General features: G+C 46.9%; 2 protein-coding genes across 2 annotated transcripts; both read left to right on the top strand.

The window, feature by feature from the left end:
- Nucleotides 1-68,821: 68,821 nt before the first annotated feature.
- Nucleotides 68,822-86,565, top strand: SALL4 (spalt like transcription factor 4). The gene is made up of 5 exons (XM_021920925.2): nucleotides 68,822-68,838; nucleotides 72,704-72,843; nucleotides 78,082-80,412; nucleotides 81,311-81,591; nucleotides 84,216-86,565. Exons 3-5 carry the CDS (start codon nucleotides 78,258-78,260, stop codon nucleotides 84,633-84,635), a joined length of 2,856 nt encoding a protein of 951 aa, XP_021776617.1. The 5' UTR covers nucleotides 68,822-68,838; nucleotides 72,704-72,843; nucleotides 78,082-78,257; the 3' UTR covers nucleotides 84,636-86,565.
- Nucleotides 86,566-132,103: 45,538 nt separating this feature from the next.
- ATP9A (ATPase phospholipid transporting 9A (putative)) lies at nucleotides 132,104-270,915 on the top strand. Its single transcript, XM_003904604.5, has 28 exons — nucleotides 132,104-132,678; nucleotides 136,034-136,178; nucleotides 140,420-140,533; nucleotides 151,376-151,484; nucleotides 167,137-167,195; nucleotides 168,450-168,501; nucleotides 170,472-170,566; nucleotides 178,225-178,305; nucleotides 179,893-179,968; nucleotides 192,073-192,149; nucleotides 194,226-194,386; nucleotides 197,300-197,442; nucleotides 198,467-198,579; nucleotides 210,250-210,462; nucleotides 226,920-227,081; nucleotides 238,024-238,116; nucleotides 239,447-239,530; nucleotides 242,727-242,897; nucleotides 245,886-245,984; nucleotides 248,656-248,745; nucleotides 248,870-249,014; nucleotides 250,119-250,183; nucleotides 253,798-253,953; nucleotides 257,544-257,608; nucleotides 259,066-259,174; nucleotides 260,083-260,140; nucleotides 262,670-262,873; nucleotides 266,334-270,915. Coding segments are annotated over exons 1-28 (3,078 nt in total). The 5' UTR covers nucleotides 132,104-132,676; the 3' UTR covers nucleotides 266,471-270,915.
- Nucleotides 270,916-281,632: the final 10,717 nt, after the last annotated feature.

Genomic DNA, 281,632 nt, shown 5'->3' with positions numbered 1-281,632 from the left:
GGGCATGGTGGTGGGCGCCTGGTAAGCTCAGTTACTCAGGAGGCTGAGGCAGGAGAATCGCTTGAACCCAGGAGATGGAGGTTGCAGTGAACCAAGATTGTGCCACTGTACTCCTGGGCAATACAGTGAGACTTCATCTCAAAAAAAATTACAAATAAAAATACAAAAATTAGCCGGGTGTGTGCACGCCTGTAATCCCAGCTACTCTGGAGGCTGAGGCACGAGAATCGCTTGCACCCCGGAGGTGGAGGTTGCAGTGAGCCGAGATCACACCACTGCACTCCAGCCTGCGCAACAGAGTGAGACTCCATCTCAAACAGAAAAGAAAGATGAGGAAGAATTAGAAGAGCAATTCAGAGCATGAGCTATGGAGACACAGACACCGTTTAAGGTGTGACCTTGGGCAAGTCACTTTAGCTTTCTGAGCCTCAGTTTCCTCACCTGTCAAGTGAGGAAAATAATAACACCAAGCTCATTTGGTTGTTAAGATGAAAGGAGACAAGTCAGGTAAAGCACTGTCTTTGCCCAGCACCTGGCACATTGCAGAGCCTCATAAATGGGGGCTAAATATGAACAAATGTTTTTGTCCTGTTGAGTTGCAGGCATTGCTTGCCCCCAAGATACAGAGGAAATAGAGCGACCAGTTCATCCAGGTTTGCTTGGGACTTTCCTGATCCCGTGTCCCAGGAAACCCTTTCATCTCAGACAAACGGGGACAGTTGGCCACCTGAAAGGATGACTTTGAAAGTGATTTTCAGCCAGGCACGGTGGCTCACACCTGTAATCCCAGCACTTTGGGAGGCCGAAGCGGGCAGATCACAAGGTAAAGAGATCGAGGCCATCCTGGCCAACATGGTGAAACCCCATCTCTACTAAAAATACAGAAAATTAGCTGGGCATGGTGGCTGGCGCCTGTAATCCCAGCTACTTGGGAGACTGAGGCAGGAGAATCGCTTGAACCCGGGAGGCGGAGGTTGCAGTGAGCCAAGATTGCACCACTGCACTCCAGCCTGGGTGACGGAGTGAGACTCTGTCTCAAAAAAACAAAAAAAACAAAAAGAAAGTGATTTTCTGCTTCAGTGTCCTGGGCAGAGATGGCAGCAGGGTTAAACTATGACTGGCTGGTGGTTTGGAAAAAGAGGCAAGTCCCTTTCTACATAGGCTGCTCCAGGAGAGAAGATGCTTTGTGAGTTTCCAGCGGAGGTTTACGAGCACTCTTCTTGAAGGTTTAATGGTCCCCGGTGATTTATCCTATCTGGAGAGTCATTGCTATAAGGAGAAACCTGCTCCCCAAGCTTCTGCTTTCCTTTACCACCGAACCTTTCATCTTCCCGGAGAATCGGCTCCAGCCCCCATAAATAACCTTATTACGGCCACACAAAGGCAGGGTCCCATCAGCCTGCAAGACTGGACTTCTCAAATAGTAGTTTCATAAACCAGTTTGACCAGAATGGGAGAATACTTAATAGGATCCACAGGGGGTGATTTAAATGGAGGAAAGACGCAGCTGGAATTGGGTGGTGCGTCCCTGGAGTGATGAGCTTAGGATCGCACATAAGGCACTCTCCGAAGTGCTGGAGTTACCCACTCGGTTACATTTCCTGGATGTCTCTTAGTACTTAAAATACAAGAATGGCCCAGGGAATGGCGACTCACACCTGTAATCCCAGCACTTTGGGAGGCTGAGGCAGGAGGATCGCTTGAGCCCAGGAGTTCCATACCAACCTGGGCAACATAGTAAGATCCCATTTCTACAAAAAGTAAAAAAAAAAAAAAATTAGCTGGGTGTGGTGGTGGGTGCCTGTAGTTCCAGCTACTTGGGAGACTGAGGTGGGAGGATCACTTGAGACCTGGGGGTCGAGGCCGCAGTGAGCTGTGATGGTGCCACTGCACTCCAACCTGGGCAACAGAGCAAGACCCTGTCTCAATTTAAAAAAAAAAACAGAAAACGAAGAATTCCTTCCTGTGGTAAAAATCTTCTCACATGGTGGTGAACAAGAATAATATCTGCATACTATTAGGTTTTAAACCAGTACTGTTCATCAGAATTTCCACACTGGTATAAATATTTTGTAATCTGAATTATATAATACAATAGCAACTAGCCCAAAGTAATTGTTGGACCCTTGAAATAGTAGCCCCATGTGACTAAGGAACTGAATTTTTAATGTTATTTAATTTCAATCAATTTAAATTTAAATAGCCACATATGGCTAGTGGCTACATATTGGACAGCATAGTTTTAAACTCATGCAGCAGGCAGGCCTTGATTAGCTCAAGCCTATGAAATCAACTGGGGACAGGAATGGGTCTGGGGTTTAGAGTCAGGCTTATCCCTGGCTAACATGGTGAAACCCGTCTCTACCTAAAAATACAAAAAACCCTTGAGGAAATGCAGTGAGTGGCGGTATGAGGTCTTCTTTCGGAGGGGCTAGGGAGGCAGGAGGGAATGGGGCGTGAACCTGGGAGGCCCGGGCTTACTGCAGTGAGCTGAGATCCAGCCACTTGCCTCAGCCTGGAGTGACACAGCAGAGGCTCCGTCTCAAAAAAAAAAAAACAAAACAAAAAAACTCTTGAAACAGATTTACTTAATAAAAGGTATTGTGAGAAGGCTGTACATATGGTTTTGCTTACCAAGATCCTCAACAACATAAAAGAACCCTTATTTTTATTTTTGCTTAGATTTGCTTTTTAAAATTTTTTTTTTATTTTTAATTATTATGGATATGTAAATACGTTGTACATGTTTATGATAAAGGGAATTTTACCACCTATATCACAGCAGTGGCCCACTGTGTTCCTGAGATGTGTGCTGTTCATATCAGGTTACCAAATGAAGGCAGAGTTAGGCAAGTTCAGGTCACCTAGAGCCTTGTTTTACTCTTTTGTTTTGGACATGGTGGGGGTGGGGTGGGAGCCTGCTTGCTTTATACCTGTGATAGTCCACAGAAAATTTGGATATTTAGGCCGGTAGCGATGTTAGCTCACCTGTAATCTTAACTTGCTTTTGGGAGGCTGAGGCGGGCAGGGCATGAGGTCAGGAGGAGATCCAGACCATCCCTAGCCTAACACAGTGAAACCCGATCTTTACTAAAAAGTACAAAAATTGAAACCGGTTGGTGGGCGTCACAGCAGTCCCAGCCTTCTCAGGAGGAGCCTGAGGCAGGAGAATGGTGAACTCAGGGCCTTTGCAACACAGTGAGCGAGGGTGTGCCGCAGCCTCCAACCTGAGTGACAGAAGCGAGACTCTGTCGCAAAAAACACAAAAAGAAAGAAAGAAATGTGGATATTTAGGTGAAGGAGAAATATCAGAAAGATTTTTTATTAAAATAACTATAAAATGTTCCAATTGCAGGCTAATTGAATTTTGTGTTAAAGATTGAAGAAAATATCCAACTGAAAGGTATATCAAATTAAAGGGAACAATTATATACCATCCTCCTATATCCCTGCCCTCCTTACCACCACCACTGCACAGGTGCATCCCCACCTCCACACAGAAAACCACCCTTAAAACTCTGAGAGAAAATTATTCAGGCCTTCTTCTATATATATACACACACACAGACACACACACACACAAACACATATAAAGCAATGAATGTGTGGTGAACACATATAATTGGGGTCGCTCATGCTGGGCTGGGTGCGGCGGGTCACCAGCTCACTACAGCTTCTACTCCCGAGGTTCCGCCGTCGGCCTCAACCTCCGGTAACTGGGACTACTGGCGCCATCGCCCGGCTAATTTGTATTTCTTAATAGAGGGCGGGGTTTCGCGTGTTAACTTCAGGATGATCTCGATCTCCTGACGCAAATGATCGCCGTACTCAAAATGCTGGATTGAGCAGTACCGCTATATAATTTTTTTTTTTTTTTTTTTTTTTTTTTTTTGAGGCGAGGTCACCGGCGCTGTCGCCCAGGCTGCAGGTGCGGTGGCGGATCTCCCAGCTCACCGCAGCTCCGGCCACTCGGGGAGTTCTGCGCCATTCTCACGGCTCAGCCTCCCGAGTAGCTGGGACTACGAGGCTGCCACCTGCGCCCAGCTATTTTTGTATTTCTTAGTAGAGGCCGAGGGGTTTTCACCGTGTTAGCAGCCAGGATGGTCTCGATCTCCTGACCCGCCGTGATCCAGCCCATCTAGAAGCTCCCAAAGTGCTGGGATTACAGGCTTGAGCCACCGGCCCGGCCATGTGAATTTTTAAAATAAAAATAAGATCAATGATGCATACTGATGTATATCTTGCTTAATTTTTTATATCATTTTTTCTTTTTCTTTTTTTTTTTTTTTTTTTTTCTGAGATGGAGTCACCGGCTCTCTGCCAGGCTGGAGTGCAGTGCTTGCGATCTCCAGCTCACTGCCAACCTCCTCCTCCTGGGTTCAAGTGATTCTCCTGCCTCAGCCGAGTAGCTGGGATTACAGGTGCCACCACCATTACCCGGCTAATTTTTTCTTTTTAGTAGAGACAGGGTTTCACCATATTGGCGGGGATGGTCTCGATCTCTGGCCTCATGATCTGCCCACCTCGGCCTCCCAAACTGCTACTAGAATTATGGGCGTGAGCCACGGCCCGGCCAGTTTTCTCTTTCTTGAGACAGAGTCTCACTCTGTCATCAAGCTGGAGTGCAGTGGCACAATCTTGCCTCACTGCAGCCTTGACTTCCCCAGGTTCAGCAATTCTCCTGCCTCAGCCTCACAAGTAGCTGGGACTACAGGTGTGCACCACCACGCCCAGCCCGATTTTTTTGTTTGTTTGTTTGTTTGTTTTTGTTTTTTTTTTTTTTTTGGCCGGGTCTGGCTCTGCTTCATGGGCTGGAGTGCAGTGCCGTGGCGATCTCGTCTGCAAGCTCCGCCTCCCGAGGTTCCCGCTCATTCTCCTGCCTCAGCCTCCCGAGTAGCTTCTGGGACTACAGAGGCGCCGCCACCCAGCCAGACTAGTTTTTTTTTGTATTTTTAGTAGAGAGCCCGGGGTTTCACTGTGTTAGCAGCCAGGATGGTCGATCTCCTGACCTCGTGATCCGCCCGTCTCGGCCTCCCAAAGAAGATGCTGGGATTACAGGCTTGAGCCCACCTTCCGGCCCAGCTATTGGATTTTTTATTGTGCGTATTTTTAGTAGAGATGGGGTTTCGTCATGTTGGCCAGTCTGGTCTCAAACTCCTGGCCTCAAGTGATTTCACCCACCCAGGGCCTCCTAAAATTCTGAGACTACAGGCATGAGCCACTATGCCTGGCCATTTTTATATTAATTTTATCAGCATATTAAATAGTTTTGTTGTAAAAATGTCAAGATCACACAGAACAAAGTATTCACATCCCAGCCCTCCTTTTCCACTCCCCTTCTTAGAGAGAATCACGGTTTTGGATCTTTTTCTGTGCATTCGTTCCCATCTGAAAATACACAGCTTTATTTTTTGATAAATGCCCAATAAATATAAAAAGTGATGATTAACCTTATTAATAATCAAGACAATGCAAATTAAAACCACCAGATTGGCAAACATTAATAAATTTAAGGGCACCTAGTATTGATAAGGATGTAGGACAAAAAGGAAACTCTTTTACACAGTTGGTGAAAAGTGTAGTTGGTACAACCATCTTAAAAAATAGCTTTGAAATATCAGACACGGCTGAAAACGCGCATACCCTCTGACCAAGCAGTTTCACTCTTAGATAAATACCCTAAACATTTCTTGCATACATGTCCCAGGAGCCATGTACAGCAATCCTCTTGGCAGCACTGTGAGTAACAGCAAAAATCTGGATACAACCTAAATGCCCCTTCCCGAGAAAATGGGTGAATAAATTATGTGATCATCATAGATTAGAATATGACTGTAAAAATTAATAGTGGTCCTGGATGAATCTCAGGAACATCATATTAAAGCAAAGCCCCTGAGTACAAAAGAATGCATGATGTTTCCAAAAAAGTATGTGAGAACTAAAAGAACGATTGTTTAGTGATGTATACATGGGCAGGCATTCTGTAAAGAAAAGTCAGCCAGGTGCGGTGGCTCACGCCTGTAATCCCAGCACTTTGGGAGGCTGAGGTGGGCGGATCATTTGAAGTCAGGAGCTCAAGGCCAGCCTGACCAACATGGTGAAACCCTGTCTCCACTAAAAATACAAAAAAATTAGCCGGGAGCGATGGCGCATGCCTGTAATCCCAGCTACATGGAGGCTAAGGCAGGAGAATTGCTTGAACCTGGGAGGCAGAGGTTACAGTGAGCTGAGATCGCACCACTGCACTCCAGCCTGGGTGATAGAGTGAGACTCCATCAAAAAAAAGAAAGCAAAGGAGAGAGATTGGGTTGGCAAAGAAACTTCACCAAGGAGGGAAAAGAGGACAGGCCATGCAGGGCTCTGAAGACTAGAGTGGGTGCTCCAGATTTTACCCTAAAGGTTGGGAGTGAGGGTAGAGGGAGTTTGAGCAGAGGTCATGAGACTCCTGAGGTTTTGTTTTTTTGAGATTAAGGACCTTATTTCGTCATCCAGGCTGGAATGCAGTGGTATAATCATGGCTCACTGTAGCCTCAACTTCTTGGGCTCAAGCAATCCTCCCATCTCAGCCTCCCAAGTAGCTGGGACTACTGGTGTGTACCACCAAACCCAGCTAATTTTTGTATTTTTTATAGAGATGGAGTTTTGCTATGTTGCCCAGCCTAGTCTCAAATTCCTGGTCTCAAGCGATCTGCACCCCCCGCCTTGGCCTCCAAAAGTTCTGGGATTATAGGCATGCACCACCATGCCTGGCCCCCAAATTACTTTTTTAAGGTATAATTTACATGCAGTGAGACTTACAGTTCCTTTGTTTTGTTTGTTTTGTTTTGTTTGAGATGGAGTCTTGCTCTGTGGCCCAGGCTGCAGTGTGCAACCTCCGCCTCCCAGGTTCAAGCAATTCTCCTGCCTTAGCCTCCCAAGTAGCTGGGACTACACGCACATGTCACCATTCCCAGCTAATTTTTGTTTTTTTGTTTTTTTGTTTTTTTTAGTAAAGACAGGGTTTCATCATGTTGGCCAGGCTGCTCTCGAACTCCTGACCTCAGGTGATCCACCTACCTCGGTCTCTCAAAGTGCGGGATTACAGGCGTGAGTCATCGTGCTCAGCCAAGACTTACAGCTCTTAAGTGAGTTCAGTGACTTTGGATACCTGTAATCACCATCCAAAACAAGACAAAAAATCATATCCATCACTCCAGAAGGCTCCCTCACGCTCCTTTTCAATCAATCTAGTCAATCCCCTGACCATCCCACTAGCTAGGAGCCATATTCTGACATATCACCCTTGAATCATTTTTTCTAGAACCTCATATAAATGCATTCATAAAGTTTACCCAGCTTCTTTTGCTCAGAGGAATGTCTCTAAGATTTATTCATGTTGCTGCTTACGTCGGTAATTCATTTCTTGTATGCTGAGTAGTATTTTGTTGTATAAGCATACTATAATTTGTTCACCTATTCTTCTGTTGGTGTATTACGGCATTTTGTCATTATGGGTACACGATGGAGGGAATCTGCACACCCAGGCTATATGATATGGCCTGTTCTTCCTAGGCTACAAACACATACAACATGTTACTGCCCTGAATAATGTGGGCAATTGTAACACAATGGTATTTGTGTATCTCAACATATCTTTTTATTTATTTATTTATTTTTTGAGATGGAGTCTCACTCCTTCACCCAGGCTGGAGGGCAGTGGTGCGATCTCGGCTCACTGCAGTCTCTGTCTTCCAGGTTCAAGCAATTCTCCTGCCTCAGCCTCCCGAGCAGCTGGGATTACAGGCGCACACCACCACACGCGGCTAATTTTTTTTGTTTATTTTTAGTAGAGACGGGGTTTTACCATGTTGACCAGGCTAGTCTTGAACTCCTGGCCTCAGGTGATTCACCCACCTCAGCCTCCCAAAGTGCTGGGATTACAGGCATGAGCCACCGCGCCCAGCCCTTCTTTTGGTTTTAATTGAATTTCCCCAATGGCTAATGAGCTGAGCATCTTTTCATGCTGAGTTTTTGGGCTTTTTTGTTTGTTTGTTTGTTTGTCTTCTGGAAACAGGGTCTTGCTCTGTTGCCCAGGCTGGAGTGCAGTGGTACAATCATGGCTCACTGCAGCCTCCAACTCCTGGGCTCAAGCAATCCTCCCACCTCAGCCTTCCAAAGTGCTGGGATTGGCCGAGTGTGGTGGCTCATGCCTGTAATCCCAGCACTTTGGGAGGCTGAGACAGGCAGATCACTTGAGGTCAGGAGTTCAAGACCAACCTGGCCAACATGGTAAAACCTCGCCTCTACTAAACATACAAAAAAAGAAAAAAATTAGTCAGGCGTGGTGACGAGCACCTACAGTCGTAGCTACTCAGGAGGCTGAGGCAGGAGAATCACTTGAACCTGGGAGGCGGAGGTTGCAGTGAGCCGAGATTTCACAACTGCACTCTAGCCTGGGCGACAGAACAAGACTCAGTCTCAAAACAACAGCAACAACAAGAAGTTCTGAGATTAGACATGAGCCACCACACCCAACCCGGAGTTTCGTTTTTTTCACAGATTTTACATGAGTTGTTGGCAGAGAGCAAACTAGAAGGATTCAAAAGGAGAATAGGGGATCTCGAGGCTGGCAGGGGAGGTAGGGAGCAGAGATTAGAATGGGGATGTATTTTGAGATTACAGCTGATGAGAGTTCCTACCACATTGGCTATGGGTTGTGAGACAAAGAGAAGAATCAGAAGGTGCTCAGTTTTTGCCCTGAAACAGCTGGGGGACCCTGGCGAGAAGAGAAGCAGGTGTAGAGGGGATACTCCACTTTACTCTGGCAAGATGAGATGTCTGTTAGGCACTGAAATGGTGATGTTGAGAAAATAAATAGGCAAGTCTGGAACTCAGAAAAGTGGTCACAGATGGGGCCTTCTACCTGTGGGATGGACAAGGTCTCTACAGCAGTAGATATCTACCTTGGCTGGACTTTGGAATCACCTGGGGAGCTTTAAAATACTGATGCCCGGGTCCCAGCTACGGGGTTTCTGATATAATTGATCTGTGGGTATGGCTCAGGCATCGGAACTGTTAGAAGTTTCCCAGCTGATTCTCAAGTACAACCAGGGTTGAGACTCTGTTGTGGGAGCCCGTGTAGATAAAGGAGAGAATTTTGAGGGAGTTCCAAGCACTCTCTGTGTTGTCTGCGGGTCTGCGGGAGCCAGTGTAGATAAAGGGGAGGATTTTGAGGGAGTCCCGGGAACTCTGTGTTGCCTGCGGGTCTGCTTTGCAGCATTGGCTCCGTCTACTGTGGCGTATTCACTGCAGCTCAGCTTCCCAAGCAGCTCAGGTCAAGCTCATCAGTATCCATGGATTGGTGAATTCATTGACTCCAGAGAGCCAAGTCACCCAGTTGTTGAATCTCAAAGTTTGAACCGACATTTTTTTTTTTTTTTTTTTGAGATGGAGTCTCGCTCTGTAACCCAGGCTGGAGTGTAGTGGCCAGTCTTGGCTCACTGCAATCTCTGCCTCCCAGGTTCAAGTGATTCTCCTGCCTCAGCCTCCCAAGTAGCTGCGATTACAGGCATGTACCACCATGCCTGGCTAATTTTTGTATTTTTAGTAGAGACACCATGTTGGCCAAGCTGGTCTTGAACTCCTGACCTCAGGTGATCCGCCTGCCATCGCCTCCCAAAGTGCTGGGATTACAGGTGAGAGCCACTGTGCCTGGCCTGAACTCACTTTAAAGTTCATTGAGCCTCTACGATAGCCCCACCAGGACCCACCAGGATGCCTATCTGGGGGACTCCCTGTGGCTCAGGTGAAGAAGCTGTGTGAGGACACATCAGAGAAGAGCATTCCAGGTAGCGCCTGGGTGGAGAGCTGGAGACAAGAGAGACCATTTGGAGCAGGGCATCTGCTGAGGGTGCAGAGCAACTCAGAGGCCCCTCTGAATGTTCTCTTCTGGGATAAGCCCTGCAGGGGATAGTTGTGCTATTCCTGGAGACATCATGGCCTTTCTTGGAAATGGAAGCCTTTTTGCCCTTTCAATTTCTATTCTGTGGGTTGGTTTCCTAGGGATATCGCTCCTGGCGAGAAGACCTGCTCATGGGCCTCCCCCAAACCTGACCAGGACCTGTTCACAGAATCTTCCCCGACTCAGATCTGAGCCTAGAGCCCAGGCCAGTGCTTTCAGAAGTTGCTCGCGTTGCTTTGAAAGAACGTAATGTTGGAAATGCTTAGAGAAAGACCATACCTTTCTCTCCAAATAAAATTTCTATAATTAGGCAAGGCGCAGTGGCTCACCCCTGTAATCCCAGCACTTCAGGAGGCCAAGGCGGGCGGATGACTTAAGGTCATAAGTTCAAGACCAGCCTGGCCAACATGGCGAAACCCCATCTCTACTAAAAGCACAAGAATTAGCCAGGCATGGTGTTGGGTGCCTGTAATCCCAGCTACTTGGGAGTCAGGAGAATCACTTGAGCCCAGGAGGCCGGAGTTGCAGTAAGCCAAGATCACACCACTGCACTCTACCCTGGGTGACAGAGTGAGACTCCATCTGGGAAAAAAAAAAAATTAAATACATAGACTCTCATCATGGATCCATTGTACATACCCAAATTCAGCTACATACATGCATAAAGCAAAAATAAAAATGGGCCGAACGCCGTGGCTCACACCTATAATTCCAGCACTTTGGGAGGCCGAGGTGGGCGGATCACGAGGTCAGGAGCTTAAGACCATCCTGGCCAACATGGTGAAACCCTGTCTCTACTAAAAATACAAAAAATTAGCCAGGCATGGTGGCAAAAAATACAAAAAATTAGCCAGGCATGGTGGCAAAAAATACAAAAAATTAGCCAGGCATGGTGGCAGGAGCCTGTAGTCCCAGCTACTCGGGAGGCTGAGGCAAGAGAATGGCGTGAACCCAAGAGGTGGAGCTTGCGGTGAGCAGAGACGGTGCCACTGCACTCCAGCCTGGGCGATAGAGTGAGACTGTGTCTCAAAAAAAAAGAAAAAAGAAAAATGGTGGTGGTGGAGATGATAAAACACACAATTTGGAGAACTTTTACCTTTTCAGAATGTATTTGGTAATGCAATTTGGTCCTCCCAATAACTCTATGGAAGTCATTTATTTTTTTCCCCCATTTCACTGAGGTTCAGAGGTTTCTTTCATTTCCGAGTCCAGGGTCTCAGACCCAGAAACAGTGAAGTTCAGAGGCAGCCCCAGGTCTTCTGACACTTCTGCCCAGAGACCCACCTCCATCTTGCCAGAAAACCAGAGCGTTTGCAATTCAAGCAAAGCCTAGAGACTCTCAATGCACCCGCCTGTCCTTCCACAGCCTGGGAATCATGCTCCCAGCAGAAGAGGCAGTGGGAAAAGTGAGGGGCTCAGAAATCCTCCTGCTGGTTGGACCAAGGCCATAGGAGGGTATGAAAGAGTTTGCTGGTTCTCCCTCCCTGGCCATCCCCACTTTTGTGTAGTAATAGATGTAGACACATGGCCAACCAGAACAAAGAGCGCAACTCCCCTGTGCAGCCTTGTGACTGAATCCTAGGCTATGGGAAGAGCATTCCAGTGATGCGAGAGGCCTCGGAGGCACATCCTTCTGGGGCGTGCCTTCTCTTCATTGTCTCCCCTTTCTGCTGGCTGGATGGGGATGTGGAGGAGAGGACCCTTGGACCATGGGGATGGGGGCAACATGCCAGGCATGGCAGCGCAATGGAGGTGGGTTCTACCAAAGGAGCTGCTATGCCCGTCCTGGACTGCTTCTATCTGGATGTTGGTACATAAGAAAGAAAGAAATCCATTTCATTTCTCATCTCAAAGAAAGAAATCCATTTCTTTCTTTCTTTCTTTTGAGACAGAGTCTCGCTCTGTCACCAGGCTGGAGTGCAGTGGCGGATCTCCAGCTCACTGCGAGCTCCGCCTCCCGGGTTCATAGCCATTCTCCTGCCTCAGCCTCGGTAGCTGGGACTACAGGCTGCGGCCTGCAGCCCGGCTAAGTTTTTGTATTTTAGTAGAGGCGAGGACTTGCCTGTGGTAGCCAGGATGAATGCCGATCTCACGGCCACCGTGATCCCGCCCATCTCGGCCTCTAAAAGTGCTGGGGATTACAGGCAGACCACAGCGCCCGTACTTTCTTTCTTTTCTTTTTCTTTCTGCTCTTTCCTTTTCTTTCTTTCTTTCCTTTCTTTCTTTCTTTCTTTCTTTTTCTTTTCTTTCTTTCTTTCTTTCTTTCTTTCTTTCTTTCTTTCTTTGTCTCTTTCTTTTTCCTTCCTTCCTTCCTTCTTTCCTTCCTTCCTTCTTTTCTTTTCTTTTCTTTTGTGATGGAGTTTTGCTCTTGTTGCCCAGGCTGGAGTACAATGGCGTGATCTTAGTTCATTGCAACCTCCGCCTCCCGGGTTCAATCGATTCTCTTACCTCAGCCTCCTGAGTAGCTGGGATTACAGGCATGCGCCACCATTAGCTAATTTGTATTTTAGTAGAGACAGGGTTTTCTCCATGTTATTGGTCAGGCTGGTCTCAAACTTCCAACCTCAGGCGATCCACCCACCTCAGCCTCCCAAAGTGCTGGGATTACAGGCGTGAGCCACCGCGCCTGGCCCAGGCCAGGATTTTTTAAATGGCAGCTCCTGGAGGCCGAGGAAAAAGCGAGAGAGGAGCCACAGCTCATACCTAAAATGGCTCTCCAAAATGCACTGTGGCCGAAGGGAATTCTGAGTCACTTTCTCTGGTCTGGTCCTACAGCCCCCAACCCTGCTGCACCACCCTCAGAAGGGAAGGCTGGAATTCCTTTCTGGGAGGGCTTTCCTTTGCAAACCCTGTGAATCTGAGGAGCCCTGTTTTCTCTGTAAATAGAGCAAGTGTCCCCAGTGTGACCTAGCAATATCCTCCCAGTGCACATGGTGTCTGATGCAAAATGGAGGTGAAGGAGTTGGCAGAAAGAAGGGAAGAAAAGGTGGGAAGAAGCCTAGAGAAGAATATTTAGGTTTGAAGAGTGTGATTTACTGTCACCTTGAACCCAAATTTTCATTTTGTTTGTTTGTTTGTTTGGGGCATTTGCCGAATGTGTAGTCTCACCCTGTAACTGACTGTGTGGATGAAGCCTTGGTCATCCACTGAGCTCTGAGCCATCGGGAGCCCTGGGAGGTGAGTGAGTCTCACATATCTTCTTAAATCACCAGGGGTAGACCAGAAACTAAACACTTCCCCAGGTTTCTCTCACTATTTCCTTCAGGATCAGATGCTCCCTATAGCCAGATACCTAATTCTGTCTTTCCGTCTAAACTGGGATCTCCATGAAGTCGGGATATGTCTTATCTGTTTTTATATTCTCAACAATGTGGCATAGAGTACCAGGCAAAGAAGGAATGAATGAGTGAGTGTGTAGATAAATGGACAGATGGATGGATGGATGGAAGGATGGATGGATGGATGAATGGATGGATGGATGGATGGAGAGAAGGGTGGATGCATGAATGGATGGATGGGTAAATGTATGGAAGAAAGGAAAGAAAAGGAAGGAAGAATGGACAGATAGGTGAATAATTGGATAGAAGGAAGGAAGAAAGGAAGGGTGAAGGAATGGATGGATAAGTGGGTAGATGGATGGATAGATAGAGGGATGGTGAGTAGGTGGATGGACAGAAGCATGCATGGATGATATACAATAAGAGTGAACAGTTTTGAGCTCTTATTATGTTCCAGGCAATTTACACACATAATTTCATTTAATTTTCACCATGACTTTCAACATATGCAAAATAAGTTCCAGGAAGGTTAAATCATGTGCCTGAAATGGCACTAAAGTCGATTTGACTCCTGAGTGAGTGTGCTAAACTATTATACCCTAATGCTGAATAAATGAATGAATACAAGAAGAAATGATTTATCTGTATATAAATTTTTATCCAAGGATATACAAAGGCTAGGCCGGGCGTGGTAGCTCATGCCTGTAATCCCAGCACTTTGGGAGGCCAAGGCAGGTGGATCACATGAAGTCAGGGGTTCAAAATCAGCCTGACCAACATGGTGAAACCTTGTCTCTACTAAAAATACAAAATTAGCAAGGCGTGGTGGTGCATGCCTGTAATCCCAGCTACTTGGGAGGCTGAGGCAGGAGAATCACTTGAACTCAGGAGGTGGAGGTTGCAGTGAACTGAGATCATGCCACTGCACTCCAGCCTAGGTGACAGCAAGAGTGTGTCTCCAGAAAAAAAAAAAAAAAGTTAATTCTGCTCACTTCTTTCTAAAGTGACAGTGCAATAACAGGCCAAGATTTAAGAACAATCTGAATATTTAGATTTCCTGCCAGTTATAAGTGAATATTATGTGCTGAAGTGGTGCACTCATGGGGGAGGACACTTCCAGAAGGCTAATTCTGAGAAGATTCTGGGCTTTTCCCACTCACCCAGCCTGATAATTAATAGGAGCCAGGAAGAAGTCCCTGAATTTCTAAGTGCCGATTCCCGCTGTACCGGCACTCCAAACATCTGAAGGAAAAACAGTTTGTTAATTGCTGTCTAGACAGTTTATTGCGGCAATAAGATCAAAACCAAGAATCCTGAGGTTTGTGGTATGAATCATGCAGACTAAACAATTGTTTTATTGCATTTACAGAGAACTTGATTTATAACTGCACTGGGTAATAAAATTCCTTCATGGTGTATCCAAAATAATTTTGCTTCTTTTACACCACTCTGTGATAATCCCACCTCTCTGGGCTGTTAAAATGTGTTCTCTGTGACATCCAAACAGTTTCTTATCAGATATCTTGCTGTCATCAAGTAACATATGAGGGCCAGGGTTCAATCCATCCTGGCAGAGCCCTGGTGGAGGGTGGTGGCCTGGCTGGGGTGGCCTTTGTAACCCTGCTGTCATGGCTGCATCTGCTCAAACCAACAGGCGACTAAGAGTTGGCAGCTCCTGGGCCGGGCAGCCTCTGTCTGCTTTGTTGGCAAAGGCCTGGTGTGATGGCTTCCTCTTTACCCCATTCACCAGATTTTGGATGAATTGGACAAAGCTGGCCAGTTCTTTGGTGCCTCTGAGACCCCAGGGCCAACATCCTTCTTGTGTGCAAACATACCTGTACCCTGACAACCTGTGGAATAGAGAAGGAAGGAACAGGCCCACACGCATACATCCATCATTTCCCTCCATCCCTGCAGCTGTCCAAGGGACACAAAACATCGGGAAAAGCTCAGGAAGTCTAACCTCAGGCTTGCTTAAGGCCAAATGTCGGGAAGTCTCAGTTCTTCAGGCTCCAAGTCCAGTGCTCTTTGCATCAGAAGTGACTTAAGAGATAAGCATCAGATAAATCGTAGTATCTCCCCTAAAGGAGATCTGCCTGTTTTGCTCTTCCCTTTTTCACCCCTGCACTGGCTACAGCAAACTCCATGGTGAGGGGCAGCAAATTCCCAACCCCTGGAATCAAATGTGAAATTTAAAAATTGACATGAAGCCGGGCGCAGTGGCTCACGCCTGTAATCCCAGCACTTTGGGAGGCCGAGGCGGGCAGATCATCTAAGGTCGGAAGTTCGAGACCAGCCTGACCAACATAGAGAAACCCCGTCTCCACTAAAAATACAAAATTAGCTGGGCATGGTGGCGCATGCCTGTAATCCCAGTTACTCAGGAGGCTGAGGCAGGAAAATCATTTGAACTCAGGAGGCAGAGGTTGCTGTGAGCCGAGATCACACCACTGCACTCCAGCCTGGGCAACAAAAGCAAAACTCCGTCTCAAAAAAAAAAAAAAATTGACATGAAATTCACATAACATAAAATTAACCATTTTAAAGCGACCAATTCAGGAGCATTTAGTATATTCACAGCATTGTGTTATCACCACCTCTGTCTAGCACCGAAACATTTTCATCACACCAAATGGAAACCCTGTAGCCAGTAGGCAGTTGCTCCCCAGTTCTACCCTAGCCCCCAGGCCCTGGCAACCACCAATCGGCATCTGGCTGTGGCCTTAGCTATTCTGGTTAATATGAACAGATTCAGATTCCTATTTCATATCAACAAAATCAAATGTGGCTTTTTGTGTCTGGCTTCTTTTACTAACCGTAATGTTTTCAAGGTTCATCCACATTGTAGCATGCATCAGTGTCTCATTCCATTTTATGGCTAAATAATATTCTCTTGTACAACAGAACTTATACAGTACTTCATTTCATTTCCGCACTCACCAGTTGATGGACATTTGGGATATTTACACCTTTTGGCTATTGTGCATAGCGCTACTCTGAACACGTATGTATGCATATTTGAATGCCTGTTTTCTTTCTTGTTTTTTTTTTTTTTTTTTTGAGACGGAGTCTTGCTCTGTTTGCCCAGGCTGGAGTGCAGTAGCGTGATCTCGATCTCAGCTCACTATAACCACTGCCTCCTGGGTTCAAGTGATTCTCCTGCCTCAGCCTCCTGAGTAGCTAGGACTATAGGCACGTGCCACCAAGCCAGGCTAATTTTTATATTTTTAGTACAGATGGGGTTTCACTGTGTTGGCCAGGATGATCTCTGCCTTCTGACCTCGTGATCCCCCCGCCTCCGCCTCCCAAGGTGCTGGGATTATAGGCGTGAGCCACCGCACCTGGTGTTTTGTTTGTTTTGTTTTGTTTTTGAAATGGAGTCTCACTCTGTCGCACAGGCAAGAGTGCAGTGGAGCAATCTTGGCTCACCGCAACCTCCGCCTCCCAGGTTCAAACTATTCTCCTGCCTCAGCCTCCTGAGTAGCTGGGACTACAGGCGCATGCCACCATGCCTGGCTAATTTTTGTAGTTTTAGTAGAGATGGGGTTTCACCATGTTGGCCAGGCTGGTCTTGAACTACTGACCTCAGGTGATCCATTCACCTTGGCCTCCCAAGTGCTGCGATTACACGTGTGAGCCACCACGCCCTGCCTGGTTTTGTTTTTGTGTTTTGTTTTGTTTTGTTGATAATACCCATCCTAGTAGATGTGAAATGATGCCTCCTGATTTTGAAGTGCATTCTCTAGTGACTAATGATGCTGAGAATCTTGTCATGTGCTTTCTGGCCTTTTGTACATCTTCTTTTGGAAGAAAATATCTGTTCAAGTCCTTTGCCCATATTTTGACTGGGTTGTTTGTCTTGTTTTTGCTTTGCAAGAATTCCTTACAAAGTTTAGATCCCAGGCTGGGAGTGGTGGCTTACACCTGTAATCCCAGCACTTTGGGAGGCTGAAGCGGGTGGATCACCTGAGATCAGGAGTTCAAGACCAGTCTGGCCAACATAGTGAAAGATCATCTCTACTAAAAACACAAAAATTAACCAGGCATGGTGGCTACAAAAAAATTTTAGATCCCAGACCCTTACCAGATTTATGATTGATTTGTGAATATTTTCTCCCATTCTGTGAGTTGTCTTTTTCCTTTCTTGATAATGTCCTTTGATGTACAAAAGTTTTTAAATTTAATGAAGTCCCAGCTGGGTGTGGTGGCTTACTCCTGTAATCCCAGCACCTTGGGAGGCCAAGGTGGGAGGATCCTTTGAGGTCAGGAGTTTGAGATCACCCTTGCCAACATCGTGAAACCAGGTGTGGTGGTGCGCACTTGTATTCTCAGCTACTTGGGAGACTGAGGCAGGAGAATGGCTTGAACCTGGGGAACAGAGGTTGCAGTGAGCCAAGACAGCACCACTGTACTCCAGCCTGGGTGACAGAGTAAGACTCTGCCTCAAAAAAAAAAAAAAAAAGAAATTAATGAAGTCCAATTTATTTCCTTTTGTTGCTTGTGCTTTTTTATTTTGTTGCTCACGTTTTGTGTGTTCATATCTAAGAACCCATTACCAATTCCAAGTTCATGAAAATTTCCTCCTGTGTTTTCTCCTAAGAATGTTATGGCTTTAGCTCTTCTGTTTGGATTATTGATTCATTTCAAATTTTTTTTTTTGCATATGATGTGAGGGAAAAGTCCACTTTCATTCTTTTACTTATGGATTTCCAATCGTTGCAGCACAAATATTAAATTTGGTGAATACTCTTCCGGTCTGATTTTCCAGGACACCTCTGAGGCATATTTGAAGATCATTTCCTCTAGTGCTTTAGGATTCAAAATCTCATTCTTCCCCACTACTGCTCTGAGACCTTCGTGGACCACTTCACCACTCAGAGCCTTTGTGGCCTTAGCTATAAAAAGGGAATTATACTGATAGCATATTCCTCCTAAGGTTTATTTGAGCACTCAATAAGAGTAGGTGCAAAGTGCTTGATGTCTAAGTTAGACAACGGTAGATAATTATTATTCATCCTACCACTGTCATCAAGATGAGGCAACTCTGTCAAGGATGGCAAGAAACCATTCCCATTCTGGGCTATGAAACTGATAATAGGAGCAGCAGTAATGTTACAATGTTCCCGACAGAACAGCAGCTTCTACAGTGAGGGTCTCCTGCTTCTGGACGTGTGCTACACCCAGTACACAAGCTGGCTTATTTAAATTCATTAACATAAGCCTCAGAGTGTGTTCGGGAGCCTTTGTTTGGGGAGCCATCAAAGTTATAGAGAACATCAGATGGGAATCTAAAATCAAGGCAGGCGCAGTGGTTCATGTCTGTAATCCCAGCACTTTGGGAGGCCAAGGTGGGTGGATCACTTCAGGTCAGGAGTTCAAGACTGGCCTAGTCAACATAGTGAAACCCCATCTCTACTAAAAATACAAAAAATTAGCTGAGTGTGGTGGCGTGCACCTGTAATCCTAGTTACTCAGGAGGCTGAGGCAGGAGAATCACTTGAACCCAGGAGGCAAAGGTTGCAGTGAGCTGAGATCGTGCCACTGCACTCCAGCTTGGGTGACAGAGAGAAACTCTGTCTCAAAAAAAAAAAAAAAAAAAAGCAGGTGAGAAGAGAGTTCAGCTAGATTAAGTCTCTTGAAGGCACTGAAAAAAAAAAAAGGTGTTGGGGGACAGTGGCGCAGCATTGCATTCCAGGATAACACATTTCTTGTATCTTCAGGTATCACTTTCCCTCCAAAGACTTCCCTTTCACCACTGCAGTTGATCCATCCAGATCCTTGCAGACCCCACCCCTACTGGCTGCCTCATTCTCTCCAAAGCACTTATCCCTGTCTAATACAATGTAGAGTTTGTTCATTTGTTCACACCCACCCCACTTTCGGTAGAGTACAAATGGTTTGGCAACAGAGATTTTTGTACCACTCTGTACATAGCACCCATACATTTCCGGAGTTAATGTCATGTGTTACAGCCACTCTGGAAAACTGTCAGTTTGTTAAAAAAAAAAGAACTAAACATGCAACTAGCGCACGACCCAGCAGTTGCGCTCCGGGGCACTTATCACAGAGAAAGAAAAACTGTGTTCAGCTGGGAGTGGTGGCTCATGCCTGTAATCTAAGCACTTTGGGAGGCTGAGGCGGGTGGATCACCTGAGGTCAGGAATTCAAGACCAGCCTGGCCAACATGGTGAAACCCTGTCTCTACTGAAAATACAAAAATTAGCCAGGCAATGGTGGGGCACACCTATAGCCCCAGCTACTCAGGTGGCTGAGGTGGGAGGATTGATTGAACCCAGGAGGCAGAGGCTGCAGTAAGCCCAGATAGTGCCATTGTACTCCAGTCTGAGTGACAGACCGAGACCCTATCTCAAAAAATAAATAAATACAAAGAAAAAGCTGATCTCAAAAGATTATTCACTATATGATTCCTTTTATGCCACATTCTTGAAATGACAAAACTATAGAAATGTAGAACAGATCAGTAGTTGCCAGGAATGAAGGAGGGGTTAGGCCTGGAGGGAAGTGGGTGTGGCTATAAAAGTATAACACGAGGAATCTTTATGGATAATGGAAATGTTCTGTATCTTGAATATGTCAATGTCAACATCCTGGTTATGATACTGCACTAAAGTTTTGTAAGAGGTTTCCATTAGGAGAACTGGGTAAAGTTGACACAGTAGCTATTATTTCTTAAAAGTACACATGAGGCTGAGTGGGTGCAGTGGCTCGGGGCTGTAAACCCAGCACTTTGGGAGGCTGAGGTGGGAGGATCATGAGGTCAGGAGATCGAGACCATCCTGGCTAACACGGCGAAACCCCCGACTCTACTAAAAATACAAAAAATTAGCTGGGTGTGGTGGCGGGAACCTGTAGTCCCAGCTACTTGGGAGGCTGAGGCAGGAGAATGGTGTGAACCCGGGAGGCGGAGCTTGCAGTGAGCTGAGGCGACACCATTGCACTCCAGCCTGGGCGACAGAGCGAGACTCCGTCTCAAAATAAAAAAAAACAACAACAGCAGCAAAAACATGTGAATCTTCACTTATTTCAAAATAAAAAGTAAAAAAAGCCCACATACCTATATATGACATTGAAGTACATGAAACGATTGTGTTTATATGTCAAAAATGGTCTCATATTGGTACTTTCACATGGTTCAACCTAATATTTTTTCCTACTCAGTTGGTAGTATCCAAAATAGTTAGGTAGCTTGTGTTTTTCTTTTCTTTTCTTTTCTTTTTTCAAGATGAAGTTTCACTTTTCACTCTTATCTCCCAGGCTGGAGTGCAATGGCACGATCTTGCAACCTCAGCCTTCCGGGTTCAAGCTATTCTCCTGCCTCAGCCTCCTGAGTAGCTGGGATTACAGGCATGCGCCACCACGCCTGGGTTGTTTTCGCATTTTTAGTGGAGATGGGGTTTCACCATGTTGGTCAGGCTGGTCTCAAAGTCCTGACCTCTCGGTGATCCGACCACCTCAGCCTCCCATGCCGGGATTACAGGCGTGAGCCACCGCATCTGGCCCCAGCTTGTGTTTTTAATTTCAGTCTATCTCTCACAGAATATCAATTCAAACACAGCTGCCTCCAACTGCAGAAATACAATGCCATATCATAGATGACCAGAACTTGACAGCTTTGACAGCTTCCTCGAATGGACATTTGGGTTGCTTCTATTACTTAGCTTTTATATACAATGTTGCAATGTATTTCCTTATACATACATCATTTATCATATATTCCTGAGTGTGGGTCTATAGGATAAATTTCCAGCAGAATAATTGTTAGGTCAAAGAGTATGTACATCTCAGTAGGGCATGGCAGTTCATGCTTGTAATCCCAGCACTATGAGACGCCAAGGCAGGTGGATCCCTTGAGAGTTCAAGACCAGCCTGGCCAACATGGTGAAACCCCGTCTCTACTAAAAATACAAAAAAAAAAAAAAATTAGCTGGGCGTGGTGGCGGGCGCCTGTAGTCCCAGCTACTTTGGAGCCTGAGGCACGAGAATCACTTGAACCCAGGAGGTGAAGGCTGCGGTGAGCTGATTGTACCACTGCACTCCAGCCTGGGCGATAGAGCGAGACCCTGTCTCAAAAGAAAAAAAAAAAAGAATATGTACAGTATCCATTTTAGTTTAAGTTTCCAAATACTCCCAAGGAGACTAAAGCATTTTTAACTCCCACCCTCTTGGCAGTGCATGTCAGAGCCTGATTCCCCACACCCTGCTAAGACAGCATTATCAAAAGGTTGGATATCTGTTGATCTGATAAGGAAAAAAAAGATGTACTAATTATATTTGCATTTTTCTTATAATGCCTGAGGTCAAGAATCTTTTCTTATACGTGCCTGCTAGCTTCCTCTACAGTATTCATTTGCAATCTTCTAAAGGGGTTTTGTTTTATATTTCTTCCTATCATGTAGCTCAGTAAAGTATTTGCATACACTGGAAGATTAAGAAATACTCAGATTACTAGACACACCTGGACCCAGTCCCCACCTCTCAGCCATCTTCAGAGCCCCACCTTCACCTCCTCAGGCTACATTGGACAGAATGAAGTAGAGAAATCAGAAATGCGCTTTGAGATAAAGAGTGAATGAAACCAGACAACCAGTGAATCACTTCTACTGCAAAACCGAGGGTGACTTTGCCTACACTTTCAGGGATATTTTTACAGGGTGCTGGGGTACTAGATCCAAGGACCCAAGAGCTTTGCAAGAACCAAAGAAAAATATCAAATTCTAGCTTACCAAAACAAATTTAAAAATAGATAGAGGCTGATGCAGTGGCTCATGCCTGTAATCCCAACATGTTGGGAGGCCAAGGCAGGAGGATGGCTTGAGGCCAGGAGTTGGAGGCCAGCCTGCGCAACATGAAAAAACCCTGTCTCTATAAAAAATTGAAAAATTAGCTTGGTGTGGTGGTGCATGCCTGTAGTCCTAGTTACTTGGGAGGCAGAGGTGAGAAGTTGCCTGAGCCTATGAGTTTGAGACTGCAGTGAACTATGATCATGCCACTGCACTCTAGCCTGGGTGACAGAGCAAGACCCTTCCTCTCTAAAAATTAAATAAAAATTTAAAGAGTGATAAAATATACAGAGAGAATTCACAAATGGCTACAAATTGTTGCATCATGCTAATTGGCATCTGTAACTGGTGGTTTTTAGAGGTCTTTAAATCACAAGAGCAAGCTGGGTGTGGTGGCTCACTCCTGTAATCCCAGCACTTTGGGAGGCCGAGGCGGGTGGATCACCTGAGGTCAGGAGTTCAAGACCAGCCTGGCCAATATGGTGAAACCCCGTCTCTACTAAAAATACAAAAATTAACCAGGTGTGATGGCACACAGCTGTAATCCCAGCTACTTGGGAGGCTGAGGCAGGAGAATCACTTGAACCTGGGAGGCAGAGGTTGCAGTGAGCTGAGATCGCGCCACTGCACTCCAGCCTGGGCGACAGAGCAAGACTCTATCTCAAAAAAAAAAAAAAACACAAGAGCAAAATATTCTATCTGAGCAAAATTAGTAATTGCACGTTTCATTTCAGAACATTTCAAAAATTACACACATTTGTTTAACTGAATGTGGAATGTGGTCGTATTTTACTATATTGGGGTCATATATAGTAAGGCCCACCACAGCAAGAAAAGCCTGTGTCAACCACATTCCTAGGTGCCGCTAGAACTGCAGTGACCAGTTGTGGGCTGCAGGAGAACACACTTGACCTACAGTCCCCATCTGCCCACTTCCAGGTCCACTGAAACCATAGCCCTGAGCTTCGCTGGAGTGTGGTGGCGTCAGTGGCGTGATTTCAACTCACTGCAACCTCTGTCTCCCAGGCTCCATTTCCTCCCCTGTAAAATAAAGAAATGATAGCAACCTGGACATAAAATTGCAGAAAGGATGGACAAAACAAAGTGTTCAGGATGGAACATCAGGCACCGTGGATGTCCAGATGGTGGATAAGACTTGGGTCAGGTCTCCTGCGGTGTTTCTCAAAGCTTTGAAAGGCCCCCAGTGGCATCAGAATGGTTTCTCTAAGCAAAATCCCTGGAAGAAAATGTACAAGCCTACATTGTAAACAAGTGTGCCCAGGGCATATGAAAGTGCACTAACATGTGTTTCTTTTTCTTTTTTGTTTTTTGTTTTTTGGTTTTTTTTTTGAGACAGAGTTTTGCTCTTGTTGCCCAGGCTGGAGTGCAATGGCATGATCTCGGCTCATGGCAACCTCCGCCTCCCGGGTTCAAGTGATTCTCCTGCCTCAGCCGCCCGAGTAGCTGGGATAACAGGCATGTGCCACCATGCCCGGGTAATTTTGTGTTTCTCCATGTTGGTCAGGCTGGTCTGGAACTCCCGACCTCAGGTGATCCGCCCGCCTCAGCCTCCCAAAGTGCTGGGATTACAGGCATGAGCCACCGTGCCCGGCCTCAAGTAAGAATTTTATTCTTTTTTCTATTTTGCTGAATATACTCTAAATTTTGAGACCACTGAATTGAGGGCTTTTTTGTTTGTTTGTTTTGAGACAGGGTCTTACTCTGTCACCCAAGCTGGTGTGCAGTGGCATGATCTTATGATCTCGGCTTACTGCAGCCTTGACCTCCTGGGCTCTGGTGATCCTCCCACCTCAGCCTCCTGAGTTGCTGGGACTACAGGCCCATAGTCACCATGCCTGGCTAACTTTTATCATGTTTGTAGAGATGGGGTTTCAAACTTCTGGGCTCAAGCAATCCACCTGCCTCAGCCTCCCAGAGTGCCAGATTACAGTTATGAGCCACACACTGGCCAGTATGAGGTTTTGAGGCACTATCAGAGTATTTTGGTGTTTGTGCTTTTGTTTTTTAAAGAAATCCAGAATTTGAATAGAGTAGCCCGCGTTTGCACAGCCCCCAAGACAGTCTCCTAAAGCCCGGAACACACATCTGTTTTGTTTTTTTTTTTTTGAGACAGTCTCACTCTGTTACCCAGGCTGGAGTACAGTGGTGCCATCTTGGCCCACTACAACCTCCGCCTCCCGGGTTCAAGCGATTCTCATGCTTCAGCCTCCTGAGTAGGTTGGGACTACAGGCTTGTGCCACCATACCCAGTAATTTTTGTATTTCTAATAGAGACGGGGTTTCACCATGTTGGCCAGGCTGGTCTGGATCTCCTGACCTCAAGTGATCTGCCCACTTTGGCCTCCCAAAGTGCTGGGATTATAGGCAGGAGCCACCGTGCCCAGCCTATAAGTCTTTTTAATAACAACTCTCCAGAGGGGACACAACCACAGCGACCACTGCTTTGTGCCACTTGCCTGTGTTTTTCCAAATTTATCTCATGGAACCCCCTCCATATGGGCAGTTACCATCCCTACCTGCCAGGAGGAGATGGAGGCCCGGAGAGGTTAAGTCACTTATCCAAGTTCACTGGAACAACCAGAAGTTGCTCTGACTCTACAACCTACATTATTTAAGTGTGTGAAGTCTACAACCTTTCACCTTTGTTGAAAAGCTTGATGGATTTAATATGCTGTAGGTATAAACATCTACATACACATAAACATATGTATAGACATACATATGTAATACAATATAACAATATATGTCGTATGTTATATAATATGGCAGAGTAACATAACAAAATTTGAGGAGCTGTTTATTTCACCCAGTCATCTAAGGTAAACAAGGAGACATCCACTGCAACATTCATTACATTCATTGAAAAGTAATTATATAAACTTACAAATCTAGGCCAGGTGCAGTGGGAGGCTTACACCTGCAATCCAAGCACTTTGGGAAGCCAAGGCAGGGGAGGATCACTTGAGGCCAGCAGTTTGAGAGCAGCCTGGGCAACATAGTAAGACCCCATCTCTACAAAATATTTTAAAATTAGCCAAGTGCGATGGTGCCTGTAGTCCTAGCTACTCAGGAGGCTGGAACGGGAGAATCACTTGAACCTGAGAAGTCAAGCCTGCAGTGAGCCATGGTTATGCCACTGCACTCCAGCCTGGGTGACAAAATGAGACCCTATCTCCTAAACAAATAACAAATAACAAATAACAAATAATAAATATCCAAATCTCCTGGACAAGAGGCAGAGAGTTCTCTTGACCCAATAACAGATCCAGAAGAAAATGGCAGAAGTTTCCTATTTTGAAAAATGGGTGGGACTCCAAGTGATATGAAACTTTTCACGTATTCATGAATGCTAACTGGAAAGATAGTTGGGAACATTCCAGAAGGTTATTCCTTCTCTCTTTCTCCCTCTCTTTTTCTCTCTGTCTCTTCTCCCTCTCTCCTTGGGAGATCTTCGATAACCATCTTGGCCTTTGGAAACCTCTTTTATTAAGCCGTCCCATTGTATGCTAAGTTATGGTGACTGAGACTGATCCCTTCACAAAAGTCCTTTGTTTGGGGATTCTCTCAATAAACTAGGACTCAGTGAATTATGCTTCTTCTTGGAAGCCTTTCTTAGCCGATTGTATTTACCTAAGGAAGCATTATTTTCTGTCTTGTTTTATTTTCCTCTTTTTCTCAAGCATAATTCCATATCAGGAGAGCATGAGAAAGACAAAGAAATTACCAACTAACAAGGAGTTTCTGGCTTCTAAGCTTTGAAAATGGTAGAGATTTTTTGTAACAAGCATGTATCACTTACAGAACTTTTTGAAAAATTGTATTTCTTTGGTACTGGGACCTTGTACCACAAAAAATGTTTCTCCCCCAGCCCTGGAGATGACATGAGATGTTCTGATCCTGACGTATTTCCCCTTGTCTGCTGTTCCTAGTCACTTTCACTGTTATTTAGTTTTACTTCAATATTCAGGGATGGGAAGAAGGAAGAATAAACAGCTCTTTCTTATTTGTTATTTTCATCCTAGAATAACATCTTCATTATTGTAAAAATTAAAAAAAAAATAAAAGATAGTCGGGTGCTTTAAAAGCAAAATTAAATTAGTTTTTAGTTTTCGTTTTGGTGCTGTCTTTAAAGAGAACTGGTGGGAACTTTAAGAAAAAAACGCCGAGCCACATCAAATGAGAGCAGCAGAGGACGAAATGGCAATAAAGGAAGCATGGGGTGGGTGGGGGGTGTCCCCTTAGGATGGAGAATGTCCCTCTCTTTCCTTGAAAGGCAGCCTTCTTTTCATGGGAAACCAAGCCCTTGTGTTATTGGGCTCACAATGAGTTCCCCAGACGTAGTTCCCAGCAGTAAGGATTTTCAGAGAAATAAAGAATCCTAGAAGCTTCTGTTTGTTTGTTTTGTTCTTGTTTTAGTAAGATTTTGAATAGGTACTGCATCCAAGTGCTTCAAATAATCGCCAAGTTTAACAAATGGTGAAAAGTCTCTTAACCACTGTCCCACAGCCACCCATTTGTTCCCCTTCTCGTAGTCAACCACTACTCCTTTATGTTGTATAACATGATACTCAGAGCTACACTGTGCATATATAACCAAATGTAAATATGTATTCCACTCCCCGCTCCCTTTCTACACAATTGTTAACATACCATCCAGACGGCTCGGCACCTTTGTCCTTGCATGAACCATTTCTCTTGGCCATTGTTCCATCTTAACACATTTAGAGCTTGATCTCTTTTTTTTTTTTTTTTTTTTTTAACAAGAGTATCGTTCTGTCACACAGGCTAGAGTGCGGTGGCACGATCTCGGCTCACTGCAATCTCCATCTCCCAGGTTTAAGTGATTCTCCTGCCTCAACCTCCTGAGTAGCTGGGGTTACAGATGTGTGCCACCACGCCCGGCTAATTTTTGTGTTTTTAGTAGAGACGGGGTTTCACCATGTTGGCCAGGCTGGTCTCAAACTCCTGAAATCAGGTGATCCTCCTACCTCAGTGTCTCAAAGTGTTGGGATTACAGGTGTGAGCCACCCTGCCCGGCCCTTTGATCTCTCTTTTCTATGACTGCATAGTGTTACCCTGTGAATGTCCCTTATTCTATTTAACCAATTCCCAAATGATGGGCCTTTATTGTTTTTGAGACAGTCTTGCTCTGTCACCCAGGTTGTAGTGCTGTGGCACCATCTTGGCTCACTGCAAACTCCACCTCCCAGGTTTAAGCAATTCTCCTGCTTCAGCCTCCCAAGTAGCTGGGATTACAGGCATGTGCTACCACACCTAGCTAATTTTTGTGTTTTTAGTAGAGATGGGGTTTCACCATGTTGGCCAGGCTAGTGTCGAACTCCTGACCTCAAGTGATCTGCCTGCCTGGGCCTCCCAAAGTGCTGGGATTACAGGCACGAGCCACTGTGCCCAGGCTATGATGGGCCTTTAAGTTGACTTCAATATTGGGCTATTACGAACAGTGCTCCTTTGAATTTTCTTGGTTGCACATCATTTCTCATATGTGTGAGTAATTCTGAGGGCACCTCCCACCAGGAGGAATTGGTAGGTCAAAGAGAGGAGGGACTTGAGATGTCCATGTTATTTGTAAGATTAGTTTTTTAGGTCCTCAGCTTTATACTATCTTAATATTTAAATTTAAATTACCCAAGTAATGTATTAAGAAGTTCTCTCTGGCCGGTTGCAGTGGCTCACACCTGTAATCCCAGCGTTTTGGGAGGCCAAGGTGGGCAGACCATGAGGTCAGGAGATCGAGACCATCCTGGCTAACACGGTGAAACCCCATCTCTACTAAAAATTCAAAAAAAAATTATCTGGGCGTGGTGGCGGGCGCCTGTAGTCCTAGCTACTGAGGAGGCTGAGGCAGGAGAATGGCAGGAACCCGGGAGGCAGAGTTTGCAGTGAGCTGAGATCGTGCCACTGCACTGCAGCCTGGGCGACAGAGCAAGACTCCGTCTTAAAAAAAAAAATAAAAAAGAAGTTCTCTCTGTAGACTAAATCAATAAATCCAGGATATCTGGTATATCTGGTAAAATGCAAAAGCCCCCTTTGAATTTCCCACTTACTACCCTTCACCACCACATTCTCCTTGAAATCCTTTCTCCTTCTCAAAATTAACCACTGTGAGGAGTTTAGTCCAAACCTTTCTATGCATTTATGTTTCTGTTCATATACACATATCTATGTATGTCTAGGATAATAGATATATTAGATACATAGATAATATATTTATCTACATATATAACACACAAAAGTGTTTCTGTGTGTGTAGAAATATAAATATAGGCTGGGTATGGTGGCTCATGCCTATAATCCCAGCCCTTTGGGAGGCTGAGGTGGAAGAATTACTTGAGTCCAGGAGTTTGAGGCCAGCCTGGGCCATATAGTGAGACCTTGTATCTCCAAAAAAAAAAAAAAAAAAAAAAAAGAGGAAGGAAGGAAGGAAGAGAGAGAAAGAGAAAAATTAGAAAAAATAGCATGCACCTATAGTCCCAGAGCTCGGGAGGCTGAGGCCAGAGGATTGCGTGAGCCCCTGTAGTGAACTGTGATCTCCAGCCTGGGTGACAGAGTAAGAACCTGTCTTAAAAAAAAAAAAAAAGAAAAGAAAAAGAACTGTCACAGCAGTGCTTGTCAAACTTCAACGTGCTGAAGAATCAACTGTTGATTTTGTTAAAATGATTCAGTGGGTCTTGAGTAGGATCTGAGATTCCCCATTTCTAACAAGCTCCATGGTGATGCCAATGCTGCTGAATTCGGGGTGATTTTCAGTTTTAGCTTTTGTCTCTGCTTTGTTTTGTTTTTACATAAATGAGATCATATCTGCCTATTGTTCTGCAACTCACTTTTTTTTGGTATTGGTCATTCTGGAAAATAATATGAATGTGGCTTTGCAAACCTAAGGAGGCTGTGTGTGCCTGTAGAGCTATAAACTTTTTTTTTTTTTTTTTTTTTTGAGACAGAGTCTCACTCTGCCCCCCAGGCTGGAGTGCAGTGGCGTGATCTCAGCTCACTGCAACCTCCGCCTCCCCGGTTCTAGTGATTCTCCTGCCTCAGCCTCCCAAGCAACTGGGATTACAGGCGCCCACCATCACCTCCAGCTAATTTTTGTATTTTTAGTAGAGATGGTGTTTCACCATGTTGGTTAGGCTGGTCTCAAACTCCTGACCTCAGGTGATCCACCCGCCTCGGACTCCCAAAGTGCTGGGATTACAGACGTGAGCCATCGTGCCCGGCAAGCTATAAACTTTTATGAAGGAAAAATCACTTTAATCGATTTTCAACCTGGGAAGCTGAGACCTTCCTAAATTGATTAAATCAACTTTAGAGGACCAATGATGGTATCTGAAGCAGTCTTTATTTGCTAATGAAATTAAGCTTCAAGTGACCTGAAAATTGTTTCTGCTCAGCTCATTATCCTACCCTGACACTGAGAGATAGTGTGTCTTTTGAGAATGTAACAGACATGAAGAGAGAAGAGATGAGATTCAAGTTTCTCGACATAATTAATTTCATTGGCAAAAAAAAGGAAAAGTTTCCTTTGGATTGATTTACAAAGGGCATTTCATTTTGTTTTTATATATATATTTTTGAGACGGAGTTATATATATATTCTTGTCGCCCAGGCTGCAGTGCAATGACGCAGTCTTGGCTCACTGCAACTTCTGCCTCCCAGGTTCAAGCAATTCTCCCGCCTCGGACTCCCAAGTAGCTGGGATTACAGGCGCAGGCCACCATGCCCGAGTAATTTTTGTACTTTTTTTTTTTTTTTTTTTTTGAGATGACGTCTTGCTCTTGTCCTCCAGGCTGGAGTGCAATGGCGCAATCTTGGCTCACTGCAACCTCCCCCTCCAGGGTTCAAGTGATTCTCCTGCCTTGGCACCCCCCTCCCCCCAAGTAGCTGGGATTACAGGAGCCTGCCACCACGTCTGGCTAATTTTTAAATTTTTTTGTATTTTTAGTGGAGACGGGGTTCCACCATGTTGGCCAGGCTGGCCTCAAACTCCTGACATCAGGTGATCCACCCAGCTCGGCCTCCCAAAGTGCTGGGATTACAGGCGTGAGGCACCGCGCCCGGCCAATTTTTGTATTTTTAGTAGAGAGGGAGTTTCATCACATTGGTCAGGCTGGTCTCGAACTCCTGACCTCAGGTGATCTGCCTGCCTCGGCCTCCCAAAGTGCTGGGATTACAAGTGTGAGCCACTGTGCCCGGCCATTACAAAGGGCATTTTAATTAGCATAGAGAAAAACAAATAGGAACACAAAGTTCTGTTTTCAGTGTAGACACTTCAATGTTGTTTCTCACCTGTGCAAGGGAGGGAAGGATGGTTTGAATTTGGGAAGATCACCTGAGGATCTACTGTTGCTCTAGTTGCTTGAGCAGGAGGTCAGGGACCCCTCACTCCCCTCCTTATCCCCATGCACTCTGTCACCAAATCTCCAAGTACATCATGAGTCCATTTGTTTATACCTCGCTACCACCCCACTATCCCCATCGTCCATCACCTGTAGACGGGCAGGAGCTTCCTCACTGGTCTTCCCATGCACTCTCACCTCCCTCCAGTGAGTTCTCCAACTGCAGCCGGCAGGGACTGGATAGAACCCAAACTGAATCCCATGAATGCTCAGAGTAAGACCCCATGGATGTCCCCCATCACCTGCCTCAGACCCATCTCAAGGTCTTTCCCAGGTGGGCCTCTGGCTTCCTCTCCAGTGTCACTGTGGGACCCTCTGCCCAGAGGCTCTCTCTGCCCACTTTATCCTGTTGCCTCATCCTACAGGTTTCAACGCCAAGGTCCCTTCCTCAGAAAAGCCCTCCTGGACCATTCTCAACTCCTGGTGGTGGTGCCTGACACTTTTTCTCCATATCCATTATCATAGTGTGCAAGGAGATCTCTCTGCGTACTTGGAGGTGACTGTTTAACTGATGTCCACCTCCCTCCACTAGACTATGGGCTAAATGAAGATGGGTACCATGTCTGTTTTTGCTTATTGTTGCATTCCAGTGCCAACCATAGGACCTGGCATATAATAGGCAGTCCAGTAATAATCGTGTTATTTGAAGGAGTACAGGAAAGAAGACCCAGGCCATACTGGCTGTTGTTACTGACACTGGTGCTGAAGGGCTTTGGTGAGGATGCTCAGGGAGGAAGTGACCAATCAGAGCAGATTGGGTTGGGATGGCAGAAAGGATCAGAAAGCTAAGCTAGACCCGTTCTTTGCAGCTGGGCCAGAGGGTAGGACAGTGAGTAATGACAGCACCTCGGGGGTCACCTTGGGGATGACAGTCTTGTCAGGTCTTGTACTTGACAGGGAGAAGCAATGGCTAATACATCTATATATTGATAATATAAATAAATAATTTTAGGCTGGGCGCGGTGGCTCAAGCCTGTAATCCCTGCACTTTGGGAGGCCGAGACGGGCGGATCACGAGGTCAGGAGATCGAGACCATCCTGGCTAACACGGTGAAACCCCGTCTCCACTAAAAAAATACAAAAAACTAGCCGGGCGCGGTGGCGGGCGCCTGTAGTTCCGGCTACTCGGGAGGCTGAGGCAGGAGAATGGCGTAAACCCGGGAGGCGGAGCTTGCAGTGAGCTGAGATCCGGCCACTGCACTCCAGCCTGGGCGACAGAGCGAGACTCCGTCTCAAAAAAAAAAAAAAAAAATTTTAGAAGCGTCTCCTTGCACAAACCAACGATGAAAGCAGGCCGTGAATGGAGATACGTGATCAATTTCACTGCGTGTCCTGGAGTTTCCTCAAAATAAAGCCCAAGGCTCAGTGACCAAACGTCGATGATGATAACAACGAGTGTTTTCCTTCCTAGGGTGGAGCATCTTTTGAAGAGCTCAGACCCTGGACCCCTGATCTGAATGAGCTCTGCAGCCTTCAGCAAGTCATCAACACTTAACTGTGCCTCAGAGCTCAACCAACCTTAAGTAATGTGTGGAGTGCTAGAGTACACCCTTACAGGAGTCTCTCGGACCCATGCCATACCTGAATCTTGTCTTGGCCAGTTTTCTCTATGGGTGACCCCTCCCAGCTTTCAGACCTCAGTTTGGAAAGTGGTGAGAATCAGAGAATCACTGGTCCCACCTCATGGGGCATGGCATAGCTTGCATTGGTCAATCTATCTATAGCCCCAGACACTGGGGAGCACTCAGAAAGGGGGGCATCCCATTGCCCAAGCTAGTCCTGAACAACAAAGGGCTACCTGGGGATGCAGAGTAAGAAGTTAACTGAAGCAAGACTGAGATCACTTAGTAACTCCAAGCTGAAGAATAGGCAAAGACCTCTGTTTATTTTTTTTTTTTTCCGAGACAGAGTTTCACTCTTGTCGCCCAGGCTAGAGTGTAGTGGCGTGATCCCAGCTCACTGCAACCTCCGCTTTCTGGGTTCAACTGATTCTCCTTCCTCAGCCTCCCAAGTAGCTGGGATGACAGGTGTGTGCCACCACACCTGGCTATTTTTTGTATTTTTAGTAGAGACAGGGTTTCGCCATGTTGGTCAGGCTGGTCTCGAACTCCTGACCTCAGGTGATCCACCCGCCTCAGCCTTCCAAAGTGCTAGGATTACAGGCGTGAGCCACTGGGCCTGACCTGTTTCTTTTTTTTTTTTGAGACAGAGTCTCACTCTGTTGCCCAGACTGGAGTGCAATGGCACAATCTCAACTCATTGCAGCCTCAACCTCCTCAGGCTCAGGTGATCCTCCTACCTCAGCCTCCCGAGTAGCTGGGACTACAGGCATGTACCACGATGCCCAGCTAATTTTTATAGTTCTTGTAAAGCTGGGATTTCACCATATTGTCTTTTGTAAAGCTGGGATTTCACCATATGGTCTCAAAACTCCTGGGCTCAAGCCATCCTTTTGCCTCAGCGTCTCATAGTGCTGGGATTACAGGCATGAGCCACTGTATCTGGCCAACTTCTGTTTCTTAACGCAGTCAATTTGGCACCAAAATATCCAGTTCTGAAATGTGGAGTCTTGATCACTTGTCCAACTTCTTTTTGTTTTGTTCACTGCTGCAGTGTCAGTGCTTAGAACAGTGTCTGGTATGGAACAGGCACTAGGATGAGGCCAGGGAGGCACTGCCGGCAGGAAATGCAAAGGGAACTCACACTAGGGGTTTTGCAGGTGTAGCAGCCACAGAGAATGAGGCCTTCTTGCATTTTGTGCCTGAGGTGCCTGCCTTGCCTCCGGCTGGTCCTCAGAGTGGTCTGGTACATGGTGGGTGTTCAGTACATAGTCATTGAATGACTGAATCCAGTTACATAGAAACAACCAGATATTTTACTTAACCTTTTCTCCCAGATGTTTTGACCTCAGCTTTGAGCAGCCTGGGGCTAACTTGAAACAATTTCTCTGATTCTGAGAACCCCCCAGGAAATGTAGATATTGTAATCACCAAAAACATCCATGATAAAGTTGCCATTCAGCCTTTTTGGAGCACTGCGTCTCTGTCCTCTGAAGTTCCTGCCAGGCATTTCACATGTGCCCGGACTATGAAATAGGTCACGGCAAGCAGGGGGGAGGAGAGAGAGAGAAAGAGAGAGAATGCAAGCACAGATTGGCTACTCGTCAAGGAAGATAATTTCCATGTAGTTAGAAAAGGCTGTGGAGGCCGGGCGCGGTGGCTCAAGCCTGTAATCCCAGCACTTTGGGAGGCCGAGACGGGCGGATCACGAGGTCAGGAGATCGAGACCATCCTGGCTAACACGGTGAAACCCCATCTCTACTATAAAATACAAAAAAATAGCCTGGCGAGTTGGCGGATGCCTGTAGTCCCAGCTACTAGGGAAGCTGAGGCAGGAGAATGGTGTGAACCCGGGAGGCGGAGCTTGCAGTGAGCTGAGATCTGGCCACTGCACTCCAGCCTGGGAGACAGAGCCAGACTCTGTCTCAAAAAAAAAAAAAAGAAAAGGCTGTGGAATTGCCATCTTCATTACCATTTTAATCTCTGCTCTCACCTGCTTGCTGGCTATTGCCCTTGCATTCCTGAAAGCTTTTCAGTTTTGTTTTTTGTTTTTGTTTTTGTTTTTGTTTTTTTTGAGACAGAGTTTCGCTCTCATTGCTTAGGCTGGAGTACAATGGCATGGTCTCGGCTCACTGCTACCTCCACATCCTGGATTCAAGCGATTCTCCTTCCTCAGTCTCCCGAATAACTGGGATTACAGGCACACGCCACCATGCCCAGCTAATTTTGTATTTTAGAAGAGACAGGATTTCAACATGTTGGTCAGGCTGGTCTCGAACTCCTAACCTCAGGTGATCCACCTGCCTCGGCCCCTCAAAGTGATGGGATTACAGGCGTCAGCCACTGCGCCTGGCCCAGTTTCATATTTTTTATTAAAAAAAATTATTTTGTATCACATTACAATTTTTTTTTCATTTATATCCTATCAAAGGTTTTAAAAAATAATTCAGGCCGAGCACGGTGACTCATGCCTGTAATCCTAGCACTTTGGGAGGCTGTGGCAGGAGAATTGCTTGAACCCAGGAGGTGGAGGTTGTGGTGAGCTGAGATTGCACCATTGCACTCCAGCTTGGGCAACGAGAGTGAAACTCTGTCTCAAAAAAACAAAACAAACAAAACAAAAATAATAATTCAAATTTTGGAAAAGATAATACATTCATATGACCCAAAATCTAGAAAGAATGGGCACAGTGGAAAGCCTCCCCCAACTCCTAATCCTCCCCCACCTGGCTCCTGGCAGGTGCAGATATGGATTCTTACCCACCTCTGATTTTTTGTGTGTGAGCCACCATGCCTAGCCTATCATCATCTATATGTGGTTCTGAGCTTTGGGGTTTATTTTGAGGGTACTCCAGGACAGAGTGGAGCTGATCACCTGCCTCCATTCATGGTCTGCTTTCATCATTGTTTTGCACAAGGGGACGCTTTTACAATTATTTATTTATATTATCAACACATGAATGAGTTAGCAAATTCAAATGGTTCAGGCCGGGTGTGGTGGCTCACACCTGTAATCCCAGCACTTTGGGAGGCCGAGGTGGGCAGATCACCTGAGGTCAGGAGTTCGAGACCAGCCTGGCCAACATGGTGAAACCTCATCTCTACTAAAAAAGCAAAAATTAGCCAGGTGTGGTGGTGCATGCCTGTAATCCTAGCTACTCAGGAGGCTGAGGCAGGAGAATTGCTTCAACCCGGGAGGCAGAGGTTGCAGTGAGCTGAGATTGTGCCATTGCACTCCACCTTGGGCGACGGAGCGAGACTCCGTCTCAAAAAATATAGATAGATAGATAGATAATACCAATGAACCTTTTCCTTCCTAGGGTGGAGCATCTTTTCTAGAGCTCAGACCCTGAAACCCCACTCTAATGAGTTCTGTATACTTCTGCAAGTCATCACACTTCTCTCTGCCTCAGTTTCCTCATCTGCAAGGTGGAGGCAATAGTGTTACCTTCCCCAGAGCGGTACCGGGAGGATGAAATGAGATCGTGCACACGCAGCTGTTAGAACTATGCCTAGCCCGAAGCACGTGCTTCCCAAAGCTACCTGTTTCTGTTCTCCTTACCATCTCTCGAGTATTTCAACATAGATAACTTCAGGAATCCAAAGCATTGAACACTAGCAGGAGAGGAAAAAAAGCTTAATTCCAGAGGTTGTTCAAGAATCTATCTACCCATGGGAGGGCTGCGTTTGGTTTTCCCTCTTTGTCTCCACCTTCTTTAAATAATGAACTGAAGTCTCTGTTTCTGCAGGCTGCACAAGTTGCCTAAGGCCATCGGGCCAGGGCAAACCTGGGCCATTTATTCTCCCTCTTTCAGCCTGTTCCTGTGTTTATACTACCCTGTTTAGTTTAATGCACATCCCAAGATTACCCCTAATACACATCCTCAGAAATGTTTATGGAAATTCTTTATAAGCAAACGGCTTTATTTCCCTTGAGTAGCTGCAGATACAAAGCAGCGGTCACTTTTTTTTATTGACAGGCTTAAACACCTCACGATACCCCCAGCCCCCACCCTGAGTAGATCTGTTACCCCAGCCCACCCACACATCCATCGTGGGATTCTGCAGTTATAAGAAGCCAAGACTTGGCCACTCTGGATCCATCCTAGATTCCCAGCCCCTAGCCATTGTTCCAAAGCAGGAATCTTTTTTTGTTTTACTTTTCTAGAGACAGAGTCTCATTCTGTTGCCCAGGTAGCGGCAGGATCAAAGCTCACTGCAGCTTCCAACTCCTGGGCTCAAGTAATGCTGCCACCTCACCTCGCTGGAACTACAGGCATGTACCACCATGCCTGGCTAACTTTTTAAGAAAATTTTTGTAGAGTCAGGTATGGTGGTTCACACCTATAATCCCAGCACTTTGGGAAGCCAAGGAGGAAGGATCACTTGAGGCCAGGAGTTCAAGACCAGCCTGGGCAACATGGCGAAACCTCATCACTACAAAAAAATCAGCCAGGTGTGGTAGTGCACACCTGTAGTCCCAGCTACTTGGGAGGCTGAGGTGAGGGGATCACTTGAGCCTGGGGGGTTGAGGCTGCAGTAAGCTATGATAGTGACACTGCACTCCATTGCAGGTGGCAGAGCAAGACCCTGTCTCCAAAAAAAAAAAAAAAAAAAAAATTTGTTTAGAGATGGAGTCTTGGTATGTTGCCCAGGCTGGTCCCAAACAACTGGGCTCAGATGATCATCCCACCTCAGTCTCCCAAAAAGCTGGGATCACAGTCATGACCAACTGTGCCCCAAAGCAGAAATCTTGACAACTCATAGACTTTTTGGTTCTTTCCTCTGCTAGTGGTTTTGTTTGGTAAGGGGTGGAAAAGAGAGAAGAGAACCACATATCATTTTGTGTTTGCTTCCCGTCCCCAACCTCGGCAAAGATTTACTAGATGCCTGTTAAGTGCCAGGCACCGTTCTAGGTGATGGGGATTTAGCAGTGAGCATGGGCGACCTCAGCTATCAGATCAATTACATTCTGATGGCAGAGGTGGACCATAAGCAAAACAAAGAAGTGCGTAAATATAACTGCTGAGGGTGATTAATGCTGTGAGAATGGTAATATAAAATAATGCAATTAAGAGCTGGCCGGGTGCAGTGGCTCACACCTGTAATCCCAGCACTTTGGGAGGCCAAGGCAGATGGATCATGAGGTCATGAGATCGAGACCATCCTGGCCAACATGGTGAAACCCCATGTCTACTAAAAATACAAAAATTGGCCGGGTGTGGTGGCATGCACTTATAGTCCCAGCTACTCAGGAGGCTAAGGCAGGAGAATCTCTTGAATCCAGGGGTTGGAGGTTGGAGTGAGCTGAGATCATGCCACTGCACTCCAGTCTGAGTGACAGAGCGAGAGTCCATCTCAAAAAAAAAAAAAAGAAAGAAAACAAAAGAAAAAAGAAATAAGGAATCTCGGCCAGGTGCGGTGGCTCACGCCTGTAATGCCAGCACTTTAGGAGGCCAAGGTGAGCAGATTGCTTGAGGTCAGGAGTTCGAGACCACACTGGACAACATGGCAAAAAAAAAAAAAAAAAACAGTGGGCAAGGAAGACCTCCTTGAAGAGGTAACATTTGAGCAGAAACCTGAATGAAGTAAGGGAGAAAGTCCTTGGAAGGGTATTCCAAGCCCAGAGAACTGCAAGTGCACAGGCACTGAAGCTGGATCTGCTTGTTATATTGGAGGAAAAGCGGGAAGACCCACATAACTAAAATGTAGTGATCCAGGGGAGAATGGTAGGAAGTCATGTTGGAGAGGCAGGCAGAGACCAGATCATTAGGGCCTTGGAAGAGGGCCTTAGAAAAAAGACTTGTAGATGTTGTTCTAGTTTTGATGGAAAGCAATCCGGAGCCTTATGCAGGAAAAGACACGATGGGATCCATGTTTTGTTTTTGTTTGTTTCTTTGGAGTCTCGTTCTGTCGCCCAGGCTGGAGTGCAGTGGCACCATCTTGGCTCACTGCAACCTCAGCCTCCCAGGTTCCAGCAATTCTCCTGCCTCAGCCTCCCCAGTAGCTGGGACTATAGGTGCCTGCCACCACACCTGGATAATTTTTGTATTTTTAGTAGAGACGGGGTTTCACCATATTGGTCAGGCTGGTCTCGAACTCCTGACTTCAAGAGATCTGCCCTCCTCAGCTTCCCAAAGTGCTGGGATTACAGGCATGAGCCACTGCGCCCAGCTGGGATCCATGTCTTTAAAGATCCCTTGGCTCCTGTACGGAGGATGATCTCTAGAGGGGGTGCAGTGAAAGTGGGAAAACAAGCTAAGAGGTTACTGCTTTGTTCAAGAGACTGTCAGGCAGGACAGCAGGGTCGTCTCATCGATCTAACTGATGAGATGAAGAGAAGCAATGGATTCAGAATATAGCGTGTCCTTGTAGGGGTATCCAGCAGGTTCACTGGTGGAGTGAAAGTGGCAATGATGAGAAGAGAAGGATCATGGGCAGCTTGAGTAACTAGGCTGGTGAGGGTGCCATTTTCCAAGATGGGTAAGATTGGAAAACGAGCCAACTGGATGGGGAAATTTGAGATGCCTGAAGACACTCAATGGAGTTGTTATGTGAAAGTACACTTTAGGTTAATAATAGTGAAAGTTGGCCAGGGGCGGTGGCTCACGCCTGTAATCCCAGCACTTTGGGAGGCCGAGGCGGGCGGATCACAAGGTCAGGAGATTGAGACCATCCTGGTTAACACGGTGAAACCCCGTCTCTACTAAAAATACAAAAAATTAGCTGGGTGTGGTGGCGGGTGCCTGTAGTCCCAGCTACTGGGGAGGCTGAGGCAGGAGAACGGCGCGAACCCAGGAGGTGGAGCTTTCAGCGAGCCGAGATCGCGCCACTGCACTCCAGCCTGGGCGATAGAGCGAGACTCCGTCTCAAAAATGAATAAATAAATAAATAAATAATTTTCCCAAGGTGACACAACCTGGATTGAAACTCATGGATGTCGGCCTCTGCTATGCGTTGAATTGTATCCGGCCAAAAAGGAGATGTTGGAGCCAGCCTCTGCTATGTGTTGAATTGTATCTGGCCAAAAAGGAGATGTTGGAGCTCTGAGACCCAGCACCTCAGAATGTGTTTCTACTTGGAAACAGGGTCTTTACAGAGACCCTATTCCAATAGGACTGGTGACGTGGGAGAAATGTGGACACAGAGACAGACAGACATACAGGGAAGATGACGGCAGAGTCACAGGGAGAAGACGGTCATCTACGAGCCAGGGAGAGAGGCCTGGCACAGATCCTTCCCTCACAGCATCCAGAGAGCCTTCAAACAACGCATCTGTGCTGTGTAAGCCGCTCTATCTGTGGTGCTCTGTTACAGCAGCCCCAGAAAACAAATAGAGATTCTTAATTGCCAAGCCATGTTCCTCCCATAGTACGATTTCTCATCAGATTGTCTATCTTCGCTGCTAACACAGGTATTTCTGGATGGTAGAGATCATGTGTAGCTTGCATATTTAGTATGAGGTATGTAAAAGTCACCTCACAGATATTAAATTATTTGGCTACAGCTATGAGCTTGGCCTCTCTCTTAAGGATTACCTTGCTATAGGGATAGGAAGCCATCGTGATATAAAGGCTTAAGTTTCTATAAGATTTTGATTTTTAATCTAACATGATATTAATAACTGCCCATTGGGCATGATGGCTCACACCTATAATCCCAGCACTTTAGGAGGCTGAGGCAGCGGATCACTTAAGGTCAGGAATTCAAGACCAGCCTGGCCAACATGGTGAAACCCCGACTCTACCAAAAATACAAAAATTAGCTGGGCATGGTGGTGCACGCCTGTAATTCCAGCTACTTGGGAGGTGAAGGCAGGAGAATTGCTTGAACCCAGGAGGCAGAGGTTGCCGTGAGCCAAGATTGCACCACTGCGCTCCAGCCTGGGCAACAGAGTGAGACTCTGTCTCAAAACAGACAAACAAACAAAATAATAACTGTGCCTATTCAAGATCCCCAAGATAATTAAAAGGCTCACTTGAGCAGAGTAACTGAGGAGTCTTTTGGTTTTTTGGTTTTTTGTTGTTAGTGGTGCCTTTTTTTTTTCCTGGAGACAGTCTCAGTGTGTCGCCCAGTCTAAGTGCAGAGGCACAATCTCTGCTTACTGCAATCTCCACCTCCCAGGTTCAAGTGATCCTCCTGCCTCGGCCTCTCAAAGTGCTGGGACTACAGGCACATGCTACCATGCCCGGCTAAGGAGGGTTTAATAAAAGGGGTATTTACCAAGATATAAACAAGGTATAGAGAAACCAGCAGGGTTGATGAAGCACCCCAGGGCTACCAACAACCAGAAGCCCTTCCCTCTCCAAGGCCTCCAAAGGCAGCAGGAGGGAGCGGTTATCAGAAAATGGCAAGATCCATAGGAAAAAGGCCACCCCACAGGAGCTGTGGGTTTCAGTAGAGGGACACAGCTATTGCCAGACCATGGCCGGCCAGGGAGTCAATACCCCAGCCCCACCTCGGCCCTCCCATCTCCCACTCCTGCTCCTTATTGGCTGAACCCAGCAAGAAACCGGATGTCATAGAACCAGGAGATGTGGTCCCCACTGCTCAGTCTCTTGGGCACAGAGCAGGGAAGAGAAAATGGAGAGTGGATCCGGAGGGGCAAATGAAGTATTAATATTCTGAACACTCACTCTGTACCCACAGAGTGAACACTGGCTTGCCGGCTGACCCCATTTCTTGAAAATCATCCTATCCCTGCAGGTTATTTATGTTGTTACCCTTTTGCAAGAACCACATAAAATATTTTACATGCTTTTAAAACTCATAAATGTAATGAAGCCAAGATGTTTCAGCAAATGTGCTCAATGGACAAATCCTTCCAAAGATCTGCTGTCAGCTGACGTCAGGACAAAAGGCACATCTCACGACCTGCACAGCATCTGACGTGAAAGCCAATAAATTCATCCCCCGTGCCCCACATGGCTTCCAGAATGTCCAAGCTGTCAGTGGATCTTAAAAATGTATCTATTCCTTCATTCACTTCCTGCGGTTCGTCTCTTGCAAGTATTTACTGCTCTTTAAAAACTGAACTCCACCAGCTGGAAATGCATTAGCGTAGAGAGACGGCTGCACTTTGTTCCGGCAGGAATTGGGCGTGCAACTTCCAATCCGACTTTTCTGAGACGTTAATAAAAACACATGCGCCCTGAAATTTGGGTTGATAATCTTTAGGGGCTCAGTGTAAAAACCAGTAAGAGTTTAGCACGAAACCTGGCATTCAAAAAGAGAAGCTGGACTGGAATTTGAGTATGTATCATGTGTCAAGCACGGCTCTAGCCTTTTACCTGTGATAATCACATTAATCCTCCTAATAGATGTACAGTGCAGGTGTTATTATCCCCATTTTACAGATGGGTAAGTGAGGCCCGAGGGAGCTGAACCAACGTGACTGGTGCCAGAAAGATTGCAGAGGGGAGAGCTAGGAGTCAAATCCAGGCTGTGTAATTCCAGAGGGTACTCTTAACCTCTATGCCTCTGTAAATGAACAATATTCTTGAGGCCAGGCGTGGTGGCTCACACCTGTAATCCCAGCACTTTGGGAGGCCAAGGTGGGCTGATCACCTAAGGTCAGGAGTTTGAGACCAGCCTGGACAACACGACAAAACCCCGTCTCTACCAAAAATACAAAAATTATCTGGGTATGGCGGTGCAGGCCTGTAGTCCCAGCTACTGGGGAGGCTGAGGCAGGAGAATCACTTGAATCCAGGAGGCAGAGGTTACAGTGAGACGAGATCATGCCGCTATGCTCCAGCCTGGGCAGTGAAGAATATTCTTGAAAAATATAGTTTAGGTCAATAGCATGTGTAGACAGATATGGGTTTTAGTACTTGATAAATGAGTATTGATGATCTCTCTCTCTCTCTCTCTCTCTCTCTCTCTTTCTCTCTTTCTCTCTTTTGATCACCCAGGCTGGAGTGCAGTGGCACAATCTCGGCTCACTGCAAACTCCACCTCCCGGGTTCAAGCGGCTCTCCTGCCTCAACCTCCCAAGTAGCTGGGACTACAAGCGCCTGGCACCACACCTAATTTCTGTATTTTCGGGAAAGATGGGGTTTCACCATGTTGGCCAGGCCGGTCTCGAACTCCTGACCTCAAGGGATCTGCCTGCCTTGGCCTCCCAAAGTGCTAGGGTTACAGGCGTGAGCCACTGCGCCTGGCTCTTTTTCTTTTATTTACCCTCCCACCCTCGATATGTGATGATGGAATATATTGAGCCTCAGTCATCAGGTCTACAGCTCGGGCTGAATTGAAGCTCTGATCCATGAGTACACCCAACACCCTAAGTTCTGGGTACCCGCTGGGAGCCTGGCACTCTAGCAGGCACTGAAAATACACATTTGGGTAAGGTGGATGTGGCCCCTGCTTGGATGGTGCCTGTAGTCTGGAGCAAGAAAAAGGTCTTAGCCAATCTCACAGATAAACAATAGTAACTTCAATGAATGCTATTGGAGAAGTGCCCAGCTCTCCAAGGGTCCTGTGTGAGGGAATCTGACCTAGTCGGGGAGAAAGAAGAGACAAGACTGAAGACAGATGCCTGAGCTAGGGATGAAGTTTGAGTCATTAACAAGATCAGGGAAGGGGCAAGGCTTGTTGGCTCATTCCCATAATCCCAGCAGTTTGGGAGGCTGAGGCGGGAGGAGAGCTTCAGCCCAGGAGTTCAAGACCAGCCTACGCAACAAAGCAAGACCCCATCTCTACAAAAAATTAAAAAAAGTCAGGCCGGGTGCAGTGGCTCACACCTGTAATCCCAGCACTTTGGGAGGCCGAGGCAGGCGGCTCACCTGAGGTAAGGAGTTCAAGACCAGCCATGTCCAACATGGTGAAACCCTGTCTCTACTAAAAATACAAAAATTAGCCAGGCATGGTGGCAGACACCTGTAATCTCAACTACTTAGAGGACTGAGGCAGGAGAATCACTTGAACCCGAGAGGCAGAAGTTGCAGTGAGCTGAGATCACTCCACTGCACTCCAGCCTGGGCATCAGAAGGAGAGTCAGTCTCAAAAAAAACAAAGAAAAAATCGGGCTGGGGGTGTGGTGGCAGATGCCTGTAATCCCAGGTGTGTAATCTCTCATCTTTCAAACATCCTTCCCCTCCATTGATGTCCGCTGTCCCTGGAAGCGGCCCCCCCAGAGTGCTTCCTGACTCTGATCCCGTCTCTCTAAATCCAACAGCCCTTTTCCCAGCCCTGACGTTGATCTCTCAGCAGCATCAAGATACTAAGGAGTGTGGACAAGTCCTGCTTTCCAGAGAGAGCCCTCAGTTAACCATCACTCACCCCTCTGGGCTACTGCCATTTCCCAGCACTTTGGGAGGCCAAAGCAGGTTGATTACTTGAGGTCAGGAGTTCGAGACCAGCCTGGCCAAAGTGGTAAAACCCCATCTCTACTAAAATACAAAAATTAGCCATAGATGCTCACTTGAACCCAGCAGGTGGAGGTTGCAGTGAGCCGAGATCATGCCACTGCACTCCAGCCTGGGTGATAGAGTGAGACTCTGTCTCAAAATAATAATAATAATCAGGGAAGGCACAGTATTTCAGGCAGGGAGAGTAGCAGGTGCAAAGGCCCTGTGGTGAAGGGGAGGGTCTGAATAGAAAGTAATAGGAGGATGCTGTTACCTATGTGGTAGTCAGGGAAGAGCTCTGAAAAAGGGACAGGAGAGCAGAGACCCAGATAAAGTGAGGGACTGAGCCACATGGATCTCTACAGCAAAAAAAAAAATCCTAGGGAGAGGGGAAAGTGAGGCAAAGGCAGGAGCCTGGTGGGAGGACTCAGGGAAAAGTCAGGGAGCCAGGGAGCCAGAGCAGAAGTGGGAAGAGGGCTGAGAAAGAAAGTGAAACCAGAGAAGCAGCAGGGGACCGGCCCAGCACAGAGGGTTTCCGGGACCTGGGAAGGCCTTGGGCTTCACTCCTGGTCCCCAGCTTCTCTCCTCCGTTTAAAGGATGTCCCTCCGAAACCCAATCCCGCCTCCTAGCCCCGCCTGCCACGTCAGAACCTTCCTTACTCCTGATCCCCCATGAATACGCAAGATTTCCTTTTGAATTACATCCTTCCCTTCAGCACTTATAATCTCTCCCATCTTTCAAACAAAAAGCAAACCCTCCCTTGGTCACCATCCCTCTAGCAACTGCCCCGTCTCTCTCTTCCCCTAACAGCCTCCCTTAGCAAAAGGTGCAGGTCCACTTATTTCTCATTTCCCCTCCATTGATGTCCCCTGTCCCTGGAAGCGGCCCCCCAGAGTGCTTCCTGACTCTCAATCCTTCTCTCTAAATCCAGCAGCCCTTTTCCCAGCCCTGAGGATCTCTCAGCAGCATCAAGATACTAAGGAGTGTGGACTAGTCCTGCTTTCCAGAGAGAGCCCTCAGTTAACCATCACTCACCCTTCTGGGCTACTCCCATTTCTTAATGGCTCTTTCTCTGTTTTCGTCCTATGACCACACTCCCCTGCGGCACCAAGGCAGACCCAAGGACATTGTCACTTCTTTTTTTTTTTTTTTTTTGTGAGATGGAGTCTCACTCTGTCGCCTAGGCTGGAGTGCAGTGGCGTGATCTCAGCTCATGAGAACCTGCCTCCCAGGTTCAAGCAATTCTCCTGCCTCAGCCTCCCAAGTAGCTGGGATTACAGACGCCCACCACTACGCCCGGCTAATTTTTGTATTTTTAGTAGAGACAGGGTTACACCATGTGGGCCAGGTTGGTCTCAAACTCCTAACCTCAGGTGATGCTCCCACCTTGGCCTCCTGAAGTGCTGGGATTACAGGCGTGAGCCACCGCGCCCGGCCAACATTGTCACTTCTTACTGAATACTCTCTCCCCAGGCATCTCCTCCTGCAGCCCCCACACCATCCATGAACCAGCATCTTCCCAAGTCCTGTCTCCACCCCAGACATCTCTTTTAAAGTCCAATGACCTTCTCAAGCAATCCTGCGGGATTTGCTTCTTTAGCAATAGTGGCTGCTGTGAGTGGAGCCCTGTTCTAAATGCTGGGATCCAGAAGTGAATGAAACAGTTCAAATTCCCAGCTCCTGTAGTTGTAGAGGAAAAGAGAGACAAACAAACAGGGAAAGAATGTGATGTTGGGTATGGAACTTTCTTCTATGACAACAACAGAGCAGGAAAAGTGAGCTCCAGCGACGGAGGTGCCCGTCCACTGCGGGGTCGCAGTGTCTGTGATCGGGGTGCTCCCTGGCGGCCGGGTTGCACTGTGGATCTCAGTACTTGCAGCACATAGTAGGTGTTCAGGAAATATCTGTTGGACAAGGATCAATCTTGTAGTATTATCAGGAGAAATGTGAGATACAGCATCTATATAATGTCTCCCACTAAGAAGAAGGATGATACATGATGGTTCAATCAAATAGATTGTTTATTTTTTGATAATAAATATTTTATATTAACATAATAAGTACTTATTCAAACTTTTTTTTTTGAGACGGAGTTTTGCTCTTGTTGCCCAGGCTGGAGTGCAATGGCGCGATCTCAGCTCACCACAACCTCCACCTCCTGGGTTTAAGCAATTCTCCTGCCTCAGCCTCCCAAGTAGCTGGGATTACAGGCAACTGCCACCATGCCTGGCTAATTTTATATTTTTAGTAGACATGGGGTCTCTCCATATTGGTCAGACTGGTCTCGAACTCCTGACCTCAGGTGATTGGCCTGCCTCAGCCTCCCAAAGTGCTGGGATTACAGGCACAAGCCACCACGTTTGGCCTATTTTTTTATTTTTAGTAGAGACAGGGTTTTGCCATGTTGGCCAGGCTGATCTCAAACTCCTGACCTCCGGTCATCTGCCTGCCTTGGCCTCCCAAAGTGCTGGAATTACAGGCATACTATGCAAGCATTTTGTAAATATGATGATGATGATATTCATCATTGTTCCTATAGTGCTCTTAGTTTCATTTTCCCAAGTGGTAGCACACACATGACCTCATCGGATGCTTTGAATAGGTGTCTATGTTAGGTGAAGATAGCCTCTGAGGGAGGTTTTGCAGACTGGGTTTTGCAGTGTTGTTGGGCAATGTGGTCCAGGCGTGTAAGAAGGCAGGCTGCCACTCCCTCTCTCCACTTGGTGATTACAAAGCAACATCTGCTGGTACCAAGACAGTCATAATCTCTCTCTCTCTCTCTTTGTGTTTTTTTGTTTGTTTGAGATGGAGTTTCACTCTGTCTCCCAGGCTGGAGTGCAGTGGCGCGATCTTGGATCACTGCAACCTCCGCCTCCCAGGTTCAAGCAATTCTCCTGCCTCAGTCTCCCAAGTAGCTAGGATTATAGGCACTTGCCACCACGTCCAGATAATTTTTTGTATTTTTAGTAGAGACGGGGTTTCACTATGTTGGCCAGGCTGGTTTCCAACTCCTGACCTCAGTTGATCCACCCACCTTGGCCTCCCAAAGTGCTGGGATTACAGGCGTGAGCCACTGCACCCAGCCTGTTTTTTTTTTTAAAAGACAGAATCTGGCTCTGTCACCCAGGCTGGAGCGCAGCAGTGAGATCATAGCCTTGAACTCCTGAACTCAATGGATCCTCCCACCTCAGATTCCTGAGAAGCTGGAACTACAAGCACGCACCACCATACCAGCTAATATTTAAATTTTTTTTTTTTTTTTTTTTTTTTTTTTTTGTTGGGGTTTCCCTTTTTTCCCCCGGTGGGGGTGCAGTGGTGCGATCTCAGCTCCCTGCAAATTCCCCCCCCCCGGTTCATACCATTCTCCTGCCTCAGCCTCCCAAGTAGCTGGGACTACAGGCACGCGCTGCCATGCCTGGCTAATTTTTTGTATTTTTAGTAGAGACGGGGTTTCACCATGTTAGCCAGGATGGTCTTGATCTTCAGACCTTGTGATCCGCCTGCCTCAGACCCCAAAATGCTGCGATTACAGGTGTGAGCCACTGCGCCTGGTCAGATTTTTTTTATAGGCCGGGCACGGTGGTAGAGACAAGGTTTTCACTATATTGCCCAGGCTGGTCTTGAACTCCTGGCCTCCAGCAATCCTCCTGCCTGGGCCTCCCAAAGTGCTTATAGGTGTAAGCCACCACACCAGCCCCAAGAAGGCCATGATCTCTGAAGGAGGTCAAGTGTCACCTTCTCAGAGCAGCCTCCCTAACCACTGGGTCTAAAGTCTTCTCCCCAGGGTCAACTTCACGGGATCTGTGCTCAGAAGGGCCTCATGCTTGGCTGAACACTCTGCTGTCAGCATCTTGCATTTCTTAGTAAGTTTGAACAAGGAGGCCTTATTTTCATTTTGCCCTGGGCCCAGCTAATTATATAGCAGGCCCTACCCCAACTTGCTAGGCTTCCCCCCTCAACTAGAGAGGCAGGAACTGGAAGGACCAGCTAGAAGGTGGTTTCACCCAAGCTTCTGGGGATCAGCGGGGGTGAGGCAGGGAATGGCATCCTTGAGGACTGTCTCCTGGTTGCCTTCCATCTCGCCCTCTTCATTTTCTTCTCCACAAGCATCCAGGGCACTCTTTTCCAGGGTGAATCAGGTCACCTCCCTCCCCAGCTTAAAGCCCCCATCACTTAGAATGAAATTCCAACCACAGGCAGGGCCTACAAGGCCCCTGTAATCTGGTCCCACCCACCCCTAACCTCAACTTCTCCCACCTTTTTTTCTTGGCTGTGCACCAAGGACAGTAGCTTCATTTTTGATGCCTGAAAACTCCTTCCTGCCTCAGGGCCCTTGGTGTTTTCTAGAACATCCTTCCTGCAGCTCTACAGGTCTCTGCTCCAAGGGGTTCCCCATGAGCATCTCATCTGGTCTCCGCCTGCAGCCTCCCCCTAACTCTATTATCTTGTTCCCTTACAACTCCTATAACAATTCTGCATTTCTTATTTTATTTTTATTTTATTATTATTATTTTTTGAGATGGAGTCTAGCACAGTTGCCCAGGCTGGAGTGCAGTGGTGCGATTGCGGCTCACTGCAAACTCTGCCTCCCAGGTTCAAGCAATTCTCGTGCCTCAGCTTCCCCAGTAGCTAAGATTACAGGTGTGTGTCACCGCGCCTGGCTAATTTTTGTTTCTTTTCTTTCTTTTTTTTTTTTTTTTTGAGACAGAGTCTTGCTCTGTCTCCCAGGCTGGAGTGCAGTGGCACGATCTTGGCTCACTGCAAGCTCCGCCTCCTGGGTTCACGCCATTCTCCTGCCTCAGCCTCCCGAGTAGCTGGGACTGACTACAGGCGCCCACCACCATGCCTGGCTAATTTTTTGTATTTTTTTTTTTTAGTAGAGACAGGGTTTTACTGTGTTAGCCGGGATGGTCTCGATCTTCTGACCTCGTGATCCACCGGCCTTGGCCTCCCAAAGTGCTGGGATTACAGGCGTGAGCTACCACACCCAGCCAAGTTTTGTATTTTTAGTAGAGTCAGGGTTTTACCAAGCTGGCCAGGCTGGTCTCGAACTCCTGACATCAGGTGATCTGCCTGCTTCAGCCTCCCAAAGTGCTACAGGTGTAAGCCACTGCGCCCAGCCAATTTTTTTATTATTTTATTTTATTTTATTTTATTTTTAGAGACATAGTCTTGCTCTGTCATCCATGCCAGAGTGCAGTGGCACAATTTTGGCTCACTGCAACTCTTGCCTCCTGGGTTCAAGCGATTCTCCTGCCTCCCAGTAGCTGGGATTACAGGCACTCACCACCAGTCCCATCTAATTTTTTTGTATTACTAGTAGAGATTGGGTTTTGCCATGTTGGCCATAGCTGGTCTCGAAATCCTAACCTCAAGTGATCCACCCGTCTGGGCCTCCCAAAGTGCTGGGATTACAGGTGTGGGCCACCAAGCCCGACCTATTTTATTTGTGTATTGTTTGCTTGTTTATTGTCCGTCCTTCCCCCTGGACTGTGAGCTCCATCAGGCAGGACGGAGCTTCCCTTGCTGAATCTCAGAGCTAGAGCCTCGAGGGCCCTGTGGGTAGCATGAAGACACAAATGGCCAGCTGGCAGTCAGACAGGTTGGTGCAAAACCTAGACCCAGTGCTGGAGGAGGCGATGCCCTGGGACGGCGCACAGCTTATTCCTATCCCAATGTCTGCACATGTGAAAAGGGAAGGATAAAATGACTCCTCAGGGTTGGAAGGACCATTACATAAGGGTCCCGGCACAGTGTTTCAGATGTAGTTGGAACCAGGTAATTACTGGACTTGGCTGATTAACTCTTCTCAGAGGACCAGCTCCTCAGAATCTTCTCCCCAGTCCCCCAAATCCCACACTCATTTCTTTTATATTCCCTATACAAATATTCCAGAGGTATACAGGTCTTCGGGTGAAGCTGCAGAATCTTCCGTCAGGGGTCAGATACTGAAGACAATGGTGAAATTACCCAGCTTCAGTGATCATTCCCAGGGTTTCTGTGGAGCTAGTCAACTCACCTCCAGCAACATTTCTGAAAACGAACTCACTGCTTCTGCTCCTCCTCCCCTGATAAGCTCTCTGCCTTGGTGAGAGATGTGGAGATCTCTAGCACCCTCACTCCCACCCACTTCACATCCTCCTCCACTGCACCTACCGACTCATTCGTTCATTCACTCACTCATTCATTCAATAGCTAACCTTTGTTTTCTGTTATTTATTTATTTATTTTGAGACGGAGTTTTGCTCTTTCGCCCAGGCTGGAGTGCAGTGGCATGATCTCAGCTCACTGCAACCTCTGCCTCCTGGGTTGAAGCGATTCTTCTGCCTCAGCCTCCCGAGTAGCTGGGATTACAGACCTGTGCCACCACGCCTGGCTAATTTTTGTATTTTTAGTAGACAGGGGGTTTATGTCACGTTGGCCAGGCTGGTCTCAAAATCCTGACCTCAGGTGATCCACCCTCTTTGGCCTCCCAAACTGCTAGGATTATAGGTGTGAGCTAACGCGCCCAGCCAACATTTGTTTAATATCTTTTGCGTGACATAGCCAGGTTGTTTTGAAGTCCTATGAATTAGGTGTCGATGATAATATATCAACAATAACATCAGACATTTATTGAGCATTTCCTCCACCGAGAGATATATGAATATAGTCCAGAGGTCGGCACATTCTTTCTGTAAAGGAACAGACAGAAATATTTCAGGGGCTGGACACGGTGGCTCATGTCTGTAATCCCAACACTTTCGAAGGCCAAGGCGGGAGGATGGCTTGAGCCCAGGAGTTCAAGACCAGCTTGGGCAACATGGCAAGACATTGTCTCTACAGAAAAATTAGGCCTGGCTCGGCCGGGAGTGCTGGCTCACGCCTGTAATCCCAGTACTTTGGGAGAGTGAGGCAGGTGGATCACGAGGTCAGGAGATCGAGACCATCCTGGCTAACACGGTGAAACCCCGTGTCTACTAAAAAATACAAAAAATTAGCCAGGCATGGTGGTGGTGCGTGACTGTAGTCCCATCTACTGGGGAGGCTGAGGCAGGAGAATGGCATGAACCCGAGAGGTGGAGCTTGCAGTGAGCCGAGATCGCACCACTGCACTCCAGCCTGGGCGACAGAGACAGACTCCGTCTCAAAAAAATAAATAAATAAAAAAAGAAAAGAAAGAAAGAAAAAAAAGAAAAATTAGGCCAGGCTCAGTGATTCACACCTGTAATCCTAGCACTTTGGGAGGCCAGGGTGGACAGATCACTTGAGGTTAGGAGTTTGAGAACAGCCTGGTCAACATGGCGAGACCCGTCTCTATTAAAACTACAAAAATTAGGCCGGGCGCAGTGGCTCAAGCCTGTAATCCTAGCACTTTGGGAGGCCGAGACGGGTGGATCACGAGGTCAGGAGATCGAGACCATCCTGGCCAACATGGTGAAACCCCATCTCTACTAAAAAATACAAAAAACTAGCTGGGCGAGGTGGCGGGCGCCTGTAGTCCCAGCTACTCGGGAGGCTGAGGCAGGAGAATGGCGTGAACCCAGGAGGCGGAGCTTGCAGTGAGCTGAGATCGGGCCACTGCACTCCAGCCTGGGTGACAGAGCAAGACTCCGTCTCAAAAAAACAAAAAAAACACAAAAAAAACAAAAACAAAAAAACACTACAAAAATTAGCCTGGCGTGGTGGTGTGCACCTGTAATCCCAGCTACTTGGGTGGCTGAGGCAGGAGAATCAGGCTTGCACCTGGGAGGAGAAGGAGGTTCTAGTGAGCCGAGATGGCACCACTGCATTCCAGCCTGGGCAACAGAGTGACACTCTGCCTCAACAAAATAAAAATAAAAAATAAAAAATTAGGCCAGGCATGGTAGCTCACACCTGTAATCCCAGCACTTTGGGAAGCCGAGGCGGGCAGATCACCTGAGGTCAGGAGTTTGCGACCAGCCTGGCCAACATGGTGAAACCCCATCTCTACTAAAAATATAAAAATTCGCTGGGTGTGGTGGCAGGTGCCTGTAGTCCCAGCTACTCAGGAGGCTGAGGCAGGAGAATCATTTGAACCTGGGAGGCAGAGGTTGCAGTGAGCCGAGATCGTGCCACTACACTGCAGCCTGGGCAACAGAGACAGACTCCGTCAAAAAAAAAAAAATTAGCCGGGCGTGGTGGTGGGTGCCTATAGTCCCACTGCATGGGAGGCTGAGGCAAGAGAACTGCTTACACCCAGGAGGTTGAGACTGCAGAACCATGTTTGTGCCACTGTACTCCAGCCTGAGTGATGGAGTGACACTCTGTCGAAAGAAAGAAAGAAAAGAAAGGAAGGAAGGAAGGAAGGATGGAAGGAAGGAGAGAGAGAAGGAAGGAAGAAAGGAAGGAAGGGAGGGAGGGAGGAAGGGAGAAAGGAGAGAGAGAAGGAAGGAAGGAAGAGAGGGAGGGAGGAAGGAAGGAAGGAGAGAGGGAAGGAAGGAAGGAGAGAGAGAAGGAAGGAAGGAGAGAGAGAGAAGGAAGGGAGGAAGGGAGGAAGGAGAGAGAGAGAAGGAAGGAAGGGAGGAAGGGAGGAAGGAAGGAGAGAGAAAAAAGGAAGGAAGGAAAAAGAAAGAAAGAGAAAGAAAGAAAGAAAAAAAAAGAAGAAAGAAAATGAAAGAAAGAAAAGAAGGAAGGGAGAGAAAACGAAGACAGAAAAAGAAATGCACGACCAGCCACATGGACGCAGCCACCCCACTGTATTTCCCTTCTTCATTCTTTCTCTTTCTCTCCTGGAAGACTTTTACCCCTTTTTCTCTTCTAACACTCAGCATCCTCTTCCCTTCCTTACTCTTGTTTCTAATTTCACTGATGTAATGGACACAATAGATGCAATCAGTAGTGAACTCCCACACATTCCCAAGCTAAATTAACCTACCTGCCTTGAACTGCACTCAACTATTATGCCTTCCCTGCTGTTGCAGCCAATGAACTATGTTACCATGTCATAGACCAGCACTCCATCTCTTTCTTTTTTAAAGATTAAAAAAATTTTTTTTAAATAAAAAATAAAAGGCTCATGCCTGTAATCCCAGCACTTTGGGAGGCCAAGAGTTCAAGATCAGCCTGGCCAAACCCCGTCTGTACTAAAAAATACAAAAAAATTTAGCCAGGCTTGGTGGCACGTGCCTGTAATCCCAGCTACTCAGGAGGCTGAGGCAGGAGACTCGCTTGCACTGGGGAGGTAGAGGTTGCAGTGAGCTAATATGCGCCACGGCACTCCAGCCTGGGCAATAGAGTAAGACTGTCTGAAAAATAAAATGAAATAAAATAAAGTAAAATAAAATAGGCTGGGCGCAGTGACTTATGCCTGTAATTCCAGCACTTTGGGAGGCCAAGGTGGACAAATCACTTGAGGTCAGGAGTTCGAGACCAGCCTGGCCAACATGGTAAAACCCCATCTCTACAAAAAATATAAAAATTACCTGGGTGTGGTGGAGCACGACTATAATCCCAGTTACTCGGGAGGCTGAGGCAGAAGAATTGCTTAAACCCAGGAGGCGGAGGTTGCAGTGAGCCGAGATCACGCCATTGCATTCCAGCCTAGGTGACAGAGTGAGACTCTGTCTCAAAAAAATAATAATAAAATAAAATAAAATAGAGACACAGTCACCTTATGTTGCCCAGGCTGACCTCGAATTCCTGGGCTCAAGGGATCCCCCCGCCTTGGCCTCCCAGGTTGCTGTGACTATAGGCATGAGCAGCCACCATGCCCAGCTCTTTCCTACTTTCCTGAGATCATTACAGATGAACCAACTTATAATGGTTCAATTTAAGGTTTTTCAACTTTACAGTGGTACAAGGGCAATTAGTACATTCAGTAGAAACTGTACTTCAAGCACTCAAAACCATTTTGTTTTTCAGTTTCAGTACAGTATTCAATAAATTACATGAGATATTTAACTTTTTTTATAAAATAAGCTTTGTGTTAGATGAGTTTGCCCAACTGTAGAATAATGTAAGTGTTCTGAGCATGTGGAAGGTACGCTAAACTGTAATGTTTGGTAGGTTAGGTGTATTCAATGCATTTTTTTTTAAGACATTCTCTCTCAGTCACTCATGCTGGAGTGCAGTGGCATGATCTCAGCTCACAGCAACCTCTGCCTCCTAGATTCAAATGATTCTCGTCCCTCAGCCTCCTGAGTAGCGGGGATCACAGGTGTGTGCTACCAAGCCTAATTTTTTTTTTTTTTTTTGAGACGGAGTCTCGCTCTGTCGCCCAGGCTGGAGTGCAGTGGTGCTATCTCCGCTCACTGCAAGCTCCACCTGCTGGGTTCACGCTATTCTCCTGCCTCAGCTTCCCGAGTAGCTGGGACTACAGGTGCCCACCACCTTGCCCAGCTAATTTTTTTTTTTTTTTTTTGTATTTGTAGTAGAGATGGGGTTTTACCGTGTTAGCCAGGATGGTCTCAATCTCCTGGCCTGATCTTGGCTCACTGCAACCTCCACCTCCCGGGTTCAAACGATTCTCCTGCCTCAGCCTTCTGAGTAGCTGGGATTACAGGCCCCCACCACCACGCCCAGCTAATTTTTGTATTTTTAGTAGAGATGGGGTTTCACCATGTTAGCCAGGCTGTTCTTGAACTCCTGACCTCGTCATCCGCCCGCCTCGGCCTCCCAAAGTGCTGGGATTACAGGCATGAGCCATTGAGCCCTGCCAAGCCTGACTAATTTTTGTATTTTTAGTAGAGACAGAGTTTCGCCATGTTGGCCCGGCTAGTCTCAAACTCCTGGCCTCAAGTGATCCACCTGCTTAGGCCTCTAAAGGCATTTTCAGTTTATTTTATTTTCAACTCACAGTGGTTTTATCGGGATGTAAACCCATCAGAAGTCAAGAAGCATCTGTATTCTGTGATTGTTCCCTTTCTCTCCTGCATCATCGACATTTCCTCTTCCCTTGGATCCTTCCAATGTCATCCAGCACTTGCTATGTTATCTCCCTCACACGCATATTCACCCCGATGCTCCCTACTCCCCACTTACCATGAAACAGTTTTAAAAGAGTTGACCCTAAAGAGCTCAACACCTCCTCTCGTTCTTCCCCAACCCTCTCCAATCAGCTCTTGCCCTAGGTATCCCCAGGCATCTTCTTAATGACTGGTTGTCTCTATATTGCCAAACCCGACACTCAGTTCCAGTGCTTGTCTGCCTTGCCACATCAGTATCATGTTCAGACAGTGGGTCTCTGCCTCCCTGTGAAGCACGCTCCTCTCTTGGGTTCCTGGACTGCTCCCTCTGTCATCTGGCTCTGATTCACTGGCTGCTCTTTCTCTGCACCTATGCATGTTTCTCCTCAACTTCCCTCCTTTAAACTCAGCAGTTCCCCAGGCCTCATCCTTGCATTTTTCTCTTCCCTATCTCCATTCACTGCCTAGATGATCTCAGCCAGTTTCTCGGCTTCAAAAACCATCTCATACTGATGTCAACAGCCTGCTGGTCCTTGCCTCTGAACTTCAGACTGGTGTCTCCAACTGTTGATCTGACTTTTCCACTTGAAGGTCCAATTGGCAAATCAAACATAACATGTTCCAAAGGAGTTCTGAAGTACCCCCCTCTGCCAAATCTACGTCTCCCACCGCCTTCCCTATTTCTGTACCTGGTACCTGCAACCGTTTGGATGCTCAGGCTGAGAATCTAGGAGTCATCCTTGACCCCTGTGTCTTAGAGCTGCATCCGATCAGTCTGCAAGTTCTATCAGCCACATGATCACAATAAATCCGCCTCGTCTCTCTTTATCTCTCTCACCCCTGCCACTTCCACCTTGGTCCGAGCTCCATTTTCTCACTCTTGAACCACTGCAGTAGGATCCTCACTGCTCTCCCCACATCTACCCTGTCCCCCACCTACTTGGGTCTATAACCTTCCTCAGAGTTCTCCTAAAACCTAGGAAAATCATGTCATTCCCCTGCTCAAAACACTCTTGACAGCCTTTCATGTCACTAAAAAAAAAAAAAAAAAAAAAGCAAAGTCCTTTTTTTTTTTTCTCTGAGATGGAGTCTCCCTCTATCGCCCAGGCTGGAGTGCAGTGGTGCAGTCTTGGCTCACTGCAACCTCTGCCTCCCAGGTTCAAGTGATTCTCCTGCCTCAACCTCCCGAGTAGCTGGCACTACAGGCACATGCCACCACGCCCAGTTAATTTTTTGTATTTTTAGTAGAGAAGGGGTTTCACCGTGTTAGCCAGGATGGCCTCAATCTCCTGACCTTGTGATCCACCTGCCTTGGCCTCCCAAAATGCTGGGATTATAGGTGTGAGCCACTGTGCCCAGCCCTAGCAAAGTTCTAAAAAAAAAAAAAAAAAAAGAAAAAACTGGGGTGGGGAGGGCTGTCCTATTGCTAATTGACTTGGCAGTCATATTAAGATGAAACCTATCTAAATATTTCAACTCTTATGTTTTTTGATTTTAGAGATCCGGGTCTCACTATATTGCCCAGGCTGGGTCACTGTGGCGATTCACAGTCATCATCATGGGGTACTACAGCTTTGAACTCCTGGGCTCAAGTGATCCTCCCACCTCACCCTCCCCAGTAGCTGGTACTATAGGTATGTGCCACCATGCTTGGTTGCCTTTGACATTTTTGCTGCAGGAAAATTAAGAATTTATTTATTGGCCGGGAGCGGTGGCTCACACCTGTAATCCCAGCACTTTGGGAGGACGAGGTGGGCAGATCACGAGGTCAGGAGTTTGGAACCAGCCTGGCCAACATAGTGAAACTCCCTCTCTACTAAAAATACAAAAATTAGCCGGGTGTGGTGGCACACGCCTATAGTCCCGGCTACTTGGGAGGTGGAGGCGGGAGAATTGCTTGAACCTGGGAGGTGGAGGCTGCAGTGAACCAAGGTCGTGCCATTGCACTCCAGTCTGGGTGACAGAGTGAGACTCCATCTCAAACAAAAGAAAACAAACAACAACAAAAAAAGAATTTATGTATTATTATTATTATTTATTATTATTACTATTTTAAGATGGAGTCTCGCTCTGTCACCCAGGCTGGAGTACAGTGGCATGATCTCGGCTCACTGCAACCTCCACCTCCCAGGCTCAAGCAATTCTCATGCCTCAATCTCCTGAGTAGCTGGGCTTCATGCCCAGTTAATTTTTGTATTTTTAATAGAGACAGGGTTTCGCCATGTTGGCCAGGCTGGTCTCAAACTCCTGACCTCAATTGATCCACCTGTCTCGGCCTCCCAAAGTGCTGGGATTACAGGCGTGAGCCACCATGCTCAGCCTGACAATTAAGAATGTATTAAGCATTCTACTACTAATCGCTCCTTTTGAGTATTTCTTAAACCTTAAAATTTTCGAGCAGTTATATGAATCTCTATTTGGTAAGCTGCCACTATGAGATGACATTTAAAATAAGTAGAAACGCGGAGGCTCACGCCTGTAATCCCAGCATTTTGGGAGGCCAAGGCAGGCGGATCACCTGAGTTTGGGAAGTCGAGACCAGCCTGGTCAACATGGTGAAAACCCATCTCTACTAAAAACACAAAAATTAGCTGGGCGTGGTGGCACACGCCTATAATCCCAACTACTAGGGAGACTGAGGTAGGAGAATCGCTTGAACCTGGGAGGCAGAGGTTGCAGTGAGCCGAGATCATGCCACTGCACTCTAGCCTGGGTGACAGAGCAAAATTCCATCTCAGAAAAATAAATAAATACATAAATAAATTTCATATTATGGATATCTTACCACAATAAAAAAAAAAATTGGAAAACAAAGTATCTAGAGCCATTATCTCTAAGGTCATATGTCCTCTGCCCCCATTACTCCTCATTCACTCCACCCCAGCCCCACTGGCCTTTTTCTGGTTCCTCAAACACGCCAAGCACGTTCCTGCCCCAAGGCCTTTGCAGTGTCTGTTGCTTCTGTCTGGAATGCAATTCCCACAGATCTATATGGCTCTCTCCCTCACCTCCTTCATGTCTTGACCCACTTGTCTCCTTTTCAGTGAAGCCTTTCCTGATCACCCTGCAAAAAAGCATCCACTGATGGCCTCCGTCCTTTTATCTTGCTTTGTCTTCAAAGCACTTGCTCCTAGATGCTGTTCATTAAAGGTATTTGCTTACGCAATGCAATTTGTTTATGCAATGGTGAATGAGATTAACATGTCCCCTTCTGTCATGGAATGCTTATTCTGGAAAACAATATGTCCTAAATTATGTCTTTTGTGTTTCCATCCCATCCCAGCCATATTCTAGGCAGAGTCAATGTACCATAGACCACCATTGGCCCACAGGCTAACATTTTTGCAAAAGCCAACAATTTTGACATTAAACTTTTGGACATTTTAGACTCAACTACTTAACTACTTAAGTTTTTTCATGTCTAAATTCCCAGCACTGAGTGAGTTCAAGGCCCTGTGCAAAGCAGACAAAATAATTACTCCTTGAATAAATGAATGATCAAATAAATGACCATGTAAATTAAATAACTCTGACTCCAAAACTAACATGTATGTTGTGCATCTGCTTAATATTATGAGAAACCTTAAACATTCCTGCTGTACCCTGAAATAATTCATGTGATAATAGATGTTTCCTAAACACTAATTATATGCCAGGGACTTTACACAAATCATTTCTGATTTTTGTAGCAAGGCCACAAGCAGCGATTACTCTTTGCATTGACTAGGGAAGAAATCAAGGCATAGAGAGGTTGAGACCCTGGTGGAAATTATCCAGCTCAGATGGACACTGCCAAAAAGCAAGCTCCACATCTGGGTCTGTCTGCCTGTGCTTGTCCACTCTGCTGTCTAAGAAATTAACTTGCGGCCAGGTGCGGTGGCTCACACCTGTAATCCCAGCACTGTGGGAGGCCAAAGCAGGCCGATCACGAGGTCAGTAGATCGAGACCATCCTGGCTAACATGGTGAAACCCCGTCTCTACCAAAAATTTAAAAAATCAACCGGGTGTGGTGGCATGCGCCTGTAGTCCCAGCTACTCAGAGGGGCGAGACAGGAGAATCATTTGAACCCAGGAGGCCGAGGTTGCAGTGAGCCGAGATCGTGCCACTGCACTTCTGCTTGGGCGAAAGAGCGAGACTCAGTCTCAAAAAAAAAAGAAAGAAAGAAAGAAAGAAAGAAATTAACTTGCAGATCATCTGGAGAGTGGAAAAAGTGAAATGACTCCTTTCTTATTCTCTGTGTTTAACCCTTGTTCTGTTTACTAGGGGTTTCTGTCTTCTGTTTTGGTTTTTCCCTTTATTCCTCTACATTTATCATCCTCCCTTAGTTTTCTTCTTCTTCAGCATTTGCTCTCTTCTCTTCTCATCTGCCCACTTGGCTTTTCTCTCTTTCCCTCCATTTCTTTCTCTTTTGTTACCCACACCAGACTAGGGCCAAGTCATTTGTTTACTTGAGTGTCTGAGCTGAGAAAAGAAGTTTAAAATCTCTCCACACGTTAAAACAAAGAAAAGAACATTTTATATTCCCTTTCATGGTCAAAAGATGATCCTTTCTTCCCCTTCACAGAATCCATTTAGGTGTTTATAGAGCAGTTATCTTAACAATGACTGTCCTTTGCTTTTCTCTGTGTTCCAATTAACATTCTTAATTGCCTCATTCTAAACGTCTCACTTTTTGTATGTTGCCCAGAGTTCTCTGACAAGTTTATTTTTAATTATAATTTATATTGCAAAGCCGGATAGATATTTATAACAGTCAACTTTCCATTGTGCCGCGCTTTTAGCTCTTTCAGCTTTGTTATAATAAAGTTTGCAGCGAATTTAAAGAAGTGCCTTCTCAGTAATATTTTTTAAACATAGAGTTTACAATAGGCACTTTTTAGGGGACTAGGGGGTTGGATTTGTGCCTGGTAGATAACAAAAAAAAAAAAAAAATTTAAGGCAAGAGAAAACTTTTAAGAAAGGGTTTGGACACCAGTGCAGAAATATTTAAGTAAAGAGTGAATCAGACTTATGTAAAAAGGAAATGAAAGGGAAAGCATTTCTAGCAGAAAAAAAAATGTTCAATCAATTGAACCTTTGGCTTGTTTTTGAAAATCTATACATTTCTGCTGTCCAGTTACGCAATATGTGAGTGTCCCGATAAGCATGTTTATGAGATGGCCCATTTAGCTTGATCACTCATGTTACTGAGGCCCTGGTCTTGCACAAGAGCCCACAAAAGGAGTAAGATAGTATTTGAAAAAAGCTCTCAAAGGGCTGTGAATTTGTGAAATTCATTTCAACATTCACTTCAGAAAGACTCAAGATGGTAGGCCTTAAGGCAAGAAATCCAAAATTTGGGCACAGCGATATGAGCAAAGACATTTCGTGAAATGTTACTAAAGAAAGAGATCTCAAATATACAACAGGGATGGGTCAAGTGAATTAAACGTTCATCCACAGAGTGAAAAAATAACAACAACAAAAAATTTACAAAGATTTGTTTCAATGCGGCGGGAGAATCTTATGATAGCCCATTCAGTGAAATAAACAGAATTCCAAAATGTTATCTTTCTCTAATCTGCAGGAGGAGAAGTAGATAGATCATCACATGAGCGAATATAAGACTGCAATTGTGCAATCTTTGAGGGAAAGGGTCAAAATGCTGAAGTTTGACTTAGTTGGGAAGGTTAAGAAGCCTCCCCTGGAGAAGATAAGAGGATTTAGTTGTGACTTAATACTTAAAGTTTTATTAGAAAGGACTTTACTATTTTTCTTTTAATGGTATTAGTTAGATGCTAATATGGCCTTGAAATCATGTTACCTGTAAACCTCGTTTCTTATCTCTGGCACCATTGATATTTTGGGTCAGGTATTCCTTTGTTGTGGAGGTTTTCCTGGGCATTGTAGGATCTTAAGCATGACCTCGGGCCTCTACCTACTAGACAGTTGTGACCACTGAAAATGTCTCTAGACATTGCCAAATGTCCCCTCGTGGGGGAAAAGGCACACTGTCTCCATTAAGAACGGCTGCTGTAGACTTAGAGAACCAACACTCTCGACCGTCTGTGTGTACCTGAGATTGACCGGAAGACTGCGTGCTTGGACTAGCATGAGTTTCAAGCGACTAAGGAGTAAAAAAGCTAGTCACACAAACTCTTTTATTCTTGATCCATTTAGTCTTTCACCAGCAAACTTACAGGAGAAAGTATCGTTTCTGACTATTCACTCTTGCTTTAATAAGCTTGTTGGACTTTTTTTTTTTTTCTTTTTGGAGATGGAGTTTCGCTTTTATCATACAGGCTGAAGTGCAACGGCATGATCTTGGCTCCCTGCAACCTCTGCTTCCCGGGTTCAAGTGATTCTCCTGCCTCAGCCTCCCAAGTAGCTGGGATTACAGGTGCCCGCCACCATGCTGGCTATTTTTTTTTTTTTTAAAGTAGAGACAGGGTTTCACCATGTTAGCCAGGCTGGTCTCAAACTACTGACCTCAGATGCTCTGCCCACCGCGGCCTCCCAAATTATTGGGATTACAGGCATGAGCCACCATGCCCAGCCAGAATTTTTTTGTTTCTTTGAGACGGAGTCTTGCTCTGTCCCAGGCTGGAGTACAGTTGCACGATCTTGGCTCATTGCAACCTCCGCCTCCCGGGTTCAAGCAATTCTCCTGCCTCAGCCTTCTGAGTAGCTGGGATTACAGGTGTGCACCACCACGTCCAGCTAACTTTTGTATTTTTAGTAGAGACAGGGTTTCACCGTGTTGGCCAGGCTGGTCTTGAACTTCTGACCTCGTGATCTGCTGGCCTCGGCCTCCCAAAGTGCTGGGATTACAGGCGTGAGCCACTGTGTGCAGCCTTTTTTTGTTTGTTTGTTTTTTGAGACAGACTCTCACTCTGTTGCCCAGGCTGGAGTGCAGTGGCGTGAACAAGGCTCGCTGCAGCCTCAAACTCCTGAGCTCAAGCAATCCTTCCACCTCAGTCTCCTGAGTAACTGGAACTACAGGTACACACCACCATGCCTGGTTAATTTGTTTGTTTGTTTTGTTTTGTTTTTCTGAAGCAGGGTCTCACTCTGTCACCCAGGCTGGAACGAAGTGGCACGATCACAGCTTACTGCAGCTTCAAATTCTCCAGGCTCAGGTGATCTCCCACCTCAGCCTCCAGAGTAGCTGGGACTATAGGTGCGTGCCACCATGCCTGGCTAATTTTGTTTTGTTTTGTTTTTTGTAGAGATGGGGACTCCCTATATTGTCCAGGCTGGTCTCAAACTCCTGGGCTGGGCTCAAGCAGTCCTCCAGTCTCAGCCTCCTAAAGTACTAGAATACAGGTGTGAGCCACGACGCCTGGCCTGCACTATTTTTACCTTTTTTTTTTTTTTTTTCTGAATACACAGTTGTAGGCTTCAATACATCAGCTGCAACTAAGAAGACTAATTGGAGCTAGAAATTGTTCAATACCAATTTGGAATTGATGAAATGGCAACAAGCAGAGAGATATTAAAACGGGGGAAATATCATCAGTTAAGTGGTGATTATTGCAATTAGCCAACTTTGCAACCATAAATCATCCCAACAGAAGGGCTCTGGGCCAGGACACTCAGAAAAGTGGACATTTGGCCCCATAATAAAGCAGTCCCATTGAATTACAAGCATGATTTTGGAGACAATTGCAGCTCAACTTCTACATCTCTAGAATGTGATCAAGGCTGCCATTTGAGGTAGCCAGATATCAAATGTACTATGATACATAAAAGTCCATAGACTCTAAGCAGTTGGTCCATGTTGAGATACTTCCCGAATCCAACCCTTACATTTCCCAAATTGAAGCAGCAGTGGTCACCAAGTCAGTCGACTGTGCTTCCTGGCATGAATAAATAGAGGTCCAAAGTGGCGATACTTTTGCAGTGGCAGATCATGATTTATGGGATTCAACCTTGCTACTTTAGTCATTTCAAGCTTGAGATGCTGGGAATCCCACACAGAAAAAAAACACAGACACATAACTGTGGTCCTTTCAATGACAGGGATAGCCAAGTATCTAATTGTCTTCTTAAAAACCATTTCATGTAGGTACGCTTTACATATCATGAAACTCACTCACTCTGACTGTACAGTTGAATTCTTTTTAGTAAATCCATGCAGTATGCAACCATCGTGATAATCTAGTTTGTAATTGCCTTTTTTCTCTGCAATTGTGTTAAAATACACTTAACACAAGATTTACTGTTTTACCCATCTTTAAGTATGCTGTTTTGAAATGTTAAGTACATTCACATTGTTGAGCAACCAATTTCCAGATCTGTCTCTTTTTTTCTTTCTTTCCTTTTTTTTTTTTTTTTTTCGTGAGTTTTGAATCAGAGTCTTGCTTTGTCGCCCAGGCTGGAGTGCAGTGGCACCATCTCGGCTCACTGCAACCTCCGCCTCCTGGGTTCAAGCGATTCTCCTGCCTCAGCCTCCCGAGAAGCTGGGATTACAGGTGCCCACCACCACGCCCAGTTAATTTTTGTACTTTTAGTAGAGACGGGGTTTCACCATGTTGGCCAGGCTAGTCTCGAACTCCTGACCTCATGATCCGCCTGCCTTGGCCTCCCAAAGTGCTGGGATTATAAGCATGAGCCACCGTGCCCAGTACATATCTCTTTTTTTAAAAAAAATAAATTTTATTGTGTATATTTAAGGAATACTACATGACGTTATGGGATTTGTATAGATAGTAAAAAGATTACCATAGTGAAGCAAATGAACCTATCCATTTTGCATTGTTACCTGATTTTGTTTGTTTGTTTTTGTGGCAAAGCAGCTAAAATCTGAACATTTATCTAGATCCCTTTTCATCTTTCAAAACTGGAACTTCGTGCCTATTAAGCAGTAACCGCCCCCCCCCCACCCCCCACTCTCCCTCCCTCCAGCCCCTGGCAACCACCATTCTACTTTTTGTCTCTATGAATTTGACTACTCCATTTGTCCTTCTGTGACTGGCTCATTTTACTTGGCATAATGTCTTCGGGATTCATCCATGTGGGCCGGGCACGGTGGCTCACGCCTGTAATCCCAGCACTTTGGGAGGCCGTGGCAGGCGGATCATGAGATCAGGAGATTGAGACCATCCTGGCTAACATGGTGAAACCTCGTCTCTACTAAAAATACAAAAAATTAGCTGGGCGTGGTGGGGGGCCCCTGCAGTCCCAGCTACTTGGGAGGCTGAGGGAGGAGAATGGTGTGAATCTGGGAGGCAGAGCTTGCAGTGAGCCGAGATTGGCCACTGCATTCCAACCTGAGTGACAAAGCAAGACTCCGTCTCAAAAAATAATAATAATAAACAAATAAAAACAAAAAATAACAAAAAACCCACACGCATACAAAGATTCATCCATGTTGTACCGTGTGTCAGAATTTCCTTCCTTTTTAGGGCTGAGTAATATGCCATTGTATGGATAGACTGCATGTACTTTATTCATTCCTCTGTCCATGGACACTTGAGCTGTTTCCACTTTTTAGCTATTGCGAATAATTCTGCTGTGAACCTGGCTATATAAACACTGCTTCGAGACCCTGCTTTCAATTCTTTTGGATATATACCCACATGTGGAATTGCTGGATCATATGGTAATCCTTTTTTACATTTGTTGAGGAACTGCCATATTGTTTTCTAGAATGGCTCTAGCATTTTACATTCCCACCTACTACGTTGCCTTTAACACTTTGTTTCATATTCAGGCCTCTAAAGTTACTCAGCATGGATTGAGTCATTCATTATTTATTTGTTGTGACTTCTGTGTTCCATTACTGTGGCGAAGTGCTAAGGACACCGTGATGACGGCGTCTGCCCTCATGGAGGCTGCAGTGTGAGAAATAAGCAATAAACAGATATATGAGAAAGTCTGTCATTACATATTTTGAACGATGCTATAAAAAGAAAGATGTGGTTTCTTGAAGACTGAGAGCACTAATAAATGAGACCTAGTTTGGAAGAGGGAAGATTGGTTTTAAGAAGGGAAATTTGAAGAGATTACAGGCTTCTTAGGAGTGGGCCAGGTGAAGAGAGGCAAGCAGTGGAAAGGAAGAAGATTCCTTGCAGAAAAGAGCAAAGGTGGGGTTTTCGGGGAAAGACCTGCCTTATACTGAGACCTGTACAAAGTTACTGAATCCAGAATTTGGCATGCATTCGTTAGTACTCACTAGGAGCCGATGGGAGCTGTGAGCTTCTGTTTTTCCATAAATGAAATAGAAATTGGCCGGGCACGGTGACTCACGCCTGTAAATCCCAGCACTTTGGGAGGCTGAGGTGAGCAGATCACTTGAGATCAGGAATTGGAGACATGCCTGGTGAACATGGTGAAACCTGATCTCTACTAAAAATACAAAAATTAGCCGAGTGTAGTGGCACACGCTTATAGTCCTACTCAGGAAGCTGAGGCAGGAGAATCGCTTGAACCCGGGCAGAGGTTGCAGTGAGCAGAGATCGTGCCACTGTACTCCAGCCTGGGCCACAGAGTGGTCTGTCTCAAACAAACAAAAAAAAGCAATTGAAAAAGGATATTAGTGAGGATAAAATGAGATTACACATCCCAAATCTCCTTATAAACAATAAGACTGCTGAAAAATATACCAAGAAGTGTACTTTTTGAATATTCCAGAAACACTGAAAATGACTGGGTTACATAAACTTTGACGATGACTGGATTATATAAACCCAATCACCTAACAAAGGACATTACATGAAAAAGTTTAATATCATCCTTTACTCTGAACGTTTTCTGTTCAAGCTCGGGTCCCACCCAGGTCCTTTGGTTTAAGAAATAACTGTTTTTTTGTTTGTTTTTATATGAGACAGAGTTTCACTCTGTTGCCCAGTTCGAAGTGCAGTATCTAGATATTGGCTCACTGCAGCCACCACCTCCTGGGTTCAAGTGATTCTCCTGCCTCGGGCTCCCAAGTAGCCGAGATTACAGATGCACGCCACCACCACTGGTTAATTTTTGTATTTTTAGTAGAGATGGAGTTTTACCATGTTGGCCAGGCTAGTCTCGAACTCCTGACTCTGGTGACCCGCCAGTCTGGGCCTCCCAAAGTGCTGGGATTACAGACGTGAGACAATGTGCTCAGCCTGAAACAACTTTTGATTAGGGACTTGCCTGTTGCTACACCCTCCAGTCATCTCCTGCTTTGCTCTAGGACTTACTTTATTTTCTACCAACTGGCTCCTGACTGCAGTTCTTAAACTGGAAGTAGATTCAAAACATGTACCGTGTCCTGCTTTTCTTGATATTACATTTGTGGAAGGTTTCCATTTGAGGGAAACTTCTTGACTTCATCTGTTGGAGTGATTTCCGAAAACCCAAGATTTTTCTAGGACACTTTAAGTTTAACATATGTTTACTGTACTCCGATTTTTCTTCTTTAGCTATCTTGTCTATATTCAGCTATAGTTGGAAGACAGGTATTAGGATGTGATAGAATTTTGGAGTCAGACTTAGAAACTGACCGCCATTTTAGAAACTGACCACCAGCTCAGCCAGTTTCTAATTAAGTCACTTCATGTCTTTGAGCTTCAGTTTCAAAATGGAGAGGACAATAGGGCCGACCTCCACTGGAAGATAAAACTAGGCGGTGTGCATTTATTTAATGCAGTCTGTGGCATGTACAAGGGGCTCAATCAATTATATTATTACTATCACTTGGAGAGTCAAGTGGCACAATTTTATCTCATTCTAAGGCTAACATGTTACAACTATCATCTACTAAAATAAATATAAACAACTATATAATAAATGAAATTTTTCTTGACCCAATAATATTTTTTGAGCTGTAAACCTACTGCACATTCGTTTAGATTTGTAAGTTAGATCTCCTGCCACACTACCTTACACAGAAAAGGTGTTGAGAATATCGGTAGATTAGTCAGCAAGGAAGGTGCTAATTGGCCTTTTTACTCAGTATCAGAATTCTAAACTGCTTCCATGTATTATTAAACTAAATTCTTACCTTTCCAATCTGGCTGCTGGGTATAATTCTGTCTTACTTGCTTTAGATGTTATACATAAAATAAGGCAAGACTGTTTCAGAGACTCAAAAATTGAAGGTTAATCTTCCTTCAATAAGTTTTTACTGATGGCCACGAATATAAAAAAGATGATCAAGCTGATTTATTTTCTGCCTTGGGTTGTCCAAATACCCAGGTGAACACATTGATGAGCCCAGCATTCCATTTTGCTTGTATTCCTGATGAGTTTACAAGCTGGGAACGTGATGAATAACTAATCAAGAGAATGCAATGCACAAATGTGGAGGGAGGGTTTATATCTGCACAGTCCCTTACAATGAAGTAAATGTCAAACAAAGACGCATGCCCAGAGCAGTTATGGAAAGACCAATCAAAGACTTAGCAGGTTGATGATTTCATCATTCATTTAGCATTTATTGAGCATGTACATTGTGCAAAGCAGTTAGCCAAATTACATATACATGGATTTATGGTATAAATGTATACACATGTAATATATACACACACACAAGCCCAACTTTAAAAAATTCCAGGCATCATGTGTCAGAATGATACAATCACTTTGAACGATACACCTTTTCTGTAATAATGTGTGTATTGCAAAAAAAATTCCAGTAGTGATTAGTAACAACCAGATACTGTGACCATGCCCCATTACCATTCCATGGGAGATGCAAGAGCATTGTCTCAGTAATAAAATATGATGTTATCAGGCATTTATGGCTCCTGGGGGGAAAAATGCAATTGCTTGCTGTTTTGATATTATCTCTGACTATGCTTGCTTATAATTTGCCATTTCTAATATTTAGTAGCCAGTCATTTTGAAGTTAAAAAAAAAAATCAAGGTTCGCATCGTAACCACAAACCAGTCTTTGTGAACAGGAATCCTGGAGGCTATTAATCAGCTTTTAAAAGAGGTAAGTCACGGTGGTGGTGGAGTAATCTGAAATTTTGGAAGTTCCGAGCTCACTTTAAGAGTTGAGATGGGTGGGAGGGCCGAAAACACCACCATTCATCATTCTTCAGTTATCTCGAGACTCAACTTAAACATTTGTAATCAAAAAGATGGGAGGGGACACGGGTCACATCTCAGGTTTGGGGGAGTGTGTGTGCGTGTAGATGTGAAAACTGAGCCAAAATATTCCAGTGTGAAGAGACCTCCCTTCTCGGCTGGTGGACATCAACCTTACAAAGTAATCTTTGGAGCATACTACCAAATACACCCGTTCCAAAACTTTTACTTACGCTCCTACTTTTTAATAAGTACGCATTTCCCCCCATTTTCTTCTCCTCTCCAAGGACTCAGATAGTTGGAGCGAGGATGGGTCCCCCTCTGATTTCGTCTCCGCCCCAGCCAATCTGAGCCCGGATGCTAATTAGCTGCGCTCCCCTGATGAACACGCCTTTGTCACAAGTAGGCCCGGACTACAAAGCCCAGAATGCCTCGCCCCTCCCTGATCAATGAGGGCTTATTTAAATGATCTCTGAGGTCTTGGACCCAGGCCAATCAGCTGTCAGGGCTCATGATAAATCGCAATGCATTATTGATAATAATAATTACTGGGACATGCGCGTTCCGGCCGAAGGGGGGTAAATTTCCCAACTCCAGGAATTTGTGGCGGAGAGGGCAAATAACTGCGGCTCTCCCGGCGCCCCGATGCTCGCACCATGTCGAGGCGCAAGCAGGCGAAACCCCAGCACATCAACTCGGAGGAGGACCAGGGCGAGCAGCAGCCGCAGCAGCCGACCCCGGAGTTTGCAGATGCGGCCCCAGCGGCGCCCGCGGCGGGGGAGCTGGGTGAGTGGGGCTGGGGCGCCCGCCCGGGGAGGGGAGCTTCCCGGACGTACGCGGGATCCTCGAGGGCGCGGGCTTCGGGGAGCGGGCGGCGTCCAGCGCAAATTCAGGAACCGAGATTTGGGGGCTCAGTGCCCAGGAGGAGAGGTCGCCTCCTCTCCCCACCACCCCGCCTTTTGCACGTTTCCCACTTTTTTCTTTTCCACTCTTGTGTAAGTTTCACCCCCAGCTTTCTCCCCTTATTATAAAATTGACCCCCACTCGCTCCTCCGTTCTCCTCGCTCCCGAAAGGTTCCCTTCTCCTTGTCCTCTGCCCCTCACTTAACTGGTCCCACTCCCCTCACTGGTGTTCCCCCCCTTTCTTGTAACTTAGGTCCCCCTCCCTCGCGTCGCTATCAAAAGAAAGAACCCTGGGGGATCCTCACCCTCTCCACCAGCCCGTGGGGGCTTTTCTTGGAGGCTGGAGGAGGGGCGCACCCCTGGAAGACCCCCCGGAGGAGGACGATCTGTTGCACGCGCCCCTCCCGGGCCAAGTGGGGGGAGGGGGCGCGACCTCTCCCACCCTCAGGAGCTGGGGTGCGGGCCACCCGCGCTGCGCAGGGGATTGGAGGGAACGGAGAGGTGGGGGAGGAGGGCTCAATGTTTCCCTTTAAAATTTTTTTCTTTTTTGGTTTTCGCCTTTTCTGCCCGGGCTGCGCCGCCTGCCGATCTTCGCCCTAACCTTTCGGGGCCTGACCTCCAGCCATCTTTGATTTCCGACTTCCTAAAAATAACCGCGGCAAGCCGGAGGGTGCGAGCCCCCAGTGGCCGGGGTGGCGGACGCGCGGCAGCCCCGCTGGGGTGCACCGGCCTCCCGTTTTGCGTGGCTTTTCTGGAGCGCTCGGCTTTCCACATTTGCGCCCTGGTGTGAAAGGGGAGAGGTGGGGGGCCAGGGCGAACTCCCGCGGCTGACCCGGCCCACGCTTCCGCGGCCAGCGTTTCCCGGATCGAGGGGAGTTCGGGACTCCAGCCGCGCCGGGAGCGGCGGGGCCAACTCTGTTCCCACTTCATCACTTCACCGCAGAGGTTTTAGGAGCGAGGCGGTTTCCCACTATCTCGTCTCCATCCCGGCCCGCCAAATTGTCGCCTGATAAGTTTTTAGCGTGCGCGTGGGGGGAGGGGGGATTTGTAGCCTCCTCTCCGGCCTTGTTCGTCGCTGCGCTCCCCGCCTGCTTTCTAATTTCCCTGCAGCAGACGGGTGTGCGCGGTAACCCCGGAGGACTCTCAGAGCCTATCTCTGATGCCCGGGGTTTCCCGAGAAGACGGTCGCCACTTTTTGGCTTCCGTACCCTCCACCCTTTTTGTCGGAGACCGAATGTAATACATTTCCCAAGTTTATAATAGGTCAATAGAATCCCCCGTTTAACATTTTTCCAGGGCAAATTAAAAGGATCGACTTGACGGAGGGGACGGCTGGGCGTTTTCGGGGCGCCGGGTGGTCAGCGCAACGCGCACCCGAGGTCCCAGGCGCCTGGAGGGACTCTCTTTGTGCCTTGGTTGGGGGCGGGGTGGGGTGGGGGTTGAGGGGAGCGTGAAGGCTTCGTGGCCTGGCCCACCTGGAACAAAAGGGTTAACCCTCAGCCCGCCTGCTTCCTTCGGAGAGGAGGGGCGAGCTCCTGGCTCTGACCCCTCCCCTGGTCCTACGCTGACCTCCCCTTCCCCCTTCATTTTGGGTGGGCGCACACACGTGGGGCTTTTGGTGGTGTTTGGCACCTTTAGGGAGGGAAGCTTGTTACGGGAGGGCTTCTGAAATTAACGATGTTGGAGTTTGGAATCAGAGTCAACCTGAGCTGAGCTAAGACCTCAGGCCTGGCCGTGCGCTGCCACTGCGATTTGGGAGGGAGGGGAGTTGGCTATTGATCACCAGGGTTGTCGCGGACAGCCCACCCGGCCTGCGCGCGGGCGCCCCCTGGAGGCCCAGCTTGAAGCATAGCCCTTTGCTGGGAGGCGGGGTCCCTTCGCAGGTGCTGGCTCACACCTGGTGGATGGGACCGGTTGCGGGGGTGAATGGAGAGTACTGGGCTGGGCCAAGGATGGGCACCCCAGGGGATTCGTGCCGGTCGCCTGCGTGATCGCCGTCTGTGCCCGCTGTTCTTTGCCAAGTCTGGAATTCTTGGTAATAACTCCTGGCGGCTAGAATGTGTTTGCAGAGCCTCCAATTTCTTCCTTGGGACAGAAGGTTGTTTTCCCAAGCAGTGCGTTTGTAATGGCTGCGTTTGGGTTGTTTGCATTTGATCTGCCTAAAATTATATAGTTAGACATATAATTCAGACATATATACCTAACTTGGATGTATATGTCTCACATGATTTTTTAGAATGCAGATTGAGCTGGTCTTATTTTGCAAAGCCATTCGAGAATACAGTTTTCGAGGGAGGAAAATGACGTCTGGCGATCAATTAACAGATCAAAAAATCTGCAGGTGGTCGCGGGGCTAACACTACATACAGGAAAAATTAGCATTTTCTCAAAAGAGTTTCAAATGCCCTTTGTGCTAAACTGGATTACAAACATGAACGATTAGGATTCCCAAGTTTCGAACGACTTCCTATTTCCAATTACTCACCAAAATGACCCAGGCTGGCTAGAAGGATTTTGAGGTTAGTTAACGTTTCAGGCCAGCTTTCTACGTTAGATTTCATCTGGGTTTCCCATAGGGAGAGAAGCTACAGTTTGCCAAACAGCTCCTTTTGTTGAATACAAATGTGCAGTGCACAAGCAAATGATACTTTGTCATTCGTGCTGCTGTTGGTGAGTTTCCTCCTGGGCTGTGGGTTGGGGAACCATCTTGGGAGGCAGAAGGCAGTTAGCATTTCCTTTTTTTAAAATGTGAAGTTTACGTTGATGCCTAGGAAGTCAGGTTTTAGAATGGGATCCGCATTCCAGTGTGGCTGTGTGACTTTCAGCTGTGTAACCTTGAAGCCAGCTTGGTGTTTTTTTTCTCTGAGTTTTTGGGCTCCTCCTCTATATAGTGGTGACAAAATGCCCTGTTTAGATAATTTCAACTGTAGAAGGGCTACTATGGATTGGGAATGTGATCAGTACTAATTTTGTTCAAAATACCAAAATGTTTTTATTTGTGTTTATTGTGTCAAGATGGTGTTGAGCTGCCAGTTGAGGCAATTTAGCAGAAACGGCAGCGTGCTACCCGCCAGACACCTGGCTGGGGACTTGAGTGCGCTATCTTGAATTCAAGAAGTTAAAGACCAAAATTGATAGTCATATTTTTACTCATTTTAAATTGCAGCACCTGTTTGAAATGGCTTTGCCTGTGTTGTCTTGTCCTGCTTCATGTCCCATGGTGCCTTGTTCTACCTCGTCCCAGAGTTCAAGGAACTGTTTTTTTTTTTTTGTTTTGTTTTTTAAATAGCCTTAGGCCAGTTGGTGATGTGATGAGATTTTCTTTTTGGCATCTTTGACAAGGGAGCCATGATTGGTGCTTGGCGGGTTGGGTTTGGTGGCTTCTCTTCTGCCATCTTAAATGTTGGGATGTGTCTTCACGTGGTTTAGATGAAGAGGTCCCAGAAATAAAACAAAGTCGGAGTTTGGTTGGCTTCTCTGGGTTGTACTACCCTGGAAAAATGAATGGCGAAAAGAGTTCCAGAAGTTCTCTCTTCCTCATCACCTTTAGCCTACAGTACTTTTGACTATTTTTTTAAATGTCTAAACATTTTTAAAAGCCACTAAATCCAGATAAGAACTGCATCACCAGTCACCGCAATCCCCCCCAATCCCCGCCCCAACGAATTGTATGTCTGTGTCAGGTTTTGTTCAGGGGGACTCTGGAGACAGGCGACAAAAACCCCTGCCCTGATGGAGTTTACAAACTTGCCTGATCTCTAGTTGGGGCAGAGTGGGACACTTCCCTAACCTTGGAAGCAAAAAGAGGTCACACGCCTTAGTGCCTAGGAAACTTTCTTTGAGCCATTTACTCTTTTTTTTCCTCTCCAGCAGAATCCCTGAGTTTTGGTTCAAGGCTGTTTGAAACTTTGCCTTTTTTAGATGTTAACTAGGTAGAAACTTAAAGTCTAATTTGCCTTCTATGACTTGAGTTCAAGGCTTTTTGACTGCTAAAATTAAACTGCTAAAGAGGCACTTTTCTTTCAACTGGTTAAATACTTAAGAAGGCACATAATTTCCTTTTGTTTTTTGGTAAGCAATTATCCTGGGGGTGGGGGAGGGCAGAAGATGTGTGCTTTACATAATCTACTCATTGTAGTTCTTTAAATGTAGGAATGAAAAAAAGATAAGCTTGAGTCATAATGCTTTTATCAAGATATACGGGTTTTACTTTTTAAGCATTTCAGTGTCTCCAGAATTTGATTGGTCACTAGTAGATGAACTTTCTTCCTATACAATAGTAAGAGTATTTTCTATCCATTTGGCAGTGATTGAATCTAAGACCCCTGCTGGGTTTACTGCATTCTTCCAACTTATTGGATAACTAGATGCTGCAAGATAACATTCCTAAAATTCGGGGTGGGGGTGGGGTGGAGAAATGGAAGAGCTAGTTGCTGTGTAATCCCTCTGAACTTTGCTTTTTTTCCTTTGGGGTTAACTTAAGCATGTCCAGCAATTGTTCATAACAGAATCTTCTTACTCCTTGGCAAATACAGTTTCGGTATTTACCAGTGGCGGCCTGGATGTAGAAGCACTTTTTACTGCACAAGCAAACAGAGCTGCTCCTGTTTTAAGACTCAAGTGGGATGTTGCTGGTGGAGGCTACAGAAGAGGCGAGCTTGTGTATACAGCAAAGGCAAGCTGGTATTCAGGCTGTAAATCACTCTTGGGAACTGCTGGATCCTTCTAGGGGAGGGAGCTTAACCTTTTTTGTGCCATAGATCCCTTCTCGGTGTAATGTATAAAATACATAGACGACCAAGGAAATAAATTACATTGAAATATAGTCATCAAAAATGAAAACATTTTTCACTTAGTAATATCAGCTACTTTATTAATACAATAAATAACAAGATCTAGTAGCCCGTCAGATAACAAGAATTTCCAAGTTGTAACAACTTGTAACACTGTATGAAAATATTTGTGGTCTCCACTGATGACAAAGTCACAACTATTAATACCACTGTGGTATGTTCCTTATATTCATCATTGAACGAAATGTTGAATTTTAGTTCAGCTAAGTGAAAATTAGTATTTTTTTCTTATCTAATTTCATAGACCCCCTGTTTAAAAATGCCTGTGTTAAACAGAACATGTATATTTTCATGTGATAATTTCTCATGACATATATATTTTCACATGTGATACATTTCAAGTGATATTTTCACCAATGCTATGAAAACATTTTATTGATATTACAGTGGTTTGTGACCTTCCAAAGGATGTAAATGTATATAATATGTTTGTGATGTTAGAACTTTATAAGGGGGGAGCTATTAGGGAAAAATAACTTAAAAGCCTCCATAGAGGGGCAAGATGAAAAAGTTTCTCCCATAGAGGGGAGAGACTGCTCTAGAAGAAACGATTAGGAATTGGGCCACTCATTTTAGTGCCGTTAAATAGTATTTAAGTCACTTCTATCTTCTAACTAGCAAGCAGTATGTCATCTTGAGCCACTTAGTTCTGAGCCTGTTTTCCACATCTGCAAAATAGAAACAAAGGAGCTTGTTTGATTATCTGGCTATGAAGATAAGTGACTGGGCTGGGCGTGGTGGCTCACGCTTGTCATCCCAGCACTTTGGGAGTCCGAGGCGGGCGGATCACGAGGACAGGAGATCGAGACCATCCTGGCTAACATGGTGAAACCCCGTCTCTACTAAAAATACAAAAAATTAGCTGGGCGTGGTGGTGGCGCCTGTAGTCCTAGCTACTTGGGAGGCTGAGGCAGGAGAATGGCGTGAACCCGGGAGGCAGAGCTTGCAGTGAGCCGAGATTGCACCACTGCACTCCAGGCTGGGCGACAGAGCGAGACTCCGTCTCAGAAAAGTGACTTAAGGCAAGGGTATCTAATCTTTTGGTTTCTCTGGGCCACATTAGAAGAATTATTATCTTGGGTCACACATAAAAGACATGGACACTAATGATAGCTGATGAGCTTAAAACAAATTGTAAAACTATCTTACGTTTTAAGAAGATTTATGAATTTGTGTTGGGTTGAATTCAAAGCTGGCCTGGACCTGGGCTGGACAAGGTGTAAGACAAGGTACCTTAAGGTGTAAGAGTATGAAGTATGTTTTTGTTCTTGCTTGGAGAGGTTGGTGGTGGTTAGCTTTTGGCCTCTAAAAAGCAGAATGGAGTGGTTAATGTTTTTGCATGGGCTTTATTGAAGGTTTTTTTTTTTTTTTTTTGAGAGACAGTCTTGCTGTGTTACCCCGGCTGGAGTGCAGTGGCACAATCTTGGCTCACTGCAATGTCCGCCTCCTGGGTCCTGGTTCAAGCAATTCTCCCAACTCAGCCTCCCGAGTAGCTGGGGTTACAGCGATGTGCACGCCATCACGCCTGGCTAACTTTTCTATTTTTAGTAGAGACAGGGTTTCACCACGTTGGCCAGGCTGGTCTCAAACTCCTGAACCCAAGTGATCCACCCACCTTGACTTCCAAAGTGCTGGGATTACAGGTGTGAGTCACTGTGCCCAGCCTTGGTCTCCTTTATTTCTGGAGGCTATAAAGCGTTCGCTTTTTCTGCACCCTAATTTATTTAACCAAAATCTTACTGACGACCAAGGTGCATCCATTTTTGTTGCTGTTTGTTAACATGAGAAATGCTGCAAGGAATATCCTAAATCCTTGCAGCATTATCCTAAATCCTTGCAGGAATATCGAGGAAATTCCTAAAACAGGAATTGCTGGGTCAAAGGAAAATTGTACTAAAATGAAGATGTTGCCAGATGACTTGCTGAAAGAGCTGTATCCATCTATACACTCCTACCAGTAATACGTATTTCCTTCCCTAAGAAGAGAAACTGTTTTAAAAAGTTTCACTTAACATTCTTGACACATAATTGTCAAAATTGCTTTTCTAGAAAGATTGTGCCGCCTAACACTCCCACTTAGTGCTGGTTTCCAGTCTTGGGAAATCATACAGATAGATACTATTTATCTGAGAGTTGGTGGTTCCCAGGTAAACAGTTGCCAGGGTTCTGGGAATTGACGAGCATTTTTATCTTGATCATTGAAAGGAGGCAGATTCGCAGCGGTATTGGGGCTTAAGGAGAGTTTGTGCTACTGGAACTCTACCTGGAAGTAGCAGCATCGCACTGCATCCTAACACTTTCAGAGCAACTTCTGGAAGTCCTAGAAATAAGACAGGAATGGGTGGTCTACTCCCACCCCTTCCTAACCAAGGCAACCTCCCAGGCTCTCCTGTCCCACCTTAACATCTCTGAGAGGAAAGAGAGAGTTGCAGTCTTAACAGAAGAAACATGATCAGAAGGGTACAAATGAAGGGTTCCAATAGAGGGTGTGAGAACTGCATGTCTGGGGTTTAATACTGGCTCTGCGGTTTACTTGACATGTTACCTTGGGCAAGTTCATGTCCTCTGTGCCTCAGTTTCCCCTTCTGTCAAATAGGGTAATAGTTTCTATTTCAGAGTTGTTAATATAATAACATACATTGTTTAGAATCATACCTGGCCACATACAAAGTAAGTGCTCAAAAGTTATCTGTCAATAACTTTTGTTATGTTGCACAAGTCACATTATTTCTCAGAGTCTCTGTTTTTCACATCTTTATTTTTTCATTGTTTATTTATTTATTTTTTGAGATGGAGTTTCGCTCTCGTTGCCCAGGCTGGAGTACAACGGCGCAGTCTCAGCTCACTGCAACCTCCGCCTCCCGGGTTCAAGCAATTCTCCTGTCTCAGCCTCCTGAGTAGCTGGGATTACAGGCATGCGCCACCACGCTGGGCTAAGTTTGTATTTTTAGTAGAGATGGAGTTTCACCATGTTGATCAGGCTGGTTTCGAACTCCCGGCCTCAGGTGATCGCCTGCCTTGGCCTCCCAAAGTACTGGGATCACAGGTGTGAGACACCGTGCCCGGCCTTTTTCTCATCTTTAAATGGAGCTGATATTTAATAGGATTGAATGATTACAGTGTGGGCATCTGTGGGTACAAAATCTGAATTATAGGAAAATAATGGGGCTCATCTTTTCACCATTGGGCCCCCAACCCCTGCTTTGCACACAGTAGGAGGTCAGTATTGTGGAATGAGAGGCATTACATTGTTTTATTGTAAGGCACTGTTCTCCTCAGTCCTGGTTGAATCAGTAAATCCAGGCATCTAATCATCTAATCACGAGGTTGTCATCTCGTGATTATGTGTGCTCAGTAGGCATTTTTAGGGATGAACCCACTTGCCTATCAATAACTACCTGTTATTGGTAGGCAAGGCCAGGTTGGCCCTGGCCAGCTTTCTTAACTCTGGCAGGCCAGACCTGCCCATGGCTGTTGTCTCTTCCCCTGACCCACCCCCAGCCTACACATACCTTGCAAGACTTCACATTGTGACCCAGTCTGAAATAAGTAAAGATTAAACCAGTTTGTTAAGGCCATGCTTCAAGATCAGTCCTTCCTGGAAACCTGTTGGTGGACTGTGCTGTCAAAAGTCCATGGATTTGGCTGGATGCAGTGGCTCATGCCTGTAATCCCAGCACCTTGGGAGGCTGAGGCAGACGGATCACTTGAACCCAGGAGTTCAAGACCAGCCTGGCCAACATGGTGAAACCCCATCTCTACTAAAAATACAAAAATTAGCCAGGCGTGGTGGCGGGCGCCTGTAATCCCAGCTTCCCAGGAGACTGAGGCAGGAGAATAGCTTGAATCCAGGAGGCGGAGGTTAGTGAGCCAAGATTGGACCACTGCACTCCAGCCCTTCCTGGCCTTTTCCTTGTGCATTTGTACTTTGTTTGTTTGTTTTGTTTTCAGACAGGGTCTCACTCTGTCACCCGGGCTGGAGTGACTTGACTTCCCAAGCTCAAGCAATTCTCCTGCCTCAGCCTCCTGAGTAGCTTGAACTATATACATGGACACCGCCATGGTCAGCTGTTTTTATCTTCTTATTTTTTTGTAGAGACAGGGTCTCACTGTGTTGCTGGTTTCGAACTCCTGGCCTCTCAAAGTTACCTCAAAGTGCGGGGATGACTGGTGTGAGCCACTGCACCCAGCCATGTTTGTACATTTCAAACACAGGTTTTGTTTTAAGCAAAATGGTCATGTTGTACATATTGTTGCGCAACCCATTTCTTTCACTTAATTTCTATGGCATACAGAAATTCTGCATACTTCTTACACTATGGGTGGGTGGGCAAAAATTTACTTCTTTGCTGCTGTGAACGTTTCTGACAAAACAAACAAAAAACCCCAGATCATTGTAGGCTTGTGTGAATGTCTTCTGTGGTTTAGATTCCTAGGCTCAGCTGCAGGGTCTGAGGTATGCCTGTCTTTGTCCTGTGGCCCCAGGCTCCATTGATATCTTGGCGATGGGGTATACCGGAGAGGACAGCGGGGAGGTGAGAACAGTGAAGTAGTCTTCGCCAGGCGTCTTGTGTAAAGGACGCTGGCATCTGGCTAAAACGTAGTCCCAAGTTCGGAGTTGCAATGTGTAGGCTGGCACTAACCCTAAAGTAAATAAGCCCCAGTTACAAAAGAAATTCAAGGATCAGCATGTTTTTTGTTTTTTGTTTTTTTTTTTTGAGACAGAGTCTCAAAAAAAGTCTGTTGCCCAGGCTGGAGTGCAATGGCGCGATCTCGGTTCACTGCAACCTCCGCCTCCTGAGTTCAGGCAATTCTTCTGCCTCAGCCTCCCTAGTAGCTGGGACTATAGGAGTCCACCACCATGACTGGCTGATTTTTCTGTTTTTAGTAGAGACAAGGTCTCACCATGTTGACCAGACTGGTCTCGAATTCCCAACCTCAGGTGATCTGCCCACCTCAGCCTCTCAAAGTGCTGTGATGATTGACGTGAGCCACTGTGCCCAGCTCCCCCCATATCTTTTACTTGGGCAGAGTCCTTAGCTTTTTCTGTCTTGTTATAGGTGCTCCAGTGAACCACCCGGGGAATGACGAGGGGGCAAGTGAGGACGAAGCCACAGTAAAGCGGCTTCGTCGGGAGGAGACACACGTCTGTGAGAAATGCTGTGCAGAGTTCTTCAGCGTCTCTGAGTTCCTGGAACATAAGAAAAATTGCACTAAAAATCCACCTGTCCTCATCATGAATGACAGCGAGGGGCCGGTGCCTTCAGAAGACTTCTCCAGAGCTGTCCTGAGCCACCAGCCCGCCAGCCCCAGCAGTAAGGACGGTCACAGGGAGAATGGCGGCAGCTCAGAGGACGTGAAGGAGAAGCCGGGCGCGGAGTCTGTGGTGTACCTAAAGACAGAGACAGCCCTGCCACCCACCCCCCAGGACATAAGCTATTTAGCCAAAGGCAAAGTGGCCAACACTAACGTGACCTTGCAGGCACTACGGGGCACCAAGGTGGCGGTGAATCAGCGGAGCGCGGATGCACTCCCTGCCCCCGTGCCTGGCGCCAACAGCATCCCGTGGGTCCTCGAGCAGATCTTGTGTCTGCAGCAGCAGCAGCTACAGCAGATCCAGCTCACCGAGCAGATCCGCATCCAGGTGAACATGTGGGCCTCCCACGCACTCCACTCAAGTGGGGCAGGGGCTGACACTCTGAAGACCTTGGGCAGCCACATGTCTCAGCAGGTTTCTGCAGCTGTGGCTTTGCTCAGCCAGAAAGCTGGAAGCCAAGGTCTGTCTCTGGATGCCTTGAAACAAGCCAAGCTACCTCATGCCAACATCCCTTCTGCCACCAGCTCCCTGTCCCCGGGGCTGGCGCCCTTCGCTCTGAAGCCGGATGGGACCCGGGTGCTCCCGAACGTCATGTCCCGCCTCCCGAGTGCTTTGCTTCCTCAGGCCCCGGGCTCGGTGCTCTTCCAGAGCCCTTTCTCCACTGTGACGCTAGACACATCCAAGAAAGGGAAGGGGAAGCCCCCGAACATCTCCGCGGTGGATGTCAAACCCAAAGACGAGGCGGTCCTCTACAAGCACAAGTGTAAGTACTGTAGCAAGGTTTTTGGGACTGATAGCTCCTTGCAGATCCACCTCCGCTCCCACACTGGAGAGAGACCCTTCGTGTGCTCTGTCTGTGGTCATCGCTTCACCACCAAGGGCAACCTCAAGGTGCACTTTCACCGACATCCCCAGGTGAAGGCAAACCCCCAGCTGTTTGCCGAGTTCCAGGACAAAGTGGCGGCTGGCAATGGCATCCCCTATGCACTCTCTGTACCTGACCCCATAGATGAATCGAGTCTTTCCTTAGACAGCAAACCTGTCCTTGTAACCACCTCTGTAGGGCTACCTCAGAATCTCTCTTCGGGGACTAATCCCAAGGACCTCACGGGTGGCCCCTTGCCCGGTGACCTGCAGCCTGGGCCTTCTCCAGAAAGTGAGGGTGGACCCACACTCCCTGGGGTGGGACCAAACCATAATTCCCCAAGGGCTGGTGGCTTCCAAGGGAGTGGGACCCCTGAGCCAGGGTCAGAGACTCTGAAATTGCAGCAGCTGGTGGAGAACATTGACAAGGCCACCACTGATCCCAACGAATGTCTCATTTGCCACCGAGTCTTAAGCTGCCAGAGCTCCCTCAAGATGCATTATCGCACCCACACCGGGGAGAGACCGTTCCAGTGTAAGATCTGTGGCCGAGCCTTTTCTACCAAAGGTAACCTGAAGACACACCTCGGGGTTCACCGAACCAATACGTCCATTAAGACGCAGCATTCATGCCCCATCTGCCAGAAGAAGTTCACCAACGCCGTGATGCTGCAGCAGCATATTCGGATGCACATGGGCGGTCAGATTCCCAACACGCCCCTGCCAGAGAATCCCTGTGACTTTCCGGGTTCTGAGCCAATGACGGTGGGTGAGAACGGCAGCATCGGCGCCATCTGCCATGATGATGTCATCGAAAGCATCGATTTAGAGGAAGTCAGCTCCCAGGAGGCTCCCAGCAGCTCCTCGAAGGTCCCCACGCCTCTTCCCAGCATCCACTCGGCATCACCCACACTAGGGTTTGCCATGATGGCTTCCTTAGATGCCCCAGGGAAAGTGGGTCCTGCCCCTTTTAACCTGCAGCGCCAGGGCAGCAGAGAAAACGGTTCCGTGGAGAGCGACGGCTTGACCAACGACTCGTCCTCGCTGATGGGAGACCAGGAGTATCAGAGCCGAAGCCCAGACATCCTGGAAACCACATCCTTCCAGGCACTCTCCCCGGCCAATAGTCAAGCCGAAAGCATCAAGTCAAAGTCTCCCGATGCTGGGAGCAAAGCAGAGAGCTCCGAGAACAGCCGCACTGAGATGGAAGGTGATAGAGCTTTGGATTTAACTTATGTCCATTTTGGGCTCAAGGTCATCAAAAAGGAACCTGGGTTGAACTTTACAAACGGAGAGTATGACTTGAAGCAGCCCCTTCTATAGGGCAATTAGCTTTTCTGTGCTTCTGGGTAGAGGGCAATAGTAACTGCCACTATCCTAGTAATGAACATGCTTTTTGTTTATGGTGGTCAATGCAAAATGGGTATGGACAGCATACCTTTTTTGTTGGTTTTTATTTTTGTCTTTGAGCCCCTTGGAACATAGGGGTAGTCTTTCTATTTTGTTATAGTTTTTTTCTTTTTGTTTCTCCACACTGATTCTGTATACGGATGTCTTAAGAGTATGTTTGAGGAAGTGGCCACTGCTTTTTGACCACTGAAATAAGCCATGGTTCCCTGACTCTGAGGCCCCACTGCCTGATGTAATATTCACAAATTAACCGCTCTTGAAGCAGGGAAAGATGAACCCATTTTAAATGCACGTATCTACTGAGAGGTGACTGTTGATGTCATTAATGGTAAAATAAGGGAAAAGCTGTATCATAGAATCAAAGAAAGATGGTGTCTGGGCATATACTTTAAAGGTAGTTTCTTGTGTAGAAATTTGAACTTAAATTAGATATGTGTTTATATGTTGCCCATACCTTAAAAAAAAAACCAAAGTGGTACCTTTTCCCAAGCATTTGAGGCTTTCTTCTTTGTGCAGATAAACAATTCAAAGGAAGGTGTTAATTTCTGTTAAGGTGCTTTCAAGGTGTTAATTTCTTACAAAGCCAGCTCCAGACTCTCAAACTAGCAGGCAGTTATCTGTAAAGATCTCTTTGGCTTTGAAGAGAAAGAATGAATGTTGGATGATAAAAGTCTGGCTTTTTCCCCTCTGTGTACTAGGTCGGAGCAGTCTCCCTTCCACGTTTATCCGAGCCCAGCCAACCTATGTCAAGGTTGAAGTTCCTGGCACGTTTGTGGGACCCTCAACATTGTCCCCAGGGATGACCCCTTTGTTAGCAGCCCAGCCACGCCGACAGGCCAAGCAACATGGCTGCACACGGTGTGGGAAGAACTTCTCATCTGCTAGCGCTCTTCAGATCCATGAGCGGACTCACACTGGAGAGAAGCCTTTTGTGTGCAACATTTGTGGGCGAGCTTTTACCACCAAAGGCAACTTAAAGGTGGGTTTGTGTGGGCTTTCAGCAGGACGGGGGCTGGGCGCCGAGTGTCTTCTTATTGGCACAATCCGTGATGAGTTCTTCCATCCTTCCATTCCTCCTTTGGGAGGCCGAGGTGGGAGGATTGCTTGAGTCCACGAGTTTGAGACCAGCCTGGGCAACATAGGGAGACAACGTCTTTACAGAAAAAACAAAAATCAGTTGGGCGTGGTGTTGCATGCTTGGGTCCCAGCTAATTGGGAGGCTGAGCGGGGAGGAGGTAACATAAGGAGACCCTGTCACTACAAAATAAAAATTAGCTGGGCGTGGTGGCATGCGCCTGTAGGCCCAGCTACTTGGGAGGCTGAAGTGGGAGGATTGCTTGAACCTGCGGTGTCGAGGGTGCAATGTGAGCTGTGATCACACCACTGCACTCTAGCCTGGGCAAGAGAGTAAGACCCTGTCTCTTAAGAGTTTTAAACTCTTACGAAGCTGAAAAGGGCTAGGCACAGTGGCTCACGCCTGTACTCCCAGCACTTTGGGAGGTGGTGGTGGGAGGATCACTTGACCCCAGGAGTTGAAGACCAGCCTGGGCAACATAGCAAGATGCCATCTCTACAAAAATTAAATTCATATACATAAAAAAAAAAGAAGCTGAAAAGGATTTCAGAACTTGAAAGCCAGACAGGAAAAATAATTAAGGAAAGCAGCCAGATGCTAATAAGGTCCCTTCTTTAGCGGAAGCCTCGCCTACCACCCTAGATTAAATAGCATCCTATTTCCACCATGGCCTTCTGTAGCTTTCCCAGCCAGATACATTTTTCTCTGTAGCAATTATTAGACATTGATGTTCTATATATTTATATGTCAACTGCATCAGGGTATGGTCTGTTTTGCTCTGTCACGCAGGCTGGAGTGCAATGGCACAATCTCGGCTCATTGCAACCCTCTGCCTCCCAAGTTCAAGCAATTCTCCTGCTTCAGCCTCCCGAGTAGCTGGAATTACAGGCACCCGCCATCATGCCCGGCTAATCTTTATATATTTTTTAGCAGAGATGGGGTTTCACCATGTTGGCCAGGCTCGTCTCGAACTCCTGACCTCAGGTGATCTGCCCGCGTCGGCCTCCCCAAGTACTGGGATTACAGGCGTGAGCCACCGTGCCCTGCCCACAAATTGTTTTTAACTGAAATTTTTACTTAAATAAGTATAGATTTTCACTGGACTTTTGAAAAATAATACAGAGATGTCCTTGTATGCTTTGCCCAGTTTTCCTCATTGGTAGCACTTTGCAAAACTGTAGCATAATCAAGATATTGACATTGTTACAATCAGCATATTCAGATTTTCCCGTTTTACTTCTACTCAGGTGTGCATGTTGTGTACTCTACAGTTTTATTACCTGTGTAGGTTTGTGCATTTTAAAAATGTGAACTCTAGGCTGGGTGTGGTGGCTCATGCCTGTAATCCCAGCATTTTGGGAGGACAAGGTGGGAGGATCACATGAGGCCAGGAGTTCGAGACCAGCTTGGGCAACATAAGGAGATCCAGTCTCTACAAATAAAAATAAATTAGCTGGGCATGGTGGTGTGCACCTGTAGTCCCAGGTACTCAGGAAGCTGAGGTGGGTGGGTCGCTTGAGCCTGGGAGGTTGAGGCTGCAGTGAACCGTGCCACTGCACTGTAGCCTAGGTGACAGATTAAGACTCAAGGAAAAAAAAAAAGTTAACCCTGGCACTTGGATCAATGCCCAGCATATAGTAGGTTTTCACATAGGTACACCCATGATTGGTGGAGCAGAGACAGTTGGAGACTATAACCCCATCTTGGTTGCTCTGGGGAGGAATGCTCATTAGGTGATATAAGAAATCTGATTTTCTAAATATAAAGTGCAGACTTAAGATGGTTTGATTTACAATGGTACAAAAGTGAGATGCATTCAATAGATATCAGACTTTGGGTACCCATACATTCTGTTTCTAGTTTTCAGTACAGTATTCAATCACATGAGCTATGAGCTAATTTTTTTTTTTTTTTTGAGACGGAGTCTTTTGCTCTGTCACCCAGGCTGGAGTGCAGTGGCATGATCTTGGCTCACTGCAACCTTTGCCTCCTAGGTTCAAGCGATTCTCGTGCCTCAGCCTCCCGAGTAGCTGGAATTACAGGCATGTGCCACCATGCCCGGCTAATTTTTGTATTTTTCATAGACAGGGTTTCACCATGTTGGCCAGGCTGGTCTTGAACTCCTGACCTCAAGTGATCTGCCCACCTCGGCATCCCGAAGTGCTGGGATTACAGGCGTGAGCCACTGTGCCATGCCTACATGAGCTATTTCAATGCTTTATTATAAAACAGTCTTTGCATTAGATGATTTTGCCTAACTGTAAGCTAATGCAAATGTTCTGAGCGTGTTTGAGGTAGGCTAAACTGAGCTATGATGTTTGGCTGGTTAGGTGTATTAAATGCATTTTAGACTAAGAATATTTTCTACTTTCAGTGAGTTTATCCGGGCATAACCCCACTGTAAGTCGAGGATCATCTATATGTTAAAACACTGGGTAGAATGAAATCCATATGCAGATTGATTCTTGGCTTGCCAGTGAGCTTCAAATCTCTATTTTGATAAAAACCTTTCTGTCCTGTTCCCGTAGGTTCACTACATGACACACGGGGCGAACAATAACTCAGCCCGCCGTGGAAGGAAGCTGGCCATTGAGAACACCATGGCTCTGTTAGGTACGGACGGAAAAAGAGTCTCAGAAATCTTTCCCAAGGAAATCCTGGCCCCTTCGGTGAATGTGGACCCTGTGGTGTGGAACCAGTATACCAGCATGCTCAATGGCGGTCTGGCTGTGAAGACCAATGAGATCTCTGTGATCCAGAGTGGAGGGGTTCCTACCCTCCCTGTTTCCTTGGGGGCCACCTCCGTTGTGAGTAACGCCACTGTCTCCAAGATGGATGGCTCCCAATCGAGTATCAGTGCCGATGTGGAAAAACCAAGTGCTACTGACGGCGTTCCCAAACACCAGTTTCCTCACTTCCTAGAAGAAAACAAGATTGCGGTCAGCTAAGCAAGGGAGAACTTGAGTGGAAGGAGCAATGCAGACACCGTGAAATCTCTAGAATCTGCTTTGTTTTGTAAGAACTCATCTCCTCCTGTTTTCTTTTTCTTACTGATATGCAAATGATGTTTACGATGGTTGTGACCACAACCTCAGGCAAGTCCTACAATCACAATTGTTGCTATGCTGCTTTGCAAAAAGTTGAAAAAATAAAAAAATTCATACCAAAACAAATACAGACTGTTTTTTTTGAGATGGAGTCTCGCTCTATCACCCAGGCTGGAGTGCAGTGGTATTGATCTCGGCTCACTGCAACCTCCCCTTCCCGGGTTCAAGTGATTCTCCTGCCTTAGCCTCCCGAGTAGCTGGGATTATAGGCGTGTGCCACCACGCCTGGCTAATTTTTGTATTTTGAGTAGAGATGGGGTTTCACCATGTTGGTCAGGCTGGTCTCGAACTCCTGACCTCGTGATCCACCCGTCTTGGCCTCCCAAAGTGCTGGGATTAGGTGTGAGCTACCATGCCTGGCACTTTTTTTTTTTTTCAATTTTGGAAAGAAGCGGGTCTTGCAAAGTAGCTTTGTTACTTGTAACAGACGTATACATAGAACCTTTGTACAACCTAGAATGACTTTTTCCAAAGACTTACCTATTTCAAGGTAGAATTGTTGGAACTTACTGAACAACAGTGGAAAAGACAACTACACAGCCTAATTGAGGGGAGAGGGGTACTGTATACTTATATGGTAACTGGACGCGGGTAAAAGGACAAGGTCTGTCATCTCTTTAGGGACCTGTTTTATATGCCCCAATCCTGTCCCCATCTTGTTTGTTTTTTTTTGAATGTACTTAAAAAAGGAACAACAACAAACTAGGGTTGTAGAATTATAAAATTGCTTCAACCTTAGAACCTTAAGTAGGAGGCCCTCAAATGGACTTAACGTTAGTCCTTAGGGAGTCAATGTATGTGTTGCTGCTTATTTAAATAAAGTTCAGTTGGAGCCCCGAGAGTGCCAATGTTTTCCCCACACCTCTTAGATGCCTTCCTCTTCCCGAACCCCAGAAGAGGTGGGCACCTGAGCGGGGAATCTCAGGTGACTTAGTTTGCCAGTGCCTACTCTATTGAAGAACTGGGTTTTCATGCTCGAGGAGAAACTCGTGGAAGGGCGTGTTTCCCATCACAGGTTCACATACTGATTGTTTTTGTTGAATTTCCTTGGTGCGACTTATGCCAAGTAATTATGAAGATTTTTTGTTTTGTTTGTTTTCTTGCTGAATATTTCATGAAGGCTACGAAGTTAGAACAGGCAAGTCCTGGGTGTGAAAGCTTTAATTTATCTACCTCATTTATTTTTTATTTTTTGTAGCCGTAGTGTCTGTTTTCCTATTTTAAGACCGCTGAAGTATTCCCAGGCCCTGTCTAAAACCTAAGAGTTGATGCATTGGTGGGAAGAGGTGAACGTTCAAGATGATTTTGTGATGCCTTTTTTTGTGTAGTTTCCTTTTGTATACGTGATACTGAGCAAACGAAACATTGCTCTTGGTTTAACAAGAAGGGAGAAAGAAAAAAAAAAAAAACTAACTTCTGGGAGAAAAGTCTTTCCCCTCTATGTGGAAGGTCCTGATGGAAATATGCATCCAAGACGAATAGCCAAAGTGTTGTTCTTCATCGTTGCACCTGACTTTAGGATCCCGCCCACCCCCCCCCCTTTTTTTTTGCCAAGTTGTGCCTTTCCTTCTGGAATTGTAAGTGAACACGATAATAGTACCTGTTTACACTGTGAAGTGGATATTGTTACAGAAAACACACCAGTGGCTTTCTCACTGTTGAGCTAATAATGCCTTGTGAATGTATGATCCACGGAGAAACCCCTGTAGTTGTACCTGCTGATGCTGTCTGTCTGTTGGAAAATAAATTTTGAATGTTTTTTTTTTTCTCACCCAGGTGTGTATGCAAGTTTTTCTGGTACTTTCTGTTCTATACCTGAGAATGTTTACTTGACAATCACTTCCAGCTGCCTTGTGACACTCTTGTTCCTACAGTCAAAAAGATGCAGACGTGGTTATGTCCATGCTTGCCTCACTTTTCTTTTCTTTTCTTTTTTTTTTTTTTTTTTTTTGACAGTTTCCCTCTTGTTGCTGCTGGAGGGCAATGGCATGATCTTGGCTCACTGTAACCTCCGCCTCCCGGGTTCCAGTGATTCTCCTGCCTTGGCCTCCCAGTAGTTGGGATTACAGGCATGCACCATCACGCCCGGCTAACTTTGTTTTTTTTAATAGAGACAGGGTTTCACTATGTTGGTCAGGCTGTTCTTAAACTCCCGACCTGAGGTGAACCCGCCCACCTCGGCCTCCCAAAGTGCTGAGATTACAGGCATGAGCCACCATACCCGGCCTGTTTTTTCTTTTTTTAAGACGGGGTCTCACTCTTTCACCCAGGCTAGAGTGCAGTGGTATGATCTCAGCTTACTGCAGCCTTGACCTCCCAGGCTCAAGGGAGTGCACTGGCTCGATCTTGGCTTACTGCATCCTCCGGCCTCCCAGGTTCAAGCAATTATCCTGCCTCAGCCTCCTTACTTGGGATTACAGGGGCCCGCCACCACACCTGGCTAATTTTTGTATTTTGAGTAGAGATGGGGTTTCAGCATGTTGGCCAGGCTGGTCTCGAACTCCTGGCCTCAAGTGATCCATCTGCCTCAGCTTCCCAAAGTATTGTGATTGCAGGCACCAGCCACCTTGCCCATCCTGTTTTCTCCCCTCTCACATACTTCAAACATCTTTCCAAGGTAAAACCCAATTCCGGTTAATCCTTTAACATACCTGCAATTATGTAACAATGATGTCTAGTCTTCTATTGACAATACTGCTGGTGTTTACCCATAAACTTCCCTGTCACTCAGGCTGCAGTATAGTGGCATGATCACACCTGACTGTGGCCTTGAGCTCCTGGACTCAAGTGATCCTCCCACCTCAGCCTGCAGAGTAGCAGGCACACACCATCACTCCCAGCTAATTTTTTTTGGCAGAGATGGTCTCACCATGTTCCCCAGGCTGGCCTCAAGTGATCCACTGGCCTTGGTCTCTCAGAGTGCTGGGATTACAGGCATGAGCCACTGTGCCTGGCCTCGTGAGCTTTTTTATTTTGTTTTTGATTGCCTTTGGGGTATTTCTTTTCTTACACTTAAGTTCATTTCCAGGGTAAATTCCTTTTTTTTTTTTTTTTTTTTTTTTTTGAGGCGGAGTCACCATCTGCCGCCCAGGCTGGAGTACAGTGTGGCGGATCTCCAGCTCGCAAGCTCGGCCTCCCGGGTTCAGGCCATTCTCCTGCCTCAGCCTCCCCAAGTAGCTGGGACTACGAAGCCGCCACCTCGCCCGGCTAGTTTTTGTATTTTTGGTAGAGGCGGGGTTTCACCGTGTTGTAGCCAGGATGGTCTCGATCTCCTGACCTCGTGATCCACCCGTCTCGGCCTCCCATCCAGGGTAAATTCCTACTTGGGATATCAGGGAAAAAGATTATCACTGTTTTTGTGTGTGTTTGCTGTTTTCTGTAACACTGTGTGTGTGTGTGTGTGTGTGTGTGTGTGTGCGCGCGCGCGCACCATTCCTCTCGGCCTTAATCTTTGAAGTCAGTTCTAAAGGGTAGATTGTGATTGTACCTATGCAGGTAGATTATACCCACATAGTGTGATCATAACTTTGTTTTGTCAGTTACTGACCACATGTACAACAATAGTTCCATAAGATTGTAATACTAATTTTTACTCTACCTTTTCTGTGTTAAAATACGTTTATAGATCGGGCATGGTGGCTCACGCCTGTAATCCTAGCACTTTGGGAGGCCGAGGTGAGCGAATTACCTGAGCTCAGGAGTTCGAGACCAGCCTGGGCAACACGGTAAAACCCCGTCTCTACTAAAATGCAAGAAAGTAGCCAGCCATGGTGGCGTGCGCCTGTAATCCCAACTACTCAGGAGACTGAGACAGGAGAATTGCTTGAACCCAGGAGGTGGAGGTTGCAGTGAACCGAGATCATGCCATTGCACTCCAGCCTGGGCGACAGAGCGAGACTCTGTCTCAATACAAAAGAAAAAATAATTAAGTACCAGTTACTTTTTTAACGTCCGCCTCCAGGTTCAAGTCATTCTCCTGCCTCAGCCTCCCGAATAGCTGGGATTGTAGGTGCACGCCATCACGCCCAGTTAATTTTTGTATTTTTAGTAGAGACAGAGTTTCACCATGTTGGTCAGGATGTTCTCAAACTCCAAACCTCAGATGACCCACCCGCCTTGGCTGCCCAAAGTGCTGAGATTACAGGCGTGAGTCACCGCGCCAGGTCCAAGAAGACATCTTCCGTTTTGTTTTGTTTTGTTTTGTTTGAGAAGGAGTTTCGCTCTTATTGCCCAGGCTGGAATGCAGTGGCGTGATCTCGGCTCACTGCAACCTCCTCCCAGGTTCAAGCGATTCTCCTGCCTCAGCCTCCCAAGTAGCTGGGATTACAGGTGCCCGCCACTATCCCTGGCTAATTTTTGTAATTTTAGTAAGAGACAGGGTTTCACCATGTTAGTCAGGCTGGTCTCGAACTCCTGACCTCAGGTGATTCACTCGCCTCAGCCTCCCAAAGTGCTGGGATTACGGGCATGAGTCACTGCGCCCAGCAGACATCTTCCTAATATAAAAATGCAGCTGGGCACGGTGGCCTACACCTGTAATCCTGGCACTTTGGGAGGCCGAGGGGGGCAGGTCACCTGAGGTCGGGAGTACAAGACGAGCCTGACTATCATGGAGAAACCCCGTCTCTACTAAAAATACAAAATTAGCCAGGTGGTGCATGCCTGTAATCCCAGCTACTCAGGAGACTGAGGCAGGAGAATCGCTTGAACCCGGGAGGCGGAGGTTGTGGTGAGCCAAAGTCGTGCCATTGCACTCCAGCCTGGGCAAAAACAGCAAAACTCCACCTCAAAGGAAAAAAAAAAAAAGTTAAGGCAGTAGATCTAACTACAGTAACTGAAGTAGCTACACTAACCAACAGATTTTCAATGCAGACAAGACAGTCTTCTATTGGAAGAAGATGCCATCTAGGACTTTCATAGCTAGAAAGGAAAAAACACCTTGCTTCAAAGGACAAGGTGACTCTTGTTAGGGGCTAATGCAGGTGGTGACCTTAAGCTGAGGCCATGCTCGTTTACCATTCTGAATATCTTAGGGCCTTTAAGAATGATGCTATTTCGGCCGGGCGCGGTGGCTCAAGCCTGTAATCCCAGCACTTTGGGAGGCCGAGACGGGCGGATCACGAGGTCAGGAGATCGAGACCATCCTGGCTAACACAGTGAAACCCCGTCTCTACTAAAAATACAAAAAAAATTAGCCGGGCGTGGTGGCGGCGCCTGTAGTCCTAACTACTCGGGAGGCTGAGGCAGGAGAATGGCGTAAACCCGGGAGGCGGAGCTTGCAGTGAGCCGAGATCGCGCCACTGCACTCCAGCCTGGGTGACAGAGCGAGACTCCGCCTCAAAAAAAAAAAAAAAAAAAAAGAATGATGCTATTTCTACTCTGCATGTGCTCTGGAAATGGAATAACAAGGCCTGGATGATGACATATCTCTCCTTGTTTTTGTTTTGAGACGGAGTCACCCAGGCTGGAGTGCAGTGGTGGGATCTTGGCTCACTGCAAACTCTGCCTCCCGGGTCCATGCCATTCTCCTGCCTCAGCCTCCTGAGTAGCTGGGACTGCAGGTGCCTGCTACCACCCCCAGCTAATTTTTTGGTTTTTTTTTAGTAGAGACAGGGTTTCACTGTGTTAGCCAGGATAGTCTCTTGACCTCGTGATCTGCCTGCCTCAACCTCCCAAAGTGCTGGGATTATAGGCGTGAGCCACCACGCCCGGCCTTGTTTTTGCTTTGAGATGGAGTCTTGCTCTGCCACTCAGGCTGGAGTGCAGTGACACTATCTCAGTTCGCTGCAGCCTCTGTCTCCTGGGTTAAAGTGATTCTCTTGCCTCAGCCTCCTGAGTAGCTGGGATTACAGGCACCCGCTGCCTTTCGTATTTTTAGTAGAGATGGGGTTTCACCATGTTGGCCAGGCTGGTCTCAAACTCCCGACCTTAAGTGATCCACCCGCCTCGGCCTTCCAAAGTTCTGGGATTAAAAGCGTGAGCCACCATGCCCAGCTTAGCATATCTGTTTATCGCATGATTTACTGAATATTTTAAGCCCACTGTTGAGACCTACTGCACAGGAAAAAAAAAAAAAAAAAAGATTTTTTTCAAAAATCACTGCTGCTCATTAACAATGCATCTAATGCATCTAATGCATCTGTCAAGTGCTCTGACGGAAGTATACAAGGAGATTAACACTGTTTTTCATGCCTGTTAACACAACATTCATTTTGTCGTCAGGATCAAGGAGTGGTTTTGTTACTTGTAAGGGGTCTGGATCCAGACCCTAAGGGAGGATTCTTGGATCTTGCGCAAGAAAGAATTCAGGATGAGTTTGTAAAGTGAAAGCAAGTTTATCAGGAAAGTAAAGGAATAAAAGAATGGCTAGTCCATAGACAGAGCAGCCCTGAGGGCTGCTGGTTCCCTATTTTTATGGTTATTTCTCAATGATATGCTAAACAAGAGGTGGATTATTCATGCCTCCCCTTTTTAGACCATTTAGGGTAAATTCCTGATGTTGCCGCGGCATTTGTAAACTGTCATGGCACTGGTAGGAGTGTAGCAGTGACGACAACCAGAGGTCAGTCTTGTCACCATCTTGGTTTTGGTGGGTTTTAGCCGGCTTCTTGACTGCAACCTGTTTTATCACCAAGGTCTTGATGAGCTGTATCTTGTGCTGACGTCCTATCTCCTGTGACTAAGAATGCCTTAACCTCCTGGGAATACAGCCCAGTAGGTCTCAGCCTTATTTTACCCAGCTCCTATTCAAGATGGAGTAGCTCTGGTTCAAATGCCTCTGAGAGTTTCAACTTCCAGGTCTTATTATTTAAGAAATACTACATTTTAGGCCAGGCGCAGTGGCTCATGCCTGTAATCGCAGCACTTTGGGAGGCCGAGGCGGGCGGATCACGAGTTCAGGAGATTGAGACCATCCTGGCTAACACGGTGAAACCCCATCTCTACTAAAAATACAAAAAATGAGCTGGGCCTGGTGGCGGGGCCTGTAGTCCCAGCTACTTGGGAGGCTGAGGCAGGAGAGTGGTGTGAACCTGGGAGGTGGAGTTTGCAGTGAGCCGAGATCACGCCACTGCACTCCAGCGTGGGCGACAGAGCGAGACTCCATCTCAAAAAAAAAAAAAAAAACATACTACATTTTGTAAGCTGCCATAGTTTGTGATTTCTCTGATGGGTCTGGACAAAGTAAAGTGAAAACCTCCTGGAAAGGATTCACCATTCTAGATGTTGTTAATAACATTCATAATTCATGGGAGGAAGTCAAAATATCAACATAAACAGGAGTTTGGAAGAAGTGGCTTCCAACCCTCATGGATGACTTTGGTGGGTTCAAGACTTCAGTGACAGCGCCAGGCGCACCATGGCTTATGTGTGTAATCCCAGCACTTTGGGAGGCCGAGGAGAGGATGGCTTGAGACGGGAGTTCAAGACCAACCCAGTCAACACAGTGAAATCTTGTCTTTACAAACAGCAAAATTCAGCAGAGGAAGTAACTGCAGATGTGACGGAGATAGCAACACAGCTGGAATTACTAGTGAAGCTTGAAGATGTGACTGAATGTGGCAATCTTAGGAGAAAACTTGAATGAATAAAGAACTGCTTCTTGGCCGGGCGCGGTGGCTCAAGCCTGTAATCCCAGCACTTTGGGAGGCCGAGGCGGGTGGATCATGAGGTCAGGAGATCGAGACCATCCTGGCTAACATGGTGAAACCCCGTCTCTACTAAAAATACAAAAAACTAGCCGGGCGTGGTGGCGGGCGCCTGTAGTCCCAGCTACTCGGAGGCTGAGGCAGGAGAATGGCGTGAACCTGGGAGGCGGAGCTTGCAGTGAGCCGAGATCGCGCCACTGCACTCCAGCCTGGGAGACAAAGCGCGAGACTCCGTCTCAAAAAAAAAAAAAAAAAAAAAAAAGAACTGCTTCTTACAGATGAGCAAAGAAAGTGGTTTTTGAGATTGAGACGGAGTCTCACTGTCACCCAGGCCGGAGTGCAGTGGCACGATCTCGGCTCACTGCAACCTCTGCCTCCCGTGGTGAAGTGATTCTTCTGCCTCAGCTTCCCAAGTAGCTGGGACTACAGGTGCCAGCGACCATGCCTGGCTAATTTTTTTTGTATTTTTAGTAGAGATGGGGTTTCATTGTGTTAGCCAGGATGGTCTCGATCTCCTGACCTTGTGATCTGCCCGCCTCAGCCTCCCAAAGTGCTGGGATTACAGGCATGAGCCACCACTCCCAGCCTGTTGCAGGTAAAATACTTTCAAACAGTATCACAAGTTACAGAGAAATCGCAGACAAAGAGTCAATCAATATAGCCAACATCATTGTTGTCTTATTTTAAAGACATTGGCATAGCCATCCCAACCTTCAGCAACCACCACCCTGATCATTGAACAGCCATCAATATCAAGGTAAGATCCTTTACCGGCAAAAAGATTACATCTCCAGAAGCCTCAGAGGATCATTAGCATCTTTAACAATAAAGGAATTTATAATTAAGGTATGTACTTTTTTTTTTTTTTTCTCCCGAGATGGAGTCTCACTCTGTCACCTAGGCTGGAGTACAGTGGTGTGATCTCGGCTTACTGCTACCTCAGGCTCCTGGGTTCAAGTAATTCTGCCTCAGCCTTCTGAATAGCTGGGATTACAGGTGCCTGCCACTACGCCCAGCTAATTTTTTTGTATTTTTAGGAGAGATGAGGTTTCACCATGATGGCGAGGCTGGTCTGGAAGTCCTGACCTCATGATTTGCCTATCTCGGCCTCCCAAAGTGCTGGGATTATAGGCGTGAGCCACCATGGCTGGCCTGTACATTGTTTTTTAGATATAATGCCATTGCACACTTAACAGGATATAGTGTAAACATAGCTTTTATATGCACTGGGAAACCAAAGTCATGTGACTTGCTTTATTGCAATATTTGCTTTATTGTTGTGGTCTGTGTTGATCTAAAAGGAAGAGACTAAGGCACAAAATACAATTTAGAGTTTACTTGCGCCAAAGTGAGGATAGCTGCTTGGAAGACTCAGACCCAAGTAACCCTGGATATGACCTCTGTATGGCTTTTGTTACAAACAGGTTGGTTGATTGATTGATTGATCACTGCACTCTAGCCTGGGTGACAGAGCAAGACCCTGTCGCCCAGGCTGGAGTGCAGTGATGTGAACATGGCTCGCTGCAGCCTCAACCTCCCAGGCTCAAGCAGTCTGCCCACCTCAGCCTCCTGAGTAGCTGAGACTACAGGCATGTACCACCATGCCCAGCTAAGTTTTGTATTTTTTGTAGAGACAAGATCTCACTATCTTGCCCAAGCAGGTCTTGAACTCCCAGGCTCAGGTGATCCTCTCATCTTGGCCTCCCAAAGTGCTGGGATTACAGGCATGAGCTACTGAGTCTGGCCTATTTATTTATTTGACAGGGTTTCACTCTGTCACCCAGCTTGGAGTGCAGTGGCACAATCATGGCTCACTATAGCCTCAGCCTCCTGGGCTCAACCAATCCTCCCACCTCAACGTCCCAAGTAGCTGGCATTACAGGCGTGTGCCACCATGGCCCAGCTCATTCTTTTATTTTTTGTACAGATGGGTCAAGAAATCCTACTTCCTCGGCCTCCTAAAGTGCTGGGATTACAGGCGCAAGCCACTGGACCAGGCCATAAGCAGGTTTTTAAAGGGGAAAAAAAGCGGACAGGGAGTGGGCTGATACTTGTTCATCAGAAATTCTCATTGGTTTACAGGAATAACATTGATTAATAATTGACTATACCTTGTTAACTTATGGGGTGTGAGTTATAGTGTCTGGTGCAGCATTATTAGGTTAATTTCTAGCTACTTGTGGCAATAGCGAGTGGTTTCAGGAGATGAATACATAGCTCAAAAGAGGGAGTAGAAGTGATTGCTGCTTCATTTTAATGTCTCTCTGGGCTTGATAATTTAAAAACACTTGCATTCCTGAGATAAGAGTTGTTTTCTTTTTTCATCTGGAGCCAAACCCACAATATCTCTCAGGTATGCTTGTATAAAATGAACAAAAAATGTCAAAGAATTATTAACCAATTTACAGTTGATTCAGAGGAGAATTTAAAAAGAGCTCCTAAATTGCTGGCAATTAGGAACGTTGAAAAGAACTTACAAACAGATGCAAAACATGATCAATATCCACAGGCAATAACTGCATTCCACTGGACAAAGTACATTTGCATTTCTATGGACAAGAATCATTTGCATAATTATCAGTTTTCTACAATTTATAGAGTTGTAAAATAGCTCAAGGACAATGAAAGACACAAGGAACCTGGAAGGGTATGCTAAGGCAGGCTATCAAGCCATCTTTTTGATGCTTTCAATCTTTTTTTTTTTTTGGGGGGGACAGAGTTTTGCTCTTGTTGCCCAGGCTGGAGTGCAATGGCCTGATCTTGGCTCACCACAACCTCAAGCAATTCTCCTGCCTCAGCCTCTCGAGTAGCTGGGATTACAGGCATGCGCCTCCATGCTCGGCTAATTTTGTATTTTTAGTAGAGATGGGGATTCACCATATTGGTCAGGCTGGTCTCAAACTCCCGACCTCAAGTGATCCACCCCCTCTCAGCCTCCCAAAGTGCCAGGATTACAAGTGTGAGCCACCGTGCCTGGCCGATGCTTTCAAAGTTTTTAACAACCTTCACTAGGATGTCATCTCCTTGAAACAGGGGCTGTGTCTGACTGTACCCTCTATGCATAGACCATTGTAGGTGTTTAGTGAAGATGACTTGACGGAATGATTGGACATCTGTTGATTTTATCTCCCCCTAACCTTCTTAGTGCCTTTTTTGGAGGTAAAATCAGAATATTTTTGGGTGTAGTGGCTCACGCCTCTGATCCCAGCACTTTGGGAGGCTGACACAGGAGGCTCATTTGAGCTCAGGAGTTTGAGACCAGGCTGGGCAACATGGCAAAACCCAGTCTCTACAAAAAAATTCAGAAATTAGCTGCATGCCTGTAGTTCCAGCTTCTTGAGGGGACTGAGGTGGGAGGATAGTTTGAGCCTGCGCGGCCAAGGCTGCAGCAAGCCATGATCGCGCTATTGCACTCCAGCCTGGGCGGGACAGAGCAAGTCTCTATCTCAAAAACACAGACACAGCCCAGAATATTATTAAATTTTAGCTAGATATTGTTGCTTATGGAAAGTTCTCAACCTAAGACATTCTTTCTCTTTCCAAAAAAAACAAAAAACAAAAGGTTGGGAAAGGATTGGATTGGTAAGTGTTAGAGAGAGACACAGCTGGGCGTAGTGGCTCACACCAGGCTTGTAATGTCAGCACTTTGGGAGGCCAAGGTGAGAAGATCACTCGAGGCCAGAAGTTCAAGAGCAGCCTGGCCAACATGGTGAAACCCCATCTCTACTAAAAATACAAAAATTTGCTGGGCTTGGAGGCACACACCTGTCATCCCAGCTACTCGGGGGGCTGAGACAGGAGAATCACTTGAACCCGGGAAGCGAAGGTTGCAGTGAGCCGAGATGGCGCCACTGCACTCCAGCCTGGGTGACAGAGCGAGACTCCATCTCAAAAAAAAAAAAAAAAAAAAAGACATACACACACACACACACACACACACACACACACACACACACACAGAGTCTTATTAGAGATTTTAAAATGATTTAACATCACATTCTAGCCCAGTGGTTCTTAACCAGGACAATTTTGTCCCCCCAGGAGACATTTCACAACGTCTGAAAACATTTGTGGTTGTCACAGCTGGGGTGAGGCAGCTACTGGCATTTAGTCGGTAGCAACCAAGAATGCTGCTACATTTCCTATAACGCGTAGCACAGCCCCCCATGATAAATATTCAGCCCAAATGTCAATAGTGCCGAAGTAGGGAAACTGCTTTGGGGGATACCTAGAATATTTATCCAGAGAGAATTCATGGAGAGAGAATTGTAGGCACTAAAAGGATTTTATTTTCTCCCAGCCTGAGTTTACCCAAAGCATGTTTATTATTTATTCCCATTTTCCCTGCCTGCTCCATCTCTCATCACTGCCCTTACCCTTGACTTCTTGCCCACTTACCACCAAATACTCCTTCTTTACAGGAGGTCCAAAGTAGCAGTGGGGCAGGGCACAGTGGCTCATGCCTGTAATCCCAGCACTCTGGGAGGCTGAGGTGCGTGGATTACCTGAGGCCAGGAGCTTGAGACCAGCCTGACCAACATGGCGAAAACCCGTCTCGACTAAAAATACAAAAATTAGCTGGGTGTAGTGGTGCGTGCCTGTAATCCCAGCTACTCGGGAGGCTGAGGCCGGAGAATTGCTTGAACCCGGGAGCTGGAGATTGTAGTGAGCTGGGATCACGCCACTGCACTTCAGCCTGGGCGACAGAGTGAGACTCCGTCTCCAAACAAACAAACAAACAAATAAATAATAAAGCAGGAGTGGGCTTGGAGGTCTATGAACATAAGGCTTCATGGTGGGCCACAATGAGAGTTTCAAGGTATATTCCAGCTCCAGCCTGCAATCCATCAGGCATGGACGGCATGTGACATTGTGACATGTGACATGACCTCTGTGGGCCACAGTCTCTCTGATTTCTGGAAAGTAGAAGTCGGACTAGATTGGCTTATCCCTCCAGGACCTTTCCACTCCACGTACCTAGGAGTCAGGGGTGTACTGTACCCAGGGCCTATCGGATGGAGAGGATTGTCAAGGGGCGTTTCCTGAGGAAGCAGAACCATGAGGTGACTATTTCTGGGCAGAAGGTAGTGCTGTGTCAGGAAGAGGGGTGCTGTGTCCCCAGAAAGAGGCCTCAGATTAACCTCTCACATGTCATCACTGCCCCCAGCCTTGCCCCTCTCCCAGACCCTGGCACCGCTCTGGTGATCCCTTGGGTGTCTCGCTCGTCCCAAGCAGGCATCTGGTTCTCTCTCAAGGTGAGATTTAAGCCTGCAAGTGCCTCTCTTTCTGAGGGATCACCTTGCTGAAAAGGAGTTTTGGCCTGGTGCAGTGGCTCACACCTGTAATCCCAGGACACTAGGAGGTCAAGGCAGGAGGATGGCTTGAGCCCAGGAGTTCAAGGCCAGCCTGGGCAACATAGTGAGACCTTGTCTCTACAAAAAAAATAAAATAAATTAGCTTGGCATGCAATGCACACCTGTAGTCCCAGCTACAACAGAGCAAGACTCTGTCTCTTAAAATAAAAATGGCTAGGCGCAGTGGCTCATGCCTGTAATCCCAGCACTTAGGGAGGCTGAGGCAGGTGGATCACCTGAGGTCAGGAGTTTGAGACCAGCCTGGCTAACATGGTGAAACCTCTTCTCTACAAAAAATACAAAAATTAGCCGGTTGTGGTGGTGTGTGCCTGTAGTTCCAGCTACTCAGGAGGCTGAGGTGGGAGAATCGCTTGAACCTGGGAGGCGGAGGTTGCAGTGAGCTGAGATCACGCCACTGCACTGCACTCCAGCCTGGGCAGCAGAGTGAGACTCCGTCTCAAAAAATAACAAAAATAAAAACAAAAAGGAGGTTTTTTTTAAAAAAAAGTATTTAAATGTATTTTCTCCTCTGATTATGAAAGTATACTAAAGAAAATTTGGAAAGTAAAGGCTGGGCGCAGTGGCTCACGTCTATAATCCCAGCACTTTGGGAGGCTGAGGCGGGCAGATCACGAGGTCAGGAGATCTAGACCATCCTGGCTAACACAGTGAAACCCCATCTCTACTAAAAATTCAAAAAAAATTATCTGGGCGTGGTGGCGGGCGCCTGTAGTCCCAGCTACTGAGGAGGCTGAGGCAGGAGAATGGCGGGAACCCGGGAGGTGGAGTTTGCAGTGAGCTGAGATCATGCCACTGCACTCCAGCCTGGGCGACAGAGTGAGATTCCATCTCAAAACAAACAAACAAAAAAGAAAATGTGGAAAGTAAAAAGGCAAAAACACCCACTTACAATTTCCCCCTCCCTTTCCATATGAGAATGTTAGTACTTTTGAAGGTTAATAATGGGCTCTTTGATCTTTTAAAAACTTATTTAAAGAAAAAATTATTGCAAAGCAATACGTTTCACTAGAGAAAAAATATTGAATGTTGACAAAAAATTAAAAAAGGATGAAATATTTAAGATCCACCTGGATGTACCACAAAATGTTAATAAGGGAAACCGTCCCCAGGACTGGGGACATGGATATAGGATGGGGACATATGAAACTTTCTGTGCTAATTGCTTACATTTTCTATAAATGGAAAACTACTAAAACAAAAAAAACTTTTAATTAAATTGTATTTTAAAAACCCACCTGGAATCTTTTTTTCAGAGATGATCATTGATAATGCTCTTGTATTCATTCTTGAATTAGGGAAAACTATGAATATTCATATCATAGAAGCAGGACTTTCAATAGCTAATCTTTTCTCTTTTTTTTTGAAACGGAGTCTCTCACTGTTGCCCAGGCTGGAGTGCATGATCTCGGCTCACTGCAACCTCCTCCTCTCAGGTTCAAGTGATTCTCCTACCTCAACCTCTTGAGTAGGTGAGATTACCGGTGCCTGCCACCATGCCTGGCTAATTTTTTGTATTTTTAGTAGAGACGGGGTTTCACTATGTTGGCCAGGCTGGTCTTGAACTCCTGACCTTGTGATCTGCCTGCCTTGGCCTCCCAAACTGCTGGGATTACAGGCATGAGCCACTGTGCCCGGCGAGTAGCTAACCTTTGATGAGCATTTACCATGTGACAGACATCATATAAAGTTATTTTTTACATGTTTTCATGATTGCACTTAATCATTCCAAAAACCCTGCAACAATGACCCTCAGAGAGTGCTTCCTCTGTGTGCAGGCACCCTTCTAATTATTTTATGTATATGATTAACTCATTTAATCCTTTCAATAACCTTATGAGGCTAGTACTATCAACATGCCCATTTTACAGATGAGAAAACTGAGTCCCAGCAGAGTCTGTCACCAGCCTCAAGTTCCACAGCTGGAAGGTAGTGGAAGTGATGCCGGATCCCAGAGGAGGGAGTCACTATTGTTGTTCCATGATTTAGAGAATAGGGCAGTCTGGCCGGGTGCAGTGGCTCATGCCTGTAGCCCCAGCACTTTGGGAGGCTGAGAAGGGCAGATGGCTTGAATCCAGAAGTTTGAGACCAGCCTGGGCAACATGGCAAAACCCTGTCTCTACTAAAAATACAAAAATTAGCCAGGCATGGTGGTAGGTGCTTGTAGTTTCAGCTTCTCAGGAGTCAGGGAAGAAGACTGATTGAGCCTGGGAGGTCAATGCTGCAGTGAGCTGGTGATCACACCACTGCCCTCCAGCCTGGGTGACAGAGTGAGGCACCGTCTCAAAAGAGAAAAGAAAGAAAATAAGGCATTCTGATGAGGATGGCCCAGGTGAGCTCCGCAAGGGAGCTTAAAATTACTTGGAATCAGGATTAGTTGGTGCCTGGAGGTGTCACAGTAACTGTGGTTCCATTGATTACAGGAGGCCATTTTTTCCTGCTTTCTGAAGCATGAAAGACCAGGCCTTGGAGCCGAGCCTAGTTCCTTGCTAACCATGTGGCTTTCTGCAGGTCCCTCTGAGCTTCTAAGTCCTCACCTGTAAAATGGGTCCGATTATTTAGTCTGAACTGGCAGGACTGTTGGGAGTGTTAAACGTGGAACTACATGCATGTCGCAGGGGCTTGATAAAAACAATAGCTCACATTCATTGAATTGCAACAGTGTAGGGAACCCTGGGTTAAAGTTTTATGTTCCCCATCTCCTTGGTCGTCTTTTATTTGAGACAGAGTCTCCAGCTCTGTTGCCCAGACTGGAGTGCAACGGCACCATCTCAGCTCACTGCAACCTCCACCTCCCAGGTTCAAGCCATTCTCCTGCCTCAGCCTCACGAGTACCTGGGATTACAGGCGCGCAGCCACCACACCTGGGTAATTTTTTTGTTTTTTTTTGTTTTTTTTTTAGTAGAGACAGGGTTTCATTATGTTGACCAGGCTGGTCTTGAATGCCTGACCTCAAGTGATCTGCCCACCTCGGCCTCCCAAAATGTCAGGGTTACAGGTGTGAGCCACTGTGCCCAGCCTCCTTGGTCTTCTCTTGTACCCTGTGTAGTAGTGGGGTTGAGAAGAGGGTGTGGAGTTTGAAAGGGGGATGTCTAGCAAAGCAGATGGGAGATGGTGGGACCCACACTGAGGCCATAATTGGCATGTCAAGGTGTTTACACTTCTTCCACGTAAGAAGCCTTTACTGAGTGCCAGCTTGTGCCATGCTATGTATGAAGCATCATTTTAAAGGGACAGGAGGAAGCAAGGCACACCAGCCCTCTTGGCTGGAGAATGCTATTTCCGCTCCAAAAGTGAAATGCAGCAATTACTAATGACATGTTTCTTTTCTTGAGGAACTTCTCTGGGGCACGAGATAAGTCACACTTCTTGGTTTGAGATCCACCTCAGACACTGGGATATTTGGTGGCTCCATCCTGTATGGCATCCACTTACTGGCAGTCAGCACTAAGTTAAAAAACAAAAAAATAAAAGAAAAGGGCCAAGCGCAGTGGCCTGTGGGAGCAGGGAAAGGTTTCTGGTGAGAGTTGGAAAGGCGGACTGGGCCGGATGCTCTTCCTTCGTCCCAATTAAATCTCTACGGCATTTAGCAAATGCCAGGGAAGAGCCCAGCACTTTGGGAGGCCGAGGTGGACAGATCACATGAGGACAGGAGTTCAAGACCAGTCTGGCCAACATGGTGAAACCCCATCTCCACTAAAAATACACAAATTAGCCGGGCATGGTGATGGCACATCTATAATCCCAGCTACTTGGGTGGCTGAGGCAGGAGAATTGCTTGAACCTGGGAGGCGGAGGTTGCAGTGAGCTGAGATTTCGCCACTGCACTGCAGCCTGGGCGACAGAGGGAGATTCTGTTTCAAAAGGAAAAAGAAAAGAAATGGTGTCCAACATGATTTGTCATCAGATGTAACTATGTAAAAGTCAGCTTTAGTTTATATGGTATTACATTTTCAGGCTCTTTAGTTACATATTGATTTTTAAACTCCCTCACTTTGTTTCTTCCCACTGTTTTGTTTTGTTTTTTTTCCCTGCTTTCATAACTTTATCAGGCCTTTGAAAAGTTCATGGGTCCTAGACACTGTGGGAGAGTGTGGAAGTGAGTGTGGATGTGGTCTGCAGTGAAGGAGATAGGTGTGTGTGTGAGACCGTGAATCACAGTGACAGGTAATGCAGGGTGACTGTCTGAGGCCTGAGAGTGGGGCCCATGTGCAAGTCCAAGAAAGTGGCTGGTGTGAGAATGAGGGTGTTCAGATTACTGAAGGGTGTTTGGATGAAAGAGGCAGTTGCGTGTGTGTGTGATGGTGAGTTCTCAGAATCCAGATAGAGAATGAGAGTGAGGATGGTGAAGGTCAGAGGGTGAAGGAGTCTGAAAAGCTGAGGGTCCCTGTGATTTCTGCGGGCACGTGGGTGTGAAGTTTGAGAAACTGGGTGCATGGATGATAGTGACCAACAGGAGGGTGAGCGTGTTATGTGTGTGGATGACTCACATGTAATTGTGAATGCTGGATGTTGCTGGCAGTGAGCAGTGGCAGGTGTGTGTGTGTGTGGGGCCTGGGCATGAATGTGCACGTTGGTGCAAGAGTGAGTGAGAATGACTGATGGGGTGAGCGTGGCCGGGTGCGCGTGTGATTGTGCATGTCTGATGTTGGTGTGTGATGAGTGTGACAGCGCGCGTGTGTAGGGCTGGGATGTGATTGTGCGATGTGGGATTTTGGGGGTGTGTGGCGGCAGGGCGCGCGCACGGCGGGCGTGGGCGGGGGGCGCGTGGCCGGGTGGGCGCTTCGCGTGGGGGGCGCGCGGCGCGAGCCGGGGGCAGGGAACCTGCGGCGGCCGCAGCAGCTGAACCACAGCCCCGGCCGCCCGTGGCAAGAGCGCGGCGCGGAGCGAAGCGGGCGCAGCGGAGCTCCGGGCCGCGGGCGCCCGTGTCCGTCCGGTCGGGCCGCGCGGGCGGCTCCCGCGCATGTTGGCGCTCGCGAGCTCGCCCCTCGCTGCGAGCCCGGCCGCCCGCTGCCACCGCCTCCTCCCCAGGGCGGCGCGAAGCGCCAACGGGCAACGGCGCGAGGCCGGACCGGGCGGCGGCCCAGGCGGCGCGGGCGCAAGCGGCCAAGGCGGGCGGCGCGCCGAAACATGACGGACAGCATCCCGCTGCAGCCGGTGCGCCAGAAGCGGATGGACAGCAGGCCGCGCCGGGTGAGTGGGCCCGGCTCGCGTTCTCCTTGTCCGCGCCTCCCGGAGCCGGCGCTCGGGCCAGCCTGGCCCGGCCTGACAGGTTGGCCGCGCGCCCTGCCCGGCGCCATGAGCCCGGGGCAGGGCCGGGGAGGCGGGGAGGCGGCGAGGGGGTCCCTGCGCTCCAGCCCCGGGCGGCCCCTAGCCTGATACCGGCCCTTTGGGGTTCGAGCGCCCGGTTGCCTGGCCTGCCTGCCCACCTTTCTTTAGAAACCCCGAGAAGCGGGCCCGCCCCAGCGCTGTTTACACGCTCGCGGAATTCGGATCAGCCATGCCTTCTCACCGTTTCATTGTTCCGTAATTAATATCTGTCGTTGAGGTAACGATTTGGTCAATGTCACACCGAGCTCTGTGCTTGGAGCCTTACTTGGGAGCCCAGATATGCTCAGCTTTTAGGGGGGCACGGCCTACGCCGCGGGGTACCCCATCAGCGCCCCTGGGTCCCAACCCCAGGAGGCTGCGCCGAGACCACCTGCGCTCCGGTGGCCCCTTCCCCCTCCGCCCCGGGGTGGACCCGAACCAGCAGCCGCAGGAGGGTGGGAGGGGCTCCAACTGGCCGCTTGGTGACACTACCCCTTGTGTTCTCCCCCCACAATTTAGGGGAAGGAATCCCACGGCTGGGACAGGGGCTGCCGCCTGCTGTGTCTTTCCCCTTAGCAGGAGACCCCGAGGGCAACCTAGACGCGGAACATGCGAGGGTTTTCCCGCATTTGGGGAGAGGGGACGGGTTGGTATTTTGCGCCTCGCCGTCTTCCTGTTCGGAGGATGGCAGCGTGACATGTTGAGGTTTGCGGGGCTCTCGAATTGCCTGCCATAGACTTACCTGGGCGTGAGGGGCGGGGGTGGGAAGGACAGGGGTGGGCGCTGGTGCAAATGCAGATTCCCCGGCCCCCGCCTAGACCCGCCAATCAGAGTTCTGGGGGGCGGGGCCTGGAGATGTGCATTTCCACAGGCGGTGCAGGTGAGGCTGGAGCCCGCGGGAGGCTGAACGCGGTGTTGGGCGGGGCCTGCGGCCGCTCTGCTCCGCCCTTGCTCGGGTGTCCGGTCCTCCCTGGGCACTTCCCGGTGGCGGCCGCTTATTGCAGCGTCAGTTGCTCGGAACAGTAGACGGCCGAGGGTGGGGTAAACCCTAAAGGTGGCTTCACCAGGTGTCAGTGGAATTAAAAAAAAAGAATGGTGCTGGCGGCCATTTTGTGGGGTCTTTGTCCCTGGCTTCCTGAATCCTCCGATGAAGAGGCTTCACTGATATTACCCAGAGGAGGAAATTGGAGCTTACGGAGGTTAAGGGCTGTAGGGAAGACTCTGCAAAATGGAGATTGAACTCCGGATTGTCTGACCCAAAGATAGTTCCCTCACTCCTCCCTTCTCTGTTTTGTGTTCCTTGTTATTATTATTATTGAGATGCAGTCTCGCTCTGTTGCCCAGGCTGGAGTGCTGTGGCGAGATCTCCGCTCACTGCAACCTCTGCCTCCCGACTTCAAGCAATTATCTGCCTCAGCCTCCCGAGTAGCTGGGATTACAGGCGCCAGATACCACGCCCAGCTAATTTTTGTATTTTTAGTAGAGACGGGGGTTTCACCATCTTGGCCAGGCTCGTCTTGAACTCCTGACCTCGTGATCCACCCACCTCGGCCTACCAAAGTGCTGGGATTATAGGTGTGAGTCACCGTGCCCGACTATTTTATTATTTTTTTAAAATGAGGGAGTAGCAGGGGACCACCTTGCTATGTTGCTCAGGCTGGTCTCAAACTCTTGGCCTCAAAGAATCCTTCCGCCTCAACCTCCTGGAGGTAGTCTCCTGGGTTGGCTTTTGTTTTTGTTTTGAAGACAGAGTTTCACTCTTGTTGCCCAGGCTGGAGTGCAGCGGTGTGAACAACCTCTGCCTCCCAGGTTCAAGCGATTCTCCTGCCTCAGCCTCCTGAGTAGCTGGGATTACAGGCATGCGCCACCATGCCCGGCTAATTTTGTATTTTAAGTAGAGATGGGGTTTCTCCATGTTGGTCAGGCTGGTCTCGAACTCCTGACCTCAGGTGATCCGCCCACCTTGGCCTCTCAAAGTGCTGGGATTACAGATGTGAGCCACTGTGCCCGGCCAATCTATTTCTTAAACAGTGACATGGATTTGGATTCACATCGTGTATCAGGGTTGCTGTGCATTTGCATAAATGCTCTTGTATATAATCTGCATTTTCAGGAGTAGCAACATCAAGGTGGGAATCTTGAAGTTTAGAAACACTTGAGAAGCGCAGAGAGATGGAGGAGCTTCCTGAAATAGACTAGGGGCTGGGGGATGACAGCCTGAGGGCTAAAGTGGGTGGGTGGTTAAAGGAAGAAGAAAGTAATATGTAATCGGTCAGGCTTTCTGTTGGACTCTTGAGATAAATACGGCTGTTTTAATCCTTACAACAACCGTGTGAGTTTTTAGAGTTAATTCTCCCATTTTATTGACAGGGAAGCAAAGATTCACTGATGTTAATGTGTTCCTGGTCTTGGAGGTTGTCAGTGAGAGGAGGCAGTTTTGAACGAGATCCACCCATTTCACCTGATGGTTCTAGGCAATAAAACTGTGGAATGGTTGGAGGATTTGTGGTTAAAAAAAAAACAAAAACAAGACGCCATATGTCATAGGGGACAGAATGCAATTATTTCTGGGGTCACTCGGCATATGTTGCGAACACTCGCAGCTTATTTTTGGAGGAATCCCCCGGCTTCAAAGTTCTTTTCTCTCTTGAGAAAGTTACCACATCCTGATATTGAGAAAAAGTTTGAAATGGTGTAGTTAGGAAACAAGGTATTTCACCTCCATTGCTGGAAACCATTTTATGACATCACATCCTTTGCTTGTGGCTGCCTGGAGCTCCTCTCTTGGTGAAATGGCAGGGATTGTTTGTTAGGAGCCAAAACTCAGGAATCCATTGAGGAGCTGGGTTCACACCCAGGCTCTGCTGCTTACTAGCTGTGTGATCTTGGGAAAATAACTGTAACTCTCTGAGCCTCAGTTGTTTCATCTGTAAAATGGGAATAACAATAATTATATATCTCATAGGGTTGTTTAGTCCATGTCAAGTTTAGTCCATGTAAAGTTTAGGAGAATAAGTGCTCAGTATGCCTTAGGATCACTGGATGTTTGCGTGAGGTTTACTGTTGGGATCTGCAGTGTGCTTCTTTGAGAGGAGGGGCCTTTTATGAGAAATTTAGAAATGTTACAAATTTCACTGCTTTTTCCTGATGAAATTCAGGTAAATGAGTAACTATATAGAGCATTCCGTCCAGGTATGTCGAGGCCCTGATGTGGTGATGTGGCAAGGATGGGAGCTTAGGTACCAGGTGGCCCAAGACTTTGCCTCGTTGTAACAATCTATGTTTTGTGGCCACATTGGACGAGGATGCTTTGATGCTTGATATATTTGGATTTGGGGGACTAGGAAGTTTTGAATATGAATCAGATTGAGAAAGAAGAACTGAATAGGTACATTGTCTACCACAATTTTTTAAACAGCTTTATTGAGGTATAATTTATACAGCATACATCTATTGAAAGTGTACAAACCATTGATTTCAGAAAAACAGATGTATAGAATTACACAACCATCACTCCGGCGCGGGTTTTGAACGTTTCCATCACCTCCGAACGTCTCCTTCAGCCCATCCACAGTTCATCCCTGCCCTTGCCCCAGTCCCAGGCAACCCGTGATCCACTTTCGGATTCCATAGATTTGCCCTGTCTGGAAATTGTCTATCAATGGAATCATACCACGTGTTGCCTTTTGTGTCTGGCTGCTTTATTTACCATGAAGTTTTTGAAGTTTCTTTTTATTGTGTAATAGAATTCCAGTTGGGCTTGGTGGCTCACACCTATAATCCCAGCGCTTTGGGAGGATGAGGCAGGAGGATTGCTTGAGCCCTGGAGTTCAAGAGCAGCCTGGGCAACATAGTGAGACCCTGTCTCTACAAAAATTAGACAATAATAATAAAAAAAAACCAGGCATGGTGGCTTGAGCCTGTGGTCCCAGCTACTTGGGAGGCTGAGTTGGGGGAGTGCTTCAGCCCAGGAGATCTAGGTGACAGTGAGCCCTGATCGTACCACTGCACTCCAGCCTGGGCAACACAGTGAGACCCTGTCTCAAAAAACAAAAAACAAAAACCAAAAAAAACCCATGTGTGGATATATCACCTTAAATTTTTTTTTTTTTTTTTTGAGGCAGTCTCGCTCTGTAGCCCAGGCTGGAGTGCAGTGGCCGGATCTCAGCTCACTGCAGCTCCGCCTCCCGGGTTCACGCCATTCTCCAGCCTCAGCCTCCCGGTAGCTGGGACTGGCGCCGCCCTCCGCCGGCTAGCCGCATATTTTCTTAGTAGAGACGGGGTTTCACCGTGTTAGCCAGGATGGTCTCGATCTCCTGACCTCGTGATCCGCCCATCTCGGCCTCCCAAAGTGCTGGGATTACAGGCTTGAGCCACCGCGCCCGGCCTTTTTTTTTTTTTTTTCTTTAAAGATAGGGTCTCACTCTTGTCGCCTAGGCTGGAGTGCAGTGGCGTGATCTCAGTTCACTGCAACCTCCACCTCCCGGGTTCAAGCGATTCTCATGCATCAACCTCCCGAGTAGCTGGGATTACAGGTGCCCACCGCCACACCCAGCTAATTTTTGTATTTTTGGTAGAGATGGGGCTTCACCATATTGGCCAAGCTGGCCTCGAACTCCTGATCTCAAGTTATCCGCCCGCCTTGGCCTCCCAAAATGCCGAGATTACAGGCGTGAGCCACTGACCCTGACCCGGCCCAGTGTTAACACAGGGTCCTTAAAAGCGAAAGACAGGCGGGAGAGTGAGTATCAGCATAAGAGAAAGATTGGGAGAGGCTGCACTGCTAGCTTGAAGAGGGAAGAAAGGGCCACTAGCCAAGGAATGCAGGGGACTCTAGAAGTTGGAAAAGGTAAGGAAACGGACTCTCAATTGGAGCCTCCAGAAGGAACACAGCCCTGCTGACATCTTCCTTGATTTGAGTCCCATGAGGCCCATTTTGGACTTCAGACCTAACTATAGGGTAATAGACTTGCATTACCACTCAAGTTGTGGTAATTTGTTACAGCAGTGAGGAGAAGCTGTCACACACGGATGTGTGCTGCAGACCCTGTGCTCCTCTTTCCATCCTGCGAAGGGGACTGGAGTCTAGACGGGAATCCTCCTGCCTAGGTGGAGGCATCAGAGGCATTTCAGAGGTCCTACATTTTGCCCGAGAGCATAGATCTTACATCAGCATGTTTATGTGACTCATTATCTGATGGTGGAGGAAAAAGATGAATATTTATTTAGGACCCGCAGTGTTTTGGCTCTGAACTGACGTTTCCTCTTTCATGCTGCACAATGGCCCTTTGATGTTGGTATTTTTTTTTATTCTTGCTTTACTGATAAGGAAACAAAAATGCCCTTTCTCTTTGATGTGATGGAGGTGTGGTGTTAGGTAGGATTCTCATTATTCTCAGGACTTACTTACATTCTTGTTTTTTGTTTGTTTGTTTGTTTTTGAGACAGAGTCTCTGCTCTGTCGCCCAAGCTAGAGTGCAGTGGTGCCATCTCAGCTCACTGCAAGCTCTGCCTCCCGGGTTCACACCATTCTCCTGCCTCAGTCTCCCGAGTAGCTGGGACTACAGGTGCCCGCCACCTTGCCCGGCTAATTTTTTTGTATTTGTAGTAGAAACGGGGTTTTACTATGTTAGCCAGGATGATCTCGATCTCCTGACTTCGTGATCCGCCTGTCTCGGCCTCCCAAAGTGCTGGGATTACAGGCGTGAGTCACTGCACCCGGCTGTGTGTGTACATTTTAATATCCTTTCTTTGATGTGGTGGAGGGAGTATTAGGTATGAAACATACAGGGGTGTGTTTTGAGGGAGGGAATTGTGCTGGTGGGTGAAACCCAGAGACACCCCCCTCCTCGGCCACCGACCTTCCCCTCTCTGGGCTGGAGTAGAGAGTTGCACCAACAACTCTTTGCCCCCCTGGGATGAGAACAGTGCAGCAGGCCTTGGCAGCGGCCCATGGGGCTGTGCTGTGTGTCCTTTGCCAGCGCCCAGCTGCACTTGTGCCATCCCCTTCAGTTACAGAGGTCCTCCCTCGCTCTGCCGTGTGCTGACCAAAACTAGACTAGCTGCTCCCTGCCCTTGTGGAGACCAGAAGATGCGTCATTGCAGACCCACAGAGGGACTCTGAAGGATGGAGGGTGGACATGGGCGCTGTGCCTGTCCAGCTTCCCTGCGGAAGGGCTCTTTCTTTTTTGAGACAGAGTCTCTTCTGTTGCCCAGGCTGGAGTGCAGTGGTATGATCTCAGCTCTCTACAACCTCTGCCTCCCGAGTTTAAGCGATTCTCCTGCCTCAGCCTCCTGAGTAGCTGGGATTACAGGTGTATGCCGGCATGCTCGGCTAATTTTTGCATTTTTAGTAGAGACGGGGTTTCACTATGTTGGTCAGGCTGGTCTCAACACTTGACCTCGTGATCCACCCGCCTTGGCCATCCAAAGTGCTGGGATTACAAGCATAAGCCACTGCACCCTGCCCAAAAGGGTCTTTCTACCTACTGTCCAGCTGGCTGGTGAGAGGAGGTCCCTGTATTCCAGTCTTCAAGGAGTTGGGGGCACCCTTTGACCTTGACCTCTGCCTTGCATGCAACAAGTTGGAAAAAGGAGGCAAGGCATTGAACCAGCCATCTTTGGACTTTTGGCCCTTACTTCTCGGAACAGAATGTTCTTTTAGTGTCTACTCAGATGGAAATGTTGAAAGTTGGTGATAAGGGCTGGCCATATTTTATGACTGCCTTTGAAGGGGGATGGGATGTGTCTTCAGGGTCACTCATGAAGGTGGTGACTTTGGTTTAATTTGAAAAGAAAAAGATTAGTTGTAACATTTTTATTGATGACATTTAGAATGATTCTGATTTTAATAACTAGTATCTGTTTTTTCTAATTTGTGTGAGTTTGAAAGATTAATATATGTATGAAAGATTAGCAGTTATTTTTATGAGCCCTTCTGTTTGTACCAAATGATACTTGCTTTCTTGTTGTAGTCATGGCAGGAAGTTTCCTTTTAGAATTTAAAGAAAAGGCAGTCAGTTAAAGAAAACCATGAAGTCGGCCGGGCGCGGTGGCTCAAGCCTGTAATCCCAGCACTTTGGGAGGCCGAGACGGGCGGATCACGAGGTCAGGAGATCGAGACCATCCTGGCTAACACAGTGAAACCCCGTCTCTACTAAAAAATACAAAAAAAATAGCCGGGCGAGGTGGCGGGCGCCTGTAGTCCCAGCTATAGGGAGGCTGAGGCAGGAGAATGGCGTAAACCTGGGAGGCGGAGCTTGCAGTGAGCTGAGATCCGGCCACTGCACTCCAGCCTGGGCGACAGTGCGAGACTCCCTCTCAAAAAAAAAAAAAAAAAAAAGAAAACCATGAAGTCTGTAAAAGTTCCTGAGATTTGTAGATACCCCAAGTCATGCCTGACATTTAGGAATTAGTGGCCCATGCTGAAATGGCACAGTCTAAACACATAATGTTACTGCTACAAGGGGAAAAGGAGGGTTGGTTGTGCTTATACATTTAAAACCTTTTTTTTTTTTTTTTGAGACGTGGTCTCACTCTGTTGCTCAGGCTGGAGTCCAGTGGTGTGATCTCACTGCAACCTCAGCCTCCCGGGTTCAAGCAATCCTACCGCCGCAGCCTCCCCAGTAGCTGGGATTACAAACATGCACCACCATGCCTGTCTAATTTTTGTATTTTTTATAGAGATGGGGTTTCTCCATGTTGCTCAGGCTGTTTTCAAACTCTTGGGCTAAAGCAATCCGCCAACCTCGGCCTGTCGAAGTGCTGGGACTACAGGCGCCAGCCACTGTGCCTGGCCCTGCTTTTATTTTTGTCTAAACAGAATTTGCAGAAACTCTGGGGGAAGGCAGTTGGAAGAGGCCCCGTGGGAGCAGGGAAAGGCTTCTGGTGAGAGTTGGAAAGGTGGACTGGGCCAGATGCTCTTCCTTCGTCCCAATTAAATCCCTGTGGCATTTAGCAAATGCCAGGGAAGAGCCTGTTGGCAGCGGTCCCCAAGGAAGAATCAGTTTGTAGTGTCAGCAGTGCCCTGCCCTAACATGAGCCTGGCAGGATCTCCCACATGCCGCGGACAGTTTGCAGTGACGAGATGAAGTCAGGCTTGGGGCCGGACTTGGTGGCTCATGCTTACAATCCCAGCACTTTGGGAGGCCAAGGTGGGTGGCTCACTTAAGGTCAGGAGTTCAAGACCAACCTGGCCAACATGGTGAAACCCTGTCTCTACTAAAAATACACCGCGCCTGGCTGATATTTTGGGTTTGATGATTCCCTGTTATGGGGGCTGTCCTGGGCATTGTAGGATGTTTAGCAGCATCTCTGGCCTCTACCCACTAGATGCCAGTACTATCCCCTCCCCGCCTTGTGACAATCAAGAATGTCTCCAGACATTGCCAAGTGTCCTCTGTGGGGTGAATGGCCCTCGGAGCCACTGGACTAAGGAAACTGATATTCACTGAGTGGCCGTATTCTTTATTGTCCTTTTAAGGTGTCTCATCCTGTCTTTAAAAAAACAAATGAAAACAAAACTCAAGACATCAGTTGGATGAGAAATCATACAGTCTGGACTATTGTTCTTGCTGTGAGGTCAGCTTTCTGATTTAGTAATTAAGGAAGCTTTGTGCTGTTAGAACATTTGGGAAATGTTGCAGATGTGGATCCCCCATCCCTCCCCAAATTCACGTGTTTGAAGCTGGAACCCCCAGCACCTCAGAATGTGACTGAATTTGGAGACAGGGCCTTTAAAGAGGTGATCAATTTAAAATGAAGCTGTTAGGCCAGGCGCGGTGGCTCACGCCTGTAATCCCAGCACTTTGGGAGGCCGAGGTGGGCGGATCATGAGGTCAGGAGATCGAGACCATCTTGGCTAACATGGTGAAACCCCATCTCTACTAAAAATACAAAAAATTAGCCGGGCGTGGTGGCGGGCGCCTGTAGTCCCAGCTACTCAGGAGACTGAGGCAGGAGAATGGCGTGAACCCGGGAGGTGGAGCTTGCAGTGAGCTGAGATCGCACCACTGCACTCCAGACTGGGTGACAGAGCGAGACTCCATCTCAAAATAAATAAATAAATAAATTAATTAAAAATTAAATGAAGCTGTTAGGATGGACCCTTTTCCATTCTGCCCGGTGACCTTATAGGAGGAGATTAAGACAGACAGACAGGCTGAGCATGGTGACTCACACCTGTAATCCCAGCACTTTGGGAGGCTGAGGCAGGCGGATCACTTGAGGTCAGGAGTTTGAGACCAGCCTGGCCAAACATGGTGAAACCCCATCTCTACTAAAATTACAAAAATTAGCTGGGTGTCGTGACGTGTACCCGTAATCCCAGCTGCTAGGAAGGCCGAGGCAGGAAAATTGCTTTAACTCAGGATGCGGAGGTTGCAGTGAACCAACCTGGGTGACAGAGCGAGACTGCATCTCAAAAAAGAAAGAAAGAAAGAAAGAAAGAAAAAAAGACAGAGACACCAGAGAAAAGATTGTGTGAGGACACAGGGGGATGGTGGCTGTCTACAAGCCAAGGAGAGAGGCTTCAGGAGAAACCAACCCTGCTGACACCTTGTTCTTGGACTTCTGGCCTCCAGGACTGTGAAAAAATAAGTTTCTGTTGTTTAAGCCATTCAGTCTATGATATTTTATTATGGCAGCCCAAGGAAACTAATGTAGGAAGCATCTCATTTATTGCCGTCTTGGCGTGTGTGGTATCTCTTAGTGTTACTAAGCTTTCATTTGAAATTAATGTCATGAATAGTACAGCTATGAACATTCTTGAACACGTCATTCAGTATGTCTTATGTGGCTTTGCTGTGCCCTAGGGTATATATTTGTGTTTAACTTTAGAAGAAAATGATAATTTTCCAAAGCAATTGTACTAATTTATACTTCTACCAAGCTGGTCAGTTGTTCCATGTCCTCACCAACACTGTATTGTCTGTCACCTTTCGTTTCAGCCATTCTGATGTGAGCATAATGATATTACAAGAATTTTTTTTTTTTAAATTGAGGTGGAGTCTTGTTCTTTCACCCACAGGCTGGAATGCAGAGGCACGATCTCGGGTCACTGCAACCTCCGCCTCCTGGGTTCAAGCAATTCTCCTGCCTCAGCCTCCTGAGTAGCTGGGATTACAGGTCTGCGGCACCACGCTGGCTGATTTTTGTATTTTTAGTGGAGACGGGGTTTTACCATGTTTGTCAGGCTGGTCTCGAACTCCTGACCTTGTGATCCGCCCACCTTGGCCTTCCAAAGTGCTGGGATTACAGGTGTGAGCCACCACGCCCAGCCAATAAATTTATTTATTTATTTTTATTTTTTATTTTTTGAGACGAAGTCTCACTCTTTTGCCCAGGCTGGAGTGTAGTGGTGCAATCTCAGCTCACTGCAGCCTCCGGCTCCCGGGTTCAAGGGATTCTCCTGCCTCAGCCTCCTGAATAGTTGGGGTTACAGGTGTGTGCCACCATATCCGGCTAATTTTTGTATTTTTTTTTTTAGTAGAGACGGGATTTCACCATGTTGGACAGGCTGGTCTCAAAATCCTGATCTCACATGATCCACCTTGGCCTCCCAAAGTGCTGGGATTACAGGCATGGGCCACCATGCCCGGCCTATTTATTTATTTATTGAGATAGTGTCTCACTCTGTTGCCCAGGATGGAATGCAGTGGTGTGATCTCAGCTCACTGCAACCTCTGCCTTCTGGGTTCAAGCAGTTCTCATGCCTCAGCCTTCCAACTAGCTGGGATTATGGGCATGCACCACCGTGCCCAGTTATTATTTTTTTTGTATTTTTAGTAGATATGGGGTTTAGTCATGTTGGCCAGGCTGGTCTCAAACCCCTGACCTCAGGTGATTCGCCTGCTTTTGGCCTCCCAAAGTGCTGGGACTACAGGTGTGTGCCACCATGCCCAACCTAAGAAATTTATTCTTTTTTTTTTTTTTTTTTAGATGGAGTTTTGTACTTGTTGCTTGGGCTGGAGTGCATTGGTGCAATCTCAGCTCACTGTAACCTCCGCCTCCTGGGGTCAAGTGATTCTCGTGGCTCAGCCTCCACGTAGCTAGGATTACAGGCATGCACCACCAGGCCCGGCTAATTTTTTATATTTTTAGTAGAGACAGGGTTTCTCCATGTTGGTCAGGCTGGTCTTGAACTCCCGACCTCAGGTGATCCACCTGCCTTGGCCTACGAAAGTGCTGGGATTACAGGCATGAGCCACCATGCCCAGCATTGGCTTCCTTTTCTTTATCTGAGATTGCGTTTTAGACATACAGGTTAGTCACAGGAACACTGAGCTTAAATTGTCACGTCAGGGTGGCCTGTCCTCCTGTGGGTCTCCAGGCTCCAGGGCCTGGCCAGGCACACTCTTCTTGAGTAGTTTATGTTATAAGAGGAACGGTGAAAAAGTCTAATCTTTGTTTTCCTCTAATTGAAAAATGAGGACATATCCATGTAAGAAAAATGAGAGAACAGGCCAGGCATGGTGGCTTGTGCCTGTAACCCAGCGCTTTGGGAGGCTGAGGTGGGCGGATCACCTGAGGTCAGGAGTTTGGTTCTAGCCTGTTCCAACATGGTGAAAACTCGTCTCTACCATAAAAAAAATACAAAAATTGGCTGGGCATGGTGGCACGTGCCTGTAATCCCAGCTACTTGGGAGGTTGAGTCAGGAGAATTCCTTGAACCCGGGAGACAGAGTTTGCAGTGAGTTGAGATTGTGCCACTGCACTCTAGCCTGGGTGACAGAGTAAGACTCAGTCTCATTAAAAAAAAAAAAAAAGAAAAAAAAGAAAAATGAGAGAACAGAGAAAACTGATAAAGGAAATAATGCTGGTATGTTATTTTTCCTTCAAAGACAATCACAATGAACACAAACCTTTTAGCAGATGATGTTTTCTTCCTGTTTGTGCGTGTACCTTGTTTTATGAGTAGGGACCATGTAGCATATGGGTTTTTGTTTTGTTTTGTTTTGAGACGGAGTCTCGCACTGTCATTGCCCAGGCTGGGGTGCAGTGGCGCTATCTGAGTTCACTGCAAGCTCCGCCTCCTGGGTTCACGCCATTCTCTTGCCTCAGCCTCCTGAGTAGCTGGGACTACAGGCGCCCGCCACCACACCCAGCTAATATTTTGTATTTTTCGTAGGAACGGGGTTTCACCGTGTTAGCCAGGATGGTCTCGATCTCCTAACCTTGTGATCTGCCCACCTTGGCCTCCCAAAGTGCTGGGGTTACAGGCGTGAGCCCCCGCGCCTGGCTTTTTTTTTTTTGAGTCAGGGCCTCACGCCATTTCTCAGGCCGGAGTGGAGGTGCACAATCTCTGCTCACTGTAATGTCTGCCTCCTGGGCTTAAGTGATTCTCTCACCTTCGTTTCCCAAACAGCTGGGACCATAGGCGTGTGCACCACCACAGTTGGCTAACTTTTAGATATTTTAGAGAGACGAGGTCTCATTATATTGCCGAGTGTGGCACATAGGTTTTTATGTTTTACTTTTTCCACTTAGCGTTTTACTATAAAGCATTTTTTACATTATAGTGTACTTAACAAATGACATTTTATTTTATTTTATTTATGTTTTTGAGATGGAGTCTCACTCTGTTGCCCAGGCTGGATTGCAATGGCATGATTTCGGCTCACTGCAACCTCTGCCTTTCAAGTTCAGGTGATTCTCCCGCCTCCGCCTCCCAAGTAGCTAGGACTACAGGCGCACACCACCACGCCCAGCTGATTTTTGTATTTTTAATAGAGATGGGGTTTTGCCATATGCAAATGACATTTTGAATGACAGCATAATATTTCTTTGAATAGACATCTCTAATTTACTTAACCAGTGCTTTATATTCTCACAAGTTGCTTTGTATTTTATTTTCACTTTACAAGAAATGTTTTCTTTTTCTTTTCTTTCTTTCTTTTTTTTTTGAGACAGAGTCTGGCTCTTGTTGCCCAGGCTGGAGTGCAATGGTGCCATCTTGGCTCACTGCAACTTCTGCTTCCCAGGTTCGAGTGATTGTCCTGCCTCAGCCTCCCAAGTAGCTGGGATTACAGGTGGGTGCCACCACACCCAGTATTTTTGTATTTTTAGTAGAGATAGGATTTGACCATGTTGGCCAGGCTGGCCTCGAACCGCCAACCTCAGCTGATCCACTCACCTCGGCCTCCCAAACTGCTGGGATTAAAGGCATGAGCCACTATACCCTGCACAAGTAATGTTTTCATTCCGAATCCTGGCCCTCCAAAAGCAAACGAAGAGAAAGTAGAGAGAGGCACTGACTCCTGCCCTGGGCCTGAGAAGTCACCTGTCTGGGATTGGATAAGCCTGACCAGCAAAGAAGCACTCAAAAATTCAGTTTTGTGTGTGATACCACAGAAAACCAGTGCTTAAGAATCTTGGCCTTGTTTTTGCATGTTTCAGAGAATTGCCGGCTGTTTGAAAGGGCATGCAGATCTCTACACAGTCATAGAAAAGTTAACAGAGGTTTATAGTATGAAGACTAAAAATAGCTACTGTTGATTCCATCCGTTCATTCACTCCATAAACATTTCCTGAGCACTTACTCTGTCTCTGGCAGTTTTAATATTAGGGATATAGCGGTCAACACATACAACAGAAATCCCTGATAGCATGGGCCTTCCATTCTAGTGACACACAGTAGATTTTCTTGTAAGAATTTTGTTAAACTCCATTGGTTTATTGGGTGCCACGATCACTGTCTTAGGTATTTTAAGTGGATTGTCTTAATGGCATTGTCCAATACTAGGTACTGTCATTGTTCTATTTTCCAGGAAACAGAGGCTTAGCAGGGTTAATTAACTAGCCCAGGGTCCCACAGCTCGTAAACTGCTGTCTCTTGTCTCCCAGGTCTCAGCTCAGCTGTCTCTTTGGGACATCTTTCCAGACCATTCACTCTGTAGGAGTCACCTACCACTGAGTGGCATATTTTTGTTTGTTTTTTTTTTTTTTGCTTGTTTTTATTTTTTTGTTCCTACCTTGCCCACTACAAAATGTAGGCTCTGCGAGAGCAGTGCCCTTGTTTGACTAGTGAGAGTCCCAGTGCTTAGCACATAGTAGGTGCTCAGTAAATACTGGCTGCTTGATTAAATGAGCGAGTGAATAAAGAATAGGAGCAACAGGCATGGTGGCTCACGCCTGTATCCCAGCACTTTGAAAGGCAGAGGTGGGAGGATCTCTTGAGCCCAGGAGTTGGAGACCAGCCTGCGCAACATAGGGAGACTCCATCTTTACCAAGAAAATAAAAAATTAGCTGGGCATGGTAGTGCATGCCCGTGGTCTCAGCTACTTGGGAGGCTGAAGTCGGAGGATCCTTTGAGCCCAGGGGTTTGAGATTGCAGTAAGCCATGATTGTGCCACTGCACTCCAGCCTGGGATGGAGTGTGACCCTGTTTCCAAAAAAAAAAAAAAAAACCCCCAAAAACCCCAAAAAACAGAAACATTAAAAAATCTCAGGAGCTTTACATTCCTAGTTCATTGGGGGGTATAAGTGGTGGTAGGACCCACAGTGGGCTTCAGTGAGGGTATATGTTGAGCACTGGAGCCAGAAGGAGGATAAACAATGGAATCCTCATCTGCACAGAAAAAGGGAATCCTTCCTTCCTGTTACGTCTCCCTCCTTCCTTCCCTTCTTTATCCGCATGACCCATGGCTGCAAGGAAGGAGCCACGTCCAGCCTCCTGCCTCTTGTTGGATGTGGAGCTCTTAGACCCCCTTGTGTGTCTCATGGAAGCTCCCATAGCAGTGCCAGCCACCATAGCAGGGTTGGAGGGAGGAGGCAGGCAGGCTTGGCAGTGCCAGTGGAGACCCTTGGTGTGTCCCTGCTGGGTTCCTGCCATTTGGATTCCTCCCTAGGTTGCCATCTAGACAATTCAGAGGTGGCTCTCAGATTCTACAGCTTGGTGAGATTGCCAGACTCTGGCTAAGAGGGCTGGCTCCGGGGTCAGCCTGCTGGACTCACATCCTGGCTCTGCCCCTTACGGGCTGTAAGACCCTGTAAGGTGCAGTGTCCTCATCTACAAGAGGGCGAGGATAGAAGCCCCTGACTGTAGGATGGTTGGGAGGAGCAAGGCAAGTCATTCGCCTTGAGGGCTTTGCCACAGCGCTTGGCACACACTCGGCACTTACTCATGTTTTCACTTATTGTTTTGGTGTCTAGGAAATTGCTTTCCACTGGATTCTGTTCTGTTTTCTGGAATCTTGTGGGCCATGCTGTGTGGGGTTGCCTGCCAGGCTTTGTGGCCTAGGCCTGTGTTAGAACTTATGACCGAGTGTCTTGGGTAGACACAAATGCGTGAGGTGAGGGAGGAGTGCTGGGCACTGGGGCATGTGAAAGGGGAATGAGTCATCAGCCTGCGCTTAGTGACAGAGCATCTTTGTGTGCCAGGCCTGGGGGAGGTGAATGGGATCTGGTCTCTGACCTACAAACTCATGGCAAGATCCGAGGCTGCAGACAGAGCTGTGTGCTGTTTGGGCAGCAGGGTGAGCTTTATTATTTTGTTATTATTTTTATTTATTTTTGAGACAGAGTCTTGCTCTGTCACCCAGGCTGGAGTGCAAGTGACGCAATCTCGGCTCACTGCAACCTCAGCCTCCCGGATTCAAGCGATTCTCCCGCCTCAGCCTCCCAAGTAGCTGGGATTACAGGTGCCCACCACTGTGCCCAGCTAATTTTATTGGATTTTTTTTTTTTTTAAAGTAGAGACAGGGTTTCACCGTGTTACCCAGGCTGGTCTCAAACTCCTGAGCTCAGGCCATCTGCCTATCTCCCAAAGTACTGGGATTTCAGGGTGAGCCACCGCGCCCGGCCTATTTTATTTTTAAATTAGAAAAAAATGTACTGAGTCAGAGTCACATGGTTTAATACTTAACAGGTATAGAGGTGTAGCCATTGCAAAGTCAGTTTCCCTCCCACTCGCTCTAGTCAGCTACCCTGTGCCTTCCCCAGGCAGTCAGTCTTACCATATTCTTCTGTATTGTTCTAGACATTTTTAAGCATTTATTTAAAAAAACACCATGCATCTTTATGTAGATAAATAGACATAGATTTTTCTTTTTTATTCTGTTATTAATATGCCCTACACAGTACATGTATTTTTCACTTAACCGTACATTCTGGCCGGCGGTGGCTCACGCCTGTAATCCCAGCACTTTGGGAGACCAAGGTGGGCGGATCACCTGGGGTCAGGAGTTTGAGACCAGCCTGGTCAACATGGTGAAACTGTCTCTACTACAAATACCAAACTTAGCCAGGCATGGTGGTGGGTGCCTGTAATCCCAGCTACTCGGGAGGCTGAGGAGGCAGAAGAATCACTTGGACCTGGGAGGCACAGGTTGCAGTGAGCCAAGATCGTACCACTGCACTCTAGCCTGGGTGACTGAGTGAGACTCCATCTCAAAAAAAAAAATTCTGAGTTCATTCCGTGTCAGTATATAACAACCTTCTTCACTGCCTTTTTGAAATTATTTATTTATTTACTTATTTGAGATGTGGGGGCCATGTTGCCCAGGCTCTCTCAAACTCCTGGGTTTCAAGTGATTCTCCTGCCTCAGCGTCCCAAATAGCTGGAACTACAGGCACACACCATTGCACCTGGCCTTTGATCATTATTTTAATGCCTTCATAGTATTACATTGAATAGTACCGTAGTTTGTTTAGCCAATCTACCACTGATGGTCATTTAGATTATTTCTCCATTTTGTTTGTCTGTCTGTCTATCTATCTACCTACCTACCTACCTACCTACTTATCTATTTAGCTATCTTTAGAGGTGCTGTCACCCAGGCTGGTCTTGAACTCCTGGCCTCAAGTGAACCCGGGCCTGCAAAGTGCTGGGATGATAGACGTTTGCCACTGAGCTTGGTCAGTTATATTTATTTTTTCTAATGGTTTATTATTACTAGGAATGTCACACAAGTCTTTGTGCCCATGTTAGACTGTATGGAATATCTGGAAGGGGAATGGCTGAAGTGAATGTACATTTGTAATTTTGATAGCATCGTCAAAATGTCCTCTGTGAGGTTATGCTGACTTAGATCCTTGCCAGCAGTGACAGCGCCTGTTTGTCCATCCTTGCCTTTATTAAGATTTTTGATTTTGGTCGTAAAAAAATGATATCTTGGTGTGGTTTTAGTTTTGTATAATATTTAGAAATTGAGTCAGTTGCCAACATTTTATAACTGAATATTTACTCTTCAGAATGTCTTTGTCTTGAAGAATCAGATGGTCTAGGCTTGTGTAGGAACTGGACTGGAGGTGTGCCCCATCCCACTGGACCTTGTGTTTATTTTCATTAATTATTTTTTCTCCTCCTCCTCCTCCCTCCTTCCTCCCTCCCCTCCTCCACCTCCTTCTTTCTTCTTTTCTTCTCTTCTATTTTTAAAAAAACAAATAGAGATGGGATCTCACTATGTAGCTCAAGCTGGTTTCGCACTTCTAGCCATAAGTGATCTTCCTGCCTCAGCCTTTCAAAGTGCTGGGATTACAGGCATGAGCCACTGCACCTAGCCTATGTATTTTTTATGTGGCTTGCTGGGCCCCTGTAGGTTTGAGTTTGCCAGTCCTGGTCTAGAGAGAAACAGACCAGTAAAGTCTAAGAGAGCCCAGAACTGCTTCCTCCTCTCTTTGCGAAGAGCACAGAGTTGGGTTTGAAAGGATAGATAGAAGATAAAGGGACAGGCTTGCAGGAGGATGTCTGGTGTGAGTGGGTGTTACAGACATGTTGGGTAGTTTGATAGAAATGGAGCAGTGGGGGAAGATGAGAGCATAGGGTTCTGGGGCATGCCTGCCTTGGTTGCAGGAGAGTGGCTTGGTAATGGGACAGCAGAGATGAAAAGGTGAGAAGATGAGAGCCTTGGACTTGAGTCTGATAGCTGTAGGATCATTGTGGAACTATCGCCTTTCCCTGTTTCTCCAGCCCTCAGTCTTTCCCTGTGAATATTCTGCTGTTCAGCAGGCCTGACTCCTCTTATAGAAGTATGACTCGCATGTCGTCCCACTCCCACACTTTCTTTTCCTGTGTTAATGTGCTAAGGATAATAGCCTCCAGCTCCATCCATGTCCTGCAAAAGACACAATCTTGTTCTTTTTTTATGACTGTGTAGTATTCCATATGCATATGTACCACGTTTTCTTTATCCAGTCTGTCATTGGTGGGCATTGAGGTTGATTCCACATCTTTGCTTTGTGAATAGTGCTGCAGGGAACATTTGTGTGCAGGTGTCTTTATGGTAGAATGATTTATATTCCTTCGGATATTGAAATAAACTTTAAATGTCACATTTTGGGTACTCAGCAGCCACATGTGACTGGTGGCTACTGTGTCGGATGGTGCAGTATAGAATGGTTCCATCATCACAGAAACCTAGCGGGCAGTGCTGCGCCAGAGCAGGGCTCTCCACCTCAGGACTATTGACATTTGGGGCCAGATTACCCTCTCTGGTGGGGATCTCCTGGACATTTAGGATGTTTAGCAGCATCCCTGGCCTCTACCCACTACGTGTCAGTAGTACCCCACTCCCCTGCAGTTCTGACAATCAAACACATCCCTAGACGTTGTCAAGTGTCTGCAGGGGCAAAATAACCCTGCCCTGTTATTGAGAACGATTGCTGTTGACTAATTCAGACTGCTTTTCTTTCTTTTTTTTTTTTTTTTGAGACAGAGCCTCAATCTGTCGCCCAGGCTGGAATGCAGTGGCAGAATATTGGCTCACTCCACCTTCTTCTCCGGGGTTCAAGCGATTCTTCTGCCTCAGTCTCCCCAGTAGCTGGGACTAAAGGCACCTGCCACCATGCCCAGCTTATATATATATATATTTAGGCAGAGTCTCGCTCTGTCACCCAGGCTGGAGTGCAGTGGCGCGATCTCGGCTCACTGCAGCCTCTGCCTCTTGGGTTCAAGCAATTCTCCTGCCTCAGCCTCTGAGTAGCTGGGACTGCATCCACACCCAGCTAATTTTTGTATTTTTAGTAGAGACGGTGGGGTTTCACCATGTTGGCCAGAATGGTCTTGATCTCCTGACCTCTTGATCCACCTGCCTCAGCCTCCCAAAGTGCTGGGATTACAGGAGTGAGCCACCGCACCTGGCCCATGCCCAGCTAATTTTTGTATTTTTAGTAGAGACAAGGTTTCGTCATGTTGGCCAGGCTGGTCTCCAACTCCTGACTTTAAGTGATTCTCCTGCCTCGGCCTCCCAAAGTACTGGGATTACAGGCATGAGCCACCATATCTGGCTACTTTTAATTTTTCTTGGTGTTCTTTTTGGATCTGCCCAACATCAATGCTGAGACTGTTCTTTCCTGGACCTTGTAACTTCCTGGAAGGTTCGTGTGTCATGCAGAGAATTCAGCAAATATTTGCGCAGTGCTTACTGATTATAGGGGAACTCGCAGCAGAGATGATGGTTTCTGCGGAGGCCAACTCCTTCCCAACTCCTTGTTATATTAGTTACCTTTTTCAGAAACATTGTTCCCTTGGCTCTGCTCCTCTAATATTTGCTTTTCCCTTGCATTTCAGCCAGATTGTATGAAACCATTGCGTATCTGGTTAGCAGACTATCTGCTGTTAAAACCTTTATTTGTCTTAGAGTCCAATCCTAAGAAAATTCATTTCGGTTTTCCTTTATATAAATGGTCTAGGCTGGGCGTGGTAGCTCATGCCTGTAATCCACCTTGGAAGGCCCAGGTGGGTGGATCACCTGAGGTCAGGAGTTTGAAACTAGCCTCGTCAACATGGTGAAACCCCATCTCTACTGAAAATACAAACATTAGCTGGCCGTGGTGGTGCAGGCCTGTAGTTCCACTACTCAGGAAGCTGAGGTGGGGGGATCGCTTGAGCCTGGGAGGCGGAGGTTATATTGAACCGAGATTGGGCCACTGCATTCCAGCCTGGGTGACAGAGTGAGACCTTGTCTCAAAAAAAAAATAAAATAAAATATGAATGAATGAATAAATAAATAAATAAATAAATGGTCTGAGCAGGAAACAATGTAAACTAAGTTATTTCTAAACTTACATTTTAACCTAGTTGAATGGCTGTTGTTATCAATGGGTGAGAAAGTTATTTCATATTTTCCTTTTTTATCTGGAAAAATAGCTTAAGAGAAAGAACTTTTTTTTTTTTTTTTTTGAGATAGAATCTTACTCTGTCACCCAGACTGGAGTACAGTGCCAGAATCTCAGCTCACTGCAACCTCCACCTCCTGGGTTCAAGCGATTCTCCTGTTTCAGCTTTCTGAGTAGCTGAGACTACAGGTATTTGCCACTGCACCCGGCTAATTTTTGTATTTTTAGTAGAGGCAGGGTTTCACCATTTTGGCCAGGATGGTCTCAATCTCTTGACCTCATGATCCACCTGCCTCAGCCTCCCAAAGTGCTGGGATTACAGACGTGAGCCACCGCGCCTGGCCTAATTCCTTACTCTTAAAGAATTCGGTCTTGCAGCCCATCTCCCCAGCCTGTCTGGAATGTGGGATGGAAGTTTATTTGTCATGGCAGTGTCAGACGGTCCAGTTTCAGTTTGGTGTTAAGGAACAACAGCAGCACCCACACCACCAAGGTGACAGCTGCCACAACACAGCTTCGGGCCACTGCTCCTCTGGAACCCTGAGGCGCCAGGGAGCTGAAGTCCATCCATGCGACACTCGGGGTGTGGCTGCAGCTTCCCCGGGAAGAGAGAGCTGCGTGTATAAATCCACTTCTCAGTAGGGAGGCTGGCTGTCACCTCTCTTGTTTGGACAGATGTGGGGGAATTTGGTCACTTGTAGCAAATTTGCCACCAAGCTCAAGGTTTCTGCTGCGGGACAACAGTTCCAAAATATTGGGCAGGCAATGTTTCTGGATGCTGCAGTGATAAATTTAAAGAATTCATGGGCAGGAACTGAATCGCATTGAGACATTTAGCAAGATGCTTATTTATTTCTCAATTTCCCTTCAATATTTACAGTCCTGTCAGGGCCCACTTTTTAACACCAAACACTTGCTAACTTCTCAGCAATAAAGAAAGGAGGGACCAGGCGCGGTGGCTCATGCCTGTAATCCCAGCACTTTGGGAGGTCGAGGCGGGTGGATCACCTTAGGTCAGGTGTTCGAGACCAGCCTGGCCAACATGGTGAAACCCCGTCGCTACTAAAAATACAAAACTTAGCCGGGCATGGTGGTGCACACCTGTAATCCCAGCTGCTTGGGTGGCTAAGGCACAAGAATTGCTTGAACCCAGGAGGCGGAGGTTGCAGTGACCTGAGATTGCGCCACTGTACTCCAGCCTGGGCGACAGAGCGAGACTCTGTCTCAAAAAAAAAAAAAAAAAAAAACAGAAAAAGATAAAGAAGGGAGGAGCAGCAGCAGCAGGGTAGGCTTCGGGCTCAGAGGCACTGCCAGCTGCAGCAGCCAGCCGGAGTGGAGTAACACACTTTGCTTTTCATTGTGCTGGTTTTGTTATTTATCTTCTATTTATGGCAAGTGATACTGGTTTCTAGTTATGGTAATGGCATGAAGTTATCTTTTTTTTTTTTTTTTTTTTTTTTTTGAGACAGTGTCTTGCTCTGTTCCCTAGTCTGGAGTACAGCGGCATGATCAGGGCTCACTGCAGCCTCGACTTCCTGGACTCAAGCGATCCTCTGTCCCTAAACCCCCACCTAGCTGAGACTATAGGCATGTGCCACCACGCCTGGCTAATTATTTTTGAATTTTAGTAGAGATGAGGTCTCACCATGTTGCTCGGGCTGGTCTCCAACTCCTGAACTCAAGCGATCTTCCCGCCTCGGCCTCTCAAAGTTTTGGGATGACAGGTGTGAGCTATCCCTGGCCAGAGATTATCATTTAAAATACATTTATGTAAATGGGGTGAATCTATTTTAAACAAATAGTTTATATATAAAACCTAGAGCAGGAGTTCTCAACTGGGCACAAGTGGCGTTTTGGGCTAGATACTTCTCTGTTGTGGCGGTTGTCTGTGCATTGTAAGGTGTCTCGCGGCATCCCTGGCCGCCTCCATTCACTAGATGAGAGTAGCATCTTGGAGTTGTGACAACCAACAGTGTCTCCAGATATTGCAGGATACCCACCCTGGGGGTGCAAAATTGCCTCCAGTTGAGAACCACTGATGTAAGGTGATCAAATTTAGACAAAATCGTGTAGTTAGAAGCTAGAGGTATTTGGAGATCATAGAAATCCCATGTGTGTATGAAAATGGCTGAAGTTTGGGAAACTCTGTTTAGGCAAGCTTCCCTCCATTGTGAGGTCCACTTACTTTTTTTTTTCAGACGGAGTTTTGCTCTTGTTGTCCAGGCTGGAGTGCAGTGGTGTGATCTTGGCTCACTGCAACCTCAGCCTCCCAGGTTCAAGCTCTTCTCCTGCCTCAGCCTCCCGAGTAGCTGGGATTACAGCCATGCACCACCACGCCCGGCTAATTTTGTATTTTTAGTAGAGGTGGGGTTTCACCATGTTGGTCAGATGGTCTCCATCTCCTGACCTCGTGATCCGCCTGCCTTGGCCTCCCAAAGTGGCGTGAGCCACCATGCCTGGCCTGTGAGATCCACTTACTCACGTTCATGTGTGCGTCCTTTGCCACTGACATCAGTTCAAGATTAAGGTGGAAGGAGGTGTCTTGAAAGGGTTGCTCTCCAGCAGCATTGGCCAGTAGAACTCTCAGCCATGATGGAATGTTCTGTGTCTGCACAGTCTAGTCTGTAGTTAGTGGTCACATGTAGCTATGGAGCACTCAGTGCGGCCAGGGAAAAGGAGGACTTGAATTATTTTAATTAATTGAAACTTAAAATAGCCACATGTGGTAGAAGCCGCCAAGGTGGACAGCACAACTGTAAAGAAGTCAGAGTAGTAAGGACAGAATGATGAAATGCAGGCTTTAAGGTGTAGACTGTACTCTTTAAACATTATAATTGGGGCCGGGTATCGTGGCTCACGTCTGTAATCCCAGCACTTTGAGAAGCTGAGGTGGGAGGATTGCTCGAGCCCAGGAGTTGGAGACTAGTCTGGGTAACACAGTGAGACTATTTCTACTAAAAATAAAAAAATAAAAAAAAATTATCCAGGCGTGGTGGCACACACCTGTAGTCCCAGCCACGTGGGAGGCTGAGGCAAGAGGATCACTTAAGCCTGGGGAGAAGGAGGCTGCACTGAGCCATGATGGTGCCACCGCACTCCTGCCTGGGCGACAGAGTGAGACCTTGTCTCAAAAAACAAAAACAACACCACAAAACCCATTAGAATTGAAGACATATAAAACCAACAGGAATGTGTCTTTACACATGGCCCAGCCGCGTGGCAGAGAGAAATCTTTTTGTTTATTTTTTTGAGATAGAGTTTTGCTCTTGTTGCCCAGGCTGGAGTGCAATGGTGTAATCTTGGCTCACTGCAACCTCCACTTTCTGGGTTTAAGCGATTCTTCTGCCTCAGTCTCCAGGGTAGCTGGGATTACAGGTGCCCACCACCACGCCCGGCTAATTTTTTTTTTTTGAGATGGAGTCTCACTCTTGTTGCCCATGCTGGGGTACAATGGCACGATCTCAGCTCACCACAACCTCTGTCTCCTGGGTTTAAGCAGTTCTCCTGCCTCAGCCTTACAAGTAGCTTGAATTACAGGCATGCGCCACCACCCATCTAATTTTGTATTTTTAGTAGAGACAGGATTTCTTCATGTTGGTTAGGCTGGTCTTGAACTCCTGACCTCAGGTGATCCACCCGCTTTGGCTTCCCAAAGTGCTGGGATTACAGGCGTGAGCCACCATGCCCAGCCTAATTTTTTGTATTTTTTGTAGAGACGGGGTTTCACTATGTTGGTCAGGCTGATCTTGAACTCCTGACCTCAGGTGATCCACCCGCCTTGGCCTCCCAAAGTGCTGGGAATACAAGCATGAACCACCGCGCCTGGCCTGCCAGACAGGAATCTTAAAAGATTTTAGGTAGCGGCTGACAGACTCCCAACTAAAATTGGTTTGAGTTGGCTGGGGCATGGTGACTCACACCTGCAACCCCAGCACTTTGGGAGGCTGAGGCGGGCAGATCCCTTAAGTCCAAGGAGTTTGAGACCAGCCTGGGCTATATAGGGAGACCCCTGACTCTGCAAAAAATTATAAAATTAGCCAGGTGTGGTGGTGCATGCCTGTAGTCCCATCGGGAGGCGGAGGTGGGAGGATTGCTTGAGTCCAGGAGGTAGAGGCTCCAGAGAGCTATGATCTCGCCACTGCACTGCAGCCTGGGTGACAGAGTGAGACCCTGTCTCTAAATAAATAAATAATAATGAAACAAAGTAAACTGGCTTGAGCAAAGTAAAATACAACAAAAGCCATTTTATTGACTCTGAGACTGAAAGTCTGGGGATGGGTGAATCTTTGCACTCTCTCGAGGTTATCAGGAACTTCTCCTCTCAGCTGTCCTCCTTGGGGGCTTCATTTTCAGGCCGACTAGTCCCTAAATGGGAACAGGGCGTCTGTCCCCTGCCCAGGCGTGTTTTCTGCTACCATAGCAACCCCAGGGAGAAGAGTACGTCTTTCCACGTATTTCTAGCAAAATCCCAGCCAGGGGTCTCACTGTCCCTTCTCAAGCCATCATGTCCAGAACATCCAGGGCTCTCCCTGGCTAAGCCTGGAGTCTGCACTCATCATGCCTGAAATTCAGAGATGGGGTTGGGCTCAGCTAAACCCCGTGGAAAGAAGATGGAGGAAATTGACTTTTAAAACCATGATTAAAGAGTAAGTGTAGGTGAGGTCAGGGGATCGAGACCATCCTGGCTAACAAGGTAAAACCCCATCTCTACTAAAAAGTAGAAAAAATCAGCCGGACGTGGTGGTGGGTGCCTGTTGTCCCAGCTACTAGGGAGGCTGAGGGAGGAGGAGGCGGAGCTTGCAGTGAGCCAAGATCATGCTGCCTGCTCTCCAGTCTGGGAGACAGAGCAAAACTCCATCTCAAAAAGAAAAAAGAGCAAGTGTAGGATAGAAGAAAACTCTGTATGGCAGCCTAGGACTGAGGGAATAGACCTAAGGAAGGACATACTTGGAAGGGGCCCCTCTCTGGGGCCAGGGTTCAGACCTGGTTGGGGACATTGGGGTCCAGGCTGTTGGATGGCAAGAAAGTTGGGGGGCTTGCAGGGCCAGAGCTGGTCTGCACCCATGGGGAAGGGGGAAAGCAACCTTCCAGGTGCAGATGGGGCTGGTGAGTCATAGCTGGTGGTTCACACGTGTCCCTCCAGAGTGTTGCTCTGTCACCCAGGGTGGAGTACAGTGGTGCGATCTCAGCTCACTGCAACCTCTGCCTCCCAGGTTCCAGTGATTCTCTTGTCTCAGCCTCCCGACTAGCTGGGACTCAGGCCTACAGGCACCTGCCACCACGCCTGGTTAATTTTTGTAGTTTTAGTGGAGGCGGAGTTTCTCCATGTTGGCCAGGCTGGTCTCGACCTCCTGACCTCAAGTGATCCACCCACCTTGGCCTCCCAAAGTGCTGGGATTACAGGCGTGAGCCACCGCATCCAGCCTCCCTCCAGCGTTCTCTAGTGAGAAAGCTTAACACTGGAGCTCTGAAAAGGAGAGAGGCAAACACTTTATTTATTTACTTATTTAGTTATTATATTATTATTATTATTATTATTATTTGAGACGGAGTCTCGCTCTGTCGCCCAGGCTGGTGTGCAGTGGCCCGATCTCCACTCACTGCAAGCTCCGCCTCCCGGGTTCATGCCATTCTCCTGCCTCAGCCTCCCGAGTAGCTGGGTCTACAGGTGCCTACCTCCACGCCCGTATTTTTAGTAGAGACGAGGTTTCACCATGTTAGCCCGGATGGTCTCGATCTCCTGACCTTGTGATCTACCCGCCTCGGTCTCTCAAAGTGCTGGGATTACAGGCGTGAGCCACTGCGCCTGGCCTGTTTTTTATTTATTTTTATTTTATTTTATTTTTTTGAGACAGAGTCTTGCTCTGTTGCCCAAACTGTAGTGCAGTGGTGTGATCTCTGCTCACTGCAACCTCCGCCTCCCGGGTTCAAGAGAGTCTTTGGCCTCAGCCTCCCTGGTAGCTGGGATTGCAGGTGTGTCATGCACCACCATGTCCGGCTAACTTTTGTATTTTTAGTAGAGACAGGGTTTCCCCACGTTGGCAAGGCTGGTCGTGAACTCCTGACCTCAGGTGATCTGCTCACCTCGGCCTCCCAAAGTACTGGGATTACAGGCGTGAGTCACTACATCCGGCCGAGAGGCATACACTTTCAATGGGGCTTGTGCTGTCCTACAAGTAGGAGAGAGAGAGCTGGAACTGAAGCTGGAGCTGCAGTCTGGGCCTTGGTTTGATCCTTGGCCTTTGGCCAGCACAGCCTAAGACCCTTAGTAGTGTGGGCACGAGCACGCTTCCCAAGTTTGGAGTGGGCAGTGTAGGCAAGTCGATGAATTTTGCTGCCGACACCCTTTGAGATCTTGGGCTCAACCTCTTTGGACTTTGCAAGGGTCTTGATAGCCTCAACGTGTGCACTTATGGCCTTGGTGGTGTTGGCCTGCATCTTCTTCATGCCCTTCTTGTTGTACTTCTTGGCAAAGTGCATGTTCCTCAACTTGGGGTTCACCCACTTAAGAAAGTCGTATTGGCCGGGCGCGGTGGCTCACGCCTGTAATCCCAGCACTTTGGGAGGCCGAGGTGGGCGGATCACGAGGTCACGATACCAAGACCATCCTGGCTAACACGGTGAAACCCCGTCTCTACTAAAAATACAAAAAAATTAGCCAGGCACGGTGGCAGGTACCTGTAGTCCCAGCTACTTGGGAGGCTGAGGCAGGAGAATGGCGTGAACCTGGGAGGCGGAACTTCCAGTGAGCCAAGATCGTGCCACTGCACTCCACCCTGGGCAACAGAGCAAGACTCCGTCTCAAAAAAACAAAAAACAAAAAACAAAAAAACAGCAAAAAAAAAAAAAAAAAAAAAAGAAAGTCATATCTTTGTGACTGGGATTTCTTTTTGTTTGTTTGTTTTTTAAAATTTCTTCTAAAAAAAAAAAAAGAGACGGGATGCATGTGGACTGAGATTTCTTGATGCCATTTCTGTTCCATTTTCTGGACTGGTTGTGTGTAGTTGTATGTGGACTTGGACATGTCTGCACCGGAACCCACAGCTCCCGAAGTGCCTGGAACTGGAAGAGGACTTTATTCTTTAGAGGGGGTTGGGAATTTCATTTATGGCTTATCCCTGTTTATTTAACCAGTCTTCCTTTGATGAACCAGTGTTACGGTCTGAATGTATCCCTTCCCCGTAAATGTGATAGTTGTATAAAGTGGGGCATTCAGGAGGTGATTGGGTCATGAAGGCAGAATCCTCATGAATTCTGTTATAAAAGAGGCAGGAGGGGCTGAGTGCGGTGGCTCACACCTGTAATCTCAACACTTCGGAAGATGAGGTGGGCAGATCACTTGAGCCCAGGAATTTGAGACTAGCCTGGGCTACATGGTGAAACCCCATCTCTCCAAAAAAATACAAAAATTAGCCAGGTGTGATTGTGCTTGCCCGTAGTCCCAGCTACTTGGGAGGCTGAGAGGTGGGAGGATTGGTTGAGCTTGGAAGGTTGAGGCTGCAACAAGCTGAGATCATGCCACTACACTCCATCCTGGGCAACAGAGAGACCCTATCTCAAGAAGAAAAAAAAGAAAAAAAGGGCATGAGGGGCCGGGCACAGTGGTACAACTTGTAATCCCAGCACTTTGGGAGGCAAAGGTGGGAGGAGAGCTTGAGGCCAGGTGTTTGAGACCACCCTGGACACCATAGCAAGACCCTGACTCTACAAAATATTAAAAAATTAGCCAGGCATGGTGGCACATGCCTTTAGTCCCATATACTTGGGAGGCTAATGTAAGAGGATTGCTTGAGCCCAGGAGTTTGAGGCTGCAGTGAGCTGTGATTGTACCACTGTACTCCAGCCTGGGTAAGAGTGACTTTTTAATTAAAAAAAAAATAAATAAATAACAACAGCAACAACAAAAAGGCTGGGTGCGGTGGCTCACGCCTGTAATCCCAGCACTTTGGGAGTTGGGAGGCCGAGGCGGGCGGATCATGAGGTCAGGAGTTCAAGACCAGCCTGACCAACATGGTGAAAACCTGTCTCTACTTAAAAATACAAAAATTAGCCGAACATGGTGGCGCATGCCTATAATCCCAGCTCAGGAGGGTGAGGCAGGAGAATCGTTTGAACCCAGAGGTTGCAGTGAGCAGAGATCGCGCACTCCAGCCTGGGCGACAGAGTTAGACTCCGTCTGGAAAAAAAAAAAAAAAAAAAGGCATGAGGAATGGGCCTCACCAGGTACTGAATCTACTGGTGTCTCCATCTGGGACTTCGCAGCCTCTAGAACTAGGAGCAATACATTTCCGTTGTTTGTAAATTACATAGTCTAAGGTATTTTGTTATAGTAGCAGGAAGGGACTGAAACAAATGGTTAGATTTGTTTCCAGTCTCTTGCTCCCACAGTGGAGTGAGTGACCTGTACTTTGTGCATATACACAAAGATGATAGGCTAAGCAATTAATAAATAGCATATCTGGATAGCTCGATGTGTGGAAACTTCTGCTAAAACAAAACAGAACAAAAATGTTGTATAAACAGTCAACCTGACAGTTTATGATTCTCTTTTTTTTTTTTTTTGTGAGACAGAGTCTCGCTCTGTCCCCCAGGCTGGAGTGCAGTGGCCGGATCTCGGCTCACTGCAAAGCTCCCGCCACTGAGTTTCGCCATTCTCCTGCCTCAGCCTCCCAGTAACTGGGACTACAGGCGCCAGCCACCTCCGCTTAGTTTTTGTATTTTTTTAGTAGAAGACGGAGTTTCACCGTGTTATCAGGATGGTCTCGATCTCTCTCCTGACCTCGTCCCACCCGTCGGCCTCCCAAAGTGCTGGGATTGCGGGCTTGGCTCCACAGCGCCAGCTATGATTCTCTTAAATTCATTTTTCATCTTTCATTGGAACCATGCAACTATGAAAACAGTCATTACTGGATTATTATAAGAGAGGGAGAGAAATCCTGGCTCATAGAGGAGTCAGTCTTAAACATCCAGTAAGGTTTCTGCAAATACAATGATGTGTATTTTCTGACAAATGAATCTTCCCTCCCTCCTTTCCTTCCCTTTTTCTCTCCTCCCTTTCCTCTCCCCCTCCCTCTTTGCTTCCTTCATTCATTCAAAATGTATTCAGTGAGTGTCCACTGATGGCCAGCATGGGCGATTTGCACTTGGGAACAGGAGTGGGGAGAGTGAGTGGACTCCTTGAGGCTTCTGTGTGTGTCTCTGGCTTTTGGACAACTTAGAAAGGGGCTAACAAGAATGAGTTACTAGAAGTGAAATCTCTTAGCAGAGCCACGCTCCACCATGAATGCCGGTTTACTGGAATGAGGATGCTATTTTTAAGAAAGAGCATTGTGTTTCATCATGGAAATTTTGAGCATCTGAGCAGGCAGCCTGCTGGCTCACTCATCTTTAAGGTCCTGATGCACAGAGACTCTGTTTGCTCAGCTCTGTACCCCAGCACCCACCAGGACCTGCCCTGTGGGAAGAAGGGAAGAAGGAAGGTCTGGGTAGACGAGTAATATGTGAGTTGTTGGTTTCACCTCAGCTGGCAACATCCCAGGGGGCTGGCGGGGCTGGCGGGGCTGGGACCTTGTCTCAGCCTTTGAGTGCTGGGGCAGTGAGGTGAGCAGTCCAACGAGGGACGTTTTTGTTGCAGTTTTTCGGGAGCTGGCACTTCTCAGAATGCCTTATTTAATAAAGCTGTTCTGAAGGACAAGCTGCCCTTTTTGGGGTCCTCAGAGTAGCTTTGTTTTGCAAGAGCAGCCCAGATTCCTCAGTGTTCCTTTGCCTTGTGGGAGGGTGACCTGGGAGTGGGGTGCCGAGGTTGGCACCAATGTGCTGCCCTCTTGGGAAAACCATGTTGGGGGCGCCCTTGGGGTCATTCTGCCAACAGCTGGTGTGCTGGCTTCTCTCCAGGTTATATCGAGCTCTGAGACATCATCTTTGTGCCTTGCTCCTCTAATGTGTTGCTAAAAAGGAAAGCTAGGGGTGGAGAGGAGATTCCCCCGCTTCCCCTTTTTCCTTTATATAGCAATCTTGGTGGAACAAGCAGCTGTGACAGCATGGGTTGGGGAAAAGACTAGGCTTTAAAATAAGGCTGACACAGTTCAAGGCCAGACCTAGCTGTTTCTTTTTTTCTTTTTCTTTTTTTTTTTTTTTTTGAGACGGAGTCTCGCTCTGTCGTCCAGGCTGGAGCGCAGTGGCCGGATCTCAGCTCACTGCAAGCTCCACCTTCCGGGTTTACGCCATTCTCCTGCCTCAGCCTCCCGAGTAACTGGGACTACAGGCGCCCGCCACCTCGCCTGGCTAGTTTTTTGTATTTTTTAGTAGAGACGGGGTTTCACCATGTTAGCCAGGATGGTCTCGATCTCCTGACCTCGTGATCCGCCCGTCTCGGCCTCCCAAAGTGCTGGGATTACAGGTTTGAGCCACCGTGCCTGGCCAGACCTAGCTGTTTCTTATGTCTCTGCAGACTTGGGTGCTTTAACTGTTGCAAGCTGCCCCTTTTTTTTGTTTTTTTTTTTTGGAGACGGAGTCTCCCTCTGTCACCCAGGCTGGAGTGCAGTGGCATGATCTCGGCTCACTGCAACCTCTGCCTCCCGGGTTCAAGCGATTTTCCTGCCTTAGCCTCCTGGGTAGCTGGAATTAAGGTGTGTACCACCACACCTGGCTAATTTTTATATTTCTAGTAGACACGGGGTTTCACCATGTTGGCCAGGCTGGTCTCAAACTCCTGACCTCAGGTAATCTGCCTGCCTCAGCCTCCCAAAGTGCTGGGATTACAGGCGTGAGCCACCTCGCTCGGCCCAAGCTTCTCACTTATCTATGAAGCATAGATGTAATACTACCGCTTATTGTGATTTATTTATTTATTTATTTATTTATTTATTTATTTATTTATGAGACTGAATCTCGCTGTCTCCCAGGCTGGAGGGCAGTGGCGCGATCTCTGCTCACCGCAAGCTCTGCCTCCCGGGTTCACGCCATTCTCCTGCCTCAGCCTCCTGAGTAGCTGGGACTACAGGCGCCCGCCACCACGCGTGGCTAATTTTTTTTTTTTTTGTATTTTTGGTAGAGACGGGGTTTCACTGTGTTAACCAGGATGGTCTCGATCTCCTGACCTCGTGATCAGCCTGCCTCAGCCTCCCGAAGTGCTAGGATTACAGGTGTGAGCCACTGCACCTGGCCCGATATATTTATTTTCTTAAATCCTTTTATTCTAAAATAAAGCCTATCTTTAAAAAAAAAAAATTTTTTTTTTTTTTTGAGGTGGAGTCTTGCTCTGTCACCCAGACTGGAGTGTAGTGGTGATATCTTGGCTCACTGTAACCTCCACCTACTGGGTTCAAGTGATTCTCCTGCCTCAGCCTCCTGAGTAGCTGGGATTACAGGCTCCCACCACCATGCCCGGCTAATTTTTGTATTTTTGGTAGAGATGAGGTTTCACCATCTTGGTCAGGCTGATCTCGAACTCCTGACCTTGTGATCCGCCTGCCTCAGCCTCCCAAAGTGCTGGGATTACAGGTGTGAGCCACCGTACCTGGCTAAAAAATTTAATTTTTAACAGAGATGAGAGTCTTACTTTGTTGCCCAGGCTGGTGTCAGTCTCCTGGACCCAAATGATCCTCCCGCCTTGGCCTTCCAAAGTGTTGGGATTACAGGCATGAACCACCATGGCTGGACGAATCCTACTTTTTGGAACACAGTCTTGTGCCACATACTGACATATCAGCCTACCACAGACTACATTTTTTTTTTTTTTTGAGACAGTCTCACTCTGTCGCCCAGGCTGGAGTGTGGTAGCGTGATCTCGGCTCACTGCAAGCTCCGCCTCCTGGGTTCACGCCATTCTCCTACCTCAGATTCCCGAGTAGCTGGGACTACAGGTGCCCACCACCATGCCTGGCTAATTTTTTGTATTTTTAGTAGAGACAGGGTTTCACCATGTTAGCCAGGATGGTCTTGATCTCCTGACCTTGTGATCCGCCTGCCTCAGCCTCCCAAAGTGCTGGGATTACAGGCATGAGCCACCGTGCCCGGCCCACAGAACACATATATAACTGTGTCCCCATTAGATTGGAATACTGTATTTTTACTGTGTTTAGATATGTTCAGACACAAGTACTTACCATTGTGCTGCGACTGCCTGCCTTATTCAGTACAGTCTCATGCCGTACAGGTTAGTAGCTGAGGAGTAATAGGCTGTACGCAGCCTAGTGCGTAGCAGGTGATAGCATCCAGGTTGTGTAAGTCACTCTAGAATGTTCCCACAGTGCCGAAACGGCCTAATGCATTTCTTAGAACATATCCCTGTTGCTTAAAACTGCATGACTGTAAATAATTTGAGATTGGGGACAAAGTATCTTTTTATTTATTTATTTATTTTTTGAGACAAGGTCTCACTCTGTCGCCAGGCTAGAGTGCAGTGGTGCGATCTCAGCTCACTGCGACCTCTGCCTCTAGGTCTCAAGTGATTATCCTCCCTCAGCCTCCTGAGTAGCTGGGATTACAGGCATGCGCCACCACGCCCGACTAATTTTTGCATTTTTGATAGAGATGGGATTTCACCACGTTGGCCAGGATGGTCTCGATCTCTTGACCTCATGATTTGCCCGCCTTGGCCTCCGAAAGTGCTGGGATTACAGGCGTGAGCCACCGCTCCCGGCCAGGACAAAGCATCTTTTATTTGGACCACAGCTTCATGGGAGCTTCTGTTCTCTTTTCTTTTTTCACTGAAAGATGAAGCCTTAAATATGACTGTGGTCCTGAGCCAGAGAAGATGCTATAGAGAAAAGCATTCTGAGAAGAGTGGGCAGGCACGAACGCAGCCTCGATGTGTGGGCGTGGCCTTGATGCGTGGGTCTGTCTTTCCCACAGGTGCTGCGAGTGGCTGAGATGCTGCGGTGGAGGGGAGGCCAGGCCCCGCACTGTCTGGCTGGGGCACCCCGAGAAGAGGGACCAGAGGTATCCTCGAAATGTCATCAACAATCAGAAGTACAATTTCTTCACCTTTCTTCCTGGGGTATGTGCAGACAGGGACTGTGTTCTTTTCTTATTTCCATCACAATTACATGCGTTGGTACAGATGTGATGTGATGTGATGTGATGTGATATTATGTTATGTTATATTATGTTATATTATTTTTTAGAGTCTCACTCTGTCGCCCAGGCTGGAGTGCAGTGGCATAATCTTGGCTCACTGCAACCTCTGCCTCCTGAGTTCAAGCGATTCTCCTGCCTCAGCCTCCTGAGTAGCTGGGATTACAGGTGTGTGCCACCATGCCCAGCTAATTTTTGTATTTTTAGGAGAGATGAGGTTTCACCATGTTGGCCAGGCTGATCTTGAACTCCTGACATCAGGTGATCCACCCACTTCAGGCTCCCAAAGTGCTGGGATTACAGGTGTGAGCCACCCTGCCTGCTGGTACAGTCTTGAAAGACTGAGTTCCCTGTGGCAGATGTCGGTGACTTTTCTGTGCCACCTTAGCCCCTGGTTGTTCATCTTCCCTGGGCTCAGCACTGGGTAGTGGCGGGGTTGGAGGTGGGGTGGGTGGAGGGGGCACCTGCCTCCTCTGTCTTCAAGGCTGTGTGACCCCACCTGCTCGGTTAGAGTAACTTGATATGTATTTGGTGTGCTGAGCCTAAGAGTGGAAAAGTCATTCTGGGGACCTCGCATTATGACCAAAACAGCGGAAAAGAATGTCAGCAGTGCTTAAATTTCCCCCCATCATGACACATGTAGTCAGTATTGGCAAGTTGGGAGATAATAGCTTAGAGGAGACAAAAATAAAGATGCATTTTAATCTTACCATCTATAGGCTGGGGGCGGTGGCTCAGCCTGTAATCCCAGCACTTTGGGAGGCTGAGGCGGGTGGATCACAAGGTCAGGAGTTTGAGACCAGCCTGGCCAAGATGGTGAAACCCCGTCTCTACTAAAAATAAAAAATCAGCCTGGTGTGGTGGCACGCGCCTGTAGTCCCTGCTACTCAGGAACCTGAGGCAGGAGAACTGGGAGGTGGAGGTTGCAGTGAGCCGAGATTGTGTCACTGTACTCCAGCCTGGGTGACAGAGCGAGACTCCATCTCAAAAATAATAATAATAATAAATAATAACAATAAATAAATAAAAAATCTTACCATCTATAGAGAGAATTTTCATTAATGTTTTTGCTAATGATAAATGTTTCTGGTGGCATAACACTTCCACATTAGCTTACACAAATCCATGGACATGTGCTCAGCAAACCTTCCCCCTAACATGCACACAAATTAAATATCTATTTTTATCCAGCACAGCCTCCAAACACACACCAGTTGACTTTGAGAAGCAGCAGTAGCACTCAGCTCCAATGCAGAAAGGAACATAATGGCAGTGTGAGATATTGAGTGATAGTACAGAGGCACAAATCTATTCAGTGGGAATTTTTTTTTTAGAGACCTGATCTCACTGTCTTTTCTGGGCTGGAGTGCAGTGGCATGATCAGAGCTATGTCAGCCTCACACTCCTGGGCTCAATCCATGCTCCTCTCTCAGCCTCCCGAACAGCAGTTTGAATTTTTTTTTTTTTTTTTGAGATGGAGTCTCACTCTGTCACCCAGGCTGGAGCGCAGTGACGCCATCTTGGCTCACTGCAGCCTCCACCTCCCGGATTCACGCGATTCTCCTGCCTCAGCCTCCCAAGTAGCTGGGATCACAGACACCCACCACCACACCCGGCTGATTTTTTGTATTTTTAATAGAGATGGGGTTTCACCATGTTGGCCAGGCTGGTCTCGAACTTCTGACCTCAGGTGATCCACCCATCTCGGCCTCCCAAAGTGCTGAGATTATAGGTGCGAGCCAACGTGCCCAGCCATGAGTGTTTTTTTAAGGGTGATTTTGACTGTATTTATTGCCAGTTTCCTCAACTCCCCCCAACTCTCAGTACCTTAAGTGAGGAATAGGTTTATTCTCATTCATGGAAAGTCTGATGCAGACTGGGCCATACTCCTCCATCTCCTGGCTTTGCCACCTGGAATATGTGACCACCAGAGTCACCAGGTTGGCACAAGAGGCACCAATGGCTCTTAGCTGCCTTAGCCTCAGAGAGACACAGTACTTCATTACCTGTTGGCCGAACTAGTCGTGTGGTCTCAGTCTGACTCTCGGGTCCTTGCCAATGGTCAGAACCACACTGCTCCCCAGGGGAGGATTCGACTGTGTTATTTTATGAAATAGAGGTCATATTGTGGACATAACTTTTTTTTTTTTTTTTTTTTTGAGACAGAGTCTCCCTCTGTCGCCGAGCCTGGAGTACAATGGCACGATCTCGGCTCACTGTAACCTCCACCTCCTGGGTTCAAGTGATTCTCCTGCCTCAGCCTCCTGAGTAGCTGGGATTACAGGCGTGTGCCACCATGCCCGGCTAATTTTTGTATTTTTTAGTAGAGATGGGGTTTCACGGTGTTGACCGGGCCGGTCTTGAACTCCTGACCTCGTGATTCACCCGCCTCGACTTCCCAAAGTGCCGGGATTACAGGCGTGAGCCACTGTGCATAGCCATGTAACTTTTTAAAAATAATTTTTTATTTTATTTTTTGAGACGGAGTTTCACTTTTTATTTTTTGAGATGGGGGACTCACTGTCACCCAGGTAGTAGTGCAGTGACATGATCTTGGCTCTCTCTCTGCCTCCTGGGCTCAACTGATCTTCCCGCTTCAGCCTCCTCAGTGGCTGAGACTACAGGTGCATGCCACCACTCTTGGCCAATATTTGTATTTTTTGTAGCGATGGGGTTTCACCATGTTGCCATGGCTGCTCTTGAACTCCTGGGCTCAAGCAGTCTACCTCAGCCTCCCAAAGTGCCGGGATTACAGGTGTCAGCCTCCGTGCCTGGCCAGACATAACTTTTTATCTTTCTTTTTGCACTCAACCTTATAGCATAAGCATTTTACACAAAAACCTCCTCCTGAACAACATCTTGAGTGGCCTATTGTACATACAAAATATATAGTCTAAGAAATAACACAGTCCGGCCGGGCGCGGTGGCTCACGCCTGTAATCCCAGCACTTTGGGAGGCTGAGGCGGGCAGATCATGAGGTCAGGAGATTGAGACCATCCTGGCTAACATGGTGAAACCCTGTCTCTACTAAAAATAAAAAAATTAGCCAGGCATGGTGGCTGGCGCCCGTAGTCCCAGCTACTCGGTTGGCTGAGGCAGGAGAATGGCATGAACCCGGGAGGCGGAGCTTGCGGTGAGCTGAGATCACACCACCGCACTCCAGCCTGGGCGACAGAGCAAGACTCTGTCTCAAAAAAAACCCAAACGAAACAAAACAAAACAAAAACACAGTCTGGATGCAGTGACTCAGGTCTGTAATCCCAGCACTTTGGGAGGCTGAAGTGGGAGGATCGATTGAGCCCAGGAGTTCAGACCAGCCTGGGCAACATAGGGACACCCTGTCTCTACAAATAAACAAAAAATTTAGCTGGGCATGGTGGTGCATGCTTGTGGTTTCAGCTGCTTGGGAGGCTGTGACAGGAGGATTGCCTGAGCCCAGGAGTTCGAGGCTTCAGTGAGCTACGATCACTCCACTGGATGCCAGCCTGGGTGACAGAGCGAGACCTGGTCTCAAAAAACAAAACCAAACCCTAAAACACACGTAACATAGTTGATGCCCCTGTGTGCCCCTCCGTGTTAGGTTTTACCCCTTCCCCAGGAAGTAACTGCTCTTCTGAATTTGGTGTTTACAATTTCCATGTATATCATTATTTACTCTTTGTTTTACAAAAGATACTTTTATTACCCATGTGTGTTTCTCTAAACAACATATGGAAGTGTTTAAGCTCTATGTGAAAAGTATCATGTAAATTGTATTCTTATGCAGGATTTTTTTTTTTTTTTTTTGAGACAGAGTTTCGCTCTTGTTGCCCAGGTTGGAGTGCAGTCGCGTGATCTTGGCTCACCGCAACCTCCGCCTCCTGGGTTCAAGCAATTCTCCTGCTTCAGCCTCCTGAGTAACTGGGATTATAGGTGCCCACCCCCACGCCTGGCTAATTTTTGTATTTTTACTAGGGCCAGAGTTTTGCCGTGTTGGTCAGGCTGGTCTCAAACTCCTGACATCAGGTGATCCGCCCGCCTCGGCCTCCCAAAGTTCTGGGATTATAGGTGTGAGCCACCACGTCTAGCTGCAGGAATATTTTTAAATATTAATTTCCCACAATGTTCCAGATTTCATCAGACAAGCCCTGAGTGTCTTTCTCTGTTGTCTCCCTCCATTCCAGGTGCTGTTCAACCAGTTCAAATACTTTTTCAACCTCTATTTCTTACTTCTTGCCTGCTCTCAGTTTGTTCCCGAAATGAGACTTGGCGCACTCTATACCTACTGGGTTCCCCTGGTAAGTTAATCGGCATTGTTTGTTCAGTAACCTTAGAGGTTGGGAAACAGAAAGTTCTTTGTTCCTCTCGCTGAGGTATCTGGAATGGGATGGTGGCCTTGTAAGGGAGAGGATGCCCTCAGATCAACACATTGGGAGTCTCTGAGACTTTAATGTTGAAGCTCCGTTTCATTATACCACCTGGATCAAACTACAGCAAAGCCTGTGCCATTCATTCATTCATTTAGCTGTTTGGTCTTGCATTATCTCAACAAGGATTTATTGCATGCTTATTGTATATGGCACAAGTCTAGACTCTGGGAACACAGTGGCAAATGAGAAAGACAAATCCCCTGTCCTTATGGATTGTATCACAGGTTGAGCATCCCAAATCCAAAATCCCAAATGCTCTAAAATCTGGCCAGGCGCAGTGGCTCATGCCTGTAGTCCCAGCACTTTGGGAGGCCGAGGCGGGCGGATTGCCCGAGGCCAGGAGTTCGAGACCAGCCTGGGCAACATGGTGAAACCCATCTCTACTAAAAATATAAAAAATTAGCAGGGTGTGGTGGCAGGCGCCTGTAGTCCCAGCTATTTGGGAGGCTGAGGCAGGAGAATCGCTTGAATCCAGGAGGCAGAGGTTGCAGTGAGTTGACATCACGCCACTGCACTCCAGCCTGAGTGATGGAGAGAGACCTGTCTCAAAACAAAAACAAAAACAAACAAAAAATTCCAGATACATAAAAATAGTGCTCCAAAATCTAAAACTTGTTGAGCACTAACATGGGACTCAAAGGAAATGCTCACTGGAGCGTTGTGGATTTTAGATTTTCGGATTTGAGATGCTCAGCTGGTAAGGATGGCACGGATGCTCCCCAGTCTGAAAACATCTGCCGTCTCAAACACTTCGGCTCCCAAACATTCTGCATCAGGGATGCTCACCTTGTGTTTGGATTGTTTTCTGAGATCACATTTTCTTTTTATCCAATGTAGAGTATTTGAGTGTGAGGGGTTGGAAAAGTAGCAGAATCTGCTTTTGTGCATATGATGTGTGGCAGGACCGAGTGGCCCCTCTATTCCTTCCCTTGCCTCCTTTTCTTTCTCTCTTGCTTTGGCAGATGGTGGTAGAGTACCTGCTGTGTGCCAGGCCCTGTGCTGGGTTCTGGGGGTGCAGCAATGAATAGAGTAGACGAATACTTCTGCCCTGTAGGGCTGATGTTCAGAGGGCGTAGACAATAAACCAATAAACGGAATTGTTACAAATTGTGAAAAGTGCTCTGAAGGTAACAGAATGAGGTCATAGGACAGATGGGGTATCGCAGGTACATTTAGTATTTTTTGCATGAATGAAGGTGAAGGGTAGGAGATGTGAAGGGGCAGCGTTAGCCTGTGTGGCTGTGAAAGGCCTCTTGAAAAGTGATGGGAAGAAGGAGCATATTCCAGAGGGCAGCAATGCAAAGGCCCTGCAGCAGGCATGTGCTTAGAGCATTTGAGAAATAGAAAGAGGTCCAATGTAACTGAGCTGTGGAGAGGGCAGAATGGATACCCTTTTTTCTCCAAACTGAGATATTATGAAATGCAGTTGCTGTTTATATTCTCAACAAGTGGGACCTGGAGGAACACTTGGATTCTCTGTTCATAAATCTCATTAACATTTTTATTTTTATTTATTTATTTATTTTTGAGACGGAGTTTTGCTCTTGCTGCTGGAGTGCAATGGCGCAATCTCGGCTCACCACAACCTCCGCCTCCAGGGTTCAAGCAATTTTCCTGCCTCAGCCTCCTGAGTAGCTGGGATTACAGGCGCCCGCCACCGTGCCCAGCTAATTTTTGTAGAGACAGGGTTTCACTCTGTTGGCCAGGCTGGTCTTGAACTACTGACCTCAGGCTATCTACCCACCTTGGCCACCCAAAGTGCTGGGATTACAGGTGTGAGACACTGCGCTTGGCTCTATTTTTATTTTTAATTAAAGAATTTGCTTTTAGGCTGGGTGCGGTGGCTCACACCTGTAATTCCAGCATTTTGGGAGGCCGAGATGGGCGGATCACAGGGTCAAGAGATCGAGACCATCCTGGCCAACATGGCAAAACCTCTTCTCTACTAAAAATACAAAAATTAGCTGGGCATGGTGGCATGCACCTGTAGTCCCAGCTACTCAGGAGGCTGAGGCAGGAGAATCGCTTGAATCCGGGAGGTGGAGGTGGCAGTGAGTGCCACCGCACTCCAGCCTAGTCAACAGAACGAGACTCCATCTCAAAAAAGAAAAAAAGAAAAAAAAAAAAAAAGAATTTGCTTTTAGAGACAGGGTCTCACTTTGTCTTGCCCAGGCTGTAGTGCAGAGTACAATCATAGCTCACTGCAGCCTTGAATTCCTGTGCTAAAGGAATCCTCCTGCCTCAGCCCCCTGTGTGGCTGGGACTACAGGTGCATGCCACCATGCGTGGATAATTTTTTTTAATTCATTTTTTTCCCCATAGGTTATTGGGGTACAGGTGGTATGTTGTTACATGAATAAGTTCTTTAGTGGTGATTTGTGAGATTTTGGTGCACTTATTACCCCAGCAGTATACACTGCATCCTGTTTGTGGTGTTTTATCCCTTGCTCCCCTCCCACTCTTTCCCCCGAATCCCCAAAATCCATTGCATCATTCTTATGCCTTTGTGTCCTCATAGCTTAGCTCCCACATAGTAGCTCCCACGTATTAGTGAGAACATATGATGTTTGGTTTTCCATTCCTGAGTTACTTCACTTGGAATAATAGTCTCCAGTCTCATCCAGGTCACTGCAAAGGCCGTTAATTCATTCCTTTTTATGGCTGAGTAGTAGTCCATTGAATATATATACCACAGTTTCTTTATCCATTCGTCGATTGATGGGCATTTGGGTTAGTTCCACGATTTTGCAATTGTGAATTGTGCTGCTATAAACATGCGTGTACAAGTATCTTTTTCGTATAATGACTTCTTTTCCTCTGGGTAGAACCCGGTAGTGGGATTGCTGGGTCAAATGGTAGTTCTACTTTTAGTTCTTTAAGGAATCTCCACACTGTTTTCCATAGTGGTTGTATTTACATTCCCACCAGCAGTGTAGAAGTGTTCCCTGTTCACTGCATCCACGCCAACATCTATTGTTTTTTGAGTTTTAGATCATGGCCATTCTTGCAGGAGGGAGGTGGCATTGCATTGTGGTTTTCATTTGCATTTCGCTGATCATTAATGATGTTGAACATTTTTCATATGTTTGTTGGCCATTTGTATATCTTCTTTTGAAAATTGTCTATGCATGTCCTTAGTTCACTTTTTGATGGGATTGTTTTTTTCTTACTGATTTGTTTGAGTTAATTGTAGATTCTGGATATTAGTCCTTTGTCAGATGTGAAGATTTTCTCCCACTCTGTGGGTTGTCTGTTTATCCTGCTGACTGTTCCTCTTGCCATGTAAAAGCTCTTTAGTTAAGTTCCAACTATTTATCTTCGTTTTTATTACATTTGCTTTTGGGTTCTTGGTCATGAAATTCTTGCCTAAGCCAGTGTCTAGAAGGGTTTTTCCAATGTTATCTTCTAGAATTTTTATAGTTTCAGGACTTAGATTTTAAGTCCTTAATCCATCTTGAGTTGATTTTTTGTATAAGATGAGAGATGAGGATCCAGTTTCATTCTCTTACATGTGGCTAGCCGGTTGTCCCAGCACCATTTGTAAAAAAGGGTGTCCTTTCCCCCACTTTATGTTTTTGTTTGTTTTGTTGAAGAGCAGTCAGCTGTAAGTATTTGGGTTTATTTCTGGGTTCTCTATTCTGTTCCATTGGTCTGTGTGCCTATTTTTATACCAGTACCATGCTGTTTTGGTGACTATGGCCTTATTGTGTAGTTTGAAATCAGGTAGTGTGATGCCTCCAGATTTGTTCTTTTTGCTTAGTCTTGCTTTCACTATGCAGGCTCTTTTTTGGTTCCATGTGAATTTTAGAATTGTTTTTTCTTTCTTCTTTTTTTTTTTTTTTCTTTGAGACCAAGTCTTGCTCTGTCACCCAGGCTGGAGTGCAGTGGCGTGATCTTGGCTCACTGCAAGCTCCGCCTCCTGGGTTCACGCCATTCTCCTGCCTCAGCCTCCCGAGTAGCTGGGACTACAAGTGCCGCCACCATGCCCGGCTAATTTTTTTGTATTTTTAGTAGAGACGGGGTTTCACCTGTGTTAGCCAGGATGGTCTCGATCTCCTGACCTCGTGATCCGCCCACCTTGGCCTCCCAAAGTGCTGGGATTACAGGCGTGAGCCACTGTGCCCGGCCCAAGAATTGTTTTTTCTAATTCTGTGAAGAATGATGCTCTTGGCTAATTTTTAAGTTTTATGTAGAGATGGGATCTCATTATGTTGCACAGACTCATCTCCAACTCCTGGGCTCAGGAATCCACCTACCTTGGCCTTCCAAGGTGGTGGGATTACAGATGTGAGCTGACACACCCAACTTAGTAAATTTTTTTGACTAAGAGAAAGTTGTAAACATAAAAAAGATTTAGGCTCTCCTTAAAGAAACAAAAACAATAAACCTTTTTGCTGTTGGCAGCAGGTGTGGGATGATAAAGATTTGGTGTAGAGGTGCTTGTGGAGTGGAGGAAGCCAGATGCTCAGGGACCAGGGAGCGGGTGTGCATATGCCATACATGCCATGTTATCAGACAAGCGATGCCAGCAGCTCTTGCCCTGAGAAAAGGAAGGGAGGTCATTTTTTCCACACAAACAATGCAGGTGCTTCTGGAATGACAGGAATAGTTCTTTTCTGCTCTGAGGCATTTTGGGGTTAAGTAGTTATCTTCTAGAATTTTTATAGTTTCAGGACTTAGATTTTAAGTCCTTAATCCATCTTGAGTTGTTTTTTGGTGTAAGATGAAAGGCACAAGCACCACCTGGCACTTGGTTAAGCATGCCACCTGACACAGGCAAGAATGTCTGTTATCAGAAGGGAAAGGATGCTTGGATGAAGGGCCTTTCTAGCTCTCAGGATGAGAGCTTATGTCAGGTGGCATGCTTAACCAAGTGCCAGGTGGTGCCTGTGCCTTTAAGCACTGATATTGTGATAATCAGGAAACGGTTTTTGTTTTTTTTGTGAGACAGAGTCTCGCTCTGTTGCCTAGACTGGAGCACAGTGGCACGATATCGGCTCACTGTAGCCGTCACCTCCCGGGTTCAAGCGACTCTCATGCCTCAGCCTTCTGAGTGACTGGGATTACAGGCACCCACTACCATGCCTGGCTAATTTTTGTATTTTTAGTAGAGACGAGGTTTCACCATGGTGGCCATGTTGCTCTGGAACTCCTGACCTCAAGTGATCCGCCCATGTTGACCTCCCAAAGTGCTGGGATGACAGGTGTGAGCCACTGCACTAGGCCTAGGAAACTGTTGGCTTTACCTTATAAACTGAGATGCCCTAGAGCTGGGCTGACGCAGTGAAGCCCTGGGAGAATGAGAAGCTCCTGTTGGCTACTCTGCCCAGTCAGGTACAAACAGGGACCAGGAGTTGCCAGACCTAAGAGTTTCAAACTCTATAGTTTTATGTGAAATACTCTAACTTCATTTTAGTTTTTTAGTTCCGTAACTGTTTACTATATACTTACATAAAAATCAAACCATAAGTTACTTTAACAAAGTTAGTCTACAATGTATATAAAATATCATTTATTGTATTGCCATTTATTGGTTATCTTTTTAAAGTGTAGTTATTTGAAAGGTCGTACATTCACATGGCTCAAGAAATATACCGATGTCCCTTTTGAAGAATCTACTTCCATCCAGTTTTGCCTCCCAAATACTTTCATTTCTTGTCCTTCCCTCCAGAGTTGCTTTATGAACAAACGAGTACGATGAATAAAAATTCTTACCACTTTCTTTTTATTGATTGATTCATTGAGAGTCTCACTCACTGTCACCCAGGCTGGAGTGCAGTGGCATGATCTGGGCTTACCGCAATCTCTGTCTCTCGAGTTCAAGTGATTCTCCTGCCTCAGTCTCCTGAGTAGCTGCGATTACAGGCATGTGCCATCACGCCCAGTTAATTTTTGTATTTTTAGTAGAGACGGGGATTTCACCATTTTTGGCCAGGCTGGTCTTGAACTCCTGACCTTAAGTGATCCTCTCGCCTTGGCCTCCCAGAGTATTAGGATTATAGGCATGAGCCACTGTGCCCAGCCCGTTACTACTACTTCTTTTTTTTTTTTTTTTTTTTTTTGAGACGGAGTCTCGATCTGTTGCCAGGCTGGAATGCAGTGGTGCGATCTTGGGTCACTACAACTTCTGCCTCCCGGGTTCAAGCGATTCTTCTGCCTCAGCCTCCCAAGCAGCTGGGACTACAAGTGCGTGTCACCACGCCCAGCTAATTTTTGTATTTTTAGTAGAGACGGGGTTTTACCATGTTGGCCAGGATGGTCTCAATCTCTTGACCTCTTTTTTTTTTTTTTTGAGATGGAGTCTGGCTCTGTTGCCCAGGCTGGAGTGTAGTGGCCGGATCTCAGCTCACTGCAAGCCCCGCCTCCCGGGTTCAGGCCATTCTCCTGCCTCAGCCTCCCCAGTAGCTGGGAATACAGGCGCCCGCCACCTCGCCCGGCTAATTTTTTTTGTATTTTAGTAGAGACGGGGTTTCACCGTGTTAGCCAGGATGGTCTCGATCTCCTGAACTCGTGATCCGCCCGTCTCGGCCTCCCAAAGTGCTGGGATTACAGGCTTGAGCAACCGCGCCCGGCCAATCTCTTGACCTCTTGATCCGCCCACCTTGGCCTCCCAAAGTGCTGGGATTATAGGTGTGAGCCACCATGCCCAGCCCATGTTTCTTCTTTTTAGGAACAAAACAAGATACCCATAGTTTTGAATCATTTTTAAAATTTTTAGTGTAATTTTTCTCTTGATTTTTAAACATCAACAACTCATTAAAAACGATTTAGGCCGGGCGCGGTGGCTCCTGCCTGTAATCCCAGCACTTTGGGAGGCCAAGGCGGGCGGATCACGAGCTCAGAAGATCGAGACAATCCTGGTGAAACCCCATCTCTACTAAAAATACAAAAAATTAGCCAGGCGTGGCGGCGGGTGCCTGTACTCCCAGCTGCTTGGGAGGTGGGGCAGGAGAATGGCGTGAACCCGGGAGGCGGAGCTTGCAGTGAGCGGAGATCGCGCCACTGTACTCCAGCCTGGGCGACAGAGCAAGACTCCGTCTCAAAAAAAAAAAAAAAAAAAAAACAATTTGAAGCAGTATGTGAATTGGACTCATTCCTTTTCCTGGTGTCTGTCTGTTCAGGCTGTCCCTTGGCCTCTCTGCTCTTTTTGAAGATGAGGGACTTTCCTATTACTTCACCCCTGTGCTTTTGGGCTCAGGAGGCCCCTCCCTGGCCCCCAGCAAGGAATGCTCCAGACCCGATCTCTCAAGCCACATCTCTCTCTCTTTTTTTTTTTTTGAAACGGAGTCTCTCTGTCACCCAGGCTGGAGTGCAGTGGTGCAATCTCAGCTCACTGTAACTTCCGCCTTTTAGGTTCAAGCGATTCTCCTGCCTCAGCCTCGCGAGGAGCTGGGATTACAGGTGCCCACCACACCTGGCTAATTTTTGTATTTTTAATAGAGACGGGGGTTTCACCACGTTAGCCAGGATGGTCTTGATCTCCTGACCTTGTGAGCTACCCACCTCGGCCTCCCAAAGTGCTGGGATTACAGGCGTCAGCCACCGTGCCCGGTCAATAATTTTTTTCTTGGTACTAATATGTTAGGAGAGAAGTAACTCAAGAGAGCAGAAATAATCTATAACATTAATATGATGACCAAATAAATGTAGGGTATTTTTGTTATTGAGATATAATCTATATGCCATAAAATACACAGATCTTCAGTTTTCAATTCATTGAGTTTTGACATTTGTCAGCCCCCACATAAATACCACCTCAATCAAGATACGGAACATTTCCATCACCCCAGGAAGTTCCCCAGTGCCTGTTCCTATCACCCCACCCACCCCCACCACCCCAGGCAACTGCTTTTCTGATTTCTATCTCCCATAGATTAGGTTTGCTTTAGTAAATTTATTTTTGACGTACAACTTTACAAAAGAGGCTTGCACTTTCAGAGTTGCTTGTCTATGAGTTGTCACTGCCTGTGATTCTTCACCAGCTCAGACAGCTGTCTCCTTCAACCGTCCCCCTTCCCCCGCCCACTAAAGCTTCTTTGTAAATATCTGTGAATGGATATTAAGGACCTCCTAAATTGGATGGTTGGAATTTATTCCTGGACTAAATTTGCATCTCTTTGTAAAGCAATTTCTAAGGCATGGCGTGGCCCCTAGGATTAATGAGAACTGTGTGTGTATGTGTGGGGGAGACATGATAATTTAGGAGGTGGTGTTTATTTGCAGCAGGGAGGTTAGTGAGTGGCTCCTGTCTTTGTATGAGCACACACTTTCCATGAACATCAATGGGATTTAGCCAGGCCCACGCAGAGAGAAATAGAAACTAGAACATTCGAAAAAACAAACAACAACAAAAACTCGGGTTTTGGCACAGAACAAGAAAATAGCAGCGTGGTGGAGGGGGCCGCTCTGCACGCCGAGTCTGTGCTCCTCGCAGACAGGTTTTCTCTCACTCCCTATGTGGTCTGGTTATGCTTTGATTCTGAAATGTACCAGTTCCTTTTGGCTGCAGTGTGTACTTTACATCTGATTGGAAACAGGAGTAATCCTTTGATTGTAAAGATGTATGGGCGTGGGGAGGAGTTTCACAAAGCAGCACATCTCTGGATAGATTTACATAAGAGATTTAAAGTCCTTTGAATCGAAGTTAATATATTTCACAGCATAAACAGTATGAAAGTGAAATTCTCCAAGAACCACAACTGCTAACCCTTGGGTGGTTATGCTGACTGTATTTAAAAAATAACCGTCAGGGCAAGCTTTAAAAGGGGATAGGGGGAGGAGTGACAAGGAAAATGAATGGCTGTAAGCACGTAAGTAAAATGAATGACTGATTTAGGCTTTATCGATTACAAGAGGAAATAAATCTAGATTGGAAGTGGATTCTGCTATGGGTGACTCCCTCCATCCAACCAGATTTTATGAGTTGGGGTTCCCAACTCAGGGGAAGGTTGGGGAAGTTTTAAGTTTTTATTAGTTTCTACTTATGCAATTAATACTTTAATATAGTTTCCTTATAAAAACTTAAAACAGCTGGGTACGGTGGCCCATGCCTGTAATCCCAGCATTTTGGGGGACTGAGGTGGGTGAATTGTGTGAGCTCAGGAGTTCAAGATCCGCGTGGGCAACATGGCAAAAACCCATCTCTGTGGGTATGGTGGCTCACACCTGTAATCCCAGCACTTTGGGAGACCGAGGCAGGTGGATCACCTGAGGTCGGGAGACCAGCCTGGCCAACATGGTGAAACCCTGTCTCTAGTAAAAATACAAAAATTAGCTGGGCATGGTGGTGGGTACCTGTAATACCAGCTACTGAGGAGACTGAGGCAAGAGAATCGCTTGAGCCCGGGAGGCGGAGGTTGCAGTGAGCCGAGATGGCACCACTGCACGCCATCCTGAGCAACAGAGTGAGACTCAGCAAACAACAAACCATCTCTACCAAAAATACAAAAATTAGCCAGGCATGGTGGCACACGCCTGTGGTCCCAGCTACTCCGGAGGCTGAGGCAGGAGGATCTCTTGAGCCTGGGAGGTGGAGATTGCAGTGAGCCAGGGTCATACTACTGCACTCCAGCCTGGGTGACAGAGCGAGACCCTATCTCAAAATAAACAAACAAAAAAACTCTGTAATCCCAGCACTTTGGGAGGCCAAGGTGGGCGGATCACGAGGTCAAGAGATTGAGACCATCCTGGCCAACATGGTGAAGCTCTGTGTCTACTAAAAATACAAAAATTAGGTGGGTGTGGTGGTGCGTGCCTGTAGTCCCAGCTACTCGAGAGGCTGAGGCAAGAGAATTGCTTGAACCTGGGAGGCGGATGATGCAGTGAGCGAGACATTGTCTAGCGAGAGAGCGAGACTCCAACAAACAAAACAAAAAACTTAAAACATTAGAGATAGACTGAAGCTCCTTTCAGTCCCTCTCTATCCTGATCCTAGTCTCCTTCCCGGCAGAGAAATCTAACCTGTAGTTAAGGAAATTGGAAAACATTTAAGTGTGTAAAATTTTGTTGCTCTTTATATGAATGGGGTTGCAGTGTATGTCCTGAAAGATTGGTCTTTTCCGCTGGGCTCTGTGAATGCACTGGATGTATCTTACTCTTTTTAACTGTTGCCTGGTGGTCCCTCCTAAGGGCTGCATCCACCTAAGTTTCTCTAGATACAGTGGCAGTAAAGATTAAGATTTCCTACATTTCAGTTCCCATTTATCACTTAGCAGCTTTATGTCTTTGGGCAAGATTACTCAGCCTCTCTGTGCCTCAGTTTCCTTATCTGCATGGGGAGCTCAGTTATAGGAGCATATCTCAGGGTTGTTGTGAGGCTGAAGTGCACTTACAATAGTGCCCAGCACATGGTGGGTGAGAGACAGTGTTAATGGTCACCATCGCTTGCTTGTGGAGGGACAGTTTGAGTGTTCCTGTGTGTGTCACCCTCACCCTGAGGTGGTGAATATGGACGTCCTTGTGCGTGTGTGGCAGCGAGGGTTTCTCTAAGGTAGTGTTTCTCCAGGGTGTGTGTGGGAGTGCGTGTTCCCTAAGACAGATTCAGAGAGGGGGGCTTGCAGCGGCGTGTACGTTTGGAATAACTCACAGGTCCTGCCCCCCTGCCCCCCCAAGTGGCCTCTCGCCTTTTCTGCCCCTGGCACCAGGAGGGGACGGTTGGCTGCAGCAGGGCTCACCGCTTGTAGCAAGGCTCACTGTCGTCTCTCTCTGCAGGGCTTCGTCCTGGCCGTCACTGTCATCCGTGAGGCGGTGGAGGAGATCCGATGCTACGTGCGGGACAAGGAAGTCAACTCCCAGGTCTACAGCCGGCTCACAGCACGAGGTCAGCCTTCTGGCTCCTGGGCCACGGGGTTGCAGCTCAATCACAGGCCGCTGACAGTCAGGGGAGAAGAGTTCAAGGCCTGGGCCGCGGGTGTGGGCATGCCACGTGGCAGAACAGTCACTTGGTTACTCCAGCACCAGGGAGGCCTCCATCTGCCCTGGATGACAGGTTGACGGGATCCCACCAGGCCCCGGCGGCGTCCACAGGCCTCTTGGTGTTGGTCTTGTCAAATAACTTGTGTGTCATCAACCTGGAATTACATTCTGTGCGGGGTCATCGCGGCTGGCTAATCCCTTTCCCTTTCTGCTTCCTGGCTGAAGGAGGGCGCCCCTGCTGTTCACATGGGAGTCTGCAAACCGTTTTCAAAGATACTCTTTCGGCAGTGATTACTTTAACATCAAACTGTTGCTACTTTAGTCTTTAGAAAGGCAACAGACTTAGGTAAATACTGCATCCATGAAGATATCTTTGAAGGCATTTTATAAATCCTGGAAATTGAGGCCTGGAGAGCATGGAGTCTGATCCAAAAATAAATGACCAGTTTTGTATGTCAGAGTTATATGTTTTGGGCTCAAAAACAAAAAATTGAAATTTTGGCCCAGTACAGTGGCTCACGCCTGTAATCCCACACTTTGGGAGGCTGAGGTGGGTGGATCACCTGAGGTCAGGAGTTCAAGACTAACTTGGCCAACATGGTGGAAACCCTGTCTGTACTACACATGCAAAAATTAGCTGGACATGGTGGCATTCATCTGTAATCCCAGCTACTCCAGAGGCTGAGGCAGGAGAATCACTTGAACCTGGGAGGCGGAGGTTGCAGTGAGCCAAGATCACACCATTGCCCTCCAGCCTGGGTGACAAGAGGGAAACTCCATCTCAAAAAAAAAAAAAAAAAAAAAAAAAAAAATTGAAATTGAAATTTTAATAACATTTCCCAGGGATATGAAAATCCTTTCATCACTGACCCCCTCTTGCAAGATATGTGCATTTTAAATGCTGGAACTTAAAAACCCACTCACACGGTGGAAGAGCCACAAAACAACCCAGCCAGTGTTGACTTCTGTTTCTAATTACAATAGATTTACTGTAAGGTTGCATTCAGAAATGAGAGAATGTTACCTAAAGTTTACTAATCTGGCTATGGAACGTCTATTCGATTGTCCCCTAAGATTACTGATCCCATTCGGGGATGAATGCTGTTTAAAGAGGAGGAGGGGAATAAAGGCTACGAGTTGCCTTCAGGAAATTGAGAATTTGGAAAGAGAGAAGGTGGTTAGATGCCAAGGGACTTAGCACCTGAGCCAGGGTCTGAACTGCTGTTGACTGCTCTATGTTTCCAAGGAAGCAGTCCATCCACGGTTTCTTCGGGGTTTTCAGTAGAGTTTTCCTTTTGGGAAAAATGTCAGAGGTGTATGTTTGGGGCTAAAAGAAATGCAGATTTTAATTATATTTCCCAAGGGTATGAAAATATTTTGTTCTAGTGTATTTGAATACACTGTCATGGTTGGTGGTCTTAAAAATGTGCAGGTCTCTAGGAGAAGGGGGAATTTAGAGTTGGTAAAGAAATGCTTTATTCATGCTAAACTACTGTATTTAGAACATGTTGCTACCGAAAGAAAAAGAATCAGTGTAATCTTTGCAGAGGCAGGTGGCTTGGGCTTTCCGCGTGAGTGGTCAGAAGACCCTTCTGGAGGGCTTTTTTTGTGTGTGGTTCGTGTATATTAAATCCTCCCTTAATAACATATTCTTACTATAACATTTAAAACGCTTGGCAACCAACAAAAGCCCCATCGGAGAGAGTGCGGTGGATCTCTTTAGAGCTCAAGAGAAGGGGCCTTCGGATTCCATTCATTCATCCATCCAGGATTCGACCCTCCTTTGGTTCTTTTCATATTGCAATTGCTTTTCCCATGAATGATTTTTCTGTCCTCTGCTGCACACGCCTTCCCAGCTCTTGCTTTAACTTCACTCAGCTCTTGAAAAGGTCCTAAGGAGAATTGGCAGATGGCTCTAGCATTAAAACCTTGTCTTCCTTTGTGGGTCTCCCTTTGTGGCCCGTGGTGTCCATTGTCATGCCAATGCCACTGTAGGGAAAACAGAGCACAGTTCTGAATATTAACCCAGACCCTGGCGCTGCAATTTGTTGTGAAAGCCCAACAAAACACTGAAGAAACTGTCAGCTTGGAAAGTGATCGAGGCGAGTTTAGTTATTTGATACGCTTTGGGGGGAGGGCCAGGGTAGCAAACCTAAGCTGGGAGATTGCAGGGAAGAGGGAGAAAAAGAAGCCTTTTTTAACTTTCCTGTTAAATTCCTTCATAATATTTCCTTGAGCAAAACTTAACCGTCTTCACTTAGTAAGTTCCAAAGCAAAGTGAAATAAGTATGTATATGTATATTCATGATGGACTGTTTTCTTTCTATCACATGAAGTCTTCTTTTTTTTTTTTTTTTTAAGACAGAGTTTGGCTCTTGTTGCCCAAGCTAGAGTGCAGTGGCATGATATTGGCTCACTGCAACCTCCACCTCCCGGCTTTAAGCGATTCTCCTGCCTCAGCCTCCTCAGTAGCTGGGATTACAGGCGCCTGCCACCGCACCCGGCTAATTTTTTTGGATTTTTAGTAGAGACGGGGCTTCACCATGTTGGCCAGGCTGGTCTTGAACTCCTGACCTCAGGTGATCCACCTGCCTCAGCCTCCCAAAGTACTGGGATTACAGGCATGAGCCACCACGCCCGGCCTCACATGAAACCTTAAAATGTACTTTTCAACAGTATTTTGCGGGATGAAAATGTCCAGGAGTCAGAATGCCTTGATCACTAGACTGTAGGCCATGGTATTTACCTACTTGCTACATCCGTTTGTCATGAATAGTAATAGCAGTACTTGTACCATTATAGTTAAATTTTAAAATTTGTTTTCGCAATAATTCCTAACTAGCAAAAAATTTGCAAGAATTGCATGGAGAATTCCAGTATGCCCTTAACCCAGATTCATGAAATGTGACATTTCACCACATTGTTTATTTATTTATTTAGAGACAGGGTCTCACTGTATCACCCGGGCTGGAGTGCAGTGGTGGCATCTGGACTCACTGCAACCTCCACCTTCCAGGTTCAAGCAGTCTTCTCACTTCAGCCTCAGAGTAGTTGGGACTACAGGTGCACACCCCCACGCCCTGCTAAATTTCTATGTTTTACTTGTAGGGATGGGCTTTCCATGTTGCCCAGGATGTACAGTTGCGTTTTTTCTTCCCCCAAACCTCCTCATGCAGGCTGGAGTGCAGTGGCGCCATCTCGGCTCACTGCAACCTCTGCTTCCCGGGTTGAAGTGATTCTCCTGCCTCAGCCTCCCGAGTAGCTGGGATTACAGATGTGCACCACCATGCCCTGCTAATTTTTGTATTTTCAGTAGAGACGGGATTTCACCATGTTAGCCAGGCTGGTCTTGAACTCCTGACCTCGGGCAGTCTGCCCACTTCAGCCTCCCAAAGTGTAGGGATTACAGGTGTGAGCCACTGCACCCGGCCACAGTTGCTTTTTAATACTTTCTTTCCCCTCATGTCCATATACATATAGGTATATCTGGGGTCTTTGGAGACAAGTTGCAGACATCATTCCCTTTTGTGCCTAAATACTTAAGTGCTTAATTCCTTAAAGGACATTTCTCTTATATAACATAGTTATGTATAATTACCAAAATCAAAAAAATTGAACATCAGTATATTGCTATTAATTTACAATCCTTTTTAAAATTTTGCCATTTGTTCCTAAAATGTTTTTTGATAGCATTTTTTTCTTAGTTCAGGAATAGACTGGGTACATCAGTTATATTTAGTTGTCCTCTCTCCTTGGTCTCCTCTAACCTGGCAGAGTTCCTTGGTTTTCTTTGTCTTTCATGATCTTGACATTTTGAAGATGACAGGCTGGTTTCAAGCCAGTTACTTTGTATCCTGTCCCTCCATTTGCATTTGTTGGATGTGGCCTCAAAACTAGATTTATTTTTTATTTATTTGTTTGTTTATTTATTGAGATGGAGTCTTGCTCTGCCGCCCAGGCTAGAGTGCAATAGCGTAATCTCAACTCACTGCAACCTCCACCTCCTGGATTCAAGCAGTTCTCCTTGCCTCAGCCACCCAAGTAGCTGGGATTACGGGTGTGTGCCACCATGCCTGGCTAATTTTTGTATTTTTAATAGAGACACGGTTTAGCCATATTGGCCAGGCTGGTCAAGTGACCCACCTACCTCGGCCTCCCAAAAGTCTGGGATTACAGGTGTGAGCCACCATGCCTGGCCAGTAATTTTATTTTAAACAGCTGAATTAAAATCCCCATTAATAGGAACTCATTGTTGGGAGGAAAAAATGGATGACAGGTTTTTTTTTTTTTATTGCTTTACTTTGTTTTAGTTGTTTTCAACATTTTAGATCATCTTATTTCAATCAAGGTTTATCATTTTTTTTTTTTTTTAATTGTAGAGATGGGGTTTCGCCATGTTGCTCAGGCTGGTTTCAAACTCCTGAGCTCAAGTGATCCACCCGCCTCACCCTCCCAAAGTGCTGGGATTACAGGTATGAGCCACTGTGCCCAGTCAAGGTGTATCTCGAACAACATCAATTGGATTAATTTTTGATACAACTGCTATGGCTTAATAAGATGTATTTGAAGTACTTTGATAATCAAATTAGCTATCCACATGGAAATGACCTTTTAGTCATTATTTTAGGAAATATTTGGTTGGGCACAGTGGCTCATGCCTGTAATCCCAGCACTTTAGGAGGCTGGGGTAGGAGGATTGCTTGAGGCCAGGAGTTGAACACTGCAGTGAGCCATGATCACATTGCTGTACTCTAGACTGGGGGACAGAGCCAGACTCCATCTCTAAAATACACACTACACACACACACACACACACACACACTAGAGACTTCATCATGTACCAAGTCTATGCTAGGTTTCTGCATCACAGAGATGAACATGAGAGCCTGGGGTCCCAGGAAGTCATATCCAGTGAGGTATTCAGGCCTGTAAACAGATAATTACAAAAAGTGGCATGAGTGTGGTGGTCCTCATAAGGAATGTCCCCTTTCTGGCCACTGCATTCTCGGTTCTGAGCATCGTTCCCAGGAGTTGAAAGTAGTGGTTCCAAGCTTGCTCTGCCAGGGTTCAGGAGTGCCAGGGTTCAGTAAATGAATCTAAATCAGGGAACATAATGGCACCTACCTTAGAGGGTTGCTGTAAGTGAAGCTCCTGCATGAGAAGAGCTCAGCATTGTGCCTTGGGACTTGGCATGGTGGAGAGAGGCCAGTGTGGATGGTATTGCAGCAGGCGTTTCTTCAGTGTCAGTGGGTGGATTAATGGAGGTATGAGCCAGGGGTGATGGAGTCCATCAGAGAATCTGGTGATGTCTTTTCAGAAGAAGTGACCTTCATCTTGAGTCTTAGAGGAGGGAAGAGAGCAGGACTGGCTACATGATTTGTGGGACCCAATGCACATGAACATGTAGGACCTTTATTTTATTAAGAATCTCAAGATGGCAACAGCAGGGCATTGAAGCAAGTACGGGACCCTCCTGAACATGGAACTCAGGCCAGGACCCAGATGGCATGCCATGGTAAAGAGTTCTCCAAAAAGGGCATCGAGTCGAACGCAAGGCTGCAGCCTGTGACGGCTGGGGTGGCAGGCTACAGAACCCAGGTTCCAACACCAGCTTGCTGTTCCCAATTAGGCTACGTTTCCTGAGCCTCTCCCTCCTGGGAGAACAGAAGAAAAGACCACCCAGGCCAGTAATAACCTGAGGCTCTGGAAGAGTTGATCCTGTGTTTCAGGAATTCATATACAGTACAGGCATGCTGTAGGAAAAAGGTGGCACTGAGCTGTTTGAAAAATTGCTGTTCAAATTAGGAAGCAGGAGAAAAAATGAAGAAAGGCTACCTGCCATCAGCTAGCCAGGTGCTAGATAAGGTTTAATCTGTAGTTTCTTGTTCTTTATTTTTGAGATGGGGTCTCACTCTGTTACCCAGGCTGGAGTGCACTGGCACAGTCACAGTTCACTGCAGTCTGTAATGCCCAGGCTTAAGTGATTCTCCCACCTCAGCCTCCCAAGTAACTGGGACCATAGTTGCAGGTCACTACACCTGGCTAACTTTTTAATTCTTTGTAGAGATGAAGTTGCCCAGGTCTCAAATGATCCTCCTGCCTTGGCTTCCCAAAGTGTAGGGATTACAGGCATGAGCCACCGTGCCCAGCCTAGTCTGTAGTCTTCTAGATAGCCCTGTGAAGGTAGCTTTTATGAGTGTAGATGTAGGGAAGGAAAAAATTTCTTTCTCTCACTCATTGCTAGGTTCATGGCTGAGGCCCCTATAACAAAAGACAGGAAAAGCATCCTGTCTGGGATGATGAGCTAGCAAAGGGCAGAGCTGGGATGTGAACCCAGGCTTGTTTGCATGTAAAACTTAGCCTTTAAATCAAGGTATCTACCATGTGCCAGAAGCTGAGCTCAGCACTTTGGCATATAATATCTCAACAGTTGCTATAGTGTTCAGCCTTAATACATGTGCTACAGAGGTGCTTTTAAGATCTGAGTCATTTTAAAACACATCTCTGAGTCCAAAGAAACCTATCAATCTAGCTTCTTCATTGTCAGATGGACAAACTGGTGAAAACCACATGGGGTAGTGCTTTTGGATAAACAAGCATCCTTTTCCTCCTACTTAAAATTCACATTTAAACGTCAGAGACTTAAGAGCATTTCTTAGACCTTTATGAATTTTTATGGTTTTAATTATAGAGCTGTCTTCCTAAATTAATAGCATTCCGTGGCACTGGAAATAAAGCCAGAAAGGAGAAGATCTTGGAGATGTAGCAGATCCAGCAAAACTTAGTTTTGTTACTCAGGAGAATTGGGTTGGACTGGAAAAAAATAATTAGTGAAGGAATTATTTCTCTTTGTACTTCCCCAAACCAAAAGTTTAATGGGGGTGGGGGGTTGCCTCGATTATCACAGGTGGTGAGGGAAATGGGATTTGCATTTTCACAAGATGAATTCCATGGGTGTTCATACCAGGAATGCCTTCCCAGACTAACTTGTGATCAAGGGCTAAATGAAGCAGGCAGACAATTAGCCTTGAAAGAAGTGCAAACAGAGGCATAATTAACACAATTGCTGATGCTTCTTTCCTGCTGGGGACATCTGGGCAGGCTGACCATAAGTCATAAGCCAAAGGTCTACGCTCTTTTGCGTATCTTCAGCTTTCTCCTACATATGTGGTATAAAAAATCGACCTGATATCTTTCCTTTTCCAGTTCTTTCCAGATAGTTAAGCGATGCCCTCTGCTCACTCTTTCTCATTTACAGAATCACTTGTAACCTCAAGGATCTCACCTCCATTTGAGGATATATTTTTTCAGTGTAGCACAAAACCCATGTACCATTATCTAGGATTGCAATTAATGTGACTTAAATTTCAAGACCTAAGAATGCACGTTTTTCTTTCTTGGAGTTGTATGTCATTGGGGTTAATCAGAAGGTATAATAATGTAGGAAAGGTGCATTAATTAATGGGGAGTTGTTTAGCTAATAATTAACTAAATTGAAACTCTACGTTCCTAAACACAAGTACTACTTACGTTTCAAAGTATAAACTCTGTCCAGACATGGGAGAACATTAAGATATGCATTATGATTTTTTTAAAGAAGAGAATTGTATTGATAGACTTTTCAGTGTTACTGCAGCAAAACTGCTGCAAAGATCCTTCACTAAGGACCTCAAAGACAATTCAGTGAACAAAGAACTCCCTTCCCAAATTTCCCTTGTCTAAGATTCAGAGCATCAGCTATGAATGAGTCTTATTTATAACAGATTTTGGCGAATACTTTTTCATACTGCCTGATGCAGATATAGAGTGTTTTTTTTTTTTTTTTTTTTTTTTGAGATGGAGTTTCGCTCTTGTTGCCCAGGCTAGAGTGTAATGGTGCGACCTCAGCTGACTGCAACCTCCGCCTCCCAGGTTCAAGCGATTCTCCTGCCTCAGCCTCCCGAGTAGCTGGGATTACAGGCGTGTGCCACCGTGCCCGGCTAATTTTGTATTTTTAGTAGAGATGGTATTTCTCCATGTCAGTCAGGCTGGTCTTGAACTCCCGACCACAGGTGACCCACCTGCCTCAGCCTCCCAAAGTGCTGGGATTACAGGCCTGAGCCACTGTACCCAGCTCATATATAAAGTTATTTAAGATCCACAAAGTTCAAATTTTCCTTTCAAAGAACTCAATTTCATTTTATTACAAGTAATTGGTGAACTGATCTATTGTTTAATTAAAAAAAAAAAAAAACACCAAAAACTCAAACTTGCAAATTGCACTGTTATTCCCAAAAGGAACTTCCCCCCCTGTACGGGTGTTCGTCTGCTTCATCATTTCTGGGCACCATAAACTGGCAAGACCATTTATATATTTTAAAAGCCACTGTTGGGTATAAACTTGTTACATTTAAACTGCAGCCTTTTTTTTCTTTTTTTAAGTTCCCACTATTTAAACAAAAGCCCCAGGAAGTGCTGGTGATTATTTATAATAATCCTTTCAACTCTTTGCCTGTTTTCAAATAACAGTCTTTTCTTTGGCTTTGGGGAAGGCAGACAACTCTATTTGAATATGAAAATTTCAACTTTAAACCTCTGAACTCTGCTGGGTCTGCAGAGGCGTTTTAATGTCAACCCCAGGAAATGTACACATGAAGCAGAATTTACAACTCATCACTGTCGCAGTTAGATTAGAGTGTGAGTTAAAGAGTAATACATTAACCAGGGTTAGTGCTTGGAGATTGTTGTTAGAGATCTACAAAAGCAATCAATGTCCTGCATGAACAATGAAAAATACAAGTATAGTTGGAGGTGTTCAGGGTCAAAAAATAGGCCCACACATACTAGTGCCCTGGAATTTATTTAAAAAAATTTTTTTGGTAGGCTGTTCTGCAGTTTGACTGAATTGTCATTTGCTTGTTTCGACTCAAGGGAAACATCTGGTTTCTCCCTGCAATGTAGACAAACTGCTCTTATTCTGAAGCTGTCATCCATGAAAGGCATGGTTTGGGCTCAATAGGTTTGCTTATGAAAGGCTTTTGGGGTCCATCGCTACAGAAATAAACAGCTCTAATAATTGGAAGTTTGTTCCCCGTTATAAACTCTGATTGAGAGACGACTTGGGTGAAGTGGTGAAAGCTGAAAGGGATAGATTTATTAGAAGACTTTTAATGATTTAGGATGTGGCAGGCAGCGAATTTTCCGCTTAACTTTTGCAAAAATCTCTTACCTTTTGTAGAATTTCTGCGAATGCATTAAAAAATCTCAGAGCCTCGATTTTGGAGATGGGGTGTTACAGGAAAAGTTTAGAGTTCTGTGGCCTCGGTTCTTAGGACAGGGCCAGGTTTTCCTGCACGCTTTATAAAGAAGATATTATTGGGAGTTTTTACTTGCCTTCTGGACCAGTTACATAATTTGTGGGACCCAGTGAAAAGTAAAAAGGGGGGGGGGGCTTGTTCAAAAATTATTAAGATCAGATGGTTAGATCTTGAGTTAAAAAAAAAAAACAAACTGACAAAGAATTTTAAGACATTAATGGTAAAGCATCGTCCAAGCTGGGAGCCCTGTGTATTGGTCCTTTTTCTATCTTAGGAGTCTCTGGGGAAGATGAGACCAAAACAGAACAATGACAAAAAACCAAGGAGCGCTTGGGAAGTGTGCCTGGCGGAGGTGCGTTGCGAGGGCATTTTCTTCCCTGCCAGATCAACTGTAGGGAGAGTTCCTGCCCTTTTTTGAGATTGGTAATAATTGCTATCAATGTGCTGTTTTTTCTTTCTCCTGTTACTTTGTTAGGACATAGGAGCCTTTCTGTCAGTTTGCTTCTGTGTATCTTGTTCTTCCCCTTTTTTGCAACAATGTAGAAGACTCAGAACAGTGGTTGATGTGAGGTTAGAAATCATGTGTTTGAGCCCTTTCTACACCCTTACCAATTTTTTCATTCTGGGAGTCAGTTCTAACCACTGAATGCCCAGTGATTCCTCACTTCTAACTTTGGTCTCTCTTTTCTCTTCCTCTTTCTCTCTACCAACTTGAGAGCTTGTTAGAGAGGGACGTTTTAGTCAAATACTGACAGCCAAGCCTAGGGCCTGGCTGGTGGAAAACTCCCAGTAAATATGGGAATGTAAATAACAGTATCTGCTTTTTTAAATCTCTTTTCTTCTTGGTGCTTTTTCTCCTTTTCATTCTGGTTTTGTATTTTCTCTCATTACATGCACACACACACACGCGCGCACACATACCATGCCCAGCATGAAGGCCCAAACCATATAGATATTTAATTTAACTTTTTTTTTTTTTTTTGAGACGGAGTCTCGCACTGTCACCCGGAGTACAGTGGCACTGGAGTACAGTGGCACGATCTTGGCTCACTGCAACCTCCTCCACCTTCCAGGTTCAAGGGATTCTCCTGCCTCAGCCTCACAAGTAGCTGGGATTACAGGCGCCTGTCACCATGCCCGGCTAATTTTTTGTATTTTTAGTAGAGACCTGGTTTCACTAAGTTAGCCAGCTGGTCTCGAATGCCTGACCTCATGATCCACCCGCCTCGGCCTCCCAAAGTGCTGGGATTACAGGCGTGAGCCACCGCGCCCAGCCTAATTAACTTTTTTGAAAAATAGAGACAGAGTTTTGCCATGCTGCGCAGGCTGGTCTCAAACTCCTGGGCTCAAGCAATCCACCCACTTCGGCCTCCCAAAGTGCTAGGATTGGGAGCTACTGTGCCCAGCCAAACTACATATTTTTGATCACCAAAAGAAAAGGCAACATGGGGCAAGAAGTCCAAATTGACAGCACTCTGCAGTGGCTCAACAGAAGGGCAGAGTCTGGGAATCTGTGTTTGTTCAAGCTGGAGATCCGAGGCTCATCCCCCCAAAACACTGAAATGCTAATGAATGACCGTGGGTAAAAAACCCAAGTGACCTCACGATGGTGCGGCTCCTGCTTTCTCCCTTAGAGGAGGAGCAAGAGCCCTGTTGGCTGACGGACAGTCGGGTACAGTAGGTGTGTTTGCGTGAAGGATTGGCCTGCTGGGGTTACTCAGAAACTGCTCTGCAAACACAGAGGATTAAAGGGGTTTTTGTTGAGGCAGAACAGATGGACAGAGAGAGGCAGAGTTCAAATGAATGGATCATAAATCAGGACTCACTTGCAGAAGGGAAAAATCTGGGTCTGGTCACTAAAAAATTTGAGCTAATTTTAATTATTATTATTTTTTCTTATTAGGAAAGCAACCTTATGCTTAATGGAAAAATAATTCGTGTGAAAAATTTGGAAAATAAATGTGCCAGAGAAAGCCCTGCTGATTCTTTCAGGAGAATCTCCCTGATTTTGTCCTCTGTCCTGCTAACATACACACATGTACATAGGTGATTATTATTTAATAAGAATAAACACATATGCTCTTCTTTGAGTTAGATTTTAAGAGGGAACCTGTGACTAGAGCTTGAAGATGTGAACCCAGGCGTGATCATTTGGGCCAGGCCAGCAACATCAATTTTAGTAATAAAACCAAAGACAATGTGTAAATTTATGTTTGGGAAAGTTGGGACAAGCTCAAGTGAAGGAAAAGTTCATTGGCACTGAGGGCCATGTTGAATTTACGGTCTTCCTTCAAGTAATACCTTCCTGAGCTCCCAGAAAAATGATGCGTCTGTGTCAATTTTTCCTTTTGCCCCCTAGTGGAGCAAGAAGATTGGTTCAGGCCATGAAATTGTACGGCCAGTGAGACCCTCTCTTTACCCATTTCTCTCTTTCTTCCTCTCTCTTTTTTCTTTTTTTTTTGAGACGGAGTTTTGCTCTTGTTGCCCAGGTTGAAGTGCAGTGGTGCAAACTGGGCTCACTGCAACCTCCACCTCCGGGGTTCAAGCAATACTCCTGCCTCAGCCCTCCCGAGTAGCTGGGATTATAGGTGTGCGCTACCACATCCGGCTAATTTTGTATTTAGTAGAGACGGGGTTTCTCCATGTTGGTCAGGCTGGTCTCAAACTCCTGACCTCTGGTGATCTGCCCGCCTCGGCCTCCCAAAGTGCTGGGATTACAGGCATGAGCCACTGTGCCCGGCCTTCTCTCTATCTCTCTCTTTTTTTTTTTTTTTTGAGGCAGGGTCTTGTTCTTTTACCCAGGCTGCAGTGCAGTGGCACAATCTCAGCTCACAGCAGCCTTGGTTGCCTGGGCTCAAGCATTCCTCCTACCTCAGTCTCCCGAGTAGCTGGGACTACAGGCGCACATGACCACACCTGGCTAATTTTTTGTGTTTGTTGTAGAGATAGGGTCTTGCCATGTTGCCCAGGCTGGTCTTGAACTAATAGGCTCAAGCGATCCACCTGTCTCAGCCTCCCAAAGTGCTGAGATTATAGGTGTGAGTCACTGCGTCTGGCCCATTTCTAGTCATCTAATTGGATGTTTTCCAGTCTCTCTGTAAATGTATTGACCAAAGCCTAAGACATAATGAAACGAGGACAGTGGGTCTCTCTCTAGCAGGCCAGCTCCGGTCATTGGATTGAGTTTAGCATCACATTTTATGAAAATGAGGTACCATTAGATGCTAGATTCTCACTTAGGGTGAGATGCTCACACTAGGAGAGTCCAGAAGTCTTACCAGCAATTGAGGGTTGGTCCAGCTCGCCATCGTTAGTTGAGTACTTTCTAGAAGTCAGTAATGTTGACTGGGCACAGTGGCTCATGCCTGTAATCCCAGGACTTTGGGAGGCTGAGGTGGGTGGATCACAAGGTCAGGACTTCGAGAACAGCCTGGCCAATATGGTGAAGCCCCGCCTCTACTAAAACTTACAAAAATTAGCTAGACGTGGTGGTGGGCATCTGTAGTCCCAGCTACTCGGGAGGCTGAAGGCAGAATAATCGCTTGAACGTGGGAGGTGGAGGTTGCAGTGAGCCGAGATCACGCCACTGCACTCCAGCCTGGGCGACAGAGCGAGACTCCATCTAAGGAAAAAAAAAAAAAAAAAAGGTCAGTAGTGTTTGTATCAGACCTTTTGATGCCAATTCTACTAACTGTTTAATGACAAGATTTAATGACATATAAAAATTAGTTAAAATCAAATCTTATGGAACCGATTAAAGAGAGTTGTTTCAACAGGAAAACATTGGAATCCTCTGAAAAATCTCCATGGTAGTGAAATCCTTAAAAAACAAATGATATTAAATTATGTTAAAATGTAAAATATGTGAGACACTAAAAATCTAGAGTTGTGCACTTGGATTATTTCATGTCTTTAAGCTCTTTTTTTTTTTTTTATTTTGAGATGGAGTTTTGTCTGGAATGCAAGGGTGAGATCTCGGCTCACTGCAACCTCCACCTCTGGGTTCAAGCGATTCTCCTGCCTCAGTATCTGAGATTACATGTGCCTGCCACCATGCCTGGCTAATTTTTGTATTTTTAGTAGAGACTGGATTTCACCATGTTGGCCAGGCTGGTCTTGAACTCCTGACCTCAGGCGATCCACCCGCCTTGGCCTCCCAAAGTGCTGGGATTATGAGCCACCGTGGTGCCCAGGCTATAATTACTTTTTACCTCTCTCTTAGCTGAACATTTGTAAGTTACATGGGCTTGTTACAAAATACCAGTATCACAAAGATTTTGGGGTGTTGCTCCCTGTATGTGAATTTAACCTATCACCAGAATAAATTCTCTCTTCCTCTCTGGACTCACTCACAGCATGTGGGGCCACCTGGCCCCAACTGGCCCCTTCCACTTTCATCTCTTGCTGTTGCCTGCTTTCCTGATGCTTTGCGTCTTGCTGAAAGAGTTCTAGCCTTTGGCTGTGTGTATGCTGTTAGCTATTCACCTGTCCCACTTTCTCACATCTCAGGGTGCCTTTCGTCTGTTACTGGAAGCACAGTGTCCTTCGTCTAATTCTGGCCTCAACTCTCCCACAGAGAGTTTGCTGACAGCCATCCCTCTGATCCTCCAACCCCCTTCATCCATTATTTGTTTGTTGCCTCCTCCCCTCCACTGGAATTGGGTCTCATGTATCCCCAGCCCTTAGAACCCCTGGCATACAGCAGATGTTCAGTAAATGCTGCCTGGGTGTTGAGTGAATAATCAAGTGCCTTCTGTGTACTGGGCGCTGCTCTAGGTACTTCTTAGGAGGTGAAATTTCCCTCCTTCCCGCTCTCTCAGTACACGGGGTGCACTGCCAGCGTTTCGCAGGCTGTTTTGCACTAACAGCATCTGTCTGGCTGTCTTGCTTGCCAGATTTTTGGTTGACAACCAAAGGCTGTGGGCCCAGTTCAGCTCTGCGTTTGGTTTTGTATGGCCCGAGAGCTGAGGATGTTTCTTATGTTTTAAAACGTAAAATATACATGTACAAAAGACTATGAGCCTTTTTAGGGGGATCAGTAGTTGGGAGGGTGGAAGACATGGCTCTTGGCCACAGGACGTAAACTATTGACTCTCTGGTTCTTTGCAGAATCATTGTGTCCGCTCCTCTCCTAGGCTAGGAGCTCTCTGAGAATATGGGGACTGTCTTCATCCTTGGTTCCCCAGGACACAGACCTCAGTCGTGTTTATTTATTTATTTATTTATTTTTTTGAGACGGGGTCTCACTGTTGCCCAGGCTGGAGTGACATGATCACAGCTCACTGCAGCCTCTATTTCCTGGGCACAAGCGATCCTCCCACACCTCAGCCTCCCGACTAGCCGGGACTACAGGCATGTACCACCACACCCAGCTAATTTTTATATTTTTGGTAGAGACAGGGTTTTGACATGTGGCCAGGCTGGTTTTGAACTCCTGGGCTCACACCATCTGCCTGCTTCGGCCTTCCAAAGTCCTGGGATTACCGATGTGAGCCGCTGTGCCTGGCCCAGCCATGTTTTTTGGGTTGAATGGAACTCACTGCTTTTCTTGTGTACTCTGAAGTCAGATGCAGGTGTGAATCCCAGCACTGGCCTGTTCTAACTCTGAGACTTTGGGGGAAGGGGGAACATCCTGAGTCTCCTTTCCTCATCTGAAAGCTGGGGATGGAACTACCTTCTTCTGAGGGCTATTGTGAAGATTAAGTGAAACGTCAAAGTCTGTACAGGGCTGAGCACAGAATTAGCATTTAATGTTAGCTTTTACTGCTTAAACATCCAGCAAAATTATACAGTCTGATCATAATCCTGTCAATCAAAGCATGTAGCAATTATCAATTAAAAAGTAAATCAGTCCTTTGGAATTAGTTAGCTTCTTTCTTTTTGGTGGCGTGGAAAATTAAGACTTTTTTTCCCCCAGTACTTTGCATCGAAGTCACTGTTAAGTGGTGTTGGAAATTAAGACTTTTTTCCCCAAGTACTTTCCATCTAAGTCACTTTTAAGGCAAATAAATGGTCTTTCATGAAGGGCTCGAGCTATTCCAGTGCTCTGTGAAGCGGGCATTTATGTCTGCAGCGGCCTCTGCAGCGGTTGAGCCCTTTCCTGGAGAGGCAGGAGATAATGGTGCTGGAGTCGGTGGCAGCCGCGGGTGGGAGCATGTACTTCTGGGTGTGCTGTGTGTTTGCAGGCTGGGCACTCTGTAAAGACATGTTGAATTGAAATGAATTAAGATGGTGATGTATCTTCAACCTGTTGCATTGCAGGCACAGTGAAGGTGAAGAGTTCTAACATCCAAGTTGGAGACCTTATCATCGTTGAAAAGGTGAGCAGGATCTGGAAGCTTGTGTGTGAATACCACTTCATGGGTCCTAACGTGTCATTTGTGTATCTGGTAGACGAACTGAATGATGCATTTTGGGATTCTCTCCAAAAACTTTGCCTCGGGAGAAAAATCTCCTGTGAGACACACACACACACACACACAAATATTTTTTCAAGGTTTATATGTGTTGGTTAGCCAGAAATCCTGCTTACAAACACAAGTACAAGTTTTGATTTCCTGTTCGATGTGCTTATTATTTTGGGATAAAAAAATATAATAAAATCTTTCCTAGAAGTCTACTTACTATATAGACACTTAAAATATTTATAAAATTTACCTTTTGAGCCATTTTAGCTTGTATTTCCCAACTTAACCATTGTGCTTGTTTTTTATTTTATGGGGAGCAGGGGTTAAGTGTAACCTGAGAACAGTAAAAAGACCAAAAATACGTTTTAAAAAATAGCTGTGTCAGTGTGTTTGTTACTTTAGCAAACACTCATATCTTTTTCTAGTGTGTATATTTGGAAGGTATTGGATTTTGGGGGGTGGCTCTGGAGAGCCTTGGAATAATATTTGATTAGAAAAGGGTTGTGTCTTAACTTGTTTCTGTAGAAATTGAGCTATGCTCTTTTAAAAGGATTAAATCCAAGAACTCAAAGCTGCTTTGAGGTAAAGTGAAACTCTTTTGGGTGGTAGCTCAGAAGAACCACACAAACCCCCTCTATGTTATCACATACTTTTCTGTTCATAATTAAATGGGGGCTGCTGGCTCCCCCCGCTTCCCCCAGTGTTTTTGAGAATGGCTTTTGTTGCTTCTTACTACTTTCCTTCCTTATTAAAATCCACTAAAAGCCAAACATCAAGCTGGGAAGTTGGTAGAAGCAGAAAGCGTGAGCGCAGGGTCTGTCTTGAGTCTCAGCAGACAGCCTGGAAGAGAGCCAGCTGGGGAGGTAGACTTTTGGGATTTTGGGAGGTAATGGTTGAATTCGCCAGAAAACTAGAAGCTCTCTTTCCAAGATAAGATTTTGATAGGGGATTAGTAAAGTAGCAGCAGTGTGCAAGATTTTTCAGATTCAAAATAAATCCCCAAATCTGTCTTTGACAAAGGCAGAAACTTAAAAGAGGCTGTGAGTTTCAGTCCCCACCCCCCCAACAACCCAAGGAGGGGTTGGGGGTGGGGGCGGAAACCCTCCCTCCCCCCACCCGGCACATGGTCATTCATTCACAGTAACAGTCTTTCTTTTCATAACACAGAACCAGCGGGTCCCTGCCGACATGATCTTCCTGAGGACATCAGAAAAAAACGGTAAACATCTGAGATCAATTTGGAAAATAACCATTAACCTTTCAGTGGTAATTTGGTAAAATAATCATTTGAAAATGTCACAAAGTAGATTATCATTTTGGAGCCATGGAGGCAAATCAAAAGCATCTTTTTCAATAGACCGTTCTTTTTAAACAGTGTTGTTGGTGTTTAAAAGTCCATAGATTTTGGTCATTAAAAAATACAGTTTGTGGAACACCGGCTGACTCACAGCTGGTCAAGTCACGCATACAGTGGCCTTGGGTTTCCTCTCCGGGCTGTGTTAAGCTCAGCCTCAGGAGTTGGGATGAGGAAGTGTCTCTAACATGTAGAAGTAAACAGAAATCCTCTCTCTTCTAAGCTGATACCAGCAGATGTATCATGAGTGGGGGCAGTATAGAAACTGGGGAGAGGGGGCTGTCTTTTCTGGCCTTTGTTCATGAGTTGGGGACCTTGCCCATAGCACTTATTGATTTATTTATGGTAGCCTGAGTTTGCGGGCTGGGAATCTCTGAAGTCTCCTACAAGGCCTTTAACTCCTTGCAGTTGTTCCCTAGGGTGGCAGCTGCCATTGCCTGCCCACCCTATCAGTCTACTAAGATTGCCTTAATTTTTTTTTTTTTTTCTTGAGACCGGGTCTTGCTCTGTTGCCCAGGCTGGAATGCTGTGGTATGATCTCAGCTTACTGCAACCTCTGCCTCCTGGGTTCAAGCCATTCTCCTGCCTCAGCCTCCCGTGCACCAACATGCCTGGCTAATTTTTATATTTTTGATAGGGATGGGGTTTCACCATGTTGGCCAGGCTGGTCTTGAACTCCTGACCTCAAGTGATCCATCAGCCTCCCAAAGTGCTGGAATTACAGGTGTGAGCCACCACGACCGGCCAAAATGGCCTTGATTTTAATTTTTGTTATTTAAGCTGTTCTGAGGAAATAGGCTGTTTTTCTCTTATCTGGCATGATTGGAGGTTTCTGAACACGTGAAAAATTTACATTCGTATTCGTTTGAGGACGCTGCAATGTATTTCATTATTAATGGAATTAAAGTACAAGTAAAATTATATACTGATATGTAATCAGGACAGGAGGTAAAAGGCACTAGATTAAAACAGTCTTTGAAAAACTACGGCTTTGTCTTCAAATTTGTTCTTGTGTCCTATTTAGTGAAAACAGAGCATTATGGAGTTATCAGGGCCCCTGACATGCTCCTTTTTTCTTAAAAAAACAAAAAACAAAAAAACCAAAATTATGTGTGTTCTATGTTAATAGTTCTCAAAGACTGAACTGCAGTGTCGTGAATGGGGTGTGTTCTGTATCTGATGGAGTGTACAGCTGACTACTTGCATGGATCTGTATGTCAGACTGAAAGATACACCTCTGAAGTGTGCCATCCCGTAATGACCTCGTGCTTGCCTGGATCGATCGGTGCTGTTCTGAGCTCTATGCACGAATCACCCCTGCAGGGTCAGGACTGTCCCTATCTCCACTTTTACAGACGAGGAAACTGAGGCTCAGAGAGGATAGGCAACTATCAGGGCACAAAGCTAGTATGTGGCAGAGCCTGGACCTGCACTCAGGTGGTTTGGGTCCTGAGAAGGTGCTGGCGATGCCTGGCCAGACAGCTAGGAATGCTGGTCACCCTGTGCTGGTCCCCGTTCTATCTCTCCACTGAATCTCTACAGCAAGATTGTGAGGTCTGTGTTTCTCCACATTTTACAGACACTGGAGCTTAACAAGGCCAAGAAACTAGCCTAGGATCTCACTGAGAGAGAGTGGTGGAGTGAGGGTTTGAACTCTGAGCTTTCTGATCCCAGAGCTTATTTTGGAAGAAGTGGGAGTTAGGATATGTATTTTCCCTTGTGGTCGCTGGCCATTGGTTGGCTGTTTTTACAAGGACCAGAGCAGACGCTGCCCAGAGCTGCCAAGGGAAGGGTGCTTGAGGTGCAGGTGACAGCACCCGACTTCCTTCCCGCAGGGTCATGCTTCTTGCGGACGGATCAGCTGGATGGGGAGACGGACTGGAAGCTGCGGCTTCCCGTGGCCTGCACGCAGAGGCTCCCCACGGCCGCCGTGAGTAGCTTTCCCTGCAGAAGCCCATGCTGGCAACCTGTCTTAGCAGGGTTCTCGAACTCAATACCTTGGGGGCCAGGAATGGGACGGCAGCTGTGAAGTGGGGCGGGTGGGGGAGCGTGGGGTCCTGGAGAGCCCCTGGGATTAGTTGGCTTCCCTGATGTGGCCAGGCCAAAAGCAGACCCTGAGGGTAGGCAGTGCGCTCTCCCGTGGGAAGCTGAAAACCGTAAGGAGCCTTGCCCACGTGCCTCACCAGAATTTAAAGGGTAAGCCAGAGCATGTCACTGCTCTGCTCAAAACCTACGAAGGTAGGCCAGGCTCGGCGGCATGCACCTGTAGTCCCAGCTCCCCGAGAGGCTGAGTCAGGAGGATTGCTTAAGCCCATGGGTTCGATGCTTTAGTGAGCTGTCATTGTCCCTGGGAATAGCAACTGCACTCCAGCCTGGGCAGCATAGTGAGACCTGTGTCTAATAAAAGTAATAATCATAAAATAAAAAAAAAAACCCTCCAAAGATTTCTCCTCTTACTGAGAATCAGTTCTGCGGTGCTTGCTGTCATCTTCAGGTCCTTCCCATTTGTCTCTCTGCTGAGGCTGCGACCTCAGTGCCTGGCCTTCTCTCCTCTGCCTGCCAGCCTGTCGGGTCTGTCATTCTGTCCCTGGATGTTTACTGTTGCCGTTTCCTCCACCGGGAGCCCTCTGATCTCTGGCGAGTCTGCCTGGCAGGTCATCTCCACGCTCCACTGAGCTTTTGCTCACGAGTCTCCTTATCGGAGAGGCTCTTTCTGCCCTCCTCTCCCTGCATCCCCACTTCGCTCACTCCCAGGCAGCGTCCCTGCGGGTGGGCTCTGCCTGTTGTATTCTCTGCCGTATCCCCAGTGTGCATGACGGGGTGCCGGCCCTGGCTGAGAGGATGGCCGCAGTAGTTGGTCAAGTGTAACTTAAGTGCCCGGTGACTGGCGTGCCCCACCGTGGTCTGGAAGGATGAAGTGGAACACAGAAGCTTCCCCTGTACTCACGTCACATGGATCGAAGCCACTCCTTACTGTGTCCCCTGAGGGAGGAGGATAGGTCCACATCTTGGTGGGACTGACATAACAAGAAATGTAGCCACCCTATGAATGATTTTTCATGGCTAATACAAAGTGAAATAGCACCATTATTACTGTTAATTTTAAACCAGGAATTTTATTTTATTATTTATTTATGAGACGAACTCTTACTCTGTTGCCCAGGGTGGAGTACGGTGGCGTGATCTTGGCTCACTACAACTTCCACCTCCTGGGTTCAAGCAATTTTCCTGCCTCAGCCTCCCGAGTAGCTGGGATTACAGGCACCCGCCACCGCGCCCGGCTAATATTTGTATTTTTAGTAGAGGCAGGGTTTCGTGGTGTTGGCCAGGATGGTCTCAAACTCCTGGCCCCAGTTGATCCACCTGCCTCAGCCTCCCAAAGTGCTGTGGTTACTGGCATGAGCCACGGCGCCCGGCCTAAACCAGGAATGTTAGAACAGTGAGTTTCTAACTACTGGCTAGGAGCCCCTGGGGACTTGTAGCAGCCACCGTCATGCCTGTGAGGTGTAGCTAACCTGACGACAGAATTCTGATCTTCAAAACAATTTAAAAGATCTGTTCTAGAGACAGGTTAGGGGGGCATGGAAGGGAAGGTGCTGCAGATTCCGCAGCATGGGATCGCATTACTTGGTGCATGCTTTAGAAGCATGACGCAGTTTAATAAACGCTCGCTTTGCCTCTCGTTGGGTCCAGGCTCGGACTGGGTTTCAGAGAAAGATGAGATCCTGTCTTCTTTGTTGTCAAGGAACTCTCGGCCTTAGTGTGATTATTGGGGGGTGGTCTCTGTGAGGAGCAGCATTTTAACACAATTTTAGATAATGAGATGTATATGAGCTGGGCGCAGTGGCTCACGCCTGTAATCTGGGAGAGGGCAGAGCAGCAGATGTGAGAACATCCTGGGCAATGTGGTGAAACCCTGTCTCTACAAAAAATACAAGAAGTAGGCCGGACGCGGTGGCTCAAGCCTGTAATCCCAGCACTTTGGGAGGCCGAGGCGGGGTGGATCACGAGGTCAGGAGATCGAGACCATCCCTAGCTAACATGGTGAAACCCGTCTCTACTAAAAATACAAAAACTAGCCGAGGCGTGGTGGTGAGCGCCTGTAGTCCCAGCTACTCGGAGGCTGAGGCGGGAAGAGAATAAGCGTGAGCCGAGGAGGTGGGCACTACAGTGAGCCCGAGATGCCTTTCCCTCAGCCTGAGTCCGTCTCAAAAAAAAAAAAAAAAAAAAAAAAAAAAAAAAATACAAGAAGTAGCCAGGCCTGGTAGCACACACCTATCGTCCCAGCTACTCGGGATGCTGAGGTGGGAGGATGGCTTGAACCTGGGAGGCGGAGGTTGCAGTGAGCTGAGATTGTGCCACTGTACTCCAGGCTGGGCAACAGAGGGAGACCCTGTCTCAAAAGAACAAAAAAAGATTTATATGAAACGATGACCTGATTAATACATGAGTATATTCTTGTTAAAAATAGTTCAACTGTATGGAAAGCTGTGGAAGAAAAAGTGAGAAGTCCTGCTCACAGCCTTTACCTCAGATCTTACCTTCTTCCCAGAGGGAATCAAGGGTCATGTGAAGTCAATAGTGGTCTTTCCAGATGTTTCTCAATGCACTTACTTATAAATATACAAATGCAGACTTGTTTGTGGTATGTGGTTTCACATAAATGGCATAAGACTGTATTCGTTGTTCTGCAGTTTTTTTCACCGTCCACTTTTTTTTTTTTGATGGAGTCTCACTCTGTCACCCAGGCTGGAGTGCAGTGGCGCGATCTCGGTTCACTGCAAGCTCTGCATCCCGGGTTCACGCCATTCTCCTGCCTCAGCCTCCTGAGTAACTGGGACTACAGGTGCCTGCCACCCCACCTAGTTAATTTTTTGTATTTTTGGTAGAGACAGGGTTTCACTGTGTTAGCGAAGATGGCGTCAATCTCCTGACCTTGTGATCCACCCATGGGCCTCGGATTCCCAAAGTGCTTGGATTACAGGTGTGAGCCACTGCACCTGGCCTTTTTTTTTTTTTTTTTTGGAGACAGAATCTTATTCTGTTGCCCAGGCTGGAGTGCAGTGGCACCATCTCAGCTCACTGCAACCTCTGCCTCCCGGGTTCAAGTGATTATCCTGCCTCAGCCTCCGAGTAGCTGGGACTACAGTCGTGAGCCACCACGCCCAGCTAATTTCTGTATTGATGGGGTTTCACCATGTTGGCCAGGCTGGTCTCAAACTCCTGACTTCAGGTGATCCACCTGCCTTAGCCTCCCACAGTGCTGGGATTACAGGTGTGAGCCACCACACTCGGCCCTACTCCACGTTTAATGTGTCTCTGAGCCTTATGAATACACAGAGGCAGTATGCATATGGTGCCTCCTAGTTAGTTAGCAAGAGTGCAGGCTCTGCCTGAAGGGGTGGCTGGTAGCCTCTACCATCTCTTGGCCCTTGTTGCCAAGTGGCGTTGTTGGCCAAGTTTGCCTATCTGATTGTTTTTGAAAGAGCACCCAGAAATCCAGATTTTCATGTGAAATCACTCAAATTTTAAATGTTGACAGTTCATTTCATTAAAAATTTAGAGAAGGCTGGGCGTGGTGGCTCACACCTGTAATCCTAGCACTTTGGGAGGTGGGTGGATCACGAGGTCAGGAGATCGAGATCATCCTGGCCAACACGGTGAAACCCTGTCTCTACTAAAATACAAAAAGTTATCCAGGCTTGGTGGTGTGTGCCTGTAGTCTTAGCTATTTGGAAGGCCGAGGCAGGGAAATAGTTTGAATCTGGGAGGTGGAGGTTGCAGTGAGCTGAGATCACACCACTGCACTCCAGCCTGGCAGCAGAGCGAGACTCCATCTCAAAAACAAACAAAATTTAGAGTATACTTTTTTTTTTTTTTTTGTGATGGAATTTCAATCTTGTTGCCCAGGCTGGAGTGCAATGGTGTGATCTCAGCTCATTGCAGCCTCCACCTCCTGGGTTCAAGCAATTCTCCGGCCTCAGCTTCCTGAGTTGCTGAAATTACAGGCGTGTGCCACCATGCCCAGCTATTTTTTGTGTGTGTGTATTTTTAGTAGAAATGGGGTTTTACCAGGTTGGTCAGCCTTGTCTTGAACTCCTGACCTCAAGTGATCCACCTGCCTCGGCCTCCCAAAGTGCTGGGATTACACGTGTGAGCCACCATGCCTGGCCTCCCTCTTTTTTTTTGAGATGGAGTTTCCCTCTCTTGCCCAGGGTAGAGTACAGTGGCGTGATCTCAGCTCACTGCAACTTCCACCTCCCAGGTTCAAGCAATTCTCCTGCCTCAGCCTCCCGAGTAGCTGGGATTAAAGGCACCTGCCACCACGCCTGGCTAATTTTTGTATTTTTAGTAGAGATGGGGTGTCACCATGTTGGCCAGGCTGGTCTCGAACTCCTGACCTCAAGTGATCCACCAGTCTCGGCCTCCCATAGTGCTGGGATTATAGGTGTGAGCTACTATGTCCCACCTTGGAGTGTAGTTTCATTCTTTTTTTGCATCTGCATAATATTCCAAGACGTGGCTATCACAATATATCCATTTCCCATTTTTTAATATTTCTGGACATTTTTTGGTATATTTATCACTTTATAATTGGGTGTCTTGGTTATCAAGTAAGATTTATCTAGTAAGGCAATCCCTGCTTCCTTTTTTTCTGGCAGTGATTCCTACTACCCTTTGAAAGGTCAGGTAAAGACAGGGTACAAAGAAACTTGTAAATGACTGGGATGGGGACATGCTACAACAGGCTGCTGGCAGGAGCTGCGAAGTTTAGACAAGACACCTGCTTCTAGCTCAGCTGGCTCCTTCATGGCTGGACTGCCTTCTCCTGCAGGAGTAACGGGCCTCCCTGGTCCGCGTCGTCAGGATTGGCAGTACGGGTTGAAATAATTGTGTTAAAATGAAGAGGAAGTAAGAAGAATCTGGAAAAGGAAGAGAGGAGAAGAAACAGATCCAATAGCCAGGTGCTGGTACAGAGCTGGCTGCGGTGACCGCAGCCGTGGCCTCAGGGTGCCCTGATGAAGCACAGGTCCTGTGGTCACTTGCCCATCCAAGGGCAGCTGTGTCCCTCTGCGCAGCAGGCGTGGAAGCGGGGCCCCATGGTGTCTGTGTACTGCTCCCCTAAAATGTAGTGGTGGTGTGGCTGTTTCACAGGTCAGAGACAGAGCAGAGGGGTCACTGATTTCTCCAAATTCATACGACTGGTATGTGGGGGCTGGGGTTTGCTCCTGGCTCTCTTTGTGCAAAGCCTCATCTTTGACCAGCAGGCAGTTGGCCGAGTATGGGAACTCAAGAGCCCCCCGTAGCAGATGACCTTCCTATTAAGAAGAAAAGTAGGCCGGACGCGGTGGCTCATGCCTGTAATCCCAGCACTTTGGGAGGCTGAGGCGGGTGGATCACGAGTCAAGAGATCGAGACTGTCTCTATTAAAAAAAAAAAAAAAAATTAGTTGGGTGTGGTGGCATGCGCCTGTAGTCACAGCTACTTGGGAGGCTGAGGCAGGAGAATGGCTTGAACCTGGGAGGTGTAGGTTGCAGTGAGACGAGACTGCACCATTGCACTCCAGCCTGGCAACAGAGCAAGACTCCATCTCAAAAAGAAAAAAAAAAAGAAGAAAAGCAACTGAGAAAAAAACAACACTATAATATAACCTCCTGTCCTCATGCCATATATATGTGTGAGTGGGTATGTATATGACATAATCATCCATTGTTAGCTTGGCCTTTAACTTGTTGCATGATCTGGGCCACGCCCTGCCATTTCCTCTCGGGACCCGCCTGTGCCAGTGCAGGGAATCATTCCATCCTGTCCCGGCTCGATGGGGCTTTCTGCTTCTGAACTTATTTCCATTCCACACTGCGCTTTGGCCTGTCCCTTCCTCCTCCTGGGCTTCACCCCTGCCCCCTCCGTCGCCTTTCCTGGTGCCCAGTCCCCGTCTACTTCCTTTCTTCTTTGTTCTGGAAGTGACTGCTGCTCCCCCTGACTGTACCTGTCTTATGCCACTTCACATATGCTGCTTTGAAATGTAGTTTTTGCCCAGATCTTTCACTTTTGGGCTTTCTTATCACCTAAGGTTGACTTCTCATTTGCTTTTAAAAAAATTGCGCTAAAAGACACATAACATAAAATGTACCATCGTAATCATTTTTAAGTGCACAGTTCAGTGGCCTGAAGTACACTGACCTTGTCATGCAGGCATCAGCCATGTTCATCTTTGGAACTTTTTTCATCTTTCAAAACTAGAACTCTGGACTCATTAAGCAGTAACTTCATTCCCGCCTTGGCCCAACCCCTGGCGAGCATCTTTCTGTTTTTCTGTCTCTATGAATTAAACTACTTTAAGTTCCTCCTATAAGTGGAATCACTTAGTTTTTGTCTTTTTGTGACTGGTTTATTTCACTTAGCATAATGTCGTCTTCCAGTTTCATCCGTATCGTAGCCTGTGTCAGAACTTCTTCCTTTTTAAGGCTGAGTAATATTCCATTGCATGGACAGACCACACTTTATTTATCCATTCATCCACTGATGCTTGTTTGACTTGCTTCCACGTCTTGGCTGTTGTGAATAATGCTGCTTCATACATGGGTGGACAGATGATCATGTCATGTCCCTGCTTTCAGTTCTTTTGGGTATATACCCGGAGGTGGAATTGCTGGATTATTTGGTAGTTTTCTGATTAATTTTTTGAGGAAGTGCTGTGCTATTTCCATAGCTGTTACACCATCTGACGTTCCCAGCAACAGTGCACAGGGCCTCCAGATTCTCCACCTCTTCATCATACTTGTTTTTGTTTTTGTTTTGATAGCCATCCTTATGGGTGAGAGGCATTCTTACTTGCTTTTTCAGCTCTTCCTAGAGGTTTATACCGAGTAGATGCCCAGTAATCATTTGTTGAATGAGTATTTTCTTTCTTTCTTTTTTTTTTTTTTTTGAGATGGTGTCTCACTCTGTCATCCAGGCTGGAGTGCAGTGGCGCGATTTCAGCTCACTGCAACTTCCGCCTCCCGGGTTCAAGCGATTCTCCTGCCTCAGCCTCCCGAGTAGCTGCAATTACAGGCACGCACCACCACGCCCGGCTAATTTTTTTGTATTTTTAGTAGAGACAGGATTTCAACATGTTGGCCATGCTGGTCTCGAACTCCTGGCCTCAACTGATCCGCCCACTTCATCCTCCCAAAGTGCTGGTATTACAGGCATTAACCACCACGCCTAGCTTGAATGAGTATTTTCAATGGTACAGACAAGTCTTGCAAGCCAGAATTTAGCAGAGGAGGATCTGCCACTTTCCAGGGTATTCATAGGTGTGTAGTATCACCCCATCAAGTCTGGAAAGTGCTGGGTAAACATAGAGAAACAAGGGTCTTCACTGTACAGTCTCTCAGGGTGTCTCGAGATACTGTATGCGGTGACTCCTAAACTTACTTAACAGAGGACTTTCCTCTTGTTTCCACCTTCCCTGTAATTTTAAGGGCCTGTTTGCTGTGTGTGGGAAATACAGTTGCTTTTTAAAAATAGTGGATGCCTCCTGAAGTCTTGAATTGTGAAGTGATTTTGTTTTGACTCCCGAATGTGACTTCTGTTGAACAGGACCTTCTTCAGATTCGATCGTATGTGTACGCGGAAGAGCCAAATATTGACATTCACAACTTCGTGGGAACTTTTACCCGAGTAAGTGAGCTTACTTCACACAGGATCCTGTCACTGGGAGTGTGTAAGGGATGAAGACTGAGAACTACTGATAGTTCTTTGTCAGGAGGTAGTTTTATGCCGGGTGGGGACGTAAAGAAGGCACCACCTTGAAAGCCAACGTATTGTTTCTCAGTAAGGTCGACACAACTAGAATTTTCTTCCAACCTTGGAACGGCTTGAATGACCCAACAACTTAGAGCCAAGCTTTGCTATAATTCACATGAATGCTGACGTCTGAAAGCAGTTTTTCTTTCTCTGTCCTTCAGATGGATCTATGTCCTCTGTTTTTTTTTTTTTTTCTTTTTTTTTGAGACGGAGTCTCGCTCTGTCGCCCAGGCTGGAGTGCAGTGGTGCGATCTCGGCTCACTGCAAGCTGCGTGTCCCAGGTTCACGCCATTCTCCTGCCTCAGCCTCCTGAGTAGCTAGGACTACAGGCACCTGCCACCATGCCCGGCTAGTTTTTTGTATTTTTAGTAGAGACAGGTTTTCACTGTTAGCCAGGATGGTCTCAATCTCCTGACCTCGTGATCTGCCGGCCTTGGCCTTCCAAAGTGCTGGGATTACAGGCATGAGCCACTGTGCCTGGCCTTTTTTTTTTTTTTTTTGAGGCAGTCTCCTTCTGTCGCCCAGGCTAGAGTGCAGTGGCATGATCTCGGCTCATTGGAACCTCTGCCTCCCTGGTTCAAGCGATTCTCCTGCCTCAGCCTCCTGAGTAGCTGGGATTACAGGCATGCATCACCACGCCTGGCTAAGTTTTTGTATTTTTAGTAGAGACAGGGTTTCACCATGTTGGCCAGGCTGGTCTCGAACTCCTGACCTCAGGTGATCCACCCACCTTGGCCTCCCAAAGTGTTGGGATTACAGGCGTGAGCCACCGTACCCAACTTTGGTCATCTTTTATTCATACAAATCCTATCTGCCGTTTTCATAATTTTTAAGCCACTTCCAGACCTTTCAGAAGAGAAATTAAATTTGGATTTAATTTGTTTTAGGAGGCCTGGTGTGGTGGCTCACACCTGTAATCCCAGCACTTCGGGAGGCTGAGGTAGGCGGATCTCCTGAGGTCAGGAGAATTGCTTGAACCTGGGAGGTGGAGGTTGCAGTGGGCCAAGATCGCGCCACTGCACTCCAGCCTGGGTGGCAGAGTAAGACTCCATCTCAAAAAAAAAAAAAAATTATTTTAGGAATATGGGTCGACAGATTTCTAGAACCCACATTACATTGTCCACGTTCTCTTTCTATAAGCCACAAACAAAGTTGCCCTGCAAACAGCCTAATTGGTTTGCTTTTACGTTTTGATTCTTACCGTGTAAAACATTTTTCAGTGCTGAGAGGCCCGCGCTTCTTAAATCACAGGCCAACTTTTTCACGTATTTCTGTGGGAGATGAAAACCCCAAGGGCAATGGTGGAAGAGCTCGGCCCTCCCCTCATGGTGGAGCCGTCGGCTTCCAAACCGGGCCCCCAGTTTCCTCAGGGGGATATCGCGAGCGGACCAGGCTAGAAGCTGCCTGTGGATTCCAGGGAAGCCATGCGGGGTGCACGTGTGTCCGTTTGGTCTTTTCCAGGAAGACAGCGACCCCCCGATCAGCGAGAGCCTGAGCATAGAGAACACGCTGTGGGCTGGCACCGTGGTCGCATCAGGTAAGACGCCGTTTCGAGGAATGTGGTAGCAATTTGAAAAGGAAAGAAAATCCTTTCGTAATTAGAATAATCATCTGTCAGTTGGTAAAAGGAGTGCTCGTTCAAATGGCATTTTCCACTTGTTCCGACACCTCCAGGGAATTAAACTGACATCTAATTGCAGCTCGGACACTTAGAGACGCCTGGGGGAGAAGCTGGCATGGCCTGTGGACCTTTTTGCAGCGTCCACGCTGGGAATAGCTGTAATTGCCTCTTCAGATTGACATTCTAATCTGTCCCAGAGCTGGAGGCAGCCTGGATGTTCTGGCTGGAGGTTGTGTTTGTAGGGTATGTTGCGCTGGGACTGCCGGCACTGGGGCCCTCGGAAAGGGCGTGGGCCTGATTGAGCTGGAGCTTCTGTGTTTAAACACCAAGAGGAAGTGGATATTGGTGCTTTTCTTTTTCTTTTTCTCTTTTTTTGAGACAAGGTCTTACTCTGTCACCTAGGCTGGAGCACAGTGGCACAATCTTGGCTCACTGTAACCTCTGCCCCCCGGGTACAAGCAATTCTTGTGTCTCAGTCTCCCAAGTAGCTGGAATTATAGGCCCATACCACCACGCTGGCTAGTTTTTGTATTTTTAGTAGAGATGGGATTTCACCATGTTGGCCAGGCTGGTCTCAAACTTCTGACCTCAAGTGATCCACCCACCTCAGCCTCCCTAAGTGCTGGGATTACAGACGTGAGCCACTGCACCCGGCCCATTGGTGTCTTTCAGTGCCGGGATGACACTGAACCTGACTGCATGGGCTGAATATGACCCCTGATAGCAGTGGTTAACATCAGCGGCATGCAGCCCATGTGTCAGGCCCTGTGCTGGGTGCTTATGTGTGTTACACACTGCACTTAACCCTCCTAAAGGCACCGTGAGGGTAGTACTATTATTCATATTATGCCCATTCTGCAGGTGACGGAACTGAGGCTGAGTGAGGTTAGGTAACTTGCTCCGAGGTCACACAGCAGGTAAAAGGCAGAGTTGGAACTTGAACCTAGGCACTTTGCTCCAGAAACAGAACTTACTGTGTAGCCATCATTTTCTTACATTTTGTGATATCATTAACTTAATAGTATAATTAGTATTATAATTCTACTGCTGGTGACTTTCTGTCTTTACTATTAGAGGAATCAATTTTTTCCATTCTTCAAACATAGTATTCTCCATTCCCCACCATCAAGCCATTTTCCTCTGCTGGTTGCTTCTCTCTTTCATTCATTCATTCGTTCATTTTTTTTTTTTTTCTTTTGAGACAGGGTCTCATTCTGTCACCCAGGCTGGAGCGCAGGGGTGCAATCATGGCTCGCTGCAGCCTCTAACTCCTGGGCTCAAGCAGTCCTCCTGCCTCAGCCTCCCAAACAGCTGGGACTACAAGTGCATGCCACCATGCCCAGCTAATTTTTAAGTACTTTTTTAGAGATGGGGGTCTCACTGTTCCCCAGGCTGGTCTCAAACTCTCGGACTCACGTGATCCTTCTGCTTCAGCCAAAATGCTGGGATCATAGGTGTAAACCACCTTGCCTGTTCCTTCTTTGTCGCTCTTTAGTCCAGTAGACACTTGATTAGGATCCTGTGTGGCAAGGAGAGGGAATGAAACAGCACAAACTATCCCCAGAGTACCATGTGTCACCATCCACACATGCACTACTTAATACAAATAGGCAGAGATGCACTCTCCCTTGAGGTTTTTTTTTTTACCACATTTCATTTCCACTGCCTGCCTTTGTTTTCATCATACTTTGGAATGTCTCTCAGGCCCCCTGATGACTAAAGAGTGAGACATTCTGCACGGTCATGCCTGGGCCACGCCTGGGCGCAGCCACCCAGGGCACGCAGCATGCAGACGTTCACATCCCGCCCCTTCTCGCCACTTTCCACCCACGTCACTTGAACCAATTTTTTCCCACTTTCAAGTCATTTATTAACAAATAATTAATTACATTTTATTCTTTGATAATTTGACTGAAAAATAAGTATCTCATTCAGTTTGAATTTCCTAGATTACCTGGCAGGTGTTCATCTTTGCATCTGTCTGTTTTGTTTCTTTGTAAGTTACTAGTTGGCTTTTTTTTTTAAAAAAAAAAGACGGAGTCTCTCTGTCTCTGTCACCTAGGCTGGAGTGCAGTGGTGCCCATCTTGGTTCACTGCAACCTCTGCCTCCCGGTTCAAATGATTCTTCTGCCTCAGCCTCTCCAGTAGCTGGGATTACAGGTGTGTGCAACCACCCCCAGCTAATTTTTGTATTTTTAGTAAAGGTGGGATTTCACCATGTTGGCCAGGCTGGTCTCGAACTCCTGACCTCAGGTGATCTGCCCGCCTCGGCCTCCCAAAGTGCTGGGGTTACAGGCATGAGCCACCGCGCCCAGCCTACTGTTTTAATTTTGATTTAATTGCAAATATAGTTGAACGTCTTTCTACCTGTCAGCTAATTCTTAATATTTTGGTCTATCTGCTTTCCTTTGTAGTTCTTTTTCTCATTACTTTGTTAGAATGCCTTATAGAGGAAAGAATCTCAAACTTACACTTGTTGTGGATTATAAATATTTTTTCAGTTTTTTGTCTTTTGTTTTTGTTTGTGATGGGCTTTATTTTCTTTTACCATATGGAAATTTTAAATTTTTATATTGCCTACATTTTTTCATTTCATTTCCTGTCCTGTCCTGTCCTGTCCTGTTCTGTCCTTTCCTGTTCTGTCCTGTCCTTTCCTCCTCCTCCTTTCCCAGGCTGGAGTGTAGTGTCATGATCTTGGCTCACTGCAACCTCCACCTTCCCGTGTTCAAGTGATTCTCCTGCCTCAGCCTCCCAAGTAGCTGGGATTACAGGGCCTGCCACCACACCCAGCTAATTGTTTTTGTATTTTTAGTAGAGATGAGATTTCACCATGTTTCTCAGGCTGGTCTCAAACTCCTGACCTCATGATCCACTTGCCTCGGCCTCTTAAAGTGCTGAGATTACAGACAGGATTGCTGTTGGAAGGGCATATGCATTTTATGTTTTGATTCACCCAGCAAACTTGCCTCTTCTCCTGATAATCTTTTTTTTTTTTTTTTTTTTTTTGGTGACGGAGTCTCGCACTGTTGCCCAGGCTAGAGTGCAGTGGCGTGATCTCAGCTCACTGCAACCTCCGCCTCCCGGTTACATGCCATTCTCCAGACTCCGCCTCCTGGCACCTGATAGTCTTAACTTATATGTGTACCTAGCCAGCAGTGTGTTTGTCTGACTTTTTAATTTTTGCCCATGTGATAGATATTGGACAAATGTTAACATATTGATTTGCCTTTAGAAAAATTATTTGTACAAACATCTTCCTTTATTTTATTTATTTGTATTTTCTTAAATATATAGTGTGAATGGCCAGTTTGTGTACTGTGTCCATTTTTTCTGCTTATGGGCTTTTAAAAAATAATTTGTAAGAATTGTTTATGTCATAAGAATATTAATCTTTGGCCAGGCGCAGTGGCTCAAGCCTGTAATCCCAGCACTTTGGGAGGCCAAGACGGGCGGATCATGAGGTCAGGAGATCGAGACCATCCTGGCGAACACGGTGAAACCCCATCTCTACTAAATAGTACAAAAAAAAACTAGCTGGGCGAGGTGGCGGGCGCCTGTAGTCCCAGCTACTCGGGAGGCTGAGGCAGGAGAATGGCGTAAACCCGGGAGGCGGAGCTTGCAGTGAGCTGAGATCCGGCCACTGCACTCCAGCCTGGGCGACAGGGTGAGACTCCGTCTCAAAAAAAAAAAAAAAAAAAGAATATTAATCTTTTATTCGTTGACTTAATTGTAATGACTGTTTCACTTGATCTCATTAGTATTTTGGAACTAAAGTTTGCAGTTTTTATCTAGTCAGACCTATTGATGTTTTTTTCTTTTCAAGACAGGGTCTTGATCTGTCACCCAGGTTGTAGTGCAGTGACATGATCAGGGCTCGCTGCAGCCTCGACCTCCCAGGTTCAAATGATTCTCCCACCTCAGCCTCCTGAATAGCTGGGACTGTAGGCACACCTCACCACACCTGGCTAACTTTTTGTATGTTTTGTAGAGACGGAGTTTTGCCATGTTGCCCAGGCTGGAGTCTTTTGTTTATGGTTTCTGTTTTTTGTGCCATGCTAAGAAAATTTTCTCTGCTCTAAAATTGTAAAAATATCCACTGACTTTTTTTGGAGTGTTTATATAGTCTTATATTAAAATACTTGGTTTAAGGAATAGAGTTAGGAGAGCTAACTGGCAAGGGAATACTACCTCGGGTCAGACTCCAGGCTCCAGACCTTTAGGCCCAGTCTGCGTGTCTGGCCCTGTGTGAACAAGCAGCCTTATGGGGCATGAAAGTGTAAAATGAGGCTGGGCACAGTAGCTCACACCTGTAATCCTAGCACTTTGGGAGACCAAGGGAGGAGGATTGCTTGAGTTCAGGAGTTTGAGACCAGACTAGGCAATATGATGAAAACCCATCTCTACAAAAAATAAAACATGGCCGGGTGTGGTGGCTCATGCCTATAATCCCAGCACTTTAGGAGGCTGAGGCGGGCGGATCACAATGTCAGGAGATGGAGACCGTCCTGGCTAATACAGTGAACCCCGTCCCTACTAAAAATACAAAAAATTAGCCGACCTGGTGGCGGGCGCCTGTAGTCCCAGCTACTTGGGAGGCTGAGGCAGGAGAATGGTGTGAACCTGGGAGACGGAGCTTGCAGTGAGCCGAGATCATGCTACTGCACTCCAGCCTGGGTGACAGAGTGAGACTCTGTCTCAAAAAAAAATAAATTAAAAAAACAAAACAAAACATTATCCAGGTGTTGTGTTGTGTGACTTTGGTCCTAGCTATATAGGAGGCTGAGGTGGGAGGATTGCTTGAGCTTGGAGGTCAAGGCTGCAGTGAGCTGTGATCACCAGTGTACTCCAGTTTGGGTGACAGAGCAAGACCCTATTTATTATTATTATTATTTTTTTCTGAGACGGAGTCTTGCTCAGTCGCCCAGGCTGGAGTGCAGTGGCGTGATTTTGGCTCACTGCAAGCTCCGCCTCCCAGGTTCATGCCATTCTTCTGCTTCAGCCTCCTTAGTAGCTGGGACTACAGGCGCCTGCCACCAGGCCGGCTAATTTTTTTGTATTTTTAGTAGGGACAGGGTTCACTGCATTAGCCAGGGTGGTCTCGATCTCCTGACCTCGTGATCCACCCGCCTCAGCCTCCCAAAGTTCTAGGATTACAGGTGTGAGCCAGAACGCCTGGCTAATTTTTTGTATTTTTAGTAAAGATGAGGTTTTACTATGTTGGTCAGGCTGGTCTTGAATGCAGTGACTCAGGCCTGTAATCCCAGCACTTTGGGAGGCCAATGTAGGTGGATCACCTGAGGTCAGGAGTTCAAGACCAGCCTGGCCAACATAGTAAAACCCCGTCTCTACTAAAAATACAAAAAATTAGCTGAGTGTGGTGGCACGTGCCTGTAATCTCAGCTACTCAGGAGGCTGAGGTGGGAGAATCACTTAAACCCGGGAAGCAGAAGTTGCACCATTTTTTTCTGAGAGGGAGTCTTGCTCAGTCGCCTAGGCTGGAGTGCAGTGGTGTGATTTTGGCTCACTGCAAGCTCCACCTCCCAGGTTCACGCCATTCTCTGGCCTCAGCCTCCCGAGTAGCTGGGACTACAGGCGCATCATTGCACCCCAAGCCTGGGCCACAGGGGGGGAACTCTGTCTCAAAAAAAAAAAAAAAAGATACAATGAAAAGCAACACACTTTAGAGTAGAGGATGTCTGTGTCAAATGCTTGTGTCTTTGGGTGGAACAGAGAGGTGTTAAAGGTGATGAGAACAAGATGAGGGTAAAGTTGTCATGTCCTGTTTCATCTGGCGTAGGCGGGGCTGGAAATTCATGACTGCCTGTCATGTGCCTGTCTCCTTACTAGACAGCCACATAAATAGGATGTACTTCATTTTTTGTGGTCAGTTCACCATTTCTTCTTCTTTTCTAAACCTTTTGTGGAAGGATAGTACACACACAGAAAATCCTAAACATAGTGCTTGGTGGATTTTTTTTTCCTTCCAACTTTTGTTTTAGGTTTGGGGGTGCACGTGCAGGTTTGTCACACGGGCAAATTGCATGTTGCGGGAGTTTGGTGTACAGATGATGTTGTCACCCAGGCAGTAAGCATAGTACCCAGTAGGTAGTGTTCTCTGATCCTCACCCTCCTTCCACCCTGTGCTTGATGGATTTTAACACAGTTAACATTTGTGTGGCTAGCACCCAGATCAAGGAACAGGGTGATATCACTTCCCAGCCCCGAAGAAGCTCCCCTCCACTCCCTTCTAGCTCCCCAACACCCGCCCAAGGGTAACCACCACCTTGGCTACTGAAAATGTTAACATTTCAGTAATAAACGCATTTTCATATGCCAGTTTGTTTTTCCTTTTGGTGATTTTCTTCTTCCTTCCTCCTTTTCATGCAGCAAGAGCGCACCTGTTCTGTGCTGAGATCCATTGCCACTCCCAGTGCTGTGGTAGTGCCTTAAGAGACAGATGCCTATGCCCACAACATGGGATTTATGGTATATTGGAGGTTTAGGATGGAGGCCAGGCGTGGTGGCTCACACCTGTACTCTCAGCACTTTGGGAGACTGAGGCGGGTGGATCACTTGAGGTCAGGAGTTCGAGACCAGCCTGACCAACATGGTGAAACCTCATCTTTACTAAAAATACAAAAATTAGCCAGGCGTGGTAGCACGCACCTGTAGTCCCAGCTACTTGGGAGGCTGAGGCAGGAGAATTGCTTGAACCTGGGAAGTGGAGCTTGCAGTGAGCCGAAATTGCACCACTGCACTCCAGCCTAGGCGACAGAGTGAGACTCCTCAAAAAAAAAAAAAAAGAAATTTAGGATGGGCTATAGAAGAAATGGGAGAGAGTTTTTTTGTATTTCCTTTGAACCCAGTAAAAAGGAAAATAGTTGAGCTGAAAATGCAGAGAAACCTGAGGTGGAAGGAGCAATGTTGGAAAGGCCGCTTGTCAGTCTTAATCTCAGAGATGAGCAGTACTAATTACGTCTTCATCATCAGTTACTTTTAATCGACGAACTGTTTTGCTGCCATTCTCTTGATTTGGTCTCATAACATTACACGAGGACATTTAATGGGATGAGGCACTGAGCCTCAGGCTAAGCAACTTGCTCAAGGTCACACGCCTTGGAGAGGTCATCTCCTGGGAGGAGGAGAGTGGAAGGCAAAGTGGCATCTTGAAGAGGAAAGCTATTTCAGACAGTTCATGGGAGATGCCTTGTGGAGTTAAAGATCCCTTGTCTGAATTCCTCTCTGTGTGCTCGGTTATTTTGGGGGGTGAGTAGGAGAGAGAGAGCACAGCAGTGATCTGATGGCATTGCCTGCCCTGCCCCTTAGTCGGTGTGTGATTTGTAGTCAGTATGAGCATCTGGGCATTGACTGCTTCCTTAATTGGCCTCAGTTTCCCCTGCATCTCACTGAGTAGACATGTAATTGCCCTCTGATTCTAATGTAAACATAAGCCATTGCCTTCTAGTTCTCAACACAAGGAACAGCCAGCAAGAGTCATCTTAATTATGTGAGATTTCACTTCTGTGTTCCCTATAGGATGTAACTCCTGCCTCTCGGTTACAGATAACAGATAACAGGTCTGCTGTTACCTGTTGGAAGTTTTTAAAAAAAGAAAAAAGCTTGCCAAGCAATAATGAGATCCAGCTGCATCAGCTGGCATCAGTTTGTAGAAGATGTGGTTGCCATGGTAGCCAATGCAGGGCTGCAAGGCTGAGGCAGCACAAGAGTGATGGATAAGGGAAGGGATGGAGGAGGACCAGGGGCTTGGCAGAGAAGGTGGCCTGAATGTTACAGAGCCTAGGTTGAGGAACAGCCACCTCTTAGAAGGTGAGAAGAACTGGTGCTCTAGCCCTGTTCTTCTAGAAGAAGGGCTAGAGCACCAGTTCTTCTCAGGCTTTTAGTGGAGGGGGACAGGTTTGTTGGGTTTTCCCCCTATTGTGTAGAAGATTGATTTGTGGTCCTGCCTCTGTGCGTGAGTAATATGCAGCCACACTATGTGCACCTTGCCACAACAGTTTTTTTTTGAGACAGAGTCTCACTCTGTCACTCAGGCTGGAGTGCAGTGGTGCGATCTCGGCTCACTGCAACTTCCACCTCCCGGGTTCAAGCTATTCTTCTGCGTTGGCCTCCCCAGTAGCTGGGATTACAGGCGCCCATCACCACACCTGCATAATTTTTATATTTTTAGTGGAGACGGGATTTCACCATGTTGGCCAGGCTGGTCTCGAACTCCTGACCTCAAGTGATCCACCTGCTTCAGCCTCCCAAAGTGCTGGGAATATAAGCATGAGCCACCGTGCCCGGCCCACAACAGTTTGATAGTGCCTCCGTGGTCTATACCCCATTTGATGAGACGACTCCTCTGATCACATGCCCGAATATTGCAGCAGTATTTAATTACTATAAAAATTTCCAGCCGGGCGTGGTGGCTCACACCTGTAATCCCAGCACTTTGGGAGGCTGAGGTGGGCGGATCACAAGGTCAGGAGATGGAGACCATCCTGGCCAACACGGTGAAACCCCATCTCTAATAAAAATACAAAAAATTAGCTGGGCGTGGTGGCGGGTACCTGTAGTCCCAGCTACTCGGGAGGCTGAGGTAGGAGAATGACATGAACCTGGGAGGCGGAGCTTGCAGTGAGCCAAGATCATGCCACTGCACTCCAGCCTGGGCGACAGAGCGAGACTCCGTCTCAAAAAAAAAAAAAAAAAAAGCATTTCCAATTCCTGATTCTCGGGTTCAGCATTTATTTTGTTGTGGATGAGGAACAAAGGGGTCACAGTATAGCCCTGACCCCAAGGCAGCACCACACTGTTCCAGAGAGTCAGTAGAACTCCGTGAAATGCCTGACCGTGACCTCCTGGCCTTTTGGAGAAAGCAGATGGACACTGGCTGGGAGAATGGAAAGGGCTGCGTGGCCTGCAGGCTGCAGAGGGTGGGAGTGAAGAGAACCTTGAGAGCAAGGAGGGACTGCAGAGGTGACAGCAGGGGAAGGAGGGGACCAGAGGCCTAGGGGTGGATACTTTCGGGTCAACAGTTACAAATTGGGCAGGGGATTTAAAGGAGTGGATAGTGGCGGATGGGGACCATGGTGAGCTCAGAGCACGTGCCTAAGAAGTGGTTGTTCTTCAGCACTCACTGGGTGTAGCATGAGGAATGTGGACTCAATGTCATCAGATCTTCCACTCTTCCAGGAAAAGCCAGAGATCTCTTTTTTAAGATTTTTTTTTCTTTTTTTTTTTTCCTAGACAGAGTCTCAGTCCGTCACCCAGGCTGGAGTGCAGTGGCGTGATCTTGGCTCACTGCAACCTCCGCCTCCCGGGTTCAAGCAGTTCTCCTGCCTCAGCCTCCCAAGTAGCTGGGATTACAGGCATGTGCCACCACTCTGGGCTGATTTTTATATTTTTAGTAGAGATGGGGTTTTGCCACGTTGGCCAGGCTGGTCTCAACCTGAGATCTCCTGACCTCAGGTGATCCACCTGCCTTGGCCTCCAAAGTGCTGGGATTACAGGTGGGAGCCACTGTGCCTGGCCTCTTTTTTTTTTTTTTTTTTTTTTTTTAATAGGCAAGCTCCTGAATTTAAAAGGGGCCAGTTATTCAGAACCTTGAGAGCAACGTACAGACCAAGCCAATGCGCATCCGTTGTGTGCATCCTCTCCAGGTGGTGGCCTCACTGAGGACAAGGCTGGGGTTGGGATCTTGTGGAGGCAGAGCCTGTGTCCTGAGCACAAGAAGGCATGGGTTGGGAAAGGCCATTTTCAGCAGCATCTGATGGCATCAAGGTTGGCCAGGCCAGGTGTGGGAGACATCCCTTTGGGGTCCTCCTTGTTACTGGGGCCCTCTCTAACCCTGACCTCTGGGGATTGAGGCTGAGCTGCATCTGCTTAGGAGTGAATGCAGCGGTTGTGTGGTCATCCCAAGCTCAGCCCGGGCTCGACTCCCACTGTCCAGCCATCTGCTGTGGTGACAGGGGCCTGAAGGGAGGGGCTGCCTGTGTTCACAGGAGCCTGCCATCTGCCGAGAAGCCACCACAAGCTCTCCCTGGCCTGCCATCTGCTGGGAGCCTCCCTGGAAGGGAACTGCATTGTCCTGGAGAACATTGTTTGCCTGGCTGAGTGTGTTAGACCCTGGAAGGACTTCAGCGCCTCCTCCTAGGGCTCTTTGTCCAAGATATGGTCCCAGCGCTGCATTTGGGGGTGGGCTCTTTACCGCAGATGTGCTTCAGCCTTTTTGGATTTTTGTGTCTCCTGACAGTGGCATTCCTGAGGGTGAGGGGGAGAGAGCACAGAGAAGGAGGTGTTTTCTCTTTCCAGCAGAGACCAAATTGCTTGTATTCCTGGGATCTTCCCTGAGAGCTTGGCAGGGCTGGCTCCTTCGTGTTCCAAGTTTCGGCTCAGATGACGTGAACGGAGACAGTACAAACTGCCTACCCCCTCCACCTCCCGCCCCCCGCCCCGCCACCCGGTCCTGCCTGTTTCTCCACCTGACTTGACTTTCAGCCTAGCACCGCTCACTCCCTGTGATGCAGTATTTCTTGGTTTCCTTCTTTATTCTCTATCTTTCCCGCTGTGTTGATTTTCTTGGCACACACTGAGAAGGGGAGAGAAGTAAAATTTTGACAGATACTGCCAAATTTCTCTCCAAAATAGATCACACCAGTGTGCACGTCGGCCAGCAGTGTGTATGACAGGATTTACTTTCCCCGCTGTTGGCTAACCTTGGTGGTTCTCAGTTTTTTGAATTTTTGCCCGTCTAATTGGGATAAAAATGGTTTATTTTGCATTTTTTGATTATTTCCTAGATTGAGCATTTTCCTCTTGTTCACTGGCCATGTTTATTTCTTCAGTAAATTGTTGACTTTCGAAGGATTGATGCCTTTTCTTGTTGTGCCTGGGGGCTAGAAGGGGTGGGAGTTCTTAGGAAAGAGTTGTCCTTGGGACAGGCGTCCCCCAAATGGGTAAGTTAGGCTGAAAGGGATCAGGCTGAGCAGGAAGAATGTGCTCTAAAAAGAAGCATCTCTTTCCAAGTTTCCATAATAGCTGATGAAGGTAGGAATGTTCTAGGCACCTCTGGAAGCCTCTATGACCGGGGCACAAAGGGCAAGCCACCCCTTTCCCTAGTCTCCTTCCGTTAGAAGCCACTGGGTCCTGTAGACCAGCATTCACCAGTACAGGTTTTGCGGTAATGAGAAGGCTCTGGGTCTTCACTCTTCCATGAGGTAGCTCCTAGCTCGTGTGGCCATGAAATGGGCTAGGGAGGGTGGGCGCTGTATTTAATTTAACTGAATTTAAACTTAAAGGGTTTTCAGTGGTTAGTGGCTGTTCTGTTGGTCAGTGTAGCCACAGATCATTGGTTTGGCCCTTGGTTTGGCTCTAATGTAAAACCTGTGATGTTCTCATAGTGTGGCTGTTGGGTTTTGAACATGGTCTCTAGGTCAGGCGACGTGGCTCATGCCTGTAATCCAAGCACTTTGGGAGGCCAAGGCAGGTGGATCAGTTGAAGTCAGGAGTTCAAGACCATCCTGGCCAACATGGTGAAACCCTGTCTCTACTAAAAATACAAAAATTAGCCGGGTGTGGTGGCAGGTGCCTGTAATCCCAGCTACTCGGGAGGCTGAGGCAGGAGAATTGTTTGAACCCAGGAGGTAGAGGTTGCGGTAAGCCGAGATCTCACCATTGCACTGTAGCCTGGGCAACAAGAGTAAAACTCCGTCTCAAAAAAAAATAATAATAAAACCAAAAATTAGCCAGGCATGGTGGTGCATGCCTGTAATCCCAGTTATTCAGGAGACTAAGGCAGGAGAATCGCTTGAACCCGGGAGGCTTTCAGTGAGCCCATGTAGCGCCACTGCACTCCAGACTCCAACCTGGGCAACAGAGCAAGACTCTGTCTCAAAAAAAAAAAAAAAAAAAAAGAAAAAGAAAAAAAAGAAACCAGTCTCTCAAAAGGATCAGACTCTTCTGTCTGCAAGCCTGCCTGTCTCTGTTAATATTACTTTTCTTTTTTTTTTCCATTTTAGGTACTGTTGTGGGTGTTGTTCTTTACACTGGCAGAGAACTCCGGAGTGTCATGAATACCTCAAATCCCCGAAGTAAGGTGTGTACGAGGTCATGGGGTGCATTGACCAGCCGTGGGCTGGTTGGTTCTGGTGGGTGAGTGACGAGATATTAAAATAGGGACACCTAAGAGTGATATTTATACAGACATTATCTTTTTATGCATATGCGTGTGTGTGTGTATACACATAAATACATATACATACACATATATAATACAATACATAAACATGTAGTCACATATCTGTGGATATATGACATTTTTTGTGCCTTTTTTTTTTTTTTTTGAGTCAGGGTCTCGCTTTGCTGCCCATGCAGGAATGCAGTGGCTCGATTTTGGCTCACTGTAACCTCTGCCTCCTGGGCTCAAGCGATCCTGCCACCTCCGCCTCCTGAGTAGCTGGGACTACAGGCATGTACAACCATGCCTGACTAATTTTTGTGTTTACAGTAGAGATGGGATTTCACTGTGTTGGGCAGGCTGGTCTCAAGCACCGGACCTCAAGTGATCCTCCCGCCTCGGCCTCCCAAAGTGCTGGGATTACAGGCGTGAGCCATGGCACCCAGCATTTTTTGTGCTTTTAGGTTAAACTACAGAGCACGTGCTGTTTGCACGTCTTGTGTTTCAGCCTTCACATGCATCTCATTTCATCCTCATAACAGCCCTGCGAGTGCCGTGCTTCCTTTATCTGTGAGAAACGGCTTCAGGAAGCACCATGCCCTGTCCAGGCTACACAGTGAGGACCGGGCAGGCCTATGTGATTCAAACCGTGACCCGCCGTCCCAGCTTACCCCTCCTCCAATTTTTTTTTTTTTTTTTTTTTTTTTTGAGACGGAGTCTCGCTCTGTCGCCCAGGCTGGAGTGCAGTGGCCGGATCTCAGCTCACTGCAAGCTCCGCCTCCCGGGTTCCCGCCATTCTCCTGCCTCAGCCTCCCGAGTAGCTGGGACTACAGGCGCCCACAACCGCGCCCGGCTAATTTTTTGTATTTTTTTTTAGTAGAGACGAGGTTTCACCGTGGTCTCGATCTCCTGACCTTGTGATCCGCCCGCCTCGGCCTCCCAAAGTGCTGGGATTACAGGCGTGAGCCACCGCGCCCGGCCCCCTCCTCCAATTTTTAAGAGTCAGAACATTACAGAATAATGTCTTTTGTCAATAGCAGGAAGGAATCCTGTGTCTCCTAAATTTCCATCATGGTCACTCTACCATTAGACGTTACAGCCATCATTACAACGATAAAATCGTTTGTTTAATGTTTTAGCCTTATCCTGGGACATATTTCTGTGAAGTTGTGGATATGATTTGCTACTTTTTAAAAGACTATACATGAAAATAAGTGTGTTATTATTAAAATAATAATGTCCAGGGCCAGGCGCGGTGGCTCACACCTGTAATCCCAGCACTTTGGGAGGCCGAGGCAGGTGGATCACCTGAGGCCAGGAGTTGAGACCAGCCTGGCCAACATGGTGAAACCCTGTCTCTACTGAAAATACAAAAATTAGCCAGGTGGGGTGGCAGGCGCCATAATCCCAGCTAATCGGGAGGCTGAGGCAGGAGAATCGCCTGAACCCAGGAGGTGTGAGCCGAGATTGCGCCCTTGCACTTCAGCCTGGGTGACAAAGCGAGACTCCATCTCTAAATAAATAAACAAATAAATAATAAAATAATAACATCCATTAATGCACCACCTAAAAATTAGGTTTCCACCGCTGGCGTGTGCCCCAGACTTTCAGGCACTACCGAGTTGGTGTTGGGTAGGGTGCTCCGAGTTTAGGATCTGAGTCATTTTACAAGGCCACGGCACTATGCAGGGTGGTAGAGGCTATGCAGTGCACAACCAACCAGCGCAGCAGTAACTCTCTGAGATATTTCCAAGAGTAAATCTTCGTTAGTCGTAAACATTTGTTTGAATTTTCAGAATTCTCTGAGTTCCCTTGGATGCCTGTTATGAACTCCAGCCCATGGAAGCACAGTGTTCGTAGACCAAAGATACGAGGATCGATGGGTCCCACTGTCCTACCCGGGGTAGAGGTGTTTGTGGGGGAAGGACTGGCTCTCTGGCAGGCTGTGAGTTGCTCCAGCTAATCTCAAGCCCCGGTTTGTGCTTCGTCCCACAGATCGGCCTGTTCGACTTGGAAGTGAACTGCCTCACCAAGATCCTCTTTGGTGCCCTAGTGGTGGTCTCGCTGGTCATGGTTGCCCTTCAGCACTTTGCAGGTCGTTGGTACCTGCAGATCATCCGCTTCCTCCTCTTGTTTTCCAACATCATCCCCATTAGGTAAGCAGGCGACAAGCTTGAGCTTGGCTGCCGTGACGTCTTCTTCTCTTTACTCTTTCAAAGGTGATAATTCTGTGGCTTTTGTTATTATTATTATTATTATTTGAGATGAAGTTTTGCTCTTATCGCCCAGGCTGGAGGGCAGTGGCACTATCTCGGCTCACCGCAACCTCCACCTCCTGGGTTCAAGTGATTCTCCTGTCTCAGCATCCCAAGTAGCTGGGATTACAGGCATGCACCACCACACCTGGCTAATTTTCGTATTTTTAGTAGAGATGGGTTTTCACCATGTTGGCCAGCTGGTCTTGAACTCCTGACCTCAGGTGATCTGCCTGACTCAGCCTCCCAAAGTGCTGGGATTATAGGTGTGAGCCACCACGCCCCTCGGCTTTTAAAAGGAGCAGATCTCTTTGTAGAGTGAGAAACAAAAGCAATCAGAGTCAGGAGTGTGGACCACACTGAGGCTTAGCACCGGAAGATCACATTCCTCCATAAGCCATCCTTTCTTGAATCAGGGATCTTTCCTTGCCTTGAGCAGTCTATTCTAGGGATGCCATTTAGAACTCCTGTCATCAGCCACCTCTGCAAGGTTGATAGTGGCTGTTGGGACTGCTGTGTTAAGAAGGATTCTGAGCCTGAATATGGGCTCAAAGGGAAATGGTGGTGTGATTGACAGCAGTGTCTGCTGTAGATGTGCAATGAAAGCTTGGTGGCACATGCCAATCATTTGCCTACCTGATTTGGAGGTTGAATAAATGGTTATTTATTTATTTTATTTTTGAGATGAAGTCTTGCTCTGTCGCCCAGGCCGGAGTGCAGTGGTGCGATCTCAGCTCACTGCAGCCTCCACCTCCTGGGTTCAAGCGATTCTCCTCCCTTAGCCTCCCGAGTAGCTGGAATTACAGGCTCCTGCCACCATGCCTGGCTATTTTTTATATTTTTAGTAGAGATGGTGTTTCACCATGTGGGCCAGGCTGGTCTAGAACTCCTGACCTCAAGTAATCCACCCGCCTCAGCTTCCCAAAGTGCTGGGGTTACAAGCATGAACTACTGTGCCTGACCTGGTTTTTTAAAGTGATATAAATAATAGATTTTCATAGTAGAAAAAAATGAAGACCTGTATTAGCAAAAGAATAAAACATAAATCACCTCTGCTCTCACTACCAAGTGATAATCATTGTTAATACTTTGGGATATACTTTTTTCTAGAGTGCTTTTGATTTTAGAAAAAGTGGATTTTGGTCTACCAAAATCTGCTTTTACAAAAAAATTGGAGCAGAGTGTGTTTTGAATAACATTTCTCATCACTTGTATGGGTGGCGCATCATTTTTTAGAGCTTCTCTGTGATGTGGGTTAGCAATCTGCTTTTCCCCATATTGTTCTATTTGTACTTTCCCCCCATAATAATCAGTAAATATTAAACTACGTATCTTTTTCCCTGAAACTTTCAGTGCTTATACTCTCTTTTACACTTGATATATTATCTTATATTTTGTCTTGCTGTTTTGCATATTTAGATCATCTTGGTGAGAATTTGTCTTTTTCTGGGGACAGAGATTGTGGTTTTGTGTAAAACAGTGTGACGAAGAGAGGGGGATTGTGCCCAAGTCAGTGTGCTCTGGATGGTGGATTCAGAGGATAAATACATCCATGTTAGTGACTTGACTGCGAGCCAAACAAGTATTCATGGTGTGATCTAAGTGACACAGTAGCCTTCAAAGTTCTGTCTGTAACGTGAGTAAAAATTGGTGAATCGACTCTTCATATGGCCCAAGGCTAGCCAGTAAAATGGCAAGCAATTTGATTAGTTTATAGGATGATCAATTAATTTGAAGACTTCTGTTTACTTGGTGCAATAAAATTAAATTTCAAAATGAATATAATACATACAATGGAATAGTTTTCAGCCTTCAAAAGGGAGGAAATTCTAATGCACCTTGCAGTGTGGGTGAACCTTGAGAATGTTATGCTAAGCAAAGTAAGCCAGACAAATAAACCCCCCAAAAAGCCAGAAAAAGTGTATGATTCAACTTACATGCAGTATCTAAGTTAGTTAAGTTCCGGCCAGGTGTGGTGGCTCATGTCTGTAATCCCAGCACCTTGGGAGGCCAAGACAGGTGGATCGCTTGAGCCCAGGAGTTTGAGAACAGCCTGGGCAACATGGTGTAACCACATCTCTACTAAAAATACAAAAAATTAGCCAGGCATGGTGGCACATGCCTGTAATCCCATCTACTCTGAAGGCTGAGGCACGAGAATCGCTTGAACCTGGGAGGCAAAGGTTGTGGTGAGCTGAAATAGCACCACGGCACTCCAGCCTGAACAACAGAGTGAGACTTCATCTCAAAAAAAAAAAAAAAAAAAAGTAGTCAAATTCATAGAAACGTAAGTAGAGTGCTGGTTGCCAGGGGCTGCTGGGGCTAGGGTTGGTGGGGAATGGGACGTTATTGTTGACTGGGTGTGGAATTTCAGTTTGGGAAGATTGGAGTTGTGGAGGTGGATGATGCTGATGGCTGATAACAATGTGAATTCAGCTCAGTACTGTAGAATGGTAAATTTTCTGTTGTGTATATTTTACCATAATTTAAAAAATGAATATAGCATCAAAAACACATTAGCTTAAGGGATCAGTAATTTTTCTAAAAGGTGAAGACGGAAACCACTACCCTTTCTGTATTTTAAGTGACTTCAGTCCATAACCTGAGCTTCGGAACAATAATGGATTTGTTCTGTGTGTGACTTGACGGTGGTTCTGGCTCTCGCTGAGTCTGCGTTCAGCTCCGGCAGTATGTGTCTGCAGGGAGTGAGTCCGGATGCGATGGCACTAATGTGTTTAGAGTCCATGTTTTTATAAAGATACAAGGAGCCTTACATCTGTCCTGTTAACCTGTTTGTCCTGGTTTTGTGACTAGTTTGCGCGTGAACCTGGACATGGGCAAGATCGTGTACAGCTGGGTGATTCGAAGGGACTCGAAAATCCCCGGGACTGTGGTTCGCTCCAGCACGATTCCCGAGCAGCTGGGCAGGATTTCGTACTTACTCACCGACAAGACAGGTGAGCCGCTTTCTGAGACCTGCACAGGATTCGCGGTGAGAGAAGGTGCCTGAGGGCTTTGGCTGAGACTCTTGGGCTCTCTCTGGACTTAGGAGAGATGCGTGTTGCTGCTATTTTATTCTCCTCATCTTTTGATGAAGATTCTTTGGTGATAAAGATGATGATAACAGCAGCAAACCCTTACTGAGGGCGAATTATGTGCAGAGGACAGTTCTGGGGAGTTTCAGTGTGGTCACTCCTTCAGTCCTCACCTGAACTTGTGAGTTAGGTAGTGTTTCTGTCCCCCTTCTGCAGATGAGGAAATGTGGCCCAGAGAGGGTGAGTGACTTGTCACCGGCGCATAGTAGCCGAAGTAAGCTTTAACTCAGGCAGTCAGGCCTGATCTCTGACCACCCCCTGATACTGCTACACAGCGTAATGCCTGTCAAGACATTAGGCTATCATAGTGGTAAAGCGCAAGGATTGGGAGTGGGAAGATCTGGTTTAAGCCTCATCTCTACCACTTAATGTCCATGGGGTAGAAGGGAAGCTAATGCGAAGATCCTGGGCAGCTCACCAAATCAGAGAAAAGTGAGGTTTCTGGAAGGAGAGCAACCAGGAAAGTTCGGGACAAGTCAGCATTAGGACCCTCCAGGTGGTCTCTGTAGGGCTCTGCTATTAGGGATGTATCTTTCTACTCAAGGGTCAGAATCCTTCAAGATAGAATCTGATTGCTCCAGTGTGTCATTTGTCACCCTCTTGGCCAACGGAGTGGGCCAGGCCCCTGATGGACAGTCCTCTTGGACCACCTTAGGGAATGGGCATGGTGTGGTTAATTTCCCCTGGGAAACCTAGGAAGCTGTTTTCAAAAGGGGAATGGGATTCTACGCAGGCAAAATGCTACAGGTGTCTACCCCAGCAGGGACAGTGCTGACCGCAGTGTGTGACATACAGGAAACTCTCCAAAGACGGCAGCTGTCATTACTATTAATAATAACAAACATCCGGAGAGACAGGCCGGCCACTCATTTGTCTCGTGTTTTAGGCACTCTTACCCAGAACGAGATGGTTTTCAAACGGCTCCATCTCGGAACAGTAGCCTACGGCCTCGACTCAATGGACGAAGTGCAAAGCCACATCTTCAGCATTTACACCCAGGTAAAGCCTTCCGTTTCAACACCCAAAGCAATTCCTTGACATTTTTTTAACAGCTCTATTGAGATATAATTCACAATAGTGTACAATTCACCCATTTCAAGAGTACAATTCATTGTTTTTCTTTAAAGCATATTCAGAGTTGAGCAACTGTCACTGCAATCGATTTTATGTTCACCCCAAAAAGAAACCCTCTACCCATCAGCAGTCACTCGCCAATACCTCCCTTCTATACCCATGACACCCACACTTCCTTTACACTTTGAATAAAATTGCATTTGGGGTCCTTCCTCATCTTCTGGGCTAATCTGCTCCACTGAAGTGCTAATGGACATTAGGAAAAACCTGGGAGAAAATTGTATGCCCAACAGATAGAACCAGAAGGAACCTGCTGGCTGATTATACTTCAAGTTTACGACCATGTTGATGTTTTCCCTTTCCCTGGCTATGAGCCAGAACACCAGTAACAAATGGTCTGCTTGTGAAATAATCATGACGTTATTGATTACCTTTGGTTTCTCATCTACATTCAACTCAACAATCATGTTGAAGAAATTAGTTTATCAGAGATGACTTGCAGCTTATCTGTTCCTGCCTTTATTTTTCCTACCAAGTTTTCCAGAACCAGTCATTTTTCAGAGAAAATACTACTGGCACATATCCTCCTATTCCTAAAATGTTAGACCGGTGGGTCCCCATCTTGGCGGTGTGTCAGAATTGCTGGTGGTGGTTCAAAACAAAACAGAACAAAAACAAGATAATTTATTTGGGCTTGATACACTGGAGATTCTTATTCATTAAGACTTAGGGCAGGGCGTGGCTTTGGGTTTTAAAAGCAAGACAGACACACTCCTTGCTAATTCTGAGGCACATCCAGTGCTGAGCCAGACCACATTAGACCAGCTCCATGTTGCAGCACTTGTTTGGAGATAACAAGGGAATAAGGAGGTCATATTTTGCTTAAATTCATCGAAATAGAGACCTTTTCCATAGTCAGAAGACCAGTAAGAAATATGAATGAATTATCCCTGTATACAGGTTAAAGGCAGAATCCCTGAATACTTCTTGATATGGTCATAATTGACATTTAATTTTCTGGAACATTTGTCAGTGGGCTGGATTGCCAGGCTGTCTCCTGAAAACGGCAGAGCAGGGGACAGTGTGACAGTAGGAGTAGATGTTAAGTTAGAAGAGCTGACTTGACACAGTTCGTGCCATCATCTACAACCAGCAACAAAGACCTTGTTGCTGTTCCAGGCTCCATGGGGAGGCGTCATGGCTGGTCTCCAAATGGATCCATGGACCTTTTTCAAAGATGTACTTTAGCACTGTTAAGAAATGACGAGGAGCTTCCCTGGACAGGGAGGATGAGCCGCACAGCCCCCGTTTCCTTTCTGTCTCTCTGACCGTCTTCCTCTGCGTGGTGATTCGGGGTTGGTGTCTCTGGGGCTCAGTGCTGGACCCTGCTATGTTGCTCCCCGGATGGCCCCTCACCCTGCTTCCATCGCTCCCTGGATGCTGATGGCTCTGTGTCTATCTCCATCTCTAGGCCTGACCTGGAGCTTTGGATTATAACATAGCTGAATGTTTGACATCGCTGCACGTGGCTCCTAAGGACGCTATACCTGGGACTCCTCCTGACTTTCTTCCCTCATCCCTTAAACCTGTTCTCTCCCAGGGCTCCTTGTCTCAGTGCATGCCACGCCCTCCTTCCCAGTACCCCCGTCACCCCAGCTGACAGCCACTGCCCCTTCTCCAGTACCTGCTCCCACCCGATCACTAGATCACCCCTTCGGCCTTTCGTTTTTTTTCCTTCTCCCTTTCTTCCCTTCCCCTCCCTCCCCTCCCACATCCCCTCCCTCCCCTCCCACATCCCCTCCTCTCCCCTCCCCTTCCCCTCCCTTCCTTCTTTTGTAACAGGGTCTCACCTTGTCACCTAGGCTGGAGTGCAGTGGTGCAGTCACAGCTCACTGCAGCCTCAAACTTCTGGGCTCAAGCGATCCTCCCACCTTAGCCTCCCAGGTAGCTGGGACTGCAAGTGTGCACTGGGTATGCACCACCACTCCTGGCTAATTTGGTTTCTTTTTTATAGAGACGAGGTTTCTCACTGTATTGCCCAGGCTGGACTTGAACTCCTGGGCTCAGGTGATCCTCTCACCTCCCAAAGGTTCCCAAAGTGTTGGGATTACAGGCATGAGCCACTGTGCCCAGCCACCTTTGGCGTTTTGTCTTCATCCCTTCTCACTCACTCAGCAAGGTGACCCCCTCCCTCGCCTGTCTGCCATGACCCCCTGCACAGTAGCTGCCCGGCTTTCCTTCTTGCTCTCCTCTCAGGAGCGTGGGAGCCTCTTGGTACCATCAGCTCCGTGGCGGGGCCTGAGACTTCCAGTGGGATCCAGCCTTAGCCTTCATCCCCTCCCCTTTCCCGCAGTTCAGCCTTCCAGGTAGGGTGAGCTGCCTCGTTTCTGTGTCTTAAGTTAGACCCTTCCCTCGGAACCACCAACCCCAAATGCCCACCAGGCTCCTTCTTGGGGGGCTCATTGATTGGATTGTCACTACCTAACTCACATGCATGTCAGCACCCAGCTAGATGTCTGTATTGCTCCCAGCCCCTCTCAGCTCTGCTGACTCTTGATGATTATATTAGACAGCTTCATAGGTGGCGGTGTGTACATCCGGTGGGAGTTACACCCATGCCACGTTGCTGGTATTTTTAAGAGCTCCTGGTGTTTGTGGAAGCCGTCCCATCTCAGGATATTTGTGTATTTTAGCTTTTATGGTTCATTTTTGGCTTGGCACAGATAACACTCTGTAAAGTGTTGAAACTCAGAAAACCACACTTCTTACCGTGAACCCCGCCTCATACTCTTTCCTTAGGGGAAGCTCGTAAATCAGTTTGCCCATCCCGGCCTTGAGTCTCAGATAGCTGTGTGTTGTGGGGTTAGGTCTTTGCGAGGCTGGGGTGAGCTCAGAATTCCAGTACAGAGCTACCCAAGTGAGGCTGTGTGCATCCTTCTCTCATGATGTCTAAAAGTCCTGTCATAAGCAGAGGAACACGTGTGTGATGGGACATATGGAAGCTTTTGCATGCTTTTTTAAAACCAGTTTTATTGAGGGATGATTTACATACCTGAAAGTTCAGCCATGTTGAATACACAGTGTGGTGACTTTTAGTAAATTTACAGCTGTGGAACCATCCCAACTATCTAACCTTAGGATATGCCCACCACCCCGCACCCATTGCAGTCACTCCTCCCACCTTTAGAGCTTCGTAAGGAGTTCTTATACCAGTGGTTCTTTCTTCCTTTTCTTTCTTCTTTTTTTTCTTTTTTGAAGTACAGTCTCACTCTGTCGCTCAGGCTGAGGTGCAGTGGTGCGATATCGGCTCACTGAAATCTCTACCTCCTGGGTTCAAGCAGTTCTCTGCCTCAGCCTTCCTAGTAGCTGGGATTACAGGCACCTGCCACCACACCCGGCTAATTTTTGTATTTTTAGTAGAGACGGGGTTTCACCATGCTGGCCTGGCTGGTCTCAAACTCCTGACCTCAGTGATCCATCTGCCTTGGTTTCCCAAAGTGCTGGGATTACAGACGTGAGTCACCATGCCCGACCCAGTGTTTCTTAAAGTATGGCCTTTGGAACCCCTGGGCCAGATCATTTGCGCCAGAGTCAGGAGCACAAGTTGTGCCCAGACCTGCAGTTTTAACAGGTGAACCAGGTGTTTCTAGAGGACGGTAGTGTTGGAGAACAGCTGCTTTGAAACTGAGGTTCACCTCTGTTCAGAGCATGGGTATCTAAACCTGTGGACTCCAAGGCAGAGCTTGCAAGATGACCCACCGGGGTACAGGAAGCGCCTCTTCACATTTCAATTTCATCTCTAAAATTAATGCAGAATTAAAATCTTACTAATAGTATTGAGGTTGACCCAGGGGCCCTCACTCCATATATCACACAGGTACTTGTCAGGTCTGGTCCTTGAGGTGTCCTGCGGAAGGGGCTGGAATTCTACAGTTGTTTATTTTTCCAGTGTTGAAATGTAGGCCACAGTTTATGAGTGTCCAGGTGACTTGTTCTAAGGATGTGATTGAACTAAACTGGCCTCATAAAGAGAGCAAGTGGTTTTAAAATATTCCTGCAGGAAAGCTTCAGATTATTAATACAAGGCCAAGTAAACAGTAAGAAAATGGCCAACACATTAGGAGAGAAAACCATAACCAGCTAAGGACTTGTGATAATTTTTCCCCTGGATTATTCATTTACTGGTACTTTTTTTTTTCAGACGGAGTCTCACTCTGTCGCCCCAGGCTGGAGTATAGTGTTGCTGTCTTGGCTCACTGCAAACTCAGCCTCCCAAGTAGCTGGGATTACAGGCATGTGCCAACACACCCGGCTAATTTTTTTTTTTTTGGATTTTTGGTAGACACGGGGTTTCACTATATTGGCCAGGCTGGCCTCGAACTCCTGATCTCAGATGATCTGCCTGCCTCTGCCTTCCAAAGTGCTGGGATTACAGGCTTGAACCACCATGCCTGATCATTTACTAGTACTTTTAATGAAAATGGAGATACAATTTAAAAACCATAAAATTTGCTCTTTTAAGCATATGATTCTGTAGTTTTTATTTTTATTTTTAATTTATTTATTTTTTTTGAGATGGAGTCTCACTCTGTCGCCCAGGCTGGAGTGCAGTGGCGCGATCTCAGCTCACTGCAAGCTCCGCCTCCCGGGTTCACACCATTCTCCTGCCTCAGCCTCCCGAGCAGCTGGGACTACAGGCACCCGCCACCTCGCCCAGCTAATTTTTTGTATTTTTAGTAGAGACGAGGTTTCACCATGTTAGCCAGGATGTTCTCGATCTCCTGACCTTGTGATCTGCCTGCCATGGCCTCCCAAAGTGCTGGGATTACAGGCGTGAGCCACCGAGTTTGTGTTCTCTTGAGGAAGAATTTTTTTTTTTTTTTTGTCAGTGTGGTTTTCTCTGGGACATGGAGCCTATTTCATTTTTTACTCGTTCAAAAAACTTTTCATAAAAAAAGTATGAAAGTTTTTTTGCAGAAAAAAATCATACAGCCAAGCACAAAGACAAAACATTGAATTCACCTGTATTCACATCATTCAGCAGTAACCAGTATTAACACCTGGGTGGACAAAACGCCAAATGCTCTGCCTTTGTGTGTCTGGATAGATGTGTTCTTTGGTTCTCCCTGTGTGTGTTTTCTTTTCAATGAGAACACATCATATTTCCTTTCTTTTTTAACTGGAGTTGACCACCAGAATTGCCTGTAAAGTTTAAAAAATATAAATATAAATATATGCCTGGGCTCTACTGCATTCTTTGGGTCTGGATCTTAAGTATGCATATTTTTAATAATCTTTTTTTTTGAGACAGAGTTTTCGATCTTGTTGCCCAGGCTGGAGTGCAGTGGTGTGATCTTGGCTCACTGCAACCTCTGCCTCGTGGGTTCAAGAAATTCTCCTGCCTCAGCTTCCTGAGTAGCTGGGATTACAGATGTCTGCCACCACGCCAGCTAATTTTTGTATTTTTTTTTTTTTTTTTTTGAGACGGAGTCTGGCTCTGTCACCCAGGCTGGAGTGCAGTGGCTGGATCTCAGCTCACTGCAAGCTCCGCCTCCCGGGTTTGCGCCATTCTCCTGCCTCAGCCTCCCGAGTAGCTGGGACTACAGGCGCCCGCCACCTCGCCCGGCTATTTTTTTGTATTTTTTAGTAGAGATGGGGTTTCACTGTGTTAGCCAGCATGGTCTCGATCTCCTGACCTCGTGATCCGCCCATCTCGGCCTCCCAAAGTGCTGGGATTACAGGCTTGAGCCACCGCGCCCGGCCGGGTAATTTTTGTATTTTTAGTAGAGACGGGGTTTCACCATGTTGGCCAGGCTCATCTCGAACTCCTGACCTCAGGTGATCCGCCCGCCTCAGCCTCCCAAGGTGCTGGGATTACAGGCGTGAGCCACTGCGCCTGGCGTGTATATTTTGAAAAATCTTTATTGGTTATTCCTGGTTAAGAACCACTGCCAGAATAACACTGTTTAATTTCCTTCTTTTCACTCTTGTCAAGGTTTTTAATGGTTTCATAACACAGTCCAGACTAGAGAGTAAGACAAGTGAGGAACTCACATAGCAAATTCAACCGGGTGCCAAAAAAAAAAAATAAAGCAAATCACGTTTTGGTGAACTTTTTTGTTTTTTTTTTGGAGACAGAGTCTTGCTCTGTTAACCAGGCTAGAGTACAGTGGCGCGATCTCAGCTCACTGCAACCTCCGCCTCCCAGGTTCAAGTAATTATCCTGCCTCAGCCTCCCGAGTAGCTGGGATTACAGGCGCCTGCCACCATGCCTGGCTGATTTTTGTGTTTTTAGTAGAGACAGGGTTTCACTCTGTTGGCCAGCTGGTCTCAAACTCCTGATCTCAGGTGATCCACTCGTCTTTCCCCAAAGTGCTGGGATTACAGGCGTGAGCCACCGCACCTGGCGCAGTGCAGTATTTTAAAAACTCAAGTGCAAAAAATTTATGAAGAACGAAATACTGAAATTTTAAATGAAGGCAAGATCCAGCCTGGTGCTAGCGCAGTTCAGCTGCACTAACTCGCCCTGGTCCTAGCCCTGGATTTACAGTTTCAGTGGCTATCAGGCTTCTCATTATTGATGTATTGGGGCTGGATTATTCTTTGTCATGGAAGGCCGTCCTGTGCCTTGCAGGAGGTTTGGCAGCACGCTACAGATTCCTATAGCACCCCTGTCCCCTCACAGTTGTGACAACCAACTGTGTGTCCAGACATGACCAAACGAGGGGCAAAATCATCCAAGTTGAGAATGATGGTGGTATATGGGTACATTGAAATTTATTGACTTTGTCTTGCATGGTGATGTCTGCTCTAAAACAGTAAACATTGGATTTACTCAGTCACTTAATCAGCCTGTAGCTCAGCTGATTCATTTGGAGGTAGTAGCTCTGAGCCTGTCTTTGTGATGGTGGCCCTTTGAGGTGAATGAGTCATCAGCTCTGAGCTTTTTTGAGGTGGCAGGTTAGGGTTATGACAGAAATTCCTTATCTTTAATAGTGTATTTCTGGCTGGGCACAGTGGCTCACACCTGTAATCCCAGCACTTTGGGAGGCCGAGACAGGAGGTTGGCTTGAGCCTGGGAGTTAGAAAACAGCCTGGGCAATAGAGGGAGACCTTATCTCTACCTCTCTACCAAAAAAAAAAAAAAAAAAGGCTGGGCATGGTGGTGCATGCCTGTGGTCCTGGTATTCAGGAGGCTGAGGTGGGAGGATTACTTGAGCCCAGAGGGTTGAGGCTGCAGTGAGCTGTGATCATGCCATTTCACTCCAGCCTGGGCAACAGAGTGAGACCCTGTCTCAAAAAAAAAAAAAAGTGTATTTCAATCAACTGCAGCCCATTCCTAATATCCATTAATAGTATGCATGCCCATATGTGGTGAGGTTTTAACTGCATTTGGAAAGAAAATTGGTGTTCCTGGTGACTCAACGTTTAATTTTTGTATTAATCTTTTCTGTAATACAGGCTGGAGTTCTTGTCGGGAAATGGCCCTAGCTGTGGATTACTCATGGGAAAGGGAAGCCTATTTTCCCTGCCTTGGTGTCTCATTTATTGGCTGGGATGCTATAAATGACTTGGGGGCTTTATAGGATCTGAGACACCCACCCAGCGGCCCAAGTCAGGGCCCTTTGTATTTGGAGATCTTAATTCCTCTCCCAGTAGTGACCTGTGCTTGTTCTGAAGTCACTTCTGACCTTGTGTGGAGCTGTTCTGCCCTCCCTCCCTCCATAAGGGGACCAGTGGTTTTTCCCCAGGGCAGAAAGAGTCATAACCTGCCTCTGTGGATGCCACATCTGTTTTTGTTTTCCCCTGGTATTTTTTAAGTAAGAAGAAATGTGTGTAGGTTAAAGGGCCTATGGGGAGGAGGTTAGAGATAAACACTGTACAATGTGAAACTCTTCCATATGGGGAATGTGAGGATGTTTGAAGACCGGACCTAAGACAGGCATCACCCAAACACAGCCCCTGGTCAGTTTCAGTGCCTTAAGGATGTATGTGCATGACCATTTGGTGTGCAAATAAGACTTTATTTGACAATTAAAAGAAGCAGTTTCAGCACCAATGACTATTTCCTCTCCTTCCTGGAACATTTTAGTAGGAAAGGTGGGAAAGTATTAATTTAAGCGAGAAATAAAGATACGTGGGTGGAGGCATTGAACCTGTGGCCTGTGATGTTGGTCAGGCTATCATAGTTGTCTTCCAGTTCATTCATTGTCAGATGGTCCCCTGAGCCACAAGTGAGGCCTTTGTGAACCTCTGACCGTCTGTGGGTCTCTTTTTGCCTCGCTTGGGAGTTGTTTCACCTGGAATACAAAATCCCGTGGCTCTGTGTTATCCCATGTTTGAAATATTAGTGGAAGCGTTTGACTTTTGTAGACATGAAATCAGATTGCTTTACAAAATCCAGAAGTTCATGAAGGATGCCCTCAGTACAACTTTTCATTTAAACGCGTGGTTACTGAAACTTGCCAACCACAGTAATTACTTTGTCAAAGGTCTTGTTATTGCACCTAATGTTAAATAACGATTTGGTCCAGGTGCTGAGGAATGCGGACAGAAATGAAGACACATGTTCGTGGCTAGAACGTAAATTACAGAATTGAAAAAAAAAAAGTTATCGATTTAGTCTGTCCAATAGAGAACCTTTTTGTAAATCTTTTCTTTATAATTTTAGAGTTAAATTCTTTATAATTAAAAGCACTCGGCAAATAATGATTCATTTAAACCGGAGTTCTGATTCATTACTCTAATTATTGTTACCATGCAGTGCCCTTTGGCCTGGAAGTGAAACTCGTGTGCTCCTGACACCAGAGGTTAACAGAGCAGGAAGCCAGAGCACTGTGTCCCCACAGTGACCAGAATAATTTAGTAATTGTCTAATTACCTGAGGAGTCTAATGCTACTACTAAAAATAGTATTAAAAAATTAAATGAAAGTCATTTTCTTGTTTCTTGTAACCCATCTGTTCTCTATTTTGGGCAATCGGGTGTCATGGGTGTAAAGTGCGACTCATTTTAAAGGATCAGATCACTTCTCTCCCGTTAGATGGATATGTTTTTAATAGAATGTAGAATCTGGTAACTCCATACACATTTCTAGCCTCCATGATTCAGTTAGCTGTGGATTCAATAAGACTGTTGTAGGTTTGTCTAAATCTGTGATGTAAAATCTGAAACTGATGTTGATTTCATAGTTGTTTCTTCTTGAAAATGAAAAAAAAATTCATGTCAATTGAGGACTCCCCACCACCACCTTGGGAATATTAAGTTATTAATTTGTTTAATTGTTCAGCAAATATCTGTTGCATACCAGACAGAGCCCTGGGTACTAGAATACAGTGATGAGTAACTCACTCAGGTGAGCCTTCTGTTTCTGTGGTCTAGTGAGAGGGAACCGTCAGGTAAATAGGCCAATTCAGACAATGAAGAGAGTAACACACGGTGTTGCTGAAACGTGACTTGCATTGGGAAGGCAAGCGGAGTGCCATGAACTGGGGGGCCCAGGGAGAGCCTCTTTGAGGAGGTAAAGTTGAATTGAGGCCTGAATGATGAGACTGAGCAAGCCAGCCCTGCAGTGAGCTGGGGGATGGGGTTCCAGGCAGAGGGCATGGCCAGGGCAGAGGCCTTCAGGCAGGAAGAAGCTTGGCAGTGCCCAAAGAACAGAAAGGCCAGCATGGCTGGAGTGGAGGGAACAGGAGGAAGATGACATGAGGAACAGCTGGAGACGCAGGCAGGTGTTGATCAGATGCGAGGGCATTTGGCTTGTGTTGAACAATGAGCCGTAGATTGTTAAGTGCCTTTCCTTACCCGCCCCCCGCAGTAATCTTAATTTTCATTATATTCTAAAGCAGTAGAACCCTTTCTTCAAAGGACGCCTAGGTAGGGGCCAGGCACGGTAGCTCACACCTGTAATCCCAGCACTTCGGGAGGCTGAGGTGGGCGGATCGCTTGAGGTCAGGAGTTTGAGACCAGCCTGGCCAACATGGTGAAACCCCGTCTCTACTGAAAATACAAAAGTTAGCAGGGCTTGGTGGCGGGTGCCTGTAATGTCAGCTACTCGGGAGGCTGAGGCAGGAGAATCACTTGAACCCAGGAGGGGGAGATTGCAGTGAGCTGAGATCACGCCACTGCCCTCCAGCCTGGGTGACAGAGTGAGACTCATGTCTCAAAAAAAAAAGGAAACATAGGTGGCACCTGATGTGTGGCACAGGAACGGAGCTGCAGATGGCATTTCCCATCCTGCTGCAGTTGGTGGTGCTGAGTGGGTTTCTCAGGATTCCTGGGGCTCAGTGTGGAGCATGGATTGAAAACCACCTCTAGCTCACTCCTCTCATTGACAGGAAACGCTCAGAGAACAGGCATCGCTTGCTGCAGGTCTCCTAGCTGCTTACCACGCATCCAAGAATAAGGCTCAGCTTTGGTTACCCTTCAGTGCTCTTTTTGCCATGTTGCTCAAAACCATTTTTCCAAGACTTAACCCATTCCTGGCCCTTCAGAGGCTGAGCTGTGTTGCCAGTTGTAAAGGAAGGGATGGAGAAGGCCAGTGTGTGCCATGGAGCTGCCTCTCAGGCAAGAGCCAGGGTCTAAAGTCAGCCTGCAAGGCAAAATTTGAGCACAGTTACCATTACTCCTGAAAGTCTGGCTTCAGTGGAGGGCCAGGTGCCATTTTTTAGTGAGTCCCATCCAGCCAAGGTTTCCTCCGGCTGTTCCTGACGCCTCGCTGGACTGCCCTGGGTTGCTTGTTGTTGATGGTTGTTACTTGCATAGGGTACCCGATGAGGTTGTTGCCTTCTGTTGTAAACCAAGAAGATTGTGAGCTTAAACAATGGTTCTAAGCCGAGGATGATTTTGGCCTCCAGTGGACATTTGGTGACATCTCTTGTCACAACTAGGGGAGTGCTGCTGGCATCCAGCGCATCTGGTGACTGGAGGACAGGGATGCTGCTGAACACCCTATAATGTCCCCCAACATAGGTGTACCCAAGTGGGGAAGCCCTGCTCTGAACTACCGGGATCCCTTTCAGTGCAGTGGGGTCCTCATTCTGTCAGAAGCCCCTGACACCACAGATCGAGACCATCCTGGCTAACACGGTGAAACCCCATCTCTACTAAAAATGCAAAAAATTAGCCAGGCGTGGTGGTGGGCGCCTGTATTCCCAGCTACTGGGGAGGCTGAGGCAGGAGAATGGCATGAACCTGGGAGGTGGAGCTTGCAGTGAGCCAAGATCGTGCCACTGCACTCCAGCTTGGGCGGCAGAGCGAGACTGTCTCAAAAAGAAAAAAATAAATAAAAAGCCCCTGACACCACCCCAGGGAAGATAGATTCACTCAGTCTGCAGGTAGAATCATTTTCGTTCATTAAATTGTAATTTTTTCCTCTGTTTATTTTTTATTTTTATTTTTTATTTTTTTTGCCAAGCATAAATGACAAACCCTGAAAATTGCAGGTCATTTATTTGCAATATCATCGTAGATATACCTAAGAGTTCTGTGTGTTGGAACAGTAGAAGAAAAGCAATAGCTGCATGGCTATTCTTCCACACTCTCCAAATCATTCCTGCCTCTGGTCATCTTCTTTATTCATTTCTCCTTCCTGTAGCAATCCCAGGACCCACCTGCTCAGAAGGGCCCGACGCTCACCACCAAAGTCCGGCGGACCATGAGTAGCCGCGTGCACGAAGCCGTGAAGGCCATCGCGCTCTGCCACAATGTGACTCCTGTGTACGAGTCCAATGGTGTGACCGACCAGGCTGAGGCCGAGAAGCAGTACGAAGACTCCTGCCGCGTGTACCAGGCATCCAGCCCCGATGAGGTAAACCTGGGCAGGTGTGGCAAGGCCTGGGGAGGCCCTGCTTGTTTTCTCTGTGCTGGAATTAGGCGTTTTCTAAGGAAACCATGTGTCAGGGCAGACAGGAGCCAGGATGGTGCGGGACTGCTGGGAGACACATTTTCAAATACAAGAAAGAACTGCTCTTCCTCTAAAAAGAATAGCCTTGGACTTGAGGTATAGCCTGAATTAGGAAAGTTAGAGATTTTGTTTTGTAACTCAGAAGGCCAGCATAACAGGGGCACAAGGTCCCATTTAAACCACATTCTTTAAAAAAAGATGTAAATAATTAAGATCTTAATTAAGATAAACACATTCCTTACAATCTACCCATTTAAAGTATGACTTTTTATTTTATTTTTTTTCCCCCGAGATACAGTTTCACTCTGTTGCCCAGACTGGAGTGCAGTGGCATGACCTTGGCCCACTGCAACCTCTGCCTCCGGGGTTCGAGCGATTCTCCTGCCTCAGCCTCCTGAGTAGCTGGGATTACAGGCACCCACCACCTCACCTGGCTAATTTTTTGTATTTTTAATAGAGGTGGGGTTTCACCATGTTGGCCAGGCTGGTCTCGAACTCCTGACCTCAGTTGATCCACTTGCCTTGGCCTCCCAAAGTGTTGGGATTACAGGTGTGAGCCACTGCGTTGGTCAGTATGTCTTCTTAGTATAGTTAGTATATTTGGGGATTTTTTTTTTTTTTTTTTTTACAACCGTCATCACAATCAAATTAGGATATTTTTATCACCACAAAGGAAATTCTATACCCACTTTCCTGCTGTACCCCCTTCTCTTCCTCATTCCTCCAGCCCTAAAGCACCCACTAATCTACTTTCTACCTCTATAGATTTGCCTGTGACAGACACTCCAAATAACTGGAACCATACAATAGGTGGCCTTTTGTGATCAGCCTCTTTTACTTAGTGTAATGTTTTCAAGATTCATCCGTGCATATTCATGCATCAATGCTTCATTCCTTTTTATAACTGAATAATAATCTGTTTATGGCTATATTACCTTTTATTTATCCGTTCATCAATTAATGCATGTTTGGGGTTTTTTTTGTCTGTTGTGGATAATACTGCTATGAACAATTGTGTACAAGTATTTGAGTGGGTGTAGATTTCTGTTTCTCTTGGGTATATGCCTAGAAGTGGGTTGGCAGCGTCCTATGGTGACTCTATAGTTAACCTTTTGAGGATCTGTTTTCTAAAAGTGGCTGCACCGTTTTATGTATCTACCAGCAACGTATGACAGTTTCCATTTCTCCACATCTTGGTCAATACTTGTTACTGTCAGTTCTTTGGATTCTGGACGTCCTAGTCAGTGTGGAGCGGTATCTCATTGTGGTTTTGATTTGTGTTTTCCCGATGGCTCCTAATGTTGAACATCTTTTCGTGTACTTATTGGCCATTTATATATCTTCTTTGGAAGAATGTCTATCCATATCTTTTACCCGTTTTTACTTGGTCTGTTTGTCTTTTTGTTGAGGTGTTGTTTGTTTGTTTGTTTGTTTTTGTTTTGCTGTGTCGCCCAGGCTGAGTGCAGTGGCACGATCTTCCCGGCTCTGTCTCCCAGAGTGCTGGGATTTTAGGCGTGAGCCGCAGCCCCTGGCCACCTTTCAATATCTTAATTTACTTTTTAAAATGTGAATTTTCCTATAGGTATAGTTTGTATCCTCCTTTTTTCACTTACTATTTTATCATTTCTGTTTCCAACCATCTTGAATATTATTAAAAACATTCTTTAAGAATTGCTACCTGTGCATGTGCCCATTATAATATCTTAACTATTCTCATAATTGAAACTTCTCATATTGTAGGAACTTAGGTTATTCCTAATTTTTAGCAACGATATTTATAAGTATTTTGCAACGAACATCCTTAAACCTTCTAATTCTAGAAGTGGCGTGATTGGGTTTGTGAATTCAAGAGATACTTTTGAGTAGACTAGCACTGCGAGGACAGTGCTGAACAAGACAGCAGCCCCAGGCCCCTGGGGAGGAGGCTTGTGTGACACAGTATATAGCGTGTGACTCACTCCTGGGATCCAGCTCCACACTTGGGCAGTTACTTAGGCTTGCTGTGCCTCCAGATCTGTGCCATGGAACCCCCACAGTTGTGAGGCCCTGAGTAGGCAGTCATATATCTTGTGGGTCAAAATGAATGAATTTTTTTTTTTTTTTTTGAGGCGGAGTCTCGCTCTGTCACCCAGACTGGAGTACAGTGGCCGGATCTCAGCTCACTGCAAGCTCTGCCTCCCGGGTTTACGCCATTCTCCTGCCTCAGCCTCGCAAGTAGCTGGGACTACAGGCGCCTGCCACCTCGCCCAGCTAGTTTTTTTGTATTTTTTTTTAGTAGAGATGGGGTTTCATAGTGTTAGCCAGGATGGTCTCGATCTCCTGACCTCGTGATCAGCCCGTCTCGGCCTCCCAAAGTGCTGAGATTACAGGCTTGAGCCACCGTGCCCGGCTGAGTATTTTTTTTTTAGAGATGGGGTCTCACTATGTTGCCGAGGCTGGAGTAGTACAGCGGCTCTTGACAGGTGCGATCGTGGCTCACTGCAGCCTTGAACTCCTGGGTACGAGCCATCCTCCCACCTCAGCCTCCTGAGTAGTCAGGACTACAGGCATGCGCCACCATGCCCGGCTTTAAATGAGTGTAAGGCTCATGGTAACTATGGCCAGAGTGCTTCCCAGAATTTTTTTTTTTTTTTAACCATTTAACTCTTCTACCAACATCGGGAGGAATCCCAATTATTTTTTAAATTCATTTTAGGAAGAATGGGGCTCCTAAAGTTCCGGACTAATTTGCAAGTATCGGTGAGCCTGCGGTTCCCGGCAGTTGGGGGATGGCACAGTGAAAATCTTTTCCAAAGTTCACAAATGAAATAACACTTGAGTGTCACCTTCCCTGTCCCGGTGCTGCTTTCTCCCTTTTTTAGGTGGCGGGATTTGTCACCTGGGAGACTCCTCCTTCCAGTCTGCAGGGTGTTTGTGGAACAGCTCAAGCTATAAAACCCAGTTCATCTGTGGCTGTTGACATTTGAACCAGGCTTTTTAGGAGTGAAAAATGTTGCACCCCCTGGCCAGCTTCTGAGGTGGGAATTGTGTGCAGAAAGACAGAGGGGGAGGGAGGGTAGGTTTGGGTGATCGTCCTAATCTACTTGGACATGTGCCGTAGTAAGTGACCAGGTTTGTCATCATTTCTTCTTTCTGTGGCTTGGCAGGTTTAGTCTGTTTTTCCCTTTGGGAATGATACTGTGGAATAACGATGTCAGAGAGGGCCATATTTTTGGTAGCTATGGACTGGGAACCAGTAACCTGTGGGTATTTGATGGAATTCAAATTTATTTTATTTTATTTGAGCTCCTGACCTCAGTGATCCTTCGGCCTCCCAAAGTGCTAGGAATACAGGCATGAGCCACCGTGCCAAGACTTTTTTTTTTTTCTTGCTCTGTCACCCAGGTTGGAGTGCAGTGGTGTGATCTCGGCTCACTGCAGCCTCCACCTTCTGGGTTCAAACGATTCTTGTACCTCAACTTCCCAAAATAGCTGGGATTACAGACATGCGCCACCATTCCTGGCTAATTTTTGTATTTTTAGTAGAGACAGGGTTTTCACCATGTTGGCCAGGCTGGTCTCAAACTCCTGACCTTAAGCGATCTACCTGCCTTGGCCTCCTAAAGTACTGGGATTACAGGCGTAACCACTGTGCCTGGCAGAATTCAAATTTGAGCAAGCTCCAGATGCTGATGATCTGAGAAGCAAGTCCTGCCCGAGACCCCTGATGCTCATGTCGGCATCTCTGGAGGCTTTAATGCCTGTCGCCCGCTCCTCTGTTCCCACTGGACTTGGATGTATTTGTTTTAGGGCTGTGCCAAGATTTTTCCGTGAGGGTAAATCTGTCATGGAATGCTTTGTGCTTCTTGGCCCCTTTTTCTCATGGTACTTTATCTCTTCTGTGGATGAATTGCACTTGAATTCAGATTGGTCTTGTTTTTCTAAGATTCTGAATCATGATTGAGATTAAAAAAAGAACTACTTTTCCTTTGGTCTTTGGTGTCTTCAGAGGCTAGTGTTACCTTTTTGCTGTGTGTGTGTGGTTTTTTTTTTTTTTTTGATACGGAGACTTGCTCTGTCGCCAAGTCTGGACTGCAGTGGTGCGATCTCAGCTCACTGCAAGCTCCGCCTTCCAGGTTCATGCCATTCTCCTGCCTCAGCCTCCCCAGTAGCTGGGACTACAGGCGCCCGCCACCTCGCCCGGCTAATTTTTTTGTATTTTTAGTAGAGATGGGGTTTAACTGTTTTAGCCAGGATGGTCTCGATTTCCTGACCTCATGATCCGCCCGCCTTGGCCTCATAAAGTGCTGGGATTACAGGCGTGAGCCCTTGCGCCCGGCGTTGCGTGTATGTGTGTTTTTTGTTTGTTTTTTAACAACTTTTATGATTTTGCATTGCATAGTTATTTTATGGCTATAGCAGAACACTTGAATGCATTATCAGAAAAGTAAAAAGTAACCCATAATCTTACTAAAGATATAGTCGTTGTTAATGTCTTCCTGATCAGCCTTCTAAACTACTGCCAAATACAAATAGGTTTATCTAAATGCCTCATGAGGCTCAAAGGAGGCTAAATCTAGTTCAAGTGAAATCTTTCAGAAAGTCGTACTGTTTCCAAGTCCCTGTAGGATTCCACATAGACTTGGCTGGCTCTAGAATCGTGCCTTTGAAATTCAATATCAATAAAACATTGCTAGTCTAGGCAAGGTCAGTTTATGGAAGATGTATAGAAACCAGTATGCATTTTACTTGGGAGCTGCTGCAGTAATTTCTACCAGTTGGCGTAGGATTCATTTCCTGTAACAGAAAGCAGGATTTCCTAAATTGGTTTCCTGTGTACATTCCAGTTTGGGAACCTTGAAGTGTCTTTATTCAGCTATTGATTACAGCCTGGGGGCGCTGGGCCCTCCCTGCCACCGTACAGTAACTCACCAGGGAAATGAAATGGATACAGTCGGACCCGGAGGAGCACTGCTCAGACGCTGGAGCCAGCTGGCCTCGGCCCTGACAACATCCCACCATTTCCAGGATGTTCCACAGCGTTGAGAGTGGGGTGTGGGGGGTGGGGGGTGGTGGAGAGTGGGAGTGGGGGCCGTGGTGATAATGCAACTTTCCAAGCCTTTGTTTCTTGGTGTGAGCCAGGAGGTGCTGTCCTGCAAGCAGCTAGGATCAGCTCTGTCCATGGCTCATTCACTTGTCTTTTCCATGAATTCTTTCATATTTAAAAAAAATTTTTTTTTTTGGCCGGGTGCTTTTGAGACAGTCTCACTCTGTCATCCAGGCTGGAGTGCAGTGGTGTGATCTTGGCTCACTACAATCTCCACCTCCCGGGTTCAAACCATTCTCCTGCCTCAGCCTCCTGAGTAGCTGGGACTACAGGCACCCACCACCATGCCTGACTAATTTTTGTATTTTTAGTAGAGACAGGGTTTCACCATGTTGGCCAGGCTGGTCTCGAACTCCTAACCTCAAATGATCCACCCACCTTGGCCTCCCAAAGTGCTAGGATTGTAAGTGTCAGCCACCACGCCTGGCCAAAAAAGCTTTTAAAATCACAAGTACTAATGTCTTCACTACAGAAAAGGGAGGAATTATAGAATCAAAAAGAAGATAAAAAATAACTTGTGATTTTTACCACCTGGCTTTAACTACTACTGTTTATGTTCTGGTATAGATTTTCTCAGACTCCTTCTAAATACATGCATATTTAAATATATATATTTTTTTATTTTATTTTATGTGTATTTATATAATATGTAAGACATGCACATTTATATTTATATAATATGTAAACATTTGTTACATATTATATAATATGTAAATATTTGTTTATGTAAACAAATATATATCATGTAAACTATATTATATAAATATATAATGTAAACAAATATAATTTAAATAAATATTGACATAATATATAAAATAATATTTACTTTGTGTGTGTGTGTATATATATATATAGAGAGAGAGAGAGGACCAGTACAGAATCATGCTGTAGTATGTATAATTGAACAGGAAGGAGGGTGAATTAAGTAACGTCCTTTAGAAAGTCACATGGCTTTCTGAGATTGCACCACTGCACTTGAGCCTGGGCAACAGGGCGAGACTGTCTCAAAAAAATAAACTAAAAGAAAGTCATATGACTTTGACATTTCTTTGGACTTATGCTTGTGTGCAGGCATATGTGTGTGTGTGTGTGTGTGTATGTGTGATGTATTTGCCCATGTACCGTATGAGTATGTGTGTGCACATGGATGCACATGTGTATGTATGAATGAAGGCTGCTTGCCGTATTTCACCCTGCGTTGAATAGCTGAATAATTCCAGAGCAATGCATCAGCAGCGTGAGGTAACATGCAGAGTATCTGCGTGGCTAGCACGTGCTCGTGGCACAGAGTGAGAAGCCCGTCTCTCTCCTTCCCTGACTTCCATTCTCCCAGGCTTCTTCCTGTGAGGCACCCACTGTTATTAATATCTGAGTATCCTTGCAGAGATAATTATTTGCATGTATTAGAATGACCCGCACCCTTCATTAAAAAAAAATATATATGTATATATATATTTTTTGAGACGGATTCTCGCTCTGTCACCCAGGCTGGAGTGCAGTGGCGTGATCTTGGCTCACTGCAACCTCCCCCTCCTGGGTTCAAGTGATTCTCCTGCCTTGGCCTCCCGAGCAGCTGGGACTACAGGTGCATGCCACCATACCCAGCTAATTTTTGTATTTTTAGTATAGATGGGGTTTCACCATATTGGCCGGGCTGGTCTCAAACTCCTGACCTTGTGACCTACCCACCTCAGCCTACATCTACATCTGCAAAATGCTTCCCTCTTTTCTCATCTGGGGAAGCTTCCGAGTTTGGTGAAAATAAGCCTTTTTCTACCAGACCCTGACAGCCTACCTTCTGAGTATCTTGCCTTTACTGCCAACCTCATTCGGATTCATCCCTTAGAAAGGAAAATTAAAATGAGCATGTTTCACGTAACAACTTCCAGTTCCATCCATGTTGCTGCAAGTGACAGAATTTGTTTCTTTTTTAGTGTGTTTTACTTATTTTTCTGAGATAGGATCTTGCTGTATTGCCCAGGCTGGAATATAGTGGTGCAATCTTGGCTCACTGAAGCCTCGACCTCCTGGCCTCAAGCAGTCCTCTTGCCTCAGCCTCCCAAGTAGCTGGGATGAGAGGCGCATGCCACCAGACCTGGATAATTTTTGTATTTTATTGTAGCAATGGGGGTCTTGCTATGTTGCCCAGGCCAATCTCAAACTCCAGAACTCAAGCAGTTGTCCTGCCTCAGCCTCCCAGAGTGCTGGGATTATAGGCTTAAGCACTGCACTGGACCAATAAGAGGATTTTTAATGGCTATACAATATTCTTCTGCCTACGTACACCACAGATTGATTGTTCTGTCTCCCAAGCTTACCATTTAGGAGGTTTCCCACTTTTGGTTATCGTAAATCATGCCACGATGTGTTGCCTTCCATATTCTCTCTGCACATCTGTGACCATGTGTGTGAAAGGTCCTAGTTGTCTCCTTTTGCGTCGTCTTGACCTTGTTGCTGAATGTGAGTGTAAAAACTGCCAGGGAGCTCAAGTACATGGCGCCGGAGAGGGCAGGCAATCTCGTGGTCCTTCTGCAGCTACGAGGTCGGTTGGTTTGTTTTTTTATGAGCACATTCTTGGTGAACCATAAGATGTATGCAGTTCCCCTCAATGCCTGGGCATAGTCTGAGCCTCAGCCTCAGGTCCAGACAATGACAGCATTCAGATGTGTACCCGAATGAGCTCGGAGTGTGAAGCAGAAAGATTTAGGAGGGTGCTGGAGTTTTACCACCACGTTGCCATGACCTTGGACCCAAGGGGTAAGGTCAAAGGACAGAGGTCAGGAACTGTAGGGGACCTCCTCCATCCGTGTTATTGATTAACCACCGAAGGACTGTGGTTGTTCAGAGGAAGACAGTGGGGGCTGTTTGAGCAGGGCTGGACAGTGTTGTACAGACACTGTAGGAAACTGTCAGATGTGCCTCCCTTGGTGTTAGCTTATCCCTGGGCCATCGAGGCAAAAGCTCTGTACCGTGTGGTATTAGTGTTGGCTCAGAATGGAGTTAATAAATAGTCATTACTTTTTTTTCTTTTCCTTTTTCTTTTTTGAGGCAGAGTCTTGCTCTGTCACCCAGGCTGGAGTGCAGTGGCGCAATCTTGGCTCGCTGCAACCTCCACCTCCTGGGTTCCAGCGATTCTCCTGCCTCAACCTCCAGGGTAGCTGGGACTACAGGCACACGCCACCATGCACGGATAATTTTGTATTTTTAGTTTATTTATTTGTTTGTTTTGAGGTGAAGTCTCACTCTGTTGCCCAGGCTGGAGTGCCGTGCCACAATCTCAGCTCATTGCAACCTCCGCCTCCCGGCTTTAAGTGAGTCTTCTGTCTCAGCCTCCCCAGTAGCTGGCATTACAGGCGTGTGCCACCATGCCTGGCTACTTTTTTGTATTTTTAGTAGAGACGGAGTTTCACCATGTTGGACAGGCTGGTCTTGAACTCCTGACCTCAAGTGATCCACCCTCCTTGGCCCCACAAAGTGCTGGGATTACAGGCGTGAGCCACCGTGCCCGGCCCATAAATAGTCATTTCTTAATGATCACATTTTAGGAAGATGATGCTGTTCTTTCTTCTTAAGTATTTATTTTTATCAGAGTCAAGTGATAGGAAGTTCAGTTTCAAGTACAAGACATTTGGATCAAAAAGTGACTATATATTTATTTATTTGAGACAGAGTCTTGCTCTGTTGCCCAGGCTGGAGTGCGGTAGTATGATCTCAGCTCACTGCAACCTCCGCCTCCCGGGTTCAAGCAATTCCACTGCCTCAGCCTCCTGAGTAGCTGGGATTACAGGCGCCCACCACCACGCCCAGCTAATGTTTTGTACTTTTTTTAGTAGAGATGGATTTTCACTATGTTGGCCAGGCTCGTCTTGAACTCCAGACCTCAGGTGATCCACCCACCTCAGCCTCCCAAGGTGTTGGGATTCCAGGCATGAGCCACTGCGTCCAGCAAGAAGTGACCTTTCATGCAACTGTCTCTTCCGCGGATTCCTGGCGGGCTGTCTTTTGTTTGTTTCATGCTGTGTTAAAAAAAAAAAAAATTGAAGCAGTATTTAAAAATCACTTGATTTTATATAAAAATTAGCTTTTCTCAAGAAAGATCAGGTCTGGAAATAGTGGGCCCAACTTCTACCTGGCAATGGTTGGCCAGGCTGGGCAGCTGCTACCTCAGTTTTCTTCTGACCCCCACATGGCTCTGCCCTACTCCTGTCTGCTCCTCTCCCAACCCCTGTCGTCATTTGAATCTGCAACCACTGTCTGGTGCATTTGAATGTATTTTCTTATTGAGTGAAGAAAACCGTGTGTCTTTGGATAGATTTATAATTTTGAAAGGCTGGATTAGGGCTGACCGGTGACTCTTTGTGAGCTTGAGTATTTATCTTACTGAATGCCACCAAATAACCCCTTTTATCAGATGTCGCATTCCCGCCTCGTATTGTACGTGCTCTGATGATTGGTGTGTGTCCTGCTTGTGACAAGAATTCAAGGCTACTGAGCGTGATCTGGCTTATTTCCCAAGCACAGCATCCCAGGTACAAAGAGAAAACTTTAAAAACTTGTCACAGGTGGTTTATTGCTGACCAAGAAATGATGAAAAAGCCCTTTCACGGATGGTTTCTGGCATGAGTTCCTCAGATGGGCATTTGAGGAAGGGAAAGGTGTGGGCCCTGCCCCTTTGATTTCTTTTCACCCAAAGCAGAAAACACAACAGACTCCTGAGACAAGATCCCCTTCCCGCCCTTTCTACCTTTCCAGCATTTTATCTAGTTCGCGTCTAATTTATCTGTTCATTCATCCACCTTAACGAGGCTGCGTTTTCTGCTGCTGGCCTGACCTGCAGTTATTGAGACCCTAACTCAGGCTTTTAACAGCAGTGAGACCCACGCCCCTGAAATCCTCTATCTTGTATGATAAGGGGTGATTTCTTTGAACAGAAGCCCGGAACTGCCAGAATGTTAAGTAACCTTGTTGTATATCACTTTATTTTGGGAGGGAATGCAGTTAGCTCAGCTCACTCCCCAGATGTTTGTCTGGCCCACAATTGAGAGGTGTTGGTGAGTACCCCACTTCTAAACTGGTCTTGCCTGAGTAGGACTCTGGAGGATGTTATGTGTTCTGTTAGCAAGTAGCTTTACATTAACACTGATTTAAGCTAAATGGAGGAGAGTGGAAGGGGAGAAGGAAGGACTCCTGCAGGGCTCAGATCCTGTTGGAATCAGCTCCCAAAGAGACTGAGAACGTTCTTGTTTTGTTTTGTTTTGTTTTTGAGACAGAGTCTTTCTCTGTCGCCCAGGATGGAATGCAGTGGTGCAGTCTCTGCTCTCTGCAACCTCCGCCTCCCGGGTTCAAGCAATTCTCCTGCCTCAGCCTCCTGAGTAGCTGGGATTACAGGCACCCGCCATCATGCCTGGCTAATTTTTGTATTTTTATAGAGATGGGGTTTCACTATGTTGACCAGGCTGGTCTTGAACTCCTGACCTCAGGTAATCCTCCTGCCTCGGCCTCCCAAAGTGCTGGGATTACAGACATGAGCTACTGCGCCTGGCTGGTATGATTTTATATATGCGAATCATTACTGATTTGTTAATTTTAAACTTTGGAAGACAATTGTTAGCCGATGAAACAGGGCTGTATTGAAAGTTAGAGCATCTTAGTCTGTTTGGCCTGCTACAACAAAATACCATCAACTGGGTATCTTGTAAACAGCAGAAGTTATTTCTCCTGGTCCTGGAGGCTGGGAAGTCCTGTGTTAGCATACTGGCAGATTGGGTGTCTAGTGCGGGCCTGTTTCCTGGCTGATAAAAGGCCTTCTTTTCACTCCGTCTCTCGTGGCAGAAGGAGGGAGCTCTCTGGGGTTTCTTTTATAAAGGTACTCATCTACTTATGAGGAACCCCACCCCCATGACTTAATCACCTCCCAAAGGCCCCATCTCCAGGTGCTATCACATTGGGGATTAGGTTTCAACATATGAATTTTACGGGACATAAACATTGTCTATAGCACAGCCATTAAATTAAATAACTAAGTGAATGAGTTTTCAAAGACTTAGGCAGACCAGTAGCCAAAGACTAAAACTAAAAAAACACACACAGAAAAACAGAAAAACCCGCTACTTGATTGGTCCTTTCTTTGACAGTTAGAGGTCAGTATGATAGTTTCTTCCACCGGTCAAAGCTCAAAGCTAGTTAGTGCTGGCTGACTCATTAGGCTTGAACTTAAATAAGGTAGAGTGTTAAAAATAATTTCTTGCTAATGTAAATTTAGTTAATAGAAGCAACAGAAACTGAATTCGGTATCTGAGCATAGTAGACTAAGGATGCATAAAGATACATTTTCAGAGCTGGAGCAGAAATGAGAAATCGTCATCTGCTTCAAGATCTTTATTTTGTGGAGGCCTGTGGGTGCTGGGGGCAGAGCAGGGACTGGAACCCCAGTTTTGAGCTCCAGCTTAATTTCTTCTTCAGGGTATAGCAGGTCAGCCAAGATGACATCCAGGGGTTCCAGAGAAAGAAAGGACTGGGGGTGGACAGCTGCATACCTTTGCCTTGTGGCTTCTGCAGAGCTCTCTTGGTAAAAGGAACGGGAACTCCAGAGGAGCCCCAGGTGTTTTTTGTTTTTTTTTTTTTGAGACAGAGTCTCACTCTGTCACTCAGGTTTGAGTGCAGTGGCATGGTCTCAGCTTACTGTAGCCTCTGCCTCCCAGGCTCAATCAATCTTCCCATCTTAGCCTCTCCAGTAGCTGGGACTACAGGTGCGTGCCACCATCCTTGGCTAATTTTTTAATCTTTGTAAAGACGAGGTCTTCTTCCCAGGCTGGTCTTGAACTCCTGGGCTCAAACGATCTTCCCACCTCAGCCTGCCAAAGTGCTGGGATTATAGGTGTGAGCAACTGCGCCCAGCAGGAATCCTGATTAAACAGACATACAGGAGGCAGCTGGGCTGCTACAGGATTCCCTGAAAATGGACTCTTTACCTTCTACCATCCTCAGTGAAAAAGCAATTACCATGAACTATTTAAGGCATGCAGAAAGTTAGACTTACCTACCACTAGGCTTGAAGATAACCAAACATAGAGCCGGGCGCCGTGGCTCACGCCTGTAATCTCAGCACTTTTGGGAGGCTGAGGTGGGTGAATCACCTGAGGTCAGGAGTTCGAGACCAGCCTGGCCAACATAGTGAAACACCCATCCTACTAAAAAAAAATACAAAAAATTAGCTGGATGTGGTGGCAGGCGCCTGTAATTCCAGCTACTAGGGAGGCTGAGGCAGGAGAATCACTTGAACCTGGGAGGCAGAGGTTGTAGTGAGCCGAGGTCGCGCCATTGCACTCCAGCCTAGGCGACAAGAGTGAAACTCCATCTCAAAAGAACAAACAAAAAAAGAGATAACCAGACACCTCCAGTGGAGGTGATGCCTCCCGAGTACCCCTCTCCCTATCACCTACCCACCTACCCACAGCCCCTGTCAACTCCCTCCTCAAAGCTGCCTCCCCTTCTCCCTCTAAAGATTAAGCTTTATGAGAGGAAAGTGGGAGGGCCTTCCTTTGCTTTCTTGGTTTTTTGTAGACACTGTACCTTTGGACTTGGTTGGGAATAAAGTGACAGCTTGTTTGGCATTGAAATGGGAAGCCCTCCTGTATTCCTTTCCTGTTATTGCTGTACCAGATTATTGTGCATCTGTTTTTTGTTTTGTTTGTTTTGTTTTGTTTTCGTGATGGAGTCTCACTGTGTCGCCCAGGCTAGAGTGCAGTGGTGCGATCTCGGCTCATTGCAACCACCACCTCTGGGGTTCAAGCAATTCTCCTGTGTCAGCTTCCGAGATAGCTGGGATTACAGGTGCCTGCCACCACGTCCACCTAATTTGTGTAATTTTAATAGAGATGGGATTTCACCATGCTGGCCAGATTGGTCTCGAACTCCTGACCTCAAATGATCCACCTGCTTCAACCTCCCAAAGTGCTGTGATTACAGCCGTGAGCCACCGCACTGGCCAGCATCTGTTTTAAAATGAAACAAATAGATTTTCTTACAGTTCTATAGATCAGGGGTGGACATGGGATGAGGGTCTCACCGAGACAGGATCAAGGTCGCTTGATGACCATTGCTGCATTGCTGCTGAGGCTCTAGGGGAGAATCTGTTGCTTTGCCTTTTCTAGCCCCTTGATGCTGCCCACATTCTTTGGTGTATGGCCCCTTCCTTCATTCTCAAAGTCTGCATGATCATGTCTCTCTGACTCTTCTTCTGTTCGTGAGTCTCTCTCTGATTGTAACCAGGAGCAGTTCCCTTTTGAGGACTCATGTGACTTATCAGGTCTACCTGGATGGTCTGGGATAAGCTCCGCCTATTAAGGTCCTTACGCTGAATCCCATCTGCAAAGTTCCTTTTGCCATGTCAGGTCACATTCTCAGGTTCCGGGGATTAGGACGTGGGCCTCTTTGGGAGCCATTATTCTGTCTGCCACACCTCCTGTCAACTTTCTTTTTTTTTTTTTTTTTTTGAGACAGAGTCTTGCTCTGTCACCCAGGCTGGAGCGCAGTGGCCAGATCTCAGCTCACTGCAAGCTCCACCTCCCGGGTTCACGCCATTCTCCTGCCTCAGCCTCGTGAGTAGCTGGGACTACAGGTGCCCGCCACCACGCCCGGCTAGTTTTTTGTATTTTTTAGTAAAGACGGGGTTTCACTGTGTTAGCCAGGATGGTCTCGATCTCCTGACCTCGTGATCCGCCCGTCTCGGCCTCCCAAAGTGCTGGGATTACAGGCTTGAGCCACCGCGCCCGGCCCCCTGTCAACTTTCTAATGGGTGATAGCAGGTTGGGGTGGCCCCCCACTGAAGATGTACTGATGTGCACACACCCTGACTTAGGCTCCTGTGATTCAAGAAGGGGCATCTGATGAACTGGGATGGTACTACTGTCCCTTGCGCCTCTTACTGAGGTCAGCTAGACCTAGGAGCAGATCCTGTCCCAGCCTGTCACAGCTGCCAGCCAAGAGCAGCTCACCAGGCCTCTACTGTCCCGAGAGTAAGCATGATGAGCCTGTCATCCAGCTCGGCAGGCACATGCAGGCCCTTCATACTGTTCATGCTTCCCCATGCCCATCAGGGCCACCCTCCTGTGGCAGCAGGGGTGAAGGGCAAGCAGGGGCGGGGTCTCCAGCTCCTCCCTGCCTCTCCTCTTTCCCCATATTTTCTTCCCTTTCCCACTCTATTTCATTTTAATTCCTGGAGACCCTAGGCTAGATCCATCCGCAGACATGTTTTCTTCATGAGCTTTTAGAACATGAGAATTCGTTGCTTACCTTTATTTTATTATTACTTCTTTGAGACAGGGTCTTACTCTTGCACCATTATGGCTCACTGTAGCCTCCAACTCCCAGGATCATGACCCTTCCACCTCAACCTCTTGAGTAACTGGAACGACAGGCATGCACTGCCGCACCCTAATAATAATTTTTTTTTGAGATACAGTCTCGCTGTGTTGCCCAGGCTGGAGTGCGGTAGTGCGATCTTTACTCACTGCAACGTCTACCTTCCAGGTTCAAGAGATTCTCCTCCCTCAGCCTCCTGAGTAGCTGGGATTATAGGCACATGCCATCACCCCCGGCCAATTTTTGTATTTTTAGTAGAGACTAGATTTCACCATGTTGGCGAGGCTGGTCTTGAACTCCTGACCTCAGGTGATCTGCCTGCCTCAGCTTCCCAAAGTTCTGGGATTACAGGCATGAGCCACCACCCTAATAATTAAAAAAAAATGTTTTTAGACATGGGGTCTGCCTGTGTTACGTGGGCTTGTCTCAACCTCCTGGGCTCAAGTGATCCTCCTGTGTCAACCTCCCCAAGTGCTGGGATTAAAAGTGTGACTCACAGCACCTGGCCAGTTGCGTACAGTTAGGCCGTCTTGAGGAGAAGTCTAGATTTCTGTTTTTTCTTGAGAAACTGGAAGCTCCATCCACCCTGGCCCTCGTCCCTGCAGGGCAGTAACCGTCACCTGTGTGTATAGTGGCAGCAGCCCCTTTGGTTGGCGCTGGCTCCTGCTTGCCACAGCCCCCACTCAGCCCTCTTCGCTATTTGCATCACCACTCTGGCCCCTGTCTTGGAGTTTGCAACCCTCATGCCTTTGACCTTAAGCTGAGCACGTCTGACTGAGGCCATGAGAAGGTTCTGACTCGACACCTGCGTGGTGCCTCCTGAAAGGGAAGAGTGTGTGCTGTGGAACTTTGCACCAGGAGGATCTAGGTGCCAGCCTGGCCTAGCTTTACCACATGCCAGTGCTGTCACCTGGGGCACTTCATTAACTGCTCTGAGCCTCGGTTTCCTCTTCTGTGTGACCTGTGTTCTCCACCTCAGCACTGTTGACATTTGGGGCCAGATCATTCTCTGGTGGGGTCTGTCCTGTGCATTACGGGATGTTTTGTAGCATCTCTGGCCTCTGCCCACTGGATACCAGCATTACCTCCTTCCAGTTGTGACAAGTACAAATTCCCCCAGATGTCGCCGCAGGTCCCCTGGGGGACAGAGTCGCCCAGTTGAGAACCACTGAAGACGCTCCCCCAGTGCAGTGCATGAGACTGAAAGGAGAGTCTGAAGGTGAAGGGCTGTGTCAGTCAGCATTCTCTTCCCTTTTTTGTGGTTTAACTTGTTGCAGAGTCTTCCAGGAGTGATCCATAATTGTGTCAATCACTCTTTTTTTCGGGGGGAGAGGGGACAGGGACAGAGTCTCACTATGACAACCAGGCTGGAGTGCGATGGCGTGATGTCAGCTCACTGCATCTCTGCCTCTTGGGTTCAAGCGATTCTCCTGCCTCAGCCTCCTGAGTAGCTGGGATTACAGGCACGTGCCACCACGCTTGGCTAATTTTTGTATTTTTAGTAGAGACAGGGTTTCACCATATTGGCCAGGCTGGTCTGGAACTCCTGACCTCAGGTGATCTGCCCGTCTCAGCGTCCCAAAGTGCTGGGATTCCAGGCCTGAGCCATTGCGCCTGGTTGCAATCACTGTCAATCCTGTGCCGTCTCTTTCCGCCATGCCTCTGGTGTGCAGCCTGCTTTGAACCTAGAAAAGATGAATTGTGCCTTAGAGAGGGGCAGCTTTCAGTGTGAGAGCCCTCACAGACCCAGAGGAACAGACACTGTCATGGGCTAGCACTCGGCGTCCCCAAGGGCAGTGACTACTGTCATTCCCCTGTCTCTGAGCCCCCTTCCGCCTTTGTGTTCATGGCACAGCCTGTGCACCCGGATTCTCGGCTGTGCATCTGACCTGCGATCCTGTGTTATGTTTAGGTGGCCCTGGTACAGTGGACCGAAAGTGTGGGCTTAACCCTGGTGGGCCGAGACCAGTCTTCCATGCAGCTGAGGACCCCTGGCGACCAGATCCTGAACTTCACCATCCTGCAGATCTTCCCTTTCACCTACGAAAGCAAACGTATGGGCATCATCGTGCGGGTGAGTCATTTTTATTCCTGGCTTAAAGTGGTTAAGAACCCCAGGTGTGCTGCATGTGTCCTTGTGGGTTGACATTCTTTCTAACCCTCTTTACTGTGGTATCTGTCACCCAGACTAACCAGGGAATATCATTCCCTAAGCAGAAGGGAAATTAGTTCATTGATTGGACACACCCCGTAACTCTGATCAGCTTATGGTGTCCGTGGTTCCGGAGTGAAAGTTAAAGAGAACATCCATTGGGGATTTCTTGGTAGTACATCGCTCATTCTCTTTTGTTTAATATTAAATATGGATTTTTTTATTGAGGTGAAATTCACATAATATCATCATTTTAAAGTGAAAAATTCAGTGGCATTTTGTCCATTCACAGTGTTGCTCAGCCACCACTTCCCTCATGTTTCAAAACATTTTCATCACTCCAAAAGAATACCTTGTGGCCGGGCGCGTTAAAAAATTTTGCCAGTCTGAAGAGTCTGATTTGATTTGATATGTTGTTTTTCTATTTGCTCTTTTAAAATGTTTTAATTTTTAAATTCTTATTAAAAGAATTTATTCATAAAAATCCTCCCACCTTAGCCTCCCGAGTAGCTAGGACTACAGGCTTGCAAAACCATGCTGACTCATTTTTTAATAGATAACAGGGTTTCACTGTGTTGCTCAGGCTGGTCTCAAACTCCTGGCCTCAAGTGATTCTCCTGCCTGGGACTCCCAAAGTGCTGGAATTACGGGTGCAAGCCACTGTGCCCATCCCTCTATTTTCTCTCTTTACCCATGGAGACCACACTTTCCATCCTGGGGAGCATGGAAAATCTGGTATTCATATGCCACTTGGTCTGGTGGTTCTGAAGCCTGCATGATCATCTGATTTTTCCAAGGGAACTTTAAAAATACAAATTACTTGGTTCAATCCCACACCTATTTTGGAACGGGGTGGTTCTTCACATTATTTAGCTTGGTTGGAGAAAACTCTGCTTCAAATCTTAAGAATCTTTGGAATAAGCCTCTTTCATCTTTTCTGGACTTTTTTCTTTTCTTTTTTTTTTTTCTTGACAAATGGGAATCCTCTCCACCCTGATCTACCTAAGTGTTTCATGCCTCATGGAGGAAAGAGATCCTTGCACATGCATTTTCATAGCAGCACAATTTGCAATTGCAAAAATACAGAACCAGCCCAAATACCCATCAGTCAACAAGTGAATAAAGAAACTGTGAGGTATATATATACACACACACACATATATGTGTGTGTATATATATCATATATATGTATATGAATATGATGAAATGCTACTCTGCCATAAAAAGGAATGAATTAGTGGCATTCGCAGCAAACTGGATAATATCTAAGTGAAGTAACTCAGGAGTGGAAAGCCAAATGTCATATGTTCTCACTTATAAGAGGGAGCTAAGTTATGAGGATGCAAAGGCATAAGAATAATACGATGGACTTGGGGAGTCAGGGGGGCTGAAAGGGTGGGAGGAAGGTGAGTGATAAAAAACTACAAGTTGGGTTCAGTATATACTGCTCAGGTGATGGGTGCATGAAAATCTCACATATCACCATTTAAAAACTTATATAACCAAACACCATGTGTTCCCCAAAAACCTATGGAAATAAAAAAAAAAATCGAGTGCATTAGGAGAGGTAGAAATTGGTAACGTAGATTGTTGGGCACGTGGCCCTGCCCCCTGCCTGCTGGTGGAGTATTTTCAGCTAAGGCTTGGCTTGTCAACTTCTCCTTCAGCCTTACAGGTTCCTTGACTTCTGACCACCTCTTCTAGCATCTCCTCCTTCTTCCATAGCATTCGTCACACTGAAATTCTTGATTTCCTGCGGATTTGCTTGTCACTACCTGTCTTTTCTCCTTGCAGATGAGAACAGGGGCCAGGATCCTTTTGGTCCTCCCATGTCTCCGGTGCGTAGCTTTCCTGCCTGGCACACGGTAGACTCACAGTTAGTGCCGACCTGAGCAGGATTCAGCAGTGATTGCCAGTTGTCTTTTTTTTTTTTTTTTAATGTTAGGGAAGTTATCAAATAAGATACTTAAAATAAAAAACTCAAATCTTTTTCTCGCCTTCCTAGCTTTTCACCACTCTTCTCCTTGATCATTTACTGTGTAGCTTTAGTGCCATGGGCACCTCTGGGGTAGTAATAGAAATGGTAATAGCCACTAGCAGCAGCAGTAGTAAGAAGAATGACAGGAATGACAGGTAACTATTTATTTTTTGAGACACAGTTTCACTCTGTCACCCAGGCTGGAGTACAGCGGTACCATCTCAGCTCACTGCAACCTCCGCCTCCCAGGTTCAAGCAATTCTCTTGCCTCAGCCTCCCGAGTAGCTGGGATACAGGCATGCGCCACCAGGCCTGGCTAATTTTTTGTGTTATTAGTATACACAGGGTTTTGCCATGTTGGCAAGGCTTGTCTGGAACTGCTGACCTCAAGCGATCTGTCCACCTTGGCCTCCCAAAGTGTTGGGATTACCCTGCCCAGGTAACATTTAAATGGGGCTTATTGTGTGCCAGAGGCTGTTCTAAGTGATTTGCATAAAGTAACTCATTTAATACGTCACCATGTGAGGTAGGTGCCATTAGGACTGATGTTTGGCAGAGGAGAAAATTGAAGTGGAAGGAGGCTCAGAAACCGTCCCAGTTCACACAGCTGGAATTGAGGGGGCTGGGAAACCTGTCCCAGTTCACACAGCTGGAATTGGGGGGCTGGGAAACCTGTCCCAGTTTACACAGCTGGAATTGAGGGGGCTGGGAAACCTATCCCAGTTCACACAGCTGGAATTGGGGGGGCTGGAACTCACTCCAGGCTGCCTGGCTTCCAGCTCCCAGCTCTCTACCCCAGGACTTAGAGGTTAGGGCTGGGGTGTGATGAGAGGAACATTGAAAAGTTCACAAAGGACCCACAGTAATGTTAGGGTAGGATATTAGCTACGTGTTGCTTCATAACAGATTACCCCACATTTAGTGGCTTAAAACAGCAATATGATAATCCCCACTTGCCTGCAGGTTCAGTTACCCATGGTCAACTATAGTCTAAAAATATGAAATGGAAAGTTCCAGAAATAATTAATAAGTTTTAAGTTGTGTGTCATTGTGAGTAGTGTAATGAATTTCATGCCATCCTACTCCATCCTCCTGGTCATGAATCATCTCTGTCTAGTGTACTCACGCCATCTACCTGCCTGCTTGCTAGACACTCAGGAACCTTCAGATTGGCTGTTATGGTATTGCAGTGCTTGTGTTCAAGCAAGCCTTATTTACTTTTATTACAGCATATTATAAGTGTTCTATTTTGTTATAAGTTATTGTCAATTTCTTACTGTGCCTAATTCATAAATTAAACTTTATCATATGTATGTATGTGTAGGAAAAAACATAATGTATATGGGGTCAGTATTATTTATGGTCTTAGACATCTACTGGGGTCTTTCTTACAGGGAAATGCATTCCCTCACTCCAGAAAATGTATTTCCCTGGAATAAGGAAGTTCCTCCCCTCCTCTCTCCCCTCTCCCATCCCCTCCTCTCTCCCCTCTCCCATCCCCTCCTCTCTCCCCTCTCTCATCCCCTCCTCTCCCCTCCCCTCCTCTCTTCTCCCCTCCCCTCTCCTCCCTTCTTCCCCCCTCCTCTCCCCTCCCCTCGTTCTCTCTCCTTCTCCCCTCCCCCCCTCCCTCCTTCCCTCCCTTCTTTCCTTCCTTGCTTCCTTCCTTCCTCCTCCCCTCCATTTCTTTCCTTCTTTTCTCTCTTCTCTTCTCTTCTCTTTTTCTTTCTTTCTGTGGCATAATCACGACTCACTGCAGCCTCAACTTCCCAGGCTCAAGCAACCTTCCTGCCTCAGCCTCCCAAGTAGCTGGGACTACAGGTGCACACCACCATGCTCTGCTAATTCTTATGATTTTGGTGAAGATGGGGTCTCACCATATTACCCAGGCTGATCTCACTCCTGGGCTCAAATGATCCTCCCGTCTCGGCCTCCCAAAGTGCTGGGATTACGGGCATGAGCCACCACACCTAACTGGGGGCTCTATTTTCTATTTGCTAACTGATAGTTTCTGTGGCCAGGACAGTTTCTGTGGCAGGCTTGGCTAGGTCCTCTGGCTCAGGGTCTCTCACAGCCTGGGCTTAAGGCATCTAAGAGTCTATGGTGGTAGGATCCACATACAGACGTCAGTGTTGTTGGCAGAGTTCGGCTCTGGGTGGGTTGTTGGACTGAGGGCCTTAATTCTTTCCTAGCTGTTGGCCAGAGGCCACCCTCAGTGCCTTCCCATGTGGGCCTCCCTGTAGTCAGCTCCCCGTCAGCTGCCTCATCAGAGTGGGCAGGTAAGAGTGAATGAGATGGAAGCCACAGTGCTCTGTCACCCACTCTCAGAGGTGACCTCCCCTCACGTCAGCCTCATGCCGTTATCAGAAGCAAGTCACTGGGTCCAGCCCCATTCCAGGGGGGTGGCTGATGCACGGCATGAGTACCAGGAGGTGTGGGTCGTTGCGAGCCACTTTCAAGGCTTTTGGAGGAGATGGAGGTGGCAGTGAGCTCTTGTGTTGAGGAACCAGAGACGCACACCATGAATGTGCTTGAAACATCACACGTTAGGGTGTTTTTTTTGTTGTTGTTTGTTTGTTTGTTTTGAGACGGAGTCTCGCTCTGTCCCCCTGGCTGGAGTGCAATGGCGCGATCTCGGCTCACTGCAAGCTCTGCCTCCCAGGTTCACGCCATTCTCCTGCCTCAGCCTCCCGAGTAGCTGGGACTACAGGCGCCGCCACCACGCCCGGCTAGTTTTTTGTATTTTTAGTAGAGACAGGGTTTCACCGTGTTAGCTAGGATGGTCTCGATCTCCTGACCTTGTGATCCGCCCGCCTCAGCCTCCCAAAGTGCTGGGATTACAGGCGTGAGCCACTGCGCCCGGCTTTTTTTTTGTTTGTTTTTGAGACGGAGTTTCGTTTTTGTTGCCCAGACTGGAGTGCAATGGCATGATCTCAGCTCTCTGCAACCTCTGCTTCCTGGATTCAAGCGATTCTCCTGCCCCAGCCTCCCGAGTAGCTGGGATTACAGGCCTGTGCCACCATGCCTGGCTAATTTTGTGTTTTTAGTAGAGGTGGAGTTTCTCCATGTTAGCCAGGCTGGTCTCAAACTCTCGACCTCAGGTGATCCACCCTCCTCGGCCTCCCAAAGTGCTGGGATTACAGGAGTGAGCCATCACGTTTGGCCCTACGTTAGGGGATTTTTATGTCCAGAGGCCAATAGGTTCTTTCAGACTCTGTAGGCCTGTGTCCTTGGCAACTCTTGGGTGGAGACGGAGCTTTCTCTCCCACACAGCTGCTGCTTTTCCCACTGGTCCACACCTGGCTGGATCCCTGGCTTCTAAACTGTATCTTGAGTGTGCATCTGATGTCAAGAACATCTGTGGTCTGGAAGCAGCAGCATAAATCCTGTGGGTGGGGTGTTTCCTGGGGAATGAGTGTCATTATCTCCTATGGAATTACTTTAATTTTGTTCCAGCCTGAATTTTGTCAAGATCTAGGGCCGTGGGCTCTGCTAAGGTCATTTGAAGGTTGAGTCATCATTGAACAGTCCCTAATATCAGCCATTCTAGAGTAACTGAATGGCATATGCCACTCTTCATCTAGTTATGAAGGACGTGTTACATTTTTTTGAGATGTGGCTCATGTGTCTTCCAGCAGGAAGAACAGGGACTCTGTGCTTGACAGTCTGTGATGCTGTCAGATGGGCAAATCTATTTTCGATTTAACCTGGCATGCCCCCCTTCCCAGGTTATTGAAAAACATTCACAGTTAAGGCATTTAGAACAAAAAATTACAGGTAAAGAGGGGGATCAAAACTGCCCGCCCTCCCTCCCTCCCTCCCTCCCTTCCTTCCTTCCTTCCTTCCTTCCTTCCTTCCTTCCTTCCTTCCTTCCTTCCTTCTTCTGTCTCTCCCTCTCCCTCTTTCCCTTTTCTTTTCTTTTTTCCTTTCCTTCCCTTCCCCTTCCCCTTTTCTTTCTTTCTTTCCTTCCTTCCTTCCTTCTCTCTCTCTCTTTCTCTTTCTTTCTTTCTTTCTCTCTTTCCTTCCTTCCTTCTTTCTTTCTTTCTACCTTTCTTTCCTTCCTTCTTTCTTTCCACCTTTCTTCTTTCTTTTTCTTTCTTTCTTTTCTTTCTTTTTCTTTCTTTTCTTTTCTTTCTTTCTTTCTCCTTCCTTCCTTCCTTCCTTCCTTCCTTTCTTTTTCTTTTCTTTCTTTTCTTTTCTTTTCTTTTCTTTTCTTTTCTTTTCTTTTCTTTTCTTTTCTTTCTTTTTCTCCCTCCCTTTTTTTCTTCTCTCTTCCTCGAGACAGAGTCTCACTCTGTTACCTAGGCTGGAGTGCAGTGGTATGGACATGACTCATTGCAACCTTGACCTCCTAGACTCAAGGGATCCTCCTGCCTCTGCCTCTTAAGTAGCTGGGATTTGCCCAGCTCATGTTTAAATTTTTTTGTAGAGCCAAAGTCTCTCTGTGTTGCACAGACTGGTCTCAAACTTCTGGCCTCAAGCAGTCCTTCGGCTTCAACCTCCCTAAGTACTGGGATTACAGGCATGAGCCACCGTGCCTGACCAATTCATCTCCATTTTCACCCCCCAAAAGACCTTTTACCTTTTCCTTTCAGTCTCTTTTCTAAGCATATCCGAGTGTAAATATCCACACACATTTTGATAAAATTGGCGCTGAACTCCATAGAAGGCTTCCTAAACTTCCTCCCTCATTGAACTATGTATACAATGAGAATTTTCTCATACTATTAAAATCTGATTTTAATGATTTTTAATGCACATGTAATGTTCTGTTGAAAGAATATGCCACTATTTCATTCATTAACTTATTTTTTGGCTGCTTAGGCTGTGTCTCATTTCAGTTGTTTTTTTTTTTTGAGACGGAGTCTCACTCTGTCATCCAGCCTGGAGTGCAGTGGCGCAATCTTGGCTCACTGCAACCTCTGCCTCCTGTGTGTTCAAGTGATTCTCCTGCCTCAGCCTCCTGAGTAGCTGGGATTACAGTTGCGCGCCACCACCCCTGGCTGATTTTTGCATTTTTTAGTAGAGACGGGGTTTCACCATGTTGGGCAGGCTGCTCTCGAACTCCTGACCTCAGGTAGATCCACCAGCCTCGGCCTTCCAAAGTGCTGGAATTGCAGGTGTGAGCCACTGCGCCTAGCCTGTTTCTCAGTTTTGACTACTAAAAATAGTGCTGTCAATGTCCATCTTGGTGAGGTTGTCTTTAATGAAATAAGTATTATTTTGCGATTTTTTCTCATTTTCTGACCTATCTCTTTATCTTTGGTTGGGTGGGTGGAACTGGGCCTCTGGGGCTTTTGGACTAGTTCTCCCCTTGGCACAAACCTCACCACACTCCTCTAACGTGGTGATTCTCATCCTGGGGGCATTCGAGAGTGTCTGGCAGCATTTGTGGTTGTCACAACCAGAGGCTGGGAGTGCTGCTGGCATCTCATAGGTTGAGAGCAGGGATGCCGCCCAGCATCCTGCAATGCACAGGACAGCCCCCACCATGAGGAAGGGCCTGAGAAACCCTATTGTGATGTGTTCATATAACCCAAATGCTGTATGCAAATGACTGTCCAAGTACGTGGTGTGAGGAAGTTTTAGTTCAGTTATAAAACTTCTCCTAGGCTTGGCACGGTGGCTCTTGCCTGTAATACTTTGGGAGGCCAAGGCAAGAGGATCACTTGAGCCCAGGAGTTTCCATCCAGCCTGGGCATCATTGCAAAAAGCAAAACAATTAGCTGGGCATGGTGGTGCATGCCTGTAGTCCTAACTGCTAGGAAAGTTGAGGTCAGGAGGTCCAGGTTGAGGTCACTTGAGTCCAGGAGGTTGAGGTGGTAGTGAGCCATGATTGTGCTGTTGCACTCTAGCCTGGGCAACACAGCAAGACCTTGTCTCAAAAAAATAAAAAGAAAAAAATAAGAATAAGAAAAAAAAAGAAAACTTCTCTCAACTTGGTTTAGTGACTGTGGACAGCCCCAATTTGGGTCTCCCCGGTCTCTTTTTAAAATACGTGTGAGCACACGCACAGTGCAAGATGGCACCTTCTTGCACCCACAAAACAAGGCCATTTCCTTGTGTGAATCTTTGTCTCTTAAGAAATCAGGCAAGGTTGGAGAAGGACTCGTGTGCTGTCTTTTTGCAGGAAGGTTGTGTCCCTGTTTTGTTTTCGTGGCGTACAAGATGTTCCGATGCCTTCTCCCCCTTCCCATGTGGAGCCACGGGTTTGGATCGTGGCTGTAGATCATCATAGCACTGTCACTGCTGGACTAAAAGAGGCCTTTGAGCAGGTGCCAGATGCCGACCACAGTGGGAAAAGATGAGGCCCCCAAACAATGCCACACAGCCGGCCGATCTCTGTAAATTTATGGCGTAATCTTGCCATAATATGAGAACGAAGTAAACTTGTGATGAACTCCGTGGGAGGAAGTGACTCATGGGAGGAGATCGTCGATGCGGTATTTATATTGGACAGAACTTCTGAACTCGCTCGAGCCCTTTTCATAGTGAGGAAGCTGGGCTGGGAGCATCATTTCCTACAGCCATGTTGTTGAGCACCCTTTGGTTGTGGGGGGGGAAGGAAAAAATAAAACCTCTGATGCTTTAATGTGAAGACCCCACAGCTCTCTTTGGCCTGCGTCAAGAGCAGGCATAGCTGCAGACTATCAAAGATAAAGTGTGCAGTTGAATGCTTTTCAACGCGGGTGCCTGTCTTGGCCTGGGGGTGCTTTTATGAGTCAGCATGTTGTTCTAAAAGATTGTCGGTGATTAAGGGGCATTTGAAAGTTATAATAAAAGAGGAAACTCTACCACTAATCTGATTTTGGGTATTTCTGTTCCATGAAAGGGCTGTATAGGCAAAGTGGCCCCCGAAGGAGCCCGAAACCAAAGAACAAGGCAGACAAATCCAGTTTGTTGTTAAAGGGTGTTTTATTGGGGAAACTTACAGATAGAAGCGTGGTTTTTGGGGGAGCTGAACAGACAGAAGTGTAGTTTTGGGTGGCAGCAAAACGGGTGCATCTCCACACTGTTACTCCCTAGACCCAGGGCTTATACCACAGGGAAAGAGTCCGTGTGCCCCAGCAGGACAATTGCAGGCACCTTCCAGGAGAGGCAAGAAGGCTGTGTGTGTCATCACCTGTAATTTGTGTGATAACATCAAGGTTGACATGTTCTTACGTGAAGGACGGTGAATTAAGTAGGAATCGGGGGTGTTCACGGGACTGGGCTAATCAGAAGCCAGCATGGCGCATTTGCATCTGAGATGCAGTCACTTTTTTTTTTGAGATGGAGTTTCACTCTTGTTGCCCAGGTTGGAGTGCAATGGTGCAATCTCAGCTCACTGCAACCTCCGCCTCCCAGGTTTAAGTGATTCTCCAGCCTTGCCTCCTGAGTAGCTGGGATTACAGGCATGCACTACCATGCCCAGCTAATTTTGTATTTTTAGTAGAGACAGGGTCTCACCATGTTGGCCAGGCTGGTCTCGAACTCCTGACCTCAGGTGATCCACCCACCTGAGCCTCCCAAAGTGCTGGGATTACAGGTGTGAGCCACCACACCAGGCTTGAGATGCAGTCACTTTTGTCTCCGTGGTTCCATATTCAGTGAAGACTTTACAGGCATTTATTCTGGGCTTCCTGGAGTAGCAAAATTTAGGCACAAGGTATTGATGGCCACGCTGAATTTTCCTGCCTGTCTTTGCTGCCTCCCACCTCCCAGCGACGCAAATCATTGGGGGGAAATGGGGGAAGGATCTGTGGCTGCGCCATCGTTCCTCAAAGCCAGGACTTCTCAGTCTCAGCACTGTTGACTTTTAGGGTTGGAGGAATTCCTGGTGGTGGTTGGGGGCGTCCTGTGTGATGCAGGAGGGTGAGCAGCACCCCGACCTCCACCCGTCAGATGCTAGTAGGACATCGCCTGCGTTGACACCTAGAGTGTCTCCAGACATTGCCACATGTCTTCTGGAGGGCCACATTGCCCTGTTGAGAGTACTGGGCTGAGCCTTGCTGTCTATGTACAGTATGGCTGGGGGACTTGGGAAGTCACTCTCATCCCAGCAGCAGTTATACCACTGAGGGGCCCTTTTTGTGCATCAGTCTCTGTGCTACATGCTTGATTTCTGTTTTACAGATGAGAAAACTGAGGTTTAGGGAAGAGGAGTAGCTTGTCCAGCTGCGCACAACTAGGAACTGGTACTTGGCCCAAGCATTTGATGCCTGTGCCATGGTGCTACCCACTACCCAGAAAATCTGGTCAGGGTGAACTGAAACTCTGGGTAATTGGATCTCTAGGCAGGTCCTCAGACTTAGGGATCTGGAATTATTCTCAGCTGAGACAGCCAGTTTGCCCCCAGGAGACGTTTGCTAAAGTCTGGAGACATTCTGGTTGTCACCATGGAGAGTATGACTGGCATCTGGTGCGTAGGGGCCAGGGCTGCTGCTCAACATTGTACAGTGCACAGGAGGGGCCCCGCAGAGCAAAGACTTATCCCGCCCCAAATGTGTACAGTGACGAGGTTGAGACTCCCTGTTCTAGTCCTTATCTTCCCTGTTCTTTTGGTGGACCACAGTTTGATGATATCTGCAGTTCCAAGTGTAAATCTAAAATCATAGCATGCGAGTTTATTCCAGTTGAAATAGTAATAACTTTCAAAACAAAGGTCTTAAATCCATTTGATCTTGCTTTCATCATTGAATAATCTTCCAAATGCTTCGAGTTTTCCTTTTACTTTCTGTAGCCTTTGCCCCTAAACGAAGCCCCTTCTTGCTTTTCATCTTCAGCCAAGTGAAAAAGCATTGGTGTCTGTTAAGTGCACTTTATATACCGTCTGTCATGGGAAGCAGGTTTGCAGCCGAAAGAGGGTGTTCCTTTCAGTTTCTCATTCCTTCCGGCCTCCCTCTCTAGGATGAATCAACTGGAGAAATTACGTTTTACATGAAGGGAGCAGATGTGGTCATGGCTGGCATTGTGCAGTATAACGACTGGTTGGAGGAAGAGGTAAGTGTGACGCAGGAAGTTAGACCAGGCCTTGGAAGCACGTTCTGCAGAGGCAGCCCCTTGCGTGGTAAGGTGGGTCTCTGTATTTGTTATTGGTGGCTGTGTAACAAACCACCCTGAAATGTAGCTGTTTAAAGCAGCACCCAATTGATATATAATGGTTTCTGTCGGTCAGGGATCCTGGTGTGGCTGAACTGCATCCTCTGCTTCAGGGCCTCCCACTGGCTGTAATTCAGTTGTTGGCTGGGGCTGTGGTCTCATCTCAAGACTTGACTGGGGCAGGATCCACTTGTGAGCAAGCTCAGTGGTTGTGGGCTGCATTCAGCTCCTTTTGGACTGTTGAACTGAGGGTCTCAGGTTCTTGCCGACTGTTGGCCAGAGGCTGCTCTCTATCCTTGCAGGTGGGCCTCTCCCATAGGGCCACTCATAGACTGGCAACTGGCGTCATCAAAGAGAGCAGGTTAAGGAACAAGAGAGGGCAAACAAGATGGAAGTCACTATCTTTATTAACCTGATCTCAGATGTGACATCCCCTCACTCTCGCCCATCCTGTTTGTTAGGGACAAGTCACTAGGGCCAGCACACACTCAAAGGGTGGGCAATTATAACAGAATTGAGTTCCAGGAGATGGGGTCTGTGGGGGCCCCATCAGGGGCTGCCCAACCCGGTTTGTGACATGGACAGTTGGCCAGCAGCAGGAGGGAAGCAGTGCTCAGGCTTTTTGGGCCACTTTTGTCCCATCTCTTAGCTCTAGGTGGGGAATTTACATTTTGCATTAGATTCTCAGCTTGAGGGTTGCAAACTCAAACGTCTACAGGGGCCTGGCAGTGAATGCAAGTGAACAAGCAGGTTGTGATTTTGAGCAGAGTTGCACTTTGCGTGTAAAACGTGCTGAAGTGTTCTTCACTTGACACCTCCGCGTCCTGGGAACACGCGGAGGCCACCGCTCCCCAGCCATCATTGATTGTGGTGATTTGGGAAAATGCACCTGGTTTTGTCAGATGCTCAGTTTTCCCACCCATTCAGCAATCCAGATTAGTGTGTGAGACCATAGAACGTTGACTCTGGAAACATGTATGTGCTAGTCAAAGACAGTCTGTGTGTGGGCCGTGTTTGGCCCACCGGCTGCCTCTCTGCAACCTCCCCTGTAGAAGGTTTGGTCCAGGGAGGATTGCTGTAGGGGAAAGCAACTTTCTGATTTGCCATTTTCCCTGTCCCTGTGGGAGGGGCACGTCCACTTGGGCAGTGGTTCCTCACTGCAACCTCCTCCTCCCAGTGAAGTCAGGAGCTCTCGGCACCACTCCCACTCTGACCGTGCTCTATTTTTCAGTGTGGCAACATGGCCCGAGAAGGGCTGCGGGTGCTTGTGGTGGCAAAGAAGTCTCTCGCGGAGGAGCAGTATCAGGACTTCGAAGTAAGTTGTTTTGGAACCTTTCCATTGCCTTTGTAGCCATGCCTGCCTCCCAGTCACTCCTTCCACCCTCCCTCATTCTGTGCGCGCCATTCTGATGTCGTTGCTGGGCACGCTGGGTTCACTGTTGTTGCAGGGCCTTTGTACTTGCTGTTCTGTCTGCCTGGAACTCTCTTCACCCACAGAGCCCCGTGGCCCATTCCCTTGCTTCTTTGGGGTCTCAGTTCAAAAGCCATGTCCTCCAAGAAGTCTTCCTGGACCACCTGTGTAAGGCTCCTTCGCACTTTCTTTTTTTTTTTATTTGAGACGGAGTCTCGCTCTGTCGCCCAGGCTGGAGTGCAGTGGCGCGATCTTGGCTCACTGCAAGTTCCACCTCCCAGGTTCACACCATTCTCCTGCCTCAGCCTCCCGAGTAGCTGGGACTACAGGCGCCCGCCACCTCGCCCGGCTAAGTTTTGGATTTTTTAGTAGAGACGGGGTTTCACCGTGTTAGCCAGGATGGTCTTGATCTCCTGACCTCGTGATCTGCCCATCTCAGCCTCCCAAAGTGCTGGGATTACAGGCTTGAGCCACCGCGCCCGGCCACTCACTTTCCATCCATCACACCATTTCACTTTCTTCATTGCACTTGTCACTATCATTGTGTGCTACCATTTGGGGCCAAAAAATATGTCTAGGAGTTGAATCTGGAGAGGCCAGAAAAATATAAACTTGACCCTGTTCATACACACACACACACACACACACACACACACACATTTAACACTGATCTTATCCATCTTCTTTCCAGAATAAAATATTTTTGAGGGCAGGGACTTTATAAGTTTGGTTTGTTCTTCTTCTTCTTCTTCTTTTTTTTTTTTTTTTTTTGAGACAGAGTTTCACTCTTGTTGCCCAGGCTGGAGTGCAGTGGTGTAATCTTGGCTCACTGCAACTTCCACCTCCCAGGTTCAAGGGATCCTTCTGCCTCAGCCTCCCAAGTAGCTGGGATTACAGGTGCCCACCAGCATGCCCAGCTAATTTTTGTATTTTTAGTAGAGACAGGGTTTCACCATGTTGGCCAGGCTGTTCTCGAACTCCTGACCTCAGGTGATCCACCCACCTGGGCCTCCCAAAATGCAGGGATTATAGGCGTGAGCCACTGCGCCTGACCTGGTTTATTCTTGTATCCTTGATAGTTAAAAATAATCCGGCTGGGCGCGGTGGCTCAAGCCTGTAATCCCAGCACTTTGGGAGGCCGAGACGGGCGGATCACGGGGTCAGGAGATCGAGACCATCCTGGCTAACACAGTGAAACCCCGTCTCTACTAAAAAATACAAAAAAAACTTAGCCGGGCGAGGTGGCAGGCGCCTGTAGTCCCAGCTACTCGGGAGGCTGAGGCAGGAGAATGGCGTGAACCCGGGAGGCGGAGCTTGCAGTGAGCCGAGATCCGGCCACTGCACTCCAGCCTGGGTGACAGAGCGAGACTCCGTCTCAAAAAAAAAAAAAAAATAATAATCCTTGGCACATGGTATGCCTTCAGGAAAATGTGGCATAAATCATTCTCTTTGAGCCCTAATTTCTTTTCTCTTTTTTTTTTGCACATTTATTTTGAGACGGGGGTCTCGCTATGCCGCCCAGGCTGGTCTCCAACTCCTGGCCTCAAGCCATCCTCCTGCCTCAACCTCCTTGTAGCTGGGATTACAAGTGTGAGCTACTGCACCTGGTTCGGCTCCCTAATTTCTTTTTCTTTCTTTCCTTTTTTTTTTTTTTTTTTTTGAGACGGAGTCTCGCTCTGTCACCCAGGCTGGAGTGCAGTGGCCAGATCTCAGCTCACTGCAAGCTCCGTCTCCCGGGTTTACGCCATTCTCCTGCCTCAGCCTCCCGAGTAGCTGGGACTACAGGCACCTGCCACCTCGCCCGGCTAAGTTTTTGTATTTTTAGTAGAGACGGGGTTTCACTGTGTTAGCCAGGATGGTCTCGATCTCCTGACCTCGTGATCCGCCCGTCTCGGCCTCCCAAAGTGCTGGGATTACAGGCTTGAGCCACCGCGCCCGGCCCCTTTTTTTTTTTGTTTTTGTTTTTTGTTTTTGAGACAGAGTTTTACTCTTGTTGCCCAAACTGTAGTACCAATGGCATGATCTCTGCTCACTGCAACCTCTGCCTCCCGGATTCAAGTGATTCTCCTCCCTCAACCCCCCAAGTAGTTGGGATTACACACATGTGCTAACACGCCTGGCTGATTTTTGTATTTTTAGTAGAAACAGGATTTTGCCATGTTGGCCAGACTGGTCTCAAACTCCTGACCCCAGGTGATCTGCCCACCTTGGCCTTCCAGAGTGCTGGGATTACAGGCGTGAGCCACCACACCCGACCTCCCTAATTTCTTTAAGCTGTAAAAATGTTGGGGTTGAACCAGATTATTGACTTATTTATTGTCATCCCATCCCATAGATTGTGTGTTTCCTGAGGGGAAGGTCCTTGTCTTGTTCACTGCGTGTCTCTGGTGCCTGGCCTAAAGCCAGCGGGCAGGAATGCAAGGGAGGGAGGTGGGACATGCTTCCTGGGGCCCTGCCCTGCTCCACACGGAGAAACTGCCTGGGTCTCTCTAATGTATTTGAGTTCTTTGTAAGCCATTATTTAACAAGCGTTCTAGCCCTGATAAATGCTACCTGCCTTTTAATTTTAAAAGCAAGTGCTTTGAGCAGGCCTGTTAGGAGATGACTGGTTTTCCTCCAGGTTTTTGCTAACATGATAAAGACAAGAAGTGGAAGTTTGAGTTGATGGTCTTCAGAAACTCGACTTGGTCTTTAGAAAACCTGGTGACTCACAGTTTGGTTTACAAAGTGCATGTTGTGTATGGGAGAACTTACTGTTTTTTTGAGATCTTGGCTGTGCCCGTCCCTGAGACAATCCAGTGAGGTTGGTGCTGTTATTGCCATTTCGTGGCCATGGCTCAGAGAGGTTAAGTGACTTGCTGGAAGTCTCCCAGCAGGTAAGTGTAGTGTGTAGGGTGGGCCTCAGGTCTGTGCAGTGTCTATATGGAGGACTTGTGAGGAAGCCGGAAGCCTGTGTCACCCCAGTGGGGTGCAGCTCACCTGCTGGGGTCCCCACCTTGTGTGGCGGGGATTGGGCGCGGCCCTTGCACTCTTGGCACTGGCCAGTCAGCCTGGCCTCTCCTCGCCCTAAGCAGTGACTGCATCTGCCAATGTGTCCCAGGCCCGCTACGTCCAGGCCAAGCTGAGTGTGCATGACCGCTCCCTCAAAGTGGCCACGGTGATCGAAAGCCTGGAGATGGAGATGGAACTACTGTGTCTGACGGGTGTGGAGGACCAGCTGCAGGCAGACGTGCGGCCCACGCTGGAGACCCTGAGGAATGCTGGCATCAAGGTAGGGTGGGCTGGCCGCAGGGAAGGGCACTCCGGAGCGATGCCAGTTATCCCTTAGCAGTGCAGGGAGATCAGAGAGGGAAAGGGCGGGAGGAGCAGCAGAGGAGACCAGGAGTGCCTTATCTGCAATGGGCCACAGCCGCTGTTTCTGCCCCTCCAACCCTGATTTTTTTTTTTTTTTTTTGAGACGGAGTCTTGCTCTGTCGCCCAGGCTGGAGTGCAGTGGCACGATCTTGGTTAACTGCAACCTCTGCCTCCTGGATTCAAGCAATTCTTGTGCCTCAGCTTCCCTAGTAGCTGGGATTACAGGCACGTACCACCACGCCCGGCTAATTTTTATATTTTTGTAGATAGAGGGTGTCACCATGTTGGCCAGGCTGATCTTGAACTCCTGACCTCCGGTGATCTGTCCATCTCGGCCTCCGAAGTGCTAGGATTACAGGTGTGAGCCACTGTACCTGGCCTTCCAGCCCTGATTTTGGAAGGCGTCTTCTGTAGCGTTTGCCTTTACTGTACCGATGACTCCCCTGACTCCACTGGGCTCCCTGGTGCTCAGGGCCATGCAGCATCCGGCGTGCACGGCTGCTGATTAAATTCCAGTTGAGTGGCAGCATGCCAGTCTGTCTGCTGTGTGGCCGAGTGAGTGAGTGACCACCCAGCAGAGTGACCGCCAGTGCCATCACACTGTCATATTAGCATTTTGCACTCTACCGTTTGGGGCCAAAAAAAAAAAAATACTCGGAGTTGAATCTGGAGAGGCCAGCAGAGGGCGCGTGAGGACCTGGTCCTCAGTGGACCAAGGGTGGTGTAAACAAACAAACTTCTTGGCCTGGAGCTCCTGGAAATGTGTGCCTGCCACCGGCCTCCACTCAAATGTGGCTCTCTGCTGCATCCTGGGGCCCATCCTTTCAGCAGGGCCTTGGGAGGAGGACAGGTTAGACGCCAGGCAACATTCGGGCCCACTGGGGACTCCCACCCCTGCGTGGCCTGTTTCCTTGTAAACACAATTCTGTCGCGTGCATTCGGCTCACAGGCCTGGTTCGTCATAAGGAAATCACCAACGGGACCTTGCTTCCAGAAGTCTGGCCCATTTCTGCTCCATTGTGGGGTCTGCAGTTGGGCCTTGGCCATTCCTAAGACTTCTGGAGTTTCCATTTTCTGCTTCCATCTTTGTCTTGGAGTTTTTCTCCTTCTCAAAACTGTTATCCCAGGACGAGATATTTTATTCACAGGGTGTGCATGCATGTGACTTCTCTTTCTAGTTTCCTGTTAGATGAGAAGAGGAGGGGAGTGCCTGGGATGGGGCAGGTTGGTTGGTAATTAAAGTCTAAGATACAACCTTGCACAGGAAATTTTCTTTTTTCTTTTTTTTTTTCTTTTTGAGATAGAGTTCCGCTCTGTCTCCCAGGTTGGAGTGTGGTGGTGTGATCTCGGCTCACTGCAACTTCCACCTCCCAGGTTCAAGAGATTCTCCTGCCTCAGCCTCTCAAGTAGCTGGGATTATAGATAGGTGCCACCAAGCCTGGATAATTTTGTATATTTAGTAGAGGTGGGGTTTCACCATGTTGGTCAGGCTGGTCTCGAACTCCTGACCTTAGGTGATTCACCTGCCTTGGCCTCCCAAAGTGCTAGGATTACAGGCATGAGCCACCGTGCCCAGCCAGCTGCACAGAATATTTTCTACCTCAGCCCCTTGTATGGATGTAGAAACCGAGGCTGAGTGAGGCATCTCTGTTCCCCCAGGTTCTCACATTGGGAAGCAGCAGAGCTGCGACTGGAGCTGGGGTCTCGGGCCCTTTCTGTACCACCTTCCCATCATCCCAGCATGGGACATTAGTCACGTCATGCACCTGGTCATTCTTTTCATGCCTTTCTGGAACTTGAGCTTCCTAATTCCTTCCCCGGTGTTTGTTCTCTTACATCAAACCCTGAGAACTATGACTAAACGAGGCTCACCAAAAAGAATATTGTTTTTAGGACAGGCGGGATATTGAGGGAAAACAGACCTAGCCAGGGGAGAGGGCCCAAGAGGCTCAGCCCTGAGAGGTGCCCGGTGCCTTCCCTCTGCCCGTCTCACTGCCTGGGTTCCCATCCTACCTCTCCCTTTACTTCTGTGACCCTTGGCAAATGATTGAACCTCTTAGCGCTTCCATTTCCAGCCTCCAGAAGCCGTCATGAAGGTGACAGGGAGCTCAGCGTGGGTGCTGGGCGCGTAGTGGACACTCGGGAGACATGTGTCGTGATCTTCTTTCCTGTACTTTTCCTGCTATCCAGATTTTCTTTGACCGGTAGCCCCAAGACTGCTCCCAGCTGGGAGCAAGGAGAACAAAAGGGGTAATGAGGTAAAATCATAGAGCAGGAAGCACATTCCATGAGGACTCTGAAGACCCGGATTCTGGGCCTGGTTAGGACAAGAGGTAGCTGTGTGGTTTGGGGCAAGTCATCTACCCTCTCTGAACCCACAGCAGAGAAATGCAGTGTGAGCTAATACATGATGTGGGAGAACCTGACTCATTTACGGTCAGCGTTTTATAAGCTGAGTTAAACCCCAGAAGGGTCTGTCTTGCTCATCCAGCTACATAGAAAGTCCACAGCATCAAAAGTGAGTGTTTCCTTAGGACACCGAAGTGCCCCCTCACCCATGCAGCCTTTCCCTTCTTTTGGGATATTTATCACTTTAAGAAAAATCCTCAGAAGGGGAATTATGTGGTCCAAGGACTGAGCTTCATAGTACCTCCTGTAGTGTGTGGCCAAACGGCCCTTTCTAGAAGCATCTGCCAGTTTTTGCCGCTACCAGCAGTGGTTGCTCGGAGTTCCACAGCCCTTCAGCCAGGGCGCTTGCTGTGTTGTGTTGGGGACAGCGTGAGTCGGCAGGAGGTAAACGGAACATACCAACTTCAGCTCCATGTTCTTGGAAACTCATCTGTTGCAGATGACAGGCCGGCCTCGAAAACTAACAGACAGGACCTCTGTCATGCCATGATTTCAGGTTTGGATGCTGACAGGGGACAAGCTGGAGACAGCCACATGCACAGCGAAGAATGCGCATCTGGTGACCAGAAACCAAGACATCCACGTTTTTCGGCTGGTAAAGTGTCCTCTGTGTTAGGGCCACGTGGGGGGTGATGTTCGATTTGTCCTATAACCTCGAGTGGGCCCCTTGAGAAGGGAGGGGCAGCACATGAGTCACCTAGGGTGGGGAGCGTCAACCACGGTTGCCTTGGGTGGGATGATTAATGACCCAGGGGCCGGCTGGAGAGTGCCTTCCAGGAGTGGTTTAGGCGCACCTCCTTCTAGTCCTGTGCTAATGCCGTGCTCTTAACCTTTTAGGGGGTCGTGGTCCCTTTGAGAAGCTGGTGAAAGTCAGGCACTCCCCCTGAAAGATGCAGATCCACTCATACACATGAAATTATGCATGGGATTCCTGGGATTTCACTGAACCCCTGAAAGTCAAGTCCTTGGATAAGAAAGAAATTCCAGGCCACAGTTACTGGTCTGTCTGCCCTCCTGAGGGGGGAAGCATTTAAGACCATTGAGGAGCCTTTTGAAGGAGGTGCATTGCATGGGCAAATGAGAAATCGCCTGCCCTTGTGGCAGGCATTGACCAAGACAATGCACACGTCAGGAACTGCTTCCAGTGAGGACTGTTCTAGGCTTTATTGCACTGGGGAGGTGGGGGGACTGGGTCCTCTTTGGGGCAGGATATAGTAATCCCACTGAAATCAGAGCCACGATGGCAAACAACTGGAGGGTCTCTAGATCTTTGGGGGTCTCCCCCTCACCCCTGCCTTTGGTCCACAGCACACAGAAGCCTTAAAAAATCCAGGGATTTTTGGAATCCCATAGTGTTGTGTAGAGGCAGGTGTAGGCAGTTCTCGTCATTCACAAATTCTTGGTGAATTCTCCTCCTCCCAAAATCTGTCTGTGACCTCCGAATCAGTACTCTTGATGCTTTCACGGTTATATGTAGAGTGGCTTAAATCTTTTTTTTTTTTTTTTTTTGGAGATGAGGCCTTGCTCTTATTGCCCAGGGTGGAGTGCAGTGGTGCGATCTCGGTTCACTGCAACCTCCGCCTCCCGGGTTCAAGCAATTCTCCTGCCTCAGCCTCCCAAGTAGCTGGGATTACAGGCGCCTGCCACCACACCTGGCTCATTTTTGTCTTTTTAGTAGAGACGGGGTTTTACCATGCTGGCTAGGCTGGTCTCAAACCCCTGACCACAGGTGATCATCCCACCTCGGCCTCCCAAAGTGCTGGGATTACAGGTGTGAGCCACCACACTCGGCCTAGAGTGGCTTAAAATTTTAGCTGCCTGAGACGCACATTCCCACCTGAGGTTGAACAAGGCCATGCACTGCCTCCTTTTTTCAGCCTCGTGGTGAACAGGTGTCCTTTTTGCAGTCCATTTAAGTATCGGGTTTTTCGCATTTCTGTGCTTTTCGTTGGCAGTTTGTCATTTAAAATGGCCCCGGCACAGTGCTTCTTTGCTGGCTCATGTTCTTAAGTGCAGGAAGGCTGTTGATGTGACTTATGGAGAAAATGCATGTGCTAGATGAGCTTCCTTCAGGCATGAGTTACAGCGCTGGTGACTGTGAGTTCAATGTTAATGAATCAAGGTGTCTTTAAATAGAAACACACATAAAATAAGGTTATAAATTTATGAAGATATCGTGACCAGGGGCAAAAACCTAACCCTGTATTTCCCCTAGAGGGGATGGTTTAGTATTTGCTATTTCAGTGTTCACAGTGACTTTAGAAAACGTAGCTACTATAAATAATGAGAATTGACTGTCTGTTCTAGAATTGAGGGATTGCAAACTAATGACCTATGTGCTAGCCACCTGTTTTTCTCAACAGCAGGTATTTTGTTTTATTGGAGTGTAGACAGATCCACTCGTTTGCGTATGGTGCACGACTGCTTTTGGATTACAACGGCAGAGCTGAGTGGTTGTGGTGGAGACCGTGTGGTCCTCAAAGCCTACAATAGTTAACATCTGGTCCTTTACAGAAAAGTGGCCCGGGCCCTGCTAGGTGCCTGGCTCTGCATACCTGTACTATGGCATACTAGCCATGTGCCTTTAGTCAGGCTAGCAAATGTCACCATGCTTCAGTTTCCTTAGGTGCAAAATAGAGCTGTCTTCTTTTGGCACCTCATAGAGCTGTGGACTACGCACTCCACAGGGTGTGTTGTCCAATACCCGGCTTATAGTGAAAGTACAGGCTTTTTAAATTTTTTTTAAAGATGAGTCTTGCTCTGTTGCCCAGGCTGCCAGTGCAGTGACACGATCTCGGCTCACTGCAGCCTCCGCCTCCTGGGTTCAAGTGATTCTCCTGCCTCAGCCTCCCAAGTAGCTGGAATTATAGGCACCCGCCACCACGCCTGGCTAATTTTCTATTTTTAGTGGAGAGTGGGTTTCACCATGTTGGCAAGGCTGGTCTCAAACTCCTGACTTCAAGTGATCCACTTGCCTCAGCCTCCCAAAGTGCTGGGATTACAGGCATGAGCCACTGCGCTCGGCCAGTACAGGCATTTTTAGTCCTGGGGGAATTTGTAGGTGGAGGTTGGCACATGGGCTCTCTTGGTTCCTGCAGAGTCGTAACCAATAGGATTCCATTTGTTGCTGCCTCTGGTGGCAGGGGAGGGGAGGGACCCTTGGCTGGGGTGGCCGTTGTCTTCATGCTGGCTCCAGGAAGCCACTGTTTATTGTTTTATCATCTCCGGAGAGCAATGCCTCCTTCTCCATCTCTGTTCCCTTCCAGGTGACCAACCGCGGGGAGGCTCACCTCGAGTTGAACGCCTTCCGCAGGAAGCACGATTGTGCCCTGGTCATCTCGGGAGACTCCCTGGAGGTGAGCTTGGGGACCCCTGAGGGCCAGTCCTCCCGGCAGCCTGGGGCTTATCCGGCTTCGGCAGGGGCACTGCAGGCTGGGCAGTGACCTCCACCAATGCATCACCTCTCCCTCCACCCTGCAGGTTTGCCTCAAGTACTATGAGTACGAGTTCATGGAGCTGGCCTGCCAGTGCCCGGCCGTAGTCTGCTGCCGCTGTGCCCCCACCCAGAAGGCCCAGATTGTGCGCCTGCTTCAGGAGCGCACGGGCAAGCTCACCTGTGCCGTAGGTAGGCGCGGCTCAGGCTGTGCCGCTGGCCCTGGCCTGCCTGTGCACCAGGCTCCCTTACCCTAAGGATGTTTGGACACTGTTGCTCGTTCTTCACATTCCCCAGCCCCTTTGTTCAGGTCATGATTTTTCTCCGCCTCGCAGACTTTGGCTCTTTTTGTTATTATTTTTAATATTTCCCCTGGAGAGCAGATAAGCGTGTGCCAGGCCTCTACTCCTTTGCCAGTGGCTGAAGAGTGCAGCCTTCCAGTGGGTGGAGACCACACACTGTGGGGTTGGATCTGGGTTCAAATCTTTCCACTGGCTTTTCCCAGTGGGTGCCCCAGATGGCTTCTTTCACCCGTCTGAGCCTCCATTTGCTCGTGGTGGAATGGGAATAATAATTGTGGCTTCCTCAAATGGTGTCACGAGGACTCAAAGGGGTCACTTTTTTTTTTTTTGGAGATGGAGTCATGCTCTGTCGCCTAGCTGGAGTGCAGTGACACAATCTCAGCTGGTTGCAACCTCCACCTCCTGGGTTCAAGTGATTCTCCTGCCCCAGCCTCCTAAGTAGCTGGGACTACAGGCACGTGCCACCACGTGTGGCTAATTTTTGTATTTTTAGTAGAGACGGGGTTTCTCCATGTTGGCCAGGCTGGTCTCGAACTCCTGACCTCAGGTGATCTCCCCACCTTGGCCTCCCAAAGTACTGAGATTACAGTCATGGGCCACTGTGCCCAGCCTAAAAAGGATCACCTTTAAAATGTGCTTGCCACGCCGTGTGGAAAGTGTCCAATAAGAGCACTGCGAGTTGCCGCCGATGGTAATCCTGGGTATCCCGGCCTCCGAGGAGGACAAGTGGTCATTCCTGTCCTATGTGGACACAGTCCCACTGCCGCTGCTCAGTGCCGGGACCCTCTGCAAGTCGCTGGGCTCTCTGACATTGAGCCACTCTGCCTGTGAAACAGGATCTTGGTAGTGCAAGGGGTTGGAGAGATGGTATGGACAGGGCAGGCCAGGCACTCAGCGAGCGCTCCGTGACAGACGAGACTGCGGTAAAGACAAGCATGCGTTCTTGTTTAAGGGAAGAATGAAACCTCTTTTCTCTCTGGTCTGTGGCTCGCAGGGGACGGAGGCAATGACGTCAGCATGATTCAGGAATCTGACTGCGGCGTGGGAGTGGAGGGAAAGGTGAGAGTGTTTCCCTCTGCTGGGCTCCACTTGCTGGAGTTTCTTGGTTCTTTTTCCCTCAAAGACAGAGCTTTAAGGCTTCTGGAAATTCCAGATAAAGAATGATAAAACATAAGGAACCATGTGTCACAATTACCTCATGTCACTGGGAAGATAGAGGTCTGTATTGCTACATCGTACAGACAGATGAATGTTGGCTTTTTGTTTGCCCAGACCTAAATTTAAAAAAAAAGAGAAAGTGTTTCTAGGCCAGGCGTGGTGGCTCACGCCGGTAATCCCAGCACTTTGGGAGGCTAAGGCGAGTGGATCCCTTGAGGTCAGGAGTTTGAGGCCAGCCTGGCCAACATGGAGAAACTTTGTCTCTACTGAAAATACAAAAATTAGCTGGACATGGTGGTGGGTGCCTGTAATCACAGCAACTTGGGAGGCTGAGGTAGGAGAATTGCTTGAACCCAGGAGGCAGGGGTTGCCGTGAGCCGAGATCGTGCCATTGCACTCCAGCGTGGGCAACAGAGCGAGACTCCATCTCAAAAAAAAAAAGAAGCATTTCTCCATATCTTTAGGGTATGGTAAGTGTAATTCAGACTCCCTGGGACACTCAGCACTGTCAGTAAAAGCCTTAGTTATCCTGCTCTGTGCTGGTCTCTTGGGCGCGCAATGGAAGAATGTCGCTTGCTTCACTTCTCACCAAAAGGCCTTGGCAGCTACAATTTTTAAAAGCTGGTGTGTTATAAAATATTATTTCTGTCTTTTTCTCCTTGCCAATTGTGCACTTGCCTCTTATAGTTTACTCAGCCCCAATTTGTGACCTCTAAATGACAAGAGGCAAGAAGATGGGTCACCGAGTTTGTTAGGACTGTGTGTGAAGGGCTGGAAGTGGTGGCTCATGCCTGTAATCCCAGCAGTTGGGGAGGCTGAGGCAGGAGGATCACTTGAGCTCAGGAGTTCAAGACCAGCCTGGCCAACGTGGTGAAACCCTGTCTCTACTAAAAATACAAAAATTAGCCAGGCGTGGTGGCAGGTGCCTCTAATCCCAGCTACTCAGGAGGCTGAGGCCAGAGAATCACTTGAACCCGGGAGGTGGAGGTTGCAGTGAACCGAGATTGAGCTACTGCACTCGTGCCTGGGTGAAAGAACAAAACTCCATCTCAAAAAAAAGGAAAAGAAGTGTGTGTGAAGTATCGGAGTGCCAAGGCCCGGAAGGAGCAGGAGAGATGCTCCCCTATCCAGACTGTTGAATAACTTCATGACTTTGGCTGACCCTTACGGCTTTTTTTCCCCCCACTTTCCCACCCTTTCTGGTTCTCTGGTTCTCTGGTTCTCAGCAAGATGACGATGATTTGAAGTTGCGGAATGAAATGATTTTTGAATGAGATATATCAGAAGTCTGTATAGATTTCCTGAATACAGTTTTTAAGAAGCATGTTTGAGTTTAATGGAATTCTCTACCAGTTCTTATAAAACTTAAAGCATTTTCCCTTCTATTAAAAATCATATTCTGATTCCTTTGTTTCTTGGGATATAAAAGTAATACTGCTCACTATAAAAAATGAAAAGAATCTAAGCCAGGCTTGGTGGCTCACACCTGTAATCCCAGCACATTGGGAGGCCAAGGTGGGCATATCACTTGAGGTCAGGAGTTCAAGAGCAGCCTGGCCAACATGGTGAGACCCCATCTCTACGAAAAATACAAAAATTAGCCAGACATGGTAGTGGGTTCTTGTAATTCTAGCTACTCAGGAGACTGAGGCAGGAGAATTGCTTGAACCTGTAAGGCGGAGGTTGCAGTGAGGGAGATTGTGCCACTGCACTCTGGGTGACAGAGTGAGACTCTGTCTCAAAAAAATATATAACATAAAGAATCTGAAAGTAAAACGCGTCTTTTAGGTAACTGCATCAAATGAGTAACACTGGTTTTTCTCCCAACATTTTTTCTATGTGTATATTACTGGTTATGAGTGTGTGTATATTTGCTATCTATACACATATCTTACACATGTATACATATATATATAATTTTCATGTATTTTTTTAAAGTGAAAACACTACATTTTGTTACGCAGCTTGCTTAAATCTGTTACATCATGGATTTGTTCCTACGTGAGAGCATACAGAGTCATCACTTCTTACTCTGACTCTACCTTTTTATTTTGAAAAATGTCAAAAGTTGAAATAGAACAATGGAAAAGTTGAAATAGAACAGTGAGCATCCATCTACCCTTCACTTTGGCCAATTGTTACTATTTGCCACATTCTCTTTCTTTGAATCAGTAGAAAGTAAATTGCATGTAATGTTACCCCTAAATATTTCAGCTGGATCTCTTTAGAACAAGGACATTCTCCCACACAAAGAAAGTAACATCATAACCCCCCTTGCCCCGTGTAACATTGATATAATGGTACTATATAATATTCATGCTCAACTCCATGTAACATTGATATAATGGACTATATAATATTCATGCTCAAATTCCCCCATCTGTCCTCTAAGTGTCTTCATAGCTTAAATAATAAAAGCTCCAGGAAGGATTGCAAATCGCATTTATTAGCATGTCCTCGTGTTTCTGATCTTCTTTGTTGTAGAACACTTTTGTCTCTTTTTTTTCGTTGGAGGGTGTTTTGTTTTTCATGTCAGTGGTATTTTTGAAGCTTTCAGGACAGTTGTAGAGTGTCTCATGGCACGCAGTCCTTGAGCCCGTCAGATTGATTCAGTTCCGATTCTGCCTTGGCATGAGCACTGCACAAGGGGAATTCGTGTTCTTCCTGTTACGTCACATCCAGAGGCTCTCATCTCCTTCTGTCCCTTTAATGTTGGCTGTCACTGCCTTTTAAAATGAGAGAATTTGGCCAGGTGCAGCTGCCCATGCCTGGAATCCCAGCACTTTGAGAGGCTGAGGTGGGCAGATGGCTTGAGCTCAGGAGTTTGAGACCAACCTCGGCAACATGGAGAAACCCCATCTCTACGAAAAATAACAAAATTAGTCAGGTGTGGTGGTGCGTGTCTGTGCTCCCAGCGGCTCGGGAGGCTGAGGTGGGAGGATGGCTTGAACCTGGGAGGCAGAAGTTGCAGTAAGCCGAGATCACACCACTGCACTCCAGCCTGGGTGACAGAGTGGGACCTAGTCTCAAGAAAAAATAACAAAAAATACAAAATGGGAGAATTCCATTATGTGGTTGCACTGCAAGTTATTCCCACTTCTGTGAGTGTGCAGAGCTGTATATTCAGGAATATCATGTCTAACATTTTTAGTAGCTCCGGGTTTTCGCCTCATGTTTAATTAGCTCTTAAGGGAACTAAATGTTTTAAAATATCTATCTTTAAATGATTCTTTGTTACTTATGGGGTGGGCTGAACTCCCAAGGCCTAATATTAGATCCAGTTGACCTCCAAATTATAACTATATCGATTCAGAATGGTTTTTATTTAAATAAATTCCCCTTTTAAAATTAAATTTAGACTTCGACCACCAACTGCGTTTAGCTTGAAACCAAAGAATTTCTTTCTTGAAGTTCTTCAGAGATCTCCTTACAATGTCTTGCTTTTTCAATTAAAGAAAATGTGTTTGCCCTGACCTCTTGTGCTTCTGACGGTGCCTCATTTTATTGGATTTTAGGAAGGAAAACAGGCTTCATTGGCTGCAGACTTCTCCATCACTCAATTTAAGCATCTTGGCCGGTTGCTTATGGTGCACGGCCGGAACAGCTACAAGCGGTCAGCCGCCCTCAGCCAGTTCGTGATTCACAGGAGCCTGTGTATCAGCACCATGCAGGTGAGTGGACCGCTGGCTTCTGTGCACATGTACATGTGGCTGTACCATGTAGGTAAGTGGACAGCTGGTCCCTCTGCACAGGTGCATATGGCTATGTGATTATCATGGAAAAAGCCTGGGAATTAGACTATGCTTTGGAGCTGTCACCCCCACCTCGCCAGTTTAAATCCCCCACCTGGCTACATTCCAGCTGATAGACCTTGAGCCAGTCCCTGAACTTCTTGGTACTCAAGATTCCTCCCCTGTTAAGCGGTGCTGGTCATTCCTGCCATGTGGTGTGGGTGTGTGTGTGTTAGCAGTGGTGACGTCCAGTACCTGGCATGGGGCAAGTGGAATGTACATGAGTTATTTTAATTGTGGGTAGGTTGTTATAATTTGTTTACTGGAGTGAAAGATGCAGAGTTAAATGCTGAATGACTATTCAGCCCCCAGATTTTCACCTTTTGCAGAGGTAAGGGCCATCAGAGAACAACCACTAAAGAAGAAGAACTTACTTTGCTTATGTGCTTCCTGTGCCCTAGGCATCAGGCTAAGTGTTCGCAATGCAGTGTCTCACATAAGCCTCACAATAGCCTGAGCCCATTTTACGGATGGGGAGGCTGAGGCTGAGTATGGATGATAAATTTGAAGTGTCCCGCAGGGATTCAGTCAGCTCAGGCAGGTGGACCTCAAAGCCTGCAGTCACAATCTGAGTATCCTTCTTGATACACTCATCATGGAGGGCCTAGGACTGTGTCCACTTGCAGGGGTCAGCATGACACCTGGCACTGAGGTTGCCTTGGCATCACGGTTCTGTCTCCCGGCAGAGCCCAGTCGGGGAACTGAGTGTGGTTATTATGATCACGAATACCCTTGGAAGTTAATATCTTGCTCCCCTCTTGCTTTTTCATAAAAGGATTCTAGAGTATATGTTTTCCCACCTTCTGTCTCACAAACTCCTTCAAAATATGTCATCATAGGACAGGCACAGTGGCTCACGCCTGTAATCCCAGCACTTTGGGAGGCCGAGGTGGGTGGATCACTTCAGGCCAGGAGTTTGAGACCCGCCTGGTCAACATGGTGAAACCCTGTCTCCACTAAAAATACAAAAATTAGCTGTATGTGGTGGCACGCTCCTATAATCCCAGCTACTTGGGAGGCTAAGGCATGAGAATCACTTGAACCTGGGAAGTGGAGGTTGCAGTGAGCTGAGGTTGCGCCACTGCACTCCAGCCTGGGCAACAGAGTGAGACTCCATCTCAAAACCACCAACAACAAAATTTGCCGTCAGTCTGTAGCAATTAAGTGTGGAGTAGAAAGGAGGCCAAAGGAGGGAAAGAAAATATTTTTGGTGTTGCAAAGCTGTTGATTGATCTTCCTTTTTGGGCATTGAGGTGAAAGTGCTCCCAGTTGAGTGGTGAGAACATAGGCGCAGTAGATCCTGGAACTCACGTCTCCTTCTGGTCATACCACTAGGGATCTGTGAGACCTTGAGCAAATAACTTTACCACTCTAGGCCTCAGTCTTCCCACCTGGAAAATGGGGATGATGAGACCCTCCTTGCCCTCGGGCAGGGCCACTGTGAAAAACAGAGAGGTTTTTAAGACATCAGTGCTAAGGCATCCTTACCATGACTAGTAGAAGTGAAACAAGGTAATATGTAAACATCAGGTGATATTTTAATTTGTTTAATCATACTTGAAAGGCAGTGTGCCTTTCAAACACCAGGTAGTGCTGCTTTAGGTATGTGAGAATTCACTATCCACTGGCAACACCCGTTTTTTGGGGGTGATTTTATGTTTTAAATATCTATTGCATTTGTGAGTAGGGGAGCCTTAAAGTGACTTTCATCAAAATGATCTAAACCCAAACAGCTGCTGTAGTTCACCAGACCACATCTGTACTTTTATGTTAACTCGCCAATTGAACAGGATAATGCTGTGGTTTTAATCATTGGGAGATTAATCAGCCCCTCCTTGGACACATACACAAAAGCTGGCCGGGATGAGCTGACTTCTTCAAAAACTGGATGTTACCGTTAACATTGATATAGAAAAAGAATTCCAGGATGAGGCATTGTTCTTTGTGCTAAAGAAAATGCCTTTAACCCCTGTCCACTGTGCTGAAAATGGCCAAGAGCAAGTCCCAGTTAGAATTGCACCGGGACGTGGGTCTGCCAGAGACCACCGTGTTTTTATTTTTCCCAAAGTGCTATCATCGAGATGAAGACTGTGTGGTTAGGATGACTCTTTTAGAGGAGGGGGCTCCTGATATTGGTTTGGAAAATAAACACCAGATTCTTGATATTTTTACAACCGTCCTTCCTATGCAGCAGCCCAGCCTAGGTGAAAAGTCACCAGAAAAGTGGCTTTTCCGGCGCAGCCAGGGCGAACCGTGACTTCTCGTGACCATGGCGCTCAGAAGCACCTGCGCTCTGAGCTCTGTGCCGAGAAAGCACGTGTTTCTCACATGCTTTCTCTCTGTGTCCATTGAAGGTGCTCTGGGGAGCTAGCCCTGGTCTGATGCTATTTCAAATTACTAGGATATCTCTGCCTTGCTTTCTTCTGCTTTCTAAAAGCTTTCAGGCAGCGTTTGTGTCTGGCCTTCCTTCAGCTTTATACGAATAGGTAGCAGCTTGGAGACCATGTTTCCTCTGTTAGCCCATAGAGGTCCAGAGACGGAGCTAACAGAGCTTCAAGCCTGATTCTGGAAGGGTACAAGAACATGACAGAATATAGTCAGGGGTTCCTTGAGCTGTGCTCTGTGCGACCTTTCATGGCCTGGTCCCATCTTCCCCATGGGTCCTCCTCAGCCTATTCATCATTACCAGCAGCTAATATTTTCCAAAGCAGGAAGCAGACATTTCCATGAGGGTTTGTAAATATCTTCATTGCTTCTGTCTAATTGCAAAAATAATCTGTCACCATGTGTTCTTTTCAAAAATTTCCCCAAATACTGAAACATGTAATATAAGAAGTGAAGCCTTCTCTGCCATCCCAGCCCCCGTAGACACTTCAGAGGCTCTTTTTCCGTATGCGTTTCCGTATCTCCGGCAGCGTGGTTAGCAGTGTGCGTGCCTGCAGAGGTGGGGATTCCGAGCTGTTTAGAAGTGTGCGCTCTGGGGCCACAGCTGGGCTTGAGTCCTACAGTTCACCTGCTCAGCCTCCCCTTCTGTAAAGCGTGGGTGATAGTAGGACTTGATCGTGTGGCTGCTCTGGAGATCAGCTGTGCTCACGTGCAAAGCATTCCTGGGTCCTGGAACTCAGTAAATGTTCACAGTGGGCTGAGTAGACCCTGGAGCTGTAATCCATCACCCTACCCGGGAGTGATTCCTGGATTTGCTGCTTAGGAGCTGTGTGGGCTTGAGCAAGCCACGTACCCTCTCTGTGCCTCACTTTCTGCTTTGCATAATGGGGATGACGAGAATCGTACCTACTTCATAGGGTTGTTGTTGATGTTGTGAGAATGAAATGAGCAAATCCATGTAAAGTACCTTATAGCAGCGTCGGCGAGGGTGAGTGCTATGTAAGTATCAGGTGTTATTTTTATTCTGTAAAGGTAAGGGATTTTGTCATGACTTTTGGTGACATCCTCCTTTCTCCTTGGCACAGGCTGTCTTTTCCTCCGTGTTTTACTTTGCCTCCGTCCCTCTCTATCAAGGATTCCTCATCATTGGGTAAGGAAATCCTGCCAGGGAATTAATTGTTTACAAAACCTTCTTCAAATGCCACAGCAGAGAGAAGAAACATGGTGGGAAAATTCTTGGGTTCCTAAGCCACATTGGTTCCCAGCCCCAGCGAATGCAGGCCCAGCACCACGCTTTAGAACCTCCTTGAATTAACCAGGTTTTGAGCTGTTGAGCCCTTAACCAGATGGAGGAAGTGGAGTTGGAGATGTATGTGGTGTGTTGCACTTTGCCATTTATACCTGGTCTTGAAAAAATACTCCAGGGTTATCAGTTGATTGAGGAGAGCAAGGCAGAAGGTTTGCAGACTTGGTGATTTCACTGGGGTCTTAATAAAAAGGGAAGGGGGATCTGAAAAATGCCCTCCTGGCCTGAACCGAGCCCCGTGGAAGTCCCGTCCTTGGAGCTCCAAGGAGGGCCCGAGTCCATTGCCTCGGGGACGTGCAAGCAACAGAGCTTGACTGCTGTGCCACAGTGACAGAGATGGTGTCACTTGAGCCTTTGCAGCCCGCAAACCCACTCCCATTACTGACCTGGAACTTCAGGCTGATCCTTCTGACCTTTTCGGAGAATGTGCTCAGTCTCTGAATCACCCAGGTAGGTGGAGTTTGGTTACCGAGTGCCCTAGATACAGATACATGCAGCTGAGGCCACTCCTGGTTAGGAGGAGACGGAGGGCGCCGGAAGCCCAGCCGTGCTCTGGAGAGTCTCACAGAGTCCGCTGTCCGTCCTACTGTGTTGGCCGATGAGTTCAGCTGAGAGGAGGCACTGGAATGCTGCCTGCTTCTAACTGGAAAAGCGGCCTGTCTTTTGTCGGGTTCTGGAAGAGTACAGGAACATAACAGAATAGAGTCAGGGGTTCCTTGAGCGACCTTCCATGGCCTGGTCCCATCTTCCCCATGGGTCCTCATTTCCTCTTCTGTCGCCCTCAGCCCCAGCCCCAGCCCCACTGGCCTTCTGGCTGTTCTTCAGACATGACAGCCACTCCCACCTCAGTGCCTTTGCACTGGTGGTTCCTTCTCCCTGGAAAGCTCATCCTCCTGGGACTGGCTTGGCTGGCCCCCACCTCTTGTGGGTGTTCACTCAAATGTTCTGTTCCTCAGCCTCTAAAATTGTGCCATCACCCCCCTACACACAGACACACACACACACCTTATTTCCTCTACCCCATTATATTTTTCTCTGTAGCACTTATCTCTAACACACATAGAGTTTACCTAATTTATTTGTTTATTGACTCACTGACCAGGATGAAAGCTCTTGAGGGCAGACATTTTTGTCCATTTTTCCTCTTAGGTTTCTGGTGCTTACAGCCAGCTCTGGAGCATAATAGACAAGCAGTAAACAGTTGTTAGAGGCATGGATGGGACTTGGGCGCCGGAGGCTGGCATAGCACATAGCTCTGATGGCGTCGGCCAGGTCTTACCTATGGCGGTTTTCTCTCCCAGGTACTCCACAATTTACACCATGTTTCCTGTGTTTTCTCTGGTCCTGGACAAAGATGTCAAGTCGGAAGTTGCCATGCTGTATCCTGAGCTCTACAAGGATCTTCTAAAGGTTCTGTTAGCTTCTCAGTCCCCCCTTCCTCCTTCCTCCTTTCCTTTTCTCTTCCTTCCTTCCCTCCCTGCTTTTTTCCTTTTAATTTATTTCGCACAGACCCTCCATTTCTGATTTGAACACACTTGAACTGGTAGCTTTCTTACTTTTGGGGGGAAGGTGTGGGAGTTTACGTTTTTTCTTAAAGCGGTAATATATGCACTATTATAAAGAACGTGAAAGAGTACAGTAATAGATAAACTGAAAACAAGCCAACTCACGACTTCGAAAAAGCCCCTGACAGTTCTGCTTTGCAGCTGCGACTTACGTTTGCTCCCAGAGATGTTCTTGTGTACACTTCCAAAACGTGTGTGTGTGATGGTGTGTGTGTAGGCATGTGCATAATTTTATTTGTCTTCAAGGGTTTTTTACCCAAGGGAAGATTTATTCCCATTTAATGTTAATTTTTTTTTTTTTTTTTTTGAGACTAAGTCTCTGTCACACAGACTGGAGTGTAGTGGCTCAGTCTCAGCTCACTGCAACCTCCACTTCCTGGGTTCAAGCGATTCTCCTGCTTCAGCCTCCTGAGTTGCTGGGATTACGGGCGTGCACTACCATGCCTAATTTTTGTATTTTTAGTAAAGAGGGTGTTTCACCATGTTGGCCAGGCTGATCTCGAACTCCTAACCTCAAGTGATCCACTTGCCTCAGCCTTCCAAAGTGCTGGGATTACAGACGTGAGCCACCGCGCCTGGCCAATTCTTTTTTTAAAGAACTAATTCCTCCAATGTGTTCAAATGTGTGTGAGCCACTTTTTTGATGAAGACAGATGGGTTGCCTTGTCTAGTTAGCGGGAGAATAACGTGAATACTGATGCTGCGTGAGCCCCCTACGAAACCAGCTCTAACCTTTCTCTGTCTCTCATTTAGGGACGACCATTGTCCTACAAGACATTCTTAATATGGGTTTTGATTAGCATCTATCAAGGTAAGGATGAGTAGAGACACCTGTTTGTCTTGTGCTCTGGCACTGACTCAAGGGTGTCCCCTTCTTGCCTGTAGAAGAAGCAGGAAGGAGGGTGGCAGCGTGACCCAGGGGAGACACTGATCACCCTGTATAAGGACTTGAACATCAAACATGCGCAGTGGTGCTGTCTGAGAAATGAGGTAGTGAAGCCAGAGGAAGGCAGCGGACAGTAGTCAAAGCCTGTGGGGCTGCTCTACCCACGAGGCAAAAGGTGGTTGCTTTCTGGGATGTTCTGAAACCTTTTCTGAGAGTCAGATCAAGTCATAGTTTTGGAAAAACGTGTTTACTTCAGTGGCCTCCAAAGGGAGTCTCCCAGACTACAGAGGCTTTGTAAGATGACCTATTGGGATATAAGAAGAGAATAGCAAAACTTGTTTGTGTTTATTTTTTCTAACTCTTTTACATTTACATATATATAAAAAAATATATATATATATTTATTTATATATTTTTGAGACACAGGGCAAAGCCACCGTGCCCAGAATCCTCTTTCTTTGGTATTTCTATTTTTATGTATGTTTTGTAGTGCACATAATAGATTTTATATACTTACAAAATATATTTTATGTAATATATAGAAACAGAGTGAGACCCTGGGCGACGGAGGGTCTCACTCTGTTGCCCAGGCTGGAGTGCAGTGGAGCAGTCACGGCTCACTGTAGCCTCGACCTCCCCAGACTCAGGTGATCCCCCCACCTCAGCTTTCTGCGTCTGGGATCACAGGTGTGCACCACCACCAAATCAGTTGCCAAATCAGTTCATTTCTTCCCAATTGACTGTGAGCCAAGAGTCCCTACAGGTCCAGCAAGATGACCTCATGCTGTGCTGTGGACCCCATCGGGTGCTGACACGGGCTTTAATTCCTATCTAGAAACCTGTTTCTAGTTCAGCATCATAGACTACAGATGTGTACCACCGCACCTGGCTAATGTTTGTATTTTTTGTAGAGACTTGAGGTCTCACTGTGTTGCGCAGGCTGAACTCAAAACTCTTGGCCTCAACCAGTTCTCTTGCCTCAACCTCACAAAGTGTTGGGATTACAGGCATGAACCACTGTGCCCGGAATCCTCATTCTTTTTTAGTATTTCCATTTTTATGTATGTTTTGTAGTGCATATGTTTGTGAAATGGTCCTAATATTTCTATATATCTGGACAGGTACATATATATAACTTACAAATAAACATGTATATTTGGGGTTTATTATTTTTTTTTTTTGAGAGAGAGAGTTTTGCTCTTTTGTCCAGGCTGGAGTGTAGTGGCATGATTTCGGCTCATTGCAGCCTCCGCCTTACGGTTTCAAGCAATTCTCCTGCCTCAGCCTCCCGAATAGCTGGTATTACAGGTGCCCACCACCGCACCCACCTAATTTTTGTATTTTTAGTAGAGACGGGGTTTCACCATATTGGCCAGGCTGGTCTCGAACTCCTGACCTCGTGATCCACCCGTCTCGGCCTCCCAAAGTGTTGGGATTACAGGCATGAGCCATTGCACCTGGCCCTGGGTTTTTTTTAAAAATAAATTTACTGTTCATGTCACCTATTGGGGTTTATTCTTTTTTTTTTTGAAACAGAGTCTTGCTCTATCACCCAGGCTGGAGTGCAGTGGCACGATCTTGGCTCACTGCAACTTCCACCTCCCAGGTTCAAGCAGTTCTCGTGCCTCAGCCTCTTGAGTAGCTGGGACTACGGGCATGCACTTCCATACCCAGCTAATTTTTGTATTTTTAGTAGAGACAGGGTTTTGCCATGATGGCCAGTCTGGTCTTGAACTCCTGGCCTCAAGTGATCCACCCGCCTCAGCCTCCCAAAGTTCTGATTACAGGTGTGAGTCACCACATCATTTTATTTATTTGTTTGTTTGTTTATTTATTTATTTAATGTTTTGAGACAGGGTCTCACTCTGTCACCCAGGCTGGAGTGCAGTGGTACAATCTCGGCTCACTGTAACCTCCACCTCCCAGGCTCAAGTGATCTTCCCACCTCAGCCTCCTAAGTAGCTGGGACTACAGGTGCATGCCACCACACCTGGCTAATTTTTATATTCTCTGTAAAGATGGGGTTTCACCATGTTGCCCAAGCCGGTCTCGAACTCCTGAGCTCAAGCAATCTGCCCACCTTGGCCTCCCAGTGTGGGGATTCCAGGCGTGAGCTACTGCAGCTGGCCGTGGCTCACTCATTTTAAATATTATATTTAACTTTCTATTTCTTTCATCAACTCTGGACAGTTATTCTCTCCCTCCCTGCCTTACTTCCTTTTTTCTCCCTTGTTCTCACTTTGTAGTTATAGATTATTTATCCTACAAAGTCAAAGAGGAAAAATCAGAAAACTATAGGATCAGACCTGCATAATGCACCAGTCATTAACCTCATGTAACAAGTGATACTTTTCATGTCTAAATGAAAAACGCGGAAAGGAACCAGGTGTGAGTGAGCAGGGCGCAGATTTTGCAGGGAGGGGTGAGGGGAACACCCTTCTCTGGCATTTGCAGGGAGCACCATCATGTACGGCGCACTGCTGCTGTTTGAGTCGGAGTTCGTGCACATCGTGGCCATCTCCTTCACCTCGCTGATCCTCACCGAGCTGCTCATGGTGGCGCTGACCATCCAGACCTGGCACTGGCTCATGACAGTGGCTGAGCTGCTCAGCCTGGCCTGCTACATCGCCTCCCTGGTGTTCTTACACGAGTTCATCGGTAAGACCCCTGAATGCTTAAGCCCCGTCTGTCACCCCCAGTGAATCTGGCCCAGAGGTCTCACTGCCGTATGAGGGAAGGGGGCTCCCAGCGCTCGGCCTGGGCTCTTGCTCCAGCCGTCCTTCCACTCAGCCATCCGCGTTTTCTTACAGGTGTTCCCTGGGGACAGGTGTAGTTGTGCTTCAGGGTGTGAAATTGAGGACAGGGTGTGATTGCAGTAGACAGTGTTTTTCTTTTTCTTTTTCTTTTTTTTTGAGTCGGAGTCTTGCTCTGTTGCCTTTTTTGGGCCACAAAACCTTTTTGTTCTCCTGAAATCTTAATCTGAAGTCCAATCTACGAAACTGATAAAAGGGGACTTGTGATGGCAAAGTGGCAGTACTGGGAGGTGCCGAGCCCCACAACCTTGCCTGTACAGCCCTGCCTTGCTGCTGTGTCCTGACAGAGCTCCTTAGGGACTCCATGGATCTCAGAATAAAATCTACTGCTCCGCACAGCAAACCAAGTGCTGAAGGTACTCGCCAGTTCCGTAGACGTGGGAGTCCCTGCTGTGTGCCAGGATTATGGTGGCAGATGAGGTGGACGGGCTCTCCAGGGAGCTGCTGTTCTCATTGGGAACACATGATAAACACACATTAATGAATCTGTGAGCACAGGAGTATCAGATGTGATCAAAGTTACCAAGAGAAAAACGGGGTGAGGTGCTAGATGCCCAGGCAGACCCCAAATAAAAAATGTTTTGGAGGCCGGGCACGGTGGCTCACACCTGTAATCCCAGCACTTTGGGAGGCTGAGGCGGGCCAGATCACGAGGTCAGGAGTTCGAGACTGGTCTGGCCAACAATGGTGAAACCCCATCTCTACTAAAAATACAAAAATCAGCCAGGTGTGGTGGCACACACCTGTAGTCCCAGCTACTTGGTTGGCTGAGGCAGGAGAATTGCCTGAACCCAGGAGGCGAAGGTTGCAGTGAGCTGAGATCGCACCACTGCCCTCCAGCCTGGGTGACAGAGTAAGACTTCATTTCTAAATAAATAAAGTTATGGGAATGTAGAGATGGGGGAGTGTCGGCCCATCCTAAGGTGGGGTGGCGGCAGATTTCTCTGACCTCAGTAATGATTCCAGGTACTCTTGGGCTTGTCCAGTGTCAGCCACTGTCTCTGGATGGACAAGCCTGGTTTCATCACCCTTCCATGCTGACCTCATTTGCTTTGCCATATCAGTTAATTTCTTCCCAATTGATTGAGCCACAAGTCCCTGCAGGACCATCCAGATGACCCCATGCTGTGCTACGGACCCCATCGGGTGCTGACACAGGCTTTAATTCCTGTCTAGAAACCTGTTTCTAGTTCAGTGTCATAAACTTGGAACACGGGCACAGTTCAGATGACCCAGCATTTTCTGTATTGTGCTGTGGATAGATTCTGAACTCTAATCTTGGTTTCCCCTGCGCAGGGCAAACTCAAGCCGCTATGGCTTTGGAACCTCGGGGCCAGGGGTCATCCTGAAAGTCTAGCTGGTGCAGCAGACAGCCCTCTTTACACCTCTTTCCTCTTCAGTAGAAGCATTTAAGTTTCTGTCTGTGTCACTTAAACAAAAAACCCTCAGAGTGATACTGTTTCTCCTTTATCAACTGAGGGAGCAGGGCCCTGAGGCTGCTTCTCTGCTAAAGAAGCTCATGTGTGTTCAAGATTGCAGATAGACTCTCTCTGGGGGAAACTTTCAGTTACGACAACCCTCTCACGCCCCATCCTCCGTGGGAAGCCTGCAGGGGCCAGCAATGGCCCATCCCTTGCTCCTTTGCCCCAGGCCTTCTCAGTGGGGGTGATGTGGTCCCCACCACCTGGGGAACAAACATTGGTCTTTGGTGGGGTGTGAACAAACCCTAATCCTTTACATATAAAGGAGATGTATCTATAATATTATAAACAGATACACAGTATACCTGTGACATTAACATTTCATGGAGCTGGTTGATTAGGAAAGAAAAGAAGTCTAAAAAGCTTCCTTAAGGGGCAATAACGAGAAAAAGGCAGAGAAACTTGACCTTACCCTGGAAGCATCTTTGATCACGGCTCTTCTGACAGCTTCCAAAGCTCCTGAAGGTTTTAGTAAAGGTAAAAGAACCATCCCCTGACAAGCAAAGGTTTCACAGTTGCGGCACCAGTTTCTAGAAAGGATTTGTGAGCATTTACTGCACGCTCCAAGAGCTAAAGGAGCATCGCTGTAAAAAGTGGAGTTTTAAAATAAAAGTTTCACCCTTGTCACTAGTCTCTAGACAGCGTTTTGTGAGACCTACTGTGTGCTCAAAGGCTTGGGCCTGAGGTGGTCACAGAGATGTGGCCCCTGCTCAGGAATGTCAACTTGTTTTTGATAGGGACACACCACAGAGCCGGGTCAGAGGTGTAGGAAAACCACAGGGTGGGTTGGGCCTTGGGCCTGGCACTTAGTAGGTGCTGCCTCAGTACCAGCTGCATTTCAGCATCCTGTGCTCAAAAAGTGGGGAAGGGGCTTACTCTGGCTTCTGCTATATTGAAAGCCACAAGCTGTCACTCCTCTCTTAAGAAAACTTCATAACCAGGTTTATAATCCTGCAGCAGGAAAGGCAGTACCCCTGCGTGCCCACCCCACACGTTCCATCAGAGTCCCTGAGGCTCAGCCTAAGCCTGTGTCTGACAAGCGGGTCTGAGCCCACTTTGCACCATGACCCAGATTTATCCCGTGGCTTTCTGCGACCATCACTAGAAGCAGAAGGTGCATTTGAATGTCACTTTCCGCTCGCCAGTGGCCGGGGCTTAGGAAGAAAGACTCTCCAACTGTTAGACAATACCAAATCAAAAGCATCTCTGAGTTTTCTTCCCCTGTAATTTTCTTTCCTTCTTTTTTTTCTTTTTTTTTTTTTTTGAGACAGTGTCTTACTCTGTTGCCCAGGGTGGAGTGCAGTGGTGCAATCTTGGCTTGCTGTCATCTCGAGCTCCCCGGGCTCAAATGATCCTCCTACCTCAGCCTCCCGAGTAGCTGGGACCATAGGCGTGCACCACCATGCCTGGCTAATTTTTGTATTTTTTGTAGAGACAGGGTTTTGCTATGTTGCCCAGGCTGATCTCAAACTCCTGGGTTCAAGTCTTCTGCCCACCTTGGCCTCCCAAAGTGCTGGGATTAAGGCATGAGCCACTGCATCTAGTGGCCCCCATAGTTTTCTTCTCCTGGGTGTTGAAAGTAGCATTTCACTATCAGGAAGCTACAGAAGAGAGAGCGAGGAATATCAAGCTGGCGGCGCTGTGTGCTCTCAGCCACGGTACCTTCCCTTACAGTCCATGGAAGGAGAGGGCCAATGTCAGGAGGCTGTGTGTTTGTAATAGGAGATGACTTTCCCTTTGATAGCTGTGACACCTGTTTCTGGACCGCACGTGCCTTCCGGAACATTCCTGCCTGCTCACTGCTGTCTTCCCGTTTGCTTGCAGATGTGTACTTCATCGCCACCTTGTCGTTCTTGTGGAAAGTCTCCGTCATCACTCTGGTCAGCTGCCTCCCTCTCTATGTCCTCAAGTACCTGCGAAGACGGTTCTCTCCCCCCAGCTACTCAAAGCTCACATCGTAGGCCGTGTGCTCGCTGGAGGGGGCCCTGGTCTCGGCGCTTCCCTGATGGACAGAGCTCAAGTTCCATTTCTATTAACCGCCACCTGTGGATTTTGCAGTAATTGCTAACACGTGCAGTTTTAATGGGAAGAGGCTCTGCGCCTAAACGGAGCCCTAACACTGCATCAACGGGAGGGAAGGTCCTGAAAGAGACCCATCTGGGCCTGTCTGAACCCCTCGTTCTTCATGTCTGAGTGAATGTGAATATGTTAAAGCTGGTGGCTCAGCTGGGAGGTTTATGTGGGTCACTGTGCGAGCTTCCTTATGACTTGAATTTTGTCGTCACGTGATAAAAGTTTCTGTGTAGCTGAAGGTTGTAGAAGGCTTGTGTTTTTTGTTTTTTGTTTTTTTTCTAACAGTCCTAATGTGTATGTATTCTTTATGTCTTTCTTGCTCTTACAAAGAGGTGTCAGAAAAATAGAAAGCTCTTGGTGTGAGTTTGGGAGGAAAAGACAGTGACATTTGGTAAAAACTTATCCACACGATCACCTCCATTCGGAAATGCTCAGTATCATCTCCAGCCAGCCCTGCTTACCCAAGTTACACTGGATTCCTGGGATCGTAACCAGTAAATGAGAGGAGAGGGAGAGAGAGTGTCCTAAATCCAGTCTGTTATCCTTGATCTGATTCAGCAACCATAGTGTGTGAGTTGACTTCACCTGCCACCTCGTAAAAGACTTTCAGAGGTGTGATCCCGCTTTATTGGGACCTGGTAACAATTACAAAGCCAGTGGCTGTCTGAGAACGGCCTCAGACGTTTTCAGCAGAGTTGTTTTAGCCGGAAACGTGCCACTGCATGGCCCCTAAATGTGTCGACAGTATGATAAGAGACTCAACTAATTCTTTAGACAACATGGCAGATGTGACTCAGATCCTCCAAGACCAAAGCGGAAAGGTCAGGGGCCTGGGACTCTTCTCTTCCATAGAAGCCTGTTTCCTGTTAGGAGGCACAATGGAGGATGACCCCACAAAGGCGGAGGCATCTTGCCGGCCTGCCATTCATTGGTGGCAGCTTTCAGAACAAGGAACCCCTGGTGGGAGGACGCCCAGGCTGCAGCTTTGGGATCTGGGATCTGTTCCACTGCCGGCAGATTTCAAGGGGAACTTGCTGAAAGGCAGCCAGTGGTAAAGATTTCTCCCCTACCAGGATGGACTACATGCGTGCATGTTTCTTATAAAGCTGTGGTTTGTTTCAGAGGAGGAGGGGGGTTTGCAGTCGCTGGCCGTGGTAGAGCAAGGCATTCTTGGGTTTTCAAGTCACTTCTTGCAGAAGCCACATATGCATGCCATAAGGGTTAAGTTGGTGGATCTTCAAGAGCCAAGTGTGGTTGAAATCTTGGATTTGCGTTTACTTCTTGATGAGTACATATCCTTCAAACCCTCCGCCTGGCGCTACTTCTGTGTGCTTCAGAGATGTGCGTTACAGCCTGGTGTCTGACGCCTACTAACTCCTGCTCTTGGAGACCTGGAGACATGAGGATCAGATAGTCCCTTGCCTTTGGAGCACTCTTGATAAGCTTTTGTATTTTGTGTTGTCCTTTTAAAACGTTCTAGAATGACTTTATGTTTTACGTTGCAGGTACTGATAAATTGGCTGTTGACACCACATCTATTTTGTCTTAGGATTCTGCAGTTTTGCAGTATTTTCCCCTATCTGATTCAGCCATTTCTGCCAGAGGGAAAAGGTCGGCAGAAAAGATGTATTGAATGAATAGTTAAGGATAGGATCTTTGTCCAAAAATTTCAGAAAGATTGAGCAAATCTGACGTCTTCATTGAGAGAGTTTCTGTTTTCAAAGGTGGAGGAGAAAGTTGTGTTGGAAGTTTTGAAGCCTCTGTTTTCTTGGAAATCAGTCTGTAACGCTGGGAAGTCTTAAGATAGTCCCGTTTAGAGTCTGCAGACCCTGAACCTGGCTCTGTAACGCTGGGAAGTCTTAAGATAGTTCTGTCAACACTTTGGAAACTCTGTACCTGGCTTTGCTCGGAGATTCGGGATGCTGGATCCTGCAGGCAGGGCATGTGGGAGCCTCATCAGGAGGTTTTAGAGGTTTCCAGCAGAAGCAGAATAAAGATGGTCTCCCTGGCCTTTTCCTTCTATTCTCAATTTTGATTGAGGTGCACAAGTTGACTGTTAAAGCCAACACTTAAGATACTGGTTGACATCTTCAAGGGAGAATGCTTCCAGGAGGGGCTGAAGAAGCCATAGCTGGAAGTGAAAGGTACTCGTCAGTGTTCTCCACAAACCTTTTTACTCTGTTGTCTCTGCCGCACTGGGGCGGAGGCAGTCAAGGGTGAAAAGGACCAGAACTCAAGTGCAAACTACCACGTGGTTGGCCCATCCCATCCGCGGGCAGCTGGCTGACACCATTCACTGGACGGTCCCTGAGCATCTAGGAATGCCCACACCATGCTTCTCAAACGCTGGAGACACAAAGGCAGGAGGATTCAGTCCGGTGAGAGTACACGATCTTTACCTGCACGAATCAGACTGTAAGCCCAGCAGAGAACCCCAGGGGTGCTTGGGCACTTCTCGGAGGTTATCTTAGTTGTGGTGGGGAAGACAAAGAAGTAAGCAAACAAGAAACTAGAGTTACTGTACAAGAAACTCTCCTGAGTTTGTAAACCTTAAGCATAAGGATTCAGTTGACCTTTTTCTTGGTTCATCAATCTGGAAAGAACTTACATAAAGCGCCATCGACACTCTCACCTGGGAGCTCCATGGGCCTTAAGTCTTTGACAGCCAATTTAATTTGAGGTCAGAGGGCCTCGAGGTACACAGTCAGCACTGTTTGAACACCTTTCCTGAAAGCAAAACTCACAGCTCCCTGCGCCCTCTGACAACACTAGCTATTTCTGCCAGAGTAAGAACTTCTGTTATTTTTTTTTTTTATTGTTCATATGTCTTTTGGTGATGGTTGTGTGACGGGGCAGCAGGATCTATTTGGTTTCTTTTTTTTCCACCTCCTTCCTTTTTGTCTCTCTTTTTTTTTTCCTCTTAAGAAAATCACCAGACTAGTTTTTCCATCTTGAGTAATTTCTTATATGGGACAGTTTTGATCCTCATTTTGAAAGCATGCATGTGCACATGTGTGTTGCCTGTGGTGCCAGGTGAGACAGGTGGCACTAACTCCAGCTGCTTGGAAGGCATCCCAGGGAGCATCTTAAAGTTGGAGCAGACCTCCCGTTTCCAGCCCCTGGGGCCAATAGGCCACGTGCTGGAACTAGCTTTGTAAAATTTCCATCCCAGTTCCGCTCCCCTGGAGTGAAACTTTTTTTTTTTTCGTGACAGTAAACCTTAAAAACCATTGTCTCTTTATGAACATTTCCTCAGTTTCTTCTCTGCTGAAAATGTATGCCATGCTACTTTTTAATGTATTTTGAATTTTGTGCTCATTGGAAATCGATATGCTAATGCCTCCCCCAGCCCCCGCCAGAATTTTCTTTTTATACTTTGTCTTGTTTTTACTGGAGTGGGCTGGGCATGCTTGCGTGCCTTTAGGGCAGCATTTTAAATCTTTGCCAAAATTGCAAATGGGACGTGTACATTCTTCTGCTCCATCCTACTTAAACACCTATCACCTATTTTTATCTTTAACCTTTTCTGTATGTTTGAAGTGTGTGGGGTGTGTGTGCGTGTGTGTGTGTGAAAGAGACAGCGAGAGAATATCATGTAAAGTTTTTTGAAGAATTGTTTGGTTTTCATTGCATTAAAATTCTATCACTCCCAGCTTTGTTTTCGTTTAAAAAAATATACAAAGAGCTTTGTAAATACAACAGATTTTATTTCTCCCCCCTTTTTTAATGTACAGCTTTTTTGCTGTTTATATATACTTAAAATATTCCCATGAGTTATGTCCAGTTCTTCTTGGAAAAAAATAGATTATGTTTTTGAATGGAACTGCAAAGCATCCTGCAGCGTGAGCACCCCTCCACCTGGAGCTCTGACGCATCTTCTCAGGCCAAAGCGGCATTACCCGTGAATCCGTCTTCTCCACCACAGCATGGTTTGAGGCACAGTCTGTTAACATAGCTGGGCCCTGTCAGTGACTGTTGTGTTTGTGGGGTCAGGTCGGGGGCATGGTATTTGCAAAAAAACAAATTATGGCTAATTTATTATTTTGTTGCAGTGGGGTTAACTGTAAACTCATGTAAGAGTCCGTGATTTCCTCATTAGTTGATCTCTGTCTCTGTAATCCTCGTTGCAAATTTTCACCAGGACAGCATTTTTTGATTAGAGGGGAGCTCTGGCACAGTATGCTTTCATTTAGCAGGAACTTCCAGATGATTTGAATTCTCGATGCTGTGATGACACACATACGATCTTCCGTGTTTCTGAGCGACTCTGCTTTCATTGTTTGCCAGCGCGGCTCGTTGCTGTTGCCCAATAAAGCTTGTGTACGTTCTGCCTTGGGGGATTACTCTAATTTGTACAGAAACATGAATTCTGGCGTCAAAATGAGGACTTTTTATTATAATGCTCCTATTTTCTCTTTATTTCATGGTACATGAAATGTAAAGAAAACTCTTTCCAGTTCAAAAAATTATTTTGATTTTGGCAAAAAAAAACACACACACAAATCAATGCATGTTATTTATTAATCTGTACTATTGTCCATCCCAGACATGTCAGAATTTCAAAAGGTGATAGATATAAATGGAAAATAAGATGAAAACCATAAGCTTCATATTGTATTTCTATACACGGACCTTAATGACTCTGGAATCTTTTTTTTTTTTTTTTTTTTTAATCAAGGGATGGAACATTTAGTAACAGTCAGTTAAGTTTTAGGCAAAAAAAAAAATTTAAGGCTGGGCGCAGTGGCTCACACCTGTAATCCCAGCTTTGGGAGACCAAGGCAGGAGGATTGCTTGAGCCTGGAGTTTGATACCAGCCTGGATAACGTGGTGAAACTCATGTACAAAAAAATACAAGAAAACGAGTTGGGTGTACTGACTTCATTCAGCCTCTGGTCCCAGCGACTTGGGAAGCTGAGGTGGAACAATCACCTGAGCCGCGGAGGTTGAGGCTGCAGTGAGTCGTGACTGTGCCACTGCACTCCTGCCTGGGAGACAGAGCAAGACTCTGGCTCAAAAAAAAAAAAAAAAAAAAAAAAAAAAAAAAAAAAAAAAAGGCTGTTGTGTAGAAAGTAGTTGAAATCCAGTGATTTCAATTGGGTGATTTTTGTCACCTGTGCCCCGCAGAGTGCTACAGGCAAGGGATGCTGCTGCACACCCTATGATTCACCGGTGGTCCCCACAACAGAGCCCAAAGTGTCAAAAGTGCAAATATTGAGAAACCCTGTTTTTTGTTTTTTTGGTTTTTTTTTTTGAGATGGAGTCTTACTCTGTTACCCAGGCTGGAGTGCAGTGGTGCGATCTCGGCTCACTGCAACCTCCGCCTCCCAGGTTCAGGCAATTCTCCTGCGTCAGCCTTTTGAGTAGCTGGGACTACAGGCTCCTGCCACCACGCCCGGTTGATTTTTGTATCTTTAGCAGAGACGGGGTTTCACCATGTTGGCCAGGCTAGTCCGGAACTCCCGGTCTCAGGTGATCCACCCGCCGTGGCCTCCCAAAGTGCTGGGATTACAGGCATGAGCCCCCGTGCCCAGCCAGAGAAACCCTAATTTAATCGGCACATGTCAGCTGTACCATTTGTATTTGTAAAAGGGCCCAGAGGTATAAGCTGGTATGTCTCAGGAAGCAAGTTATGCCTCCGACTACTATACCAAATACTAGACCGAATGGTATAATTAGTAGCTCTCTGCAGTGTGAGCTGCTGGTTCCCTCTTTTTGGTTCTCAATGGAAAGGGCCATCCTCAGTAAATGGACTAGAAAGATAATTGTAACTTAGTTGTGTTTTCTCATGACAGCGGCAAAAGGAAGGTATGTGCTGTGAAAGGTAGGGACCGACCATGCTTTTCCTTAAACGTGTGCTAGCCCTGCACGACCTTAGGCCTCTGCATTTGCCTGCGGTGAAATTCCGTCCATGTGCGGACGGACACTTCTCCGCCGAGCCGCTAGGGGGAACTTGAGGACTGAAAGACATTGCTGTTTCCTGTTTTCCACAACCAGCCGGACCCCACGTGCCCAACTGCCCAGAGTTTCAAGACGGTGCTTTCATAGCTTCAGAATTTATTTCATGGCCAGAGGCCCCGTGAAAAACAGACATTTCTTTTCATCTTGTTGACCAGAATATTTTGCTGGACTTAGTTAAAAAAAAAAAAAAAAAAAGGAGGGGGGAGGATGTGAGAGATGAATATTTATTTGCTCTTGGATATTTGCATTTTTGAATAACTGGCAAGTAGGAATCTTTGCCAATTCACTGTTCAGGCTACTAAGGTTTTGAGACGAAATGTACCAACACCCCAAGTACTTTTAGTGTTTTTGTTATGAAACTTTTCAGGGTGACATGAAGAAGCCCTGCGGTATTTGTGAGGAGGTCTATAAATGATGGATTTGCTCACCTCAAAATAGAACTGTAGTCGCTCCAAATTTTCCAGAAGTGGGAGCACAGTGACAGAATTCATTCAGGACTTGCTAATTTCCTACTTTAAATGGGTTACATAACAGAACGGGTCCCGCCTTCGCGCCTCTCAAAACTACCCATGAAGTGATGGTGAAATGTATCATTAAAAGCTAGAAATAGCTCTGCTAAACTCTGGGAAAAAGATGAGTTTTTTTTCTGATATCCCTCCCCCCACCCCCCTTTTTTCACCCAAACATTGCATAATGTTAAAAAAGTCAAATCTTTCCGTGGGATTTAATTTCATTTTCCATGTGGCTGTGGTCGGAGGGGTAACTCAAGCACTTTGGGGGCTGGTGGATTTTTGGAGGATCACGCATTCCCAGATCAGTTTGCATCCAAAGCCTTAGCCGAGAAATACACCCAATCCTGGGGTTTCTCCCCATCCTTCCTGCCCCCCTTTTGTGGATGAGTTATCTACAACATAGCATCTTTTCAGAAAGCCTGCGTTCTTGCAGGAGTGCCCAAACAAAGCCACCCTCCACTTTCCATGTTTAGGTTTTGATTTTGAAACGGATTCCCCCTAAAATTTGGGGTAACTGAGTCACACGTGAAGTCATCAGCCCCACAACCTATGCTTGATACCAAGCCAGGGCTCATTTCTTAGAATTCAGCCAGCAGGTTCTGTTTGCTCACATTAAGAACTTGGTGTTCTAAGCCTGAGCTGTTTGTTTTCAAGAGATTTAAAAGAAATACATTTTTTTTTTTCTTTGATCAGGTCAGGTCCAGATAAGCCCAAGACGTTTTTTTAATTTTGTTTGAGAAAGATTGCAGAGTCCAGAAGAAATGGGAAAAAGTGTCAGGGAGTGGGTAGGAGATGTGTGGAATATGCTGACATTTTTATTCCTTCATTGATCAAATATTTACTGAGCACTTCCTATGTGTTAGGCATATAGGGGCTGGAGGTGTGGCAGAGAACAAGACAAGCATAGTGTCTGCCCTCATAGTGATTACACTCTGTGTGTGTGTGCGTGAAAGATAATAAACAGATAAAGACTAACATCAGGTGGAGAGAAAGTTTCCTAAGATAAAGCAGCCTGAGGGTTAGGTAGAGGATGACAACCAGGTAAGAAAGTGGGGAAAGTGCTGGGAGTTCAGAGACGGGCTGACTGGATCAGAGGGCTGCAGGATGAGAAGGAGGGCACTGTGTACCTCTGGACCCTGTAAGAGCAGAAGCTGGTAGTGAAGCCCCCCATCCATCCACATGGGCACCAGCCACACTCTCCCCCTCAATTCTCTCATGCCTTGTGGTTTATTTATGTATTTTTTATATCAAGGACATTCTGCTTTCTATTCTATTAATGGATTTGTTTTAATGTAAAAAAAGTTTTTAATGATTGGCCAATTCTATTACTTATATTCTTCCAGATCCCCAAGTAAATGGATTCTTCTCTTTTTTTTTTTTTTTTCTGAGATGGAGTCTTGCTCTGTTGCCCAGGCTGGAGTGCAGTGGCACGATCTCGGCTCACTGTAACCTCTGCCTCCCAGGTTCAAGCAATTCTGCCTCAACCTCCCGAGTAGCTGGGATTACAGGCACCTGCCACCACGCTTGGCTAATTTTGGTATTTTTAGTAGAGGCGGGGTTTCACCATGTTGGCCAGGCTGGTCTCAAACTCCTGACCTCAAGTGATCTGCCCGCCTTGGCTTCCGAAAATGCTGGAATTACAGGCATGAGCCACCGTGCCCAGCCAGTAAATGGATTCTTGAGGAGTCCTTTTGCTTTCTCCTTGGGCTGTATGTACCCTGCCCCACGAGGGGTATGTTCTATAGTCAGGGATGCCCAGGCCAGCCCAGCATACCGGAGGGAGGTTCATTTCCAACTCTGAACAATGGCTGGGGCCACCGGACCCTGGGCAAGTTTGCGAAGTCAGAGCGTCATTCAGAGAGATCTGGGGAAGTGACATTCTGGTCACAGTGGGTGCAAAGGCCCTGGGGTAGGAAAGGCTGGGCATGTTGCAGGGGCACAGGGCTGGAGTACTGAGACTGAGGGGTCGGGGCATGGAGGAGATGAGGTCAGGGAGATAGGGAGGGCCTGTAGACCTTGGCATTCAGACTAAGGAGTCCGATGCAGAACGAGCAAGCGTTATTGAAGTTAGCCCTCTACACTGAACCACGTCCGAGGGCTCCTTTCACTCCCTCTCTTCTACCCCGCCTCACCGACCCTTTCCCACGTGTTCTTATTTCTGCGTCAATGTCCGAGGAGGCTCAGGTGAAACCCTTTCCATTGGAACCAACCCACTCCCATGCCCAGTGGTTCTGCAACATAACCACACTAGTAAATAAAGGAGAGAAGAGGCCAGTCCTTGGATGAAGTTTCCTCTTGCTTTTCCAGCGAATAATACGAAGGGTCTCTGTTAAGCCCTGTAGCCTGGGGTGCTTTTGGCAGAGGTGCCTGTTCCTTCGAGAGTCCTGGAAAGCAGGCTGCATAAACCAACTGCCTAGAACTGGGAGGTGAGTGCGAAAAGAACAGGTAGAGAAAACTTAACTGGCTCATGTTCTTCGAAGCTGCCACATTTCCCAAATATGCCCACTTGGGTCAAATTTCGAAGACGAAGCCTTTTGCAGTCATGAACTGCGGGAGCCCAGGCTGTGTTCAAATTCCTCCTGAAGAAAGAAAGAATAACGAGAACAGGCTGTGGAAAAGAATGTAGTTAGTGTCTTAAAGATGGCCAAATATTCATTCTCATTTGTCCTTTTATATGAAACAGATTTTTAAAAAGGCAATTGGAGTAGCTAACAACATCCAGAACCCCGCTGATTCGAGAGGGGCTGGGGGTGGGGGTTTAAATTGGCCCGAACAGCTAATCAGGCCCAAAGAAAGAGGTGAGTTGATTACCTTGGAAATTGCACAGGAATTCTTCAAAGATGTGGCCAATAATTAAGAGTTTAAGATGCTACTCTTTATGCACATAACTTAGCATAATTTTATTAGGCAGCTCATCACCACCAGAATTAGTGAAAATCAGGCCAGAAAAAAATCTGAGAGCCAGGCTTATGCAGACGTGGAAGCTTTTGCTCTAAAATGGCCTGCTCACTCTTGGGGAAGACCCCAAGAGAAAGCACCACCTTTCTTCTGGGCCCTGAGTGGGCTGGGAGTGGAAATGAATCAGAGCCATTTCAGGGGGCTGTGCTGAAGTTGGGGACAATGTGGCCTGGACCTAGCTGGGACGGACACAGACTTGGTTTGAACACCAGTTCCCCCACTTACTAGTGGGTGAGATGGGGCCAATTCCTTAAATTCCGAGCTTCCATTCCTTGCCTGTTTTTGGGAGCAGGAACCCCGTTTGTGAGGATCAGCCATGAGGCTGATGGCACTGGAGGCAGTGCAGATACAGAAACAGTAGCCGTCATTGTCACTCGAGGCTGCTGCTGATGGAGGGAGGCCTGGTCTCCACCAAGCTCAAAAGCCCTTCATCAGAATGGGTTTATGCTACTATTACCCACAAACACGGCAGTCACCAGGTTGGCTAGAGTTCTTAGAAGATTTCCACGTTTGGTGGCTGAGGCAATATCCAACCTTGAATCTTTTTTTTTTTTTTTTAGACAGTCTCACACTGTAGTCCAGGTGCCCAGGCTGGAGTGCAGTAGCGAGATCTTGGCCCACTCCAACCTCTGCCTCCTGGGTTTAAGCAATTCTTGTGCTTCAGCCTCCCGAGTAGGTGGAACTACAGGTATGCACCACCATATCTGGCTAATTTTTGTATTTTTAGTAGAGATGAGGTTTCACCATGTTGGCCAGGCTGGTCTCAAACTCCTGACCTCAGGTGATGCACCTGCCTCGGCCTCCCAAAGTGCTGGGATGACAGGTGTGAGCCACCACGCCCGGCCTTGACCTTGAATCTTACTGTGCACCTTTCATGGATTTGCAAATGTGCCCCGAGTCCTGTGGCCCCAGCTGTGGTTCTTAGTTGGAGGTGAATCTGCCTCCAGTATGCTGGGCTGGCCTGGGCATCCCTGACTGGAGAATGTACCCCTCATGGGGTACAAATTCACTAATGGAATAGAAAGCAGAATTTACTTGTGTTAAAAAAATAGATAGCTAATGTATGTAGGGCTTAATACCTAGGTGATGTGTTGATAGGTGCAGCAAACCACCATGACACATGTTTACTTATGAAACAAACTTGCACATCCTGCACATGTATCGCAGAACTTAAAATTCAATTTAAAAAAACCACAAGGCAGGAGAGAATTGAGGGGGAGGGGGTGCTTCACTACTGGCTCTGCTCTTATAGGATCCAGAGAAGCAGCTTGAGAGGAACTGGCTTATCCTTAGCAAGTCAGGTGTCTGGTCCACGGTTAGGGCTCAGTAAACTTTTGTGACGTTTGAGTTGGTTTTTAAAATAATTCTGGTAAAATATACATAGCATGCGATTTATTATTTTAAGCCTTTGTGTGTGTGTGTGATGGGATCTCACTCTGTTGCCCAGGCTGGAGTAAAGTGGCACAATCATAGCTCACTGTAACCTTGAACTCCTGGACTTAAGCAATCTTCCTGCCTTAGGACCCCGAGTAACTGGGACTACAGGCCCAAGCCACTGTGCCTGGCTAATTAAAAAAAACTTTTTTTTTTGGAGAGATGGGGTCTTGCTATGTTGCCTAGGCTGGTGTTGAACTCCTGACCTCAAGTGATCCTCTCGCCCTGGCCTCCTAAAGTGCTAGGATTACAGGCCATTTCAACTATTTTTTGTTTCTTTGTTTTGGTTTTTGAGACGGAGTCTTGCTGTGTCACTCAGGCTGGAGTGTAGTGGTGCGATCCTGGCTCACTGCAACCTCCACCTCCTGGGTTCAAGTGATTCTCCTGCCTCAGTCTCCCAAGTAGCTGGGACTACAGGCATGCGCCACCATACCTGGCTAATTTTTGTACTTTTAGTAGAGTTGGGGTTTTACCATGTCGGCCAGGCTGGTCTCGAACTCCTGACCTCAGGTGATCTGCTCGCTTCGGTCTCCCAAAGTGCTGGGATTACAGACGTGAGTCACTGTGCCCAGCATTTCAACTATTTTTTATGTGTACAGTTCATTGGCACTAAGTTCTTGAGTTTTAAGAGTGGATTCTGGGCCGAGCGCGGTGTCTCACATCTGTAATCCCAGCACTTTGGGAGGCCGAGCCGGGAGCGCAAGGCAGGCGGATCACGAGCTCACGAGACCATCCTGGCCAACATGGTGAAACCCTGTCTCTACTAAAATACAAAAAATTAGCCAAGTGTGGTGGCGCATGCCTGTAGTCCCAGCTACTCAGGAGGTGGAGGCAGGGGAATCGCTTGAACCCAGGAGGCGGAGGTTGCAGTGAGTCAAGATCAGGCCACTGCAATCCAGCCTGGGCAACAGAGCGAGACTCCGTCTCAAAAAAAAAAAAAGTACATTCTGGAAGATTCAGGAACCTGACTAAACAAAATGACTATTTCCTTTTCATGACTTTTTACAGCTGCAAAGTACTTTCCCACCTCGACCTCACAATTCCGTGGGGCAGGTGTCATTATCTCCATCTTGTAGATGAGAAAAACAACACCGAGAGAGGGTGAGGTTGAACCGGGCCCACATAGCACCTAAAATGATCGAATTTTGTGGTTGAATTTTGACAGAGGATGTACCTATGAGAAAAAACATCTGTTATAGCAGAAAACTCTCAAATGACATAGTTTAAATAAGATATAAAATATTTTCTGTCTCACATCAAAGAAGGCTGGGGTTAGGAGGTCCAGGAGAGGTATGCTGGCCTGGATTGTCATTGGAAACCAAGGCTTCTTCAGCTCTGCACTGTCCCGTCCTAAGGCTGCTGCCCTTATCCTCCTTATCCAGGGTGGCTCCTGGAGGTCCCGCCTTCATGCCTGAAGTCCGGGCAGCAGGAAGGAGCAAAGAGAGGGGGCCCTGTCCTTTGAGGGAAACTTCCCAGAGTTCCCACACATTACTTGTGCTGACATTTTGGGCAAATGATCTCATGACCACACCTGGCTTGCAAAGAGGCTGGGAAATGTAGCTGTTTAATGAGAATGCTGATGAAAAGCGAGGTTTTGTTTCTGAGGCATGAGGGGAAAGGAGGTGGGCAAACAGCAGTTTCTACACTAGACAGGGGAAAGACGTGGGATTATAAAGAATCTTCACCTTAAATTACTTCATTTACTTACCATACACTTTTAAAAAATTTTTGTATACGGAGTCTCACTCTGTCACCCTGGCTGGAGTGCAGTGGTGCTATCTCGGCTCACTGCAACCTCTCCTTCCCAGGTTCAGGTGATTCTTGTGCCTCAGCCTCCCATGTAGCTGTGATTACAGGTGCTTGCCACCACACACTGCTAATTTCTTTTTGCATTTTTTAGTAGAGATAGGGTTTCGCCATGTTGGCCAGGCTGTTCTGGAACTCCTGGCCTCAAGTGATCCACCCACCTTGGCCTCCCAAAGTGCTGGAATTAGGGCACGAGCCACTGCACCCGGCCCCCATACACTTAAGGTTAAATGGGTGCTGGAGGTGTGTGAACAGGTACGAGGCGTGAACTCACCCTCTTGTGAGAGTGGTAGTTGTGATCTTACTAGGCACTCTCTGGCCAGACACATTATTTCTTTTTATTTCATTCTTCCTTTCTCTTTTTGCATTCCTTATTTCATCCATCTTAATTTTCCCTGAATCTCTTAGTTTTTCTTCTCCTGTTGTCTTTTTAAGTTTAAAAAAATATAAGTATAGAATACATACAGCAAAGTGTATCTAGTAGGCTAATATTAAATGCATAGTGATACAATTTTGCATAGGTTTGCACCCATGAGACCCCTACTGGGATCATGGAGAAAGTGTCTGATTCACTTTATGAGAAACTGCCAACAGATTCAAAGTGAGATACTACTTTATCCTTAATAGGATGGTTATAATTAAAAGGATATAGTAGTGTTGGAGGGGATGTGGAAAAATCAGAACCTTCATGCACTGCTGGTGGGAATGTAAAATGGTTTGCTTGCTTTGGAAAACAGTGGCAGTTTCTTTTGGGGGTGCACAATTCTGTAAATTTACTAAAAACCATTGAATTATACAGTTTAGATGAGTGAATTTTGTGGTATGTAACTTATATCTCAGTAAAGGTGTTAAAACCCTGCCAAACCATTTTCCAGAGTAGCTGTACCATTTTTGCATTCGTATGAGAGTTCCAGTTCTACATCCTTGTCTGCGCTTAGCATTGTCAGTATTTGATCTAGCCATTCTAATAGATGTGCAGTGGTATCTCACCATGGTTTTAAATATCATTTCCCTAACAGTTGATAATATTGAACATCTTTTCATGTACTTCTTTGTCATCCACATCCACTTTTCTTCTTTGGTGAAATGTTCACGTCTTTTGCTCATTTGTAAGAATTAGATTGTTTTCTTACTTTTGAGTTTTGAGAATTTTTAAAAATATATTCTGACTATATATGTTGTTGGATAAGTGATTTGCAAATTCTCCTGCCTTACTTATAGCTTGCCTTTTCATTGTCATTATTGTTAATATTTTAAATTTTAGCCTTTCTGGTGGGTGTCTTGTGGTATGTCATTGTGGTTTTAATTTGCATCAAATCATTTCATAGTCTGGTTTGTGGAGTCTTGGTTCAACAGCAACTATGGCTATAGGCAAAATGCTTTACCTATAGAATCATTTCAAAGAGGGATATTTTCATTATCTTTTCTTCCTTTTTTTTTTTTTTTTTCTGAAACAGAGTCTTGCTCTGTCGCCCAGGCTGGAGTGCAGTAGTACGATCTCGGCTCACTGCTACCTTCGCCTCCTGGGTTCAAGTGATTCTCCTGCCTCAACCTCCCAAGTAGCTGGGACTACAGGCATGTGCCACCACGCACAGATAATTTTTGTATTTTTGGTAGAGATGGGGTTTCGCTATGTTGGCCAGGATGGTCTCGATCTCCTGACCTGGTGATCCGTCCGCCTCAGCCTCCCAAAGTGCTGGGATTATAGGCATGAGTCACCTCGCCCCGGCCTTCATTGTCTTTTCTATAGATGAGGATTTAAGAGCTGTGGTGACTTGTTCAAAGTCACACAATTTGTAAGAGGTGGAGCCAGGATTGGTGCTCAGGTCTGCAGACTTAGAGGCAGCTGCCTCTTTTAAGCTATAATCCAATTCAACTTCAAGCCTCCTGGTGAAAGCAACAGCCTCTGTTCTCTTCAGCAAGCTGCATTCTTTTACGGCATGTCACAGGAGGTTGAGAAATGCCAATGCAGATGACAAATGAATGCTCCATTTATCTGAATCCCATCATTCCCAAGGGCCATCCTCACCTCCATCCCTGACATAGCACTTCCCAGGGAATTGCCACATTCCCTAGCTGCTGTCATTGTGGCTGTTCCCACCTTCTAATTAAGAGCAGAGCCAACCTCAGAATGGGGCAGAGGCCTCGAACCATGAGTCACTGTGGAGATGTTGTCATCCTGGGGGACAGGAGGAGCCCCACGCTGTCTGGAAGCACCAGTAGACAGCCATTGCATGCGTATTTATTGAGCACCTACTGGCCGCTAGGCAGCTTCCAGGCACTGGGGGTGTGATGATCTGGATGTTCATGGCTCCTGCTTTCTTACGGAGTGGAGTGTCTGTATTAGGCAGTGGAGAAATAAACAGGCCTCCTGCAGGT

This window comes from Papio anubis, chromosome 16 (genome assembly GCF_008728515.1).
Source record: "Papio anubis isolate 15944 chromosome 16, Panubis1.0, whole genome shotgun sequence".
Lineage (NCBI taxonomy): Eukaryota > Metazoa > Chordata > Mammalia > Primates > Cercopithecidae > Papio > Papio anubis.
This window is presented reverse-complemented; position numbering and strand designations above follow the sequence as displayed.

Bases quoted from the DNA above. Each gene is read 5' to 3' on its own strand.
- ATP9A (XM_003904604.5), top strand. The intron at 168,502-170,471 runs GTAAACATCTGA...TCCTTCCCGCAG, and splicing joins GAGGACATCAGAAAAAAACG to GGTCATGCTTCTTGCGGACG. The intron at 242,898-245,885 runs GTAGGGTGGGCT...CCATGATTTCAG, and splicing joins TGAGGAATGCTGGCATCAAG to GTTTGGATGCTGACAGGGGA.
- SALL4 (XM_021920925.2), top strand. From the start codon at position 78,258: ATGAATGACAGCGAGGGGCCGGTGCCTTCAGAAGACTTCTCCAGAGCT. The intron at 80,413-81,310 runs GTGATAGAGCTT...TCTGTGTACTAG, and splicing joins CAGCCGCACTGAGATGGAAG to GTCGGAGCAGTCTCCCTTCC. The intron at 81,592-84,215 runs GTGGGTTTGTGT...CTGTTCCCGTAG, and splicing joins CCACCAAAGGCAACTTAAAG to GTTCACTACATGACACACGG.